Genomic DNA, 221,828 nt, shown 5'->3' on the forward strand with positions numbered 1-221,828 from the left:
TCCACATCAATTCTTACATTCTTTTCCCACTGGAAGGCCTCAGCTTTTCTGGCAGTAGCATTTGGAAAAGTCATAAACCCTACTTAAGACAACTTAATCTGTACAAAATGGTGCTGAAAGGGGGAAGGAAAAAAACAAAGAGCACACAGCTTATATATCCTTGTAAATCTGAGAACCTTACAGCTATGAGAGACAAGTTTTGTCTTTGGACCCAGATGTCACACTTTAAGATATTGTTATTTTAGCTGTTTACTCTGTCCCTCTGCTCAGTCTAGAGCTGGCTCATTTATGCCTTGTGACTGCAAATGCCTCTGAGTTCAGTGAAGATGCAGTTTGAATCAGTTCTTGTAGTATTGTACCTGAGATAGTGAAGATACTTGGAGTTCAGACGAGAGATGAGCTCAAATCTAACCGTCTGTGCACAGCAGACAATTGTATTTCCCCTGTTTGTTGAGCCCAATAATTGGTGTTTCATTCAAGCATCTGTTCCAGAAGGAGAGTGTTCTTGCTTTGTGTAGTGGAAATGGTGAAACAGTCCATTGCTTTGACTGTTTCTTCAGGAGGCTGATCAGCTTGCCTTACAAAAACACCGCTCTAGTTTGTTGTCTCAGTTTGTCTGCCTTCAGCCTCCAGTCACTGGGTCTTGTTCTGTCATGCTGTGCTCAGCTACAAGACACCACTTCAGCCTCCAGCAAAACATCATCTCCTCTCCTTGCCCCACCAGGTAGCGTGGTTCACGTTTACAAAGTTCAATGTCCTGTCACAGTCAGTTCTGTTAACTGGATACAACTGTTAGGTGAATCTCCTTTGCATCCCAGGTTCACAGTCCTTCTTGGAATGGAATACACCATCCCATTCACTGCAATTAAATCAGCAGCCAGGGCAAAAATGTGCTGGATTTATGACTGACTCCTCCGTGCACTCGTGTAATAATCCTCAGATAAAGTGATCATGAGATTGTGCTACTTAAAGCCAGTGTTTATCTTTCCAAGCACTTAAGGCATTAAGTGTCAGTATGAGAGGAAAATGAAATGTTGGCAGAGAGTTTTCAGAAACAAACATGAACTGGAATATTAAGAGACTTGATGCAAGAAGGGCTGTCTAGCAGATTTATGGTTTCATCTGACAGGTTCTGGCTTTTAAAGATAATAAATTCTGTAGTGTTTCTGATTTACTGCCCTGATATAAGATATACTGCTCTGTACAGATTAAAGTTGAAATTCTCTGTCAGATCACTCCATAATTGCATCCATATTAACCTAGTGGCAGGGTGATTCTGGAAGCTTAAGGATTCTCTAGAAATGTTGCCTGGGTGTGTTAGAAGGAAGATATAGCTAGAGGCAAGATATTGTCTGGAAAACAGTTTAAAAGAGAAAGCAAGTGCTTCTTTCTGTCTTTAAAGGGGTTCTGTGATTCTATCTGAAATGGGTTTTGTTAACCCTATAATTTCAGCTGAACTGAAGGTGTTTGGGGGGGGGGGGGAAGAAGTCAAAACATTTTCAGAGTATGGTATCTGATGGCAGCCAAGAGATGGCTACTGAAAGCAGCTGCTTGCTCACACAGGTACTCAAACCCTTTCATGGCAAAATAGACAAGGGTCACTTTTCATCTAGAAGAGAGTATAATGCCTCTCTCTATTCCTTATAGTTATTTTCAAATGCTTTTAATAGCCTATGGGTAAGAGAACAACTTCTCACTTTGTAACATGAATGTAATTTGGTTATAAAGAGTTGTTATTCTTTTTTTTTTGGGGGGGGAGGAGGGAAGTGATTGTGCAGCAAGCTTTAGGGAGGTTTGCAGAATTTCTGCTCCAAGGAATTGTGACAGCTTTTATTTTTATTTTGGTTTGGAACTTGGCCAAACTGAAGCATTGAAATCAGAAGTTAAATGCACTTTTTGTGCTCTTTAGTATATGTGAACACACCCTTTACACCCTTTGATGTTCTGCTCTGACTAGAAAGGTGATTGCCCCCTGTACTCAGCACAGGTGAGGCTGCATTTGAATACTGGTTCCTATTTTGGGCCCTTCACTACAAAAAGGCTATCACAGTGCTGGAAAGGGTCCAGAGAAGGTCAGTGAAGCTGGTGAAGGGTCTGGAGAACAAGTCCTATAAGGAGTGGGTGAGGGACCTGCGGTTGCTTAGTCTGGAGAAAGAGAGGCTTAGGGGAGACCTTCTTGCTGTCTACAACTCCCTGGAAAGAAGTTGGAGCAAGGTTGGTGTTGGTCTCTTTTTCCAAGTGGCAGGTAACAGCCTCAAGTTGCATCAGGGAAAGTTGAAGCTGGACAACAGGAAACAGTTTCTTCCCTGAAAGGGTTGTCAAGCCCTAGAAATGGGTGCCTAGGGAAGTGGTGGAATCATTGACCCTGGAGGTGTTCAACATACATGCAGACATGGCACATCAGGATGTGGTTTAGTGGGCATGGTGGTGTTGGTTCAATGATTGGGCTTGATGATCTTGGAGATCTTTCCCAACCTTAATGATTCTATGATTCCAACATTAAAAGCTGTGTAGGTGTGGTGCTGAGGGATAAGGTTTAGCAGCAGACTTGGTAGTGCTAGTCTAATAGTTGGAGTCAATGATCTTAAAGGTCTTCTCTAGCCTAAATGAGTCCATGATTTGAGATAGAATAGAGCTGAAAATTCAGACTTGGTCACAGTGTGCTTGAAATCTTTTTTGAGCCCTGTATTCTGTAGTCAGATTCCATCTCCATTTCCTCACATGAAGCTTCTCCTGGTGCATAGTAACCTAGAAAACAGTGTGAGAAGGCATCATTCACATGTTTGCAGGGGGATGATCTCACCACAGCTCCTCTGTTCTCAGGGTCTCTGGCTCCCCTGAGGAACCCCTGAGACCTGTTTGATTTCTGATTTTGGCAAAACACTTCCTCCCATGAAAACTGACATTAAGAATTAACTTCAGTGGGACAAGATTCAACTCTTATTATTTTGAAATCATGTCACTAATATACTTACTGGAGCCTTGCCCTGGGTGTAATAAAACCTGGTTTAAATTGCCAGAGGGTTCAGCTGCTGCCTTGAACAGCTGCATTGCTGTAATTTGCCAATAGGATGTATTACATCCTGATTACAGTTTGTGTGGAGTGATAGGCCAAAAATACAAGGCAGAAATGTGGCTAATCATGACAAAGGAGATAAGTCTATTCATCTACTGTCCATATTTAATATTTGCAGAGCAGATGCTGTTTATTCCCCTTCAGCTGCATTTACATGGAAATGCACTTCCATTCTGAAGATGTCTTAAGGTTAATGAAAAATACTATTGGGCATTTTGATTGTGGAAGCAGGGAGAAAGGTGAAATATCTTGGAAGGCTTCTCTTTGTTTCCCAGCCCTGATAAGCTTACACAAATCAGTCAGATGAGCAAAGTGAGCTACTCCAGGCCGGAAACAGATGTCTGTGAAAGCTGAAGAGACCATGATTTTAGCAGATGGGATGCCAGCAGTGGTGCAAATCACACTAGGAAGGGCTCTACCACTCCAGGGATTAAGCCTGAGTGGACCTGAATGGCCTTTTATTGCACTCATTCCCACCAAGCATTAGGCAGTTTGTCATGCTGCAATTAAACCACCTCTCAGTGACTTGCCTCCCTGGGCCATAAAGCCAGGCCTCGGATGAGGACTGCATTAGCACACTACCCCCATTATACACCGGAGAGGTCCCAAAAGTGTGAAGTTGGGGTGCAGAGAGCCTTCATAACTCAGTAAGAGATCTATTCCACTTCCACAGTCCCATGGTTCCAGCCTGGGGAAATCTGTGAGAGATGCCCCAGTCTCCTGCTCTCAGCTCCCCAGTCCAGCACCACCACAACTGTAAGAGATGCGTTGCCAGGAGCAAGCAGAAGCTCATCCGCCATGGACAAGGCATGAAAATGAGCTGCTGCCCTCACGCCTGGAGCAGGGCTTCTAGCTCCTGTATTGATGGCAATTAAACAATGTCCCTTTTTGTGTTGTGCCATGGAATGCTGAACTGAGCTGGACTCGTACTGCAATGCACAAAGTATCTTGCATCTCCTCTTCACCCCTCTCTGCATCTCCTCCAGTGCCTTGCTGCTAAATGGTGCCTTGTTGCTAACTAACTGCAACGATTCAAGCTGGAGAGATTAGATCACACCAGGGGTCCCTACAGCAGAGCCTACTTAACACCAGGAGTAATCTGGCATTATGCACTTTGGGACAGCAGTCTATAAAAACACAAGCAGAGCAGTTTCCACGGGCCAGCCTGTGCAGCCAGGGTTGCTTGGCTCAGCTATTTTCTGTTCTGCAAAGGCCACTTACTCCTCGGAGTGAGAATTTGTGTGTTGCAGCCAGCTATGACTCAGAGCAGTCTTGCTGCCCCCCATGCTGAAACCATGACTTTGGTTCTGAGTAGAGAAGCTTTTTCTGCCTGATGATGGCTACCATGACCTCCTAAACATCTCTTGGGGGAGGTCACCCATTCACTCCATTCCTTAGCACCTTCAGACTGCACTGCATAAAAGCCCTCCAGTCTAGGCTTGCTAAAATGAAGTCGTCTCTGGTGTTTGTATTTGCTCAGCTCTGGTGCTGCCTCCCTGCTAAAAGTAGATGCTGCCTCAGATCTGCTGCACTCATCATGTGGAGGGATAGAAGATCCTTTGGTGATGCCAAATATAAAGCAGCCGTTGAACCACTTCAATCTGTTCCTTGCCAGACACAGCCCCCAGTGTGCCGTCGCCACCGCTCACACTCTCCCACGCTCTGTTGGAGGCAGAGCAGAGTCTCCCCAGCCTCAAGCCCTGACATACGGCAAAGCCCCCCCTGACTGCAGCCTGAGGGACACGGCTGGCTCCTGTACCACAGCCCCCAAGCCCTTGTGCAGCAGCAGGTCTGTAAAGCCTGATGAAAAGGCAGATAAGGCTACAACAGGCTTTGAATACTAAAGGACAAGGGGAAAAAAGGGCACCTGGCTGTACAGAACATGTATTAGCAATGAAAAAGAAAGCCTGTGTTTCATATGGTCATTAGCACAAATCCCGGGATGGAGCACTAACAGCATTGCTCTGAGAAGGTGAGGGATGCATCTATGAAGAGGTTGAGAAGGTGAGGAATGCATCTAATGAGAGGCTGACTCCCAGAGGCCCTTTCCTAAACAAGGGTATTGTGCTCCAGGAATGACAGTATGGTCTGGCTTCTTCTAATCTTGCTGAAACACTCTGAGACCTCCTGATGAGAAGTATCTCAGAAAAAAAACCCCACAACAATAGATATTCTTAATTCCTTCTTTGTCTCCACCCCTCTGGGTGCACAATAGAGTCCCTAATATATCTAATCAGAACTGCAGTCACTTGAAGACATTCAGCTGCACCAATGTGCTGTGAAGTATGACATCAAAATGGCCTGGAGTTTAAAACAGAGAGCATTTCCAACTGATGCTGTGTTACTGTGCTATGCCAAGCATAAGATCCCAACTGCATCACAAATAATTGGTCTAATGCTTTTACTTTTCATGTCCCAGTCTTTCTTCTGCTCAGTTTTTGTCAACTGTTTCTTGCATTCTTAATTGCTAGCAGGGAAGGATAATGCCTGTGAGCACTGTGGGGTAAATACTTTTCCAGCCAAGTAATAGCAGTCCCCAGAGGTAAGTTTTAGCCTTCAGAGCAGATGATGAGTTACACCAGGCCTCTGTGACTAGCTGAGCTGCTCCTCCTATTACAAACATAAGGGTTTGACATAGTACCAGTAGAGTCACTCTCTTGAGGAAAATGAAGACAGTATGGTAATGCTGAAGTATAATCAACATTCTGAAAACAAAGCCATTTGATGTTTAATTCAGATTGTTCCTACAGGGGCGATGAGAGGCAGGAAAGCATTGAATTCTGGAAACACTTTTTGCCCCAAACACTCCTTGGCAGCCACCTGAGATGTACATTCATCAGCTTGGGCTGGGGTCAGGGCTTCCAAGACATTCTTTGTGACAAAGATAATCTTGTATTTGACTGAGGGTTTGACAGGCACAGACTTGATTAACTTGGCTGTTGCAGTGTTGTTAGAGGAACAGGGCTGTACAAACAAGAACTCTCCAATGGGTTTTTCAGAGATGACCCACAAGTGCACTCCAGTGAAGCCAGAGACAGACCAGCAGTGATGCTTTTGTACCTCTCAACCTGTTTTTCCCCCACAAAGTTCTTCAGAGTATTAGCGAGATGGTGTGGTTAGGCAGCCTGCCCAAGAAGGTGAACTTGAGGCTGGACTCAAAACAAAACCCCACTAATTGCCTCTTATTGGTATCATTCATTAGGCTAGTTTCTTCCACAAGGATTTGTCCTGATGTCTTATCAGGAAGGAAAATTTCCATCTCTTCCTCTCATTTTCTCATGTCCAGAGAAGGGCAACGAGGCTGGTGAGAGGCCTAGAGCACAAGTCCTACGAGGAGAGGCTGAGGGAGCTGGGGTTGTTTAGCCTGGAGAAGAGGAGGCTCAGGGGAGACCTTATTGCTCTCTACAACTACCTGAGGGGAGGTTGTAGCCAGGAGGGGGCTGGTCTCTTCTCCCAGGCAACCAGCACTAGAACAAGAGGACACAGGCTCAAGCTGTGCCAGGGGAGGTTTAGGCTCGAGGAGAGGAGAAAGTTCTTCACTGAGAGAGTGATTCGCCATTGAAATGTGCTACCCAGGGTGGTGGTGGAGTCCCCATCCCTGGAGGTGTTCAAGAGGGGATTGGACGTGGCACTTGGTGCCATGGTTTAGTCATGAGGTCTGTGGTGACAGGTTGGACTTGATGATCTTTGAGGTCTCTTCCAACCTTGGTGATTCTGTGATTCTGTAATGTTGCTCACGTAATTGCTGTGCTAGTGACTGCAAGCTCAATAGTCCTGGGATCAAAATAGGGCCACATGTGCCAGTACACCATATTGGTGATTCACAGGGGGAATACATGATCTTAGATGTTCTGCAAACTGGGCTGACTAAGGACAAATGGGATGGCTGTCTTGTATGAATACTTTGGAGACCCAATTCAAACTACTTCAGAAGTCAGGAGAGAATCCAAGGGAATGACAAGGCTTGAGTCTCCCCTCCAAGCCCAACCAGCCACTGCCGGCAAGTCAGTCCTGGATGCAGTGGCTGTCAGAAGGAGATGGAACAGATGTGTCTGGAGAGGTTACCTGCAGGAAACAAATATTCAGGAAAAACTTAGATATTTTTTTAGAAAAACACCCTGTGGAAGGCAGTCACTGACTGAGGACCAAAGAGGTGATGCAGCCTTTTCCTTCATCCATGCAGCCAGCTCACCACAGGCAGCAAAAGTGCTGAGGTGCCTTAGAGGAGCTGAGAAAGCTCTTTTGCCTCTGTGTTGAGCTCTTCTTGAGCAGCTCATCAAGCTCCACACCACAGCTGGTGCATTTCTTGCGGTGCTGCTGTTAGGCTTCAAGACCAGACTAAGATGGTTGTCCCAACACCCCACAAACTGCCAAGTAGAAGTTTATCATGGTCACTGAACAGTAAGACAAAGCTTCAGAGCATCACAAGTTCTCTTTCCCATTACTTATGCCTGGCCTTACTGCCAGTCCAGTAAAAGATAACCATTTCCCTTCTTTCAGAGGTAGTTTTAGTAAGTTCAATCCAGAACTGTAACACTCCATGTAACCCTGCGCAGGAAGTTGCAAAACTTCAATCTGAAACTGTTGTTCTTGCTCCCAAATGTGTTCCTGACCTCTCTACATTTGCTTTACATGAGTGTGAAATTCTCTTTGACCTAATTACAATTCCCACTTGGCACTTTGGTGCTGAATATTTAGATGTAGAGCTGCTGAACAAAGTGTGCCACATGCACTGTGGTCACCTCTGCCTTTCGGAATGGAGATGAGCAGGCAAGGGCTGCCTGCCCTGAGATCATTTTACATTTAAGCCAGTGTTTAATTCTCCTAATAGCCCCAAGATTGCAAGTGCTCAATACCCAGGATTAAGAGACCACCTAAATATAGGCTTGTTGTTGCAGGGAAGGCAAAAGAACAACAGAGTCACTGAGAATTGTTCTTGAAAAACATTTATTTCTGCAATGGGTTTTATAGCACTGATTCCCAAGCCCCAGTACAACACAGTCTCCCCTTTGCATATAATCCTGGGGACAATTAGCTTTGATGGGAAAAAAACAAACAACCCCAAGCCATACAAAGAAGTCCCCCAAACAAACAGTTTGGTACCAAAGCAAAGAGTACTCAGGTTATCTCTGGGCCTCTGCTGTTGAACGTTTCATCCTGACTGGAGCAGCTCTGCCCTGCTTCATCCCTCAGTCACAGGTACAGGATGGTTCACTGCCCCAAGGCCCCAGACAACTGAGGGTGTTGTGTTTAGCTGTGAAATAACCCAGGGGAGACTTGGGTAGAGAAGGCTGGTAGGGCTCAGCAGCTATTTTTGCAGACATCATTTAAAAAGGAAATCTATGCATTTCAGTTTCACCTCCTGAGCCCCAGCATTAGGAAAGTCAAATACAAACCCCAAGATCAATGTACACAAAATAGTGACCAAGTGTCCAAACTTTTCTAAGCCCCTCAATTTACTGTGCCATGATACCTCCAAAAAAAGCCCCAACCCCCCACATTCAGATCAAGTTGGATTATTTTTAAGAGGGAGGGATAGAGATGCAGCACACAGCATAGCAACTGTCAAACAAGGTTTAAGGCAAATTTATTCCCATTTATCATGAGTTGAAGAATTTGTTGTTTAAGCTTTGCTTAACAGCTTCGTTGTTTAAGCTGTCAGGTAACATCTCAGCTGGACATTTAAGCTCTGACAATTTAATCAAGACTTCAGTGAAGTTAGCTCAAGCTGATGTGAGCCTAGAAAAGCAAAAGAATATCGTTCCCAAGAGTATCAGTTGGACCAAATTAAAAAGATAAAATAATGAGTGTTCAGAATGTCCACAAAACTTTCTCCTCCCAGAGACCAGGTTAAGCCCAAGTAAGACAAACAGACATGCATGCATAGGAAGAAAGACACAATGGCAAGCCTCTACAAACACAATGCTGAATAAGAGCAAAGCAGAGCCAAACCTAAATTCCACAGATGTGTGAAGACGGACAGAGTTGTGAGTAGAAAAACAACGGGGGGAAAAGAAAACCAGAACCCCAGAGAGGGATGTTTCATGACATGGAATGGAAAAGAAAAGTCCACTGTATGCAAAGAAAGGGAGTTCTTAGCTGCACACACAGAAAACTGGGGATTTCAAGTTGCCTCATCTCTCAGTTGTGTTACTTTGTTGTGCCTTTCCCCTCCCTTTGAGATCCAGGTGACAGTGCCAGGAGGTTCCTGTGTTTACTCAGTCTGTGCATCATAATTAGCCCCCCCTGCTTTCTTCAGCTCGGTCTTGATGTAATCTTCATCCAACTCTTTGTGGTCACTGATAACAAATTCTTTGGCAAAGTTCTGCAAGAGATAAAGCAAAAAGCCTGTTAAAAAAGAGGCTACTTATCCAAGTCCTGAGTAAAGATAGGTTATCCACCTTCCAGGGCTGTATGAGCAGCGTACCCTGATGATAAAGTAGTGGATGAGAGAGATGACTAGTTATGGCAAAACCCAAGACTTAACCTGGAAAATTTTGTGTCTGCTTCTACAGTCACCAGCTGTAACAACCTGTGCAACAACTCTTCCTAGCAACAAATGCACAGGCTAGGTCAGGTCTAAGTAGTATGCCAATGAAAAAAGCTCAACATTGTTGACCTTCTTACTGCCATTGCTACTCAGGACAGTTGTGACCATGTCACTAATCCTATCAGTGCCCTTTTTAGGACCCCTTCTCCTGAAAGAAGGAGAACAGCGCTATACCACAGTGCTCTACAGCATCATACCCCACCAGCTGATAGGAAGATGCTTCAATTAAAGATTGAGCAATGTGCAGATGGTGCCAGGAGCAATTAATTCTACTTCAATAGATTTACTGACTCCTCCTCTCAACCATCTAATACCCAGCATGGCCCAAACCAAGACACTGCACCAGACAGGCTGCTGGTGTTGTCAACAGCCTCTGTGGTCTAATGATCCAAAGTGACCTTTAAGAACTTGCTTTATTAATACACTTATGTGCTGCAGAGTAGCTGTCGAGCTGCTTGAACGCTCCCGGGCAAGGCCTAGGCAGTGTGCTATGATGTGAGACTGTGAACAGAGAAAACCCTTCTCAGAACAGATTACAGTGCCTTTAGGGCATTTGTCACCACAGTGTCACTACAGTCAGGGATTTGTTCCTTTGTGTCCCTCCTGCCTCACAGCAAGGGTGGCATGCATGCATGTGCACAGAGAGTTCAGCAAACATGCACATTTACTTTTCTCTTCAGCATTTCCCTTCTCTTCCTACCCACAGCTGAAAACACTGCATATGCCTTTCCCTTCACCCTGACCCACAGCAGGAAAAACACAGGCATCCATTGGCCCAGTGAAAAATTGATGACAAAACAGATGCACTAAAATCCCAACAGCCCTGCTGCAAGTGTCTCAGGAAAGCTGCAATGCCTGGCTCCTTGGGCAGAAAGCACTCTGAAAGGTGATGGAGGCTGCCTGGGAAATTGAGGCGATACTTTGAGAGCGAAGCAGTCATCTTGCCCAGGTCTTCCCGGCCCTGGAACAGCCCCGGCACAACTGTGGAGGGAGGGTTTCTAATTGGTTTCAGACTCTAAGCCATGGGAGAGCTCTTTATTTGGCAGCATCTCAAGGGTCTCAGTTTGGGATCAGAGTTGGCTAAAGGAAGGGGTGGAGAAGGATTCAGCTTGAAAGAGCCTCAGCACCTCTTTCATGCCGTGGAAGAAATGGAAAGGAGAGCAAAACAACTCCCTCCCCCACACCAGTCTCCCAGGCTGCAGCTGATCCTGTTTCACACTGTAGGAAATCCTCACTAGCCAAGAGTTTCTTAGGCAGTGTGGGGGGGAGAGAAATCAGAGCTTATAGCAGCTACAAGAAGCCTTGTCTGCTCTGCTTCAGTGCATCAGCTGCTAGACAAAGTCTTAAGAAATGACAACTGCACCATTCTACTCCACACTTCAATGGCTGGCTTTTCTGGTGTGAGGACAGACAGACATTACAGGCACTTAACAGAGGTCATGAAAAATGGGAAAGAAATTGTTTATTTAGGGGAAAAAACAAAAAACCATCTTTTGTTTTGAGATGGGAAGAGGCAAACGGCCTGAAACATCACATTCAGTTATCCTCACAAGTGTCCTACTTACAAAGCTCTTGTGTGAGATCTGTAAAAGCTCAGCTCTTGCTAAGGCCAAACAAAGGATTTTCAGCTATTTGATTTTCACTGAGGTGTGCCTACCTACATGGGGTTTTGAGCTGAACCTTTTCAATTTCTTCTCTATGTGCAAAAAGGTTTAACAAAGCTCCTTCACCTCAGGAAGCAGATTACCACGGTCTACCTGACCTCAGTGCTAGTGTTTGCCCTGACTTTAGCAAGAACTGAGACAGGCCCACATAGTAATTTCTGAGAGGGATTCCATGAGAAGTGTGTGTATTTATAAATGCAGGAAGAGTGTTCTTCCACGTCCACTCTTCAGAATCCAGCCAGTTCCAAAACTAAAACTGCAGGTGTACTCATACAGGAATAGAGGGGAACTAAATTCTATGTATAATTGCTCAAATGTCTCCTCATCTAGACAGTTATCCAGGTGATTCCTGGGTGATGATCTGTGGGCACCAGCCACTATTTCATGTTGTTGACGCCAAGACGCCTTGCAAAGTCTGAGCAACCTTCCCCCTAGCAGTGGCCAGATGGGTTATGTTCCCAGCCACTCTTAAATATCCTCTTAGCTGACTGGGCCACCTCTTGTGCCAGATTTGTACCCTCAGAGTGCAAACTGGGTCATTACTATTAATAACACTTTGCTTTATTCCTTTCTGCTGGCAGGTGCTGGCAGGTGCTGGCAGGGGCTTCTTCAGTTCTTTGCACCAGCTTGTACCCACCATGATGTCTCATCAATCCTGGCACCATGGGGAGAAGATGCTTCTGGTGAGTCTGCTGCCTGGAACTTGTGATTTCAATATCCTGACTGACTTTTCTTCACCCTGAAACCTCCATTATCACTCTGAATTCACTGTTTGAGCTCTTTGGGATTAAGCTTTTGTTCAGGGTGCATATCATAGGGTGAAGAGAGGCATATAAGTATTTTAGAGACAGCTGAAACTGTCTCCTGTGGCATCAGGGCAGAAAGACAGGGAAGACTCTAATGTTCAGATAAGGAGACTGGGCACCCATGATCAACAGCAGCACTTCTCAGCCAAGGGCAATCTGACTCTGAGTTATTATTTCTTTTTTTTCTGTTTTTTTTTGCCCCCACTGAAACTGCCAGAATGTAAAATTACTCACAGCTGATTTAATTTGGTCTGATGTTAGCTAAACCAGACATTGGTTCTTATTTGGCATGACTGTCACCTGCAATTACAAATAACCAGTCACAGCAAACCAGCTCTTGCAAAGCACCAGGAAGAAACTCAGCTTCAAGGGGCTAACAGCAATGCCAACAGGCATCCAACTGCAGCCAGATTTCTGCTCTGCTACCAGATTTTCTTTCTACCCTTAAGAGATTGGGTGGGGCAAGTTCCTGCTTTCTCTTCTCTCACACACACCAGTATCTAATGCCTTTCAAGAGAACTGCAGAAGTTACATCTGCCTGAGGCACAGCACATAACTCTGATGCTTGGGCCCCTGCTTTGCTGACATGCATCTCCATTTTACATCTGCCACTTCCTTTTCTCTTCTCCTGCAGGGTCCACAAGCTTTTTACAACTGTAGCAAGCCCTGTGAGTGAATTCTAGCTTTTGAACTCACCCCAGAGTCACCATCAGCCTACAGATAACAATAATGCCTTTTATCTTTAGCCCTCTCAGGACACAACTGTGATCACAATCTCTTTGCTTTGCCTCTCAAATCCTTGAACACAACACGAAATGCAAGGTTTCCTCATAGTTCTTCAATGCACCTATCTAGCACATGCTTCACTTTGTGCCTGAGTAACAGAGGGTCACCATTTTGCAGTCCAATCCCTTGTGTCAACCCCCACATGGCACTGCAGAGAAAAAAGGGTCCAGCCATGCAGGTCAGGTTGCAAAACACGAGCCTGTGTCTCTCCCTGGGAAGTATGAGATTCATACAGCAAGCTCAGTCCAGCCTTTCTCTCCCAGACAACTTTATGGGGAGGGAGAAAAAAAGGTGGAGCAGATTTTCTTCTTCTTCCAGGCTCTGAATGTTTAGCATATGAGGCTATAAAATTCCCCTAAGCTGGCCAAGGGAAAAATCTGTCTGGAGCAGATACTGTGCAAAAAGTGGTCTGCAGAGGCCCCTATAAATCCCAGCATGGGTAGGCCTGAGGCCAGAAAGAAAATCCTTGTATCGTCTGCAGACACTTGGGTTCTTAGCAGCTATGGATGGTGTCAGGTAGTTAAGCAGCTTCTTGCTGCTTTTATTTACACTGGGGCTTGCAGCATCCTCCACTGGTGTTCAAAATCCTCAGGTCTGCTGTCCTTAATGTCACCACTCCCATCCACTGGGCATCTTGTTTTCAGTGCAGACACGCTACAGAGGAGATGACATCTCCCATGGTTCTTTTCCTGCAGTCAGATGTCAGAGTCCAAGCTAGCAGCAAAACCCCTCTCTTCAAATTTACTCCTTGCCAAATTTTATATGGACTGGTTTCAGCCACTGGGAGAAGCCAGCCCAAACGTCTGGCAAACACATCTCAGCAACTGGAACTACATTTCAGCTCATCTGCAAATTCCTCCTATCCGTGCTGCATCCCACTGGAAAAGTCACAGGGCTGTGTGTCAGATGTGGGGTGATGAGAAGCTGCTTATTCTGGCATGAAGAAATTACTTACAGCATTACCACCTTCTCTAGACTAGGACTGGGAGTTCTTGTACACCCATACCCATTTGGTATGGCAATTAAAATAAACTGGAATAGGAAAAACAGTCCAAAGGAACAATTCTGTTTGCAGGATCCAGCAGGATCTCACCCACCCTCCTGAGAAAGACAGTCTCGAAGCCACCATGATATATCAGCCATTACAGTATGTGTTTGATTTTCTGAGTGCCACTAACAAAGGCATGAAACAATCTTCTGTTTAGGTCACCATATGAAAAACCTAAAGCACAGACATGGAGTTATGCATGTTGTATGTGTCCTGAGAAAAAAGACACTAACCCCAGAAGCAGATCCTCCCTCATGAGGTACCAGCATCAGTGCAGTGCAGAATTGAGAGGAAAAAGAGAAGTTGAACAGAAAACAAAACCCAAAACAGTATCTGGCTGTGAGCTCCAAAGCAGGATCTTAGAAATTGTGTTGCTATCACTAAAGCCTGGTAAATTCCTCACTAAAAATAAGAATGAATAAAATGCCACAGATATTTGCTCACAGAAACAGAGCTGTTTTACCCTGAATGCAATTTAGGCAAATAATAGAGCACATGACTCTGTGGGGGAGGAGTGCTGATGAAAACAGAGAAGAGTCAAAATCCATGGAAAATAAGACAAACTTGCAAAGGTTGGGAGGTCCCTTTGCTGAGGCAGGCCTGCAGGGGAGTCCAGTCCCATCAGGAAAAAGACCTCCACGCTGCCTAACGAAGGGTTAAAAATCTCCTGGTAGGAAATGCAGTCGTGAAGGGCAAGGAGTTCACAGAGAGGAAGCAGCACTCAGAGGGAAACCAAGTCCTGTTTTCAGTTCTACAGCACATACATCAAAACAGGACCACTTCAGCACAGGCTGCCACTCCCAGCCCCACAACCATTGTGTCTGGGCTAGTCCTTACTTGAAGAAAAGCACAATAACATCATCCTTCACAGTGAGTGGGGCCATTCACCGGAAGGTCTGACACTCCTGTACTTAAACCCCACAGCTGCCAGGTTTCACCTTTTTTATGGCTGAACTGAACTGGTTTAAAATAGCTTTGATTTTGGGGCTTAAGTTGACCAGCTAGGTTCTCCTGGGCCTCTGGAATGAAAGAGGTCAAAACAACAGGTTGCCGAGAGACTCCCTGGAGTGTTCAAAGCCAGGTTGGACAGAGCTTTGAGTAACCTGATGTAGTAGAATGTGTTCCTGCCCATAGAGAGAGGTTGGAACTAGATGGTTGTTAAGGTCTCTTGCAACATATATGAGTCTATGAACCGCCTTCAGAGCACAGAGAGCCTCCTAAATGGATTTGTACTAATGCTGAATGAGCAACAGCTTGTGCATATAAAAGGAGGTAAAAAGCAGAACTATTCTTACTGCCAGGCACACAAAACATGAATTTAAGATCAGCTTTGAATAATGTCCTTTTAGTCAAGTAAAGAATAGACTCAAAGCCTTTCAGATCAGCTGGTATCTACTGGTAGCTGGATACAGCCTTGGCATGGCAACTGGTGGTGCACAGTGACCAAACTGTGCAGGGGACAGAAATGCTGTGGGGTCTGCTGCCTGTGTGTCTCACAGCAAGCATCTGCCAGTTCATGTGTGCAAGATGACACACTACTGCTGATGACAAAATAGATGTGGCCTTGTAGTTTAAGTCATTCTGGCTTACTGTTTCATAAAGTTCCCCCAGCTGTTTAGATCATCCTAGATCTAGATTTAGACTGTACCCCAGAAACTCCCAAACATCTTAACAGTTTGCAAAGCATGGGACATTGTGCTTCTACCCCCCACCTTTAGGTCTGTCCTTGGCTTGGGCAGAAGCTCAGTGGAGAAAAAAAAAGGGATGCTACATCATCTTACTCTGCATCTCCCTTTACACAAGCAAGTCTCCACACATTACTACCTAGCTGTACCCTTAAAAAGATACAGATAAATACTTGTTCCCCATCCTGGCCTTTCTTCTAACCTGCTCTCAGCTCAACTACTTGCACTATATCACAGGCTTGATCCCGTATTTCCACCTGAGGTAAAAAGGAAAGGATGGAAATAAGTGGCTCTGAGAAAAAGCTACTGAATGTTCCTTAAATGCAAAATGCATTTTCATCCAATCCCAAATAAGTACAATAAATGCAGTACCCATTTTCCAAGAAAATTAAAGAGGTAATATGGAAAATCCTGAATAAGCAAGAAGACCTGACTCTCTGCTAGTACAAATCATAACTAAAAGCTATTTCCACCAGATGAGATCCATCCCTGCAATTTTACTGTTATTACAGATAAAAATCAATTGTCCTTTCTTCTTAAGAGAACCTCCTCTACTGACTATCAGTGTGGCTTCCCAAGCCACCTCCCTATAGATTTCATAGCACCTGCTCCCTCTTCCAAGGGAGGAATACAAAAGGGAAGGCAACCCAGTTCCTCTCCTTGCTTTGTATCCCATTCTTTTGTTCACAAGCCCATAATCTACTCTTCAACAGCTAATATCCCTTACGTTTTCCTTATGGCAAGTGCTTCTGGGAGAGCTTTAATAATCACCACGTGTGAACATTCTTTATTCTACAGATGTCACACGGTGGGTTTTGCTGGCTAGGCAGTACTCAAGCTGGCTGTCTTTCACTTTGAGTGTCTCAGCAGCAGAACAGCATTTACTGGCATTTGTTCAGCTTTCAGCAGAGCTCAACTGTAGCTCATCAGTGCATCTACAACACGGCAGAGAATATAAAGCAGGTCTCCTTTCACACTGGAGCTTTGGTCTTAAAATAAAGAGCCACAGTTAGCCCTGGCAAATATTACAAGATAGTGAGAGTCCTTCAAGTTTTACTGAGGACTTCTCAGACCAAAGAGCTGTTGTTCTGGAACCCCAACCAGTCACTTCTGTAGATCACAAAATCAAAGCTGTTACCTGCTGCACAAAAAGCCTCCTTCTGCCACACTTCCTTGGAAGGGGAGGCTGAGGGAGCTGGGATTGTTTAGCCTGGAGAAGAGGAGGCTCAGGGGAGACCTTATTTCTGTCCACAACTACCTGAAGGGTGGTTGTAGCTAGGAGGAGGTTGGTCTGTTCTCCCAGGCAACCAGCGCCAGAACAAGAGGACACAGTCTCAAGCTGCACCAGGGGAAGTTTAGGCTCGAGGTGAGGAGAAAGTTCTCCACTGAGAGAGTTGTTAGCCATTGGAATGTGCTGCCCAGGGAGGTGGTGGAGTCACCATCTCTGGAGGTGTTCAAGAGGGGATTGGATGTGGCACTTGGTGCCATGGTTTAGTCATGAGGTCTGTGGTGACAGGTTGGACTTGATGATCTTTGAGGTCTCTTCCAACCTTGGTGATTCTGTGATTGCACAGGGTAGGTGGACCTAGGATCCATGCTCACAACTAAAACTGCAGAGAGCCAAACTGCATCAGCAGCCTAGATTCTCTTCAGGGTGTCTAAGGAAGAAAAAAATAATCCCACTTTAAGGTACCACTTATTCCAAATGATGAACCAACACTGAGTCAGATTTGTAGTTTATCATTACAGCAGACAGCCAACTGTATTTTTCTATATGTGTAACTCATATCTCAAATAGTCTCTGTAAAGATCAGAAGCAGTGGGGTGATGGAGAACATATACTTGACGGTCAAGAGAACCAGTAAGAGTGAAATAGCTGTGGGATAAACTCCCTCCACTACATTTCTGTTGCACCTTCTGGTGCAACTTTTGATTTGATTATCTGCAAGGTTACATGCATACAAAGGAGCAAGCAGTTCTGCTTTTATCCCACTCCACTCAGAGGGACTCGGTTGCACATATAGAACTGTTCAAAATAGTTGTCAAGATAATTTCTTACGGGAAGGAGATAACCACTGACATGACATTCAGAAATGCTTTGGAGTGGGTTATGTACCTGGTTGCTTAGTAAGAGTGTATTAGGCACTAGCTGTATTGTTTTCATATTTTAGTGTAAATTAATTGGAATATGAAAGCTTTTAAGTAACAGCCAAGAGTGATTAATGTTCCACCAGATTATTAACTCAGACAGACTACTAATCAAAGATGAAACAGGAGAGATTGCAAATTATACATAACAGACCTGAGGGACAGATCTTGGGGCAGCACTCTGGAATGCTGTTCAGCTCAACAGGAATAAACTGTCTAAACATATTTTTTTTTAAATCCCAGGCTTTGTGACTCTTAGATGAGTCATTCATTAGTACTCTGTAATTTCATCTCCAGCTACAATTACACAGTTTCAGCTGCTTCACATGAACAGAGATTTGCTTTCCTGTCTCTTAGGTGTCATTACTACTTTCCAGCATGGACCCCTCTGCATAGTTGCCATTTTGAGACATTTAGCACCCGTGCCTATCTTCTGGAAGGATGGGAATTTATTAGATTCATGGTTCTTATCTAAGTATAATCTTCTCTATCATAAAAACTACCAATGTGTGATGGGTTGAGGCAGACCCCCTCCCCACCACGGGCAGAAATAAAGACTCAGACAAACAGACTGCAAAAGTGGTGGAAAGTTTAAATGGCAAGCATTGAGTGTATACAGAGAGCCAGATGAAATCCCAAAGCAGACACAGAAACATCCCATTCTCACCTGAGGGTACACCCAAGACCCCCAGGGCTCCTTCTTCCCCCCCCCCCGGTAGGCGAGTCTCAGCTGGCCAGCTCTGAGACTGCCCATCCCGCTGTGGCCTTGGGCCCAGCCAGGCCCACGGCCAGGAGACATCTCCCCCAGTTACCGGGTGACGGCGAGGAAGAAAGAGGAAGTGCCAGACCCAGCACTGGATTTTATAGTGGTGCAGAGAATTATGGTAGGAAATACCTAGCTTCCTGTGTCTGCCCACTGGGCTGGACCTCTGGACACAGGAAGCACCCCACATATGAACACAGCAGAGGGCACCCAGCCCAAACTGCAACACAATGAATGAGGGGAACTTCATTCTCATCCTTCATATTGTCCTACTGGGAGATTATGGAATCACAGAATAGAATCACAGAATTGTTTCAGTTGGAAAAGACCTTTAATATCATTGAGTCCAACCACTATCTAACTACCAAGTCTGGTGCTAAACCATGTCCCTCAACACCACATCTCTGGATCTTTTGAACACCTCCAGGGATGGGGACTCAACCACCTCCCTGGGGAACCTGTTCCAGTGTTTGAAAAACTTTTCAATGAAGAAGTTTCTTCTAATATCCAAGCAAAACCTCCTCTGGTGCAACTTCAGACCCTTTCCTCTTGTCTTGTCACTTGCTACTAGGGAGATGAGAGTGATCCCCAGCTCACCACAACCTCTTTTCAGGTAGTTGTAGAGGGCAATAAGGTCCCAGCCTCCTTTTCTCTAGGCTAAACAGCCCAAATTCCCTCAGCTGCTCCTCACAAGAGCTGTTCTCCAGACCCTTCACCAACTATGTTGCCTTTCTCTGGACTCACTCCAGCACCTCAATATCTTTCATGCAGTGAGGATCCCAAAACTGAACCCGGTACTCAAAGTGCCGAGTATAGGGGAACAGATTTCTTTACATAGGCAAGAACACAGTTATTGAAGAAGATTATGCAAGAGGACAGCCTGCTCTCCAAGTGTGTAAGAAAGATGTTTTCTCAGGCATTGCAGATGCAAGCCTAGGTTTAGTTGAAAGAGTTAATCATGCTTTAAACACTTCCTCAGAGGAAATATGCCAACCATTAACATCGTCTCCATTAAAGTCAGTTTCCCTGCAGCAGTTCTCTGCAACCTTCCACAACTTACTTCTCTTGTGGCTGTTGCTTGTTTTCACTCACTTGGACTGAGCTTGAAGCTCCGTGGAGTGAGCCCACCTCAGAATGTCCTGGGAGGCCTTGACAGAGTTAACTGAGCTCAGCTGGGGCAGACAAACTCCAGTGAAGCCCTTCCAAGGTGCGTACTGAGCACATTTCTCCTTCCCCCTGATACGCCCAAGGCCAAACAGAAGACTATTCAAACCTAGTTAGCTATTAAGAGCTGTTAGTTAATTGGTAGAGATAGGGACTTCAGACTTCAGACTTCAGTTGATTAGGTCCATGAATTCATTGTGCAGAGACAAAAGGCCTCAAGAGAAGTTTAAACAAAGGTGTGGGTTTTTCAGTTTGATTTTACCTGCTTGACTTAATACTGCCTTGTTCTCTACCATTCAAAATTCTATTATTTCCATATCACAGAAGGAAAAGAGGAGCAACTTAATGATGACACGAAGGGGAGTGCAGATATTCCCTTCTCAGGAAATTCTTAAGACAGCCTTAAGCTCAGAGGTGCTTCTTTACGCCTGAATGTTCAAAGGGCAGATAAGTTAAGCCTTCCTAGTATGAAGACAAGCAACAGGCAATTCTCTTCTTTTCAAAGGATTAGCTTGTGTGGTAGCAACAGAAGGCACCCAGCCTAAACCACCACACTGCTAAGTTGAAGGATGATCCAGTTTTCCCCCCTCTCTCCCCTTGTGCTGGTGTTTGTAGAGCTAAAAGCAAACAGAATTGGTGGTTAGAAGCAAAAAGAAGAGGTTACCTGTACTACTTCTTTGACCAGAGTCTTGTCAGTCCCAGTTTTGGCTCTCTGCAGACCACTGACATCCTCTCCAATCCAAGTGATGAGAGCAAACTTGACTCTCTTGCTCATGGCATCACCAGTGGTGAACCGGACAAAGCCAAACAATCGAACATCATCTGGACAGACAAAGCAAAAAGGAGAAAATGATTAAAACCAGAAACATCTCTGCCTGGCCATTTTCTGGAATGAGAATATTGCCCTCAACTCAAAGACCAAGCCAAAGCACTAATCCTGTGTTACAATACCACCATTTGGGATGAACAGGGCTCTGCTCAGATGCCCTTTGCTTGCAAGGTGTATTTGTCCAGTGTTAGGTCTGCCTCTTTCTAGGGTGCTTTGAGTTTCTGGGAGGAAACCATCTGTGCTGGCCACCCCACACTAGTGTGCTGCTAGTGTATCTGGAAATGGCTAAAATACAGCCAGCAGATAATTCAAGAGCACAGAGCTAACCCTAGTTACACATTTCACCATAAGCATCTGCAGGTCACTGGTCATGAAGAGAAGAAAGTGTTCCCCAGCATCTCTTTCTTAAGGATAGCAGGATTAGACACATTTTGTAACATATACCTAGAAACTGGCCATTGCACACACCTGACTTTTCTCTCTCTGCCTCCAGCCACGTATCTGGCTCACTTGTAGTATGAGTTCACAAGGACAGGAGAAGCAGAAGCAAAAGAAAAATCTGCAATGACTTCCCCAGATGTGTTTTTCTACTCCATCCAAAGCCCTGTAGAGAAAGGCCTTGGATTTTAGGACTGTTCTCATCTTCCTTTCACAGCTGCTTTCTGATATATCACACCAGACTACAATTATTTAGTCTGGGCATCTGTGTAAAAACCTTGTAAACTCCTTGTCTCAGAGTTTGTTCCTTGGCTGCAGGGTGACTCATCACCCAAGGCAGTCGGACGCCTTCACAAGCAGAGGCGCTTCCCAAGCGTGTGATACCATCCGCTCCCATCCCCAGCCTCAGCAGCGTGCACCATGCTGGAGCCTTCAACCAGGGGTGTGCAGAATAGCTGAGCAGATGGGCAGTTGTGCAATCATGGAATACATCTAATCATAGCCGCTTCTGTTACAGGTCACTCAAGACCTTTTCAATGAAGACACACTGAGAGAGTTGGGGCTGTTCAGTCTGGAGAAGGGAAGGCTCCGAGGAGACCTTATTGTGGCCTTCCAGTATCTGAAGGGGGCCTACAAGAAAGCTGGGAAGGGACTTTTTAGGGTGTCAGGTAATGACAGGACTAGGGGGAATGGAACAAAAATAGAAATGGGTAGATTCAAATTGGAAGTTAGGAAGAAATTCTTCCCCATGAGGGTGGCAAGACAGTGGAACAGGTTACCCAGGGAGGTGGTAGAAGCCTCATCCCTGTAGGTTTTTAAGGCCAGGATGCATGTGGCTCTGAGTAGCCTGATCTAGAGTGAGGTGTCTGTACCCATGGCAGGGGGGTTGGAACTGGATGATCCTTGAGGTGCCTTCCAACCCTAACAATTCTATGATTCTGTGAAATGAGATGACTCAAAATAGATGAGCAAACTTGCTGTTTGAAAGGAATCATGTTAATCCTGGCTGCACTTGTCATGACCAGTTCAACATGTTTTATGATTATTTGTTATCTTGACTACTGCCAGCTGAAAACGCAGGCTCCACGTGCAGTGAGGTTTGCCAACATCCCCATCCTTGGATCCATCACAACATGTTCCATGAAGGGTCAGAGCAGCTTCAGAGACAGCTCAGGGACAGGAATGAAGCAGCTCTAAATTGCTCATCCCCAGAAAACAAGCTGCTAGAAATCAATGCAAAAAAAAAAAGAAGTGAGACTTTCTCTGAAAGCCGACAGGTCTCAGAGCTTCTTTACCACTTCTTTTTGCCAAAGTGTGAGTAAAGACAACTTTCCCTTGAGAAAAGGTAAGGTTTTAAGTCTGGAAAAAACCCACCTATGGTCTTCTGTGTTGTCCTCTATGTACTTTGTTTCCACTGACAGAGGACTACTGGGGAAAATGGAAAATGTATGTAGAGAGGTGTGTGAGCCAGTACAAGGTTTAAAACAAACTCCTCTGAAGATTTGAAATTTGAAAGGTCTTATTCAAAAGAAAAATCCCCATGGATCTCTGGAAGGAGAAGGAGCCCTGTATATTGTGAGTGCAGGCAAGCAAAACTTCTCTCTCAGATACCTGTTACTGGCAAGCACAAGAAACACAGGGAGAGACTCCTGTTTCTGACAGTAAATCCTCTTCCCAAGATTGATTAGAACCATAAATGAACTGACAGCCAGGAAATACCCAAGGTGAGGAAGAGGCAGTAAATCCCCTAACGTTACTATTAACAGTTCTATGAAAAAAAATTGCTTTCCCAGAGCTGACAGTAAAGGAGGCCACGCTCCACTAAGAACTGTACTGTGGTTCCTTTGGGAACACAGACCTGGAAGGCACTTTAATGTCACCAAGTTCTGGCCCTTACTATACTGTAAGCGTTTCACAGACCTTCCCGTGGACCCATCACTTTCTACCTTGAGTATGTAGGTTTTTCATCCCTGCCCCTTTCGCCAAAGACAGCTACTGATCATGATGGCTATTTTGGAATATGTCCCTTTATAATACAAATAATGTCAGAATATAACAAATGTGAAAAATCCCAAGTTGTTTTGCAGAGCTTTCTTCATAGCTACATAGAAAGGAGGTTGAAAGAATTTACCTATCAGTATGAACTTAAATTTGACATGAACCTACAGATCACTGGCAGCAGCAGGGTCTGCTTCTCAGCAGAAGAGTTTGAGTGCTTTCCTGTCCTGTCTGAAAGCAGCTTGATCAGTGCCACCAAAGAGAGCCAAACCCTGCAATTCCATGTGAGCTTTTATCTACTAGATCACCTACTACTCAGTGACTATGAGCAACTCTTATTTCATCATATTAAGTCCCAATAAGTTTAATGAGCATCTGAGGTTAGATGTGGGCCTCTGAGTCACCATTTTGGGCAGAATTTACCTGGGGCTGGTTTACTTGTGGGGGCTTGAAAGGTTACACCCAAGCCATGTGTGCCTTCTCCTCCTGCCTCCCAGTGGAGGTTGTATCCCCACAGTAGCCAGAACAGGCTCTTCAGCTGCCCCAGATATCAGTCCAGTGTATTTAATATAAAATACCACTACAGGACACTTTGTCTTGGATGTGCCACTCTGAACTGCAGCAGCTGAGGAGCATTTCAGCAGCTGCAGATAAAGACAAGAGGGAATCTGAACTGGAGCCCTTAGCAATTAACATAGCTCTTTTCCTAAAAGGGCAACAGGGACAGACATGGAGGTTCTTAGCACTAGCTGACTCTGGGTATGAGCTCTTACAACTGCAGGTCAAAATCCCTGAGCAGAAGTGGCTGAGTTTCACAATTAGTCTCAAAGCATGTTCAGAGTGATAACAGGATCAAAACACAAGTTCTTTTATACACCCAGATTTCCTCTTTCACAGTTAATTAGTTCTACCCTGCCAGATCACCTCGCTGAGCTGGAAGTCATCAATGCCATCAGTGCCAACTCCCCTGTAAATGTCAAAGTATTAATATCAATCCCACCACCCCCACCCCCTTCCACACAAAACCACTTATAGTGGGTTTAGGAATTTGCTGGGTGCGTGGAGCAGGGGGTATAACAAATCATAGAGAGACAGTAGGTTTCCTCTGAAAGAGGAAACCCTGCCTTGCCCCATGCAGCCACCTTCCCAGTCACTAAGCCCTGAATTTCAGGAGAGAGAAGCAAATAATAGCTCTGGGCAGAACGGAAATAGCAGCTTTATTTGATTAGACCTTGCAAGTTACAAACAGCAGAAATTAACAACCTTAATTCCCACTAATATCACTGCTCCTTTGACTATGGTTGTAGAACCTGACAGTAAGGCTGCACAAACAATGAAAAGTACAATGGATGCCTTAATGAGCATCACTTAGCATTTTTCCCCAAACCCCTTACTTATCAGTAGGCAGGGTTTTCCAAATATACTGATTAAGCTTCCCTTGGCTGTCAACAAAACTCGATGCCAAGCTGCAGAGATTTCCCTGATGGTATTTTCCTTTTTATCATCCACTCAAACCCTTTGGTGCAGCTATACTAAAAAACTCCCCATTAGATTAAAACACACTGACTCATCAGGAAAAGATACTAGCTGCAGGACAGAAATGCACTGTCAAAAGCTTCACAGTTTTCAGCTGTATGGCTCTGAATGGCAAAGCCAGAGACATGCCAATGTAAGGCCACCACCCCCAGCTTCACCTGCATGCTCAGCCAAGGTCATGTACAGAAAGGCAGCTGATGGAATTATCTGCTTTTGTGTTCTGTCCAACAATGAATTACTGATAGCACGTGACAGGTTTCATGAAGGATTTATTATGTTTGTTTCAGTTGGATTCAGTTTAGATTAATTTGTCAGTTTTCCACCTCCTCAGTCACCCCTGTAGTCACATGGATAGAAGTACAGACAGAAAACCTTCCCTACACTGTTTTCCCCCCTCTTTGCCCCTGTACTTAAAGCCCCTATATTTCTGATGCAATGCTGCCTTGCACCATGCAGACATTCACTGAAGTCATAAGACACATACAAAATGTTTGACCTCAGGACCATAAGCACAGGACATGCTGTGCTGGGGCATCAATCTCACCCATGTAACCCAGAGAAGCTGACATTAGTACAGGGTACTCAAGACACAAGTGCATGGGGAGGATGAAACCATGCTGACTTGTCTGGCTTTCTCTGATCCATTGGAACCACCAGCAGGGTTTCATCAGAATGAATTGCTGCTACCCCAGTGCCAGTGGTCCTGTAGCGGTCTCTTTGCAGACCCGGGTGTAAGTGGGAGGAAGCAAAGGATCCAGCTAATCTTTGCTCCCCTTCCCTGAAGCAAGGAATGGTTATGTTAGTTGGTGAGAGCTAAGGGCCAGATAGGCCCCAAATCAAAGGGCATACAAAAGATGTAACTCTTCTTTACCTGCTCTTATGCCTAACACAGGATGGTAAAATGCAGCTCCACAGCCATGCTACTTTGATTATGCATCACAAAGCTAAACTGAATGCAAAGAGGTACTCCCACGAAAATGAATGAGAATATTCCCTAAAACATCCTCCTGTCCATTACAAAGGACAGTCTAAGCCACAGCTCTAACAGGCAGCTACTGAGCTGACCCTCCCCAGAGCACGACTTCACAGTGAGAAGGGAGGGCACAGGGGCATGGAAACTCTGCAAAGACAGTGTGACATTCCCATGAGCCACCCATGGCCCCAGGTCTTCCTTTAAATAGATATTAAGGGAAAGCAGGCAGGAGGAACAGTAAAGGGGAAAAACAAAAGCAGTAGGAGACTGATTTACAAAGCCCATTTTAGCAACTTAAGATGTAGCCAAAGACAGATAAGCAGCTATCTCATTACATGTCCTCGTGCACTTTTACAAGTCTTTCCTACAACCCAAGCTGCCAGTGTAATCTTGGTGATCTCTCAGTGCTTAGCTCCTAATTTTTATGTGCAGACCAGGTTTTATAGGACAACCGTCATAAACCCAAAAGAGCCTTCATTTGTCTTCAGAGCCAATTCTAGTTCTATTTGCTTCCTGATCCTTTATGTCAACCAGAAATGGTTTTATAGGGCATTTATTTCAGACCAAAGATTTCCAGTTCTTTCTCATGCTGAATGCACAGTGTGGTTCTGGTTTGATCTTTTCAGACACTCGGGTAACTATCCCTTTTCATGCTGTCATTGCAATTATTTATCCGGACTGGGGTTTTCCAAATAAAAGGCTCATTATTTCTTTTGTCAGAGATGCACTGAAAAACAACTGCTCACATGTGGCATAGAGGGGGAAGCACAGTCTTCTGACCTCTCTGTCACTTCATGGCAGAATACACCCTTTAAAAAAAAAAATGAAGTAAACCACAGAGAGAGGCAGTGAGATGCTCTGCTGCTTCCTAATACAGAAACAGAGACAAGCTGGCCGGTGCAGCCAAGTGTTACTGACACATACAAAAGTCTAGGCAGATGTTTTTGATTGGACTTTTAGTTCAGTATCACACTTGTTAGTCATTCTGCTCTTCTCAGCAACGCTATCACCAACCCAGTTGGGAGTCTCTGAAATTAAAAACAACAACAACAAAACCCAAGAGCCTTCACATCCTTCCATACAATAACCTTCAGCTGTTATCTGCGTTTCTGGCTTCAAACCCACCAGCTCAGCTGGTTTTTAAAGAAGTGTACTGATGGCACATACTACCCAAACACCAAATTAATGCTGCTTCTGGAGCCATGCCATCTGCAGAGGCAAAAGCTGTAACTGTGAAGTAAAATAGATCAAAAGCCTTGAATTAAGTCCTTGTTTAATGCAGAGGTAATCTCTGCTGCTAAGTCCAACTGAAACAGTCCTTAACCAGAAGACACAGGGGGTGTCTGCACTGTGTGTTTAATGACCCTGACACAATCAATGTCCTCAGCTTTGGTTTCCAGACTCTCTCTATCAGACAAAGGCAAATACAGCCACATACTTTGGTCATTATGTAGGACTGCAAGAGGAAGAGCCACCAGTGACTACCTTCTTATCATACAAGGACTTTATTGTGCCAGAGGTTTAAACCAACCTCCTTAAATTTAGTTTGGGATAAGTTGGAGAGATGTTCACATATCTGCTGTGGGTCTTTGGAGGACAGAGAAAACTACTACTGCCTAAGGCCAAAGCAGAGTCTACTACCCCCCAGCTGAAGTGTTTGAGTCATCTTGCGGTCTGACACAGACTGTGACAGCAACGGCGTGACAGCAACTGATGTGCAAAAGTCCAGGGTTCAGGATGTGTTTGCAGCATAATCCTGGGATTGTGAACAAAAGGGCACTGAAGAAGCTTTTCCTACCATTCTTTCTTCCTTTGAAAAGAATTGGCAAGTGCTGTCCCCAAATAGTGGAACAGGGAAAGGATGATAGTTTGGTTATGCAGTTCCTTTAATTTATACTCATCCACAAAGCTTAGTAAAGAGCTTAGGAAGAACAAACCTCCACCCCAGGATATGTGGCATGCAGGTCTGATGTGCACTGTGTGTCTGACAGTAGAGCAGTGAGAGTGATGAAACCCAGACAAGGCAGGCTGGGTGCAGCCACAGTTCCTGGATCAGGGCACAGGCTTCCCTGCCCTAGGAACTTAGCATCTCAGTCTGTTGTGTGTTCCTTCAACAGCAGCCCACAGAGCATTGCTGGAGTTTGCAGAGAGCTGGTTTCAAACATGGGCTTTTTGAACTGCTACTTCCGTTAAAAGGCACAATTTCAGTTTCTTGCTTTTCCCTTTGTCCTCAACCACTCTTGCTGCTTGAGGAGATTTGCAGAATTGATAATGGATTGGGCCACAGTCTGCATGAAAAGGGCTACATAGAGGGGGAGGAAAAAGCAAAAATACAACCCTGTTACCAGTAACCCCCTCCAGCCCTTCCAAACCTCTGTCATTGCACAAGGCAGGACATCCACCACAGGCGAATGTCTTCCTAACCGGTATAAAAGACCTTTTTTGGTCTCAGAACCACAGGAATTAGCACACACTGACACCCCCTGCTCTGCAGAAAGCAATATGTACCTCTTGCTGAAGGTGCTTTTAACAAGAATGGTTATTAACGAAAGCAGGGGACACAGGGGTTTGCCACTCAGAATGGCACTGAAATAGATGATGAAGAATGTAGAACAGAGCAAGCTCAGATGGAGAAACCTGGTGACACTCTGCACACTGAGGTTTTTCACTTCCAGCTCCTGCTCTCACCTTTGACCACCACATCATGCTGAGCTTCTACCAGAGGCAGTTGCAGTACTTTGTGGCTTTCAGGGCAGTGTTTTTCACAAAACAGGAATTCAAAACAAGGAAGGAAGTTTATTCTGTTGCCAGTTTTTCTCATCACAATTTCAAGCTGTTTGCATTGATAGTAGCTCTGCTCCCCTTCAGCAAAATGTGGAAGGAGTTTGGGTGTGGAGCAGGAGGGAAGAGATGTTGCAATGGGAAGGAATAATATTTAACAGCTCTTGCCATCCCTTTTTACTCTTTTTTTTACTGATTTTGTTTCAGTAGAAATATTCCAACCATCTCTACTTCATGGTAACATTTGGCACCTTTCTTCCAGATGGGAAGGGATGCTCTAACTTCACTGTTGGCACAAGCCTTGTTTTCTGACTACATCTCTAGTGCTCCAGGTGAAGGGTTGCTGCACAGATGGAGGCACCAAAACTTGCATCTCTTGCTTCCCCAACTGCTCCACCACCATAAGTTGTGGGTGGTGGGAGATCCATTCTGGCACTTAGCCAAGAACCTGGTACCTGAATTTTCCTCTTTCTTTAAGCCTCCAAGGACTCTGCTCCAGAGGTAGGTTTGAGGACAACCTCTTCCCCTGGTCTGCCAAGGAGCAGGTTCATGGGAAGGAAGAGGAAAAGAAAGAAGAGAGAAGAGAAGCAATAGAGCAGCTATAAGGGATTTATTTCCATATTACAGTTTAACAATAGGCCACAGTCTACCCCCCAGATGCCTTGTTTTTAACTCTTCTCTTATCATGCTTATGCCTAAAATATGCAAACTTTCCCTTTTGCTGTAAAAATGCTTCAATATTGGGGCCAGCTTGGCACTTTGATGGTATCAAACAAGCTTTCCTTGAACTCTATCTATAATATTTATGAACTCTATTTATAAATAAGGGTTTGGCACATGCAGATGATGGCAAGAAAACAAACCTCACCATATTCCAGAGTACAGTATGTTCCTCCATTAATTGTTATATGCATTCTACCCAACCCAACCAGTGCTTGGTCTCTGCCAAAGCCCCTCTGCCTGCTTAGCCACTGGATAAAAGTATTCCCCTTGCTACAGAAGGGAATCCAGGAACTATTCTTGAGAGGGTGCCAATCCAGAAAAAAACCAACAAAACAAACCAAAAAGCATTTAAAAAATCAGTTTAGATAAAACAAGATCTCTTAAAAACGAGGAGAGGAAATAAATAGGGAAGGTTCCTCTGCAAGCTACAGATGTCTGGAGATGCTGGAGACAGTTATTTTGGCCACAAGAGGAGACAGAGAACATGACATTCAGATGCTGAAACTGTTGACCTCTCAAAAAACCTACTAACCCTTCAGATAATGTTGACATGAGCCTCAGAAGTGCTGAACCCTGGGTTTCCCTGCATGCCAGGTAATTGTTTTTTCCTTATGTTGCCCATTGAGAAAAGTTGAGTGGGAAGGAGTTCTTGCAACACAGGGTACCAGCTCTTCTGATACCAACTACAAAAAGATCCTTTTCAGTTCTGTGAATACTCCCTGCAGAGGTGTCAAGAAGAGCTGGAAACAAGTGGCTGGGTTAATCCTTGTAAGACCCCACTGCAAATGTCGTAGCAGAGCAGCCTAAACTCTCTTGATTTAGTGGCTGCTTTCCAAGGACTAACATGTACTTTCCTCCTATGATATTTATTGACTGATCAGACCAGTCCTACCCTCATTTAAGTTACTGGGAAGTTCTTCCCTCCAACTCAGGCCCTAGGATGTAGCAGACCAATTTTTGCAGACACCGGCATTTCAATAGCTGTAGGACTCTTGACTACAGTGCCTCTGGGACTTGCCCCACCTTGAAAAGGGAGAGGCTGCTCAACACACAATTCCTTTGCAGTACAGATACCTAATTCTAAAAATACAGGTTAACCATAATTCTAGAATTGTAGAGCAGCCAGGTGACTCAAGAAGACTTTTTTATAGCCCAGTATTAGTTCCAAATGCTTCATAGCCCATTGGTGAAATCGCTAAACAGCCTCTGAGACAGGAGGAAAAGCTCTACAATTCCCCCCTAGAAGTTATTTTGAGCAAAACCAAACCCTACTTTTGTAAAACACATCAGCAGTTAAGATCAGCTGAAGTTCCTCAGTTTATTTCCATATTTCCCAGGCTTTGTTTTGTCCTGTTAATGTTCTACCACCGCCAGTTAAACAATCAACTGCCACGTTCAAACCTAGAGCAGCAGCTGTAAGGGCTTGTGCAACGCCTCACACAGGATTGTTCCCAGGGCTGTATTGTTCCAGCCATTCTTAGGCACAACCACTACCCCCTCCCCACCCCCCCTTCGGGTTTCATGCTCTTAAAAAAATCCAAGCAAGCCTTCTAACTGCAGTTACTTTAGGGCTGTGAATACATTTTACAGCAGAATTTTATGGCAAAATTATCTGTGTGACTGCATTATTCTAGTCACAAAAAACTGAGTCTCTTTTGCTCTGAAACTGCAGTGCTAAGCAAGGAGACCGTTGCTAATCAAGCGTTTCATCTTGCTTATAACCAAGAAGCAATGAAAAATTGTGCAAAGAGGGGAAGAAAAGCCCAAAGGACCTTAAGTCTAAGTCTGAGACAAAGGACTGGCTGCTGGACTATGGACTTCAGTGAGCTGCACTCTGTGGTGACTGCAAAGCTGATCATGCAGGACAGGGCAGCACTAATTCCAGTTTACCCAAGTTTTCTCCCATCCTTTCCCCCCTTAAACTAGCCAGCAAGGAATACTGTAAGGTGGCAAAGCAATCATGATGGAGCTTACCTGTGCACTTCCTTTTAAAGGTTTCATAGTCTACCCCTTGGTCTCCAGGGACGATTGTAGAGCCATTGTACTTAAAAGTCACCCTTTGGGAAAGGGGAAAGAAAAGGGGAATGGTACATTTAAAAGTCACCATTTGGGATGGGGGATAGGGAATTGTTCAGTTAAGAGTCACCCTTTGGGATGGGGAAAGGGAAGGGTAGCGTTCAAAGTCACCCCTTGGGATGGGGGAAAGGGAAGGGGAGTACTATCTTTAGCAGTCCCCCTTTGGGATGGGGGAAGGAGGAGATAGGGAAGAATATACTGTAAGAACCCATCCTTTAGTAAAGGAGGAAGAGGAGAAGAGAAATAAGGTCTCTTAACATTCAGTGGAAGGGTAGAGAAGAAGGGGAATCCCAGAACACCGGATCCTGTCCGGGAGATGCCGGGGGACACTTACCAGTTCACGTCGGTGGCATCGTCCCTGACGAGGTTGTACGCCTCCCTGCACGCCTCCTTGTCGATTTTGGTGGCCATGGGGGCGGCCGGGGGTGGGGATGGGGGGAAGCGCGGAGCGGCGCGGAGCTGGGGGGGGGCCGCTGCCGCCACCGATGCTGCCACTACCGCTGCCGCACCGCGCAGAGCCGCGCAGAGCCGAGCCCGCTGCCGCCCGCCCCCGCCCCGCCGTCGGCCGCCAATGGCTCCGCAGCGAGCGCTGAGCCTGCCCCCGCCCGCCCCTCCCGGCCCCGGCGCGGGGGTTCGGGGGTGATGCAATAACCCGGGGACGGGGGGACGGCGGGGAAAGGGGAAGGGGAAAGGGGAGGTGGGGGGGGGGAGCTGTCTGGAGGATGCAAAGTCGAAGCGCTGCCTGGGCAAGGTGGGCGAGGGGCTATTCCCGGCGCCCAGGGCCCGCCGCGGTGATGCGGATTTTGGGCCGGTGATATTTTTCCAGACCCCCAATGTTTTTGCAGCCCGTGACGGAAGGGTGGAGGAAGGAGGGAGAATCGATGCGCAAGATGGAGCAGCCGCTGCCGGCGCGGCGGGGCCGGGAGCCGGGCCGGGCGCACGGGAGGTAGCGGAGCCGCAGCGCGGAGCAGGTAGGCGAGGGGAAGGCAGGAGACCGGCTCCGGCCGGGGGCTGGAGGATGGCATGCGGGGCAGCGCTGCCGGCGTAGGGTCAGGAGCTGGGCAAAGCTGCTTGTGAGACTGCGAGCGGGGAGCCGGGCTGGGGAGCCGGGCTGGGAGCTATGGGTACTCCTCTCCCTACATGCGGGCCTCTGACAGGGGCTGTGAGGGTGACTTTGAGCCGTCACCGCTTGCTGCAGCTAGCTTCAGGTGTGTGTGCAGGCGCTGGAGGCCTGTCTGTGTGTCTTGCATTTGTCTCACCCCGTTTCGGATGCAGCGATCTCCCCCTACTGGGCTCCACCTCAGCGCTGCTAATTAAAAACAGAAAATCGAACCCGAGTCGATAGGCTAATAAGAGATGCTGGGCTTTGGGCAAAGGGACAGGGGCCGTCTGTAAGACTGCACATCGGTCCAGTGTCCACAGGGACAGGGACGGCTCATTTGCTGTGCAGAACGCAGCTAGAAATAAATGTCACCAGATGTTGTTGTGCCCAAAGACCGGAGTTTTAAAACCCAGTCCTTACACCTCTTTGTGGGTTTCTACCCTGAACGTAAGGGACTGGATATTGCCCTTTTAATAAAAAACTACATTTTGTGACAAAAGTTATCACATGTTGTTTCTTTTGACGTTTGCATCGGCATGTTCATTCTTTATTTCACATCGATACGTTGTAACGTCTGAACAGTAAAAAAAAGTCTCTTTACCAAATGCAGTTGTTCAGTTTCTCCAAACATCTGGAGAAACAAGATAGCCAGAGCATGTGCCAGTTATAGGAGACCTCATTTTCTACCACAGAATATGAAGCTCTAGTCCTGCATGCAGCTTCTTCCAGAGAGTCCTGAATGGCATGAGGTTCCCTGTAGCATCAGGGCCCAGAACATAAGCATCTTGCTGCAGTGCATCTCTGTGATGTGGATGAGGTCATAGGGAAGAGAGAAATACTTCTGAAGTCAGTACAAGTGTAGGACATGGCACTGGGGTGAATCACGCTCTTATCTGTAGACTGCAGGCTCTAGATGATAATCACACAGAAGTAGTTCTGAATTTCTATTGATTTTCTTTTGGATCTGTCTTTGGGAACACTCCTTTTCTGCTGACCATTCTCTACTCATAAACATTTTAATTTTTTTCATAGTCTGCATTTATCATCCCTTGGCACTGCCTTGCTGCTGTTTATACCTATAACAAATGCTGGTTGTCCTTGTCTTTTCACTCTTGTTCCTCAAGTCCTGGTGTTTCCTAGGGCAGCAGTAGGTCTTTTTCCTTAGAAGGAGAAAACATCAACCTTATTTCAGTCCCTGTGACCCAGGGGCTAGAGTGTCTGAATTATATTCCTAAAGAACTTCATGCCTCACACTTAGAAGTGTCAGATTCTCACCTATCTGTGTGGGATCAAATCTCTTTGCTTATTTTCTTTGTCTTTGACACGTTTTCAGGAATCTTTTAATGCATGGGGGAGTAAGTATTTTGTTCAGTTTCATCAGGCTGTAATCAAGAAAAAAATACTTGTCTGGCTCTGATTTGCTTTTCATATGGGAGTTTTGAGACCTCCATCTTGTGCACATGGATCTTTTCAGCGTGTGCAGGAAGGTGTTACTGTCCTGGCAGCAGCATCTATCCATTTCATAGGAGTCCTCAGAGAGGAATCACAGACAACAGAGAAAGTGGAAGGACTTAAAAGAGGACTTATGGACTTCCTCAAAAGGAAAAGAAAAAAAGTCTCCAGCGAGCAGGAAGCCTTGGATATCTAGACTGACCTTCAGATGTCCAGACTCTACTAATGAAGTTCAAGGAGGGCCTCAGAATGGGTAGGGCCAGCTGAGCTCTGCAGAGCTCTGGCCCTACAGGAGGTTTAGCTGTTCTCCTAAAATATATTGCTACTGCCTTGCCCCTGCCTTGCCCCTGCCTTGCCATCACAGCTTTTTGCTCCTTTTCTCATCTTGGTTGTCCCCAATCCTGTTTCTCCATCTGTGTTTCTAGTGCAGGAGCAGAGAGAATAAGACCCTCTTGAAGGAAAGGCTGCTGTGTCACAGTTAGCATTAGGGTTGTCATCAAAGTAGGTTTTTTACTCAGGTCTTTATCCTGGGTTCCCATGATCACAAGGCCTGCAGCATTGTCTCCAAAGTGGGGGCATTAGCATGATGTGCAACAGCCAATACACACAGGGCAGGGGTATTATTATTTAATCTCAGATTTGCACAAAGCCAGGAGCTGGGTGGTATTTGACTAAGCCAGCTCTACCTATTGACAAAGTTTCACACATTTACATGGGTCTGGTTAGCAGACTCCTGCTACCTCTGCCTATCTATTGGTATTCTACTTCTTGGTTGGTTTACAGGTTCTTTGCCTTCAGTTAAAGCAAGAGTTATCTACAAAATTAATAGTGCATGTGCTGAGAGGTGGTCTTGTAGGCAAGAGCTTCACAGCTCAAGAAGATGTGTGCTTTGGTATTAATAACTGTTCAAAGAGGACAGGCTCCTCGAGGGAGCTAGGGTTGTTCAGCCTGGAGTAGAGAAGGGTCCAGAGACACCTAATGGTGGCCTTCTACTACCTGAAGGAGGCCTACAAGAAGGCTGGAGAGGGACCATTCACAAAGGCCTGCAGTGATAGGATGAGGGACAATGGTTTGAAATTAGGGAAGAGTAGATGTAGGTTGGATGTTAGGAACAAGTTCTTTACTATGAAGGTGGTGAAACATTGAACAGGTTGCCCAGGAGGTCATTGAGGTCATGTCCTTGGAGATATGCAAGGTCAGACTTGACAAGGTTCTGACTAGCCTGATCTAGTGGAGGATGTCCCTGCTCACTGCAGTGGGGTTGGACCAGATGACCTTTGGAAGTCTGTTCTAGCCCAAACCATTCTATAACTCCATGGTTATTGTGATATGTTAATGAGTAAAGTTCACTCATTAGTGAACAGTTTTACATCTTCATGGTTTCTTCCATTGACAACAAGTCCTTGTTTCTTTAGGTCTTGATATCCTTGGTACCTTCCTACAGTCTTTTGTTTTTCTCTGGTGGGAATTTCCAGCACAAGCCAGGCATCATCAATCTTTCAGCTCCTCTTCAAGGCTCTAGTCCTTAGCAGGCATGCATTGCTTATGCAAAGCAACCAGCTTTACACTATAAAGCCTCTGATCAGTGGTCCTCATCAGAACATCAATGCAGTATATTCAACCCTACCTTCACTAGCGTCACTATAACCTGGACATTCACTAAAGCAGTTTCACTTAGATAACAACAGGAGAGACCAAAGCTACAAAAATGCTTCTCTTCAGACTTGCTAATCATTTAGATTAGCAGAGACACCTCATCATCCCCATTTTTTCTGGGATGGCTAAGAACAGAAGCAGCTGGCTGAGCAGCTGGCTGGATGCTACTGCCCCAGCACTGGAGCCATTACCTGCAGTGGAGGACTGGAGGGCAGCTGGGGTGGATGAAGGTGCTCACTTTCCAGGCTGCCCTGGCACACTGCCCTTGTTTAAAGCAATGATGCTCCGTGCTGTCCTCATCATCTTCTGCGAGTGACAAGTGCCCCTTCACCATGTGGGACACATGTCCAAGCTTAGCTGTTCTTGGTGAGCGCAGATGGAGCTGAGTTGCTTGCACGAGCTTGGTTGCATGCACAATCTTGCTGGCTTCTGCTGTCCTGACGATAACCTCTGGAAGATCCCCAGGAGTACTGGATTTACAAAGGGGTTGTTTTACTTATAGTGTTATAGTTATAGTGATGGCCATTTTGCTGGTGGCACTGACGGGGGTCTCCATGCAAAGTCTTTGCTTCTTATGTCATCCCTGAAGGAGGTGTATCGTCAGCACTGCTGTACACCAAAGTGGGTTTTACTAACAGTTAAGCCTCTGGTCCCTAATCAATGAGAAAAAGCCTTAGGGCAGCACATAACTGCTGAAGAGCAGCCAGCTGCTGGCTGGCCAGTTGTGGAGTCAGATAGATCCGTGTCTGGACTAGGAGGATGAGATGGTGACAGGACTTCTCACAACGTACGCACACATCCACTCTATTCGCTTCCTCCCAGATTTGCACAGTAACACTCCCAAGTATCCATCATTCGCTGTAGCTGTCGCCTCGGCTGCGGCCATGGATGTCAGCACCATTCCATTCCCGCCCAGCCTTCCGGCAGGGATAAAGCCCAAACCCTCCGGGGGTTCCCCTCCGCCGTGCCGCCCAGCCCAGCGGGCCCGGCCGCCATTTGGTCCCTGCGGGGTTACCGGCTGTGCCGTGGCCCAGCCCCGCGACACCTCCTCCAGCCCAGCGGCCTGCCCGGCGCTGCTCCCCGCCCCGCCCCGGTCCGTCGCCACTCCTTCCAGCCGGCCGGCATTTCCTGGGCTGGCCATGGCCGCGGCGGGCCCTCTGGCGACGCTGTCCACAGCCCGCCGCGATACCACGCTGTGGTAACTCGCCGCTCCCGCCGCGGGGACGGGGCGGCTGCAGGGTGCGGGAGGCTGCGAGGCTTCTTCCCTCGGGCGCCGCTGCCGGCTCTTGGCGTTCGTGGTTGCTTTGCCTTTTCCCGTCTTTTTTTTTTTTTTAAATTTTTTTTGTTTGTTTGTTTTTTGTTTTTACGGCTGAATGAAGGCTGTGTAAAGCGCAGCCGGCGTAGCTGCCGGGAATGGGCCAGCTGCCGGCAGGCGGAGGATGAGTCCCCGCGGGGTCTGTCCCCGGGGACCTGCGCGTCTCCGCTGCTCGGCTCACCCCTGCCCCAGAAAGGGTCTGAGCTGCAAAGCGTGGTCCTGCTGGCTCTGGCAGGAATGATTTTACCTCTAACAGCGGTAGCGAGAGCTAGCAGTAAGTAAATAACTTGGTAGCAATAAGACACGCACAGGTCTTTCATTATACCCCAGCGTATCCCGACTTGTTGACACAACGAAGCAATAGTAACACGAGGAAACAATACCAGGAGCGAAACACACATTTTTAAAACTCAGACGTTTTCAAGCTGCAGATTAGCATGCATGGTCTTCTTAATTGTGTTATTTATTCAGCAGGATACGGGTTTTAGCAGTCTGAAAGGATTGGTACGCTGCTAACGTCTTCCTTTGCTTTTGTTCTAGAAATACTTTGCATCAGCCGGTCATGGAGGGAACCAGGCAAACCAGGATTTGTCGTCCACACAAGATAAGTGAATCCTCAAAGGTTAGTACATTTCGTGTTACCTACACAGAAATGACAGGAAAGGGAGGGTAAAAGCTCTCCTTTGAGCAGACTGTTTTGGAGGAATGTGAATATTTGGAGCTTTTTAAGAGAGATACGAGAACAGTAATCGACCTGCTCAAGTATTTTTTGACAGAAGTTGCTACCTAGTGATAAAAAACTCAACCCTCCAAAAAGGCAGCAGCATCAAATGGGCATCTGCTCATCACGAGTCATTACTCATCAAACTCACATCACTGCAGCACAGTATTTTCTCTACACCAAAAATTAAATGTGATGTGCTTACTTGGGGAATTTTTCATACTGGTCTATCTAATAAAATCCAAGCTAGTTGCAGAAACGAAGCTGAGACTGCTTTTCAGATTCAGTGTTTGTTTTGTACCAGATGAGAGGCTTGATCCTGTAAATGGTAATTCCAGTGGACTTGAGGAGCTCTTGTAGGTTTGCAAGGTTTAATTTTTTGGATGAACTTTCTGTCTGCACAAACAGATTGATTTTAGTTGGGAATCCATGGAAGTCCATTTTAGGTAATTCTTTATGCAAGTCATCAGGCTGATGACCTTTAATTCATAAGATTTAATATCAGCTGTAATTATGTTCACTGTCTTTCGTGCCAGTGTAAATTGCTTTTCTGTTCCAGAGTGAGCACTAGGTTACAGGTGCTGCAGGGCAAGTACCTTGTGCTACCAACAACAGCTGGAGGAGAAAAACTTTTCAGTGCCTGTATTAGGCTTATCAGAGTTGAATGAGACAGATCTCATTTTCTTTGGCATCACTGGTACTGCATTAACAATCTGAAAGAAATGAGATCTTTGAAGCCGAAAGAAGTTTAAATCCTGCTCTAATACAGCTGATAAAAGATGAATAGGACTAATTTTTAAATGCATCCCTCCCAATGTCATTTTACCCTGAGTGCTGATCCTGTCTACCATTTAAATGGTTTAGTCTGAATGTAATAATAATTCATCACATTAAAAATTAATTAACTTGACAGCATTGTTTTGTTTTCTTGCTTAGACAGCAGCTGTCACTATCTGTTCAACTTAGAATTACTAGATAATGCAAAAGCTGTTCTACAGACTATAAATAGCTTGAGAAAGATGTTCATGTTTAGGATAAAATTAGGCTTGGGTTTGAAATGTGCAGCTTTCAGCTTCTGTTACTTGCTTGCTGAGTGAATGAACTTGCTAAGTGGCTGAAATCTGTTAATGTATTCTGAGCCCATCCAATGCCACATGTAATGATTTTATGCTTGATTTCTGAAGTAGCAGCAGTTCTACATGGCAACAAGGGGTTTAGGAGTACAAGTTGTCAGGCGTATTTGTGGTCAGGATTACGCTGCTGACTCCACAGCCAGCTAAGTACATAGGGATCTCTGGCAAATCTTATATTCTGGTGTAATCTTGTTATGCGCAATGGTGGTATTAGAGAATATTAGAGAGAAATGATCAGCCAGTTTACAGAGACAGGAGGGGAATACATTTTTGGTTTAATCCAATAACTGTCCCCCATGAGTCAGATTCAGAAGAGGGTGCTGTGAGATGCTATTGTCTGTTCAGCCACTCTCCCTCATGCCACAGATGGATGCTTTGTCCTTTGCCATATTTATTCTTTTTCCTGCCTCTTCCACCCCACGGTCTCTACTTGGGCTCCTGTATGATACCAGCATTTCTCAATCTCTGTAAAATGAAGATAACAAACTTTACATTCCTTAGCTCCCCTATTTTTATTTTTTCTGTTACAGATGTCTGGCAGTTCTATTTCTCAGTGGAGGTTACTTTGTTGTCTATGCAGTAGATCCCTTTTTAAGCTCAGAGATTCGGTGAGGCAATGGGTATGAGGAAAATTAAAGCGTTTTGCCCAGACTGAAGCCTCTTCGCTTAGACTGGTTTAACTCTGTGCACTTGCTTGTACGGAGTTACTCCAAGAGGAGGCTTTTTTGGCAGCAGAGTCTCCATTGTTTAGAAAGGAGCATAAGCAAAACTCAAGAGAAACTGCTGGGGTCTCACATGAAGAGCAGCACGTTTGGTTATGAATTTGGGTCTCATCTGTGGCAGACAGCCTGTTGCTCCACCACCAACTGCTGAAAGGCAGACATGGGAGGTCAGGCTCCTGAGGTTGGCATTAGCTCAGAGGCACTGGCTGCCGTCACGTCTGGACAGTGGCGAGCTGCATGTGTTAATCCTGGTTATCTCCTCCGATAACAGTACAATTACCAAATGATGTACACAGAGAGTGCATCTGGAGTGAGGAATGAGTGCAGGGGTAAAAATGTGGCTCTAGGCCTTGACCCTGTCCCATACAGCTGGCTAGAAAGCTTGTCTCACCATGATTTAACCAACCCAATAATGGCTTAGCCAGACAACAATCATCATGTGCTCTCTGTTTGGGAAACCACAAAGGCATGGATAGTCAGGATTTCTAGAAGCAAGATCTTGAAGGAGATCTTGAACACCTGAGAGGCTTGAGGAACCCTCAGGTCATCTGTATGACTGTTCTTGATATAGATAGGGACTGAAACACCTTTTCAGGGTGTCACTTCTGGGAGTGCAGCCTGAGGGTGTAGTGCTAGGCAAGACTCAATGTTCTACAGCCAGAACTGTTCAGTGTTGACTTAGATACGAAACAAATACTTGCTTCCTCTTCACCTCCTTTCATTTCTCTTACATGTCCATGCAAGCTCTGCAACTCTGCCTGGTTTGGATTTGGTAATTAAAGTTACATATTTGCATTTAACTTAACTGGCTTTTATTAAGAGAGATCACAAGGTAACTGACTGTACCATCAAGCATTCCATTTCTCTGGAAGGATGGTCCTAAAAGCTGCATCACTTGATGTACTAGGGTGACCAGCCCCTTCAATAATGTTCTGCAGGACATTCAAGGGGTAGCAAAATGTTTCCATTTTGGTTCTTTTTAAGACTAGTAAAGTAAGTCTGTGAGAAAGAGGCAAATGCTGGTAGCCTCAAAAGCTCAGTGACATGTACAGAGCTGGTGGAAAGAATGTCTGGGCCAGAGGGCTTCCAGAAAGGCATTTAATGGACACGTTCTGAGGGCGTTTTCCCCTTTCTTTAAAAGAAAAATGTTTAGTTGTATTCATTAAACAAAAGCTACCTCAGCTTCTGGAAGCAAGTAGAGAAGTCTTATGGGAATAAGTTTCCACATGTGTGGCTTTGCACATAAATAAACAGCTATTATTTTTGACTGCAGTGTGTGTGCCTGGAATAATATGGAAAGAAAGAGGGCTTTTACCCTGACAAGCTTAGAAATGTGGAGTTCTGTAAAGATTTAAGAGGGGGTAGCTGTCAAGTAAGCACTAACCCAAACAATACATGGGCTGAATGAAATTTTGGCACACTGCTGCATGTGTGTCTCCCACTCCGAGTATTTTGTGAGTAGCTTAGTCAAGAAGAACTCTGTAAGGAGTCATTTGGGGGGCAAGTAAGAAAAGGAATGTCAGCAAGATGTCTTGAAGACAATGAGTGGAAGAGATTCAGAAAATTGTGCCTGTGTAAATCATCAGGGAGGAGGTTGGGATGCAGCATTATGGAGGAGGCAGGAGTCAATTATAAAAAGACAAGGGGAGTAGGAAACATTAAAAGTCAGCACAGGCCTCTCAAAGGAAAGGTGAGCAGCTTGGGCTTGTACTACTTTGCTTGCCAACTGTTTCAACTCAGAATTTATTACATAAGTGCAACATAAGTCTGCTTCCTTTCTCTTGTGTATGACTGATGGAAAAACATTGAGATTTATCTTGGTGAAGACAAACTGTTTGTTTATTCCAGGTATACAGGTGGGATGACCACTCTAGTCTGGTTCTTCAGAGCCTGAATGAGCAGAGACACCGAGGCCTCTTCTGTGACATTGTCCTTGTGGTGGATGAGCAGAGAGTCCCTGCCCATCGGAACCTCCTCGCTGTTTGCAGTGACTACTTCAACTCTATGTTCACCATTGGTATGCGAGAAGCCCATCAAAAAGAGGTGGAACTTTTTGGAGCCTCCTACATTGGTCTCAAGGCTGTAGTGGATTTTCTTTATGGCAGTGAGCTGTCTTTAGATGGAGGCAACATTGACTATGTGCTCGAAACAGCTCATCTGCTGCAGATCTGGAAGGTGGTTGACTTCTGTTGTGAGTATCTGGAGAATGAGGTCAGCGAGGAGAACTACTTGTACCTGCAGGAGCTAGCCTCTATTTACAACCTGAAGCGCCTTGACTCCTACATTGACTCTTTCATCCTGCAGAACTTCGGCACGCTGTCTTTCACCCCAGACTTCCTGCAGAACATTTCCTTGCAGAAGCTGTGCCAGTACCTGGACAGCAGCAACGTGCAGCAGGAGTGTGAGCATGACTTGCTGCAGGCTGCCTTGCAGTGGCTTACCCAGTACCCAGAACGGGAGAATGAGGCATACCAGGTTCTGGATAACATTCATTTTCCCTTGATACCCAAAAGTGATCTCCTCCATCGAGTCAAGCCTGCGGTCTGCTCTCTTCTTCCCAAAGAAGCAAACTGTGAGGGGTTTATAGAGGAGGCAGTGAACTACCACAACAATGTGACGGCTCAGCCTGTGCTGCAGAACAAGCGGACAGCCCTGCGGACCTGTGAGGAGAGGCTCCTCTTTGTGGGTGGGGAGGTTTCTGAACGGTGCCTGGAACTGAGTGATGATACCTGCTTCTTGGACACCAGAAAGGGGCAGTGGGTAGCAGAAACCCCTCTCCCAGCCAGGCGAAGTCACCACTGCGTTGCAGTCTTGGGAGGCTTCATCTTCATAGCCGGAGGCAGCTTTTCAAGGGACAATGGAGGGGATGCAGCTTCCAATCTCCTATATAGGTATGATCCCCGCTGTAACCAGTGGATAAAGGTGAGACTTAAGCTGTATTATTTCTCTGTTTAAAATCCTTAATGTTTAGAGTGTTTTCTTGGTTTTGGTGGAAGGCCAGGGCTCATTAGAACAGCTAACACAACATCACTTGCAAATGGAAATTGTTTAAGTTGAAAAAGCAGTTACTTGAATTCTTTGTGGGAGTGAATGAGTTACACAGCAGAAGAGTCTGGGGCAGATTTTCAACAACACCTGGGATTTGAGCACCTCATCTGTGAAAGTCTTGGTCAGCCTCCACCTGCACCTCTTCAGATTAGAATGGATTTACAGAGGCAATTACTTGGTTCAGCTTTCTGAAGCAGCAGCCCGTATTACTAAATCAAAAAAGGGTCTGATGTAAAAAGATGATGTCACTGACATTTGTCAAATGTCTCAGTGCTAAATGTCTTTTGGAACAACCTGTTCACTTGCAGTCCCACTCCAAAACCCTGCAGCCGGTGCAGGTTCCTGTATAAACCACCCTGGGTGGTTTTCAGTGATTGCTATGTATGTTTCTTGCAGAGTTGTGGGAGAGGCTCATGTAACACAAACATTTAGAGGGTAACCTCTCTCTTAGATGCTTCCTGTTGTCCCCTGTTTTGAAAATGAATGCTATGTAACATGCTACTGCAGAGAAACAAGTGTTTCATCAATACAAGGGTCAAACCTAGTAGCTCTCCTTCCCAAATGCATGGGAAGGTGCAACTGTCCTCTCCTCAGACATGCATGTACCTTAGTCAGCTTGCTCGCCAGATATTTGAAGGTTTCAGCATGTTCTTATTTTTGACAGGTTGCCTCCATGAGACAGCGCCGCGTGGATTTCTACTTGGGAGCTATCACTGACATGCTGGTAGCTGTTGGTGGCAGGAATGAAAACGGGGCACTTTCTTCAGTGGAGACCTACAGTCCTCAGAAGGATTCCTGGTCCTATATAGCAGGCTTGCCCAGGTAATGGAGGCGTTGGGGAAGTCATCCTGTGTTTGAAGAATGGTAGCAAAGGGAGCTTGTGTGACTTTAGCTGATGAAGGGGTGCAAAAGGATACATAACCAGCATGGTGTCAGCAAGCAAACCATATCAGCATTTTTTATTTGAGCAACCAGCTCTTCCAGGCTGCATGCTCCTTGTCAGCTTGATTGGGTTCAGTTTTTGTCCTGAGGCACATCTGAAGGATGGGAGGGAGCGCACTGGGAATTTTCCTCTGCTCTTCTTAAAATATTTTTCCTGACGTGACTTGGAGTTGACTCTTTTCAGAGGCACTGTTTAGGTCCTGCTCAGAGGTGTCTAGAATTTATTTGGCCTTACTTTGTCACCCTGGTCTTCTTTGTAAGCTGCTCAGGTTGGCTGCTGCAGGTAAACCACACTTACCTGTATTGCAGATAGATAAGCCTGGCAAATGTGACTTCTCTTTCTCTCAGTCTGAGTTAAAACTTAGCTGCATTACTTTTGAGAGGCTTTAGTGTTTCATCTCTCTTTGTAAGAGCAGTAGAGGACATTGCTAGTATTCTACTTCAAGGTTTTAATGGTGACTTGGTAAGAAAGGTGCCCTAACATTTCATTGGCAAACAGCTGTTCAGGTTCAGTAATATTTCAGAGTCATGGAAATCACAGGAGCATTGGCTGTGGGGATGCTATCTTCATGGTGTCTGAAACCTGCAACTCCAGCAGCAGTGCTTGCATCAGGAACAAGACACTTGCAATTTGATTTTAGAGTCCAGGTTTTCCCTTACTCCCTGAGCTGCAGAGCCATAGGCAGCCAGCGAGGCATAGAAGCCTGTTGCCCGGTTCTATTTTGGGTAGGTGCTGCAATGTGAGTCTGATCCAGGCTAACAGCTGGGCTTGAGTGCTCTTCAGAAGCAGGATGCTTCTTTCCATTTTGATTTCTATTCACACAGGCACATCTAACAGTTGAGGCTAAACACCACAATCATTGCTGGGATGTCTATGAGAGTGTCTTCAGTTGCTTCTGTTAAGCCCTCCTGTAATTGGGGTGACCTGTGACATCCCACAGGAACTATAGCACAGCTTTTCCTTCTCTCTTTGCTTACTTTAAAAGGTTTTCTCAAAGAAGTGTAGACATGACCTGACTGCATTGTATGTTGTTAGAAAAACACTCACCTTAGACCTGGCATGGATATTTTTAGGCACAGATGATCCTGGGAAAGCTTGCATGGTTGGCTTAAGCCAACGAGACTGTAAGCTGTCTGAAAAGGGCCAGGTTGTCTGCATGTTCCCCCTGCTACCTATGTCTTGGCTTTGGGATTTTTGCAGCTGCAGCATTTGAAAGTGAACTTTGACATGGAGGGTGTTAATTTTTTATTAGATTCCTAGCTGATCCACTTGGACCAGGCAAAAGTCCCCCTTTTGGGATAGACCCCACTTACATTGCCTTAGCTGGTTGCTAAACAGCAGGGTTATGCTGTAAAACAGCAACTATTTTACATTATTGCAACACCCCAGAAAAACAGTTCTGCACCTTCTCTTTGTGCATGCTCTATCCTCATCCCATACTAACTGTCCTTTGTGCCAGCTCAGGTCTTTGTGCAGCTGTGCAGTGAACTAGAGAGTTTCCCACTTTTCCATGTAGCTGCTCTCTTGGGTGTTGATATCATAGAATCCCAAAATTATTTGGGTTGGAAGAGACCTTAAAGATCACCTGGTTCCAAATTCCCTGCCATAGGCAGAGACACCTTCTACTAGACCAGGTTGCTCAAAGCCCCATCCTTCTAAGGCTTATAGCTTGCCATGTGTGTGGGGAGATTTTCAGGGGAAAGGTGATGGTTGTGTCCTTGACTAAATATACCTCCTGCCTGCTACCAAATCCTGTGTCTGTGTTGCTGAACACAGGCACAGTCGTGCTTCCCTAAAGAAAAGCTTTGCAAGCTCTTTTTTATCTCTTCTTCCCCCATCCCCCACCCCCTTCCCACTCCAATACGGTCAAAACAACACTTTGTTTTCTCCAACCTCTTTCTTGGAAGGAGCTGAGCTGTTTTGACTGAAATAATGCTGCCTTACTGAAGAAGCAAACACAGCCTCTTCAGGCAGATGCTTAATGTGGAGAACTTCAGCCAAGCTATCTAAACGATGGACCTGGTCCAAGTCTGCTACAAGTGAATTTTGCCTGACTCTTGTTCAGGTCCTTGGTTGTGGGATACCTTTCCCAGTCTTCAGAGAGGTTTTGTATGTTTATTTATTTAATTTTTACCATTTTCCCAGGCTCTTTGGGAGCAGTTGCTGCCATAGTTTCTAGCCCGGAAGGGAGGAGCGGTGGCTGACAAGCTTGGCAGAGCAGAAGTTGGTGCAATGTGTTCTCGCTGTGAATAGACCATGAAAAACTCCGCTGCAAACATCAGTGAAATTAATTGAGTGGCCCTAGGTTAAAATTTGGCAGAGCAACTGAAAGCTGTTGTATGAGGAAATGTGTTGGAACAGGTTAACAAATGATGGTATCTGCTCTGCTAGTTGAGTCATGAATGATCTCTCAGGGTTGCAACAAGTGGACACCAAGATTCACAGCAATCACAGCTTGCCTGGACTTTGGCTGGAGTAGGGGATTCCCAGAGTCTTATGAGTTTGGACAAGTGTTCCTCCGTTTAAGAAAACAATTGATACATTTTCTGGCTTTACTGAAGAGTGTAACTGTGTCAGAAATGGTAATTTTGGCAGCACTTTATCTAGGTAAGCTATCCAGTATGGGGAACTGGCTCTAGCAGATATTCTGAATTGAAACCTCTTTCTCCTTAATGCCTCTTTTTCTGCCCACTCTGACAGATAACATTGCCAAAACGCAGGATGATTTCTGCTGGAGGGTGTCTGAGCCTGCTGTACTGCAGTGTACTGTTGTGCTGCATGTTTAGAAATGCCTCTGCTTAACCCACAGGGCCTGCAGGAAGGATTGGTATTGATTTGCTTTGCTTTGTGCATTTTATCTCGTGCAATTTTCTGGTGTGTGCAATTCTGGATGAGCTTTTTAGAAGTCAGGCAAAGTGAAACACATCTAGCCAATTTCAATGGGTAATCTCCCTCTGCTGGGAAATAACAACTTGATGGTCGATTTGGTGCTTCACATATGATCTCCTCTTTCAGAGTGCTCTGATAGCTATTGCTGTTCACTAGGCATAGCCATTGGTTGAGGCAAAAAGAGAAGCATCAGTGCTTTCTCTGAAGCTGTCTGTGCCAGATTGTATGCATGTGCTTTGAGAGAAAACGTTTATTGCTAGCTTACCTGCACAGAATTCCCCTTTCCAGTTACTGTAGGAAAATATTTCAGCTACTTCCCAAAAGTCATTCAAGTTTTTATTAACTTGTGGCCTCTCTTTTATTTTGAAATGCAGAATGATTGCTATCAGCAGTACAATAACCCTGGGATATGGCACTGCACTCTTTCTCTTCTCCTTCTGAGTCCTCAAAACCTGTTACCTGACACTTCCTCCTCTGTGGAGTGCACTGCAGGTCCTCTGGGTAGCTTGCTGGTTAGATGTGGGTTGAGAAAGGACATGAAGTTAGTTTGTCCATCTGACTTCCTGGCTAGGTAGTCCACCTTTTAAGACCCATTCCCATGTATATAGAGAAGCAAAGACTCTGGCAACCAGACTGGTGACACTGGAGACATACACTCCCAGTTCTTGTCCGTAAGAGACCACAAACAAGGTGGACCGGCGTCTGTGTACACTAAACTGCCATAGTGTTTCTGGAAGGTGCAAAAGCTAAGCATGGGCTCAGGGTATTTCATGTCAAACAGAAACACCAAACATGAGTTCTGTGCTTCCATGGTTAGGCAGATTGTGAGCTGTGGAATTTTTGAGTAGCCTTTTTGGATACAGTCTCATAGCTATGCCTTAGTCTTCTCTGTTTTCTGTCTTTCTTTTTTTGTGAATGGCTAAGAAGGAGTACAGTTCTGAAGCCATCTCTGCAAGGTCTCCAGGGATGATGCCCCAGGCTTGTAGCTGAAAGGTCTGTCTTGGTCACTTAGCATTCTCAGGCCAAGTGTCTCAAGGATTTTTCCATTTCTTGTATCAGGAGCTGGTTAGAATGCCTGATTCAGTTACCAGTCAGGGATCAGAAGGTTTGTCAGGCATCTAGAATAATAAACATCTTTTAGCTTTTCTCAGAAGGGTTGCATTCAGGGTAGATGTGTGATTTCTTTTCTATTCTACCTTTTCCCTTGGCACAAAAGTGTTTGGCACTTGTGTGTAGAAGAAGTTACGATACCGCTTGTGTAGCTGAGAGAAACTCACCATGTGAAATACAAACAGCTCAAAGTTCTATCCACATTGAGTTCCCAGCATGTTCAGGCATGGTTCAAAAGCATTCCAGGCTACACTAATGCTAACCTAGGTTTGTCTGTCATAGAGGTTTAGTTGTCTTGAGTCCTTGACTACAAAGGATGGCTGGCAGCAGAGGCTTGTGAGTGCAGCATGATGAATCTATTACTCTGCAACCCTATGGGTATTAAATTGTTGGGGCTCTTTGTACTGGTGTGTGAGCCGGTTTGCTGTGGCTGGTGCTGCAGCTACAGCTTTTGATGGCCCATGCACCCAAAAAAAGAAAAGAAGGCATGTTCAGGAAGGGTATGTTCAAAGAAGCAGAGGCCCAACCATTCCACATCTAAGAGCTCTAAGGTGTTTGGTCAAGAATATCCTAGCATGAAGTTAAGAAATCAGTTTGTAGTGGCTTTATTGTAGCTGATCAAAGGGGTTTTCTCTCTGCCCTGTGGAAATGGTATGCATGATGTTGGTTCTACCATTTCATGTTGTCTTATTTCAAACATGGACCTGGATCTCTCTTTGACTGAGGTCTGTTGCCTTGTCTCAGGATGGCCAAAGTTACCACCTGTATAGCAGAAGTGGTAGAACAGGTGGATAGCTCACAAAAAAGACACTACAAGGATCATGACTGCAAATAAAGCAGGCTGTGAACACTAATGAATAAGAAACATGATTCATGATCCTGAAGCTGTGGAAGGCAGCACTAATCTTCATGTTGTTTTTTCTTGGTTAATTGCTACTGGTAAGTCTGAGAGGTATCATGAATATTTCCACTTTCTGTCATAGAAACCCTTGATGAAATTGTGGACTTTTTCTTCTCTGCCCCAGCCTAAGCAGTGGGGCAGGAATATGACAGCGAAGATCATGCCAGCTAGAGCAGGATGAGTTACTTCTGTTGTGTGGCACACTGTAGGGGATGCTCTCAGAAGTAACTGTCATAGCTCAGCACTCTGCAGTGCAGGTTGGAACAGGTTGAATAAGAATAGTTACTGGGTAACTACTGGGATTAGGGTTTCTTCTCTCTTTAGTTACACTTTATTTTCTCCTTTAGTACCAGCCCTTGTTGAATGTTTGGGTGTCTTGATAAAATCTGTCAGCACTAAGTCAGTTCACTTCTGTTTGCCTGCCCTAGGTTTACCTATGGCCACGCTGGAACAGTCTACAAGGAATTTGTGTACATTTCAGGAGGCCATGATTACCAGATTGGCCCCTACAGAAAAAACCTGCTGTGCTACGATTACCGCACAGATGTCTGGGAGGAGAAGAGGCCGATGATCACTGCCCGAGGCTGGCACAGCATGTGCACCTTACAGGACAATATCTACTCCATTGGTGGCAGTGATGACAACATAGAAACCATGGCTCGTTTTGACATTCTGAGCGTGGAGTCCTACAGCCCTCAGTGTAACCAGTGGACCAGAGTTGCTCCTCTGTTGCAAGCGAACAGTGAGTCAGGGGTTGCAGTCTGGGAAGGCAAGATTTACATCCTCGGAGGATACAGCTGGGAAGAAACAGTCTTCTCCAAAACAGTTCAGGTTTATGATAAGGAGAAAAATAAGTGGTACAAAGGAACCGACTTACCCAAAGCCATTGCCGGTGTGTCTGCATGTGTCTGTGCATTGAAACCCAAAACAGAGGACAAAAAGAAAAAGACAAAAACAAAAAAGCATCAAGATCGAGGAAGATGACTACTTCTGGATAACCACCCTTTGATGGTGGACTCCCAAAAGAGCCTTGTATTTAATCATTTCTATCTAATATTTTATTATTTTCTTTCTTTCTTTCTTTTTCTTTTTTTTTTCAAGTGGGGGGGAAAGCATCTTCTGAAGCCTCAGAAAATGTCCAGTTGAGTGTGGGTTTTGGATTAAGCTCATGTTTAAGGTAAAACCCACAAAAGAAACAAACCAACCCACCCTCCTACTAGATAAGGGGTGATATGGCAAGAGAGGTTGTTCTGCTCTCCTGAATGTTAAGGCTTAGTCTTTTACTTCTGTTGATCGTGGCATTTCCACCTACATCCTATCATATTGACTTTTTATAGCAAGGCTGGATGTGCAGCTGTGACAATAATGTCAAGGGAGAGGAGGCAGAGTAGTGTCTGGTTTGAACTTACAGAGCAGTTCAAGGGAGTTCAGAAGCAACTGCTAAGAAAAAGTGAAATGGCTCTTTGGTGTTGTAGTTATGAAGTTTTGTAACATTGAATTCCATTTACAATACATTCTTGAGTTGTTGGTATCAGATTTCTGGAACATGAGTGTTCAAAGAGAATATTGCTTATGGTGAATGCGGGTCAGATCAGCTGGAAGAGCAACTAACTCCACTGTACTCCTAAAATTAAGACCATCTTACTGTGTGGCTGAAGAATAGCTGGGATTGACTTGGGCTTGGAATGATGGCATTGTGAACCCTGAAAACTGGGAAAGGTGGCATGATTTTGCAACTCTTGTTGTGGCACTTCTCATGTCTAAACACAGTAAGAAGTTTTTCTTGGGTTTTGAAACATGACCCAGAGTGAGGAAAAAAAATAATCTGCTGAAGAACTTGAAAGATTTTAAGATTTGGATGAAAACTTTGCAATTTGCTTTGGGCTTTAAAGCAGATGGAATTGATAGAGCTTGCTGCAAGAGTGGGGTTTGCTGAATAGGGTAACAGTGGGGGGAAATGGCAGGAGGATCCTTCAAGTGGACTTGAGGCAAGAAGATGTCTCTCCCTAGTCCTACCAGGCTGTAGAAGCTGCAATCCACTTGATTTAACTGAAGCCTCACAGTGGTCTCGGCTAGTAGCCAGTGTGAGCAGGGGGCCATACTGCAGTATTCTACTGTCAAAAAGCATATTAACCCGGGAAGATTAATTGGGGTTTGGTAATCCTGAAGAACAGCAACATAAGCTTTTTACCTGAGCTAATAGCTCACATGTTCCTCTCTTTTTTTTAAAGTTCAAAATGTCTTTTCATGCAAGTAGCCTTTTCTGATGGATTTGTCAGGGACTTGAAGTCATGCAACCGAACACCTTCCCCAGCGAGACAGGTTCAAAAGGAAAAATCCCAAAGTATGCCCAGGACTGTGGTTGGGATCCAGGCAGTGGGACTGAACTGAAAACGGTCTGTTAGATCCGCTGTGTCACACTATCCTCTGCATACCAAGTACAGAGATTTCCAACCCAAGTGTTAGTCCACCCTCTACAAACACAGCTGATTCTGCTGCAGATATTAAAATTCCCCGACTGTCTGGCCAGCGCTCAGGCATTCGCCCCGCGGCGGGTTACAAACGCACCTCCGATTCGCAAGAAGTCTCTCACCAGCAATCTGATACAGCCGCTTCAGTTACTGTAACAATGCCAGGCCACAGGTTAATGTTCCTCCTTCCCACAAGAAGAAATTTTTAGAAAGTTTTTAAAAAAACCAACTTTTCTACTTTTTTATAAGACATTTTGCTAACTCGGTCTCTTGTTTGCCATCTATTCTATTATTTCCTGTAGTAGCTCCCGCTCTGTACTTGTGCCCCTGTTGTTGCCCAGGAGCTCCTCGTTTGATGGATCTTTGTGAGCTGATCGGGAGAGGATGCAGCTGTCAGGGCAGCGTTTACATTCTCAACATTGTCAGGCACTCAGCTATAACTGTGACTATTGTACAGCCTCTTCCCTGAGAGTCCAGCTCGCCAGACATGCTAATGACCATGCTTTATTTTCAGCTGGTGGTGATCTGCTGAGTGGATTTCAAGGGCTTTGATTTAAAGTTTAGCTGGGGAACTGTTCATTGTTGCTGTTGTTTCTCCCTCAGCCCTTTCACATCTCCCTTGTTGCACCATAACTACCAATATTTCAGGTTTGCCTTCCTCCCCAGCTGTTGTACAGACAGCTGATACCCTGGTACCCACCCTTTTGTTTTCAACTGTTTACCTCAATAATTGGAAAACACTTAGATACCATTTTTGCACTTAATTGCATTTGAAGCTCTTGAAAGTTAAAGACCTCTTGGAACATCTTTGTATTGAATGAGGTACCTCTGAATAAATTGCTGGAGTTCAAGGAAGTTACAGGCTTCTCCTTCAGTGCTCAGACAGGATTTAAGAAAACTAGTTGAAATTAATTTTGTGAAACTCCTTGAGGTGTTTTTTTTTGGTGTTTAAGAGAGAAAAGCCTCAGGAGTTAAGTCTTTCATTTGCATTAATGGATTTATTTTAAAGCCTTTGTACACTGCATGAGGTAATGGTTATTTTTTTCTTTTTTTATCCTAAAAATGAAATTTAAAAAATTCAAAAATCATACCCAAACATTTTGGTTATGACAGACTCATTAATGAGCTGTCTGGGGAGTTTTATATCTGAAATCCTTGTTCTGTTGACTGACAATTACTTAACTTCTTGGGACATTTTCCTGTGTAAGTATGGAACAAAACTTTCAAAGACTTGCTTTGTTTCTGTTAATGGGTTGCTTGTTATTATATCCCCCCCTTCTAATGTGTTTATGTATTACATTAATGTCTGGAAACAATAAATCCAGTTTAGAATATTGTATTCATCACTGGTCTGATTGATTGTATTCATCACTGGTCTGATTGTCTATTGATTCAATTGAGGCTTTCCTTTTGGATGAATTGGAAAGAAGTCATCTTGTAATTATTTTTAGGTGGTGTTGATAATGATGGAAATTTTTTAACAGGTAGAAGCTAAATGTAGTAGCAATATGACATCCAACTTTCTTGGCTAATCCACATTTTCCGCATCATGCTCCAAACCAGTCAGAAATGACTGTTTACGTGAGGCTTTTGTCACAGCCATGTTTGTATACTGGTTTCAAAGACTGTATTTAATGAGGAGCAGATAAACACAGTTCTGACTTTACGACATTAGGCTTAATTGCATAGGCAAAATATAGCCCCAGTACTCATTACAGTAAGCTTTGTTTTTCCCATTTTGTTTATCATCTGTTCAAAAGCAGAGGCTGTGGGTGAGTGTGGGACATCTCTCATGCTATCAGAGGCCACAGGAGGGTCGTACCTGTGGTTGGTGTAAGCATTCTTCTGTTATTAAAGGAACTAATTATTTGCCCCTCCAAAACGCACAGCAGTAAGCATTGCTGAAAGCACAGCCTGGCAGAGTACCCCTTGCTATTGGGTGTTGTGTACCCAGACGTGGCTTATCATCGCTTGGGAACCGTTGGCAGGCAGCACATGATGCCTGGAAATGGCTTAAACTCCCAAGCGCTGAACTGCTTTGTGAAATTCCTTGTCAGGAAGCATAGCTCCTTCTTCCTGCCCTGGGGAAAAATAACTGCTTCCCTAGCTCATCTTTAAAACAGCTCCTATTGCCAAATTCTGAGGAAAGCTCGTTTCACCTGATGCAAAAGAGCTACCAAAAACCTCAGGTTTTCTCTTCCCACACTTCCATGCCTGTATCTTGGCATCAGCATGTCAAGGAGCTGCTGCCTGTAACAGTGATGTTAGATAACATTAAATCCCCTGAGATACCCTGAGGAGAAATTACTCCATGGTGTGAGATGCAGTTGTTTTGAAGGCTTGAGAAAGAAGCTGGAAATATTTTTGTTCTCAAGTTGAAATCTGAAATGGAGAAAAATGTTCCTGAGTGTCTGCCTATGAGAGATCAGGCTGCTTTCTTCCAAACACTGGTGATTTTCTGTGTGCTGTTTAGAAGCCACTTTTCTTCAGTGACAGCAAAAGTGTCTCATGTCCAAGGAATTTAAAGAAAAAATGTATCCTTTAGTACTCTTTCTGAGAGCAATTTCACTCACAGCAAAAAAAAGGCCAGATTGTAATTGTGATTCTTCCCATGCTGGCACATCTTTACAAAGCTCCGAGTAAGAAGTTTCTATGCAGGGGGGAAGAAAGAAAGAAAGAAAAAACTATTATAATAATCTTTATATATAATTTTATTCCAGTTTGTTGTTATATTTCAGTTCTCATGAATGTAACAGTGAGTAAAAGGCTATTTATTCCTCCATGAATTTACAGCTTTGAGTTGTCTTACAGATCACATCAGGGCAGATGCATCCTCAGTCCAGATGGAGATGTTCTGTCACTGCTGTGCCAGAGGAGAGATGAGCTCCAGCTATTTACAGCTACCATTCTGGTGTAACTGGTGAGCGAAGCAGCAGAGCCCAGCAGTGGGGCTCTTCACACCACATGCAGCTTTTAGTGTCACATAGGATCTTTCTGGAACTTAGAGAAGCTTTGGGAAGAAAAGTACCTGTGTTTTTACCATGATGATTTTGGTGACAGAACATGAAAGGAGGGTGAGATAGTGACTTGCAGGTTGAGACTGCAGCTCTAAATAGATGATTGCATGAGAAGGGAGAAGGCTTGTATCTAAGACAAGGATGAATAAGTCACAGATAATTCAGCTCAAAGGTTTACATAGATCATTAAAACACAGGCCATACTGAGTCAAGCATCCACATGATCAACTAAAGGCTTGTCCAGACTGCAGATTTGTTTCAGGTTAACTTGAAGTAAGTTCCTCCCATCAACAAACTAAATGCATTTGTCACAAGTTTTCAGGAAATTCAGGGATGCAGAGTTTGACATCAGATTGCATTAATGCACTTTTGGAATGAAGGACTTGTTGGTGTTCTGTGCTACTCAGCTTATTGCTCCTACCTGGGAATTCTACTGGGATGCCTATTGCTGGCCTGGGCAATGTAGGCAACAGAAAGCTCAAAACTTATTCTACAAGCTTGTTTCAGTGCTCAGAGCATGGGAAAGTCTCAGCAGTGACTCTCCAGCATGAGCTACTTTGTTAAAAAAAGGTTGACCAGAAGGCCCTAAACAAGTTCTGTAAAGGAAGAACTTTATCAGAGTTGCAAAAACATTTTAGCATAACTACAATCAGTAAAAGGTACCTGCTTCAGCAGTGACTTCTGTTCCTTCTTCCTAGGCACTGTATCTTGTAACCATATCACTGTGAAACCAGCTCAATTCACCCCTGGCAAAGCTCACGGTGTCTCTGTGGACCATACGCTGGAGGAGCATTGTCATAGCTGCCTCCAGCAGACATATGCCAATGATATCTCTCAGGACACTGGCCTCAACTAGGATGGTTTTCTACTGAAAACTTCAAATACAAGGAGCCACCTGACCCACCTCAGAAGCCTTTCCCAAGTGCCAGCCAGGAAAACTGAGTGCTACTTGTAAATACTTCGTGGTAAGCAATGATGTGGATGGAGTGAAAAGAGCTACTTCCCCAGCACTGTCTTTTGTGTCATGGGCATAAGGCTGCTCCTCAGGACTCCTGGTGCTTTAAATGCTTCTGTTTTCTCTCTACACCTTAGCTTGCTGTGTCTTGGTCCCCCCAGAACACAATGAGGTGCTGACTGCCTTTTTTTTTTTTTTTTTATTTTCCACATTGACAGAATGATTGGAGAAGCAGCAAAGGACTTACTGCACCCAGAAACTATTGGGATGAAATTTCTGCATCTCTGAAAGAAATTATTGAGAGCTCCTAAAGCTCTTAGCACTAGGAGGAAACTTTACATGGACAGGAGTAAACCTCCTACAGTGGTGCACCAGTTCTTGCAGCACTACAGGAGAACATTCCCCTCTGCCCTGAAAGCGTGGCTGTGCCTGCCTTACTCAGAAAAGTCGTATGTGTTAATCCTTCCCCTCGTGGGAACTGTCATGAGCACAGGTCTTATGATCTAGTGAAATCATGGGAAGTGCATTATGGAAGGGTGAGCCATTCCCACACACTTTGCATTTCCAGTAGGATAAGAACAATTGCAGGAGTTACAGTGAGGCAGCTAACTTGGGAGCAGTCCATTCAGCTCACTAACTCATGTCAGATAGTCCTTTATTTCCATAGCTGTGGACCTCATTTGTTGTTGAATTCACAAAATAATTAAGTCAGCATCATGTTGTTAGGAGCAGTGCTTTACTCGGTGAATCTTAGGTCACGGATACACAGAAACAAAACCACAGCACCTTTTTTGTTGGAAGTCAGGAAGGCAACATGTTGTTTGGGAGCTGTAATTCATGAGTGCTGGCATGAAGGATAGAAGAAAATAAATCTGATTTGTGCAGTGATGCAGGAACAGACCAATAAAAATGGCAAAAATGGATGGTAGACCAGATCTGAGGTGGAAACTTTCCAGCAGGTAAGTTTCTTCAAAACCTGCTATTACAATAAAACTTCCATTACTGCAATATACTGTGGTAAAACCTTAACAGGCTTTTACAGTGAAACTGAATGGAGTAAATTTGAAAATGTTTTAAATGTTGCTGAACTATGAGACAGTGACAGCCTTCCTTTCCATGTCAGTTTTCACCATAACCTATGGTTTTCTACAGTACCGGTGCTGGAACTTACTGGTTTTCATGCGGGAGGGAGCATGCTCATTTGTGTTTTCAGCCATTTGCAGGGGCAGCCTTTCCAGCAGAAACAGTTTACTTAGGCAGGATTGTGGGCAAAGGGAATTTTGCCTTCAACCAGATGAGCTATGTAAGGGCTTTCACTCCATTATTTACCTTGTAAATTAGACTCCTGCGGGGGAGAGTGGGTTCCAAACGTTTAAAATGCTGTATGCAAAAAGCCTATACATTTGTCTCCCTGTTTTGTTTTTCTCTTTTAATATTAAACAGCCATTTTCACTGCTAGTTCTCTGCCTTAGGACAGGGCAACACTGGCTGGAAACAAAAGAGAAGGAGTGGCAGCAGGGTGTGTCAGCTAAAAAGGACAGAAGCTGATACAGAAAATCACTTAGTGCCATGAGCACACATTAAGTGTTGCACTTCATAAAACAAGAGGGAAATGTCCTCGTGGTATAAAGAGGGTGAATCTTCTTCCTGCTTTCTGTGACTCTCCTCTCTCAGCAGCCAGGCACATTTCCTTTTATTCTCTTCAACTTTTGCAGTGATGTTAAAGCTTTCTCAAAGATTTGCTTCCCAGCTGAAGTAGACCTTTGCAGGATTTTGTAGCTTAAGGAACAAAAATATTAAGTCAATTAGCGATCAATTGAATAGATTCCTGCCCGGGGGTTCACTGTTCAGTTATGACTCAGTCCTCTCAAAATCATCAGACTTCCTTAATCACTTTTTTTCCTGATATAAACGCTGAACCCCTTCCCACTCTTGTTATTCGGGACAGACGTGGAACAGCTCTGCTCTGACAGCACATGGGCACGCAGCCAACCTCTCACCTGCTGGAGTAACCCTTGGCACACGGCCTTTTACAATCTTTCGAGGTGAACCCACGATTAATTGCTTGGGGGCAGCCTGGCTGCTGGCCTCTTTCCATGTGCGTTTCTGCTGCACAGCACTACCTTAGGCCAGTAGCACAGGGCCGGCCGTATTACCTCTTCCAGGTTACTCACAGCTGAGCCACAGGCTGCGCGGCTGCAGCCACAGCAATGTGGGACCAGTCTCCCGCCACTGCCTCAGCCTGAGCCCGCCTCACGGTGGCCTCATGGCCGCCCGCCTCACGGCAACTCCTCCTCCCCTTTGGGCTGAAAGCGAACTTTCTTGGCAGTCTCGCCCTCCTTCGCGCCTCGGGCTCCCCAGCTCCCTCCCTAAGAAGGCGGCCCCGAGGGTGGCCCCCCGCCCCTCAAAGCCCCCAGCCCTACAGCACCCTCTACCACCCGCCACCGGGCCCCTCGTTCAGAGCCGCCCCGTCTCTTGCTCGGCCGCCACTGCGCCTGCGTCGCCCCCGCCCGCCAGCGCTGCCCGACCCGCGCGCAGGCGCAGAGGCGCGCCCGGCCCTGCCCGCCCCTCCCCGGCGGCGCCGTACGCAGGCGCAGTACGCGCCGCCTGCCCGCCCGGCTGGTGCGTGCGAGAGAGAAGATGGCGGCGGCGGGGGCAGCAGCGTGAGGCGCCCGGGAGACGCCGAGCTCCCTACGGACGCGGGGCGCCATGGCTGTGAACAGCGCTCAGGTACTGGCCGACCCCTCGCTGCTTGCTTGCGTTGCTGCGGGTTTTTTTCTGATGGGTTCTGAGGGGCAGCTGGGCCCCGCGCCGCGGCTCGCTGAAGGGGGGGGGGGGGGGGGGGGGGGGGGGGGAGCGTGGTGGCCCGGACTAGGCCCAGGGTGATTCTGCAGCTTCATTGAATCTCCTCAGGGCGGTGGAGGGGCCTCCCTGCCGGGCGGGACGGCAGCCTCTTGTGCTGCTGGCGGCGGCCCTGCCCTGTGCAGAGGCCCAGCGGGTTGGGGTTCGTCCCCTCGTCGCGCCGGTATTGCCGTGCCTTGGCCGGGGGGAAGAAGCGGAGGGGAGGAGGAGGCCTGCGGGAGTTCTCTGTGGGGTGAAATCGATGCTGTACCCCCATCTGAGCCGTTGCGAGGAGACGATGGTTGGAAGAGAGTAGCCTGAGCTCTTTTACCTCCCCCACTCTTTGGTTGTTTTTTGTTGGCTTTTTTTTTTTTTTTTTTGAGGTGAGGAGAGACAGAAGCGATTCTATAATGAGAAGGGAATAAGGAGATTTGTAAACTAATCCTGTCTCTCCCTCCCCCCTCCCCGCCCCAACACTCAATAAACCTCAGCGCATTGGGGTGCAAAGGGCTGAGTGTTGCAAGATTACTGTGCATGGGGATGCGTGTGCAGTTTCCCTGTCTCCCACTAACTCAGCCAGCCAGAAGATTTGTGCACGGAGTGAAAAAAAAATAAAACAACCCAAAACTGCGATCGTGGTAGTTTTGCACTGGAAGTTAAAAGCTCGATTCCTGCTCTAATTTATTGTGTGCTTAGAGCAAATGATTGAACGGGTTAGCTTCATTATGTCTTTACTATGAGATTTTTCACCCAAAAAGCTTTAAAGTGAAAATGTCTGGCTAAATCCCAGGCAGTGTGTGAACCGAGGTGTTTATTTGGAAGATTTTTGTACAACTTTGTTCTCCCGCAGATAGTGAAGTTTAGAAAACTTCAAGCGTGTTAAAGATAATTTCATTAAGTGTATTTCATGGTGGAAAGTACCTTTCATAAAATGTAAGTTTCAAAGAAGATGATGCTTTTTTCTTAATTATGTTTGTTTTTTTTTCTGAAGGACAGTTAAGGCCCACATCTAAAAGTTGTGAAAAGTGAAAACTATCATGACCGTTCATGTCTAGCTTGATTTATTTATGTTTGAGAGAAAGAGGGATGGAATTTTATTAACAGGAGTGATCTGAGTGCAGTTGCAGTTCCTGGAGTTTGTTGTAAATAGTTTTAAAACTATTTTATCCTTCAACTTTTCTTTCAAAGTGGAGGAAACTCACTTACATTTGGACTTTTTTTTCAGCCTTCTGTTAAATGATAGTTGGATTCAGTGTCCCACTTGGAGGCTGTTTGACTAGCTCCTTTCCTCTCTGCTCAGTACCAGACCGCAATGCATGTGGTCAGTTTGATAACAGGCTGGGTTTTACATTGCAGTTTTCTTGTTGATCTAGAAGAATTAAGGAATTTTTTCTGTCTGTAGTTAATTAAATTCGTGTACCTTGAAACCAGAAGAGTTCAGTGGATAATTTAGTTTATGGTGAAGCTATAATTAAAAGTAAACTGCAAATTCATGTTTAGCAGTAACTTGTACACAGGCTTTTAAATCAATGCCCTGTTTAGGAAAAGATAGATATTTAGGTCTTGTGAGGATTGCTTATTAAATTTATATGTAGTTGGGAAGCAAATCTGTGAGATCTTTGTATCATTAAAACAGCCTGGGTTTGTGTTCCCCTGCCCTGTTGTAACCAGTCTGTTTAAATACTGCCTAGGATTTATGTGGCTGCATATTCTAGAGCACACTGTTGAAGTGAGGTAACTGGTTTGGACTTTTTTGGATGGAAAGAAGATAATAAAGATAAACTTAGGGATGCAGTTTTGCATGTAGGTGTTTCCTTTTTATTTTAGGGTGATATTTCTGCAGATAACTAGAAAAAATAGAGTTTTGATAAAAGTTGTACATTCTGATCGCAAGACTAAATAACATTATTTAGTCATTGTGTTATTTATTCATGATGTTATTTAGTCATATGTCTCAGAATGCAGAGTCCTAGGCTAAAGTGTTTAGTTTTTCTATGACTGTTAATTTGAGTGTACTGAGTTAATTTGAGTGTAACTGAAACATTTTTTTCTGTCACATGGGAGAAAAAAGTCTTCAGGAAAATCACGTTCTTCTAATAGCTGCAATGCACAGTCAGATTCCTGCCAGTTAATGGATTCATGTAATAGTGGGCAGAAATACTTCATCAGTTCGCACTTTGTAACAAATGAATCATTAAATGAGACCATATTATGTATTTTCAAAAGGACATTAATTTTGGCTGGCCAACTAGTCAGCAAGCACAGGGGTACTGCTGGTCGTTTGTACCTCTGTGTTCTATGTCATTATTTCATAATCATTTAAGGGGATATTAGGAGATATTTAAGTGTTGCTGTCAGTTTTCTGGGTGTGTTCTGAATATATTCTGAATCTGTAAGATTGTTTTTTTTTTTTTTTGCTAAGGTGAGCTAAAAGTAAACCTGTTGTGTCACTGCAAGTTTCATATGACAGTAGATAGATTGAGCTGATTTAGCACTGAATGTAGTCTAAACTACTTGTCATCAAGGTCAGCTAAAAATCTTTGCGGGGGGGGGGGGGAGGGGAAAGGATGTACTATAAAACTATTTCCCTGTTTGAAAAGAGTGATGCTGTAGGAACTGTCTAAACAGTTGTTTTAACCACTTTTCCTATTGTTAATCATAGAAAGAATACAAACACACCATCTATAAATCTTGTGAAAACAAGTTAAGCAGAATAAAGGATACCATAGCAGAATGAATCATTTATGCTTGTTTTGTTCTTTCACCATTACTGTGGTGTCAGATGAACTCGGTGCCATTTTAAGTGTACTCTCTTTCCCTCAAACCCAGCTGAAGTAAAAACCAGTAGAGTTCATGTTCATAAAAAGCTGAACAAGCTCATGAGCTGCTCATCCTCACCCAAGTCTGTCTAGCCTGGCAACCAGAATAACTGGAACTCAGGACATGGCATGCAATCTGACTCCCTGAAATACTGCACTGCAAACTACCTCTTTTATGGCTGGCTTGGAGTGTGGCTCCCTGGCAGGGTGTAGTTTGATGTTCCCTTAAGCCACTGCTGTTTCTGGGAAAAAAAAAAAAAAAAAGGCAAGCAGCAGTCTGTAGGCATTTGTTCTGTCCTGTCCTTGCAGTGTCTTGCATGTTTGTGGGTGACCTGGATTACAAAATCATCTGTATCACAAATAATCTTTAAAAAATGGTCATCACACAGCTGGATGAGAATTTCTTATGATATTCTGCAGATATGTTGGATGTGCCAGTGTCCTTACAGGCATGAAGAAGTGCGTGGAGAGAGGGCAGTGTGGGTTCTGTCAGGTTCATGAAATACAGTGAAAACTGGGGAAGGGGGAACCCTGAAAACAAAAGATGAGTCTGGGCAGTGTCTACCGGTGAGTGGGTTTGGAGAGATGTGTTTGAATGTAGCATCCTGCAGTAGCTGCTGCATCTCCTCTGTCCCATTCAATTGCTGTTCTGTATTTTAAGGGGATGAAGAAGCTGGATTTATTTCCCCTGCCTCCTTTTGGTCCCACTTTTTGTCACTCAGAAGGGCATGGGTTCATCCTCACACTAGAGCCTCTGGAGTGAGTAGTTTCAGGCTTCTCTGGTGTCAGGAATTCAGGCTGCAGCTGAAGTTGTGAGTTTAGGTAGCCAGAAGTTATCATTTGCCTTTCTAAAATGTGAATGGTGAATCCACACAGAGCATAGTGGGTGAATGTGGGTTGGTTAACTTAAAAAAGCCAGTCTGGGAAAACTGACATAGAACTTAAATTTGGAACTATATGGCAGCATGCAAATAATAGAATAAACCCGACAGTTTTTGTGAATCACTGCTATTTTTTTCTGTGCATTTGAGGGTATAGCACTGATTGGGAGACTTTGTAGAATGGATCCAGCCATTTACCCATTAATAAATCCAGTTTTGTGGGCAGTTGCTTGGACACACTGCTTTTTCCATTCTATTAGCTATTGAAATACTTGTAAAGTGAAGTGGGGTTTGTTTATAGGTAAACTAAGCAGTCTCACTTCTGTGTAGTGATATATACGCAACATGCTGTGTCGTACAAACCAGCCAAATCTGTTGTAATAGAAGTTGCTGGCCTTGGGCCATTGGATTATGGTCATTTGTCACTCTAATGCCATTTCAGCAATGTAGATGTTCATTTCCAAAGAATTAAACGTGCTAGTACTGCGGTTTTTCTTTTGGATGGAAGTGTTTTATGTGTGATCATTAAACGTATAACTGGGGATTATGGAACAATAGGATTATGCTTCATGGTGGGGAAAAAAGTGTGTGTGTGTACATGTGTGCCTGTGTGCACAGGGGTACAAACACACACAAACCCTCCATAAAGGAGCAGTTCATTTAAGAATTGGGGTTCTAAACTTTATTTCTATTTTGTTGCATAGTAACATCTGCATTTAAGACTACGTGGTTCAAGTGTTCCCGGTAATGGTGCCATGCTGAGGTTTTTGTTAGATTAATGCTTACATTAACATATTCATTAACACTGTAATAGAGAAAACTTTGAAGTACATTAGTATTTTTCATTTTGCATTTGACTCTCTAATACCTAATTTAACTGCAGATGTTCTCGATCGTTTAAATACACCAAAGAGCATTTCCTCCTTGTTTGACAGCATAGGATTTATTGATCTTTGGTTTGTGCTACAAGGTCTGTTTTTCTTCACCTCTAGTTAGGCAGGAGGTAGGTTAAATCACAGCAGCCCTAACAAAGTGTTTGTGTAAGCTTATTTAAATCATACACCTTATGGAGGAGCATTTGTTTGACAAAAATTTAAGAGGTCTATGGTAGTGACAAATGCTAATGCCGCGCAAACTGAAGTGTGCAAAAATGCTTTGGGAATTTTGTTACTTGCAGTAATGTATGTGAATTTATATCATGTATGGAAGTAGGAAAGAAAGGTATATGGCTCAGCCTCCATTATGTGTATAATGTCAGCACAAACTGGGAAATCACTTAAGGGTTCTGTAATTTTTTTTTTTTACTTTGCTAAAACCCCCTGATTTGGGTTCATCTTTGAGGTGGAAAACTGTCTGAGCTGTAAGAAACTCCAAAGAACAACATATCTTTAAAGATTATGTCAACATACACATTTAAAAAATGAGAATGTAGTTTTTTGTCAAAGAATTCTGTATATGAAAGACTTTTGGTTTTTTTTTTCCAATCAAGCTCAACATACGAGCAAAAACAGCAGTGCTGTATTCCCTTGGTGCAGCAGGCATGAGTTTTCATGCATCATTTAGATCCTGCTGTAGTGATTCACAGGTTTCCTGCCTCGTTTTTCCCATGAATGTTGCAGGCTGGCAATGGGTTTAGCAGTATAACTTAAAATAGAAAAGTTACGTGTCATTCATGCAAAGAAGAGAAGGCCTCTCTCCCAAAAATGTTTTGTCTTGTTGGAGTGGGATTCCTTTGTAGGCAGTGTAGCAACACATTGCCAGTAGTGATTCTTACAGTGTCAAGGTAATGCTCCTACTTTCAAGAGTGCTTAACAGCTTTGCTATATGCACGTACCTGTCTGGGATGTATGTGTATATAGCTTGCCCTTTAGCTTGTATTGCAAATATAAACGTATGGTTTAAGTTGGTTAAAGATCCCCTGTTACTAGCATTGAAAGCTCTAGAATGCAGGTGGGGTTACCAGGTATTGGATGTCATGAGTGACTTTAGATGTGGTGATTGTCATTGTGTGAAGGTACCAAGACTTAAGATGCTGTACATGGTATTAAACCACAGATACTCTCAACTCCTGACTGTCTGGTGAAAGAGAGTTACTTTTGCACGTTGCTCTCATTTGAACAGGCTGAGAGTAAGTTGTAAAGAGGGAAATTAATTCAAAGCCAACCTTGTGGGAGCTAAAGAAATGACTGATAGAAAAAGGGGGTAGATAGAGGAAAGATATTGATAATACCTTTGATTCATGCTGCAAACATTAGGTTGGATGCAGAAGGAGATGGAAAAAGTTGAGCTACTTAGTTTAATGCTAGCAATGGGCAATTAGGTTACTTGTATTCAAATAATGGTTGTGAATGATGATACTTAGGAGGGTATGTGTTTAAAAATTACTCTATACTGGTACATCATATGGGATGGTCTTGTCATTTTAAATATGACTAGGTATGATAGAAGGAGAGAGAAATAAAGAAGAGAGGAAAAGAATTGTCAGCAAAAGTTACAGCTGAATGGCAAGAAGAGTCAAGTTTAAGTTCCAGTCTACTTCACTGTATCCATTAAATCATATGGTCTCTAAGGTTAAGTAGCTGTTAGCAGAGAAAGTAAGAAATGGTACTGTAATGTCCTTAAAGCATGGAAAACCTCATTTTCTGTTCCGCTGAAGCCTTTGGGATACAAAACCAAAGCTACCACTGTTTGGAAATTTTTGTGGAGCACTGTAATTAATTGAAAACTGAAAAAAAAGGCAACTTACTCAGGCAATTCCTAATACTCCTCATTTTCTTCTTGTTTGCTAATGGCTGTGACCATAGGCTATGGCCCCTTAACAAAAAGCATTAAGCTTCTGCAAATCACAATGAACACTTCCTATAAAACTTAGGACAACAAAAAGTGTTTATGCTGTTAATACAGTCATGAGGTCTGTGGAGACAGGTTGGACTCGGTGATCCTTGGGGTCTCTTCCAACCTTAGTGATACTGTGATACTGTAATATGCTTTCATAGCAAGCAAGCAAGAGATATATAAAATTAGCATCCTGGCTTTGTAAGCAACAGAAAACGCAAGTGAAGCAGCATCATAAAAGTGTGAAAGAGGAGCAGTCAACTTTTGGAGCAGAGGAAATAAAGCTGTTGAGTTTGATCATGACAACAGATTTGCCCTCTCAGTCTTTTGAACTTCGTTAAAACACAACGCTGAACTGTAGTGGTCACTCTTGTTACTGTGACTCCAAAGGACTGTAAATAACCAAGGCTGGTATGTAATGTTTCAGATGTTGCCAAAGACTCAGAGTTCCTTAATTGTGGAGAATAAAGGCAATGGACATGTATTTCCCTTCGTAGTAATGATTGTCACAAAAAGGCCATTATGGTTTTCTGCTTTGGTCTAATTGCATACTTAAAATAGAGATTTCCCCGAGTTCTCATCAGTCTTCACCCAGAAGTGTTAGGGCAGCTGTGTGCACAGGTTTTTTCCTTCATTTTGTGCTGCAGCTTGTAATGGTGAGTTGAAAGTTGCAGTGGTTTAGAGGCATTGCTTGTTCCCAGTGCTTGATTGTGCACTGAACTACAGTATGTGTACACTATTTTTGTGTTGGTGTGACTTCATGGTTAGTCTGAGATTTTCAGTTTTTTCTAGGCAATACTTAGTGGTGAGCTAAGAGCTAAGGTATTTTGTAGCTGTTTGATTTGTGTGCCAAGTCTTGTATATGTGTGTTTCAAATGTATTTATTTTATGAAAATGCTTGTAATTAATGAGCACCTATTTACTGTGTTATCTTGGATGGTCAGCTCCGAGTATCAGTGTTCAGTGCATCTACTGTGTTTACTGAGTAGCCAGAGGTTGCAATATTTTATAATGGCAGACATCACTTATTTGGAACTTAGTTCAGTTTGTATTTTCTGTCCTATTTTCAAAACATCTGTTTCAAACAACAATATGACTGACTGGTTGTGTTTGCCAAATGTGTTTTTATGATTTGCATAAGATTTTTTTTATTGGATTTGGGACCAGAGGAGGCAATGTACAGCCACGAGAAGTGTGTTCTTTCAAAAGCTGCCTAAATGGGTGTTTTTTGAAAGTGGAAAGTATAAATTCACAATAGGCATGGTGAAATAGGATGGTGTGGTGTCATCGTTGTTGCTCAAGTTTGTTTGCATTACAGATTAAATTTGCTGGTATTTAGGTGGAGTGTTGTAAAATGATCTTGCTCCTTTATACTGCAGGTGGATGAGGGTGAAGATAGAAGGTGCTGGAGTTGCAGATATGCACGCACACCACCGCATTGCCCACCCCACACCGCATCACCCGTGCCCCACCATGCCACCCACACCCCATCACCCCACCCCACTCTGCACTACACAACCATACCACAGTGCCCACAGCACCCGCCACATCTCATAACTCACATCACACCACCTGTGGTGGGTTGAAGTTTCCCCCCAGCATTAACTTTTGCCAGACCAACTCAGAAGCAAATGAAGCTGTATTTACCAGCAAAAACTACACTCTACAATGGCATGCAATGACTATGTACAAAATATACAGTATTCACAATATTACACAGATATTTACAATTAATAAACAGCACAGGGACCTCCTTGGCCAAGGACAAGAGGAAGCTACTAGCTTCTCCCTCCCTACCCCGCTGTACAAAAGGGACAAGAGAAAGGAGCAGAGAAGTTAGACTTAGCCAAAGCCAGCCAATAAGCAGGTTGTCTCTCCCAAGTGAAGCAGAACAGTCAAGAGATCAGAAGAGAAAAGGGAAGAGTTGTTATGGTACATAGAATACATAGAATACATAGAATAAACCAGGTTGGAAGAGACCTTCAAGATCATCGCGTCCAACCCATCACCAATCCAACACCGCCCAAGCAACTAACCCACAGCACCAAGCACCCTGTCAAGTCTTCTCCTAAAAACCTCCAGTGATGGCGACTCCACCACCTCCCCAGGCAGCCCATTCCAATGGGCAATCACTCTTTCTGTATAGAACTTTTTTCTAACATCCAGCCTGAACCTCCCCTGGCGCAGCCTGAGACTGTGTCCTCTGACACAGATCCTCTCATTCTAGATATTTATCCAATGAATTTGAAAATATTATTAGGATAATATTTTATTTTCCTTTTCTACACCCAATAGTGGTTTATTTATATTTTTCTACTTTTCTGCTCAAAATCTATAACTAATTTTAAAGGAATAGCCTAAAACCACCACTCCAACATACCACATATAATTTCATGACCAGAGACCTTCTGTTCCGAGTCTCAACAATGGGTTTTGAAGTGTGCAGGTTTGGCTGTTCCTTAGAAATTGGACCACAGCTTTGGGAAGTGGCTTACAAATGGAGTTGCATAGGTAAAAATGAAATTGAAGGTAGTTTGTCCAAAAGTCATGTTCAGGCTTTCTACTTGCACTAATCAGGAGTGTTTTGTTTTTCTGGAAAAAAATATGCTTTGTGCAAGTAGCCTAGGTAGTAGCATGTCTCTCTAAGAGCTCAATAAAATTAGATCAGTTCTTAAGAAGTTATCAACAGCAAGTCACATTTTCATGTTATTTATTTTGTGATACTTTCTGCAAATTAATTTTGAGCCTTCCCCCCTATTTTCAAGTTTCTCCTTAGTTTGCAGAGCCATGCTATTTGCTGTAAACAGTAGCAGCATGTTGTACCTTCACACTGAGAAGAGGAAAAAGCATTTTCAGCATCACCCTGAGTAGGATTGTAAACAGTTTAACAAGCTGTTGAAAGACTTAAAGTGATGCTCTTTTGCTGAACAAAGACCTCTAAAGATGGATAAGCAAAATAAGATACCTGGGCACCCATATGGTTAGTGTAGATGGGGCTATATTTCAATTCTTCTGTTATGGAACTGTGCGTCTCCTGTGAAATGAGGAGCATGCCCTTCATAGACTGAAAGCCATTCTGATTCAGACTAAACACTGTAACTCACTCTTACTAGAAGTGAATCAGCTAATTTAGATCTGAATTCAAGGTTAAGGTGACCAAGCAAAAATCTTGCTTCTTTTCAACACCTTGCTTTCATATCTTCTCTGAACAGTTTGAAAGTGTGATCTAGTGGGAACTCAGACACAAAAAAGCCACGCTGTTGTGACTGATGATTAGATGAAAAGACAGTAGATAAATTCCAGGTAATTTGGGTCTTAATTTTTGTTCCTTTTGATAGGGAGAGTTTACAGTTTGTGCATTAGACTCAGTAACTAGTAACTCAGAGCTTGAAATAAATGTGTTTGCCGAATTATGAGCAACCAGCTTGAAGATGGTGTTTTCAGGCTCTTTGAGGGTATGAAGATAGAGGTGTTTTACCAACAACTATTCCTGAATTCAAAGCCAGGAAGGTATTTATTTTATTTGTTTTCCTATTTTGGAAGAATCTGTTTTTCTTTTGATATTTACAAGGACTGCCTGCCTGGAGAATTTAATAGAAAGTTTTTTTCTTTGGCTTTTATTTTGGTTTGACATTGCAAGGAAATAATTACAATGGAAAATGTTACTGCTCTGAATTACTGGCAGATATTTGTGGGCTTGTAGTGGTGGAGATGCTGGTGTACAAGTGTCAGAAATTCCATCTTTTGCTCTTTAGAGAGCTAAGACTTGATGTAAACAGCCCTGACAATTCAGTTATCTGTCCTCTTGCTCACTGTCTGGTGTGTGCTTAGGTGTTCCAGCTGTGGCTCCAAAATGAATGCTCTTCACTGCAGCTCTTGCTTGTGTGAGATAAAAACCTATGTTCTTACCTTGGCTGCAGTGAAAGGCACAAGGAAGATACTTTCTTTGGTAGAATATCTAATCCTTTTACACGGGATGGAAATTAAAAGGTACACAAAATGTAGATAAAATCCTCCTGTCAGTGGGCATTGGTTTATGATCACATATAAGTGATAGAGCTGCATTGCCCTCTTAACAGTATAAAGATTGACTAAATAAAATTGTGTCTGTTTTGGAGCAAGCTCTTTGTTTTCTGGAAGAAAAGGAAAATATCAATTGGAGAAAGCTTTAAATAGAAACAGTAGAGGTTTTATTGCTGGGGCAGTCCTGTGGAGACCAGAAGATGAGAGACTCTATGTAGTTGGGGAAGGTACACCATGCTCATAAAGGCAGTGGTGTCTGCAAGATTAAGGATTGTGTTTTATCTTCTACTCCCTTTCTCCTCCACTGTTAACCACAGTCAGCACTTCATAGACAGCTTCCTTGGACTGGCTGCACTGCTGGCTGTTTGAAAGACAAGAATGCTCAGGAGCACCTTTTTTTTGAGGAAGCCAAATTTGTTAGGGTTTAAGTTACTGGCTTGTGTTTTCAGTTTTTTGCATGGTTATTTTATGATGTTTTGCCCCTGTTTGAAATAGTTCTGTAATTGATGGAAACGGGTAATAATGAAAGAACACAGCCTGCTCTTCCTTTGTGAATATTTGGAATAGGACCAACTGTTCTGATCCGTCTTGTGTCCCTGTGATAGTGTCAGGCTCTCAGGGGCCATTTATTCATTAAACCTGCTGTGGCCACACCTGAAATTTCACCAGCTTGTGCTTTTGTACTAGGCAGTGATCTGTTCTTTCCTCTGATCAGAAGAAAGCTTTGGAGAATGATAATTTGATAATTTTATTATTTTGGGAGGGGTCCATAGTGAAATAAATTCCCCTCTAATTCATTTCAAATGTGTGGAAAAATGCTTAACTTCAGTTGTGAGAATTCTGTAATAGCATCCAAGAAGCTCTGAATCGTAGAAGAAAAAAAGAAGGGAAGGTACAGTCATATTTTTGAGCCTTTGATTGCTTAAATGGTAGGCAGGCAGAGTTGCACTGACTCATGGGCTTAGTTGACCTACATTTACCTACCTCTGATCTTTCTCCAGGCACGGTGTAGATTTGTTAATGTTCTAGTTTTAAGCTGCAGGCTAGTGATAAAGGACTGTAAGCTGTACTAAGAGCTTGCACAGGATTTGCTATGTTTTTCAGTTGTTACAAGCTTTAATATGCAGTGCTCTACTGTAAAGTACAACTTCATTTCCACACACCTTTATATAATAGACTTTATTTTGTCATAAAGAGGAGAGAACAGCACAGTATTTTTTTCAGAAACTGATTTACCAGTTACTGAAACGCTACTATTTAGGCTATGATACAGCTGTAAATATGTGGCCAGTGATCTTCATAGCACCTGGCTATGAGTTGTTGCTTGCAAATCCAGAATCTGAAACAAGTTGACAAACCTTGACAAAATGAAATAAAAGTAAAGGGCGAGGGAGAAATAGCTTATTTGCTGCTGGGATGACTAATGCAAGAGTGTTTTTCTTTGCTAATAAAACCCAAGTGCTGTCATACTCATGTGCCCTTTTTTACTTGCCAGAAAACAGACTTCTCTCTGAATGGTTCAGTTTCTTTACTCCAGCCTATCTTGATAGCCTCAAGAATAAGTACACTTTGCAGAAGTAGCTCTGTGAGCACGATTTTATAATGTGTGGTATACATAAGGCGTTTCATAATTTCAATTTATATCTGAACTAGTTTTGACTTGTTAGGCCTTCTGCTTAGATGCAGTTGAGTTATTCCTTGCCACCATTAAGCAAAAGCTGTATTTTTAACTCCTTTGTGGAAAAGCTGTTGAAGAATTTGCAGCTTAAACTAATTTGACTGTAAGATCTGAAGCTGTTGGTTGCTAGATGAAAGCCATGTTAATGCTTCTTGAAAGCAGAAGTTGACACTTCATTTTCCTAGCTTTCTTGTAGCTCAGGTGATGCCAAGATGATGATGCATCAGCAGTGCTATTTCTAGTCTTTTTTCTAGGACAAGCAGCTGTGTAACATGTACTCCTCCTCCTCCTTGTATTCCTTCAGGAGGGTGTTCATGTTGCTAGACTGGAATACCAGTGGAGATTTCATTGCAGGCAGTGAGGTAACGTTGGCATTCATTTTTTTAAGTGCTCATGGACAGCACAACAAAACAGTTAATGTGGGGAGAGCCTGGAGATCAGGCATTTTAATCCTTTGGAGTTTTGGGAGAACTTTTTTCTCCTCTGTGCTTGAAATTAATTCCATAGCTGCTGCTTTTGTCTGCATAGTTAAGATGCCACTTGGTCGGTTATGGTAATTCAAGTTATAAAAGTACTATTGCTTTAATTCCTGTGTGGTAGCAAACACATTTTCTTATGTAGATGTTTGGTTAATTGGTTTAATGTAATTTGTGTTATAACCTAGACACATCACCTCAAAGATGTAAAGGTGATGTCGTTGATGAAGTGTTCTGTTTAAAGTGGCGTAAAATCTGCTGAAGTGCAGATGGATGTTTTACTCTTGTAATCATATTATAGAGATTAACTCAGAAACTGATTCCAGTTTTGTTGTGACTGGAAACACCAGAGACTGACAATCCCAGGCAACCACCAACAGATCAAGAGGACACAGTCTCAAGCTGCGCCAGGGGAGGTTTAGGCTGGATGTTAGGAAGAAGTTCTTCACAGAAAGAGTTTTTGGCCATTGGAATGGGCTGCCCAGGGAGGTGGTGGAGTCACCATCACTGGAGATGTTTGGGAGGAGACTGGATGAGGCACTTGGTGCCATGATTTAGTTGATAAGATGGTGCTGGGTGATAGGTTGGACTTGATGATGTTAAAGGTCTTTTCCAACCTGGTCTGGTCTGTTCTATTCTGTTCAGAGGGTTTGGGATGTTGCTGTAAAAGAGGTATTTAAAATGATTGGATTTTTTAAAGGAGAGCTTATATTGGGAGGCAGGTCCTTGACACAGGGAAGACTGATTCATTACAGCATGAGAGACTGAATGCTAAAATTTGTGATGCCAGCTCAATTGTGAGTTTTGGAAACAGACTGAAAGTCCTTTCCACTGTACCAGTTTCAATAGTCTCATTCATTCAACATCCTGAACTTGTATTATAGAAAAAATAGATTGCAGATGTGATATACTTTTTAAAATGTTCCTCATCTGCAGACTAATTGTATAATATTCCAGTCTCACCATGTTAAGAAGGCGGCAAAGATACGGGTCTTTTAATGCCCTCACTTTAGGTGCACAGGAAGGAATTGAGAACTACAGTTACATCTGGTTCATTGAGATGTTTCCAGGAATTTAATTGTAGGTTTGGGGATTTTCTGGTACTCTCCAAAGCTGTATGAGAATATTTTGAATTCAGTTTCCAGACTTTAATTGCAAAGTCTTGATAGGTGGAAATCAGATTTATTTGCATTAAGTGCTAATAACATAAGAAAATTGAGTTAAAAACCAGGGCACCCCCAGCAGCTTCTTTGAGCAGAGCTACCACTTTACAGTTGCACAAAGTATGTTTAATATTGCAGTGATTTCCCTCCCCCCCGACCCTATGAACTTAATGTGCTAGTTTTGTTAGTGTCAGCATCTGAAAGGAAAGATTTTGTGTATGTTGTGTAGCATCCCACCTAATGCTATCTCATTTTTAAGGTTTATTTGAGCATTGTTTATTTTTATTTTCATTCTTGGTCTCGGAGATGCAAGAAGAAATTCAGAAACTCCCAGAAGTTCAGAACTTGTGTATCTTGAAACTAGGATTTTTAAAAAAGGGTGGATAATAACTTTTGTGAATTATTTTATCTTTAAAGGAATTGACCATTAAACCTTAGTATGGAGATATTAGCTGGAAGAAATACCAGTTTCTGATCCTGAAGTTCAAGAAAGGCAATTTGTTACATTGGTACATGTTTACTCCCCTTAGTTACAATCATGTGAATTTTAACATCTGTAATAACATATTGTGCATCTCTGTTAAATGGTCAAATTGGGTTACAGTCGTGAATTGCAAAATGGAATAAACATATCAATGTGTTTTGGGTTTAGTATTTTGTTTTTCCATCTCAAAGAGAGGTTTGGAAACAACACTGAGAACTGAGAATGTGGAAGGGCAGTCGAGGTAGTTTGTTGTTTGTTTTTTTGTTTTTTTTTTACCCCAAGGATTTCATGAAACCTTGTCCTCTGCATACTCCTACACCCATGCTTCCTCCCAGATGAGACTGTTATTTTCCGTCTGCTTTTCTTACACAGCTGCAAGTGGAATATTGTGGAAATGTGTATGATCCTGTTTTGACGTTGCTCTTAATCTGTGGCAGAAATAAAGTTCACCAGGCTGAGGTATCTTAAGGGATCCTTGAATGCACATAATGCAAGGTTAATGATGGCTCTGCAGATTTAAATCATCTGGAGAGCAGCAGGAGAAGTGCAGCATGAAATACCTGCTCCCACAAAAGTGAGAGGATTTCTTCTCAGGAGCCACAATAGTGTAGGTTGCAGAGATGGTTTGAGAAGGAAAGGGAAATTAGAGTTGACTGAATTAAGCCTCTTGGGGATTACGTGTCTTTAAAAGTAAGTCTAGGGGTAATGTTACAATAGGAAAATTTTCAGACTTTCGCCTGTTATTCTGTAAAGAGTTTGCTGTTTGGTTTTTGTTTTCCAAGTCCAGTATTGACATGCAACCCCACTCTCTTCTAAGCACCATTCCTGCTATACTTTGTGAGTTGCCACTCAGACCATTGAACACTGTTTAGTATGCTTTTCAAGCAGGTGTGGTTTTTTTGTCTGACCATATAAATCAAAACTTATTTTTTAAATAAAAAGTTAATGCTGAAGTGTATTTTTGCTCAGGGAAAGCTTTATTAAAAAGAAATGTGTAGAGCTCTTAAAGGAAAAAAAAAAACAAAGTTTAATCTTTTCACTGGTAATGTTTTTAATATTTTGGCTTTGCGTATTGCTGCACACAGTTTAGCTTGTGTTACTGATGTGTTTTGGACTGGGCCAGTTCAGCTGTCTGTGCATGTGCATTGTCATAGCAATTGTGCTCGGGTAACTGTACAGTTGGAGTTACTGTAAAGAGGATGTTGATGCACTGACGTGTAACCAAGCGGCTTACTGCCGAGCAAGTCACAATCTCTTGCCTGTGTTGGGGCTGGCTATGAGCAATCTGCCTCTTGAAACCCACTTTTTTCTTGGAGCTTCTGTAACGAAATCCCAGTCTGTTATGTATGATTGGGACCTTGAGATCCAGTGATGTACACACAGGTTTAGAGGTGATACTGTGTGGGACAGGTCATTAGAATCATAATTCTTTTTCCTTAGGAAAAGACTTTTAGGATCACCAAGTTCATGAGTGTGACATTTGAAGGAATCAGTTTGTTGTAGTCCTAAGAGGTATGCTTGTTTCTTGTGCAAATGCATACCTGAATATATTAAAACTGGAACTGAAACAGGTTGAAATGACTTTGGGAAAATTTTACCACGTGCTAGTGTAACTGTTTCAAATGTTATTGTATGGAGTAATTTAATTCTGGTCATGAGTAGCTTCTGCAGGAACTCTGTAAATGTAATTAAACTTTTATTTGATTGTTCCAAGTGTTGGATTTGATTTATCAGCTTGAAAATGGCTTTTGAATTCTGTGGAATAATTAAGAGTGTATAATCTAGAACCTCAAAAATGCCAACTGATAGTGAGATTATTTCTTGCAAGGCTTTTTACAAAATCCTACTGTTCTCTTGCTTTAAAAATGCTTACTGCTTAAGCATTGCAGCATTCAGTTATAGAAAAACCTTTGCAATTTGAATGAATGCTTTAGAGTAAGTCCTGCAGAGGTGAAGCTTCCCAGCTAAACCAAGTATTTTTTCACATGCAGACCATTTGTACAGCAGGAGGGACACTGATCCATTGGGATGTAGCATGGATGGACAGCAGGCCATGGAGCTAGCACGATTATTTAATTTTTTTTTTTTCACTTCAGCATGTAGTTGTGCTTGCAGAAATCTTTCTTGAGTGATGAGGCAGAGGTCAGGAAGCTTTGTTCAGCTGGGTCGGTCTAATGTCATCAGTCATGTGGCCTAATGAGTTTATTTTGAAAAAATAGATTTCTCATTTTATTATGCAGGTATAAAGCATTGTTAAATAAAGCCTTATTAAATAAAAGAAAATCCCAGTTTCTTCAGGCCCAAATGGGAAGGGTTTTTTTGTGCTCTGGGGATTAGTTTTTGAGTTAGATGTTGGTAAATATTCTTATATTGTTTTTTTAAATTATAAAGAAACAGTACCAACAGTAAGATACAGTATTGATAATTTTGTTTTACTTTTGTCTTGTGTTCCCTAATTAAAAATTAACCACTTTTACTCAGAAATACCAGGCCTGTGATACCTCAGTTAAAAATATTGCTAAATGAAAAGACTCTATTATTACATGCAGGAATTTGGGTTGGACTTACATAACTCTAAACAGTCTATAGTTGAGATTATAGTTTCGTTGCGTGACTGCATCAGAAATATCTCCTAAATACATAATTTAGTTATGATTCAGCAAATGCTTTTCTTGGGCATGTTTTTGGAATGTGACCAATTCTAGCTGGTGTGTTACTGAACAAAAATGACTTGGTTATATGGAGAGCTTAAGGCAAGTTTAAGTCTTATATCAAGAACTGTGAAGTTTTTCTCTTAAGTTTGATTTAGGGATTTTGTTCTGTTTAGGTGTTGTACTGTCTCGGTTTCTCAGCAGTTGGCTGTGTGAAGGTTCTTTAAAGCATTACCTGTTTTACTGTGCTTCAGACGTTTGTATCACAAATGTTGATGTTTATTTTGTCTGTTAGAACTGTTTTTCGACTAAACCAAATGATATGAATATTTGTTTAAAAAAACTGAAGGGATTCAAAATGGCTAAACCCTTTCCATACATAAAAGTGATGTATAAATCACTTTTATGTGAGAAACCTAAATTTCATAATTGCTATGGAATTTAGCTTAAACTTCAGCTTTTAAATGTAGATGGCTGAGTCATACAAACGTTGTGTACATGACTTGTTAAAGCCACCTAAAGTCTGGGAAAAACAGTTTGTGGCAACAGCTTCATTGGAGATGATTTTTCACTTTATAAGAACAGCTCTATGGTTCAACTCCCAGTGTAATTAACTGTATCTTGATACATCCAGGCTAAGGATTTGATTGAGAAAGGCTTGACACTGCTTCGGGAAGCTTTTCTGCTGGAAGGGTAGAGGAAAGCAAAGTGTTGTCTGAAATGACTGTCAGACCACTGAAGATGGGTGAGCCTTGAGTGTAAGCCATGGGGCCAGACTGGCCTGCTATTATAGCTATAATAGCTATCCATAGCTATTCTATTTGTGACTAGTGACTCTTAATGTGAATATTCTTCCACATGCCAAGAATGAGTTAATAACGGTATTTTCCAGGCCTCTTGCCTATTATGTCAGTTTGTTCAACGCCTTGCTCAGCTTCTTTCTGTCCCGTAATCTCTCTTTTGTCCTGAGTGATCAGATGTGATTCAGCTGATTATAGCTGGTGGTGGAAATTTATAGAAACTTCTAGGTGCTATGAAATTCCAGTGTTATCAGGCCTTTCTATTGGGAATGCTCACTTTTCTGTAAACTAAATGTAAGCTCTCATTTTAGTGTGAGATTTTTGTGGTCTCGTTTAGGTACGTGCTTTTTCTGTAGAAACACAGATATTCGAAGGCATGCAGGAAGATAATTTTGGGAAAAGACACTTTATCTTAGTTGTGTTATGCAGAGTTTCGGAGCATGAAAATTCCCACGAGCCGCTGCACCAGAATAGATGATTGTTAAATTTGGTGAACTTTTCTATAGTGAGGCATTTCATTTATGTGCTTGGTCCTGAAAACCCTGGAAAAGTAATTCTTGTTTTTCCTGCTCTGAAGCATAGGTAGGTGTCTCGGTTTAGAAGGTAAAAGAGCTTGTGTCTAGGTTTTGTGTGAACTGATGCAACTTCTCACCCAACATGTTGGTTTGAAACTGGGCACAGGATGAGCTGCACTTTGTGCTGTGATTGCCTCTAGTGGGAATTTGAAGAGAAATGCATTGAGTGCAGTTTTGGAGCGTGAAGTACTTTACTGAAGAATTAGGAAGGATTTAGGATTAGAGTTAGGATGCAGACAAGTGAGTTTCTGACCCCTCACACACAGGTCTTCCTAAATGCTAATATCTTTAATAGATTTTATCAGAAATTGATTGCACTGAATAGAAATCCTTCTTTAACAAGATCTTTCTCTCTCCTTTTTTTTTTTTTTTTAGTATATTTTTGGGGAGTTCAGCCCTGATGAATTTAATCAGTTTTTTGTGACTCCACGATGCTCTGTTGAGGTAAGATCTATTTTAAATTTCTTTCAGAAATTAATATTGTAAAGCTAGCTCTCTGTGTGTATTTGAAATATAACAGTACAATTTCTTTTACCATTCTCTTAGCATGCTAATTTACAATCTGAAGATACTGAACAGGAATCTTCTTTTCACGTATGTGAATGTTGAGTTACTTTCTAGAAATAAGAGATGTAATTTTTCCAGCTTTTGCTTGTCGTCTCTCAGAGATGGAGTAGCAGATGTTGTAGCATTAGGATGCTTAAAATGAGTTGCCCAGTTCTATTACCTCAACTTTGATGGCTTTGCTTAGAGCTGGATATGGAGAAAACTTTTTCAGCAGTGATCTTGACTCTAAGTAAGGTGGGCTTCTAAGTCTCATGAGCCTTTTGAAGCACAGAAATTCTTACTGTTTTCTGACAGGTGAAGCACTGCTCACCATCAAAGCTGTGCTTACAAGGAAGGCTGTGTGTGAGGTCTGAGAAATAAGAAATGGATCAATAATAAAGTAATTACAATGGCTGTGAGAACCACAGAGTGGAAACAGCTGTCTTTGTGTTTGAGTTCAAAACATACTGCAGATGCTATTGCAGCCTCTTATTCTCTGTAGTTCGTGTTAGAGAGAGAAGAAACCATTTTCCTTTTGAAGGGAAGAGTATTATGCCATTGTCTTAGTCTCCAGACTTGACAAATAATTTTCTTGTAGGTCAATTTCCAGGTTTTCCTCCAGACATTTCCATTCAAACATTCAATCTGTATTCCATCCTCCTCCCTCAACATAAAGGAAGTGAACACTTGGGTTGCAGATAGAGAAATCCTTTTCTTACATTTTACTAATTTGATGACCATTGTTAATGGGACTTAGTTTCCTGTAACTTAATTTTCCAATTATAATACAATATGCTACTGAAAATAAAGTGCATGAAGAGAATGGGATGGGGTGGGAGGTGTGGGCAGTTTGGAAAGGAAAAGATAGCTTCTCAATGCCTTCAGGGATAGCTTTGTGTCTTTCAGGAAGATGGGAAGTAATGCACGAGAGATCTTTAGGTAATACACGTGTGTTCTAATTGTATTGCTGCTGCCCCACTGTTAAATACAGTCACAGCAGTGTGATGTTTGCATCCTATGTAGTGTCACCTTCAGTGTCCTACATCAGCTATTCTAATGCTTATGTGGTGGGAGAAGAAAATGTCTAAAGTGTGTTGAGGAAACATCAACCTACATTGTTAGAGCCAGTCTGTTTTATAACCGTTTCAAGTGTACCACTTACTGGTTAGCTATCAAAATAAAAAAAAGTGTTGAATAACTTTCCTTAAGTTTGTCCTTGATCTGGTTCAGTTCATTCTTTTAATTATCTGGATGATGAAGTAAAAATTCTGCTTATTAGTTTTACAGTGTACAGAAAAGTGGACTGAAAAAAATAGGGTGAAATTCAAGAAGGACAAGACTGAGATTTCAACACTGCACTGGTTTGACACATATTTTGTTGCAGGCAGTGCTAGTCTTGTGAGTCACAGCAAGTATAAAATTATATCGAATCCATGTTCAGTATTAATTTGGATAATAGATTCTTAACAGCTTAAAGCTTCTTTCTGACCCATAGGTTGTCATATTTTATCTGGAAAGCTGATGTGTTATGGTTTATAAATGGCTTTTACAGGATGTGCTCTTTCTATGCACATCTTTATAATGGACTTTTAGGAATATTTTTTTCTTCCCACTTCAAATCTGTTGTTTATGTTGCTTTAAGAAGGCAGCATTTAAAATATCTGTAGCTTTAGGGAACTGAAGGCTTCAATGGATAATTCTTTGATTTTTGTTACGCCATTATAATTAATATTTAGACTAGCATCATACAACTGCACAATGCTCTCAATGTTTTATTTCCCACTGCAGAAAGTGTTTAGCTGTTATCAAGGCAGCAGCTGGACTGTGCTGTAGCAATGGCCATCAGTTCATGCAGGCACAGAAAACTTTCAGCTACTGGAGGAGTTTGGGTGTAGGCAAGGGGGAATTAGAAGTTGTCCAGCTGTGGTTATGCAATAGCAGGGGTTCTATCAAACACTGCATCCATAAAATGATGCTAGTGTTCTATACCAAACGTATTTGCAATCCAAATGGAAACTACATGCTGTAGTTACTTTATGATCAAAAATTCTTCATTTTATTAAATGTGATTAAGCTTCTCTAGAAGATCTTAAGGGCAACTCTGTAGCTGAAGCAGGTTGAGAGTCTAAAGGTTTAGGTGTGACTGTGCAAAGCTTTATTTCATCTTTTCACAGGTAATTTAGTTTATTTTCAGTTCTTATATAAAAAGAGTCTATGTTCCTCATTTTAAAATGGTGCTGAGTTACTGTTCATGGAGGAAGATCTGATGCTGTGAGGTGAATTGCTTGAGAAGTCGATGAGCCTACAGTGTGTGACCAAGATTATCTTTCAGTAATTGTGGTAATCTGCAAGGACGTTTGAAGCTACAGTGTGGGATTTGATAAATATAGAAACAGGAGTTCAAGACATACTCTCAGAAAATCAAACCTTAATGATGATGTTATTTTTAAAGGATTCAGATGTTTCAAATGAAACTGATCTGAAATGTTAATAGAATTGCTTTGTCTTTAAATAAGTTTTATTTCTTTTTTTTCCACAGCTCCCCCCATACAATGATACAGTTTCATGTGGTATTAAGTCCACAGGTAAGTTTCACAATAGTAAGGAATCAACATCCTTTCTTTTTTTGAAACTTAAAGGCTGAGACACTTTCCTTAGATTTACTACAATCTCTCTTTCAATATAATCTTTAGGGTTTTTAATGCCTTTGTTGAATGAGATCCATGAGAGTATTTGAAAATGCTGCACTCAACTGCACCTAACTAGGGAGCACATGCTTACTCCTCAGTCATGCTAGTACAAGACCTTAATGTCTTGCTGAAATATTGCACAAAAAATGTGGAGGGCTGAAGTTTGCTGGAGAGTTTGTATTGAAGTAGTAATTAGTGTGGCGTTCAGATGGCGCTCCTGTAAGTGCTGTCGTATGAGTATTTGCTGCAAGCAGTGCTCTGCTTAGTGTTCCCTTTGACTTTTGTCTCTGTCTAGCTCAGCTTTTTTTCTGGAAAGTCCTCTTTTGGTCAAAGTATAATTCTTGATGTAAAAATGCATTATAGAGTTCCCATTTTAAGGCTGTAGCAGTCACACGTCTACTCTGAAGCCATAAACTTGACAACATAGCCTTGCTTCATGGGTACATCAGGTTGACAGCTAAGTAGGGATTGCCATGTGGTCATTACTCTCTGTAGTTTAAACCAAACTTTTACAGTATTTTAAGCAGCAAGTAAGTCAATATTTTGGTTTTTCCCCTGAACCAAGGGAGAGCAAGGAAACAGAAACTTACCCAAATGAATATCAGGTACAAATGACATCCAGATTACCTTCAAATTAATGCAAGTGTCTGACTGGACATTTCTCAGTAGTAGTTAAGTGGACCAAAAGGCACATGTTAATGTTTAAGAACACCTACTAATTGTGCATAGCCTTGCATTTAAAGGTAAATAAGGTAGCTAGTCCTGAAGAGGGACAACAGGTTCCATTAGAAAGCAGATACACAACATTTTAGAAAGTTCAGTAGCTTCATTTAGTACAAGACCAATTCTAAGACCCTAGGTTTAAAGTAGGAGTTTGAAAAGTTCATTAAAAGGACCTATGGTATGAATTGTCTGTTGTTGATGACAGGAGTGTTCAGTCATACCTTGCTTTTTCTAACTGCATTTAAGTTCTGTTCTTGAAGACTGAGATTTTAATGTTCAGAAGCCATGCAGAAAGTTGGTTTGTGCAAATGTTTTTCAGATCATTCCTAGACTCTGAGAGAACCTCTCACAGCCCTCAGATTAGGTAATGACAGCAAACTAGGTTTTGCCTGAAACATTCCTTTAACAAGCTTGCACTGTACTGTGCTTGCATATTACCACTGTGATGGCTGCATAAGAAGCTGCAGAAACTAAAATGGAATGCTTTGCTTATGCAGCATCTTTGTAATTATAACAACATGGCATACACTGACTCTGTTGTTACTCCCCCAGTCTAATAAAGTTAAATCCTGAAGTATAGAAAAAAATTACAGAATTAGAAAATCTGTTAACACTTAGTGAGAATAACCAAATCATGGCTGAAGCTCTAATATACAGAATTCTGTTTAGACTAATTAGTGCTACTGTACATAGACTTTATCCTTGAAGCATCTCCTGTTACTTGTTTCAGTATCTGCGTGTCACGTTGTTGATAACAGATTTGTTTCAGTCCATTAAAAAATAGCACCATGAACTTGACTGAAACCAAGATGCCCAGAAGCAAGTGGACAGTCAAAGCAATTAGATAAAAAAAAATGACCTCTCACTTGTTTTCAAATGAACTTCACACAATCTCATAGCAAGTGATCTTCTGCCAGTCATTCCATAGACTAGCTACACAGACTAGCTACTGGTATTTATTATTCTACTCCTGCTGCAAGCTGTAAAGTTTAAGTCCTCAATTGTAAATTTCTAATCTGTATGTTAAAGGACAGAATTTCTGTTATGCTCTTGGCAAGATTTTTGTTTATCATGTATGTGTCTTCAGCTAAATGACCATCATGCCAGAATTCTGAGGGATGTGGCTTGTTCTCTGCTCCCCACTTGTACTGTGTTGGCTCTTGTTTTCCACTGCACAGTAAGCCCTTAAGTTCACCAAAGGCAGGAAAAAAAGTTGCTTGGATTATTTTTTTTTCCTAGGTTAGCTTTTGGTAACACAAATTCTAGAAGCTTACTGGAGATTGGAAGAACAGGACTGGAGTGCTGAAGTGAGAACTCTCAGTTTTGGCTGTGGTAGACTCATCCATGGTGTTACTCATGAGTCTCAAATGCCAAAAAAAGAATGGCAGTGTTTTCACACAATTAATTATTTTTCAGATATTAGAAATTAGGATAAATTTTAGCACACCAGGAAAAACAAACCAAACTTTACCTGTGGAAATTAGTTCCCAAAGTTAAATGGTAAAGGCTTGAATTTTTTAGCTGTCAGTGGAAAAGGGTGGCTTTAGAAGAGGTGTGGAGTTAAATATTGCACCATATTTTACGTGCAACTATCCAGTAATTAATGCAGAATATTGCTAAAGTCCTTGAGCTTTAATGGTGAATTTAATAGGTGTCATTTGCTGGTGAATTTAATAGGTGTCATTTGCAGGAACAGTGCAGTGATTTGGAAAATTACATACTTGTTTAAGAAGATCTGAATCACACTTGTGTCTTAAGAAAACAATGTTTTGAAATAGTCTTTTCTCTATCTTGCACCTGGAGAATTATATTCATTTGAGGGAGTCTACCTTGTTTTCTGACTTGCAGAAAAATACAAATTTATTTTTTTTTTCTTAAAAGTTTGTGGTTTTTTTTTTTTAATTCAATGTCATTCACTAACTCAGGTTTGCTTTCTCTTGTCCAGGGGAAGAGTATCAGAGAATTGAATTTGGTGTTAATGAAGTTATTGAGACACAGCCATCTGTACTAAATAGCACCGACTACAGTATTTCAAGTACTCTGAATCCTCAGGCTCCAGAATTCATCCTCAGCTGTGCACCTGCTCAGAAAACCCCCAATGATACTCTCAGTGAAACAAACTACAACTCCATTGACTGCCAGTTCACCGATCCGACCCTCTCTTTGGACAGCAGTTCTAATGCTGAACACGATGGTTTGTCTGGAGGCCTTGGACAAAGGGAGCGGAAAAAGAAGAAAAAAAGGCCCCCTGGATACTACAGTTACTTGGAAGATGTCAGCGACGGCATTGCTCCCACAGAAGCTCTTGTAAACGGCCACGCAAATTCATCAGGACTAAACAGCATAAGCACGGAGGACACAGAACTGACAGGAGACTTACCCTCCCTGGCCACACCAAGGACTTGCAACAGCCCGGACAACTCTGTGGACTTCGTTAATGAAGCTGTCTCTGATGATTCTGTTTCTAGCGCACTAGACAATACCAGGACTGCAGGGCAGCCTGAGGTATGCCGTGTTACTAATTCTGAACAGTTTTGCATCCCCTCAGAGACTGGCAGAGATAGCCCTTTAAGGACAGCTGTTGTACAGTCTTATGCTGGTACTGATACTACTGAAAATGTTGGCGTTACTAATGGACAAACACTTGAATCCTCTGGTGAGGACACAGCTGCCAATGGGGTAGAATTGCACACTGTGGAAAGCACTGACTCAGACCAAGCTAAGCCTGAGGAAGCTTCACCTACTACTGAGGCAACAGTCCCGGCTGCAGGATCAGTCCCTGTTAATCAGCCTGCAAAATCGTGGGCTAGTCTTTTTCACAATTCCAAGCCCTCTGCTTCCACATCTGTGGTCTATGTTGAGACTAAGTATACCCCTCCTGCCACATCTACTCTTGTCCCTGAAAAACAGGTTGAAGTCAAAGAGGGACCTGTTCCAGTTTCAGAGGATCCTGTAGCCATAAAGATTGCAGGTATAGTTAATACACAGGAGTGGATGTTACACTGGAAGGGTATTAACTCTGCTTGTAAATTGGAGCGTGCAATATTGGTAGAGAAGATCCCTCTGTTATATTCTTAATGAGATGCCTGTTCAAGCACTGCTATGAAAGGTTTAATTTACATCAGCTAGTTTTGTATCCCCCTGTGTAAACATTCCAACAAGACCTCACCACTTCATTATCCCAGGTGCAGTAAAACTATTGCTGTATGTCAAACATGTGAAAGTGACCCATGGTTTTTATATAGGCTGCTTGCATTTAGCTATGTGCTGTTGTAATAAGGAGAATACATGAGAAAAGTGTGTTGCATTATCCGGTATTTACAATCTTGTCCTGCATTGCATTACAAGAAAAGAGGAGTATTAATATATTTATGCCAAAGTAGATGAAGTTCCTGGACATTGACAGTAGCTTAAGTGTAGTATCTAAATAAGTCTAGCCTCACAGACTCTAATTCAGGAAATAGATTGTATATTTATTGATTTGCTGTTTGAGAGGTCTGTCTTCCAAATTGTAAAGAATTATCCTTAACTGTTATACTGTTTTATTCAGAAGCAGTGCTAGCTACTGCCTGTTCCAGGATAAGCATAGCAAACTGTCCAGGGGTACATCAGGAAAGGCAATGTGTAATATAAAGGCTTTGACCATTGGTCCTGTCATATCTGTGGCCCTAATGAGCAATGCTGCAATGTGCATGGGATCATTTTTGCAGATTTGGTCAGAAAACATGAAGAAAAATACCCATGGAGTTGCATTTTGTGTCACTGACTTGTGAGTGTGGGAACAAAACCAGTTCTTTTAGATCTGGGAAGTAGTCTGTAGGTGAAAAGCCTTGTGCAAAATCCTGCTGTTCAGGCTAGCAGGTAATTAACAAACACAATGGTGTTTTGCGTGTAACAGCTTTAAGTCAAAGTTTCCTGCTGTAACCAGAAGCTGGCCTGGAAATTTCTATTGAGAATACCTAGAAGTATGTTCTTTCTTCTCATCCCCTCCTTATTCTTTATGGTCTCATTGTCTGTTGAGAGGAAAGCTGTCAGAATAACTTCTATTTATGTGTATTTTTCATTTGAGCATCACAAACAGTTGACTGTATTAAAAAACCCCACAAATATCTATAAGCAGGTGATGATGATTTATATTAACCCATACATGTGGAGTGTATTTATTCTTGATCTATCATTTGGTAGTGAATTTAAACTTAAAAGTATGTGGTGACAACCACAAAGCCACAGCTGCTTGGTATACATGATAAAGGTTTGGTTGGTTGGTGTTTTGTTGTCGTGGGTTGTTTGTTTCTTTCCCCCCACCCCCCAATCTTCTCTGTTGCGTGAGCTTTAAGTTACTGTCAGTGAGTTAAGTCTAGACTTTTACTGTTTCTTTCCTATTTCTTGCCACCAGGTGGGAGCAGAGCTTTTTATTTTGCCTTTAATGCTTTAGAATAGCAATGTCATTTTTATGCAGGTTTTTTCTGCACCTTCACTATTAGCTGCCTGGTTTTGCATAGGAATAATCTGAGTATTGTCTTTCTAGCTGATTTAGGTAGGAGTTACATTGATGCAATTCCTGTGATTCAAATGCTTCTGATTTCAGTATAAAACATTTATTTTAAGATATAAATGCCATGTAATCAGTGCTTTGCTCTGCGGAAAAAGGTGAATTTTCTTCATTGTCTGTCCTTATGTTAGTGTTCCCTGTCCCTGTTCGCCAATCAGTACTTTGTTCATACACCCACACTCAAATCTGTTACATGAGTTTCAGTTTATGATTTCCAGACAGGCCCATTTTTGTGTTGCATATGTATTTCATTTGAATCCTTCTGCCTATCTTAGCATCATTGTCTAAGAGTGTATAGTAATCCTGTTTTTCAGAGGTAGCTGCTGATTGTATTCTTTGTTCCCTGTGTGGCTGAGTTGAGGTCCTGATGTTGGATTGCTGGGAATTCCACCAGTTTCAGCTCATGCCAGTGGGAATATGTTTTTGACCACAGGTGCCACAGGGTGCTAAACACAGGTGAAATTTTGAACTAAAGTTTCTTGAGTTTGACAAGCAAAATCAATCTTCTAACTTAATGTTGGAGCTCTGAGGCATTTCTGCACAGTTTCTGTTTAGAACAAGCTCTCGGGACACCAGAAGTTAAGTGACATTTCATTAATTCGTTTCTAGGGCATAGTAAGGTTAGAAACGATATCTACTTGTGAAAAATAAGACTCTCAAACTTCACTTGCCACTTTTCACAGTTAGTACCCTCTGGTGATGGTTAGTAATGCCTTGTAATAGTTTTCTAAGTGAGGTAGGGAAATAAGTGACTGGAAAAGTAGCAGTTCTTTTGGGTAGTCTCTTAACTGTTTTTGGTACCTAGGAAGAATTTCAGTGGGAAAATAGAAAAGATTTTCCAAATCACGTTTTCTTGCAGTGTTTTCACTGGTGGTGGAGTTAACAGTGCACGTAAAATTTGTTTACAGCAGGCAGAATTTCAGATGAGTTGAAGAATACAAGCAGTTAAGATTTGACTAAAACTGTTATGATTTTAAGTTAGGAGGACATGCAAGGACATTCAGTACATGCAAGAATGGAAGAATGCAGCAGAACAGAAACCAAATGCAACATTACAGTACGAAGAACTGTAATAGTTGATAATAGTGTTAGAGAATAAAAGGATCTGGAAGTACTAGGGAGTTGATCAGTGTCCTTAGTAAAACTGAAGACGACAAGGGTTTTTAAGTGTGTTTTAATACCAATTTACATGGAAGAGATGAAATGTAACTACAGTTGTTGCAGTTGAGGACTGGTCTTTGGGCATTACTTCTCAAGGAAGATGTGATAGTGCAGCAGGAAAAACAGAAATAAGATCTGAAAACTATACTCTTTGAGCAAACATGGGAAATGTGGAATTAACTTTCTCGCCCATTGTTGGAGTGATTGTGGATGTAACTTCAAATACATAGATTTATAAAGAAGATGATTCATAGCTTTCACAAGACTGTAGTGAACAAGACAAGAATTACTTGATTTTGTAACAGAGGTATTTCAGTGTTGCATTGTAGAAAAAAATTTCTTGCTGATGAAATTTTGATAAGCTCCTAGAGCAAGTAGTTGTGGAATGCAGGCATGCAAGGTTTGGGCTTTTTATAAATGGCCTCACAATTTTTGTCTGCTGTAATATCAAATTGCCTTCTTGCAGAAAATTATTTCCTGTAGGGTTGTCCAGCAGCATGGTCCTGGCATTTGTTGTCATTGTCCAGATTTGAAGAAATATGAGTGACATCGTACTTTCGTACTTGCCAATAATGATCTCAAGCTAAGCAAGAAATCACTGACTTGTAACACATAATGCTTCTGCATGGAGACCATGTCCACGTGGTTTCTCTTCCATTACACTTTGGACTTGCATGGATTAGGGAAGTGCTGTGGGATTTTTTAAATTTAACAGGTATTTGTGCTAGCACCACATGATAAATGAACTTCAGCAAAATCTGTTTACCAACAGGAATTTTATAAACATTGTATTGTTCTGGATATGCTCTCAGACCAGGGGCATCTTTCACAAGTCAATACCCACCAAAGGCAATGTGAATTCTTTGTGATTGGTGACCTGTGCTCTGTAACAGGTGGTTTTTTTAAATTTTAAGATGTTCTCATGGTTGTAAGTGTGTTTTTCTCCTGATACTCTGGTAAAAAGTACTTCCAGTTACTGTGCAAATGTTAGATGTGAGGTGAAAATGTGATGCTGAATGTAATTGCAGTACACACAAATAATTCTTCACGTTAAAAGAAATAACTCACTGTAGTTGCTCTAGACATGGTTTACAGAGCACTTTTATGACCACAAGAGGATGCTAAAGATCCTAGTAATCTTTTTATTAAGGTCAATGCAAAAATGGGGAAAATACAGTTGAAGTAAAAAGTGACTGGTAAACACTAAGTGCTTCAATTTCATGCCCATTTTTAACAGTGCTTAGCCATATCAACAAGAATATTAGACTTTAACAATATATTCTGAAATAGAGCATTTGTAAAGTAGTAACTGTCAGCTCTCACAGTGGAATGTTCATCTGAATCTGTGCTAGATGATAACATTTTCCCTTTTGTATCTTTCTGCTGTCTGCCCTTTCAGGTGTCAGGTTTTGTAACAGAAGACTGATTTAAATAGTTTCTTTTTTTTCAACATGTTGTTACTTGATTAGAACTGCTGATGTCAGCAGGAAATATGATCCTGCAGGTAAAGAAATTGTTTGGAAGTAGAAGGACATGGATTTTATTTGCCGTTCTGTCACCTTCTCAGCTTAGTTAAGGCTTTGTGCCTCTGTTTTTCCATCTCTGTCATGTTATCTTTACTGTTTATGGATAGTCCCTCCAGTGAACAGCTCAAACTCTTTATGCAGTGTAGCATATAAGGGCTTTAGAGGCCCTCACTTGTATTATAAAAATAACCCCTTTGGTAGACAATTGCTATATTTATTTGCATTTTTTGCTCTGTCTCATATACCTTCTGTCCTTACTTTGCACATTTAAAATATACCAGGTCCAATATTTTCCTTAAATAGTTTTTATTTAAGTACCTAAATAGCAGGTCAGACTTCCTGGAAAAACTCCCCATGTTGCTCTCAGTTTCATAGCTGTGACAGCCTTATTTATGTGCAGTGGTTTCTAATTTTTAAACTTTGGCCATTGCTAAAGTTCTTGAAAGCAGGATAAAAGCAGGAATTCTATTATGCAAGCCTGCATTATCTTTTAGATTTTTGGAAGTTTTAAACTAGCAAATAAAACATAGTGTTTTGAAGACCACATTAACATCTGCCTGTCCTATTTGCACTGAGAGGTTGGTTTGTTGGGGTTTTGTTTGTTTGGTTTGGTTTGGTTTTTTGTAAGATAGTACATGTGGAAACGTGTAAACTGAGCCTGCTCTGTCAGCTTCATCTCTCTTCAAAGCAGAATTTGGAAAGTGCTTCATGAAATTGGCAGTAAGGGATTACAGCTGATGGGATTTTACATCTATATATGTGTCTATATAAATAAAAGAATATGATGTTAGGAAACCAAAACTAAAACCAAGTGGATCTTCTCGCTTTTGCATCAAAATGATTGCTTTTTGTACAAGCGTCCTCCTGATCTGAATGCCAAGATGTCTCCAGTGAAGAAGTGTGTCTGATTTGAAATATGAACAGTGTTTAAATGGAGTGAAAAGTATTTCCTGAAGTTCCTAGGAATTTTGTTAATTGATTTTAATTATTTTGCAGTGTGTCAAAAGACTTTTTTTGATGGCCAGCATGTGCATTTTGTTGATGTTCCATTTACTATTTCTCATTCTGCAGAAATACTGGAAAATGTAAGGCTAATACATAAACCAGTGTCTTTGCAACCACGAGGGCTGATCAACAAAGGAAACTGGTGCTACATCAATGCTGTATCCTTAGCTTGGAAAAAAATAATTCACTTAAGTTAAAATTTGTATATTATATCTGTCAAAAGCTTTTCTGGATCAATCTGGTAAGTATTTTATGAAAGCGTTTGCCTTCTCATACCCTGCTACCATGGTTAAATTTGTTTAAGGGTAAATCCAGGGATATTTTGGATCATTGAACCTTGTGTCCAGGGTTCCCCTTCAATTGGTTTCACAATCCTGTTTGCAATTTATCTCCTTTACTTATGTCTGAATATTTCATAACTCTAACTTCCTCGTGACTGAAAACCTTGGTGTTTCTAGTTATGTTTACTTAACAACTGTGCATCAACTTAAGCGGTTATTTCTCTTGAAGTATCTATTCTTACTCTTAGGCTTTCTTTTGTCAATTTGGCAAGTGGATGATTTGAGTTTCAGTTGAGCAGATTGTTTCTGTTTTACCATTTGTGTAAATGAAGAGTTTAAAATAATCCTTTCATAATGAGATGGAAGGCTGGCTTGCTCTTACTTCTCCTGAGGAGTCACTTCACCTCGGATAACAGAAATCTTCCTTTTTCAGTGCTGAATTAGTGTCAGCCACTTCTCCCAAGTAACAAGAGGAAACATCTTTAAGTTATGCCAGGAGAGGTTTAAATTGGACATGAGGAAGAATTCCTTCTCCAAAAGGGTTGTCGAGCCCTGGAACAGGCTGCCCTGGTCAATGGCAGATTGAAAAGCTATGTGAATGTGCTGAGGGACAGAGTTTAGTGGTGACCTGCTAGTGCTGGGTTAATGGTTGGACTTGATGATCTTTTAAGGTCTTTTCCAACCTAAACAATTCTATGATTCTTTTATCGTTTTATTAGTAATAACTGTCCTATTAGTATATCTTCTGTGTTAGCAAATGACAACACACTTTCACTGCTTCTGCTAGCACTGCTAGTCAAAAAAAGTCCATTTCCAATGCAGATCATTGTAGAACCTAAGAACCTTTTTCCAGGCCAGCAACGGTGCTTTAAACTTCAGCTTTTATCTTACACAATCTGTTCTTCACTTGTCTGACTGTAGGCATTAGCTCTCACTTTTTCAGTATTAAAATATTCCATGGGAAATTGTTACTCAAGTTTTGCATACAATAGAGATCAAGTTAATGGATCTCTTAGTTATTTTTGTGTCCCTCCAGTCTTCTAATACATTTCCTCTCTTCACTGTTCTCAAGTAGCATGGATTTTGATATTTTAAAAGTATTTTCTCCCAACATAAACTCTGCATTTTCCAGTTGCTCCAAGCTCTTCTTTACACACAGAATGTTTCACATCACAGCGGATTTGTTTGGTTTGGTTATGGGGATGAATCATCACCTTGAACTTTTGAAGTCTTGTCAGATGGCTTCTTCCATCCTTTTCAGAAAACTTGTTGCAGGTTATTACTTGCCCATTTTTCAAATTGTCAAGTTCATAAAATCTTTGGAAGTTCTTTTTCCTCTTCTCCTAAACTGACTGTTTCCTTCCCTTCAATTAAATTCTGTGACATTATTAAAATGTCAGTGTAAACACTGTGTGCTACAAGATGCCAGAATTTTTTAGGTTAACTTTTAAGCCTTATTAATTAATGCTGTGATAAAAGTCCACCTATCTGTTCCGATTTAACTATTGGATTGGTCTACCTAACAGAGAGTTAGCTTTGTTTTGCTTATTATTTCAATTATAATTTAATGTTTGGTTACTATGCAGCTTATATTGTCTGACTATTTCCTTAATGCCACTGGATAGACTCTGCAAGCTTTGGTTGCTTGCCCTCCAATGTATCATTTAATGAAGTCCATTCCAATGTATTCAAAATCGCAGCGGCCGTGTACCTCAACACCAATGATAGACAGTTTGTAAGTAGATGTTAAAAAAAATCGTCTGTGATCTGACTAAGCTTGTTCGGAAATAACCTAACAAGTGATTGTTTACTGCAATTGCTGGAACTTGATTTGTACCCAGAAGTCTCTTTTGTGGTTTGGTTTGGTTGGTTGGGGTGTTTTGGTGGCTTTTACAGTGAACCTTGGTATTTTACAGTTGCTCGACTAGTGCAGGAAGGGACTTTCTGTTGCCTGAGGACTATCACTTTTAAAGCACTTAATATGCAAAAGTGAACCATGAGTGTGGCAGGAACTAATTTAACACCTTGGTTTCATTAGCAGTGGTCAGCTTAATTTTTGTCTGAACTTTACTCAGACTTCACTAAGATACTCTGTTTTTAGTTCCTTTTGCCAGTCATTAATGACAATGATCTAATTTTTATTCTTTGTCCTTCTATCATGCTGCTCATGTCGAATTGTTCCTTCCCTTCTGTTGCAGTGTTCGTTTAATGAACGAATTCACTAATATGCCTGTACCTCCTAAAGCAAAACAAGGTGAGTGCGAGAAGGGGAGGGAGTCTTTAAATCATAAGTATCTGTATTGTGTGAAGCACCTTTAAATACAGGTGCTTGATCCCTTACATGGCTTTTTGGATTTTGGGGATTTCTTGATGTCTTAAGTTTGCTGTTTCTTTTCTGTCAGTGTTAAGCTTTTTGTTATTGGTAATCCATGTCAGGAAGGCATAGGTGTTGCACATCAAGTTTTTTCTTCTGTTGGGTAGATCAGATGTACAAGTACAGTAAGAATAATTTTTATTCAAAGTTAGCTTAATTGTTAACATATCTTCTAAGAAGTGTCATTTCTAATAAAATCATTTGATACTCAATGTATTTAACTCCATTCTTTTCCTGTCATATTTTCAGCTGTTCATCAGCTTGCTCAGTTCTATGCTTCTTTAGTAAACAGGCATGTTCATTCAGAACAAAATGGGACTATAATAGGTCTCTTTAGTGGTTAGAGACTGCCTGCAGGCATTTTATTATGGCTTTTAATTCCTCCCCATTCTATGCACTGTTTAAGTGTGAAAACTTTAGGTGTATGATTCCTGTTAATAGGTGTTTATGAGCAGTGATGATCATGTAGTCAGAACATATTTTGATGGAAATAAAAAGTAAAGCCTACAATATAATTTTAATCTCTAACCCAAATCTGTTGTGTTAGGAACTTATAGAACTAAAAAACAGTTTCAGGAATGTGTTTATGTAACATCATAAGAAACTATCACAAGGAGCTGGTCTTCCAGTGATTTCCAAACAGTTCAGACATTTCTGTGGTTTGCTGCTTTAGTTTTGTTTCTGTAAAACAAATTCTGCGATCTTATGCAACTTGTTGCACTTCTAGGTCATTTTATTGTATTGTGAAGTTTTCCAATACAGTTTCTGAGGCCTTTTATTGCCATTAGGCTGAATGTTCTGTCAAGCTGTTCCTTGTTTTTTAATTGTTTTTCTGCAGTGGGGAAAAGTGATCTATTAGAATTACAAGTGCATGAAAGATTGAAGGACATTCTTTGAATACAAAAAAAGTACAAAAAATTAAATGAAATTGGGACTGCTCTTTTATGATGGTTATGGATATTATTGATAATCTTTAGTGTTGAAGAGAGTACAGACTTCTCCAGACCACCTCTAAGTGTGTAAGGTGACTTTATGGATAAGAGTTGTATCTTAGGAATTCCAAGCTTGAGTCACTAAAATTGTAGCAAAACTATTAATTAAAAAAAATACTTTTGGATTCCAAAATCTAGTGCTGTATGAAGACAATGTTAAGGTATAAGATAGAAGAACTAACATGTTGTTATTTATATATACTTCTCTTTTGCCTTGCAGCTTTAGGTGATAAAATTGTGAGAGACATCCGACCAGGAGCTGCCTTTGAACCTACATATATCTATAGACTTTTGACAGTTATAAAGTCAAGTCTGTCAGAGAAGGTGTGACTTACAAATCTTTTACTGTTGTAATTTCACTGCAAGACAGTCACTGTTCTTAAAACAACACAAAGCTATGCATCAGGTTCTGTGCTTAAGTGACACTAAATTCAATTTATAGTTCATTCTAATGAAACTTGACTGTCTCAAGATGTAAATCATAAGATGATACTAAATACAAGTTTGGGTGTGTCAGAATAGTGGAAAAAAGTACTGTTAGAATGGAACATATCTTTATCAGTAATTATAGGCCTTAATTTCTGTTTAGGAAATGAGCAGTTGTTCTTTTCTGCTTGGGATTCAGCTTGGAACTGTTGAAGAGCCTTCAAAACACTGTTTTAGCTTTAGTTTCAATTCTAAAAAACCACAGTGGTGCAAACCATGTTTTGAATTTGCCTTCGTTTGAGCACAACATTTAATATTATATTAAAAGGAAACAGCAAGAAAACAGTAATTACTAACACATCTTGAATTGAATTTGTGTTGGGACTGATGCAAAAATGCTTTTATCCAGGTCAAGCTTACAAAAGGTTCCCAGTTAATGAGTTCTTTTCGAACTGATTAAAAACCAGGGCTTGATATAAAAAAATGTATACTTTATTTGACTTGTCTTGAACTGAACAGATGTTAAATGAGTTAAATTAGTAGTAGAAAGCTAGATGCTCAAGTTATGAACCTTCTGTTAAAATGAAAATGTGAAAATGTCATAATAATTTAAAACAAAACCCAAAACATTTTATTCAGGGCAGACAAGAGGATGCTGAAGAATACTTGGGATTTATCCTCAATGGACTACATGAAGAAATGCTGACCTTAAAGAAACTTCTCTCTCCACATAATGAAAGTTAGTGGATGTTTGGTTTTTTTTTTCTATCAAGCTTCATGTCTTTCAAATATTCTTTTTCGGGTGTTGATTCTGTAGTAGAGAGTAGTATTTGGAGTAATAGTAGTAGTAATGTTGAGCTAGGGGTAGAATGCCATGTTTTAGGGGACTCAAAGACATGAGCAAGTAATCTTTTGTTCTAATGTGAATCATGAAATGAGAATGTTTGTAAACTGGACAGAAAGATCTGAAGTGTTTCTGGCTATCTGGAGAACCATTATTATTCTGTAAGTATTTTGAGTGACAGTAATAACTCATATACCTGGTCCTTCCAAACAAGATATTTTCTGTGTTACAAATGGTTTCTGAGCTCAACTGAGCATTATTTAAGGCTAACTCAAGTTGACCAGTCTTGTCTTAAGCACAGGAGTGTTTGTCTGCCATGCATAATATCTGCCATGTCAGTTGTTTAGTGGGATTTTGGCTCTCTCCATGGTAGTTCCAAAACACATCAGTGTATCCTTTCACTGATCTTTAAGCCACTCAAGTGGAAACTTCTATATTAGTGGCTAATTTATATCTACTATAAAACAGCACACTAAATTACTTCAAAATTCACACTGACAAAGTTGGAGACAAAAATTCTTTGTAAGAAACCTTAGAGTTTGTATGCAGAGTACAATGCCAGTTCATTTTATAGTGGCTTTATGTTTGAGTCACCTATTAAAAATGAAACAAAACACTGTTAGTCTTAGCCAAGTATAGAACTAAGATCACTGGTTATCCAGTTTCTCTGTAGTAGGGTAAGCTCTTTATGATATAAAATGATCGTTCCATATTTTGTTCTTCAGCTGTGTGCAGTTTATAACCTCCTGACTTTGGCACTTGCAAAGAAAATATTTGCTAAGCCTTGGGTTCCCTGTAAAATATCTCTGCAGAAAAGGAGTTGTATTTAATAATGGCATAATTATGTCTCCAGAATAACACTGGACTTTCTAATTTTCTACCCCATAAATTTACTACTAAAAATATAGCAAACTTTGCTAGAAAACTGTATCTGTTTTACATACAGTCAGCAGTGAGATGCATTCTGTTAATCCATGGATGTGTCCAGCTGTGAGCGAGCCTGAAATATACTTCTTATTTACATTCTCAAATCTATGAAATCATTTGATCCTTTGAACATTATTTGTATTGTATTTTTGTCCTTTGAAATTCTTCATCTGTATGTATATTTTATTTGTAATAAATAAATAAATAGTTGCCCTTTTGGTTTTTTTTTTCCCTTCTTCTGGACTTCAAGAACTCTCTGTTTCCAATGGCCCTGAGGCTCAGACTGTTCATGAAGAAGAGGAGCAAGATGAACAAGGGGAAGGCAGTGAGGATGAATGGGAGCAAGTGGGACCTCGCAACAAATCATCAGTCACTCGACAGGCTGACTTTGTTCAGACTCCAATTACTGATATTTTTGGTGGTCATATAAGGTACAGTGTTTTTTCATAACACATTGAAACTATAGGCTGCTTTGTCTTCACAAATAACTTTTTCCTCTGCTTTGCTTTACGTATTTTCACCATAATTGGATAGATGGATAGAATAAACTGTTAAACACTTTGTTCGGTTCAGGAGAGGTGAACATTCAACCATGAAGTTTTTGTTGGGCAAGAGAGAGTTCAGGAGCTGGACCAGAATGATCAGAGAATTGACCACCAGTCAAATGATCCTATAAATTCTTACAGAATCTGAAGTTTTCAAAGTGTCTTAAAAGAGTAGAATGTTTAGAGAGCAAAACACATGAATTTCATATAGAGCAGTTTGCAGTATGTATGCTTTGTATATTTGGAGCCACTTAATTTTTGTTACTTCTGTAGGACTCTTGACTTGTATTGTAAATAAGGATATGAGAGGCTAGTGAGATTTGTTAAGAGCTAAATCTGGTCAGTAAAAGAATGAAATAAAATAGTAAACTTTTGGTTATTTAGACACGTAGGTTTTCCAGAGGTAGGAGGGTTATGTGTAATAGTTAATGTTAAAAGCAAAAGAAGTTTGGAAAAATGTAGATTACTACAAGATGTTACAGGAATGACAGGAATGTGGGACATGACTTATATTCAGGTCTGATACCAGCTGAAGGCAGAAAGTAGATACTGACAGTATTTTTTGTAAAGGAAGCCTCATGACGTGTTTGGAGCAGTGTGTAATATAAAATGAAAGCGAGGTAAACACTTGCTAAAAACATTCAAAACAAAAATGCTAGACTTGAAGAATTATTTTTAAATTGGAGACAGACACTTAATTGCTAGGGTTTGACTCCCTGTGTTGCCAGGTATGCAGTCTAGAGGTGTGAACAATGTGGGCTAGTGCCTTCTGCCTCTGAAATGCACTGAAATGATTCTTCTGGGATTTGAGGCAGACAGCTGGCAAATAAAAGTATATTTTCCATAGAAATTGGCAGACAGGTGTTTGTAAGTATTGGTGAAATTCTGCCTTGATAGTGCGTGTTCATGTACCCAAGGTATTGGTAATACCCATAGTAATTTATCATGACCAGAATCATTTAGATCTCTACTTGATTCCTTTAGTTTATAAATTAAGACTACCAAGAGAACATTGTCTTCTGTGGAAGTCTACAGAAAATGACATAAAACAAAGGTGATGCTGAAAAAAGGCCAAAACTTGCACTGACTGTGGGAACCACAGGGACAAATCCCACATCTGCTGTTGCCACACCCACTTTATTAGCCTCCAAACCAGGTCACACCATTTACTTCAATGAGTGCATCGTGTGTTGTGATGCTGGAAAGCTTCATCCTGGGAAGCTGAGGGTAGAGATAGGAAGGACTGAACACAGAATTGCCAGTAGAATTCCACTTAACTAAAGCATCCAAAATTGGAAAAATCAGTGAAAAAAGCAGCTGGGAAAACATGGTTTGAGTTGGCATCTTTGGGCTTGGGAAACTTTAGGCTGTCCTCTTGAGGCTTTAGTCTATTAAATGTCTATTTAGGCATAATTGCTTTAAAGTGAACAAAACCAAACCCAGCAGTGTTCCTTAAGCAATGTGAGACTTAAATGTGTAAATATGAAGATACATTTTTGTCAGGGTCTGCTTTGTTCATATGCAGAAGTTCCTTTTGACTTTCAGCTTGTATGAATTTCAGGTGCTTGTTCTGCAAGCAAGCTCACAAGCCAGGCAGAGCTCTGCTGAATACTTCCCTAAGCAGCATCATTTAGTGTTATTGTATAAGAAAATACATTGATTACATCGTTGTAGGTTAAACAGGGTAGCAAATGGGCAGTGCCTGTTTGCTGAAAAGAATCTTGCCTTCGAGTTCTTACAGTACCTGGTCCCTGCTCACTGCAGGGCGATTGAACTAGATGACCTTTGGAGGACCCTTCCAACCCAAACCATTCTATGATACCCAAGAGTACTTATTCATTGAAAATGGTGCATCTTCCTCATGGTCAGTTGAAATGAGTGATTATTCTAATAAGTGACATTGTTATAGAAAGTCATAATCCAGCAAAGCTTTGGCTATCAGATCAATTTCTGTGTATCTTTTTGAAGAAATGTTAGTTTAATTTCTAATAATTAAAGAGGAAAAAAGTACCTCCTTAGTATTGCCTTTTCAGAATATTATTAATATTATTAATTAAACCTTTAATATTTGGGCCTGAAAACACTTGGAGCCATTTCTGTTGATCATTGCACTAAATAATGGTTAGTTTAAAAAGCTGCTCCAAAAGCAGCAAGCTTTACACAGTAGAGGGTTTGTTTGTTGAAACACTGTGCTTGCCATGTGTTGAAGGTTTTGTCCTTAAATATAGCCAAGGAGGAAGTGTTCAGCTGAAATAAAGATGCTACTGTTTTTCATACACTCTCTTTCCTTTCAAGGATATATATGTGCCAATATAAAGATGCTTTGGCTTTCTGTTCATGCTTCGGGGCTTTGCTCTTTAGATAGGAGTTTGCAGTACAGACATTAAAACTCTATTAGCATTTGAGATGATCTGGAGAAATCTCAGCGTGGCCACACCAATTAGAGCTGTGTTAATTATCTTACTACTTTCAAGCTTTGTAAGGCACTCTTAACAAGCACAGCAGTATAATAAATAATTTCTTTGGCTGTGTAAGCCCACCTTCTTGTAGCAGCTGGATCTTTTTAATGTAAGTGCTGCTTTCAAAATAGTAAGATAATTCTTGAGCCACATTTGGTTCTAAGTTTTAAGCAACACTTTAGAAACAATAAAATCAAGAAGAATCCACTTACTGCCATGATGTTGTGGCTGAAGTGTATTGTCTCATTGCACCAAAAAATTATCATCAAGCCAATGATCACTGCTACTTAAAGGCTGCAACTGCACTTCAAAGATAGAACACAAAAAAAAAAGTCAGGAAACATGTTTTCATGCCCTAGGATGTTATTCCTGCCAGTTTTCCAAAAGGCTTCATTTTATGGACAAAATCTGGAGATGGAAAATGATGGGTGGAAAAGGAAATGCCAGTTCTCAATGGAGCATAGTTTGTATTTCCTATGACAAGATTTAAGCAAACAGTATAAAATCACTGAGAAATTGGTCTTAGTGAAGTGACTAAAAAGTGTGTGTATTTTTATTGGTAAATCTGAAATCAGTGGTAATTTTTACAGTAGAACATGCAGTCAGAAAAACACCTAGTATTTTCATAGAATTGATTCTTGAGGCTGGAAGAGACCTTTGAGGTCAAGTCCAACAGCTCTTCTAAAGCTCACATGACTACTGCTAAGCCACCCCTACTAAACCATGACCCTCAGCACCACATCCACATGTCTTTTCAATCCCTTCAGGCATGGTGACTCCACCACCTCCCTGGGCAGCCTGTTCCAGTGGTTGATAACCTTTCTGTGAAGAAATTTTTCATAATACCCACTCTGAACCTCCCTTGTCACAACTTGAGGCCATTTCCTCTTATCCTGTCACTTGTGGCTTGTGAGACAAAACCAACCTGCAACTCATGCCAGCCTCTCCCCTCTGCCTCCTCTTCTGAAGACTAAACAACCTCAGTCTAAGCCATTCCTCTTAAGACCATAAGACCTCTTAAGGTTTTTGAACTGCTGAAAATGTGTGAAAACATAATTTCAAAACTTAGCACAAAAAGAGCCCAAAGATGAAATATTTTTAAATGTATTATCAAAATGTTGGTATTTTTCTGGAAACTTTTGTGGCTTGTCCAGTAACTATTTTAATTCTTTCATAAATAAAACATTTCAAATATAATTCCCTTCAAGATGCTCTTAAGTGGATGTGGAAACAATTTAAATTGCAGTCAAGTGGGTTCAGGTGGTTGAATTTTGTGTTTAACCTTTGTGTTGTTTTGGATTAACTATATATGGAGTTACTAAAGCAGACCAGTCCCTTGTCACTTAGAAGTTCTGTGTTGTTGAAAATTACTCTCTCTTACTACATTTTAACTTTTTTCTTTCTATAGATCTGTTGTTTACCAACAGAGTTCCAAGGAGTCTGCCACACTGCAACCGTTCTTCACCCTGCAACTGGATATCCAGTCAGACAAGATACGCACAGTTCAGGATGCGTTGGAAAGTTTGGTGGCAAGAGAGTCTGTCCAGGGTTATACCACAAAAACCAAACAAGAGGTGTGTTTTATTGACCCCTTTTTACAGGCAAACACTAAAGTTCTTAAAAGGGATTTTATACAATTCTTGCTTTACAAATAGTTGCTTGAATATTTATGTTAACTAAAGAGGTGCTAAGCTTTTCAGTGTACTGCGGTGGTAAAATGTATTGCACTTAGACACTGAAAGGAAGAGAACTAACTCTTAAACAAAGCCATGCCTGTAAATAGGTGTATTTTCTAAGCTGATGTAGTAATTAGATTTAACTGGAGTGTATATTAAATTAACAAGATGAAGTGTGTAATAATGCATACTATTGAGAGTAAAATAGCTTTTAGCTGGTCTTAAACCGATTCCTGGGGATTGCCAGTTGTTCTCAGTAAAGGAGCAGCCCTTCAGAGTATGGTTTGAAAATACACTAGCTTGAAGAAGAAAACTTGTAGCAGAACACTTGGATGGTTGTCTGTGCAGCTATCCTCAATGGGTTTTACAAGTTTACAAGTCAAAAATGTAAATGTTCATTGATGGTAGGCCTGGTAAAAGGCCATCTAGAACCTCACAAAAACATCTGTTCATCACTACCTTTCTCTATGGATTAATAATCTGACATCTTTCAGTAGCCAGTAACACCTCCATTCAGTGTCCTTGGCACTGTATTGACTGGCTTGCTGTACACAGCCCTAAAAATCCCCAATTTGTCAGTAATACTTTGTTCAGTTTTAGGTCATCAAGAAAAAAATGCTCTTCACAGTTGGAGAGATTCTGGAAAAGAGCAAAGTGAATGGCAGTATGAAAGCTGATGTAAAATGAATGAATAAAGGGAAGAGCTGTTTAGCATCAAGAAAAAACATGAAAGTGGGGAAATTGAACCAGATGCAAAAAATATATCAAAGGCTGCTCTGAAAAGTAGAAGAGTGATTACTGAAATAGTCCAGGTCCTATCCCTGTTTACTAGGTGTTACCTGTGACGCTTGTAGCTTTTGCCTTGCTGCTTTAAGAGAAAGCTGGAGAAATACCAGCTAGGACTTAGGCAGATTGTTATCATTGATTCAGAGGGGATGGAGTGGAGATCTTCAGGCCTTGAGATTCTGTCACTAAGTACCAGGATATTTTACTCTATATATTTTAGTATAGCTCTGCAGACTACTTTTGTTTTCTTTTTCAAATAATGCCATATATAATAGTAACAATTGCAGCAGAAAAGTACTTCATGGGTAGGAAAGCATGCATTTGGCATTACAGTTTGAGAACCTGTGACTTGATGATCCTTGGGGTCTCTTCCAACCTTAGTTATACTGTGAAATAGGTTAATAAGTTAAACTGAGATAATAAACTTCATTAGTGAATTGTCTTGCTCCTTATGGTGTGCATTAGTAAAGAACATCTCTGATGTGCATGACTTGGTCAGGTGGGAATTGAGTATACAGTGTTCTACAGTGTTCTAACTTCTGTCAGTATGCTAGGATGGTTTTTGAATTGCAGATGTTCTCTCTGACTTCAGTTTTTGTCTTTAAGTTTTTAAAATAGATGAGAATAAGATTAGAGGATGGATCATTTTCTTTGGAAAGCTAAAGATGGATAGCTGGAATTTGTCTGCCTTTGAGACTCAGTAGGAGTGTTGGAGAGAATTTATTTCTCCACTTATCTTCCATATGAAAGAAACATTTGCAATGCATGTTCATCATGATTTACCACACGGAATTTGCTAGTCATTGATTATTTGGTGTTTACTGCAGATGGTTTTAACTTCTATACTGACAGCCCAGTGCTCAGTTAAGGGTTTTGGAAGAAATGGGTGTTCAGTGTAGGTGCTGGAGGTTTTGTGTGGTTTATATTCTAGAGTGCAAATGGAAATACAAGCATTCACAATGTCTTTTAGATCTTTTTATTCAAAAGAAAGTCAAGTTGAAATAGTTGTATTAAAATTACAGTGAAAATACTGAACACACTGACTGCAGAACAGTGTTAGGATTTTGAAGACAGTAGTTCTCAAAGTATGTTGCAAAGAACTATTTCATCTCCATTTTACAGAAGGGCAAGGCCATTAAAGTTAATTGCTGTCCTTGTAATCTAGATTGTGTTCTTTACAAGTTGTAGGCATAAACAGTAGATATGAAAAGAATTATCCAAATATGTCAATGATTTATCTTAAAAGTCTGTTTAAGCACTTTGAGCTGTTTTTGAACTTTGTGTGTGTTAATATAAAGAGGAAATCAGTCAGATTTTTTGGTAATATTTAAATTAATTAGGCATTTTACATGAAAATAGGTGTTTAAAGTGCAATGGCATTCTTTTGCTGTTTCTGACCCAGTTTCACTTGCTCACTGACATTTGAAGAAAGTTATTTTGGTTCCTTCTTGTATTGTAGATCATTTTGCTAAATCTTGACTATTTAACAGATAATGTCTTGGGTTTTTTTAAAGGGCTAAATTTTTATCTTCACTACAGTGATTTTCTTTTCAGTTTCTTACTCCTACTTGCAGACCTGCTCAAGTTTTCTAACAAAAGTGAACTCTTGAGTAACAAACTGGCTGTACCGTGTTTACTTTTCCAGGTTACCTTCCACATACTCTTTGGAAGCAGTCTTCACATCCCCAGGAGTTCTCAAACTGTTCCTTGAGGATCTTAAAAGTATTTTCTTGAGACTGTGACTCATGTTCCCTAAACAAACATTTGTGGCACTTCTGGTTGGTAGTGTTGCTGCCAGAAATCAGAGCCCCTTCACACAGTCAGGACAGCAGAACATGTGCTTATTCCTCAGCTGCTGCTCTTCAATCTGGCACTGTCACACAGAACTGCTTTGATCTGTGGTTTACGCTAACACAGCACAGTGCAGCTGAGGTGCAGGCATCTGTTTCTCTGTGCCAGCTTGGTTACTGAGGGTGGAGAATGGCAGTTGCTGAAACCACTGCAGTGACATTCTTCAGCATCTTCAATTCCCAGCAGCTGTTAAGTTCTTTTTGCACAAAACTCTGAATTCAAAGACTTCAGATTTGAGATTTAGAAATCTGAGCACAGGAAAATCTTGAGATAATTATAACAGGATGACTCAAGTGCATATTTTTTTCTTTGTATAAAGCCTCTCTGGATTTGCTCCCTAAAAGCAGAAGCTTTTCCATGTTCCATGCTAAGATGTGTGGAAGATGCATGCTCTCATGGGGGAATTGTGTGAACTTCACATTGTCAACTTCAAGAGTTTGCCTCCTTACTTCTTACTCTTGTTATTTCCTGGCTCTTGAGGAGGTAGGCACCAGCAAGCCTGCAGTTGTTGAATGGAAAAGAACAGAGTCCTGTTTGGCTTGCAGGATTTGAAAACAAACAACAACAACAACAAAATCCTCTCAGTGCTTAACAAAACTGCCACTGCTGCCCCAGGGATTTGTTGGGTTTTGGATGCAGAAAGGCATAATTTGAACCCTTAAGATGCAGGTATCTCATTTTTGTTGGTTCCCCCCACCTCCCCCAACACACAGTTTGTAGAGACTGTTTTTGCTTCAGATGCACAATTTCTTCAGATCCATGAAGAAATCAAGTACCCTACAAAAGCTGCTTGTGTCAGCATCCTGAGAGATTTTGAGGAGATGATATTTTTTCCCAGTGAGTTTCTATTCCTCACATAGGTTCTAGCAGAATCAGTCCCTGTATTGAAAAACAGTCATAGATGTTCTACAATGAAGACGTTTTTTTCTCAGTTAAAAAGAATGAGGGGAAATGTAAAGCAGTTATTTTGAGAAATGTTTTTATGTCATAGTGTCTAAGAAGGCAAAATTCTGAGTTCCTTTCCAGGTTTTCAGACAGTAACTTTGAAGATTGGTTATAATTATATAAAAATATTTAATAGAGAAAAAAAAAAGTGAGGTTATAACTCTCATTTTTCTCTTTGAAGTTTCTTCAGAACCTTTTGAAGAACCCAGCGTACTTTTAAGAAAGAAAAATCTTTAATTAGTCATCTCTTCATTAAAACAACTGCTGCTGCTGCCTTACTCATTTGTAGGTAGCCTACACAACAGCTCCCTTTGTTTTTCATGGGACTTCCTGAAAGACAAATATCTTTCTTTTTCATGCAAAAATTGGACTGTTGTGTAATAATCTCTTACTCTTAATACATTAATCATTGTTATTCCCCATGCGAATTAAGTCTTTCTTTTAATGATGCCCTTGTGAGGGTAATTTTCAGCAGTGGTTTAGGATTCTGTTGATGAGAAGGGAAGAAAAAGGATAGTACCAGTTAAAACTGGAGAAGTTCAGTGTAGAAACCAGTGTTTCAGTGCCAGGAACGTTCAGGACACTCTTTTAAAAAAAAAAGTGACACACCAGTGACAGTTTTTAGCAAAGCAGTTGCAATACCACTTTTGTCTTTGAATCTGTATTTCTGGAGCATTCTTAGGATCAATGTAGATTTAGGTGTTGACACCAAAGTCAAGTCTTTAGTAGATTTTCTTTAGTTTATAGGGATTCTTTTTGGATTGTAGGTGGTTTACCTACTGAAAATTAAGAAGTGATTTGGATTAGTTCTTACTCTTCCTTCTATTCAGCTTGGTGTGAAAAGGTGTCAACTTTTAGAAATAAAATAGCTTTTCAAAAACCTTTTGTGTCAGGTATTGAGGTGTGGTGCTCTTGTCCTCTCTAATTCTCAAGTCTCTGAAATCAGCAGCATGTTGCAAGTTGATTAAAGTATAACGGCTTGCTGAGAATTGGTAATCACTAAGCTGTCATGAAGGGACATGAGGATCCTGTATTAGGATCTCAAGCAAGAAGGATTTACTACTTCAGTGCCTAAATATCTCTGCTCACTCTAACACATGATGTTCTGCTGAAAGTATTGGATTCTCCTTCCAGACAACACTTTGGTTAAAGATCCAGTGTGCTTGAAGTCATAAACTCCAATGCTCATCATAAATTACTTTAATAATAACAAATTGTGCATTTCTGCTAGCATGTTTAAAACTAAATGCTTATTCCTTATTGAAGGGAGTTGCTTTGAGCAGTTGACAAAAAATGACAGGATTTCTTCATCTTTGTATTGTTGTATGTGTTAGGTGGAGATCAGTCGAAGAGTGACACTAGAAGAACTCCCCCCTGTTCTTGTTTTACATCTCAAGCGGTTTGTATATGAGAAGACTGGTGGATGTCAGAAGCTTGTCAAGAATATTGAGTATTTTGTTGATCTGGAAATTAGTAAAGGTAAAGATACTAAATTTTTTTTTAAAACAGATTTCCCCCCTCTTTTGGGGTACTTGTGTTTCAGTTTTCCTTCTTGTGCACAAGGCTTCTTTTCCATTGTTACCTGGAAATATAGTAATTTGGATTAATATCTTGTATGCTTTTCTTACCTTTTTCTTTGTTTCTTTCTTTTTTTACCTACATGAAAGGAATATATTTGGGTTTCTGGGTTTAGCATTTCCAAACCTGACATTGTCTTTATGTGAGCTGGGACATTCATTTTGCAAAGAACATTGTGATTAAAGATGTTAAAACCTTTGGCACATCCTAGACATTAGGTTGGCCAAGTAAGAGCTTCCTACAAACTTAAAGAGTAAGGTTATAAATGGGTGAGAACAAATACTGAAGTGACCCTATTGAATGAGGGGTATATCCCTACACAAGACTGTTGCCAAGTAATACCAGGTATTTTTATCTTGGAGTTCATTCACAGAAGTGACAAATGATGGTAATAAATGGTGGCCGATGAAAGGAAAATGATGTTTTGTAGAAAATGCAACCTGAAGGTAGCCAAACCATAGTTCAGTGCTTAAACAACAAGGTTCTGTTATTTGATAAATACCCTAAGAGATGCTGATTATAGAAAGTGTGAGAGCTTGCATATAACCCAGCACCTGAAACTTACCACATTAAATGCATTTTTTCATCTGGCACATTGACAGTTAGCCAGCCTGCAGCTCAAACAAGGAAAGATAAGAGTTCATGATTACTCATATCTCAAGTGATATGTCCCTTGTCAAATAAAGCAAAACAAATGGTTACTGTCTAAGATGTTTCCTTAAAGAATGTAAATTTGCAGAACTAGTTCAATTTGCCTTGGGTGACAAAAACCATTGTAGTATGACTTGGAATCTGAAATTGTGTGTTTTGTCATTGTTTGACAGCAGGAATGAAAGGGAAAAATAGTCTGATCTTTTACCCTCCTTTATTTTTCTCCCCTCTCTATACTATTTTTGATGGTATTTTTAAACCTATAAATGTTAGTGTGTAGCAAATCTCAAAAGTCATGGCCTTGATTACCAGGTATCAGAACCATGACCACTCTAATTTAAAGTGCAGAACATTTTTTTTAGTTAAGCTTTTATGGTAGTGTTGGTTTATCTGAGAAATAATTGATCCCTTTCAAATTGAACTTCTGAACTTGCTAACTGTTGCCTTTGTGACCTTTTTTTTTCCTCCTCCAGAGCTACTGTCTCCTGGTGTGAAAAGTAAAATTTATAAAGGCCAAAGAACCTACCGGCTCTTTGCAGGTATTTTATCTATGTGCCTCTAGTCCCTCTTACTGCAAGTACAAATTCTGCCTATGGAATTCTAGAAACACTGCAGTTTCCTGCATTATATGAACTATTTTCTTTTAAGTTACAATGAAGTAGCTTGTGGGTGTCAGATTCTTGTATTTAGTGAGGATTTTTTACGTGTGTACTGATACACATACATTACTACATCTGGATTTATGCAGCTCACTCATCCAGCTTTGTACAAAGCCAGGGTTTTGTAACAGGTCCACCATGAGAAATGCCAGCAGAAGCTGAACTGCAGCTGCAATATAACTATCCCTAAAATACACCACATGTTCTTAGAATAGTGTTTCCAGTGTCTTTTAAGATGGCTGTTTAAACATGAGCTCTGCATCCCTTTGAACCCTCAGGATGAGTGTTGCTGGCAGAGTACGAATAGCATATTGTAGGTGGAACAGTTTCATTTGGAGGAGATGATGATTTTTATGTGAGGAAATTATGTTTTTAAGAGTGTTTGTGATGTACATGAAATGTCCAAGTTGGTAGTTAAAATTGGAAGCTCATGTAAGAATTCAGAAGTAGCATTTTTAATAGTGAACAAAGCACTCTGGGCAGTGTTGAATTTCCTGAAGTTTCAAACTCCTACACGGTTTATGATTTACACCTGCTTGTTTGTGTTGGCCTTAGGAGAACATAATAAACTGGAGAGATGGAGATCTTCACTTCTCCATCACCAAATCTCTGCCAGTACTGGTGGCCTTATGTGACTTGATGGTTTGGATTCAGTTTTGTGACCACTGAGGTTACAGAAGGAAATAACATACCTGTCTCTTGTGGAAATTCAGGACTGGTTCTGGCAGTGTAATTTCTTTATTGATAGTGGTTTTCATGGGACAAGTTCAAACAGTGTATTTAAGGTGGCTTGAAGGTTACTGCTGTAATGTTTTTTCTAACTCCCGTGGAAAAGTACAGTGCTTTACTTTCCTGTCAGTCCAGGACTTCTCATGCACAGAAACTGAGCTTGTTAGATGAATTCTAAAGTAGTGAAAAAAGCTTTTGGAGGATTATATTTCAGATATCATGCAAGATTTGCCTAAATATGTAAAAATATTTTAAAAAAACAGTCATTCAGGTTTCAGCTACTGTAAAAAAAAACTCAATTCCCAAATTCCCCCAAATGTATAGTTGCATATTCTGCCTCTTTGCTTTGCTTAAGTTTTTCTTAAAAGATTATTATAATAGGAGCGTGAAGAAACTCTGAGTATGCTTGAAGTGTGTTTCTAGTCTGAAAGAGTGTAAACAATTTCAGAGTTGCATATTTCTGCTCTTATGTTAAACACAACAGTTCCTCCTGGTTTTTATTTTTCTGAAGGATATGGTTAGGACTGAGAACAAGTTAAATGCAGGGGTTTTTTATGTGCACCCTTACAGTTACATACATAAAAAAACCTCTTCCATGTGGAGGCACAAAGCTCAGCCTTAAGCTTTGGGTTGGGTTTGTGCAAGGAGAACTGAGACATTTCTCTGCAGAACTCTCCTGGAGAGAACTGAGGAGAGCAGCCAGTTTGGTTCTCTTGGCAGTAGCAGAAAGTGACAAAAAGCCCCAACAGTCAGAGGGAGAACAACTGGGCTTTGTCATCCAAGTTAGGTGGGCTTTTTTTCTTTCATTCTTTGTGTAAAGTGGTGTGATTTATTAATTTATATTTTTTTTGGCCACATGGAATACTCCATAGTCCTCCCTGATGTTTTTTACAGACTGCTACAGAGTTTTACCTGATAACTTGAATTTATTTTTTTAAATAGTTTCAGTAGAACACTGCTGTTGTTAGCAGAGAGAGCAAGCATGGTGCTTGGAACATCTGGCAAAGCATGGCAGTACCTGACATAAGCTCTGAAGGGGATTCTCCACAGTTGTGAGGCAGATCCTTCCCAGAAGATCTCCTTGGAAGTTCCAAACAGCAACTTTGATGCTTTTTTGGTTCTTAATGTACTTAAACTTCCTCTTAGATTCTTGAGCTTTAGTATAGAGAAACCATACTGGAGGAAGACTACTACTAGTGTGTAAGTGGTGGTTTGGCCCTGGCTGAGGCCAAATGCCCACCAAGTCACTCTTATCTTTTGCCTTCTTAGATCGAGAGAGGGAAATATAACCAAAGGCCTATAATAAGACAGAAACAATTTTGATAATGTATAGCAAAAACAAAGGCTGTGCATGGAAGCAAAAACAAAGAAAGATGTCATTCTCTACTGCCCATCAAGCCAGAGGATGTTCAGTCACAGGGCTTCAATGCACGTAGTGGTTGCTCCAGAGGACACATGCCATCAATGAATGTCCTCACACTTCCTTCTTTCACTTAGCTTATATGTCTGAGCTGATGTCATATGGCACGAAGTACTGCTTTGGTCAGTTTGGGTCGGCTGGCCTGGCTATGTCCCCTCCCAAGATCTTGCTCACCACTCAGCTTACTCACTCTTGTGGCCACTCTGTGGCAAAGTAATGTTGGAAAAGCACAGCCTGGGTGCTGGGCCCAGCAGTAGCCAAAACACTGGACTGTTACCAACACCCAGCTGCAGCACTGCAGAGCGCAGCACTAGAACGATGAGCTGAGGAGAACTAACTCCTGCTCAGCCCAACCCAATGCATCAGAGCATCAAATGCGAGCAAGAGCTGAACACTTCAAGATTCTTACTTAAACCAGATCCTGTCATCTGGCCAAACCATGAAAAGGGCAATAATTTTTATAGTTTTGGTTGGTTACTTTTTCAGTGGGTATTTCCCTTTGTAGAGGGTCTATGAGCATCACCAATCTCTCTTTGCAGTTGTCTATCATCACGGAAACAGCGCAACTGGTGGCCATTACACTACGGACGTCTTCCAAATCGGTCTGAACGGCTGGTTACGTATCGATGACCAGGCAGTGAAGGTGATCAGCCAGAGCCAGGTGGTGACACAGTCTGCAGAACGCACAGCCTACCTCCTGTACTACCGCCGGGTTGACCTGCTGTGAAACCTTGCCCTCTTATGCTGTGTGTGCAAGATACCTGCTTTGTAGAACACCAACTATCACTAACTTCTCTCTTTTTTTTTCTCTCCTGTAAATGCTCTTTGGAGTGAATTTTCTTTTCTTTGCCCCCCCCACCCTTTTCTCCCCCTTCTTTCTTCTATTTTTGTTTGTTGTTTTTATTTCCCTCCTTGCAACTATGGGATAGAGTGATAAAAGGAAAAATGCCTTGAGTTTGTGCACAACGTAGTTTGTGTTGACTTTTGACTTTGCAGAATGAAGTCACTTGCTCGAAAGACTCGGGTCTCGTGAATTATGAAAGTACAAGCAAACAAATAAATACAAACCTGAATTAATGCTGAATCCTAAGAGCATAAAAGTGGATTTGCATTTGATTCCCACTTTCTAATTGCATAGTAGAAGAAAACCCTGCACCAGCAACAGAACTTGTAGATTTCTGTGAAAATGTTTTATCTTTACTTAACTAAAAAGAAAAAAAAAAAAAGGAAGGAAAAAAAAAAAGGAAAAAGGAAAAAAAAAAAAGGAAAAAGAAGAGAAAAAGGAAAAAGAAAAAAAAAGGAAAAAGGAAAAAAAAAGGAAAAAGAAGGAAAAAAAAAAGGAAAAAAAAAGGAAAAAGAGAACTTTTAAAAAATAAATAAAAAAAGCTCTCTCTCTGCTTCCCCTCAATAGGTTTGTTTTTTTTTTTTGATAAGTGGTTAAAATATGAGCTGATGTGTATGAGATGGAAATGGTCCTATGTGCTTCAAAACATGTACAAACTGCAGAGTTGCTGGTTCTGAGTAGGAGGACACGTTTTAATAATTATGCGACGAGAAACTGCTTAAAGTACACATTGCAGATCAAATATTTGGAGTTAAGATGTTAGTCTATATAGATGGGTGATTGTAACTTTATTGCTATTCAGAGATTTCAAACTGCATTTATGCTTCTGTGTACATGAAATTAAGAGAAAAAAACAAAATATGGGCAAAATAATTAAGGTTGATATTTCTTTTAAGTCTGCTTTGTTTAATTTTGCTGTCTGCTCTCCTATAATGTTGAGTTCCTAACTGTACACAGTTTAGTGATATCTAGAAGTATAAAGTTGTCGCCCATCAATAAAAGTCACAAAGTTGGTTTAAGGTGTGTGTGGGGTTTGTTTTTCCTCCAGTGTAAATTCTACCCTGGGAAACCTGAAAAGTTGCTCTCTAGCCCTTTCACAAGGTGTCCATAGCATTCCCTGTTTTGTCTTCTACAGCTTCAGACGTGTTCCCATTTGGCAATGAGCTGGGACTGAAATTTGAGAGGAGAGGGAAAGAGAGAGGGGATCAGTTAGCCCAAACCAGCTAGGAGACTGACTTGGGGCCTGCACCCGGGATGTGGCAGTTGCAAGGCTGAAGAAAAGGGAATTGAATCCCTTCTGTATCCTCTGTGAAAGCCCTGTGTACATCCTGGCCGGATCTTGTCTGGTAGATGCAACGTGGAACTCAAACTGGTCCTTTTGACTGGGATACGGTGTGGTCTCTCCAAATGACTCAGAGTTGTGCACTAGGCCCCTGCAGTGTAATGTCTGGTGCTGTTTTAAAGAGAGAACTCCCACCTGGGCAGGAATGATCTCTGTTAAGACAGCAGCTCTCCTCCAGAGCTATCAAGGCCATCACCCTGCCTATTCAAGACAGGTATGTCACACCTTGAGATAATGCAGTCATTAAAGGCTATCAGCACTGCCCTGGCACAGGCAGGATTGGGCTGTCAAAGTACTAGACCTAGCTGCAATCCTGATGCTGAGGAAGTTTGCTGATAGCTTGGTGCTTGCTTTGGATACTCGACTGCTTAGCTGTTTTTTCATTAATCAGCATAGCTTTTCATCAGTATTTTCTCTTCTGAAAATTACTACTGAAGCACTCTTCTTGATCTTGGTGACATTCCACCAACTCCAAAACAATTTTCAGTCCAAAGCTTGCTTTGATTTTGGCTGGTTGCAGGGAAAACCTCAACTCCTGGCTGCTCACTGGGCACAACGCCCCGAGGCTGGGGCTACCAAGGCGGCATGCCAGGCCACTGCCGAATGGCTGATGCTTCCAGCATTTCCCAACACAGGGCCACCCACGATGGGAATCACCCCAGAGCCAGCGCTGGTGAGACATGGGTTCTGCTTTGAATTTGAAATCAGGGAGGATTGGCAGAGGTTGTTCCAAATAGGAAAGAAACCAGATTTTGAAACTACTGTTCTATGCTGGCTGTTAATTATGCACCCTGGGTGAAGGTGTTTTCTCTACAGCGGAAATCCTTGTGTTGGTTTGGGTTTTTTTTCTCTTGAGCCTATTTTGAGTATTCCCTTCTATCCCCAGTGGGCTGTGAAAAGGTATGTCTGATAGTATAGGTTTACCACCACGTTAACCCAGATGAAAATGTGAGTTACAAGTAGTTAATCTATTTACTTGCCATCAGTCCTTGAAATTAGCTTGGGTTTTGACTGGGCAAGATGGTTTGGCTGGGGAGTTTTAACCCAAGTTACTCCAAAATTACATGTGTGAGTTTGTAGGTAGGACTGGGTATATCTAGTAGAAACTAACTGGACCTCAAAACAGGACTCTTACTGGTGAGGAAGGCTTTTACTATTTACGGATGTTTTTAACCACTCATGGATGGTTTCTAACACAGGTGTTTCAACAGAATACTTCTACATTTTATTCTGGGGAATGGTTGCTGCTTGCCAGGAGGCCTGCAGGGCTTTCCTAGGATTGGAGAATGTGCAATGAAATGAAGTTCAGCTTCTTGCCTTCTGCTGTCTTTTGGAAAGGAAAAGCTGGAGTTGGGCTCAGTCGTGCTATGAGTAACAAATGGGTCCTCTTGGGTACAGGTGACTCTTCAACTTCAGAACAACAGTGTTAAAAGTGGGCTGAGCAGTCTCAAATGGAGTTCAGCACCGCAGAAACAGCTTTAAAAGGGTAAGTAGAGGAAGGGTAGGAAGAGAAATAAAGAACTGGTGGTACAATTAATGAGATTTTAGTGGTGCTTCATTTGACTGCTTGTGCTTCTGCTGAGGTTTGCCTAGTTCCTGCATGTGAGATAGGTTAAACTTGCAGTGTTTGAATTACAATGTAATTGCCTAAGAGGGTTTTACCTACTATAGGCTTGGTCCTAAGAACATCCTCTTTGATGCTTTTTGTTGTCAGAAGGTTTTGGGGGTTGAATGTTGCTGTGTTCCTTTGGTGATTTTCCCACGTTCCTCTGGGGTAAAAGAATAGAAAATGAATCTGTATCACAACTCAAGTTCTGGTCTAAAACTTAGCCCTTTCCCGTTCATAAAACACCTTTTTAAACATCTTACAGAAGTTGTCAGGGTCATACAAGCTGGTGAAGAGGAGCTCCCACTGCAGAAATGCAATTCACTCCGAGTCTGTACATTCAGTTCAACTTTCCACTCAGTGTGCACAGGTTGCAAATGCTATTAGTTGTTTTAAAAGAACAGCAATGAGTAATTGCCAGCTTGAAAAACAAGTATTGAAATCCTCTCTTAGTATGAAGTGGAAGTCATTCACATGGTAGTTTTTGTTTGTTATTTGTTTGGTTTGGGGTTTGTTGTGTTGGGGTTTTTTTTTTCACTAAGGATATTACAAATGCACTTGCTGAAATACTCAAAGGAAATAAAGAGCAAAAAGTGTGTGGCAACAGCCTGATGTGGACACAGAACCATGGTTTTGTGTGTGTGTGTGTCTGTGTGTTAAACCCCTCCCACTCTTGCAAAACAAGGATTTTGCAGCCTTTTGATTATTTGCTTTGTTTGTGAGTGATTATGTAAAAGAGAGAAAACCACCCAAACCCCTCCTTCCCCCTCTCCAATACACCATAGGTCTGGTGGTTGTTTACTGGTGTTTAAACCGGGTTTTAAGAAACAGTTGTTCACAACAGAATACAGAATAGAATGCAGAATTAACCAGGTTGGAAAAGACCTTTGAGATCATCAAGTTCAACCTAAACCTGCACATTAATTCCTAAAGCTTTTGAAACTGGAAACTTTGGGAGTGTGAGCCTAAGAAGCTCGTAGAGCAATCTTACGCTGTAAGCCAAGTCTGCACGGGGGAAGATTTATAGGGGTGAGGGAGAAGGATTATCAGAAACACAAGGAATTTGGGAGTGAGAGAAGGCTGTGCGATTTTTAACTGGGAAACGGTTCCGTTTTCCACCATATACCCCTGAGACACTGTCACACCCGAGGACAGGCTGCGGCAGAGGGCAGTGGTGGCACACGGGAGGTTCCTGGTCTTGCAGCTCTACGGCTGCTGCCAGAATTGCTGCCCACACTTGGGGAAGCTCCCAGGCTGTCAGTGAAGGGTTTATCTCCGTAAATCTGCTCTAAATCTAGCTCTGAATAGGAATGAGGAGTGCGCCTTTGACATGCAGTGGATGTTCCCAGGATGTTCCAAGGATTCATGGGACTGGGGTTTATTCCAGGCTGAAACGACCCGAGGGTTTTGAGAAGTATTTGTATTAGCAAATAACCAGATGTAATAGCTGCTGGAAGTTGTGATTGCAATTCACCACCTCTGGTTTGGGGGGAAATCTCCAGATATGAGTGCTGGGTTAGTGTTTCTGAGCTCTTTCAGTCTGCAGATCTGTACTGACTTTTTCAGTATTAAAAATGGGTTTGATCATCTCTCATTGCAGATGTAAGCATGAAATGTGGCAAGGTGCTATACCAAGGTGAGGGAGGTTGTAGTTTTTAGTTCAGGTTTCACTTGTGCTTAGACTGATTGTTGATGTCCCCAAAATTCAACAATTTTGAGTTTGCTGCTTTTGTGCTTACTGCCTTGTCTTACTGACCTAAGGAGTTGTTTTCTTGCATATCATCAGCAGAGGAAACGTGGAGAAATGTTCTTCATTATGAAAAGGAGGAAAAGAAGCTGCAGATGAACAGCAAAGGGCTATGAAGATGATTAGGGGACCACAACATCTCATATAAAGAAAGGCTGAGGAACTTGGGGCTTTTTAGCCTGGAGAGCAGAAGACTGAGAGGGTGTCTTAACAATGCTTAGAAGTACTTAAAGGGTGGGTGTCAGGAAGATGGGGCCAGTCTTTTTTAGTGGCACCCTACAACAGGACAAGAGGTAACAAGCACAAAATTGAACATAGGAAGTTCCATCTACACATAAGGAGGAACTTTGAGGGTGGTAGAGCACTGGAACAGGCTGTCCACAGAGGTGGTAGAGTCTCCCATCTCTGGAGTCATTAAAAACCCACCTGGACACTGTCCTGTGCAACCTGGTCCAGGTGAACCTGCTCTGGCAGGACGGTGGGACTGATTTGCAGAGGTCCCTTCCAACCTGTATCGTTCTGTGAACCTGGTTTGTCACAGTACAGGCTGCCCTGAAACAGGGGAGCAGCAAGAAAGAATAAAATAGTGGCTCACAGTTCCAAGTATTAATTAGTGTTTGGGAATCAATCTATAAATGCCTGGGTTTAGTCCAGTGAATCAGGTGTTAATTAATCTGTTAATTCATTTGCTGAAGCAGCCTCTGTATAATGCCAAGGCAGCACCATGCCATATGGACAAAAGACTGAAGGACCTTCATCTCATCTGAGCAGAAGAGCAGGATTGGCACAGTGGGGATTTCTTGGCCGCCTATACCCCACTGTGTCATCCTCCAACAGACACAAAGCCCAGACAGGAGGGGAAATGCAAGCAGACAGTGAAGCTGAGGATGTGGTTCCCCCAGACAGGAGCATGGCCATGCTGCTGCCTGCCCAGTGCCCACCAGGAGTAGCTGCTGGTCGTCTTCATATGATCACAGCCAAGTTTCTGCAAGTTTCCTGTTGCCACCATGTTTACTTCATCCCTACTGGTCCCTTCCCTCCATTCTGGAGTGAGAGTCAAAACCAGATAGTAACAGGATAGTAACTATGGCTTTGAGCCTCTCACCCTGCTCTTCCCTCTGCCCCTGCTCAGATTTGGGGCTGTTATTAACTGAGCTTCTATTTGAAGAGGAAATAAAGGAGAATTGTACTTGAAGTTGAAAATCAAGACATACTGTCTGCATGCTCAATTAGGAGGGCAGAGTGAAATCTGTCTTTCTTCCTATTCATTGGCTATTACATTAAAAGCCTTCTCTCCTAATATATACTTATATATGCAGCCTGCTTTATGTGGCTTTTACCACATATGAAATGGAGACGTTATAATCAAGGCAGCAATCATGCTGAATGATTAAAAGTAACTGCTGATTGTTTTGGCTTGGTCAAATACATGACCTGAAACTGCTGACTCGAGACAAAATGAGGTGGATAAAAAGTCTTGTCCCGGGCTGTGCTCATCCCTAAGCACACCCTGTGCCTCATCTATGCCTTGTGCAGTCAAAACACAGTGGTATATATGTTAAAAATTAATTAAATCAAATCTTTGTGAAGTAGCAAGCCTGATGAGGAAGTCAGACAGCGCAAACCATCCTACAGGGACTAATTTCCCATAGGAATGTTTGTGGAGATTGCAGAATGTGGCATTTCTCTGAGATCTGGAAATAATTTGTATACCGGTACGTATAAAAGGAGTTAATTCAGCTTTCTGGTAATTGGAGTGAACAGCACCTTCTGACTCAGGCTTGTGTGGGTTTGGGGTGGCAGTCTGTGTAGGGGCACATTGGTTCACTGCTGTTGGCCCTCATTACTCAGGGAAGTGAGGAAACTGGGGGCTGCAGGCATCCTTTAACTGATGAAATAAGCCTTTTGCAAATAGAGGAAACTCATTGATGTGAAGTGAATCAGAGGAGCAGGAAAGAAGAAAGGAGGAGACGGTGATTTTAAAGTACAGCAGTGCAGAACCTCTTGTCAGCCCGGTTCTGTGTGGTCTTTGAAATGCCAGCCTTGGTGGCAGCCCTAGAGCTGCCCAAAATGCTCTGAGTTGCTGTTAGCAGGATAGAAACTTCAGGTCCAAACGATGGACCATATGTGGTCTGTTCACATACAGAGTTTGTTTTGCAGTAAACAGAAGGGTTTTGTAAATACAGCTGGGAGAATGTGGCCAGTAGGGAAGAGCAGCCAGAAAGGGTGTTGTGGCCATAGCAGGCTGCAGGACTGGGACTGACTGGTGAGAGCCTTGGTTCTGTCAGGGCCCAGCTACAGCTCAGTTTAAAAGGCATAGACTAGGAGCAGTGCTGAAGGTTCACCCCAAGCAATGAGGCTCTGCTCTTTCACTACAAATTCTCGGGAAAGTGGTGTAGGAGATTAAATCACCAGGTATGTCTTGGAGCTGACTTCAGAGGAGTTTCTTTGCTTCAGGGGAGCTGCTCTCTCAGCTGCCAATATTGGCTGCTTTGCTCACACATCGTTGAACAGATCTGATACATCTCATTCTGCCTTTTGAGCGCTGCTGGGCTTTAAACAAGCTACTTAGAGGCACAATATCCTGTAAGCAGTAAACAAAAGTGTTTTGCTCAAAGAAATAAATATTGACTGCTCAGAAGAATGGAATGACTTTTTCCCCCAGGAACTTTGGAGCAAGGACTAGAGAGTGGATTTTGAAAAACACCCAGCTGCTTTGCTTGGATCTAGAAGATGGATGCTGTCCTGTCTCCATGCTGGACCATCACTGATGTCCCCTCTACAGGGGGACATCCTGGGCTGGGGTTGGATCACTCCAGCTGCCCATGGTGCTCCTGAATGGGGGAGATCCCGAGGGTTTCCTGTGAATGGTATCACCTGGATCTGCTCACTCTGGATGTCATAGCATCCCATTGCAGGCTGGTGACTGCTGGAGCAGTGGTGCTGTCATATACTTATGTTGTTACTCATCATACTGATTTACTTTTTCCTGTTTGTTTACTTCAAAAAGAAGAAGGAACTTCCAGCACGTCTTTTGCTCAATCGTTTCCTTTCACAGTGAGTAAAACCACATTTCAGCAGTGGATGCAGGCACAGGGCTTGAGGCGAGCTGGGGATTTCTGGGCATCAGCCATGCAGTGGAAGAGGTGAGGTGAGCCTTGCCCAGACCTCTTACTAACTCTGGATTTTCCTTATTCTCTGGAAATCCTGCTGTGGAAGAAGCAGGACTGAACTGTGGGTGTGTGAGGGGAATGCCAGTGCCGGGAGAGCTTTGGGAACGAGCTGCAGAGGGTGATAAATCTCCTGTTTGTCAGCAAACACCCAGCTCTGGAAAAAAGAGGGCTGCCATGGGGTCTGCTGAGGGCTGGACCCCGCCTCAGCCCTGCTTTGCTGTGGGGTCCAGCAGAGCTGCCTCAGCTCTGGATCAGCAGGACCCGCTGGGGGATTTTCCCGTGGGAAAAGGACCAGGAGACAGCTGGCTTCAGTCCCTCACAGAAAACTCCCTGTCGTGAATTCCCCTCCCTTACCACCAAGCCCCTCACGGTCCCCGCTCGGAGGTGGGGAGGATGTTCCCGGGAACCCACGGGGCTCCGAGCTCTGCCGGAGCACTGACTGCAGAGGAGAGCAAAGCAAGCCCCTTTATAGAACCACCGCCTGCCTCCTCCTCCTCCCTTCCTCCCCGAGTATTGCCTGTTACAGCCTTTGGGAGGATGGTCCTAATTTGCTGAGCCCCAATGACTATCTCCAAACTGCTGAGATCCCAAACGACACCCCTCTGCTTCTTGCTCCTGCCTCCTTTTTGTGGCTATAATTCCCCCCCCTTTTTCCCTCCCCCTTCTTTTCGTTATTACTACAGGCCCGTTGCCAAACAGGATGATCCAGGGTTGTCCTCTGCCTGGAGAGCATAAATACCACTGGGGAGCTCTGTGAGACTGCAGTTGGTATGAGCTGCTGAGCTGAGACCTTGCATTCCTCACACCTCCTAAGGCTTACTTCACCCTTTTTTCCCCCTCTCCTTCCTCCTAGTTTAAATATTTCAGATATATAATTTATTTTCCACAAGCAGACTTGGAGGAGCTACAATTTCCTGGAGATTGGAGGTGCTCAGCTAGGTAAGTGCAAACTTTGGTCCCTGCTTCTGAAATGTGGTTTTTGGGGGGGGGGGGGGGTGGGGGGGGGGGGGGGGTGTGCAAGAAATGTCCCTTTTAAGAAGGTACAAATTTAGTAACTTTTCCCTACACTTGCCTGTGTGGTACAAAATAGCCTAACACTGTCTGAGCTTCCCTTATATGTGCTCCGTAGAGGTTAATGCAAGATTGATAAACATTAATCTTGAATGAATGGGAGGAGCTTGCAAGTTTCTGCACAAAGAGAAAATATCCAAGGGATGCCGGGGTAGCTGACTAGCCGTGGGCACAGCTGGTCTGCTCCAGAAAGCCTGTGTTTGTGCACCTCTGCTCTGAAGCTCTGTCTAAGAGGAATTTCACAGCCTGGCCACATGTTGTGTCTGTTACCAGTGGGTTTTCCGGGTGGTTTTACATAGAAACTCACCCACTTGAGTTCTGTGGGAGGGGATTGTGATGGGACATGCAGATGTTTTGGCCTGTGGCCTCGAAGATGCTGAATGTATGGTGTGTTCTGTGTGGATTATGTGATGTCCTGTGCCAAGGAGCTTGTCATCCCACTCCTCTTTTGAAGCCAACACAATTCTTCAAAGCTTGACATGTGCATGGGATTTAATTCAAGAAGTATGTTGTGGTTTGATCAGTGGACTTTGTTCAGTGGACTTTATGGGTTAGAAGCTGATCCCAGGCTAACTCACCTAAGCTTTGCTGGTACTCCTTGGTAACTTTTGCTGTTTCCTTCCTTGTCATCTTGTTCCATGCATAAATCACAGGTCCTAGGATGTTTTAGCTGCAAACATCCATCACCAAGGAGTAGGCACCCACTCCTATACTTCACCACCTAAAAGATCTATAGCCATAAGGAGTAAGGTGAAGTGAGGATGTAATGAAGTGGAGCAGTCAGCCTGCATGTGGCTTCAGCAGGCAGCACTGCATGCCAGCCTCCAAATGCTACCAGCTCCTCTGCTTTCTGTGAAACACAGACATCATCCATTAGCTTGGGAAATAGCTTTCTAAAAATAATCTTTTCCAAAGTCCAGTACAGCTTTTTAGCTTCCTCAGACCCCAGAAGGAGGCCTCCCCTTTTGTCCCCGTTTTGGACACGCCTCACAGAATATTAAGGAGTTGGTTTCTGCTGACCTACTCTTTTCTGATCGCTCCCAGATGTTTACCTGGCACCAGTATCAAGGGCCTGATATGTTGAAGGGGAGGCTATAGTAATGCTCCTCTTGAACCCATGAAAACAACAGCAGAGGCTTCCTCAGCTGACTGTCAGGTGACAGCTTTTCTGAATACTGTCAGATCCCAACTCAAAGGCAATATGATTTCAATCTTCCCCCATGAGGAACTCCTGATGCAGCCTGGAGGCATTGCCCCAGCTCTGCAGGATGCTTGGACTGACTGAGCTTTAACAAATCCAAGTGTTTTGCTGCACCTGGGTATGGGGATATTAAGAGAGACAAGTGGATGGACATCTGAAACCAGTGAGAGCTTACTGAAACATGAGTGTCTTTCTGATGCTTTCAATTAGGGAGTTCTTTGCTCCTTGTCCCTCTCTGATCACTTCATCCTTCCTTTGGCTGCTCAGAGCTCCCCACCTCAAGCCAAAGCAGAGAATGGAACCTGCACACCCCAAGTGAAAAAGAAGATAGTGCCCAAGTGACCTAATTTTAAGTGCTAGTATCCCCTGGCTGGCAAATGGGATGCAGGGAAGAACATCCCGAGGAATAATGAACCATCTGTTGTGAGGTTTTGGCCGGATCACGAAACCAGACGCGCTGGCTTCATCGCGTAGCCGTGAGTGGGGCAGCTCCTCTGGGCTTTCAGATGTTACAGCTGATTTTTTTCAAGCTGTCCTCTCTGTAAGTTCAGTGTTTGCCTTAAATGGGTGGTGGATTCGGGCTCCCATTTAGCAAAGGGCACCTAGCCAAATGAAGAGGTACAACTGCAGCGTGTGTTAGCCGTCTGTTCCTGCCTGCTCTACCTACAGGGCAGGCTCCAGTCAAAGTGGCTTCTGCTAAATGGCCACATTGTAAACGGCTGTGGCAGAGCATCTATTTTTAAACTCTTAAGGAAGTGCCTCAAAGTAGGAATTGTTCCTTGAATTTGGGTCAGACAGTCTACAAAAGCAACAGCTCGTTTTGCCTCCCCTGCTCCTCTCTAGCCGGGTTAGAAAGTCAGGCTCCTGCCTGGGGGTGGGGAAGCAGAAGCCAACAAACAGAGCTGAGAAGAGGATGAGGTTAAAGCAATGTTTGTCCTGATGATACCAAACGTCCTGTCTTTCAGGTGTGCCTGGAGCTGGGGACAAGGTTTGTTTCTCTGTGTGTGTGCGTGTGTGTGTTCAACTTGCTCTGCAGAGCGGGAAATAATGAGGAGCCACTACTTAATCTGTGCAAATGACATTTCTGCATCATTGTAGCAGGCAAATGCTTAATGCTCTGCCTGGAGAGAGACTGAGGGCAGCTGGTTTTCATCTGCCTTAAGAGAGTGCAAGTAAGAAGCCACAAATACAGACTTTGTCTCTTTTGTGTAGACATTCAACAAGTTTTCTGAGGTTCTCAGTGGCCTCAGAGATTTTTGGGAGTCCACACTTGGGCAGAGCAGCTTATGCTTACCACTGTCCCCTACAGATGCTGTTTTGCTGTGTGGGGAACAGGGGTTTGGGTCTTTGGGCTCAGGCATAGCCTTTCCAGCTGGGAGACAGAAGATGCTTCCTTGCCTTGGATGGTTTCCAACTCATCCAGTCCCAGTATGTCCAAATACCATGTCAGTGGGCTGAAACTTCTCAAATAGTTCCTACTAACCTGGTGTCTGTTTCCTGGTGCTGTGTAGGAATGCTTTCAGGGTGTCAGCAGTGCTGCCAAACTCATCTCCTGACTCAGTAGCAAAGACAGGGATGGGGAAGTTCCTTCCACAATTTAACCCTAAGGAGAGGTGCTATATCTCCACCACATGTACAGATGCTTATTGCCCTTGTGGATTGATTCTGCTCTTAGATCCCACCTAAGGAAGAGTAGGTACTGCAAAGCCATGAAGCACCACATATTTCCTTTCCTGAATAGCTCATGAGCTAAATAAACTCAGCCAAGATGCATGGAGCTCATGAGACGGAGAAGTCAGGGTGGAGGTGAAGAAGAAGGGAGGAAGGGTTTGGAAATGGCAGGTGGAACAGGAACACCATGGAGCAGGGGAAGAGGGTCAAATAAAGCCATTTAATCCCAGCTATGACCAAACTGAGACCTTCTCTTCAAGCCCTCAGTGGTGAGAGATACTGTGCATGCAGGGGAACACCTAATCTGTGTGGGGGAAGACGAGTGCTCTGGCTCCTCTCCAGATCCATATCGCTGGCGGCGCTCCCGCCCGCCGCCAAGTGATGCGTCAGCGAGAGTCCCCAGGGCGTCATTCGCCAGCAGGGACTTGGGCTGCTCGGGGTGACGGTGACACTTCACGTAAACAGGCACTTTCACTGAGCCTGGCAGCTGCTCTGCTGGAGTCTGTTGGCAGAGCGGGACCTCCGAAATAGCTCTTGCTGGTGTGTGACCTCCCTGCGATCTGGGTTACTGGGAATTTTACTTCCCCTTTTATGTACATCTATTCTCCACTTCAAGAGCTGCTCTTTGGGCAAATAGCTTCAGATATCTCTCTGCCTGTGAAAGGATGGAGCTGGGATTATTCACAGCTGTTGGGCATTACTGGGTGGCAACTGGACCCTGGTGTCTTTGGTGAAGAAGGCATCCACTGCCGTGCCTGGGTGATGCTCACTCCCAATGCAACAACAGTGGAGCTCCCTAGTGTCACAAACAGAGTTCTGACCGCTTATGATGTTGTTCAGGTCTTCCTGTCATTGGGGTGGAGGATAATTGCTTATGCTGTAGGCACTGCTTTTTTACAAGCAACAATCTGGGTTGTGTGTCTCCCCCAGTCTTTGGGGGACGTAAGCATGGAGAGCTTCTCTGGCACTGCTCTGACTGCCTGTTTCTCCCCAAAATCCAGACTTGCACTGAGCCTCAAAAGTCCCTGCAAGAAAACCCACCATCATCTTCATCTCCACTTCTGCTGGCTGTAGAGGAGGCGGCATGAATCCTACCCTGCCTTGGATCCTTCCTCTTGGATGTATACTGCTCCTGACAAAGGCAGCTGAAGGCTTTATCTTGCCCAACTCAAGCCACCTGGAGAGCATTCTGAGCAAATATCAGGATGAGGAAACTCACTCCAGATCCAAAAGAGCCATTTTATTCTCGGACAGACAGGAGATATTGATGCTGCACAATAAACTGAGAGGTCAAGTGTACCCAGTGGCCTCCAATATGGAATACATGGTGAGTCCAGCTCCTGCTACCTAACTGTATCTGTACCTAACTTTTCTCCTTTTTTTTTAAAAACTTAATTTTTCTTACAATGCAAGAGATGTAGCAAATTTCCTTTAACGTAAGTTTTTCTTGAGAGGTTTCTTGGAGCATTCCAGAGTGAATGCTGCTTTACATCAGTGGACTGTTTTGTTTGGAAAGGGACACTAATGGGTCATCAAATCATTCACTCCATAGTTTCAGGACTGGTTCCATTATTCATACACTAGCGTCTGGCCCAGCCCTGGATGTATCTCCGGTGATGGTAATTCCACAGCCTGCCTCAGCAGGTTCTTCCATTACCTTAATGTCATAAAAGCATCAAATTTTCCCTAGTGTTTAACCCACGTTCTCCCTGTGAAAGCTTTCAGCCCGTTGTGACTGCTCCTTCAGGACGCCCCAATCTGCTCAGAGAAACTCCTGACGGTCTTTGGGTTGCCATCAGCTACCACCCAATGCTGGAGATAGCATCTGCCCTTTGGTCATACACTTATCACCAGAGGTTTTTTTCATGTGATCTGAGCATCCATGGTACTGCTGGGAATCGCTTCAGGAACTTAGGGACACAGGGCTTATGGAGTGTGGCTCCATTTGCCACATCTGCCATTTCAATCACTGGAAGTAGCTGGGAAAACTTTGGGAGCTCATGGGTGACCTTTAGAAGTGGATAGATTGGTGGCCAAACAAAAAATGTGCTCAATTTATTCTCCCACTTCAGAGGGAGAACTTAAAGGTATGGGTATGAACTATGCCTCTGCCATCAACAATTCAGATTAATAAGTTTGGTGTTTTGTTGGTTTTTTTTTTCTTCCACCTGATGCCAGAGACCCTACTTTGAGCTATTTTAGACATGTCATCAAAATATTGTGGGCCAGAAAATGATGTAGGCAAATAATTTGTGTGTGTGTGTGTGTGCCTTTTCCCAATGTGCAAATATAGTTATGACCGAAACTAGTCTGACTTCAACTGTGTGCTCCTGCTGACAGATGAAATGATGAACGATTTGTTAAGACCATGTTTAAAAGGGTAAAAGAAAAGTACACTGAATGTAGTATAAAATTGTTTGCCAGCTGTGCTGAAAGGAGTGCTGCAAATGGAAAATTCTGCCTTTTGTGGCTGTAGGAAAAGGGAAAAGAGAAGGGAGTGGAGAGGACAATAAGAAAGGACACACAGCTCTCCATCAATTGGTCCCCAAGAGCTGGTCTTTCATCCCACTCTGGTCAGAAATGGAGTGCCTTTCTAAGAACTGGGGCTTTGTGTCTCTCTCTCAGTGGGCTCTGCTGTTATGGAATCACTGCATCATAGAATGGTGGGGGTGGGAAAGAACCTCTGGAGATCATCTAGTCCAATCCCTGTGTTAAAGCATGGTCATCCAGAGCAGGATACCCAGGCTTACAGTGTACAGCTTGGTCTGGAATCTCTCCAGAGAAGGCGACTCCATAACCTCTCTGGGCAGCCTGCTCCAGGGCTCTGGCACCCTCACAGGAAAGAAGTTTCTCCTTAAGTTCAAGTGAAACCTCCTGTGTCATAGTTTGTACCTGGTGTCCCTTGTCCTTTCACTGGGCACCATTGAAAAGAGCCCAGTCCTGCCCTCGAGGCTTCCACCCTTTAGATATTTACACGGATGGAGAAGATCCTGCAGGCAAGGTGCTGCCAGAGCAGTGGTGACCTGGTTAATTTCCAGAGAGTAAACACAAAGCATGAGAAAGCCAAAGGTGTTTTGGTTGGCTTTGAGGATCTGAGAGGCTGCTGTTGCGGACTGTCCCCTGGCCAGCTGCTGTTTATGCTTGAAGCGTGGTTACACGTTTGTATTTGCTCAGTCTGCTTTTCTAGTGGTTTTTATGGCTGATGGAGGGAAAATGAAAGGGCCTTGTATGTTGTGAAGAAAGGAGCTGAGTATGAGATGGTGCTACTTGGAAAGGCTATAATCAGTCTTTCATGCATTCGTATTTGCTGAATGTTACTGGGAAATGCAGTGTGTATTCTGAACGTGAATTTCACTTTAATTCTTTGTCCTGCAGAGGACATGTCTCATTTGGACTCATTTAAGAGGATGGTTTGTCTTTAGTACCACAGATGAACTTTACTCTTTTCCTTTGGTGCTGGTGTTGAGCATCATGCAGTGCTAATTTATGAAGTGGGCAGGGCTTGCTCTTGCCCAGCCACCTCCCACCACTACCTTCTGAAAGTCCTCTCTCCTGGCTCCGTAACTGAGGAATTTAAGTGACCCAAAGTGGCAGGGGGAGATAATGTATTCCAGGAAAGGGATATATTTGACCATAGGAACATATTGGGTATTGGAAGAGAGAGTGATGTATTGGACATTAAGAGGAAGAAATTCTTTGGACAGATCTTACTATGATGGTAGTAGAACACTGAAACAGGGTGCCCAGGGAGGTGGTGAAGCCCCCCTCCTTGAAGACATTCAAAGTCAGGCTCTGAGCAGCCTGATTTAGTTGAGGTTGTCCCTGCTTATTACAGGGTAGTTGGGCAAGATGACCATTAAAGGTGCCTTCCAATCCAGTGCATTCTATGATTCTATCTACAACAGGATCAACTTCAGTTGGTGAAGGCTGTTAATCAGTAAGCAGCAAGACACTGAGTCCCATGACTTATCTGGAGATCAAAAGAATTGTTTACATATGGGATAAATGTAAAGAAAAGAAGAAAGAACCAATTTTGCTGCTGGGTTAGTCTAATGAATGTGAGTAGAGTATTCAGTGCTAATGGAAAGAGAGTGAGCAATGTGCAGCTTCCTGGTGAAGAATTACCTTAACCCTTCTAACAGCTCTATGGTCAAGACTTCCCCTCTGTGTTTGGACCTTCTAACAGCAGCCAAGACCAAGGCAAACTCCTTATTAATGAGCCAAGAGTAAAAAGACAGAACAGTCCCTGAGACATCTTGACCTTTAAGATGGCTTAGTCAGATGGCTTTCAGTAGTGATGAAAGGCAGAAATTTCTCCTCTTGCAGAGCCCTCAAAGACAGCTGGATAAAACAAAGTTGTTTTCAGTACAGATGGCTGGAAGGGAAATGGTTTGTTTTCATGTATAAGGTATGCATCCTTTCTCTCAGCTGTAGGGTGGTGACTCTCTTTGTCAAGAAGGGACAGTGTTTCTGTGTGGCTCAGCAAAGCATATCCACACTTCTAGCACTACAAGTCAGCCCTGGACTCTCAGGCTATTTTAGAAGCAAATTGCCAGTACTGCAAGAAATCTATGCTGAGGAGGAGAAATGGACACATAACCTGATCACTGCAATTCAGTTGCCTAGGGTTGGGTTTACAGACCAGTTAGGCTGAGCAAGTGGACTCCCTGTAGGGTATTTGCACCAAGGGAGGCGTAGGTTGGATATTAGAAGAAACTTCTTCACTAAAAGGGTTCTCAAACATTGGGACAGGTTGCCCAGGGGGGTGGTTGAATCCACATCCCTGAAGGTGTTTAAAAGATGCAGAGATGCTGAGGGACATGGTTTAACACCAGACTTGGTAAAGTCAGATAATGGTTGGACTCAATGGCCTTAAAGGTCTTTTCCAACTGAAATGATTCCATGATTCTATACACTCTCGTAAAATCTGAACCTACAAATGGTATCACCATGTGTGTATGCCATGCAAGTATTTTACACATATAGCATGTGCTGTACCTTGAAAGGCCATTGCAAATCTGCAGGAGTCAAAATGAGGGTCTGTGTGCTAAATCACTTGTAATCATGCATCTCCAAAGGCTTCTCAATCTCTCCTTGAGAAGGAAGCTGAGCACAGGCATCATCACTCTGCCTCTGAGTTTCAGTAGCCTTCCTAGATACTGCTTTGAACGCTGGCATAAAGAATTCTTGCAAGCATAGCTGGGAAAGTCTGAAATCTCTCTCTCTTTTTATTTTGGTTTGATATGTTTATTGCTCTGAAACAATTCCAGCCTTCTGACCGCATTCACATCTGAGAAGAGGCAAATAACTGCCCTAATTTCAATGGGATGGCTTTGTAATCTGATGCCTGCAGAAATGAGCTTCTCTACTCTTCAAGCACAAAGCCATGTAAAGGCACAGCTCCTTCCCAACTGCCTGCCGAATGTCTTTTGGTCCAAGTTAATTTTATTTCATTTGTAGGCATCAAAGAAAGATGTAATGCATATGTTCACATCCATTTCCATTTCATGCTCTATTGCTCAGAATGTATCTGCAATAAATTAGGAGATTTGGAACACCCCTGCCTTTGAGGCTGCAGGGAATAATGCTCTGCTAGAAGGTCTGAAGTACTAGCAGTGCGTAACGTCTTGGGAGAGTTTCTGTGGCTTATGTGTTGGATGGGAAGGCAGATTGTGGCTAGTCATTGCCTAGTGCAGAAAGTGGGAGACCACAAAAAGCTGTGTGTCTAGGCACAATTGCAAACAGTCTGCTTGAACAGAGGTTTGTGGTGGGTCAGATGCCATGTACCTTCATGGAGTTGGAGGGCTGAGACAGAAAACCGTTTCGTTCCCTCTGTCAGAGCTGTGTCCACACAGAGTTTTGCAGGCTGACACAGATTTGCTTCAGTTCAAAGCCAAGCTGATGAGCTCTGTGCAACCTTTGGATGCTGTTGGAATTTGGGTTGCTGACATGCGTAATGATAAGCTGTTCTTGGAGGTCTGGGCTGTTAGCTCAGTGAGATGAGCTCATGTTTGCTTCACCAAGATAGTGTAGACAAACCAAGTTCCAGGAGACGTTGCATTTTCCTCTTGTCTTAGCCAGGGATGTGCGGCCCCTGCCCAGCCAATTATAACTGCCCAAGACGATGTTCAGATACTTGCTCAGAGTGAGCACTTGATGCTTTTTAAATGTATATGGGAGCCTAAATGCCCTCCAGTCCTCTAAACAGGTTCTAACAGGTCCTTTGATACATCTGAGGTCAGAAGATGCTTTTCTTCTGGAGGAGACTGGTCTTGGAAAGGCCAGCTGGTTGTGATGGTAAATGTCCAAAGAGGACATGATCTCGTGCTGGCACATGAATGGGCAGGAGATTTGTTACAGGACCTCTCTTCTCTTTGGTTTTATTTGTAGGAATGTGTGGTAATATTTTAATCCCAATGAATTATCCTCTAAGGACTATTCTGAATAGACCAGCTGTCAGGAATTACACAATGAATTCAGGGCACTGTCTACTGGGTCCAGCAAGTCTGGCCTTTAAAACAAATACTCTTCTGGGTGCTGCAGCCAACAAAGCCTGCTTTCCTATTTCCCTTTTCATCGTGTTTGAGGTCCTGGTTGGCTTACAGCTGGGTGATATTCCATGAGGACTGATCTCACACCATCATCTTTCCCTCAGCAGGAGCATAAACAGGATTTGTCACTTTCTAACCTGATGGCTATTTCAGGGACAGTGATATTAGCTCAACAGCTCTGGAACTTTGCCCCGCTCTGTTAAATTTGACTGGATCTATTGGTGGACTTAGCAGTTATTCTGGAAGGAGAATAGCAGGTGGGACCAGGAGACTCAGACCCACACCCCTTGATTAAGAGGTTGGGCCAAAAATCTCCAGCTGTGTCAGCAATGGATGGCAGGAGCACACCCTCTGTTGGAGTTTCCCATGATGAGAAAGCCTGGAAATGTCCTGATAGGCAGGACCAAGGGGTGGAAAATCATGTTGCACTTCATCAGAGTACTGGCTGCATGTTAGAACTCTTGCAGAGCTCAGAAATAGGTGTCATGATGAAGTGCTGGGATCTCCATCCTTGATGTTTGTTTTGGTTTGTTTTGATGTGGTTTGGGTCCTTTTTTAACATATTAGAAAAACAACTACCAAAAATATCTTGTGTTTTAGGGTGGATAGTCTAACTGGATACTGGAGATCTTCCCAGGTGTGTTTTCTGCTGACCAATGCAAGGCTGCTCCTGAGAAGCAGGGCATCAAGCAGGAAAAATAATAGACTCTTTGGTGCCCTGCATTTCCATGGCAAGAAGACATCCTGAGAAAGTTGTTTTTAGGTTAAGGCCCATCACTGATACACACTGGCTTCATGAGGACAGACCAGACACCAGGAGTGGACTGTAATTTAATCTTTCTCCACTAACCGCTGCTGGTCAAGTCTCTTGATCTAACAAGTTTGGGATGATGAATTAACCTGTTCTTCTCTCTTCTCATGCTCTGAAGACTTGGGATGATGAGCTGGAAAGATCAGCCCAGGCTTGGGCTCAGCAGTGCATCTGGGACCATGGACCTAGTGCCCTCATCAGGTCAATTGGACAGAACCTGGCAGTTCACTGGGGCAGGTAAGAGTCAGCATGATACAAGCTCATTACAAAGAGCAGTTTAGAGCCAGCTGGAAAAGGTTGCCTTGGTCATGCTTAGTAGAGCACTGTGGGGATGGGAGAAAAGTTGAGGATCATTAATTGCTGTTGCTTCAGAGGAATGGTTAGGGTGATAACATCTGCAGCCACCTTCAGCTGACCATTCCCACAAAACCAGCATCAATATGGCTTACTCCATTCATCTGTGTAATGCAGCTGTAATGTGCTTAAGATCACCCTCACTCTTACTTAATGAGAACAGCTACAGAAGTCATCACTTTTGCTCCTAAATCTGCTGGGACTTTTTTTTTGGGGGGGGGAGAAGGGGTGTGTGTGTTTCCTGCACTATGCTGAGAACCAGCTGAAAGCTGAAATTTCTCAGGAACACTTTCTGGACTCAGGTGCTAGCTCAGAACTTATCTCTTGCTGTAATTCCCATAAATATTTATCCAGCTCCTAATTTCTCTTTAATGAAAACACTCTTCAGAATAGAAAATATTTTTTAAGCTTCCTGGGGAAGGTTTTTAACCCAGAGCTGTTAACCCAGCTGGGAAAGCTGATGTTAAAGCTTCCAAATGGATTTGCCACTCCTCATGGGGAAATTTGTTTGTTGTTAAGCTCTTATCGTTAAGCTTGCTTTCTAGAGCAAACATTTCCTATGTGCTCAGAAGCCCTAATGGGTAGAAATGTGGTTATGTTTGTTGTCTATCAGGTAGAACTTGGTTGAAAGTGATGGAAATTTGCTGGTAAAAAGCTAGCCTGATATAAAAATCAGGCCTGTTTTTGTTGGCAGAATTAAATACTGATTGGAAAGCAGAGTGGTTAATCTGTTGGACACAGTCAAAAGATTGCGCTGTTCTTGGCTGTCCTACAAGCATTCAGGATGGCCATGGGTTCCTGATGGAGGTAGATCCAATCTTGCTCCCTTTGCAGTCACTGAGAGGAAGAAGAAATCAGATTTATCTCAGATTTTTCAGGAACAGGCCACAGCTTGATTGCCTCAATTTCCTCTCCTGTGAAAGAGGATTCGGAAAGTATTCACTTTGTGACATCACGAGGTGGATGCTTTTTAAAATCCTTCTAATGAATGATTTTTAATGAAGAGCTGGCTGAAAGAACAAACTCCAGTTAGTAATGACATCATTTGTGTTCCTGGCTGCTTGCTTCATGTGAGCTGTTGAAAGCAATAAAAAGCAATGGGGTTGAAGTGCTTCTCTGCTTTGCTACGGAGTGTGAAGATTGCTCTGTGCTTGTGGTGTATGTAGCATGCAAGATCCATGAGCGTTTCTATAGGCAGTTTAACACTCTTTGTGTTCACTCAAAGTGAGTGAACTCGAGGTATCACAGAACCCCAGCATGGTGGGGGTTGGAAGGGCTCATCTAGTCCAACCCCCTGCTAAAGCAGGGTTGCCCAAGATCAAAATGTCCAGGTGGGTTTGGAATCTCTCCAGAGAAGGAGACTCAACAACCTCTCTGGGCAGCCTGCTCCAGGACTCTGGCACCCTCAAAGTAAAGAAGGCTTTCCTCATGTTCAAATGGAACCTCCTGTGTTCCAGTTTGTGCCCCTTGTCCCTTGCCCTGTTGCTGGGCACCACTGACAAGAGTTTGGCCCCCTTCTCTTGCTCTCTAGCCTTTAGCTATAGCTGAGCATTGGGAAGATCCCTTCTAAGTCTGCTCTTCTCCAGGGTAAACAGCCCCAGGTCTCTCAGCCTTTCACAGAATCATAGAAACATTCAGGTTGAAAAACACCCTCAGGATCACCATGTCCAACCAATACCCCTACTCTGCAAGGTTCACTCCTAAACCATATCCCCAAGCACCACATCCAAATGACCTTTAAACACATCCAGGGTTGGTGACTCAACCACCTCCCTGGGCAGCACATTCCAATGCCTGACCACTCTTGCTGTGAAAAATTTTTTCCTAATGTCCAGTCTAAACCTACCCAGTCACAGCTTGAGGCCATTTCCTCTTTTTCTATCACTAATTACCTATGAGAAGAGACCAGCACCAGCCTTTCCACAACATCTTTTCAGGTAGCTGTAGACTCACCTTCTTCATAGCCTCTGCTGTACTCTTCAGTAGATTCTTGTGTCTTTTGTAGTGGTGAACCCAGAACTGACCCAGCACTCCAGAAGTGGCTCATGGTTAGCTTGCTGTCCACCAGCACTCCCAGGTCCTTCTCTGTGATGCTGCTTTCCAGCAAGTTAACCCCTCTCCTCTACTGGTGCAGGGGGTTAGCCCTGCCCAGGTGCAGGACCCTACACTTTGTTGAAGTTCACTAGGTTCCTCTCCAGCTGGCTCTAGCCAAGTACCATCAGTGCAGCTGCAGACTGCCATACCTGGCTCATAATCTGCACAACATCCACACAGCATATAGGGAGTGGAGCTTGGTGCAGAGAGAAATAACTGAACTAAAAGGTGGGTTATATGTGTTCTGCACCAACTACTCTGCACCAGCTCTTGCTGTGTCATGTGAGTGGGGAAAAAGCCTGCTGACTTCCAAAGGTCTGAGACTATTCCCTGCTGGTGTCCTCCCAGATTTAGCAAATTGCCTGGTGGTAACATAGGTACACGATGGCTTTTGGGTTAAGATGTTTGGCAAACCTCAACTTCTGTTTGCTTTCAAAATAGGACTTTCTGTCAAACTAGAAGGTTTTTTTGTAGTTGTGTGGAGAAGTCAGGAGGACATTTCAGGTCAGCAGTGCTTGAAGGGCATGTCAAACCTATAAATAATACAGAAAGTCAGACCAGGCTGTGAATCTTAGAGAGGAAGAAAAAAAACCCATCAATGAGGTATTTTTTTTTTTCTGTTCATTAAACTGTATTATTGTGGTGTGGTTGGGGTTTTTTATGCAGTACCTCAACAAAGGGAACTTGCCTTGAGGTAAAACAAACTAGCAAAACTTGTATTGAAATATCTGAGTTTACAGCATGACAGGAGGCTACAGGCATTGTGTGCAAACTTCTACCAGAACTTTGTGCTTTAAAGTGCCTTTGCTTCTTCAGGTATCGGTCTCCAGCTTTTCATGTCCAGTCTTGGTACGATGAAGTGAAGGACTACACATACCCATACCCTCACGAGTGCAACCCGTGGTGCCCGGAGAAATGCACAGGCTCCATGTGCACACACTACACCCAGGTAAAGGAGATGGTGGACCTTCGTACCTCTACTCTTGACACCCCCCACCGTGTCCCACTTGTCACCCTGTGTGCCCACAGCAGGGCAGTTTGCTCATTTTCAACAACCACGTTGCCCTTGCAGATAGTTTGGGCCACGACGAACAAGATTGGCTGTGCCGTGAACGTCTGCAAGCAGATGAATGTCTGGGGGGAAATCTGGGAGAATGCCGTCTACCTGGTCTGCAACTACTCACCCAAGTAAGGCTGAGGACCTGGGCTCTCTCCAGCCTTCCTAAAACTGGCAGGTTGCTTAACGAGCCTGGGATCTGGGGAAAAGATTTCTGGCAGTTTAGACTGGTGGTTGTGGCTTTACATTTTCTCTTTAGACGGTAGCGCGGAGCTGGTTCAAGACTTCTGAGCATTGCCTGGAAAACTGAATGAGGGGCTGGGGCCAGGCTGGAGCTTTGATGTTCCTGCCACGGGAAGGAGGAGCAGGAGATGGCCAGCATGGAGCTGGTGTGTGCTGCCAAGTGAGGCTTGCTGGCTCTGGAGAGTGGGAGGGGATGGGGTGGTGATTAATGCTGCTCAGTGCTGCTCCAGCATTGTACCCAGCCAGGTAGGCTGCCATAGCATCACACATTTCACCCTTCTCCTGCAAAACCTGCTGGTTTAAAGACACCATTTTGTTGTATAAAGCCAGCCTGGTTGCTCTTGGAAGCATGGTGAGCTGGGTCCCACTGCAAGGAGCTATGAAGAGAAAAATCCCAGATCAGATGAGCACCTCATGGCATCCCCACCACCCCCAAATAGCTAAATCTTGACTGATGCAATTAACTCAATGGTTTGATTGACTTTCAAAATGAAAATCATGTTTCTTGACTAATACATCCAGGAGAAGTTTCCTCCCAGGCAACAGCAGTCAGTATTTTCTTCTTTAATGAGTAATAGGAGAAACATTCCCACTGCAAGTCCTTGATGTTTTAAAATCAAAATGAAATGGGGAAATCACCATACAAATGGAGCAGCTTAGGAAGCACCTGACTCTTGGAGATCATAAGGCAGACTAACAGAGAGAAGCAAGATGTGTGGGTACAAAGCTGGCAGCTCATAGCACTATCCTGACAGGGCCCTATGGGTGGACTGTCTAATCCCCTCTCCCTACTTTAGCTACTGAGCACATTATGCTTGTGGTTTGGTGGGGTTTAATAACCTGCTCCTCATAGGAGATCATCCCATGGAGCTCTTGCAGCAGGCTGGGCTTTTTGCACGTCATCCACTCAGGGCTGCTGGATGGAAAAATACTCTATTTCTGCAGTTTCTACTTAATCTTTTCTCTCTGGCTTCAGTGCACATTGTCCTCATCTAACCTTATAGGTGGAGACAGCTGAAAGAGCAATAACCCAAAGGTTCATAGCCATGGGCTGAACTCTGGCTCCTTCTACCATCTCAGCCCCTAAAGTTTGTCGCACAGAGTGCCAAAAAGGACTTCTGTTTCTGGGTAGTTTCTTGAGTAAAATGCAGTAATCCATTGATCTACTTCTGTTTACATAAGATCATAGTATTTATATTGGAGTTTAATGCAAAGGTGATATTGCACAAAATTTGTTTAAATAAACCCCTAAAAATGTCATCTTAGAGAAGCAGTGAGCAGCAACATTTCTCATGAGGCTTATTGTAGGATGGTTGTTTGGTCTTTGCTTAGTTGCTCTGGGACAGGGTAATGTTTCTGCAGCCTGCAAGGCAAAACTGGGCACTTGAGGGTGACCTGGTTGAGTGAAGAGAGAGTGCAAAGCACTTCTCAGATGATCTGGTGTGAGGCACCATGTGTTTCTGGTGGTTTTCTGCTTGGAAATGGTTCCAGATGGAAAAATTATAAAATCATAGAATGCATTGGGTTGGAAGGGCCCTTTAAGGGTCATCCAGTGCAACCCACCTGGAGCAAGCAAGGATATTTCCAACTAGGTCAGGTTGTTCAGAGCCCCTGAAAACGGAGCTCAGAAAAGGTAAGAGCTGTGCTCCAGCCTGTCCCATGCAGCTCCCTGGGGGTGTTGCAGAAAGTGGTGGGACACCTGTGGTTTTGATGACCAAGAGAGGTGAAGCCTTCGCTTGCCCAATACTTGCTTTCTTCACTTGGCACTCCAAGGCCATCTTTTCCCCATTTACAGCCCCCATCCATGGATGAGCACAGTGGACGAGAGGAAATAGGCTGAAGTTGTACCAGGGGAACTTTAGGTTGGATATTAGGATTAGGATTTATTTACTGAAGGAGTGGCCAGGCACTAGGAGGTATTCAGGAGTGGTGTAGTCATGGCACTTCAGGACATGGTTAAATGGCCATGGTAGTGTTTGGCTGACACCAAACACCACTTTGGTGAGTTGGACTTGATGATCTTAGCAATCTTTTCCAACCTTAATGATTCTGTGATTCTACCAAAACCACTCACTTTCCCAATTCCCTTAGCACCAGGTCGTTTGGGGGGCTTGGATGAATGGGTGTCTGACAGGTCCACATTGCTTCTGTGCTTGCAGGGGCAACTGGATTGGAGAAGCCCCATACAAGACTGGCCGCCCTTGCTCCGAGTGCCCACCAAGCTATGGAGGAGGCTGCCAGAACAACCTCTGCTACAAAGGTATGTGGTGGGGAGCGTAGCACACCTCCTGGGTGGGGAAAAAGGCTGAAATCTTTTAAGTAGCAGCAGTGTTATGCACCTTTTAATGAACCATCCTTAACGTTTTGCTGTAGCTGCTGCTGAAACCAAAAGCCCTGAGCTGCTTAAAAAGTGGAGCTGGGATTCAGCACGTTTCCCCCAGTGAAAATCAGAGCAAGCACTTGGACAGAGGGATGCTGCTCCGAGCTTCCATGGGTTTGGCTTGGGAGCTCCAGCAGGATTTTGAGCACTGGCAGGCTGTGGGCAGGAGCAATCCTGTCCTCACGGGGTTTGTTTGGGAAGGGAATGTTCTCCAGTGCTTACCAGAGGCAATGTGGGTGGGCAGAGCTTGGCTGCCTGCCCTGCTCCTTCAGGGGCCAGGGACATGGAGCGTTTCCCTCTCTCCCCACCTTGGTTTTCATGGCTGCAAAATGAGTACAGCAATTCCTGTCTCTTGGAGGAAAGCAGGGGATTGTGGATAGTTATTCCTGATCTGTGGAAAAGAAAGTTCAATACAGTGAAACACTATTGCTGAACCCTCCAGTGAAGTAGTGCTGTGCCCCAGCACATGACATTGCCTGGTGTCATGCATTGACAGCCTTTTCCTTCTCCCATGTGTTTTGTTTCACAGAGATCTGGGCTCTTAGAAACAGGCAGGTTCCTTGGAGAGTTGCCCAAAGCAGAGGCTTATTTTGCTGCAGACTTGCATTTAGCCTTTTCAGAATGCCATTTTTCTTGAGGAGCACCCCAGGGTGCAGGTGAAGAGAGAGGGGATGTCCCAGTGGGACAGCAAGAGGGAAGAAGTCCTCTTGGAGCCACCATCCTTCATCCCTTTCGTTTGCATCATTCCTCCCCTCGTTGCTGGGGATGAGAGCAGCACAGGGTTGCAGGCTGGACTGACCAAGTGGAATGAATTTTGCTGGCATCGTTTCTCAAAGCCCTTTTCCCAGCTGCAACAGCAGGCAGCTTGTTCTCCAGCAGAGGCACACAGAGGAATAAACCCACCACAGATGCTAAAGCTGGGATCATGCTGTCCCAGGACCCCATGCTCTACCAGAGGATGGGCTTCTGGGCTGGTTTGGAGGAGCAAACTCAACTGGGAGGAGAAAAGTTTGCAGCCACTTTCCCAAATTCTAGAGCCCTCTTTTTGCATGTGTTTACCAAATTTGTGTTTTCTTCCAGAGAGAAAGCTGCATGGGAAACAGAAGAAGCATCAGCACTTCCCCCCCCCCCCCCCCCCCCCCCCCCCATTAAATAGTAGGGATCTTTTTGAACCTTTGCTGTAAGGTGCTCTAAATGTCAACTCATGGGCCGAGGAGTGGTAGAGGAGCAGATCTCTCCTCCCAGTGCTGCACCTGCCCTGGCAATAGCCCTGTGCTGCCTTTAGCGGGCATTTCTGAGCTTCCAACTGTTCTAAAGTAGATCTTTGTCAAACCACATCACCTCCCTCAAGCCAGGAACCCGTCTGACTTCTCCATCAAGGTGAACACACAGTAATTATTTTCAATCCCCTCTCTTACTAAGATTACCGTTATGAAGACCCTGTCATCACTGAGACAGATGAGACCAACGAAGTGGAGATTTCACAGGGCGCCGAGCAGAATCCAGTGCGGTTCTACCCGCCGGAACCCAGGAGCAACAAACCCATCAAGCCCAAGAAGATCACCCCAGAGTCCTACATGAGTAAGATAGTCTTTTTCCTTTGCAAATCCAGTAAGTCTTACAGCAGCTTTGGGGGGGGAGGTGGGGGGGGAATTGTGGAAGGCGATGAAGAGGCTCAGGAAAAGAATACCTGGGAGGATATTTGAGTGGAGAGGGAGGCAATGTGTATGAAAATTCTCTGTTAATTATAGCAGAAGTCTGCCTGAAGCAAGGAAGAAAGCTTTCAACAGCCACTTATGCCTTCTGCACGCCAATCTGCCATAGTTACCTGCTCTTTTAAGCCATCTCAAGAAAGTATCAAAGAGCCAAAGGTCCCCCAATTTAGGAAAAATTTGGGTTATTTCCCATTTAGACTACTCCACACTCTGCAATTACCTCCTTTGCAGCTTTTCTGCTTTTTTTCCCCCCTGTAGTTTGCTTGCTTTTAGTTTCATGCTTGGGAAGATTTTTGATGTTATTTGTGGAGCTGGTAGTACTTCCTCTGTCATTTTCTAATGGCTGTTAATTAAAAGAGACTTAATGTGCACACAAGGTGAGGCAAGCCAACACATCCTTTGCAAGTTTATCTGCCGGCATCTTGAGAGTGTGTAATTAAATGGAGAACGAGCACTCTGGCTGCAAACCTCAGGCTGTAAATCAAAGCCTTCAGCTGTCAGATGTCTCTTCCTCGCTAATATTTCCAAAGACACCTGTCCTAAGTGAAGAGCTAAAGAGGCACCAACTGCTTCAGGCTGGGTTGGTCTGTGATAAGATCTTTATCTTGCTGCACTGAAGACCTCCAGGAAAGGTGCATGGTGGTTGCTCACCTTTGTAGCTCGAGAGCAGGCTGTGGAAGTCTCTTTCCTTTTCAAAATACTAATTTCACTTTTTTTTCTCCCCAGCACAAGTCATTACCTGCGAAACCAAGATGAGAGACAAATGCAGAGGCTCCACATGCAACAGGTAGTGTTTTATCATAGAATACACTGGGTTGAAAGGGACCTTGAAGGGTCATCCAGTCCAACCTCCCCCTGTGAGGAGCAGGGGCATTCCCAATGAGATCAAGTTGCTCAGGGCCCCATCAAGCCTGACACTGAATGTCTCCAGGGATGCGGCCTCCACCACCTGCCAACTTGTGTTCCACCACCCTCATAGTAAAGAATTTCTTCCTGATGTCCCATCTAAATCTCCCCATTGCTCCTTGTCCTGTTGCTACATAGAATCGATACATCTCGGAGTGCTGCAGGAAAAAATAGGCTAAAAATTGTCCAGTCCTTGCAAACAGGGTAGGCCATGCTGTGTATTTTTTTTTTCCCCCTGGCTATCTAGGTAGATCACTTAAAAAATAATTTTAAAAAGTTGAAAATACTTTAATTTCTCTTAATAGAAAGCCTGCAGCCAAGGCTAGCAGTAAGGTGACACAGTTTATTTCATTCAGCCATGATGACCCACACTTTCAGGTGTCCAAAATAATTTAATACATTTTTGGCCGAGTCATTTCTGAGCCTTTTTCATGCATTCCACCCCTGTCCAGGCCAGACCAATAATTCATGGCTTGTCCCCTTCCAGCCAGTCAAGAACTTCTGGTTAAGGTTTCTGCAAAGAACAGGACAGTTTATCACTTGGAGAAAAAACAAATCCACAGAATCTAAATATTGGTCAGGCTTTTAAGGAAGGTGGAGAAACTGTTCCAAAAAGTAGCTCTTTTGCAATCCTGTTTTTCTTAAATGGGAGAGTTACGTGAAACGAAAGGAATGACTCTCAAATGAGAGAGAGGCAAAGTCTGTTTCTTGAATTGTTTTCTTCACCACCCTCAAAGATATATATCTTCACTAGGTATTTGTGCCCAGCTGGCTGCTTGTACAGTAAAGGAAAGATCTTTGGAACATTTTATTATGAGAGTGTAAGTACCTTTTAATAGCTCACGGATGCAATTTGTGGGGAGTTAGCGGTAACAGCAGAAGTTCTGCTGCAATTGGGCTTTTGGCGTTCTCCAGTTGTGGCGCTGTAAAAGGGTGCTAATAAAGATTAGCTGCATTTTCCTCATCATAGTGATGAAAACAAAAAAAAAGAAAGAAAAGAAAAAGCAGCAGTCTGGAGTGATTCTGGATGTGATGTTTGTCTTGAGCGCCCTTAACGTGCAATGAATCCCTTGGGAAGTGAGGGAGGGGGATGAACAGCCAGCTCTTACAAAGGTCTCTTTAGTGTGGGCAGCTGTGGGTGACAGAAAATTGGTACAAAACTCACTCTTAAATGCAGTACCTAAATGATATTTGGGGCTGCTTTGCTGGATCTTGAACTGTAATGATACTTCCATCAATTCTAAATTGATCCTATATAAATAAAGCACGGTACTGTTTTCCCACCCAAACTACTTTGGGGATGAAGAAAGGTTGAAGGTAAAGGGTTGTTTTTTTGAGTAGAAGCACCTTCACTTTCCCCATTCTTAGAATCACAGAATCATAGAATCAATAAGGTTGGAAAAGACCTAAAAGTCATCAAGTCCAACCTATCACCCAACACCTCATGACTACAAAAGCATGGCATCAAGTGCCATGTCCAATCCCCTCTTGAACACCTCCAGGGACCGTGACTCCACTACCTCCCTGGGCAGCCCAATCCAATGGCTAACAACTCTCTCTGTGAAGAACTTTCTCCTCACCTCGAGCCTAAACTTCCCCTGGTGCAGTTTGAGACTCTGTCCTCTTGTTCTGGTGCTGGTTGCCTGGGAGAAGAGACCAAGCCTCTCCTGGCTACAACCACCCTTCAGGTAGTTGTAGACAGCAATAAGGTCTCCCCTGAGCCTCCTCTTCTCTTGCTGCTGGTGTGATTGCATCACCCACGATACATCTTTGCCTGCAACAACTGCAGCTGCAGACAGGCACCTTCTCCAAGTGGTTTCAGCAGAAATAGTTTGGGTTTGAGTATTTTGTTGGGCACTGGAAATATTTCATACTGGCTGTTAATTTCCAGCGCCGCTTTTCTTCTAAATTGTATCTTAAATGTGCAGATTTGTTACTGAAAGAGAGATCACCATTCAACCAGGCAGTGCTTAAACTAATAACAACAAAAGGGAAAAGACTGTGTTGGGAGAGTAAGATTTAACAACCAGATTCCACAGGAGTGTACTCAGCTTATTTTCCATTTGGCACGCTGGTGGCGGTTTCATTTCTTCTCGGTTTCTCGGCACAGCGGTCGGTCAGCGTCGCTCCGTCAGTGAGGTTTGTTTCACATGCTCTTTGTGCTTGTGCTCTGCTCAGTCATCAAGCATATGCCGTGCTGCAATTCATTATGGAGTTCTGGACAATAAAGGAGGGCTGGTTGATATCACAAGGAAGGGGAGGACACCGGCTTTTGTGAAGTCTACCAGGAATGGCGTGGAGTCTTTTAGGTACTGCCTGCATCAAAAAGCTTTTGGATTCGTTTTACATACGAACGAACACCTGCCTATATATATAGATACTGGGATTAAGTTCTAGGATGCTTATTTTTAATCAATATGGTTTTGTTTTTGTTTTTGTTTTTTTTTTTGCTTGTTTTACAGAAAGAGTAAACCTTCAAATGCATTCATGGTTTCCAAAGTCACAAGTAAGTTCTGAAAGTTGAGAAGAAGCCATCGTTGCTAGAGTTTTATGGGGTACCTGAAAACCTCATTCTTTACACTGCTCTTTTTCATTTTGAGTGGTCATATCACACAGTTCAGTGCCACAACTAAACCCTAGACAGTGCTTTTTCCTTTTAAGTGGTCGTATCAAACGGTTTAGCACCACAACTAAACCCCAGACAGTGCTCTTTTTCCTTTTAAGTGGTCGTATCAAATGGTTCAGCACCACAACTAAACCCCAGACAGTGCTCTTTTTCCTTTTAAGTGGTCATATCATATGGTTCAGTGCCATGTCTAAACCCTGGAATGGTGATCTGTCAGCTGCTCTGGGCAGCACCACCACCCACCACCTCATTTTTCTGCAGGGATCTAAGAGGAAGGTTCAGAAAAGGGTGACAATAGGATCTCTCAGTGATGGATCACGGTCAGGTCCAAACATCAGCTGCAGTGTCACAACTTGCTGACAGTAAAGTGATGGAAGATGAGCCATCCTTGTCTGAAAGCTTCAGTCCAGTGTGAGCACTGCATAAAACCTGAAGGGAATAGTACCTAATATAATGGTGCAATAGTGCTATGAAACACATAATAGGTAAAAATCAATCTGTGAGAGGGAGTTGCTATATTTATGCTAAGCATATAAACAAATATAGTGGAACTCTATTTTTTAAACAGTTGCCACTTCCTTGGCGCCTTTGAATAATTCCTTCTCCTACATATAAACATCATTTTCATTAGATCTGCTTGAGTCACTTTCAGGCAAAACTGCATGGGTCAGGTCGTTTGTACTCCACATCTGGAGCTGGAGCAAAAACACACTGTCTTGGGGATCAGCTGCTTTTCTCTTTTGAAAGCTGTGGCATTTTTAAAGCCATGTTATGACCTTATAGTAACAGAATTTCTACTGGGGAGCTGGTCAGCCCCCTCCTGGGAGCTCACCACTGAAAGACTGAGCAGCAGTCCATGTGCTCTCAGCTGGACATGGGTCTCACCAGATGCCTTGTGTGACTCTGACTTGTGTTTTCTGCAGCTGCCTGAGATGCTAGGTCCAGTAATTTGCCTTTCCATATTTATTTTTGCAGCACAGACGCTGGATTGTTATACTACAGTAGCTGAGCTGTGCCAGTTCAAAAAGCCAGCAACCCATTGCCCAAGGTAACACAAGCCCACTTATGTTCTGCTTAAATTTGCTCTGCTCTGAGGATGAAAGACCCTGAGGTCCCCAGACCTGAGGAGTAGGGGGAATGGAGAGTGTTTTAGCAGATGAACTGGAGGACGGGGTTGGGAAAGTGTTTCCTGCTGTCACTGTGCTTTTCATAACATTGTGATAGAAAACTCATAGATCTAAGAAGAAGCTACAGAAAAAGGTGATAATGGACCATTTCCAGCAGCATCTCCTGGTGATGGACCATGGTCAGGGCCAAACATGAGCTTCAGTGTCACAACTAGCTGATAATAAAGTGATGGAAGATGAGCCATCCTTGCATGAAAGCCTCAGCCTAATGTGAGCACTGTATGAAAACTGAAGAGAATAGTTCCTAATGTAGCAGAGACAGAAGATTTTGGGCTGCTTCAGTAGCACCCAAGTCAGTTTTTATTGATGTGAGCTGCAACTGTGCAGTCTGTCTTTACTCTCCTGCACCTGCTGCTTTTTGGATGTGGTGTTCCTTTCCCCCTTAAAACATGGAAGAAGTTTGTTCTAGAAAGCTGCTTTGTGCAGGTGTGGGGCACTAACCTGTGCAAATAATTTCACGCCCAGCATTGTGCAGCAATATTGATACTCCCCTTTGGAAACGTCATGAAAGGCCAATTTACTGGTCTCAATCCCTCTATTTGCAACTCTGCAGTAACTACCAAATGTCATCTGAGGGGAACAAGTAATGAAATTCACTGTTGCCACCTGCAGACCAGATGCAGGCACTTGAAATCTCCCAAGAATGCAGCTTGCTTTCCTGTTGAGCCTTGCCATAGAGAATAAAGATGAATGCATTGTTTTCTAGGATTTATTGTCCAGCCCACTGCAAAGACGAGCCATCCTACTGGGCACCAGTGTTCGGCACAAACGTTTATGCAGATGTGAGTATGCTCCTCTCCCTGATCACCCTGTGTGTCATGATGCTTGCGTTGCAGAGCCAGGGTCATACCCTGTGGTTTAGGGAAAGTACTCCATGACCCCTGTGGGGATGAGTGAATAAGTAGCACCAACAGCTGTGAGGACGGCTAGGGATCAGTGGGCTTGGGGAGCCCATCCACTCTCCAGCATTGATTTATTCTTATGAGCTTGGATAGGTCACCTCCCTGCTCTGAGCCTCAGGGATATGGCTGGGAAAGGATGGGAGCACTTCCCTACCTTTGCAAAGTGTTTTGGGATCAAAGTTAAGGATCAGATGAGCATCATCAAAGGGCTTTTCTATATATACTATCACAGTATATACTTGGCAAAAATAGACCTTCTTCTCCCTCACCACTTTCTGGGGGGTTCTGGGCAGTTGGGACACAGCACCAAGCAGTGTGAAGCAAGCATGTGAGTTGGCTTTGTTAGGTTTGTTTTTTCTAAACACTGTTTGTGGAGAAGAGCAGAGTTTTGATGCTAAAACCAGGCAAAGAGTCACTTTTTGGAAACTTCTTCATATTAGGCCTCTAAAAATCGAAGTTTCAATGTTTTTCCATTTGTGGGTACCTCTTCTTTACCCTCTTTTTGCCCCTCTCCCCAACTCTTTTTTCCCCCTGTCTCTCCCCCCCGCTTTTTCTCTCTTGCTCTTTTGTGCCCCCCCCTCGCTCTTTTGTCCCCCCCCTCTTTTGTGTTCCTCTCTCTCTTTTGTCCCCCCCTTTCTCTTTTCCCCCCCCATTGTGCCCCCTTGTCGTCCCCCCTCGTCCCCCCCCTTGTCCCTCCTCTCTCTCTCTTGTCCCCCCTCTCTCTTTTTTCTTTTGTATATATTTTTTCCCCTTTTTTTCCTTTTTTTTTTTGCTTTTCTCCTTTTCCTTCTTCTCCCTCATTGGAGGCTGCATTTCAGACATGCCAGCTCCCTGGCTGGTGCCTAGCCTGTAAGAACATGCTTTTTCAAAGCCTGGGGGGAAGCAGCAGGCGGACTGCTAACCTCCAGCTTGGGGGCCACCATCGAGCCTTGCAGACTCCTGAGGAAAAGAAATGGTATGGCAATTTGGGGCAAGCAGTTTTGAAACCAATGATAAAGAACCCCCAAACAACACTGATATTGAAATTTTTGTAAATTATTTTTTTTTTCCTTGAGGCTGATTTTTTTGGAGGGTAGGGCTGCACAAACAGGGTAGCCTAGACCGGCTGACATGCAAGTTCAGCAAGCAGCTGCCAACCCAGCGCCGTACCTGCGCCCGGCCCCTCTGCACGCTCTGACCCGCAGGACATGGGAAATAGTTTTCTCTCTTTTACTGAGGACAAAACTACCTCAGATCACCCCTGTGATTACAAGAGCATTAGGTGAGGACCGCCATCCCAGCCTGGCATTGTTTCCCGATTTGTAGTGACGCAAAAGGATTAGAGGCCTTTAATGAATCCCAAGGTCCATTTCCTGCCGTACCCCCTGGGTATTGTTTCAGAAATAGGGGGGGTGGGGGGGAACACAAGGGCAGTGATTTGGGGGAAAAATAAAAGAGGGGGAAAAAAGCATGTGGCCACTTCCTAGAGGCTTTAGTTAACCTTTTTCTGGACTACTGCACTAATAGGGTGTAATGAAAGTTTTTAGGCTTTTATGAGAGTGTAAGACTAGGAGCAAAGAATTTAGGATGGCTGTGAAACATGCTGCAAAGGGAGAGGTATTGATGCTGAGAAATTATTGAATCATGGAATCATTTTGGTTGCAAGAGACCTGTAAGATCCCTGAATCTAACCATTAACCCAGCACTGCCAGGTCACCTCTAGACCATCTCCCTCAGCATCACATCTACACAACTCTGAAGCACTTCCAAGGATGGGAACTCCATCACTGCCCTAGGCAGTCTGATCCAGTACTTGACAGCCCTTTTGGTGAAGAAATTATTCTTCATGCCCAACCTGAATCTCCCCTGGTGTAACTTGAGGCCATTTCCTCTTGCCCTATCACTTGTTACTTGGGAGAAGATACCATCCTCCACCAGGCTCCAATCTCCTCTCAGGGGTTTTAGAGATCCAGGAGGTCTCCCCTCAGGCTCCTTTCTCCAGACTAAACAAGCCCAGTTCTCTCAGCTCTCTGTTCTCCAGACCCTTCACCAGCTTTGCTGCCTTTCTCTGGACATGCACCAGCAGTTTGGTGTCCTTCTGGGAGTGAAAGCCTCACCAGCACTGAGTAGAGAGTGGTGATCCCTGCCCTGGTCCTGCCGGTCACGCGATTTCTCAGCCTGGAAAGCTGACAAGAGAAACGTGCCTGCTGTGCAAGGAGAATTTGGGCACAGGCTTTTCCACGGGAGCCTGGCTGTGTAGGACGCTCTCCAGGAGGGGATGCTGTGAATTAACCTGAGCCCTTGGTTTGAGAAATAATTAATCTGAACGAGATGAGTGCTAGAGAGAGACAAGCTCCTGGAGAGCATTTTGGCTTCATGTCTAGAGTGGCACCTTCATGGCCTGGGGGGGCACTTGTGCTCCAACTCTATCTTCTTAACTAAGTTCTCTAAAAGAAAAGGAAGCATTTTGCCCCATTTCCACTCTGCACTCTTTGCAAAGTGCTCTCTGGTCTTTTAACACCTTCTCCAAGACATTGATTTACTCAGTGCTCAGGCAGTAAGGAGCTGGAAAAAAAAAGCTTGGCTAGTCTGTGTAATGACCTGATTCACTGTGCTATTGGCCCAGAATACTACTCACATTTGCATGATCCCAGGAAGACATGTGAAAGTTTGTTTTGGCATGAAAAGCAAAGCTGTGACATGAAGAATTGCCAGTTGTAGGGGGATAATTCCAACTTTTTCTTGAGAGGCTGTAAGAGCCACTGCCTTGGTTTGTGTTCAGGGGGGTTTACCTACTTTAAATATACTTTGATTGCACTTCCCTCCCCCCCCACCCCCAGCAGTATTATTTCATTGCCTTGGATTGTGCATTTATAAGATTATCTGCTGGGTATTTCTGGTGGGTTAAAGTACAAAGAGATCTTGGCAGCCCTTGTTTTCATAAGCAACACAGCAAATTGTCCTGGTGAAATTAGTAAAACTATGGAACTGGGACATAAAGGAGCCTTAAAATTTAGTGTAAAACAACAACAACAACAACAAAAAGGCAAGACAAAATGCTATGGAAAGTGTTGATGCTCAAATCTTAGACCTCTCCACTGAATGGTATTAATTTTCAGTGAGAACAGACTTGCTGCTGTCCCAGAGGGTTTGCAGATTGAAGAAGCACGTGTAAAACAGATCCAGCATCCTCCCAGTGCCCAAATTAGTAGGGAGAAGCTGCTGGCTGGGGAACAGAAAATTTGTGGCCTCTTTTCCCTGGTGACATGCCCTAGCATAGTTCTTTATATGGGGGGGGTGAGGACAAAAAAACCCTCTATGAACACATGGTTGTGCCTTGGAAAGAAAACCCAGCTCTTGCTACTAAACAGGACCAGTTGTTGCTGATGCTTTAGTCAAGCATTGGAATAAGATGGCCAGGGAGGTGGTAGAGTCACCATCCCTGTAGGTGTCAAAAAAAATATGTGTTGACAAGACACTTTAGAATGTGATTTACTGGCCATGGTGGTGCTGAGCTGATGTTTGGACTGAAATGATGCTATGAGTCTATGCTGGACCTGTGGGAACACCCAGGGTCATTATCAAGTCTGAGAAAGTGACAGAAGACACTGCTGTTTGAGGACACTGTCATTTGTCGCTCTGCCTAGCTCCTTGTGTGACACAAGACTGCAAGGGAAACCCATCCCCATCCTTCCTCAGGAGCCCCATCAGGACAGGAGAAAAAATTGCCCTCTGCACTTGAGCTAAGGCTTTTTTTAATCCACAGATGTGTGGCAACTGGTTGGAGGAGGAGAGATCAGCTCCATAACGAGGCAGGCTTTTATCACCAGAGCAAACCAAGTTGGGTGGCACAGCTCTCTGGAGATACAAACTTAATGATTAATCCAGTCACATTAATGAGGAAATTACAGGTGATTAAGCTCACAGGCAAATGCTAATAGCCCACTGTAAAAAGTTTAGTCATTTTATGGTGTATGCCTCAGAGTTCACCTGGTCAGGAAATGCTCTCGGAGCCCCCCAAGGGGCTGCATCATGGAAAACTGTTGCATTGTCACTGTTGTAGTTACTCCTGCATTGAGAAGAAGGCCTTGCTCTTGCAATGTGTCATCTTCCAAAAGCTCTGCAATCAGTTCCTCAAAGCTAATCCCTGTCTGGGATAGAAGAGGGCAGTAACTCAACAGCGTGATAAGATGAGGTCTGGGGTAAGGCAATAAAAAGCCTGTTGGACAAAGCTTTGAGTAAGCAGCAGAACAGCAAGTCCTGGAAAAGAAACAGGAATGCCTTGAAAAGAACATTGTTTAGGATGTCTCCCAGTGGAGAGTGCTGCAAATTGATTGAGGACAGTTAAATTTTATGAGCCAGTTTTAGATTTACAGATTTCCCACTGCATACTGGGGTGAATTCACAGCATATCTTCCAAACACAGCCTTCCCTTGCTCCCTTAACCATATATAGAAGCAAAATACCAAATTGGCACTCAAAACTCGGAGAGCTGCCAAGAGATAGGCCATCCAAAGTGATAAATATATAGGGGACAAGGCAAACCTACCATATATGGCTGCAGGAACGAAACAGCACAATCTGTATTGTACAGGCACAGCAGGAACATTTGCCCTTGGCACTGGCTTTGTGGTCCTTTGATTGATTTTTTTAGAGATCAGGGAGTTTATGGAATTGGGATTTTCACCTGCTGCAGTTCCCTCTGCAAAGCTGGTTTTTGCTTGTTGTTATTCCAGCTTGTTCTATGTAAATCTTCTAGAGAGTTGATGGCCAAGTTTATACTATTCCTAAGCCATCTCTGCTTTTGCTCTTTTATTTTTCTTCTTCATATTTTTTTTTCTGGATGCTTTGGGAGCTTAGTGGCACCAAGTGCCTCATCCAGCCTCTTCTTAAACACCTCCAGTGATGGAGACTCCACCACCTCCCTGGGCAGCACATCCCAATAGCCAATCACTCTTTCTGTGAAGAATTTCTTCCTGACATCCAGCCTAAACCTCCCTTGGTGCAGCTTGAGACTGTGTCCTCTTGTTCTGGTGCTGGTTGCCTGGCAGAAGAGACCAACCCCCACCTGGCTACAACCTCTCTTCAGTTAGCTGAAGAGAGCAATAAGATCTCCCCCGAGCCTCCTCTTCTCCAGGCTAAGCAACCCCAGCTCCCTCAGCCTCTCCTCACAGGGCTTGTGCTCCAAATCCCTCCCCAGCTTTGTTGCCCTTCTCTGGACATGTTCCAACAAGTCAACATCTTTCCTAAACTGAGGGGCCCAGAACTGGACACAGTACTCAAGATGTGGCCTAACCAGAAGGTCTTTTCCCATCTGGTCCGTTCTGTTCCATTCCATTCTTATTCTATTCCAATTTATTCTAATTCCATCCCATTCCATTCCATTCTTAGTCATAATTTATTAGTGTTTTGTGTTCCTCCAGCTATTTTTATTATATTCTATTCTTATTCTATTATTATTATTATTATTATTCCAATTCCATTCCATTCCATCCCATTCCATTCCATTCCATTCCATGTCATCATTTGTTAGTGTTTTGTGTTCCTCCAGCTCTTCTGACTCTGCACATCTTGGAGAGCAGGGTAATGGTGCCATGTGCAAAGTCTTTATTCCTTTCAGAAGTGTTAATCCCCCTCCATACTTGATGTTGTTCTGTGGGACAATGCCTGTCCAAAATGTTCCCCACTCGATGGGCGCAGCCTGTCTGTTTTTCCTAGAAAGAAGGGTAATTGGTGGTCAATCCCCTTAGCTCAGGCAAAGCATCTGCTTTTCAACCAACAAGGTGAGTCAACTTTGCTGAGGTGGCTGGTCACTAGCAAAGAGTTTCACCACAGTGGTTTCTTTGGTGCAGACCCAAGAAGCACTGGCTGAAAAGTTGTCCTTGATTCAGCTTTGGCTTTGGATAATCTCCCAGGCACAGCTCCACCACAGACGGGTGTGGTGGAAAGGCTGCTTGTCCTCTGTGGTGGTGGATCTTCTGACAGCTGGGCCTTATGATGAACCTACAAGATGTGCTGCATGACATCTTTTATCCCTGGGGTGTCCATAAGAGGGATAGAATTAGAGGATTATTTCATAACTTTCTCTCTCTCTCTCTCTCTCTCTCTCTCTCTTTTTCTTTAATTATTATTTTTATTCCCTGGTTTTCCTTGGTGCTTATGGAAATTGTAAATCTCCAGGTATTGTAGTATGTGGACCCTTGTACTTTTTGTATCTTATTTTTCTTTTGAGTTTATTTTTGGCCACTTTTGCTGATTTCAGTGAACAACTGCAATTGTCTGAAGAAGAGAAGTCTCTGGGAGGACCTTTTTGTGGCCTTTCAGTATTAAAGTGGGCTATGAAAGATTGGGGGGGGCACAGTTTAGCAGGGCCTGTTGGGAAATCACAAGGAGTGATGGTTTTAAACTAAAAGAGGGAGATTTAGACTACATAGAAGGAAGAAGATTTTTACACTGAGGGTGGTAAGACACTGGTCCAGATTACTCAGAGAGGTAGTAGATGTCCCATCCTTGGAATCAGGTCAGGTCAGGTGGTTTGGGGCTCTGAGCAACCTGCTTGAAGATGTCCCTGCTGACTGCAGGGGGGTGTTGGACTTTTGAGTCGGACCTTCCAACTCTAAGCATTCTGTAGTTCTATGAAAATAAATACAGGCAGTTTGTTAAGTAAAAGTAATGAAATATCTTTCTTCAGAGCTCCAGTATCTGCAAAGCTGCAGTGCACGCAGGAGTCATCCCAGACGAAAGCGGAGGTTTTGTGGACGTGATGCCTGTAGAAAAGAAGAAAAGTTATGTCGGATCCTTGAAGAATGGAGTCCAGTCTGAGAGGTGGGATTTGTTCTTTTCTTTGTTCTTTCTTCTTCTGGGCTGTGTGCTCAGCTGCATGTCAAAGTCAGCGGGTAGCAGCTCGACAGGCTGGTGGATTGGAAATAGGTGACTTTAACAGTGTCACTGTGAATTGGGAGACACAAACAAATGGAGCGTGCTGGCCTGCTCTTACCTTCCTCAAGTGAGGAGCTGCTTTCAGATTGGTGTGAAAGGTAGGAAGTATCACAGTACATTAGATGTTGGAAGGGACATCAAGAGATCATCGGGTCTGACACCCTTGCCAAAGCAGGATCATTTAGGGTAGCCCACCCAGGAATGCATGCGGGTGGGTTTTGAAAGTCTCCAGAGAAGGAGACTCCACAACCTCCCTGGGCAACCCATTCCAGTGCTTTGTCACCCTCACTGTAAAGAAGTTTCTCCTCATGTTGAGGTGAAATCTTCTATGTTCAAGCTTAAACCTGTTGTTCTTTGATTTATTACTGTGAACCACTGAAAAGAGCTTGGCCCCATCCACTTGACACCCACCCCTCAGATAGTTATACACACTGATGAGATCTCCTCTCAGTCTTCTCAAGACTAAACAAAGCCAGGGATCTCAGTCTCTCTTCGTAGGGAAGATGCTCAAGTCCCCTAATCATCCTAAGCCTTGTTAAGCCTTGTTTTCTTTTAGAACCAGAGGAGAGCGACAAGACTGGTGAGGGAAAGTCATATGAGGAAGGGCTGAGGGAGCTGGGATTGTTCAGCCTGGAGAAGAGGAGACTTAGAGGGGATCTTGTCACTTTCTACAACTACCTAAAAGGAAGTTGTAGTCAGGTGGGGGGGTGTGAGGCTCTGCTCCTAGGCAAATGGTGACAGGACAAGAGGGCACGGTATGAAGCTGCACCAGGGGAGGTTTAGGTTAGATATTAGGAAGCACTTTCTCACAGCAAGGCTGATTAGGCACTGGAATGTGCTGCCCAGGGAGGTGGTGGAGTTGCCATCACTGGAGGTCTTTAAGAAAAGATTGGATGTGGCACTTGGTGGCATGGTTTAGCTGGTGTGGTGGTGTTAGGTAATAGGCCAGACTTGATGATCTCAGCGGTCTTTTCCAACCCCAATAATTCTGTGAATACATTTGTGTGTGTGTATTTCACACAGTAATCGGGAAGCACAAATATTTCTGCAGCTTTCAGCCTGGAGCATGCTTTGAGCCTTATAACTGGGACCTCCCTTCAGTCCTGAGCTGTGGGATGCATTCATTCTTTGTTCACTGATTTCCTCTATTCTTTTGGAAGTAAGCATGAGTGAATGAACCTCCTGAGAGGTGATCAAACAGTTGTTGTTAAGGATTTGCCACTCTTGTAATTTATTGATTTAGGTAAATGTTTTGGGGGACCAACCTTGCTGGGTTCAGTGAACAATTGCAAATCAGTGCTTCCAAAATCCTGCACTTCCAGCTGATTGTAATGATCAAACCTCAGCTCATTCAGTCCTTTCTAATTTGAAGCTTCAATTTCAGTTTGTGCTGTGATCCTGTGATGTGTTTTTCTCAGATGTTAGGTTGATGGCACTGATTTCTCAGAGCTGTCTTTCTAAACATAGAAGTTCAAGCTCTTAGGGTTTTTTTTGGTCACTACTAACAGGGCTCTGTCTGCTATGTTTAGTTCTTCTTTTGTAAGAACTAAAAAGAAGAAATCCCAACAAGTTTGCTGTTCATGTTCTAATAATCAATAGCCCAGCCAGAAAATAAAACCAGACCAGGACAAGGAAGTTATAGGCATTAAATGTGGATTTCCTTAGTATAAATCACACAGGGTCAGCATTTCAGAGCTCTGTGATTTGCAGTTCAGTAGATTGGATTTGTAAGACACATCTTCTCTTTTTTTTGCTGTCTCTCTTGCTTTCACTTACCTTTTATACTATCAAACATGTTACTTGGATGGCAAACTCTACCCTAGCTAAGAATAGACTCTACTGCTAGCAGTGTCATGCAATATGAGCACCTGGTGCTGATCTAGGAGGTGAGGGAAACCAAAGACGTTCTCACAGCAGGGATGAGCATGAAGATTTGGGAAGTGTTATTTACACTCAGCAGTAAGGGAGCACTTTCGTGTAGTAAGATCCCCCAGGCAGTGAAATAGCTTTTCAAAGATCAAGGTGAAAACCTTGCTCTCTAGGACACTGGAAATTGCCTTTTATAAAGATATATTCCCAGACAGGTGTGGGAAAAGGCTTCCTTTAAGATTTAGTGGGTCTTTACCCTTGCTGGGATGTTTATTTTACAGGAATAGGAAATTTTGCCTCTTCCCTAAGGTTTTATATCCCAGTAATGCTGAAGAAATAAGGTCTGAGAACCTAAACAATTCCTTGCTCCCATCCAAACAGCCACCCTCAGAAGCTCAAGGCTGCTGGGGATACCTCTGCAGATTGAAAATTAGTATCCATATTTCTTGTCATTTAACATGAGCTAATCTGGCTGTTCTCCTTGCCAGCACCAGGACATGGGCCAGATAGGCTTTGGTAACCTGCCAGCCTATTTGACAACTGGTTTTGAGGAAAACATATTCCTCTTTATGCCTGAATCTTTGCATGAGGGAGAGCACAGTGGTCCTTGGAGAAAAGCTAGAACTGTGAAAGAGGTTGTTCCTTCCCAGATTCTTCTGTTGGTGTATAGCACTTGAGATTTGGATTGAAAATGTAAAACAAAGGTGACCTGATGGATTTGTGCCTCTTCTTTTAATCCTTTCTCTTTCTCCTGCACCTGATAGGGCCACATAGAATTATAGAATTAATAAGGTTGGGAAAGACTTCAGAGATCATCGAGTCCAACCTGTCACCACAGACCTCATGACTAGACCATGGCACCAAGTGCCACGTCCAATCCCCTCTTGAACACCTCAAGGGATGGGGACTCTACCGCCTCCCTGGGCAGCCCATTCCAATGGCTAATCTCTGTGAAGAACTTCTTCCTAACATTCAGCCTAAACCTCCCCTGGTGCAGCTTGAGACTGTGTTCTCTTGTTCTGGTGCTGGGTGCCTGGGAGAAGAGACCAAGCCCCACCTGGTAGCCCCTCCCTTCAGGTAGTTGTAGACAGCAATAAGATCTCCCCTGAGCCTCCTCTTCTCCAGGCTAAACAACCTCAGCTCCCTCAGCCTCTCCCCATAGGGCTTGTGCTCAAGACCTCTCACATCAGCACAGAGCCACCTCAGCAGGAGTTCACCTAAAGAAATTGAGAGTTGTCTGTGGGTCTGTCACATCATGGTATGCATTTGGTTCGTGACATGCTTCTTTAATTTTGGGGCTTTTTTGTGTCTTTTATTTCTTTGTCTCCAGCTTGAAGAACCCTTCAGATGGAAAAGCTTTCCGAATTTTTGCTGTGAAGCAGTAAATCCCCAAGGAAGGTGCAGGTTCCTTTGGGAGAGCGCTCTGTTGATCTCCAGAGGCAGGAAGGCTCCTCTTGACAACATCAGCTCTGACCGTACCCTCCTTGCCAATCTCTTTCAGGGAGTTAAAAAAGAATAAGGAAAGACAAGAAGACAACCCCCCCACCCCCACCCCAAAACCCAACCCACCCCAACAGAAAAAAAAAAAAAACAAAAAAGAAAAAAAAAAAGATAAAAAAAAAAGAAAACCAGACAAAAAGAGACCAGGTTCTGACTCAGCTGTTTGCATCTCACGGCACCCGTTCAGCATTGTATCTTCTCGTGTCATGTTTTTGTTTCTCTAGGGGCATTCAGCAAGGACAAACTGTTCTAACTTCCAATATACAAGAGGTGTGCCACACAGAATGGTGGTGCCTCACTGTACAGGAGATGTAGGGATCTCAGCCTGGCCCTGGATGGCTTTCTTAGGGTGTCAAGGATCTACTGCAATGGGCATGAGGATGTGCAGGCTCAGATGTGAGCGACTGTCCAGGCGCTGGACACTTTGAAATGAGAAACTGTTTCAAAAGTTGCATCTTTCGGGGAGAGGCTGAGCTTTGACAGAGTGTTTTTGTGCATGTTTGATGTTTTCTGTGAAAAAGAGGAGAAAATGTGGTCTTTTCCCGTCGAGGTGGTATGCATCAGCACTGCTGTGCAAGGCTGCTGGGGCGTCAGGCTAAGCTATGTTGTACAATGGTGCCATGTTTGGGAAGAGGACGTTCTTGTTGGCTGGATATCAAGTTTTTTTGGGGGGGGGACTGGAGTAGTGTGCAAAATGGTGGCAGAGATCCTCACTGCAGAAAATGAGGCCACCAGAAAATCAAAACAGCAGGTTTGGTGTTTGCTGGTCAAACATTTACAGGTATTTGGCAAGCCTGGCCACTTATGCAAGGTCAGTGAAGCGGGGCTCCTGTGCTGGCACATCTCATCCTATATTACATGCCATTTCAAGTAAAATTTCAGTTAAATGCAGTGTATTGTTTTATACAGCAGTGCTGGTTGTTTTATCTGTAGTAATTTAGTAGTGGTAAAGTTAATCATATTTCTGCTAGGAATGGTTGCATCCCTAGGAAGCACATTTTCTTCACCTTCACCTTGTGATGTGTGCAGTTCGGAGATTTTAAAGAGAGAGCATAAATTGAGGTGATGAATTTTTCCTGTTCAGTTTGTGAAGCCATCAGCTTCCCACATTCAGTGTGAATACTGTACCCAGGAGCATTTGATATCTGGCACGATGGGCTTTACCAAACCTGTAGGTGCTGTAATGATGTTATCTCCTACTTTGTTATTTATGTCTCAACATGCACCCAAATGCATTTCAAAGTGAGGAGAAGAGCCAAGCAAGACTTGCTCTTTTAAGGCAGAAGAGTATTAGTCTCTGCTTTATGTTGGAAACAAACCTTTAGTATTGGTCTAAACACAGATCTAGTTGTCTTCTGGTGCATAGACACCCAGCAACTTCATTAGTCATAAGAAGGCACCGTGAATTTTAGTTCTTCAGCTCTTGTAAATGTATGGTTGTCCTGCTCAGTAATTTGATTGTACTATTATATAACAAATGGGAGAATATTTCCCTCTGTTTGGTAGATGCCTCATAGCTCTCACTCAGGCTATGTTTGGTTTCATCTAGACAGACATAAAAGCCATCTCTTCAAGACCAAAAATATTTACATGATTCAGCACTTCTGCAATTCTGTAAACTCCATGAAGTCAGCAGGGAAATTGCGTTTCTCACTCCATTTGTCTCACCGTTGGGGTTTCTTTCGCTGTGAAATCTGAACTGGGAAAGAGGCCTTTTGTAAAATAAGGAAATCAGAGCTGGTTTGCATCACCTCCAGAAGTGCTGCACAGCAAACCTACCACTGGGGTGGATAGAGAGAAATGACTCTGTCTGTTGTCTTTGTTTATATCACCTTCCAAGGTGTACAGTATTTGCTTTAGATAGGGAAAATGAGCCTCTTTTTTTTTCCTTGTTGTGTAGGGTTTTTCTCTTCCTCCCCCCCACCCCCACCCCTCTTACTAGGTAAACTGATGTTTAAAAAACAGCTGGAACAGATCTTAGAAAAGCTGCTGGTTAGAAGCATTTGGGATCTTGGCAATGAGATAAAGCTTCCCTGTTTCTGCCCACTGTGAATAATGATGCTATACATGGTCTGGTTCCAGCCCATTAAATACTGCAGCATGAATCTAGGACCATCATGGGCCAAATCATAGAATCACCTGGGTTGGAAGGGAACTCTAAAGGCCCTCTTGTCCAACCTCTGTGCAGTGAGCAGAGACGTCTTCAACCAGATCAGGTTTCCCAGAGCCCTGTTGAACCTCATGTTGAATATCTCCAGGGATGGGGCCTCAACCACCTCTCTGGGCAACCTGTTCTAGTGCTCAACCACCCTCATTGTAAAGAGCTTTTTCCTAAATGGTAGCCACAGAGCTATTTTGTGGATTGGACAGGGAGGCAATCAGGTGTTCCTCATGGGGACTGCAAGAGCACATAAAATGCCTTGGTGCTAGCATAGGATCCCACCCCTAAACAAACTGCCCATGACAATTTGGTGTGCTGTCAAACGATGGGGAGGAATGGGAGGGCTCTTGGAGAGAAGCCCAGGGGATAGTTGTGAGCACCTAAAACTCCAAACAGCTTGGGATGCATCCACCTGACGAAAAGAGGGGCGAGGGAAGAATTATTATTTTTCTTACTATTAATTATTCCAACAAGAAAGATCCTAAAATACTTCATTTAAAGGTACAATCACATAGTTTTCTCTTCAGCCAACTGGTTTGGATTTTTTAGAGAGCGATGTTAATTTAAGCCTGTATCTGTTTATTTTTGTATTTGTTGTACAAAAGAGCAATTGTGACTTTACTACACAAATATTATTCGAGGTCCTGGGTGCTATTAACTTAAACATACCTCCACCAGAATTAGGGGCGATCAGGTCCTCCAAGGCAGTCATGATATATCAGTTACTTGCAAGCCTGTGTGCTAGCTATTCATATAGAAGTGGGACAGTACCAGTTTTTAGTCAAATATTTACTGATTTGTTTTATTTCTGATACCAAAACATTTCTCAGCCTAATATATTTCAGTGCAGCTTGAAGATGCAGCATATCTTTATACCACCAGACCTGTTCCTCCTTGGGCCCCACAGCTCAGCAGATTAGTAAGCACTTGCCGATTTAAACCCCTGGCAAAGCTGATGCTGCCTGGTTGTTCTTTTCAGATACATTTAGTTTTAAAACTAAGATGCCAGTGCAGACGCTGCCATTGCAGAGCATCTGGCTCAGCACAGCCAAGCCTCCAGAAAACACAACCAGGGTGAAGGCTGAAGCATGGCTCTTCTCCAGCTGCCACTGGGCTGGTTGGTCTGTTGGCTGCATTAATTTCTCCATTTTAAGATGTTCAGCCAACAGCTGATCGAAGAGTCTGCAGTTGGTTGGTTGTGCAGTCTAAATATTTAGGGCCAGTTCATACAGTTGCTTTTTTTTTTTTTTAATTTCTTTTTTTTTTTTTTTAAATTTTCCTTCCCCACCCATTTTTTTCTGTTTTTTTTTTCTTTCTTTTTTTCCTTTTCTCTTTTATCTTTTGGTTTTTTTTCCTCTTTTTTCCCCCCTCTATTTTTCTCTTTTTTCTCTTTTTTTTTTCTCTGTTCTCTTTTTTCTCTTTTTTTCCCCTTTTCCCTTTATTTTTCTTTTTTTTTTTCTTTTTTTCCTTTTCTTTTTTTCTTTTTCTTTTTCTCTGTCTCTTTTTCTCTGTCTCTTTTTCTCTTTCTCTTTTTCTCTTTCTCTTTTTCTCTTTCTCTTTTTCTCTTTCTCTTTTTTCTTTCTCTTTTCTTTCTCTTTTTTCTTTCCCTTTTCTCTTTCTCTTTTCTTTCTCTTTTCTCTTTCTCTTTTCTCTTTCTCTTTTCTCTTTCTCTTTTCTCTTTCTCTTTTCTCTTTCTCTTTTCTCTTTCTCTTTTCTCTTTCTCTTTTCTCTTTCTCTTTTCTCTTTCTCTTTTCTCTTTCTCTTTTCTCTTTCTCTTTTCTTTCTTATCTTTCCTTTTTCCTTTTTTCCTTTTTCTTTTTTCCTTTTTCTTTTTTTTAAATTTTTATTTTCTTTTTCTTTTTTTTTATTTTTTCTTTTTCATTCTTCTTTTTCTCTCTTCTTTATTATTTTTCTTTTTTCCTTTTTCTTTTTTTTTTTTCCTATGAAAAATGATGTATTTTACTTCCTATGTATAAAAGTTGCCTGTAAATTTTGGTGAGCCTTTGCATGTTTTTCAAGGGGCAGTGTGTCTGTTTATAAACAATATATATATATTTTTTTTCTAAATACAAAATTGTAAAATATCTTTCCCCTTCCCTTAATTTTCTTTGATTTCTGAATTATTTGTGAAATAAAACTTTCCCAGAATGAATGCTTCCTTTGTCTTTAATGCTCAGCCAGAGCTGGGGTTGTATTTAGAAGAGCTATTTGGGATTTCTCCTGGGGAACAAAGTATCCCCTGGAGAGCTCAAGTGAGATCAAGATGCTCAGAGTCTGTTCCGCAAAGAAAGAAATAAAACTGCCCAGGATCTGGGCATTTAAAGTCAACCTTAACCCCACCCAGAATAAGAAACATCCTTTCCTGAAACCTCCTGAGAGGAAGGGGAAAATCAGCATCTGTCATGAAGTCCTTGCAATACAATGGTTGAAGTTGGAAGAAGTGTTTAATGAAGTAGTGCTGTAAAATAAAACCAAGATGAACAACTCCCCTCCCAACCAGGCTGTTGTTAGCTGTTCCCTTATATGTTTTTTTTTTGAAGGGTAAAGGATATGGATACATCTTGGTTTTAACTCTCCTTGACATTTTCTCCAAGCTCAGACTTGTCCACGGCATCACAAATCAAACCAAGTTGTTTCGTGGTAATTCAACCCCATTGTGGTTAAAAGAACAACATGACAAGGAGGTTTACAGCTCAGCCTTCAGGCAACGAGCACCATAAGGCTTTGGACCAAAAAATGTGGACTAAGCCTTGGGAGGGAGTCCTGATTGACAGGGCCATGAAATTTTATCTTTTCAACAACAAAATGAACTTAAACTACAGAGTAGTTTGCTCTACTCTGAAGCTGGCCTAATACAGTTATGGTTGAAAGGTATTTACCTGTAAAAGCCAAACCAAGGACTTACATGGCAATGTGATTACTGAGCTGAGGGTAAGTAGAGTGGGAAGAAAAGATCCACATGGATCTGAGTGAGGGTAGCCACCTACAAAAGGAGCAGACCCTGTTTCCCGACTTTGCCGGTAATCCCCTGGGATCAGCAGGGCTCTCCTTTCTCACTGTTTCAGGAGAAATGTCTCATTGTCTGTTGCTCTGCCTTCTGCTGCCTGCTCTTCATCCCATGCTGAGCTCATCAGAGGCTATGTATAGCATGAACATACCTGGGTGTTCTTCCCAAAACCCACATTCATTTATAGGATGCACCCAGGTGATGTTTTCAAAGCCATTTGCAAACGATGGGGTTGGCTTTCATTTCTACTAAGGACCTACTTTAAGGCACTTAGAGGACATTTATGCCACTTTAGGGTGCGGACAGAGCAGTGTAAAGAAGCCTCAGTGCAAAGAGAAACCGCCCTTATATCTTGTTGACAGTGGTTAAAATAGGGTTATGGAGTTAAATCAACAGACAAGGTCTCCCTTATGCAGAGCTCTTCTCTGCAGTGTTTGCTTCTCACCCTTCACACCATGAGTAGACCAGTGCTATAGGCAGTCTCCTTCATCATCCTCGGCATAGATGAGCTCATCATAGTGCTACTGAGTGTCAAACTGAATGCAAGGCTATTTATAGCAGCCTAAAAGTCAGGAGGCTCAGGTGGAATGTAATAGCTGAAAGCTGGAGGAGATGGGAGCAGAGGCTACTTTACAAGTGCTGGTTCTGACAGGCTTGGAGATCCTCTGGATTGGGGGCTGTGGACAACCATGACCCCAAGAAAGGACCTGCCAACATGCATGCTGTCCTGAGAGGTGCTTGACACTGATCCTCAGGTTTTCATTTCAGTAGCTGCTTCGAGGCTTATTTCTGCACATTCATCTTTTGCGCTTGTGGAAGGTAAGAAAATACCATCTGTGAACTGCGCCAAGGGGCTGGAGGACAAGTTTGTCACAAACAAGTCTTAACAGCAACCTAATTCCCTTCTCTACCAGCTTAACAGCAAAAAAAACCAAACAAACAAACAAAAAAAGAAGATTTAAACCAGATGCAGAATGGCCACAGGAGGGGTTTTGATACTATCTTACTTAATGTGCTTGTAAACAAAATACAATTTAGATGAATGCAAGGGATTCCCAAAACTGCACCAGTAATTGTCTGTCTGGAGGGTAACTCTCAGTGGTTTACAGCTGCTACCTGTTTTGTTGCATCTGGTTAAATATATGGAGAGCTGTCCTCTGCAGACAAAACTTCAGCCTGATTCTGACCTGTGGAAAGCCCAGGGGAAAGCCCAGAGAGTAAACTGAGAGCTAAAACAGCCCCCAAGAAGGGGGGAGTGTTTGCTGAGGATAACAAAGGAGAGGCAAGTGTATAAAGGTATCATAAAGGGAGAGAGGGTATTTGGTCTTTGTGCCCAAAAGGGCCATACTGAGAAGTAGTGAACATAAAACTTAGCAGGAAACATTGAGACTTGCCATTAGGAAAGGCTCTAACTAGAAATGATGCTCTGCATGGCCTTTCCAGGTGGTTATTCAAGGTTTTAAAGAAAATGGTGGATGGCAGCTTCTGAAAATGCTATCCTGCTTGGAATGGACTGGGAAATGTGTTCTTGGTCCTCTCAGCTGTACTTTCTGTAATTTTCAAAGGTAAAGGGAGCATGAAGTCACATGGGAAGGGTTGTTATCTATTTAGGTCCAGATGGTGCACAGTCATGGAATGTCATTGTCCTGTGGGTGATACAGAGAGAGAAATCTTGGTAGAAGTGGCCTAGGTAAAGATGCACAGTGGCATGCTAGTGTGGATTGAAATAACAAAAACTAGCAATTGTTCTAACTCTTCGCTCTTCAGATTTCTTTCCCTGTAGGTCTTCTGCCAGACAAATGAGTCCTGTGAGACCCTGAGGTGGGTTTACAGATGGACCTGTGGACCTACTGCTACATCTGAGGTAAAGTAGTGGGGACAACCCTAGAAAAATGCTTATCTGAAACGCCTGCAAGGGGGGACTTAGGGCATCCCTGTAGGGACAACTCTGAGAAGAGTAACATGAACCGAGGGTTGGCTGCTGGAGAGCAAAACAGACTGTTGGAATGTGGAGGAGGCATCTCCTACCCGTGCCAGGCATGTAGCACCATCTGAGGACAGGCTTTTGGTGGGAAGATGGAGACCATGGACATTTTCCCATCTGCAGAGTCATGAAACAATCTCAGGCGTCTGGGGGCAGCAGGCCAGCTCAGCAGGATGTGTTCGCCTTCCAAACACACAAGTGAAGTCAAGCTGGCTTAAATTGTTACAGCAAAACAGATGCATGGAGCAAAGTAGCCTACTGCTGGTCAATGCTTTTTTTTGGGGGGTGGAACAGCTTCTTTGTCAGAAAATGATGGGTTTTTGTAAATCTAGACTACTAAAGTGGAATTTGTTTGGACACCAACTGTTTAGCAAGAGCAATAAAATGATGAGAACACTTCAGTTTTGATGAGCTCAAAAGACTCTAATCTAGATGAAGAAAAGGACTGAAAGAGCCAACTCTAGCTGATACTGTGAGCTGCTCAGGATGCAGTTCCAGAAAATGCTTGTGATCCTCTTCTGAGGAGAGTTACTGGAAAAGTGGTCAAGCCCTGGCCCCTTGTCCATGCGCACTGCAGAACACAATGGCGAGGACTTGGTGCAGCCCTGCCCCCAGCGAGTGTCCCACGCTGACGCAGGAGAATCTTGTGTGAGGTCTCTGCTCTTCTCTTATATAATCCATGACTTCAGATAAAATTAATGCCAAGTACCCAAAAAAGGGATTGTGTGTGCTCTCCCCCAGCCTCTTCCCGTAATCTGAACACAGAGTTCGACTGTGACAGTTTTGCCAGTAAAAAAAAAGAGAGGTTTTTCCTTTGCCTTGAGATCCAGATTTAAAATTAGCTGTGTCTCAGCAGAGCCATCAGCAGCAATCCCTGCCAGCCTCAGAGCTCAACCTTAGAGGTTTAGGGCCACGAAGGAGCTCAGCAACCCAGTTTAAACAGTGACCAGAAAAGTTTGTTCAGGGAGGGCTCCTTGGCCATTTGCAATAGGAGCCTCCATTAGGTCCTACGTTGAGCAAACCAGTCAAACTGTACAAAAATACATCATAAAGTAAATAATAGTGAGTCACAGATGCTAAATATTAATAATTCATACACTGGGAGCAGAAATATTAGCAGGATCTGTAAGGCAGCTCATTTTTACGTGCACCATTACAAAATTTGATGCATGTTCTTTCTATCTCTTTGTTGTCTTTCATGTGCCTGCCTTTCACATCAGAGATGCAGGCTTGGAGTTGCTCCAAGGTCTTGAGTCAGTGAAGCTGGTTGGTGGCTAAATCCCACGAGGGGAGCAGCTTGCCTGGAAGGAACCCAAGCAGGGAGGGTGCTGAGAAGCTCTCCTCGTCTGAGGGTGAGTAGTGGGACACTCCCAAGCAATCAGAGGATTTGAGTCTGAACTTGCAAACGGCAGATAAATCAGAAGGTTTTCTTCATTGCCAGGCTGACCCCTGGAAAAAAAAGACAAACAACAAACCAACCGACCAACAAACAAATCAACTCCAAACCAACCACATGTATGCAAATTTTATGCAACCATCCAATCCCCCAAAGCATTTTTGTCATATTAAGGAGCAAAATGCAGGGAGAGCCACCCATCATTTTCCTCGCAAAGCAGGTTTTAGAGAAAAGTGGGTTTCTTGGTCCAAATTAAATAATAATAATGATAGTAATAGTAGTAGTAATAATAACAATAATAAAATACATAAAAAATATCAGAGGTTTGAAAAGTGAAAGTGCAGTTTCATGTTTTCCTGTGTGAAAGCATGGCTTTCTAAAAGCTTGTTGACACTGAAAAGCAGTAATGGAAAATGTTAATGCTGGCTCATGGTGGAGGCTGAGGAGCTGTCTGGGTGAAGAGAGGAGTACTTCTGGTGTTGAAATGACAAAGCAGTGTCAACAGAGGAAAAAAAAAAGGGAAAAAAAAAACAAAATGGTGGGAGAGGATTCCAGGCAGCATTGCAGATGATAAAGGCTCTTCTTGGAGGAATGGAGCAAAAGGAGGAGTGAAACTCAAGAGGCTATGACGAAGAGTAGTCTTGTGCCTTACTTCTCTTAAATCTGAGAGTAGTTTCACTTTGAACCTCCACAGACATATTTTCCTCTTCTCTCCCAAAAGAAAAATGTTTTATTCTGCCAGTTATGAAAGACTCAGTTTCATCATTGGTGACTAATCTCATGATGCTGTGCCCTGGGCCATCCTGCTAGGCTGGTCCAGAGCAGTGGTGGGGAGATTACTGCCACTTAGGTGGTCCCAAATTACTTCTTGCTTGTTGTTTCTCAGATCCTTGAAGCCAAACCCCAGCTTTGCAAGGAGTCTTTGAGAGCTTTTCACTCTCAGCAGTTGACTCTGTAATTAGTACACATTAGCTTGAAGGTTCTGCACGTCTTGGTGGTTGCTGTTTGGTCCTGTGCAGCTGTGCAGGTGGAGGTCCCTTTCTGGGAATGAGGAATGGATGTTCGTCTTCACATTTTGCCTTCTGACCCTGGATGTGATCCAATGCAAAGAGAAAAGGCACATTGTGGCTCTAGGGAAAATACTTCTTACTGACCTGAGAGCTGCATTGGTACAGAGATGTCAGCAATTACATGTGGAGCCAGTTTTCTCTTCTTAGCCTGAAGATCTCAGGGGTGCAGGAGGTAAGTCTGCATGTTGCAAACCTACTGAGGACAGTTCTGCTGAAAGATCTCTCATGACGCCTGGGGAGGTGGTGGAGTCACCATCACTGGAGGTTTTTAGGAGAAGACTTGACGGGGTGCTTGGTGCCGTGGGTTAGTTGTTTGGGCGGTGTTGGATTGGTTGATGGGTTGGACGCGATGATCTTGAAGGTCTCTTCCAACCTGGTTTATTCTATGTATTCATCCAAAAATGCTGTGAAGACACATTTCACCTTTCTCCTGAAAGCCCATGGAAGAACTTTGCTATCCACTTTGCCTTCTTCAGGAAACCCATCTTCTGTGGGATACCAGCTCAGGATGCTCTTCCAGCTAAATGCAAAGGAAAGGAAATTTCTCACTGGGAAAGGACAGCCACAAACAGCAGAGCTTTTCCTGAGCTTTCTGGAAATTAATGGGAGGCTTTCCAGCTTGGCAGGTGGACAGACAACACGACCCTTGTTTCTACCTCCTCATTTCAATGGCTTCCCAGTGGGCCTTCCTCAGAGAAAATGAAGTGGAACAGCTAACTCAGCTGGTCAAACAGCACACACAGCCTGGAAAACTGCCTAGGGTTACGAGCCTGGACAAAAGCCCAACTTCTGCTGCTATACCAATGACAGAGATCCTTAGTTTTGTGCTTGATGACTGGCAAGTGGGTGCTCCCTTGTCACTGCTGCATTTGTAGATACACCTCTGTGTTGAGGCATGCCTGTCTGCTCCCTTGCTGGGATGCAGCGAGGCTTTGTGTCTCGAAAAGCTTCATCCCATTTGTGGGTGCATGTCAGTTTTAGTATATGGGTAAAGGAATCACTCCTACAGCTGGAGGTGTGGAAAACCGAGGGAAAGCCTGTTGTCACCCACACTTTTTACCTACCAGCCCTCTGAGCACAGTAATTTTGACAGATGTCAATTTCCTGTCAATGCCCCACTTTGTACCTGAGCTCTCCTGTCCTTTCTTATTATCACCTGGATTATAGACCGGTCCAGTCTTCTGTTATCTCTGTCTTTAATTAAAAGCAGACCAGAGAACCTTGGGACTTGCACACTCCCTCTCCCTTCCCCAGGGTGGAAGATGAAGTATGGAGGAGGGCAGGCACAGGCTGTGCTCTGAGTACATTGTCACATTAAGAGTGGGAGAAGCTTTTCCTAGGAGAGCAGAGTGGCAAGAAAACTATTAGAAGAGGAAGCAAAAATGAACCACTGATTCCTTTTTAATGAGTGTACTGAAAATTACTGCAAATTTCAACATCTGTTTTGGCAGACAGGAAACCATATTGCAAAGGGTGCAAAGACACAGATCCCCTTTCTGAAAGGAAGCCTGTCAGGATCTCATTGATGGAACCATTAAGCCAAGGCCTGAGGGATTCACTCTGCTCCAAGTTTGACTGCTCAGGATTTGCACATGAACCCCAGTTCTGTACAAATTGGAGCCTCTAAACCATCCAGGGACAGAAAGTGCATATTTTCTGGAGTGGTAATGTCTTGGTGAGGGCATCTTTAAAGGACATTTTCAGAATGGAAGAAGCAGGACAAGAGATGACTTCAAACCACACCTCTGTTTGATGACAGTGGTGCTGAGCAGTTGGCATTAAGAAAAGGTATGAGCAATGTCTCCTGTGAGTATCCACAGGGTGGTGGGAGGGTGACTCTAATGCAGGATGACAGTTCATGGGCCATGAAAGATCCTCACAGTTTGTTGGAGGATGTTGCATAGCATAAAAAGAGCCCACAGACTTGAACAGCAGCTCTTGGGTTCTGGACATTGACCACAGCAACCCCATGCAGTGCCACAGGCTGGGGTCAGAGTGGCTGGAGAGCAGCCAGGCAGAGAGGGACCTGGGGGTACTGGTTGATGGTAGGCTGAACATGAGCCTGCAGTGTGCCCACGTTGCCAAGAGGGCCAATGGCATCCTGGCCTGCATCAGGAACAGTGTGGCCAGCAGGAGCAGGGAGGTCACTGTGCCCCTGTACACTGCACTGGTTAGGCCACACCTTGAGTCCTGTGTCCAGTTCTGGGCCCCTCAGTTTAGGAAAGATGTTGAGTTGCTGGAAGGTGTCCAGAGAAGGGCAACAAAGTTGTAGGGGTTTGGAACACAAGCCCTATGAGGAGAGGCTGAGGGAGCTGGGGTTGCTTAGCCTGGAGAAGAGGAAGCTCAGGGGAGACCCTCTTGCTCTCTACAACTACCTGAAAGGAGGTTGTAGACAGGCAGAGGTTGACCTCTTCTGCCAGGCAACCAGCACCAGAACAAGAGGACACAGTCTCAAGCTGTGCCAGGGGAGGTTTAGGCTGGAGGTTAGGAAGAAATTCTACACAGAGAGAGTGATTGCCCATTGGAATTGGCTGCCCGGGGAGGTGGTGGAGTCACCGTCATTGGAGGTGTTTAGGAGGAGATTTGATAGGGTGCTTGGTTGCATGGTTTAGTTGATAGGTGGTGTTGGATGATAGGTTGGACATGATGATCTCTTCCAACCTGGTTTATTCTATTGTATTCTATTCCCAGTTTGGAAGCTGCACTGCTGTGATTCACATGTAGGTGATGCACTCCTTGGTAATCACTTACTACATTGCAGCTATCTTGATGCTCATGTGCTCATTTGTTTTATTGAGGTCTGCTTTAGGCCCATTGTTCAAAGAACTGCAATGTTGGTAGGCTGACATGGAGCAGTGTTGAGCTGTTGAGTCATCAGCATTTGAACAGAGCATCTTGCACAGAAGGTCCCCTCTGGGCACAGTAGAACCTCTAGCTAAGCCCAGTTAGTCTGCTGGCAGCTGGATGCTAACCATCAACCGAATGAGTCAGTAGGTGATGAGATGGCCTCATGCCCACGGTGCAACATGTGGGCTTGGTGTCTTAACCTGTTTTGTGGCAGGAGCAGGAGTTATGGGGCAGGAAATGTGTTTACTGTTCCAACTCCAGAATCAAGAGGTTGTGAGAGATGACGTGGGATACACAGCAGAAGTGAGAAGGATGCTTCCAACTATGTCTTGACTTCAGGGAACAGGATATGACTGATGCAGCTGACAGTTGGTTGCAGTCACTCTTCTGCCTCACACCAGCTGGGACTGTTGTCCACAAACATGTCATTGTAGCAGGGCTTAAATCTAGATAGTGCTCTAGGGACTTGGGTATAGTTTTCTTTGTGTTGGGTAGTTAATAATGTGACAGGAGGGAATGAAATGAACTTTTCAGACGAGAGACTGTGTTTTGATGAAATATATATGAAAAAAAGCATGGAAGTCTAAAGAGGTGTGTGACAGAACTCTTGCAGCTTTTGACTGCACCAAGGTCAAGAAGGTCTTCATGATGTGCCATGGGAAAAGGTCCAGAAGGTGAATCATCCTCTAAGTACTGCCTGTCAACAGGAGCTAGTATTGCTCTGGGTCAGTGAGATATGGATTCTGGATGAGAGGGCTGGGAAGGAGAAAGGTTGCTTGTCTCCTTGTTAATGGGGCCAATTATTCCCTTCCAGAAGTAAGACAGATGTGAAACATCTTTCCAATAACGTCAATGATGTTATTACATTGTTTGTAGCCCCGTTTGGCTGATTCAAGGTTTCCAGTGTTTGTGCCTCATCACAATAAAAGCAAGAACTGCTCACATTCTTGCTCACCCAAAGGAACCGGTCTTAACCATCAGCTCTTTGAGCCAAAGGAACTGGGGCCATATCCTGAGATGTAGAAAAGGCAGCCACGTTTTGAAGCTTGCTAGATTTTCCTTCATTGGGCTTTTACTGATGTTGGATCCCTGTGCGCACTCTGACTTGTGGCTTTGAGAAAGAGAGCAACAGGTATTGCCTGCTCAGAAGGCCAGCTGCTAGCAGTAGACTGGAAGGGAATAGGAAAGGAATAGAATAGGAATGGAATGGAATGGAATAGCATAGGAATGGAATAGCATAGGAATGGAATGGAATAGGAATGGAATGGAATGGAATAGAATAGAATAGAATAGAATAGAATAGAATTAACCAGGTTGGAAAAGACCTCTGAGATCATCGAGTCCAACCTATCACCCTACACCATCTAATCAACTAAACCGTGGCACCAAGCACCCCATCCAGTCTCTTCTTAAACACTTCCAGTGATGGTGACTCTACCACCTCCCTGGGCAGCCCATTCCAATGGCCAATCACTCTTTTTATGAAGAACTTCTTCCTAATATCCAGCCTAAACCTCCCCTTGGTGCAGCTTGAGACTGTGTCCTCTTGTGTTGTTGTTGGTTGCCAGGGAGAAGAGGCCAACCCCCACCTGGCTACAACTTCCATTCAGGTAGTTGTAGACAGCAGTAAGGTCTCCCCTGAGCCTCCTCTTCTCCAGGCTAAGCAACCCCAGCTCCCTTAGCCTCTCATTATAGGGCTGTGCTCCAAACCCCTCACCAGCTTTATTGCCCTTCTTTGGACATGTTCCAGCAACTCAACATCTTTCCTAAACTGAGGGGCCTGGAACTGGACACAAAATCATCTAAATCACCATGCTGGATTCTCAACTTCTCATCAGTACTCACCAAAGGACACAAATATCAAAGTTCTCTGTTGCACTGGTCCTGTAGTTTCCTTCACCCTTATCTTATGCTCTGACACTATGCCAGCCTGTACCAACCTGGAATAATTTTTGGAATGGAGAGAAGATTTTCTGGTACATCTACAAAAAAATTCTTAACTTAGGACATTTTTTTGATTATAGAGCAGGTAAGCATAACTCTGTGTTCTCCTTTATGAATTATTTGCCCCAAGAAGCAGTTGGGGTTTTGTCAATGGGCAGCAAGAGCGTGCAGTACCTCTTTGGATAGCATGAAACAGAGGTACACAAGTTGTTTGAGGAGCTTTGGTGCCTGCTTTAGCATAGGTAGTCTAAGGTGTGGTCATTTTATGATTAAAAACTTTCTTGGTGGGAAAGCTAAACTTCTGACATCTGAATTTTGTGGGATTTTTAAGTAAGGAGTTGACATTTACTCTGGAAAATGTTACTTTTCTCATGGGAAGATGAGAGCATGCCCAATATAAATACTTATGAAAATCATATTGCTTGAAACACTTCTTCCATGCTCTGGGAAGCTGATTCATAGATTCATGGCTGATGGGCAGTTGCTGTGTTACTTGTTGGCTTTGCAGCAAATCACTCCGAGCTGTCCTGCAGATCTGTCACCTTGACTTTTGACATTGCATGGTATGGATTTGGGCAGTGGAAGAGATGCATTACGCTCTTAATATTCCTATGTTGGAATACCTCTGACTTGGACAGGACCATGTCCTTACTATATACAATTTCTCTGCCTTCTCTCTTGATCTGGTTTGATGGCTTGGAGAACCTGTGTAAGTGGCTCCAGGTCTCCTACTTCAGAGAAGAGAAGACTGAGGGGCAACCTTATTAATGCTTAGAAATACTTAAAAGCTGGGTGTCAGGAAGATGGGGCCAAGTGGCCACCAGTGAAGGAAAACTGGTATTCTGCTCTGAATTTGCAGCTCCTGAATATGTGGCTCAGACTGGGTTCTTGCCCATGAGTTACCCATGAGCCTGAAACTGCAAATGACTTGTTCAGGGTTTGAGTGGGACCCTTGGTTTTTCACGGCACAGTGAAGCCTCGTGGGTAGTATCTGGGGTGGTGTAAATTGGCACAACTTCTCTGCAGCTGATGGACCTACTTCACCTTTTGGCTGCAGGTGTTTGCTGCCTGAAAAACACACACACTGCTGTTGCTAATGAAGTAAGATATATAAAGTCATGCATGCTAAACCCAGCCCCATATTCAAGGGCAGCTGACTAAATGCGATCTCATCACAGTCCAAGGTTCAGCACATGACCTGGCAGGGCTTGCAAGTCTTCATCATGAAGTATGTCATTGCTGAGGGTGGTTCTCTGTTACAGTTGGAAAGGCTGCATGGATTCAGGCAGAGCTGCCCTCTCCCAGGGCATCACATGGGCCTGGAAACAGAAATAAACTTTCACATGGCATTTCTTCTGACTGCTTGCTCCTCTGAGGTATATGGTGTATCGAGAGACCGGCGTCAGCAAAGGCATCACTGTACTTACTGCAACGTTATTTCCAGAAGCTTGCTTGGTTTACAAAGAGCAGAAACATGATAAAATGGCTGGATGAAGCACAGGGTAAATTCAGCTGTTCTACAGATGTGAAATGATAGAAGGCTGCTGGGTTCTGCCTCCATAAAACAAACAACCTCCTTCACTTCTTCAGCAGGCAGTCTCTTAAGCACTGTCACAGCCTCTCCTCCCCAGCAGAAAGAACAAATATCCTTCCCATGCTTCCACTGCTGGAAACCCATCTGCAAGAGATGGGCTTTAGGCTTTGAAAACAATGTTGTGAGTAAAATGATGAGAGAAAAGCAATTACAATGAGCACAGCAGCTGTAAATAAAACAGGAAACAACGTTTAATAAGAATAATCTAACGACAAACTTGCTTTTGTTCTTACTAATCTCTTTTCTCTGGCTGAATTTCTGCAAAGAGGTTGTCAAAGAAGTTAAAAGCTCTTCTATGTGTATTTGTCCATTGGAGAAACTCAACTCTTCTCTCAGTCTTCAGGTTTCTTCACTTTTCCTGATGTGCCCAGATGGAATTGCATTTAGATCATAGAATCACTAAGGCTGGAAAAGACCTTTAAGATCATCGAGCCCAACCATCACCCAACTACCACATCTACATGCTTCTTGAACACCTCCAGAGATGGTGACTCCACCACCTCCCTGGGCAGCCTCTTCTAATGCCTCACTACTCTCTCAATGTCATGGAAGACTCTCCTCAGCCTTCCTGCTGGAAAATCGATACCTGCCTCATGATTCCTGTGCATGAAAAGCTAAAACGTATTGCCACACTACTGCTCTTTTACCCCTTTTATCTAGGGCAAGTTGTCTTGGAGATACATCCTGTTCTCTCTTCTGTTCTGCTCTCTGCATGGTGATACCCTGGAAGACATTAAACAACAAAACAGCAAAGAGGATATGTTTTGTATTACTGTGTTTAAAAGAATACTCTTGACGGGTAAAGAGCTACACCCTTCGTAAGTGTTTTCAATTTTCTCTTTGAAATATGCAAGTAGTAATGCTTTCAACAAGGAGATCTTTGTCAAGTTAGTTTCTTGTTTTGGGATACCCAAATAGTTTGGAAAAGCAAAACGTTTCCAGAAAGCATGTTTTGGGCACACTTTTAAGAGCCATGTGAAGTTCAAGCTGTGGCTATAAAGACCCAAATGTTCACCATGCTGAATGCTTCGTGCTGAGTAGAGTATCTTTCAGTGTGGGAACCAATGTGTGATCTGTAAAAAGACACAGCAACCTCCTAAGGCCACTTGCATGAGAGACTTCACTTGATTTCTTTCTTATTTAATAACAAACCAATAGCTTGAGATGCATAGGGAAGAATGCTACCTTCAGACACTTCTCAGAGGCCTGGAGTAAGATATTCTTATGATGATTATGTCTCAGAAACAAATGCTAAGAGCATGGTATTTCCCTGTCCCTGCCATGTTGCTCCCTGCAGCATAAAATGATCACAAAACTCTCTTTTTTTTACCAGCTTATACCTTTTCCCTGAGTGGAAACCTGATGCTTGGTCCTTTTTTCCCACCTAGGATGTAGAGGTGGGGTTTTCCTTGACTTCCTTATGATAGAACTTGAAGAATTAAGTCTGAAGGGGAGGTGGCCCAGGCTCAGCTTATTTTAGGTTAGCTTTGCATCCTCATGAAAGACATTTTAGTCTTGCTGTAGCTGAGATGGTTTCCTCTAAATGTTCTCTACTCTATTGTATTGTTCTGCACTTGTTATTTCAACCCAGTTTAAGGTCACCTTGAGAGTGGCTGGGCTTGGCACAGCTGATTTCTGGGCCCAGAACTCACTGCTGATCTTGAGTTACTGGTTGATTACATAAAATCATTTATAGATTAAGTCTGAATAAACCCTTCAATTAAGGTCATAGTAAATAGGATTCTAAGGTTAAAGCACTTTATGGCAAAGCAGGCCCTTAGGAACTAGTCACATTAAGAGTAATGATTTGATTAGAGAATGAGAAACAGGACTGGGAAGACAGGAACCTGACCTCAGCAATAAAATGCGCATAGTTGCTTTTTTTCTTCTTGGAAACTGGTGTGCAGAGGTACAATTATACAACATGGCCAACATTTCAGCAGGCCAATACAAACCATTTGTGCTTTTCCTGACTCTGGGCATCTGCACAGTTTTGCTTTGTTTTAATATTTTCAGGCCAAACCCTCTCACCAACATGCAGCACAAAGAGGGTCCAATACAAAGGCTAAGGGGTGTGCTGGGACCCTCCACTGGCTGCAAATTGTGTCCAGGGAGGTGAACTGACCATGGTGAGTGTTTGGTTCCTCCAACTCAGAATAAGCTTTTGGACACTCTCAATCAATAACAGTTGAATTTAAGGCTATCCGCAAGCAGAATGTAATTTGGAAGAGCAGTCAGGGCAGATAGTGTGGGCTGCATTGTTGGATTTAGTTGAACTTGGAGTTGGAGATACAGAAGCAGCCAAACACCCACACGACCCCAGTGCCAACCTGCACTGCCTTTTCAGTATTTAATTTTTTGTTTCCTTAGAAAACCAGGCTAAATTCCCAGTGAAGGATCATTTTCAACCTCTCAGCATCTGAGTCAGAAAGGAACGGCTTTATTCCCAAAGTGGGTACTTCCAGTATCACTGCAAGTGCTGAGTGGAGTTTGCTTTCTTGTGATAGAATAGAATGGAATAGAATGGAATAGAATGGAATAGAATAGAATAGAGTAAGCCAGGCTGGAAGAGACCTTCAAGATCATCACGTCCAACCCATCAACCAATCCAACACCGCCTAAACAACTAAACCATGGCACCAAGCACCCCATCAAGTCTCCTCCTAAACACCTCCAATGATGGTGACTCCACCATCTCCCCGGGCAGCCCATTCCAATGGGCAATCACTCTCTCTATGAAGAACTCCTTCCTAACCTCCAGCCTAAACCTCCCCTGGCACAGCTTGAGACTGTGTCCTCTTGTTCTGGTGCTGGTTGCCTGGCAGAAGAGATCAACCTCTGCCTGTCTACAACCTCCTTTCAGGTAGTTGTAGAGAGCAAGAGGGTCTCCCCTGAGCTTCCTCTTCTCCAGGCTAAGCAACCCCAGCTCCCTCAGTCTCTCCTCATAGGGCTTGTGTTCCAAACCCCTCACCAACTTCGTTGCCCTTCCCTGGACACTTTCAGGTCTGTCCCAGGACAGGCTTTCTCCTAATAAACCTGACTTCCTTTGCCTCCTTGGAAGTTTTTAAAGGGTCTTGAGTCCCCACATCTGTCATGTTTCATGACATGCAGGTGCCAGCATTGGAGATAGTCATTAGAAGGAAAAAAAATCAACATGGTCAAGCACAACAATCTGAAGCCATGTCTGTCAGGTTGAACATTTGCACATGGGGAAATATATTACTGGGTTGCAATTATTCTGCTTCTGCCAGTGATTTCTGGAACTGCAAAGCCAGGGGGAGAGGCCTCTGTGTAGGCAACATGTGTGCTTCTGGAGGGCTGTGCGAGACCTTGTCTTTCAACATCACTTTGTGCTTTTTCAAGTAGCAGCACTTCAGGGTTCAGCTGAACTGTCATTCATAAGGCAGCACAAGGCATCCTCTAAGGCTACTTTATCTTCTAATGAATGTTTCTCCAAAAGCCTTGAGATGCAGAAAGGAACATGGCTTAGTAGTCATGAGGTCTTGGGTGATAGGTTGGACTTGATGATCTTTGAGGTCTTTTCCAGCCTTATTGATTCTATGATTCTGCTAGTCAGAAAGGTAAAAGTAATAGTGATAACTACATTGTGTGGAAGGGGTAACCAAATTACATGCTCTGGGAAGCCAGTCAGCCAAATTTGGCTGTTGTGTTCCGAAGTATGATTGTGATTGCAGCAGTTCATTTTGGTGGAGCTGCAAGATAAGACCTGTGGGATCAGCAACATCTCCATTTACTTCACTCAGCTTCACTGTAGAACCACATTGATGCTCAATACAAGTTGAAGAGATTTGGACAGAATTTAAACAGGTTTTAATTCCCCTCCCTCCCCCCCCTTTCTTATATATATATTTTTTTAATGTATCACTGGCACACACTGAGTAATAATTCTACTGGTAGGAAAGTCCTAGTCTGAGCACAGCATTTTTCAGGTCCAAATCAGCTTGTGTTTGTGGAAGCTTTGTGCTATTCTGCAAAGTTTATTTTCACAAATGAGAAAGAAACAGCCAGAAATACCAGGGCTTCTACAGAAAACAACTTGGACTGGGCCAAATAAAATGACAGCCTCCCTTTGGCATGGAGGATGAGATGATGCAATTAGCTGATTTTTTTTTTTTATTGAGGAACAAGTAGAAAGGTATGAAATGGATATATAGCCTCTTTTGCTGGCCAGAAATACCACAGGGTAGAGAGCAGAAAAGAGAAACAGCTAAATGCTTCAGCACAAAAAGAGAATGAGCCGTGTCTGTGTCTATGGGCAGATAATGCTCAATTATAAGGCATAAGAGATAAAAAAATAGACTAAAATATATCTTCTCAATTTAGTTTCCATCTCTGTTCTGCCACTTTTAAGTTTCATTGAAATCTCTCCCAGTTGCTGAATTTTTCTGTGGCAGAAATCTGGCCTGGTCTCTTGCAAACTAGACCAAAAGGGATGCTTTCAACAATCACAAGCAGATACTTTTCTCTTTGTTCTTTTCTTGAAGATATTAGAAAACAGAAGCTGTTTGTGTCAAATCTCTGCTACTGTGCAAATCTATAAAACAATCTTCTCCAGAAGAACCAGAGCTGATATGTCAAACTTAGAACAAGTAAAGGGAAGAGAAAATACCTACCAGGGCTTTGAGAAAAAAAAACCAACCCATGTGTTTAGTTATACCTCTGGTGTTTGGTTTTGTACTTGTTTGTATCTTCTTCCCCCCCCCCCCCCCCCCCCCCCCATTTTTGTCATCTAAACATGTACTGAAATATAGAGGAGAAAGAGGAGAAAGAAGAAGAGGTAGTTGTGTTGAGGTCAAATGAAGAAGAATGGAGTTTGCTCATATCCTTGACCAGATTACAACAACACTAAGCACTGGACAACACCATGGTAATTACTACTGGTTTCCATGGATTATTGTCAGGTATTCCCTGGTGAAATAAAGGATCTAAAATCTGTCACCTGCCACCCACTCAAGCTTTGTCAGACACAAAATTTTAGATGATTGCTAAAACTTCAGGGGAATCAGCAAACTTTTTAAAGCAAAGCAGTGAGAAGAGCGCAGTTTGGTGATGTACTCTCCTCCATAGGGCAAACTCAGCAGCATTAAGTACCAGTGATTCCTGGACAATGTTGTGACTGCACTTGCTGTGGATTGGTGATGGGTTACAGTAGAGTAGAGTAGAGTAGAATAGAATAGAATAGAGCAGAGTAGACTAGACTAGACTAGACTAGACTAGAACAGAATTAACCAGGTTGGAAAAGACCTTTGAGATCATTGAGTCCAACCTATCATCCAGCACCATCTAATCAACTAAACCATGGCACTAAGCACCCCATCAAGCCTCCTCCTAAACACCTCCAGTGATGGTGACTCCACCACCTCCCTGGGCAGCCCATTCCAATGGCCAATCACTCTTTCTATGAAGAACTTCTTCCTAATATCCAGCCTAAACCTCCCCTGGTGCAGCTTGAGACTGTGTCCTCTACAAGGTGATACATTCTCATCAGGTACTGAGAGTGCCAAGTGGTTTATGCTGAGCTGCTGGGCTGCCTCTGCATTCCTAGAGAAAGATAGACATCTCTGGAGACCCCAGTGCTCTTCTGTTGATGACTGAGAGAGCAGAGAAGGTGCACAGCTCTCTACCTCAGAAGTGATCTCTCACTTTTTACAAACCACTGAAGACCTGGAGAGCTCAGCTCTGAACTGAGGTAAGAACAGTCTGTCTTAAGAGAGGAACAAGAAGGCTAAGCCAGTTTGAACCGGTGCTAAGGGTAGACGCCAATGAGGTTATGTTGTTAGACTGGGCTGGGAGAGAAACACAAAGGGGGTTGTAGTGTTTGCAGCAACCACACAAGAACCCTCCAGGTCCTGTCATCCCACCTGAAAACTGGGATTTGATAGCTCCAGGTGTCAGGGTTGCTGCTTTCTCTCACTAACCAAACCCAACAGCTGTCCTGCCCTTAGTACAGATGTAAGGCTCTAAGTTCGTGACTTGATGAACATTTTTCAGAGCCGTGGTTTGCAACTCATCGTGTGTGGCTGCCTCAGCAAAGCTAACATCTGTCCAAACCCATAGTCTCATGGATGTGAGCACATCTGTTCTTGCTGCTCCATCTATTTTTGAAGGTGTATATCAACAAATGCATTCTGGTTTTGACCTCACAGAAGGCCGGTGGTGTAGCAGTCACCTCTCTCATTAATCAGCCTTACGTCATTTGCTTGATTTAATAACAGTTGTGTTTTATTCTTTCATTGGTGAGTCACTGAAGCAACATTTGCAAAATATTTGGGTTTCATGTGGCAAAGCGTGAAATGTTGCTCAAGGTGAAGCCCAAGCTGGCTTCGGAGATCTTTGGAGCACAGTCCCTTGCATGACATCTGCAAGTAAAAACCAGAGCTGCCTGAGGCCACATCACCAGAGGTGACCCTGAGCATTAATTTAGGCTGAGAGGCAACCTCTTCCTTGTATTGATTTCTCTCTTTTATTTTGGAGGTTCTCTTTGGGATTTTTTCTGGTGGTGTTGCATAGAAATCCTCTCAGAGCAGAGCTGCTCTGCAGTACTGGATGCTGAAGCTGGCTCTGGCAGCACTGGTGAGGCTGGGTGTGTGGCTGCAGAGCTGTGCTGACAGAGAATGGGAAACTTTCTGAGAGTTTGCTTGAAAGTGTTTTTCACATTTGGTAGCTGGACAAAGCAAGCAGACAGAAAACCATCATTCTCATGAACGTTATAGCTGGTCCACCAACCAGAGGCTGTCAGAAATGAGGCTAAACCCATTGTCCTGAATGTTTCTCCTGTCTTAAGCCTGGAGAGAACTGATATAATTTATTTCCTGTATCATTTCTTGACCAAACCCTACTCCACACAAGATCTTATCATTTCCTCATACAACAATAACCAAATCTTTTCAATTATGTTACATTCCTCCTTCAGTGCAGCCGACATCCTGTTTGCCTTCTGTGCTGCAGCTGCACAGGGACATGAAAGCTTCAGGAATATTTTCTACAATCTCATAAATTTCTGGGATTATTTGCTAGCTGCAGCCTCTGTCAGCTTTTACAGCACCTCCTGTCTGGATCTGGGGATGGATAGCTTCAGGAAACATTTTCCAACGTGGTTCTATGTCATATGGTCAAACCTTGGTTATTTCCATCCTGTTTAGGAAGGTGGAGCTTGTCCTTTGCTGGGAGCCTGGTATGTTCCCTGAGGGTTGCCTGGTGCTGCAGGAGCGCAGGTGTTGCAAGAATTTTGCTTCTGCAAAGCACAGGCACAGCAGGGGACAAAAATCAGCATTTTGGGGGGGGGATTTGCACCTTGGATGCTTTGGTGGTTGCTGAGGTCACTGGTGGGGCTTCAGGGGAGTTTCAGCCCTTGCCTCAGTGATGTATTTTGGCAGTCTCAAGCTGTGCCAGGGGAGGTTTAGGCTGGATGTTAGGAAGAAATTCTTCATACAGAGAGTGATTGCCCATTGGAATGGGCTGCCCAGGGAGGTGGTGGAGTCACCATCACTGGAGGTGTTTAGGAGGGGACTTGATGGGGTGCTTAGTGCCATGGTTTAGTTGATTAGATGGTGTTGGATTATAGGTTGGACTCAATGATCTCAAAGGTCTTTTCCAACCTTGTCTATTCTATTCTATTCTATTCTATTCTATTCTATTCTATTCTATTCTATTCTATTCTATTCTATTCCATTCCATTCCATTCCATTCCATTCCATTCCATTCCATTCCGATGGCAAAGGTGCCAGTGTCACACTAATGTCACTGTGCTCCTCAAGCGCTTTAGCAGGATGTGTGGCAGGGTAGTGTGTGAAAGAAATGGCAGTGTCCACCCTTGGTTGGGACAGTGACTTGGCCCTGTCACTTGACAGTGGTGGTCACACTCTTCCCACCAGGTGCAGCAGTTTCACACTGCCTTTTAGTGTTTATTGCAGCAAATGTGGCTTCCAGTTCTGTATCCTTTCAAAAAATAAATAACTATTTCCAGACTGAATCATCCAGCCACAGATAACTCTTAAACCCTGAAGTTTCTCTATCCATTAAAAGGAAACACACAAACAGGAGTTTCTGCTTTGGCAGTCCATATCTATGTTTCAGGGTAGAAAGGGCTATCTCCTCCCACTTCTTATCCGCTTTTATTTACTTCAAGCTAAATGGAGAGGTTTGGATTGCATAGTATGAGATATTTCTTTACTGAAAGAGTGGTCAGGCATTGGAACAGGCTGTCCAGGGAGGTGGTGGAGTCATCATCCCTGAAGGTGTTAAAATAATGTGTAGACATGGCACTTCAGGACATGGTTTAGTGGACATGGTGGTGTTGATGGTTGGACTCCATGGTCTTAGAAGTCTATGATTCTATGATTCTGTGAAGTATCACTCATGCTTTATGCTGTTTGATGCACTCAGACCATGCATTCATATCACAAAGCAGCCTTGCATGTTGATGACAGAAAACTGAAGGTGTAACTCAGTGATACTTCAGCTACTGGTCCCAGGAACAGATATCACAGATTCAGTACAAAACAGGAAGAGATATCTGGATTCAGCACAAAGATTGCCTTGAAAACAAACAGTGTCCTCATGGTAAAATGGACCACGTTCATCGTGAGGTTGGAGTGCCTTTGCATCTGTGCCAAAGGGAAGCTTTTGCAGCATTTTTGTGGAGTGGATGACTAAGCTAGCACCTTGTTAATGTATATATTTACTGCTGCCTTCAGAATGTTTGATGTAAAGGAAGGAAAAACTCCTAACAAAGCAATGATTGCTTAAGCCTAAAGATGCATTCAGGGGGTTTGTTGCAGATGAAGCCAGTTGCTTCATGTGCTCCTTTCAGGACTCTTGGAGAGCTGCTGATTGCTGTTTATTTGATAATGATCTTTATATGCTTAGCTATGAGCACACATTTCCCATCTCCTGTTGCCACTTTTCTAATGTAGACAAATTAAATTCCTGTTCATACACTGTGTTTTCCAAACTCCTATTTTCTCCAGCTGTTTACTTTTGTCTCTGGAGTTTATTCTCATCACCTTTCCCATCCCCAAAGGGAGGTGGTGGCTGAGTTCAGGAGCCAGCAGTACTGACCAGGATGCAGTAACCTTGGAGCGTTCACCTTACCACAGCCCTGCACGAGGTTGGCTTTATTTTAGGTGACATCACCCCGCTGACTCTTTCAGTCTGTGGCTCCATCTTGCTCTTGAGTTCACACCCATGTACAGTCCCTGCCACCAGTTCCCCATTCACACTTGATTTCTCCCTTTCTAAGTATATCTTTTGGTCTTCTTTGTGCAATTTGATGCTTTTTATTTCAGCCCATTTCACCTGCTTTCCAAGTTTCAAATCTCTTGCAAACCTTCCTACTGTGATACAATCTTAGCCTTTGCAAGTTCACTCTTTGTTTCTTTGTCCCAGTCCTGGGCACAAATCCCACCTAGAACAGATTCATGGGTCTACCCTAAAGTTCTGACTCTGGCAAAATTAAACAGGATGTTTTAATTACTTTCATATTCATGTTAAAGGGGTTTTGTCTCCACCATGTTTACCCATGTCAGCTTAGCCAAGTGTCATGCAGAGTCACAGTAAGATGCCCAGGGAAATAAATCTCCTAATCTTTGTTTCTGCTCCATGCTCACTGGTGTCCTGCTATGAACATGAACGTTATCTAGCTCTTATCTAAGGAATGCCATATTTTCTCACCTCTTTTGATAAAAGCTGTGGTCTTAACCCAGACCTTTTCTTCACAGTGCTGATTCTGTTCTTCTCAACATGCCCCTTTTTCAAGCACTGTTTTTGCTGTTGTCTACGCTGTGCTTCACATAGCAGATGAATCCCTTTGCTTTTGTTAGGGAAGAGGGAGATGAAAAGCTTCACCAAAAGAGGAAGCAGAGACAAGATGTGGATTTAATGGATTATTAGCCCTGGAGCATAAGGTTTGCATGATATGATATTTTTGAAGTAGTAACACTCAAAGGTCACTGGAAGTGTTAGACCTGGAACATACATTAGACTGATTTCTTGAAGCTCAAGCTCTGGATCATGCAATTTATTGAAAGCCATGTATTAGGTTATCAAAAGGAATTATGTTGGCCTGAATTATAGGTGGAGAATTTATTCCTGTCATGCAAAATTCATGGTGCAATTTTCTTTGATTATTTAGGAGCCCATTGTCAGCCTGTGAATTTTGATGCAGAGAAATGTGTTGCAGAGCTGGACTGTAGAGGCTGCAGTTTACATTTTCTGGGGTACAAGTCTCAAGCAGCACCAGAATAGAATACGTATAGAATACATAGAATAAACCAGGTTGGAAGAGACCTTCAAGATCATTGCATCCAACCCATCAACCAATCCAACACCACCTAAACAACTAACCCACAGCACCAAGCACCCCATCAAGTCTTCTGAAAACCTCCAATGATGGCGACTCCACTACCTCCCCAGGCAGCCCATTCCAATGGGCAATCACTCTTCACCAGGGGAGGTTTAGGCTGGATGCTAGAAAGTTCTTCACAGAAAGAGTGATTTGCCATTGGAATGGGCTGTGCAGGGAGGTGGTGGAGTCACCATCACTGGAGGTGTTTAGGAAGAGACTGGATGGGGTGCTTGGTGCCATGGTTTAGTTGGTTAAGTAGTGTTGGATGATAGGTTGGACTCGATGATCTCAAAGGTCTTTTCCAACCTGGTTAATTCTAATTCTAATTCTAATTCTAATTCTAATTCTAATTCTAATTCTAATTCTAATCTGACCATGAACTGCTAAAATGTGATTTGTGTTTGAGGTGTTGTGCAACTTATAAAGGATCAGAGCTCATGCAAAAAGTGGTTCAGCTGCAGCAGTTCAGAGACAGACTCTGAATGAAGGGAATTAATTACCCAATCCACAGATGCAGCAATTGGATCAATTTTCCTCTTTATTTGGGCTTATATCCCTTCCTCATATAGGAATATGCTCCCAGAAATACTCAACATATATGAATTCTACTCAACCTGGGCTAGGAATTTCTTGAATACACCACAAAAACCAGAGGACTCTCAATTTCTATTTCCTAACTGCATTTTATTATATAAATGTGATTAAAGTTGATAATAATGGGACGCAATGTACCAAACATCCCGGGGTAAAAAAGAAAGATTGGAAAGCACACAAGCTTCAACCTTCAGGAGAATTTGGACTCCCCCCCTCCCCCCTTTAAATAAAACCATCTGTATTTATATTTTAAAAGTTTGTCAGGGCCAAATGTTGACAAACTGTACTATTTCCTAATCTGTAACCTGGATGAGGAGCTCTTTGTGTAGCCAGACATGTCCTTTAGTCTTCTTATACAAAATACTGTGTAAGAAGCCAGGGAAGGAAATTATTTGCCAAAACTATTCAAGGAAAAAAAAAAAAGAAAGAAAAATGAAGGGATGTATGCTACTGGGATTGGAGCCTTAGGAAAAGACAAATCAGTCATTCATCCTTGTTGTCATCAGTTAGGCTCAGTTAACATCTAAGCAGACTAATATTCTGTGTACTAATATTCCATAGCCTAGGAAACCAGTCTCACCTAAAATATTTTGTGGGGTTTTTTGTTTGTTTGGTGGTTTGGTTTGGTTTGGTCTGGTGTGGTTTGGTTTTTCTAGATTTCAAGCACAAACTTGAAGGTGGAGTATGAGCTTTCCTCAAGCCTAGATTGTGCTTGGATCCTTGGCTTGGTTCATATCTACATCCCGGTTCTGTTTCAAATTAAGGTATGATTGCACACATACAAAAGCAGAAAAATATGGTTTTAATACTAGTTAAGCAATTCATATTAATTAATGCTAATGAAAATAAGGAAGGAAAAATAACAGGCTCTCATTGAATTCAGCAATTTGAATTCAACCCCAGCCTAAAACCCCAACATTCTCTTTGCTGTTACTCAGAACTGAAGAAGCTGGAGTGCCCACACAGCAGCTTTAAATCAGCTAAGAAGAGGTAATTTGTCCCATAACTCATTATCTGGCTAAGGAGCTCGATCCTGTGGAATATTTAAGAAGGACATTGAGACTCTTGAACATGTCCAGAGAAGGGCAACAAGGCTGGTGAGAGGCCTCGAGCACAAGTCCTACAAGGAGAGGCTGAAGGAGCTGGGGTTGCTTAGCCTGGAGAAGAGAAGGCTCAGGGAAGACCTTATTGCTGTCTACAACTACCTGAAGGGAGGTTGTAGACAGGAGGGGTTGGTCTCTTCTCCCAGGCAACCAGCACCAGAACAAGAGGACACAGTCTCAAGCTGTGCCAGGGGAGGTTTAGGCTTGAGGTGAGGAGAAAGTTCTTCACCGAGAGAGTCATTTGTCATTGGGATGTGCTGCCCAGGGAGGTGGTGGAGTCACCATCCCTGGAGGTGTTCAAGAGGGGATTGGACGTGGCACTTGGTGCCATGGTTTAGTAGTCATGAGGTCTTGGGTGGCAGGTTGGATTTGATGATCTTTGAGGTCTTTTCCAACCTTACTGATTCTATGATTCTATATTGTGAAGGCTGAGCTGTCATGTGAAGCACAGGCTCATGAGTGCCTCTTAAACTTGCCCATCAGCTGGGACCTCTGACTTCAAACATTTCTAAAGCTGTGGGTTTCCAAGGGCTGAATATAGCATGGGGATTAGTCACTGCTTCCCATGCTTTTATAGTCTTCCCTGAACCAGTCCATGTGCTCTTGTGTTCTTGTAGTCTTTTCACCTCTGTTTTAACCTGAGCTAAGTCTTTGGGGTTGACCGACCTGAAATAAAAACAATTCTTTCTTTTCAGAGTAGACATAACATCCTTGTTCAAACAAAATCCCATTAAAGTAATTGCAATTAAACTGAGAAAGGACATGAGATGTGCTCTTTATTTTTAGGTTCTTTCCTCTGCATTGATTCAGACTGACTTGGTTAAAAATTCCCTCCTCTTCTTGCCATAAATCAAATGTGTTCTGGGTTTTGTCCCTAGCAGGAGACTGTCTGTTCTACTGCCAGCACCATTCCCAGCTCTTTGTCAGAGTTATGGGACTTGATTATCTTCAGGGAGAGTCTGTTGCTTTGTGGATCTTCTAACAGTTTTCAGAAGACCAAGATGGCCTTCAGGTTACGAGACCTCTCTTCTCTAACCAAATGATTCTCTAGCATGAGCTGAGCTGCAGAGGATTTGTGTTTTGGAAAAAGTTGGGTTTTTTCCTGTCTGCAGTTTACTTAACTGAGAGGTTGATGGGACACTCAGAGTAAGAGGTGGGGCAGGTGATGTCCCCTGGGGCAACAACACAGCCTGTGCAGTGTATGCATTAGTGCCTGGACATCTCAGCTTTCCACCTTTCAGTCATCTATCTTTGTTTTAATCCCTGCTCATGTCTATCTTAACCTTACTTGGGCATCCATCCCTTCCCAGCATGTACTGTCTAGACTTACCATTTTATATGTTTTCAGGACCTTTTTTTTACTAAGGATAAAGCAGGCAACGTTTTCCTGTGGAAGCCCTCTGTGCCAGGACACCAAGGATGGCTCAGCTCATCCAAAGCACACTTCAGGCAGTGTAATTACTATCAAAATGATGCATATTAGAATATGTAAATTGTGGGCTTGCTTATTGCCAAAAATTGGAAGCCACATATGTAAGATTGCAGGCTACTCTTCCTCTGTGAGGTGGGTGGGTTTCCTTTTCTTTGGCTTTTTTTGTCCTCCTGTGGAATGTTAGAAGGCTAAAGAGAGAATCCAGAGCAGTTAAACAGTTTCAGAGGTTGGTGCAACAACTCAAGTGAAGAAGGTGTGTGGCTTTGATAAGAAGATAACACAAGTATGGGCATAACAAAGCGAGGTCAGAGCCTCAGAGACTGTCAATCATCTTAGCTCCCATGAAATCCATACAACCACTGCAGGAAATGTAGGAGTTGGGGAGCTCAAGCAGAAAAATGCTGAAGCAACTCACTTCATTTCCAGACCAGACTTGGAGTTGCACAAAATCTGATTGTAAAAAAATTCTTGGTTTTAGTCCACAACTGTATCAACAAGTAACCCACTAACCCTGCATTTCAGGAATTCACATAAATGCATGGTTAAATTCAGAACAATGTGAACCATCATTTCCCCTTCTGCTCAAATCACACAGAATATTTGAGGCTGGAGGGAATCTCTGCTCAGAGCACGGTCAAAAAAGAGCAGGTTGCTCAGGAGCAGCTTAGGTGTTGATTTTATTTGATGTTGTTTTTCTGAATCAGGACTTCACTTTTTCTTTCATAGCTCCAAGGTGAACAGGACAACAGGGAAACCATTTTTTTCCTCCTTCCTTGAAGCCCTGTGTCTGTGTCAAATGCAGTGACAGCTTGATTTGTAGACTTTATGCATCATTACCAAGGTGACAGCAATCCCGGCATTTCAGTGACAGTATAGAAGGACCCAAGGGAGTCATGGTGACAAAACCAGCATATTCTTGACTTCTGAATAGTTTGAGTCCATCAATAAAGGTCTAATTTCCAATTTCAGTTAATTCTAGACTCCTAAAAATAGTGCCAAGTGCTGAATCTTATGTGTGATGTACTGTCCAGCAGGAATAAGAATCAGCAGGAACTGATGATGCTGTGTCAGCAATGAGAGGTGGCTACTCAACAAGCATGGTCAAATGCTTCAGCAGTCTTAGAGAGGCTGTGAAATCCCCAGTTCTGAAGATATTCAAATCTTGGCTGGACAAGACCATGAACAACCTGATGTAATTTAGGAGTTAGTCCTGGTTTCAGCAGAGAATTGGTCCTACCCCTTTGAACCCACATTGCTCTGTGATACTGTGTTTCTCTCAGCCGGTGCTTGGATGAGCTTCACAGCTTCACACCTCCTCAGTCTAAGATCTGCACCAATGCCAAAAGTCTGAGTTTTTTGCAGGGCTTCTTAGTCTTTGAAATGCTCCTCTTACATTTGATCTTCTCTTCTCTCTCTGAACGAAGGCAGCCTGGCTGGCAGCTGGTGGGGAGGACAGAGGGGCTTGAAGAAGTGGAACAGAAACTCCAGATTATTGTCTGGACTCCCTCAAAGAGCCATCAGGTGTGAGGCTTGGATGGAGATTTGTGGAGTTTGACATCTTGCCCAGACAGAGTTGAGTTCAATCACTTAAAGGCACGTCCGGCTAGACACAGCCATTGTGTCGGATCCTGGAACAGGAATATCCTGAGCGCTTTCAATCAGAGCCACAGAAGTGTTTGGTTTTACAGGTCACTTCATTTGTTTCTGGCCCCTGCCTGTGATAAATAGCTCTGTCTACTGCACTCAGCTCTTGCAAAGCTCTTTGTTCAATGCCTGTAGGCGTTCAGCTCTACCTGAGCTCTACCTGATTTTTGCCTTTTGGCCCCGCCGGTCCGACCCCCGGACGGGAAAGACATGCTGTGTGAGCTTGGCATAAGAGGTATTTATTTGAGTCTGCCCTCTTGTTCATTAGGCAAAGCCTGGGGGAGAGAGTGCACATCTTAGCAATGGCATCCAGAGGATTTATTTGCAGACAATTTGATTTAGAGTGTTGCTTCTGACTGTTACAGATGAAGCTGGTTTCTGTTTGCGACATTATTTATGCTGTGATAATATTGCATCACTAAATGTGGTGGGTTGAAATACTGCTTTGGCAGGATCAGCTCATGATCCCACCTGTCTAGGACTGTGGCCAAAGCTCCTTCATCACAGATGCTCCATGACCTGAGCTGTCAGTGCTGTGTGTCTTCTGTAGTATTTACATCACAGCAACAGCCACTGCTGGGGCTGCAGGGAGCAGGCAGCCCACAGTGACTCCCAGAATGGTGACTGCAAAAATATGCATCTTGTTTGAGCTGTGCCAAATCACAGCCTGATCCATCAATGCCATCCTGCCTTCTTTGGAGATCAGTGTTATCAACCCAGCATCTAAGGTGCAGCATATATCCCCTTCCTGGCAACACGTCTGCGGGGGCTCGTGGTCGGCTGTCTGCTGCGGAGCTGCCTTAATCTGCAAAGTGAGGTAGGTAGCAATGCGTGGCCATTTTTAAAGGCCTGGAGAGGACAGAATAATTCTCCCTCAGGCTTGGCAGGACACAGCATTGCAGCACATTCTTTCACCATTGTAACTCTGGGTTGGGGCTGAACAGCCAGACGATACTGGCAAGGCAACAGAAGCTGAGTTTGTGTTTTTTGGTGGGGGAATAAAGATGAATACCACCAACTGTAAACTCGAGGTGGGGGGAGGGAATTTTAGGAGAGCAAAAAAATGTCCTGACTGAATTGTGCCAGAAGTTAATGTCTCAGCTTGGTCTTTCCAGTGTAGCCAGGGCCTAATCATTGCCTCTCATCTGAAAAGAATAATACCTCTCAGGCAGCATATCCAATCAGACTTGGATGGTTTTGCTTTTAGGTACAGGTGCCCTGACTCTGTTATTGCATTCACAGGGTGAAAGGAGTCCAAGGCTGAGCGGAGCATCATTTCCCAGCAACTCATACCAGATGTTAAAGAAATGATCAGAAACAAAAGTCAGTGTTCCCTGGGACAACGGCATCAAGGTATGTCCTGGGCTTTTATTCCATTGCTGGAAAGCTTTTGTGTGTTCTGTGCTTGGGTTACTGGTGGACTTGCAGTGCAGTTTGCAGGGACCAGGTGGACAGTTTGCACAATAGGTGGCTGTGATTAATTAAAATAAGAGGTGACAACATCTAAATCAGAAAGTGTCAGTCCAGTCAGAGAATCACAGAATGGCAGGGGTTGGAAGGGACCTCTGGAGATCATCTAGCCCAACCCCTCTGCTGATGCAGGCTCACCTAGAGCAGGTTGCACAGAAATATGTCCAGGTGAGAGTCCCCAGAGAAGGAGACTCTCTAGCTTCTCTGGGCAGCCTGTTTCAGAGCTCATTCACCCTCAAAGTAAAGTTTTTCTTTAAGTTTAGGTGAAACCTTCTGGGTTCCAGTTTGTGCCCATTGTCCCCTGCCCTATCCCTGGGCACCACCTAAAAAAACCCAGCCTCATCCTCATGACCTCCACCCTTTAGCTACTGATCAGCATTTATAAGATCCCCTCTCAGTCTTCTGCAAGATAAGGAGCCTCAGGTCTCAGATTCTTGCCTTAAGAGAGGTGCTCCATTCTACTGATCATCTTCATAACCCTCCATTGGACTCTCTCCAGTAGTTTCCTGTCTCTCTTGAATTGAGAAACCCAGAAAAAGCCCATTCAGATGAATGAATAGTAAAGGATGGGTGGTTAATGCTGAGTCCTCTCTTTGCTTCAAGTCAGTCACTAACCTGTCAGTGATGACTATGTCTGTGCAGCGCAGCAGTGTTGCCTCACAGCTCCTTTTGCCAGCCCCACCAGAGCTTCACATAATTGCCTTAGTTTAGTAACACCATCATGCTTTCCACCATCTTTCTAGAATGATACACTAGACTAGACTAGAATAGAATAGAATTAACCAGATTGGAAGAGATCTTCAAGATCATCAGGTTCAAACCATCATCCAACACCACCTAATCAACTAAACCATGCAACCAAGCACCCTATCAAGTCTCCTCCTAAACACCTCCAATGATGGTGACTCCACCACCTCCCCAGGCAGCACATTCCAATGGGCAATCACTCTCTCTGTGAAGAATTTCTTCCTAACATCCAGTCTGAACCTCCCCTGGTGCAGCTTGAGACTGTGTCCTCTTGTTCTGGTGCTGGTTGCCTGGGAGAAGAGACCAACCCCCACCTGGCTACAACCTGGCTTCAGGTAGTTGTATCCTGAGCCTCCTCTTCTCCAGGCTAAAGATGATTCTTCTGCTGATCTTCATCTGCCTGTTAGAATGTTGTGGTTGATCTTGTGGACTTGGCAAAAAAGCTTGGAGCTGGAAGGTACCTCTAGTCCCACCAGCCCTTCAAACTAACCAAAACTCTTTGGGAGAATCATGGGTAGAATTTGCTTGTGTCTGAAGAAGTGTTCCGTGACTACCCCTAGACATAACTGTTTTAAGTGCCCTGAACCAGTATAGTCCTGAATGTGGCATCCTGCCCAGGATATGGAGGAGGAATATATTGACTATGAGATAAGAACTTAAAAATGTCCTATTGAATTCTCTATAGTGATTCAGTTACCATAAACAGTAATTAAAATAGTTATTGGGCTATCCACTGGCATGAGGAACATTGCATACTGTTATGTTTTCCACAGGCAAAGAGCCAAGCTCGGGCCAGAGTCAGTCTTGATGCCTGTTATTTCACGTAAAGGGAATTACAAACATGTGACCTACCTTCAAAGCCCTGCAGCGATCTCCCCTGGGGTATTCCTCACCCCAGATCAGGAAGCCTTCTGCTCCTGGTGCTCTTCTGTCCTTGGGACCCATCTTTGTAGCCTTGTTCATTCCCAGCAAAGAAATAACTGCTGTTTACTTAAACTTTTCTCCTCTGTGACCGGTGCATGATATTTCTGCTGCAAATATCCTCCTATCCAGCCTGACTCAGACTTGTTGAAATGATCTCAGGTGCTTTGGGCTCAGAAAGAAGAGGACAAAGGGTAGCTTGGCTTTGCAATAGCCCTTTGAGAGAAAAGAGCTGAAGTCATTAAGGGCAGTAGCCCTTTTGCCTCTACTTTGGGTGTTCTGAGCCTGTTTTTTCCCAGCAGTACCACCCCTAAAAGAACGTTTAAAAAGTAACATTTTTTTTTTAAGTCTAATAACTTTTATACTCTGTGTAGATAGTGTTTTCTCCCTGGGGAACAATTTGTTTCCCTTCTTTCATGCTTTTCTTTTAAAGCCAAGGCAGATCCTTTGCGAAGGAAGAATTCTCCAAAATGAAAAGCAGCAAGTGTCAGCAAACTTGTTCCCAGTACCTGGGGCTACACTGATGTGCCAGAGGTCCCAAAATACCTGAAAAAATCCTGAAAGTGATGCCAGTGGGAGCCTTTTGCTCCATGTCTTCATTGCAAATGAAGGGCCTGGGAACAGTCCCTGTGTTTTGGGTATGTTGGTGATATGACTGTGAGGGGTGAAGATGGACCGGACTGAAAAGACTTTGCTGAAAATCTAGATGTAAAGTGCTGACGTGCCTCACATCTTTTAGCTGGGTTTCCTCCTGAGCAGATCAAATGTTTGTAGAAGTGGTGGACAGTCCTGAAGTCAGCAAAACCCAGCCTCAGGGACCTTGCAGGAAAACTGAGGAATTGGGAGGGTGTGGACAGTGGAGCCAGCAGAGCAAAGAACCCAAACTCCCTACTGCTGTTTCATGCAGCTCCTCGTGCTGCATCTGTTGGTGAACCCATTTACAAGACTTACATGTAAAGATACTGCTGCTTGGAGGTTCTTATAAATAGATTAGATAGAGAGGTTTGCTTAAAATCAACTGTCAGACTCTGAAGGTTAATATTTTCCATTCTGAACAGCTCCCTGAGCCTTCAGCTAGAATAAATCTCAGCTTCATGTTCAATGCTACTCCTGCTGACACTGCTGCAGAGGGGGGTTAGTCATTTCCATGGATTTCAGGAGAAATGCTTGATGAAAGAAAAAAAAATAGGCAAAAGTGCAAAAAGAAAAAGAAAAAAAAAAAGCAAAGCAAAAGATGCAGCCAAGAAATCAGTGATAAAGTGGAGCAGAAGAGACAGCCGGAGCCTTGGACTGCAGCGCGGGACATTGTGTGCTGGAGTCAGGAGTCACCCCAGAGGGATCAATATTTGTTGCCCTGCCAGTCCAAATGCCAAAGCACTGTGTCACCAAGGGAGATAAAAACCATTGTGTCAATCTGTGGAGAGTGTGTGATAGGGGTGTGTGATGGGAGTGTGTCTCAGGGGGTAGTGTAGTAAGCCTGTAGAAGAAGATATGTGGACCATACACTTGATTTTTTCATGGCCGGGGCTTGAATTTCCCCCTGACTTTGTGTTCTGTCTGTACTACCTGAAGGGAGGCTGTAGCCAGGTGGGGGTTGGTCTCTTCTCCCAGGCAATCCGCACCAGAGTAAGAGGACACAGTCTCAAACTGCACCAGGGGAGGTTTAGGCTGGAGATGAGGAGAAAGTTCTTCACAGAGAGAGTTATCAGCCGTTGGAATGTGCTGCTCAGGGAAGTGATGGAGTCACCATTCCCTGGAGATGTTCAAGAGGGGATTGGACGTGGCACTTGGTGCCATGGTCTAGTAGTCATGAGGTCTGTGGTGACATGTTGGACTTGATGAGCTTTGAGGTCTTTTCCAACCTTACTATGATTCTCTTCCATGTTTCACCCTCACTTTATTCTAGTATTTCTTGGGCCTTACAAACAAATCTTGTTCTCACTCCCCTCACTACAAGAAAGACATTGAGGTGCTGGAGTGGGTCCAGAGAAAGGCAAAGAAGCCAGTGAAGGGTCTGGAGAACAGGTCTGGTGAGGAGCAGCTGAGAGAGCTGGGGTTTAGTCTGGAGAAAAATGAGGGGAGACCTCATCACAGTGAGGTGGGTGTTGGTGTCTTCTGCCAGGTAGCTAGCAATAGGATGAGATAAAAGTGGTCTCATGTTGTGCCAGAGGACATTTAGATTGGGGATTAGGAATAATGTATTTAGTGAGAGAGTGGTCAGGTGTGGGAACAGGCTACCCAGGGAAGCAGTGGAGTCACCATCCCTGGAGATGTTCAAAAAGCATGGCACTTTAGGATGTGGTTTAGTGGGCATGGTGGTATTGGGTTGATGGTTGGACTCAATGATCTTAGAGGTCTCTTCCAATCTTAATGATTCTATGATTCTTTCTAGGGCCTGTCTGAGGGTAACCTTTTGTACCAAGCAAGGGATTGTGAAGCTGTTTGTATCTGTCTCCTCTGCCCGAGTTTTTCCACTGCTGTGGGAAAAAGAGTCGCTGGGAAACTGCTTGGCTTTCTCTCATGTGTAACTGGAAGTGGATGGAAGCTGGGAAGCCTTTGCCTCTATATCCAGGCTGAGATGCCCATCAGTGCAGCTGATCAAGGGATTAAGGTAGGATCTGGTTTTCTTTCCTTTGTCCAGGAGAGACCTTGGACACCAGCTTGTGAGTGTTGGGGGTCACACAGTTCCTGAGCCACCACAACTGCACACTATCTGTTTACTCAAGGGCTGCGAAGGACTTACTACCAAATACTTTCCAAATTTCTGCCCTACTTACTGCATTGCACATTAATCCTAAATGCCATCTAGGCTGCCCAGTGGCAGCAGTGTCTGGCTTAATTTGGAGACACTCTGCAGAATGTATTTCATATGTCACACACTCCTATCAGGTCAAGCTCCAGCAGCTTTTGGGTTCTAACTCAAACATGGGTATTTATTTTTGGCCACAGAATTCGCTTACTCACAAAGTTTTTATTGCTGTCTAGTGGAGGCTTCTGTGCTGCTCTTTGGCTTGCAAACCTGACTCTGGCATGATGGTTAGATGACAGAAAGGGTTTCTGTTGGCTTGGAAGGTGCTACCATATAGTGGCAACGGGACCATAAAATCATTGCTAGGATGACATCAAACTGCAAGCTACAAATTAGTTGTCAAAGTAAAGAAATACTCGCACTTGATCAAACCCAGGCTTCACTTGTAGTCTTCTGGGGAACAGAGGCAATCAGAAGGTAACCCCTGCCAAGAAGCACAGGGTGAGACAGTCCCAGGAAGAAGGGGTGAAGGTGTCAGCAGTCTGCTTTGGTGTGCTGAAATCTAGGGCACATCAGCTCTTTCTAGCTCTGAGTGCTGAGCCTTAGCAAAACCTTGAAATTAATTTTTGAGTGTGTTTGGTGTCCAGCCAAGGAACTTTTCCTTGCTAAAACTTTTCCACTATAACTGGCAGAACTGTAACTGCGGATGAAGGATTGCACAATGCTGTCTCCCAGTGAGCCAGACAACAGGGGAAAGGCAAAGAGCATCCTGAATAGATGACAACTAGCATTTAGATGAAGCAGTTTCATAACTGTATATCTATATATGCACAGTATATATGCTGTATAAATAAATATATACAGCAGGCTCCTGAGAATCTCACAGGGTTCAACAATGCCAAGTGCAAGGTCCTGCACCAGGGCTGTGGCAATCCCTAGCATCAGTCCAGGCTGGGGGATGAAGCAGCTCTGTGAAGAAGGACTTGGGGGTGCTGGACAAATAGACAAATACCAGGAAGTCCAGATACAAGAGACAGCAGCAGAAAAGGCACAATATTTTGTTTCAGAACTTGCTCTTACATTATGTTTCTTCCATGGGTAGGAGAATCTTTCCTGCCTTGCACACTGTAGCCTTTTCTTGAGGGATCATTGCAGGCCAGTGGAGCTCCTGTATGTTTGTGCTGCAGAGAAATTTAGATGAGCTACAATTCTGGCCCCATGCAATTTGGAAGGATCATGACTCCCACTCCCTTGGCACAATATTAAAACCAAGGGAAAGTTTTCTGTTAGGTTTTAGGGGGTAATTTAATGACTTGATTTTGAGAATGCTTACCCATACTCACCAGGCACCGCAAAACTCAGGTAGATGCCCCAGATCTTGGTATCTCCTCCTCATCCTTCCCATCTGGTTTTCATCTGTTCACAGAGAGACAATAGTAGTCTTTTGGGAAAGGGAAAGGGAGAAACTAACACCAACAAGATAATTATAGTGGGGCTACAGAGGTCAGAAGAACATCTTAAAGTAATAAGTGAAATGGAGAGATGCTTTAGTTGCGTCAACAGAAGCTTTGTGGGAGAGGATGAATTCTCTTTTAAGTTATCAAATGACAGCTTGCTCCAGAGTTTAAACCAGTGATGCTTTCCACTGTAACTCACTTTCTGTGGCAGGTTTGTATTTTCTTTCAGATTACCTAGTTTTCACTGATGAATAGATGGAAAATAAGTATGGCTGGGGTTTTTTTTAATGCACAGCCATATTTCATTAAAAGGAAGGTAAGAGAAAGGAGTTTAATGCAGAAGCTTGTGGCAATACACAGCTGAAGAGCATTTGATTTAACTTCAGACATGTAATCCTCTCTACCAGAAATTTAAACCTGACCTTATAGTTTTGGTTATGTACTTTTTATGATGCATTTTATGCCTCGTTTGCAGGCAGATTTACAGCCCTTACACAATGCTTAGATGAGTGACTCCACATACTTCATGTCAACAAGTTCTTTTCCTTTCCCCCACCCCCCTTTGGAACTTCTCTGCTGGTTAAAAATAAGCCATAGTATTGTCAAAGTTCATTTGTTCTTGTCATTTTTGAACTGCTTTTGGTCATCCCAAAAAATCTGGTGAGAGAGACCTAGAGTGTTTTGACTCTACAGATGGATATCAAGGAATACAGTCTTCCATCCCTAGAAATTCCAAAATTCAACCTGGGTCCAGAATCCCAGCATGGTGAGGGTTGGAAGGGACCTCTGGAAATCATCTAGTCCAACTCCCCTGCTAAAGGAGGGTCACCCAGAACAGGTTGCCCAGGATCACAATGCCCAGGTGGGTTTGGAATCTCTCCAGAGAAGGAGACTCCACAACCTCTCCAGGTAGCCTGCTCCAATGCTCTGGCACACTCACAGTGAAGAAGTTTCTCCTCCTGTTCAGATGGAACCCTGTGGTTCCAGTTTGTGCCCATTGCCCCTTGTCCTGTCATTGGGCACTACTGAAGAGTCTGACCCCATCCTTTTCCTCCCTGCCCTTTAGATATTAATGAACAGTGAGAAGATCCTCTCTCAGACTGCTCTTATCCAGGCTAGACAGCCCCAGGATTTTTAACCTTTCCTTCTAAGAGAGTTGCCCCAGTCCCCTCAGCAACATTACGTTCTCTTCAGTAGTTTCTTTTGTCTCTTGAACTGGGGAGCCAAGAGCTAGACACAAACATATCTATCTGTCTGTCTATCTTTCTGTCTGTCTATCTGTCTATCTATCTACCTACCTATCTATCTGTCTATCTACCTACCTACCTACCTACCTACCTGCCTATCTACCTACCTACCTACGTATCTACGTATCTATCTACCTATCTATCTATCTATCTATCTATCTATCTACCTACCCACCTACCTACCTACCTATCTATCTGTCTATCTATCTATCTATATCTGTTGTGTTGACCACCTGAGTTTTGACATGCTTAAAGGGCAAGATGAAGCCTATCTAACCTACAAGATGCCCTTTCCAAAGCAATCTCACCTAGAGAAACAGAGAGTGGAGAGAACAATGCTGCTCTTTACCGGCTAACAGATGTGAAAATATCTACAAATACAGAATAGCCAACAATAACCTGGCACAGATGATGAGCTATTGGAAAGAAAAATACCTTTACACTGGGCTTTGAGTAAATGCTGTGGCTTGCAGACAAGTACAGATTTTGCCCAAAAATTCTGGCTGAAGCTTTGCCTTTGATGGGTCCCATAGGATGGTCACATCACCACCTTTGCATCACTCTGTACCACCCAGAAGCCTTACACATCAAAGACAGAGACAGTAAGTGAAATACCATGATTATTCATATTTATTTTTGAATCATAGAACCAGTTGGGTCAAAAGAGACCTCAGGTTCAACTGTTAAACCAGCTCTGCCAGGTCACCACTAAACCACATCTCTCAGCGCTACACCTACACATCTTTTTAATTCTTCCAGGGATGGTGACTCCAACACTGCCCTGAGCAGCCTGTTCCAGGGCTTGACAACCCTTTTGGGGAAGAAATTGTTCATAGTATCCAACCTAAACCTCACTTGATGAAATTTTAGGCCATTCCCTTTGCCCTAGTGCTTGTTTCTTGGGAAAAGAGGCAGACCCTGACCTTATTCCAACCTCCTTTCAAGAAGTTGTAGAGAATCAGGTGGTCTCCTCTCAGACTCCATTTCTCCTGGACAAACAACTTCGGTCCCCTCAGCTGCTTCCCATAAAACTTGTGCTCTAGACCCTTCACCAGCTTATTTGCCCTTCTTTGGACATGCTCCAGTGCCTCAACATCCTTCTGGTAGGGAGGCCCCCAAAACTGAATCCAGTGTTTGAAGGGCAGCCTCACTGAGTAAACACAGGCATCTATCTTTTTATTTCCAACCCCCTCAGGAGCTTACAAGGTCTGACCAAGACTGCTAAAACAGGGTTACCCTTAGGCATATTCATAAACATGGGACATGCAAAAGCAGGAGGAATCTGCCCAGGACATCCCACCGCAGCCTGATGTAATCACAAGGCCAGTGCACACATGCACTGCTGCACCTGACTCACACAGGATGTGGCTTTTTTTTGCCAGCTTGCCCTGGAGTGTGGAAGTTTAGACTGTTAATCCCTAATGGGGAATAAGCAGTTCTGTGGGGTGTTGCAAGGATGGTGGCTGTGCCCACAGCACAAGGAAATGAGTGGCTGAAGCAGAGGGAAGAAGGAATGATGCCTTGATCACATGGACAGCCCATCCAGCAGGGATGTGCTACAGCTTAGTAGCAGAATAATCCATCTCCTGTCCTTCATGCAAGGGAAGAGACAGGCATATTGCTGAGTCCTGCTGGGATAATTAGTGGGTCCATCAGCCCTTCAGAAGATGGTGTTTGGCAACTGGCCTTGTTAAACCTCATACAGCTGACCTTGGCCCATCAATCCAGTCTGTCCAGATCCCTCTGTAGAGCCTTTCTGCCTCTGAGCAGATCAACATCTTTCCCTACTCATAGCTTGTTATCCAAAGGCAGACACTCTAGAAAGAGCTGTTGTGGCTGCAGCCTCTGTGGTATGCAGAGGAAATGATTAAATATGTGTACAAAATGTGTGCTAGTGGAAACAAACCAAGAGCTATAGAAATAGGCAGGTGAATAGAATAGAATTAACCAGGTTGGAAAAGACCTTTGAGATCATCAAGTCCAACCTATCACCCAACACCGTCTTATCAACTAAACCATGGCACTAAGTGCTTCATCCAGTCTCCTCTTAAACACCTCCAGTGGTGGTGACTCCACCACCTCCATGGGTAGCCCATTCCAATGGCCAATAACTCCTTCTGTGAAGAACTTCTTCCTAACATCCAGCCTAAACCTGCCCTGGTGCAGCTTGAGACTGTGTCCTCTTGTTCTTTTGCTGGTTGCCTGGGAGAAGAGACCAACCCCTGCATGGCTACAACTTCCCTTCAGGTAGTTGTAGACAGCAATAAGGTCTCCCCTGAGCCTCCTCTTCTCCAGGCTAAGCAACCCCAGCTCCCTCAGCCTCTCCTCATAGGGTTTGTGCTCCAGACCCCTCACCAGCTTTGCACTTCTCTGGACACATTCCAGCAAGTCAACATCTTTCCGAAACTGAGGGGCCCAGAACTGGACACAGTACTCAAGATGTGCCCTACCAGTGCTAAGTATAGGGACACACTGACTTCCCTGCTCCTCCTGGCCACACTATTCCTGATACAGGAGTATTCCTGATACAGGAATAGTGTGGTGCTTATAAAACAATAGTGTGGTGCTCATAAAGCAATGGTCTTTTCAGTGGCTGCTTCCCTGTAGAGACAGAGTTTGGTCATGGTCATAGTAGCTCTGTACATGGTTGTCAAGGTCCAGGAGCTCACATGATCCAACCCATTCAGAATGTGGGAAAATCTTTATGCTTTCCATCCTTTCTCTTAGCTCTACTTACAGAAAAACCACTACTCAATTCCAGCAGTAAGCAAAGAAGGTGTTGATACCTCGTCCAGCTAAGATGAATGTGAGTGTGTTTCCTTTCGGTGGTGTTCCAGGAAGAGTGGCAGAAATGACAGATGTAAAGAGATGATCCTGGCCTATTATTATGATGTGATGAAAGTCCTATTTATTTCTGAAAACGTCACTGAATGTTCATGGCTGCTTTTCCACCCAACCCCAGCAATATTTGATTGTTTCCAACTGGAGGACTAGATGAAATAACAAAGAGTTGTTGCACTTGATAGTGCCTCATGGCTGGTGGTCTGGCAGCCATTCAGAAGACACATAGGAACACTTAGAGGAAAGCATCTTGGAGAGCTTTAAGAGCCTTTCTTAGAAATGGATATATGTGTGATTCACTTCACTTCTTTTCCTCAGCCATGACAAATAAATGTTACCAGTGTCAGGAAGAATAGTCCCGGGGAAGGGCAATGGCAGCTTGTTCAAAGAGGGATTACAGCTGAGACCTGGAAGCAAATCACTGTCAGCCTTGCTCTTGGAGAAGGAAAAATCTTAGAGAAAAGGGATGTGACATATAAAGAAAACCCAGAGTGTTTCCTGCTCTCATGCCAAGTTTTTTTCTTCTCTCTCTCCTGCAGAAAGCTTGACCCCTTTCCTTGGGAAGAGCTGTGCAACCACATGAAGAGTTACCCCTGAGACAAGTCAGGTGAGATTCCATGGCCTTTGCTGTGTATATGGGAGCTTTGTCCAGGATCAGGGTAATTAGCAACCCATCTAATTAATCTCATGTTTGAATTTTTCAAGTCAGCCACTGAGGACTGTCAGTAATGATGGCATGAGCCTGCAGTAGGAAAGAGGTACATTGTGGTGTCTGCTGCAAGATCCATCTGGAAACAGTGACTAATGCAGCTTTTCCTGTGGAGGATTGGATGAACATCCAGGCTGCATGCATGAGTCAGTGCTGAGAATCAACGAGCTGCAGTGCTTCAACTGTCACTCCTAGAGCTCTCTGCTTAGCTTCTGGACTGGGAGGACCCAATTCGTTACCTCTGGTATCCTTTGCAATGCTGCAGCTGCTGAGAATGGATCTGAGCAAATGACACCATAGATCTGCTGCTGCCAGCACAGGCTTCTCCTTTACATGTCATCACTGGAAGACAGAACAGGTGTCACCCAAAGACAGTTTTCTGTCATATGTTGTGCTTGGACTGGTTGGTTAGTGTGGAGAAAAAGAGGCTCAAGCCCTGTGAGGAGAGGCTGGGGTTGCTTAGCCTGGAGGAGGCTCAGAGGAGACCTTATTGCTCTCTACAGCTATTGCTCCCTCTCCTGAAGGGAGATTGTAGACAGGCAGGGGCTGGTCTCTTCTCCCAGGCAACCAGCACTACAACAAGAGGACACAGTCTCAAGCTGTGCCAGGGGAGGTTTAGACTGGATGTTAGGAAGAAATTCTTCATAGAGAGAGCGATTGGCCATTGGAATGTGCTGCCCAGGGAGGTGGTGGAGTCACCATCACTGGAGGTGTTTTGGAGGAGACTTGATGGGGTGCTTAGTGCCATGGTTTAGTTGATTAGATGTGTTGGATGATGGGTTGGACACAATGATGTCGAAGGTCTCTTCCAACCTGGTCTGATCTAGTCTAGTCAAGTCTAGTCTATTCTCTCTACACATACCTGAAAGGAGGTTGTAGAGAGGGGAAGGGTCAGTCTTTTCAACCAACTAACAAGTGATAGGATGAGAGAAAATTATGTCAAGTTGTGCCAAGGGAAGTTTAGGTTGGGTATTAGGAGGAAGTTCTTCACTGAAAGAAATCAGGCATTGGAAGAGGCTGGCCAGGGAGGTGGTGAAGTCCCCATCTCTGGAGATGTTTAAGAGCTGTGTAGATGCAGTGCTTAGGGATATGGTTTAGTTAAGGACTTGACTGTGTTAGGCCAATGATTGCACTTGATGATCTTAGAAGTCCTTTCCAGGAAATTCTGTGTGATTCCATGCCTGTGAACCATCATGAGCATGAGCACCAAATCAACAATGAGTGCTGCTGCTGTTACATGCTGCACTCACTGACCTTCCTGTAGCCTGCAAGACCTAATAAACACCCCACTGATTACTCTGCACACAGAAATTGTGTTGCAATTCAACCCTGCCCCCCCGTGCCCCCCCATATGTCTGTAATTCCAATAATTGATTTCAGAGGAAGATTAAGGCTATAGGCACTGAGACAAAATGTTACTTACACAATAGCAACCCCAAGGCAGTTGTTTTTCATAAACTTAACCTTGCTCCAACACCTTCCCTAGCTGGAAGGATCTGATTATTACCCCTAAAGATCAAAATGACCAGAAAGAACTGTGTCATGGCTGATATCTGTCCCTTCAGAACCAGATTTCTGCAGGCTACCAGCAGAGTGAACTGAAGCAATGGGCTGCAGGGGAGTGGACACAATCAGGAGCTGCTTGTAAACGGCACTTGCTGACAAAGCCAGAGGTTTTCACTGTGACTGATGTCAATTGAAGTTTTCTCATGTTTTCCTATATTCTATTTTCCAATGTGGTCCAAAAGTCTATCAAAGTCTGTGGCATAATTTTTTTCCAGTGGTTTGTCAGTATAAGAAGATGCCATTTCCACACAGGCTGTTGTTCCCAGTGTAAATATGCTTTTAGGCACAGAGCAATATAATCCTACAGATTTGCAGGCAAGCTGCAAACCCTTCTGGCAGTGTCTAAGGCAACATGAATGCTCTGTTTCCACTGCTTCTATTTATGGAAAACCAGAAGCCCTTTATCTCCTAGATTGCCATGAGTTCTTCCATAGCTTAGTCAAGAACCATGAATTAATGTTTGGTTGGAGCTACAGGGATACTGCAGAGGATGGGAAAAAACCCTTCTTCAGTAAACAGCCATAGTCTCTCAGCCTGTCTTCTAGAAGGCCATTGGAATGGGCTGCTCAGGGAGGTGGTGGAGTCACTGTCCCTGGAGGTGTTCAAGAGGGGATTGGATGTGGCACTTGAAGCTATGGTTTGGTTAGTCATGAGGTGTTGGGTGACAGGTTGGACTTGATGATCTCTTAGGTCTTTTCCAACCTCATTGATTCTATGATTCTAAGGACCCTCTCCTGTTCCTGAGATTTTCTAACTTATCTGATTGCGGAAATGAGACTTTCTTTTAATACTCCTTTGAATAATAATTATCATAGATTTTGTATCCCTCATTTCTGGCTCCTGTAAAACTAGTATCCATACATTCCTCAACCTGCTGATTCTGGAAAGTGAGAGACAGTTGCATAGCCAATTTCAGCCTGGGGGAAATGATGTACAAGTGTGCCCCTGCAGTAGGAGTAGACCTAAATGAAGACATACAGGCACAGGAGAATGAGAAGATGCAGAAACTCTACAGCTATGGTAGGTGCTCAGATCTGCCTCAATCCTGGCATGGACAGGAACAACTCTTTTTTTTTTTTGCCATAGACATTCTGTCATTGCAAAGTTAAAAAAGGGAACATTTGAGTTCCCCTGACTGGACCAAGAGAAATTCCTTGTGGTTTCAACAGTTAGGCTTCAGCTATGTGCTGGCAAAAGGCCCAGCGTGAGAAGTGATGGGGAGTGCATCCATTGCACAGAGAGTTTTTGGAGCCTTCTCTAAGGGCTGTTGGGGTGTCCTTCAAAATGCTCTTGCCACAGCTCAAGGACACACCAAAGCAGCACCACAGTGGTCATGCATTCAGGCCCTCACATCATGCCATGTGTGTCATGCTGAAGGCTGTACCTCAGCTGCTGGCGGCTGCTGCTGCTGTCATTAGATTTGCCCATCCCTAATGATACTTTGGCAACCACTGAGCTGCCAAATGAAATTATTTGTGTTTGCAATGTAATTAACACACCCCTATTTATTTCCACATCAAATTATGTACATTTCCAATGGAATCAACACATTTCTGTTTCTCTCCAAATCAAATTATTTCTGTTTACAACGGAATTAACACGTTTCTATTTGTTTCTGCTGTTAGCACCTCATCTTAGTTTGTAGGAAGTCTTATGTTCTGAACTGTTCTGGGAAAAGTACAGGGCAAAGTGGAGTTATTTCTGGTTTTGTTTTAAAAAACACCCTACAAACAACCTGAAAGACAGAGTTCTATTCCCCCACCATCACCCCAATCTGTGTTTCTAGAAGACAACACTAAAGGACATGTAGACCAATCTGCAATATCACCCTAGGAAGCATTAAGGAACTAAAGAAGCCAGAAATGAGGTATATAAAATGATTCCCTTAAAGTAGTTTAAAATACTTGCTTGGAGAAAAATAAGCTGCCAGATAAAAATACTCCAGCTTTTGATGAAGAGGAGAATAAGAATCTGCTAGATAAAATATTCCAGCTTTTGATGAAGAGGAGAATATGAATCTGCTAGATAAAATATTCCAGCTTTTGATGAAGAGGAGAATATGAATCTGCTAGATAAAATACTCCAGCTTTTGATGAGGAGGAGAATAAGAATCTGCTAGTTAAAATATTCCAGCTTTTGATGAAGAAAATGAATCTGCTAGAAAGAATATTCCAGCTCTTGATGAAGATATCATTCTTTAAACATTAAGAACAATAGGAAGATCCCCTCCTTGAAGAGTTCTAACCTGATTTATTTCTTATGGAAGATTTTCTTTCCTTCACTCAATATCCAAGCAGATGGTTTAAATTACATGACATGACTTTGAAAGTCTGGTCATTTCTGCTGTGAATATACTGCTTCCTAGGTTTTCTGTCCAGAAGAGCTGTCTTGACTCCCTGGAGTTCCCCTCACTGGGCTGTAAGTTTGCAAGAAATGACTTGAGCTCCTTGAGTTTTTCTTCTCTATCAGATGATTTCACTTTGAATTGGGGCAACAGTGGCTGTGTTGTGGAGCCTTTATTGGTTTTTAGGGTTTTTTTTCCCCATTGTTGCAGTGCAGGCTGGTTGCCACTGCAAGTTTACAGAATATCTTTGGTAGGAAGAGACCTTCAAGTTCATCCAGTCCAACCTTCAACCCAGCACTGCAAGGACACCACTAAACCATGTCTCTCTGCACCAGGTCTATATGTCAGTTAAACACTTCCAGGGATGGTTACTCCACTGCTGCCCCTGGCAAACCATTCCAATGTTTCCCAATCCTTACAGTGAAGAAATATTTCCAAAATTTTCCTAATATCCAGCCTAAACCTCCTCTTGTTCAGCTTGCATCCTGTTCCTCTAGTCCTGTTACTTGCAACCAGGGAGAAGACTCTGCCCACCTTCACACTCCTCCAAAGGCTCAAAGGCAGCACCCAGGACTGAGGCCTTTTCAGTCCCTCCTGCAGACCCCAGAGGACACTGGACAGGGCAACCATCCTATGGCCCATGCCCAGTTGGCAGCCCTGTGGACAACTATAAGGGCTAGAGCCCAGTGGGGACAAGGAGGGGTAGGAAAGTCACTCAAGTGGCTCAAGTTGCCCACAGCGGAGGTGGTGACTCTGCAGAGAGCCCAAGGTGAGTAAGGAAACCAGCAGCAACTTGGGGCAGGCTGCCAAACCTGTGTTAGCCCCGTGCCTGCCTTTTCCCCATGGAAAAATATCAACCAGGGCCACAGGGAAGGAAGGAGCATGAGGCTGTGGCACTGCCACTCACTGGCACCTTAAAGAAACCATACAGCCAGACTCATCTTTTCTTGTCTGATTCTTTCCCAGGGCAGTAGTTCAGTAAGTTGTTCTAGGAAATCTGAAAACTCTCTGACAATTTTATTAAGCATGGCATCAGTTAGGAAGAGTGAAATGATAAGAAAAAGAAATGGCCTCAAGTTGCACCAGGGGAGGTTTAGATTGGACTTTAGAAGAAACTGAAAGGGTTCTCAAATGATGAGGGAGGTGGTTGAATCCCCATCCATGGAGATGTTTGAAAGACACAGAAGTGTGGTGCTGAGGGACATAGCACCAGACTTGGTAGAGTTAGAGAATGGTTGGACTCGATGACTTTAAAGGTGTTTTTCAACCAAAATGATTCTGTAATTTGGGCAAATTCATTGTTTCCATAACCCTGTTAGGCTCATAGAGGATTCACCAAGAGTAAAGGTGTGCTGATAACAGAGTAGCTGATATTTGACTGGCCATATGCCGTGTCATTGGTTATGTAAAGGTGCAGATGTGGGTCATTCTCTAGGCAAATTATATGTAAATAGAATATCTATTGTATCCTTGGAGGTCCTGTCATTTTGTAACTGAGAGCAGGTAAACTGAAGAAAGCTCTTTGGCATCTGTCATGATAAGAAGTAGGAATCATCTCCTTAATCAAATTAATGATGCAATTATATTAGCTGCAATTGTCATTGTAATCATAAAATGGTTTGGGCTGGAAGGGATCTTAAAGAACATCCAGTTCCAGTCCCCCTGCCACAGGCAGGGACAATTTCCTGGTTGCTCAAAGCCCCATTCAACCTGATCTTAAACATTTCCAGGGATGGGGCATAATGTTACATGTTTTCTCAGTGCATCAGGACCTTTGTTTTCCAGCTCTGCCTTACATGGTGTTTCTCAGATTCGTTAAACTACTCCCACATGTTGCAGGAGAATAATTGAGGCTTGAAAACTTATCTTGTGCAGCTGGTTTCTGCTTGGATCTTCTTAGGTGTCCCTTGCTGCTACTCTGTGTCGTTGCTGGCCTCCTGCTCTCATGCAGTAAAGAGCAGAGAGCGCCAGATTAATCAGCCCTTACTGTAATGAAAACCAAAGCTAGCTGGTTTCAAAAAAACAAGGGTGTAAGTTGCTGGTTTGGTAAGGAAAGGACTGTAAGGGAGTTGTTTGTGCCAGTGTTGGCTCCAGAAAGATGAAGCAGACAGAAAGTGATGTGTGTTTGGGTTTGAATTCTCCTCACCAAGGCAGAAACCCAAGACGTGCATGCTGTGACAAAATCCCATGCCGATCATAAATGTGCACAAATCCACATTAGCTTGAAACTCAGCCAGTTTGGGCCTAAATAGCTGCAAGGAGGTTTTTGCTGATGCTCTGAGCAGTGGTAACATTCTGCTATGGTACCTCAGCCCCACAGATGTGAGAAATGTTGGCAATAAAAATGCTTCCTCCAATAACACCTTGAGGACTGGCATTGCCTAATGGGCTGTGAGATCACATGAAAGCAGCTGCTTCTCACTGTTACAGAGGCCACACTACTCCTCTTAGTCCATTGGAGCACATGGAAACCACAAAATAAGAAGAAAAAAAAAGCGAATCAGGGCTAAAATATGACATTTCCACCTCCACATGCAGGAAACAATAATAGTTCAGTAGTGCTGGCATGCAAGGGACTGATCTCAGCTTTATCGTATTGGGAAAATAATAAATACCCTTGTTAGGAGAGCTGCAGGTCACTTCACTCTTCCTGCACACCCACCATGGTCTTCCTGTTCCTTGCCTCCTGCCATCCCACACAGGAGGTTAAATAACATGAAGGATGAACTATGTTGTATGCCTGTAGTGGCCTGAAGGTTGCTGAGACCTGGGACTCATTTTGTCCTTAGTAAAAGTATGTGCTCCAAAAGGTTTGCCACCTTTACTAAGTGGTTGCTACTGATAGATAAAAAGCCCAAGCTGGAATATGCCCTCACTGGTGACTCCATCCTGTGTCACAAGGTGGAGACCCATCAGCCAGAAGACATGAGCTAACCAAGGAGGGCATAGTTCCCTTTGCAGCATGCAAGGCATGAACTGCAGAGACCAGTCACCATCACTGAAAGTGTTTAAAAGAGACTGGATGAGGCACTTAGTGCCATGGTTTATTTGATTAGATGGTGTTGGGTGATAAGTTGGAAAGTCTTTTCCAACCTGGTTGGCTGAACATGAGCCAGCATTGTGCCCAGGTGGCCAAGAAGGCCAATGGCATCCTGGCCTGCATCAAGAATAGTGTGGCCAGCAGGAGCAGGGAAGTCATTGTGCCCCTGTACTCAGCACTGGTTAGGCCACACCTTGAGTACTACGTCCAGTTCTGGGCTCCTCAGTTTAAGAAGGACATTGAGACACTTGAATGTGTCCAGAGAAAGGCAACAAGGCTGGGGAGAGGTCTTGAGCACAAACCCTATGAGGAGAGGCTGAGGGAGCTGGGGTTGTTTAGCCCAGAGGAGAGTAGGCTCATGGGAGACCTTATTGCTGTCTATAACTACCCGAAGGGTGGTTGTAGGCAGGAGAGGGTTGGTCTCTTCAGAACAAGAGGACCCAGCCTCAAGCTGTGCCAGGGGAAGTTTAGGCTTGAGGTGAGGAGAAAGTTCTTCACTGAGAGAGCTGTTAGCCATCGGAATGTGCTGCCCAGGGAGGTGGTGGAGTCACGATCCCTGGAGGTGTTCAAGAGGGGATTGGACATGGCACTTGGTGCTATGGTTTAGTCATTAGGTCTGTGGTGACAGGTTGGACTTGATGATCTTTGAGGTCTCTTCCAACCTTGGTGATTCTGTGATTCTGTGCAATTCTGTATTAGGTTCTGTATTTTCACTGTTGTCAGCTGAATCAGAAACCTTAGACATGCCCTAGGACAGTCCAAACAGTACCATAGGACAACATTCCAGGATAATAGATTAAGTGGTCCACTGGATGATCTTCAAGCACATTTAAGACAATGGAAGGTTTCCAGGAAGGCTTTTTTCCTCCTACATCTGAAAGAGGAAAGGCTACCTACAGAGCAAGGGCAGCACTTTGGTTGCAATTTCATATTTCATATTCATATCTGAAAAAAAAATATAGAGCAGGTATACAGCTGAGTTTTAATCCTGGCACTCTAGCTGGCAGGGTTGTGAAAGCTCAGATCTCAGTCTTCAGTTTCATTGCTAAAAGGAAATATTCAATGCAAACTATGCCGTTAGAATAATACTGACTTGTTCTGTGCTGGACCTTTCAGAAGGGACCTCACCTACTGGGAATGCTCACTCCTTTCCAACTCTCCTTCTTTTTTTGCCATCCCTGGAAGAAACTCTCAAATAAATCTAACCTCATGTTTTCATTCCTGGAAGACAAAAGTCTTGGAGAAACATCTTCCCTTGCTCCTAAAAGGCCTGTGGTAGAGAACACGAATTATGGAGTATCCTGTGGCTGGTAAGAGAATGTCAGAAGTGGGCACCTCTCTGGAGACAGGAATCACAGATTTCCTTCTTCCTTCTGCTGAAGCCATAGCTAACTGTGTGTGATGTGACCATGGTTTTGTTGTTCACCAGGGCCCATTAACAGCAATTCAGATTTCAGGAAAGGAAAGACAAGAAATTCCTTTGGCTCACTCTTTTTTTTTCAGGGCGGAAGTGAGTATCTGAGTGTCCTGACTAACTGTATGGGCAACTTGTTTCCTAGAAGTGTTGAAACATGATCTGGAATAGACAGAGCTTGGCTTTTCCCTCCTGCAGCTGGGAGGAATGAGAATATTGCTCTTCCATTTATATTTGCTGGAATTCACACCTACGTTCTGAATCAGCATCTCCAGTTCAAGAGGTCCAGGTCTAGGTCACCTTACTGATTTTGGCTAGTTGAATAAAAGTCCTTGGCAAGTACAGAAATTTGACTTTGCAAGTGGAAGACTTTGGAGGGATTTAGCCTGCCCTAGAGACCTGCAACATACCACTGGTTGAACACGTTCTTTTCATAGCCTGTGCTTCAGCTGATTTGTAATCTGTAGCCCTTTGTTAATATTGGGAAAGAAGGGATGAGATTAAAGAGACTCAGATGTTTTTCAAGTAGCCTGTCAGTAAACCAGGTCAAGAAGCAGATGTAGCAATTCCATCAACCATGTTCATTGTCTACAATATGTTTGGAAATCCAACAAGGGGAAAAGAATAGAGTCCACAATGTGTTTTGGGTGGGTCATCGTCGTTGTTGCTTCTAAACACAATGTTCTGAAGCCCAAGACTTCCAGCCAGTTTTTCTTGTTTATGCCACTAGAACAAACAGAAGACCAGTGGTGTCTTTGTGATTGGGAACGTGAAAGCTGATTTTTAACTGAACCAAGTGCTAGTCATGACCTTCTGAGAGCTTGAAATGTCTATTGCTTTTTCATAGTGAAGTGAACAGAAGCTTGCCTTGCAATTAACAGTGTTGCCCTCTCCCTGTTGCCACTCTGTCAAAGCCTGGATACCTGAATTTTGGATTGACCAAACACCTGACAAGACCTGAAAGAATATTCTTGTCCAGTGTCCCTCCAAATAGGGGAGTGTTGATCTCTGTTGGTTACATCTATGTAGAGTTGACTTCCCTGTGTTTCTGAGCAACAGTAGTTCCTCCTAAGGGTCTTATCTTCAGCACAGTAGGTCTCATCCACAGCATCTTCCTGCCCAACCCAGCTTCTGATCTTGTCTGGAAACCAACAGTTTCTTTTGCTGCACTTTCATTGCAGGCCTTACAACAGGATGCTTCTGTAGGCATTTTGGAGGCATGCTTGAAGAATATCCTGAAAAGTGTCACTGACTGGCAAGGTGCAGATGTTACTAATCTTCTCTGCTCGCTGGAACAAGCTGGATGAATTGGAAGTGGATTTTGGCTGGATGAGTTATTCTCCCTCCCACCACATCCTCCCTCTCTACCTCTCTTGGACCATACCTGATGGCAGGCATGTCAGAAACAGTTATAACCAGCATGTCACATTTCTTGACTGTAGTTTGATGTGGGATTATTTTATGCCTACTCATCTGAAAACCATTGTAGTGAGACACCCAAAACATAGCATTGCTTAATGTTTATTGAATAATTTGCTCCTGGCTTCTTGCCCCAAAATGCAGAAATCAAAAGTAAAAATTAACATGCACTTAGCTCACACTTTCTCCTCTTGCTGACTGTCCCTTCTGCTTTATGTCAAGTTTAGGGGCTTTCTCTAGAAAGTAACTGTGAACAAAAGTATACAATGGAAGCTTACACAGCAGTTAGTTTTCAGGGTCCAGCTATGCTGTAGTTTTATATATTTGCCAAGTAATTACCAGTTTGAAAGTGCAGTTATACTTCCAGCTTCTAGGACAGTCAAATAAACAGGAAAGCTCATCCTCAAGGGCAGGTAGGTCTGTAGTTTTCTGAAAGGCTTTAATGTTCTTGTTCATGATGTGGAGAGTGCACGGACCTAATGAGGTCAATGGGGAGTTTGTGTTTCCTTGTACCAAAGTCTTTAGCTAAGTGTGGGGGACATGTCAACCTCCCTGTTTTTCTGTCTGCTGCCCAGGTGATGTCAGCCAAGCTACTTTAAGCTGAGGCTGAAGAAGTACTCCTGTTTCACCACTTCTAAAGTGGCTTAATTAAACTTTACAGCTTCAAATCCCATGCTCAGCTGCCAAAGAAGTCTATCTTTCCATCAGTGAGTGTCCATAAAGAGCTGAACTCTTTGGCTTGGGACCTTAACATTGCTTAAAATCTGTTGAGGAATTGGAAGTTTTAAACTTAGCAATAGGATAATTCGTAGAATACCAGGTTGGAAGGGACCTCAAGGATCATCTAGTCTAACCTTTCAGGATAAGGATATAGTTTAACTGAGATGGCCCAGCACCCTCTCAAGCTGGGCCTTGAAGCTGTCTAGTGTGTGTCTAATAAAAAAAGGCTGTCTCATTTGCAGGGATTGCCTGGTAAATCACCTCAGAGGGTGAGCTAGAGGAGATAGGAACATAGAGAAAAGGGCACTTTTGGAAGAAGACCCTGTTTGAGTTTTTGCTTAAGCTAGCATTCAGATACTTTGTTTGAAGCATTTGTTGGCAGAGAGACGAAACCCACAGCTCTGTATGATACTATGATTTCCTTTGGTGGTTGTTTTTACCATGATGCTGCCAAAGCCTGGCTGGTAGGAGATGCAGGTTGCTTCAGGTAAAACTGTGTGGGGCTTGGGTTTCCTGATGTCATTGGAAAACACCCTGCTTATTCAGATGCTGGGAATATCTGCAGATAAAGTAATACAAGATGCCCAGAATCAAAGCTATAAGAGTCCCACAAATGGATTATGGTTAATAGAGTGATCAGATATGTAATCATGATTTACAGCAGTTTTATGGCTGGTTGGTACCTTTTAGTGTTACAAATCTGTTACATTATCAGTGTGTTCTGTCAGATTAGTGCAGCAGGGGAAGTACAAGAAGTAATGCCAAGTGGAAAGGAGTAAGACATCCCCACTGGCTGTGTGCTTTAATAGGACAAGAAAAAGAGTACGTCAGCCATGTGTTCCTTTTCAGAGAGGAGCAGGACATCAGGAAGTCTCCTAATCCTTGCTGGGTTGCCAGATGATGGAAACTGGAAAGGCTGCCAGACAGAACTGGGATCAAAAGCATTAGTGTTCCATTTGGGGGGGGAATAAAACTACCTATCCTGTAAAAACAAAACAAAACAAACCAGAACAAAACAAACCAACCAAACAAAAGAGCCCATAAGCTCAGTCACATATCTGTCTCTGAAAGATATTTGAGTTGAGTTCTTAAAATACTCCCTTAGTCACTTTATGACACTGGTTTCTGAGTTCTTTCAAGTGGTTTTATTGAAGCTCTATTAGATAGTATGAGACAATTCACACTGGTTCTGGAAGTCACCAAGGGAGCCCAGACTGAGCAGCAAAAGGACATAATTCAGAAGGGGCTTTTCTAGCCACTCTGCAGACCTTACTTTAAAACAAATGAGTAAGTTCTTAATCAATCTAGAAAATGATACAAAAAGTTCACAACAACATGTACTTACAAGAATGTACTTTTGAAGAACAGGTTGTACTTTATGCTCAAGTATTTTACTTTCACTGCAAAATATTTTGAAACGGAGCCTTCCTGCAGGATTATTTATACAGCCTCCACAGTTCAGGAGCACTGCAGAGGGTTTCAGGTGGTACCTCCCTGCCTCATGAGGGCCTGGGATGATGAGCCAGACAATGTAGACTCTTCGGGCTGAAGCCACGAAAGGAAATGGTTGCTTGATTGTGGCTTAGCTCAGCAGGTCTCAGTCCAAAGTATAGATTGTTAGTCTCATTTGGCTGCTGCCAAGCTGAAAGCCCCTGAAAATCCATTTGCACCTCCATTTCCACAGAAAAGATCCTGGGGCGTCAAGAGGCACTTTTCTGGGACACTTTCTGCTGATGCCTGTGGGCAAACTGACTGTCACTGCTGTCAAGAAAGGCAGAAGCAGAAATACTGATGTCCATCTCTCCTTGTTCCTGTCTTTGGATAGTGGGCATTCCTCCATGAAGTTTTTGGGTCCTCTTGCATTTGGCCTCTCTCCTCCAGAGGCTTTTAGTTCCCAAGGCTTTTGTTGTCATCAGGCTCAGTTGTGGAAAGTTTCTTTCGTCATAAGCCAGAAAATGGCCATCAGCATGGCTGTGCTGCCCAGCCGCTGCAGAGACAAGGGCTGCCATCTGGGATCCAGCACATGGTTAATGTAATTCTTGGACCAGGGTTGACAGAGATGTCTCACACCTCAAAAGTGAGTCCTCTAACAATGTAGCATAGGCGAGGGCTGCGACTGGGGTGAGAAGTCTGCCTTGGATCATTCATCCAGTCACGGAGATTGTCACAGTGAGGCAGCAACTGGAGCACCTAATTTCCCATGAGGGCTGTGGCTGAAGGCATATTTCTTCTCTCAGCATTTTCCCTTGGCCAGCAGCTCCCTGCTTCCCATGCCAATTATTTTGGAGCCTGGGCCAAGGTGTCTTGCTGTCTTCACACACTGGAAAAGGAGCCTTGGCAGCAGCAGTCTACTTTGCACCATAGGATGTCCCAACTCGTCAGGGGTTTTAACCCTGAAGCTGTGTGCAAGCTCTGGTCTTTACTCTGGTTCTCAGCTGACCAGAAGAGCTCAGTTCATTATTAATTCATGAGCAAATTATTCTTGCCAACTTTTTCATCATCACAGAAGTCCATAAAGGAAGAACATGCTGGTTTATTCCCCATTCCTTTGTTCTATTTGTTTTTAAGTGCAGTGAAAAGGGCTGCTGTGATCACCTTTCCCTTGTTGATGAATTGTGAAAGAATAAGCTTCAAAGAACACAATAAATGTAGTAAGAAAAAGAATCTACCCTGAGTCCAGGTGATGTGTTACCAGCATCTAAGAGAATAACAGCAATCTCAGCAACTCTGTGACTGTTTCTCCCTGTGTCATTAATTATGTCTTATCTTGACAGAGAGAATGGGATTCACATTACTGCAGTGTGTTTTCTTAACAGCTCCCACTAAGGAAAAACTGGTTCAGAAAACAGAAAGTAAAGCAAAGAGCAAGGACAGTAAGAGGGGGAGTCACAAGGCATGCCTGGCAAACCTGACCAGTTGAGGTAATAAATCACAGTGATGTATTCCTGGGGCATTGAGGAACATGGCAATTTACTGGGGCTCTCCACAACTCATGGGATCAGAGGTTGGGGTTATGCAGACATGGCAGAAGGAAAAGCATGACCTAAATACCAGTGGGAAGTCTGCTGACAGGTAGATGCCATTTCTCTGTAAGCCTCACTGGGCTGGATGCCCATGGTCTGACTTTTCTTGAACGTCTGCATTTATTTTCAAACTCTTATTAATCCACTTGTTATTTATCATGTTGAGCAATTTGTCCCCATGGTGCCAAAGCAGGAGAGGTGGAAAAAAGGTGACATTTAACCTTCTCTCTCTCATTTTCCCATAGGAGACAGAAAAAGCTCTAGAGGTCTCACTGCAGAAAAGCTGGATCCTGTCCTCTGAGCCACGGGAAGGCTGTTGTGCCTCCAGTTTCTCGATATTGCTGAAAGCTCTAAAGTCTGTTTGGACCCCAGTATTTTGAAGGGCCTTATATTAAAGGTGCTGGAGCTCAAACTGTGAGACATACCTGTGCAGCAGAGTTTGAAGTGCTATCCTTCTGTACAGCAAAGAAAATGTAAATATTTCCTTTAGTGAATGTTGCCAATATGAAACACAGGAATACCAGGAGTGGTGCCTGGAATCAGGACACTCAGCTCTCCAGTGAGCACCTCAGCTGATAAGAAGCAGTTGTACTCTTGCTAATGCTCTTCTTCTGGCCTAGTGAAGCTTATTTTTTTCCTCCATGATGCCAATCAGAAGAGGTCAGAGCCCAGAAAATGCTGTGATGCTCTTGTGGGCAGAAAGAGCTGCTTATCTCTTGGCTGCAGAGAGAGCTAAAAGAAGGTGCCCAGCCTCCTGAGCCAGTCAGGAAGATTATTGTGTAGGGCTTGCTGTTACCTCTGTTATGTGTGCTTTGAAAACAGGCTTAAGTTCTCTTCATCAGTGAAATCACTTCTGTTTCTTTGGTTTTTTTATCCCAAAGCTTCCACGAGGGATATCATTCACTACTGTTAAGTCCTCAGATGCTAGGAGGAGATGTGACCTCAGCGTTACCATAATTTATTGACTTCACTACTCGGGGAAGAGCTGTGGGAATTCCCTAAACCACTGACCACTGGCCTCTGGAAGGATGCACTGGGGGAAGACTTTGCACATCTACCTTTCCCTACTCTGCCATTGGCTGGGGTAGGAGCCTGGACATTGAGCTGGGTGAACCTGTTCTCTGATGCAGAAAGGCAGTTCCCATAAGCGGCAAACCAACATCTGTCAGACACTTCACCTGCAGCTCATGATACTTCATTTTTTCCCTTTGTTCTCTGCCCTTTATCCTTTGGTGACTTAGCAGGCCACCCCAACCAGAAGAGATCCCTGAGTCTATAGAGCAGGCACTTAGCGGCAACTTGTGCAGCAGCACCTTGTGCAGCAGCACAATACCAGAGGAGCAAGATGCTCCCCTGCCTTTTGGGGGGGAAGGAGCAGTAACAATTCACATAAGGTTTATTTAAACGTGGCCGTTTATTTTTGCTGGATATTAAGTTACCTCCCCTTATAGGAGTAATGTTTTTGGAATCCCTCCTTGATTCTCCTGTAATAAATCACAGTTGTCTGAAGGAAAGGAGTGAGGTTCTTTGTCATTTCTCTTTGTTTTTCCTCCATTGGCAAGTGAAGGAAATGCCCCGAGAAGAATCATTTATTATGAATTTGCTTTTGACACTGTTGGCAAGCTCTTGGCATGACACCTAGATGAATTACTGCCCTATCTCTGGGCAGTCAGAGCACAAAGCCACAGCTCATTTCTAATTGTGGATTGGCAGGACCTCTACTACCAGGCAGCAAGAGAATAAAGAAAACAAGAAGAAAGGCTGACAGCTGGATCTCAGCGAGGGTGGCAGTGGTGGAGGGAGGAGACCCTAGGTCCTGTTGTGACCTCAAGCCATATTTTGTCCCGGTGGTTGCCAGCAACCACACGGACAAAATTTCCTTGCTGGTATTGTGGCTTCTTGCGAATCACAGGCTTGGTTTCTCAGTGTGGGTAAACAACAATGCAAACTTGCACCCAGGGCACTTAAATTCTCTGTTAGGGAACGGCATTTGGGCGGGAGCACTGCAAAGGGACCTCAGGGAAGAGCAGACTGATGGTGAAGACTAAGGCTTCAAAGAAGTTCTGAAATGGCTCTGACTCTTCCCATGTTCTTTCTTTTCTTTATTTCTTTTTTTCCCCTCTTTCTTGCTTTTTTTGTTTTCTTTTTCTTTTTCTTTTCCTTTTCCTTTTCCTTTTCCTTTCCTTTTTCCTTTTTCCTTTTCCTTTTCCTTTTCCTTTTCCTTTTCCTTTTCCTTTTCCTTTTCCCTTTTTCCTTTTTCCTTTTTCCTTTTTCCTTTTTCCTTTTTCCTTTTTCCTTTTTCCTTTTTCCTTTTTCTTTTCCTTTTACTTTTACTTTTCCTTTTTCTCTTTTTTTTCTTTTCCTTTTTCCCTAAGCAGCTTTTCATTGAGATATGCTGCTGTGGGCAAAATTGCTTGGAAGTATTTGGCTGATAGAACAGATGGAACTGGTAATTGCCAGCATCCAACAGGTTCTGTTAGGGTGATTATTTTTCGCTTATGGGTTGGGGTTTTTTGTTTTTGTTTTAATCACTCCTTACTTTTCCCCAAGAAACTCTGAAAAGCTTTTACACAGAATAACTAAATTTTTTTTTGCATACTTGTGAACATGTGCAGCTAGATAAACCAAAGTTTTGTCAGTAGGCTGCAACCTGGCTGCAACAAAGTCTTTGGAAATTCTATAATTTAAAGGCTAATTTCCTAGCGAAATTAGCTTTACAGTATTCATCTCTCTAGCCCTGACCACAGAATCCCAGAATCCCAGCATAATGGGGGTTGGAAGTGATCTCTGAGGATCATTTTGTCCAACCCCCCCCACTAAAGCAGTGTCATCCAGAGCAGGTTGCCCAAGATCATAATGTCCAGGTGGGTTTGCAATCTCTCCAGAGAAGACTCCACAACCTCTCTGGGCAGCCTGCTCCAGGGCTTTACTTCTTAAGTAAGAAGTTTTCCCTTATGTTCACTTCTTTAAGGACTAAGGTAGAATGGTGCTGAGAAATAAAGTGACAAATAAATATCTGCAAGGTGGCAGAAATGAAGAAGAGAGCTTCCCACCACTGGTCAGCATTAATATGGTAAGAACACCTTTATTTGGACACTTGGCAGGGCACTCTTTGATGGTGAGTACCCTTTCTGCGGGGTAGGCTTGTTTCAGCTACCTCTTAATGATTTGACTTGGTGATCTTAGAGGCTTCTTCCAACCTAAATGATACTATGGTTCTATTTTTAGACTTTTCTGAGTGTCTTGGTGTAAATGCATTGTACTTAGGGCAGAATTCACCCACAAGAATAATGTATATTGCACTTACTATGTTATAGCCAGGCCAACCTTGAATGCAGCCATATGGCAGAGCTGACCAAATTCTGAAGAAGGGAAAAAAAAAGGCAAGAGTTATTTTAGGCTTTGCAAGACAGGAAACAGAAGGTTTTACCTCATTTTCAGCCTCCATCTCTCCTTCGTGGGCTTTAGGATTTACAAGAATTCAGAGGATGTATGGTTCAGCAAAAGTATTTCCCCAGATTAGATGATGCTCATTCTTTGGTCTCCTTTAAAAACACTGTAAGAAACTTCATCAGACCATGAGTCTCAGAATGTCAATTTAGAGCCTTACACAAATAATCCAGGTTTGGGGGATCTTGTCATGCTAAGTGGATTCTTTGGCACCAGCTGCTTTTATTATGGATGGAGCCACAGCAGAACCACATTAGAAAAGGATATTGTTACAACACTTTCAGTATCAACAATGCCACTTGGAGAGGAATAATGTGTTCCAGATGGCTATTAAGAATGTCTGTCCTGTTTAGAAGGGACTTTTTTTTGGTTGTTTTTCATGTGGTTGTTTTTTGGTTAATTTATTCTGATAAAATGTGGGGTAATTTGGGCTCCTGTCAAGCAGTCAGCAAACTTGAAGATAAGGTTATTCACAGAGCAAGCAGTCTGAAAGGCCTTTTTCACTGGATTTAATTAGGTGGGTTTTCACGTTGGTTTTATTTCTTTTATCTCAAGTATTTTTGCTCATTTTTCTTGAGGAAAGAGAAGGCAGAGTGCAGCTAGAGGAGACAGGAAAACTGCTGGGTTACTTCAGGGCTTTTCCACACCCCTGCCAAGTAACAGGGCCACAGTTACCTGTGTAAGTAAGCTGGTGCAACGATAGCCTTGGACATAGCAGAGATAACAGAGATTTGAAGGAGTTTGAGTCAAAAAATGAATCTCAATTTGTGACATATATCACATCAGCATTTCCCACCAGGCCTGTGCCTAGGTCAGGCACTAAACTGGAGCCAAACTCTTTCAAATGAAATTAAAAAGAGATTTTATATTCGGCTTTTCTCTCCTGCTGTATATGTTTGAGGGAAGCCTAGATGATCTTAGGTCAAGTTACTGTAAGCTCACAGGAGCTTGGTTTCTACAGGCTCTGAATCACTATGTCTCTGTGTGCTCCTCCTCCGTGCTGGTCCTTTGATAACACTGATGGTCTGTCTAACACTGATGAGGGCTCACCATTTCCTTTCCATCACTGTTGTCCTCCTGTTCCAAATTACCCTGCACATAAGGAACAGCAGGCAACTGGAGGCTGACACCATCCCTGGATGGTGCAGGTAGAATATTACCTGAGCAGTACTGCATGGGCCTTTTTTTTTATCCCTCTGGCTTTCTGGTAAGGCAGGGATTTCTGCCCATGGTTTTACGCCTGTCTCCAAGCACAACAGCATGGACAAAAGCTGTCATGATGTGCCTCAGCTTTTTATTGTCTAGTCTTAAGACTTGCTGTATCTGGGCTCTCTCCCAGCTTCTCCTTAGGCTGTTGGTTAGGTCCTTTGAATCAGGTATTCACAGCTCTCCAGGGGCACTGAGGCCTGGGGACAGCAGTGAAACTTGGACTGGCTGGATCTGGATGTGAGCTCTGCTGAGCAAAGTCCATGGTGACATCCAGAGAACTCAATACACACCCTTGCTCTCTGCAGCTCCCTCTCCACCAGCAGCATCCACTCTTCTCCCCAGCCACCAGATTTTCTCACTCAAGACTTCATTTTGCTTTAATATGTTTCTCCAGCAGGCATTAGTTAAGCCACTCACTGAAGGCTTTTGAAGACATTCCCCAGAGCTGGGACTGCTGAGCATCAAGCAATAGAAGAGCTTGAGAAGGTTTGTTAGTCCTGGATGACCAGATTCCTGTTTCATATTTGAAATAGATCTGCAGCTGGTTGGTTAACAAAATATTATGCTCAGGATAACTACCTGAACCCCCTTGCCAAGCCAAAGAGTCATAGTAGGGTTCCAGAAAAGCCAATATTAAATCCAGAGACATCAACATTAGTGAAGTAGAACTAAATCATCTCCAGCTGTCTCTGGCTCTTGCCTGGGGCACAGAAATAAGTAGCTCCCTTGAAAAGAAGTAAAGATGAAGGGTGCATTAATGAGGACCATAACAAAGCCTGTACCTCAGGTCATGTTCTTTATCCAGTCCTGTCATTCAGTCAGTGACAGTTTCTCATCTCCCACCAATGGCCCTCCAGCCTCTCCACCAAAGCCAAATTTCCTTGGTGGTGAGGAGGGGAGGACAGACCTACTGTTAGAGCACTGGAGACATGAGCTGCTTCAGCTTCCAAGGCTGGTTTGGTGGATGTGACAAGCACAGATCCTTTGAAGCTTATGTTGTTCTTGATTCAATTAGCTGGTTTTAACTGTTAATTACATGTTTAGCACAATCACAGCTCACTGCCAAATGGTTCTGTCCTCACTGACCAGCATAATTGAGTGTGAGTCTTGAAATGTGTGGGGAAAAAAGACATGAAAACACTGACCTTAGCTCTTTGCTAAGTGTGGTTTAGAGCAGCAACATATGAGCAAATTAGAAGTCATCCTTAACTTCACCTGGGTACTCAGAAATCTTCACTGTGCTTCTTATAACAAAAGTGATCTGAGAGACTGAGAAGAAACAGGGATTTTAGACAAGAGCTATGCACTTCTGTGACATGTAAGTTAGGCTCTCACGTAAACCATCCTGATGCCACAATTATTTTTAACTGGCATCTGTAGGTTCTCTGGAAAGCCTTATTTGCCTTAGGAATACAAGTAAACACAGGGAAGATGTCTGTATTTACTGATGCTTCACTTCTGATTAGAGACCTTTTCCTTTTCTAGTTTTGTGAATCCCAAAGGTCCATCAGGTGCAATGCACTGGGGGAAGAGCTGTGTGAGAGGCTTTACTTGTGAATGATGACATGAAAAAAGCTAGAAGCAGGTTCCTAACCACAATCAGAGGTGCAGGAAGATACAGCTGGTTATAAAAGCACTGCACTGGTGCAGAGCTTTGGTGTACTGTTGGGCAAAGTGGAGATGAGTATAATGAAGCATGGAAAAACATATACTCAGTTGGCTGGGATCGTGGGGTGAGTAATTATCCCTGTGGGAAGATAGCAGGTGGATTAGTTACTGGGCTGCATCTGCAATAAGCAATTAAAGGAAAACATCTGTTTCACATCATCCATTTCTTCTTTTCCAGGATACTCCTCTGGTTTGTCTCCCTGATACTGCAACCTGGAGACTAGTCATTTCTCTAATGAGGCTGTGCAAACATCATGTGTTCCTCTGTGGAAAGAAGTGGAGATGGCCAGGAGCAACAGGACACAGTAAGTAACATCTGGAAACATCTCCTGACTCTCTTGTTTTATTTTCTATTAGATTCTGCCTTGTTCCAATTCAAAATGAATCTGTTTCCAGTGACTGGAGAACAGCCCTGAAGGTGCAGCAAATAGATGGAGGAGCCAGCTCTGTTAAGTGACTCATAATATCTCTGCTGCCATCTTGAGTAAGAGGGAAGTCCGAGCATCAGATCAACCTTTTGCTGTTTGATCAAGTTGCTAAAAGTGGATTTTGTTAAATTAGCCAGGCCAAACTGATATCTGGTGGGCAAAGTGTATTTGCACCAGGAATGGTTGCCATGTCCAGCAGCATTTCAGGGTATCTGTGCCTGATGCTGAGTGACATTTTGCTGGTGAAAACTAATGGCAAACAAGATGTGAATGCTGCACTTTGGGGGTTTTGGATTTGTTTTCTTTTTCTTTTTTTTCTTTCTGTGCTTGCCTCTTGCATTATTGCAAGCATGATTTATTTTATGCTCAGGATGGATGGATTGAATGAATAAATCACAGAATAAGTTACAGCCAAAGATCAAGGTATTGTCCTGCTAAAACCAAAAACTCTAATAACAAATCTTGCCTTAGATACAGCAAAACTAGGAAGTTTGAGTATCTGTGAAAGTAACTCTGACCAGCACCTACTCTAGAAGCACTTATCCCTTATGTGCTGCTGGATAAATAAGAGCAAGAAAAAGACTTTTCTCTGTGCTAGTATTTCATTGGTATTTTTATTCAGAATTTTGGCCTGGAGCAAAGTATAATTGGCAAACAGCTTTTAACTGATGAGGCCACATTGACCTATTTCATCAAGGGACCACAGAATAACAAACCCATGTAATGCTCTAAACATAACTGAATTCAGAAGTGAAGCTTGGGTTTGAGAGCTCCTCCAGGATTTAAAGCTGGTCTCTCCCTTCTCCTCCTGACCTATCTGGGGAGAAAACCCAAACAAATAGAAGGACAGAGATGAGGTTATACACATGACAGTGGAAAACACAGTTGTATTACTGGGAGTGTGACTGTGTTATAAAATCATACAATGTTTTGGGTCCAAAGGGACCTTTAAAGGCCATCTATTCCAACCCCCTGCAGTCAACAGGGACATCTTCAACTAGATCAGGTTGCTCAGAGCCCCAGACAACCTGATCTGGAATGGTTCCAGGAATGGAGCATCTTTATTCAACTTGTGCTAGTGTCTCATCACCCTCAGTGTAAAAAATTTCTTCTTTCTGCCTGGTCTGAATCTTCCTCTTTTAGTTTGAAACCATTATCCTTTGTCCTGTCACAACAGGTCCTGATAAAATATCTGTCCCCATCTTTCTTCTCAGCCCCATAAGTATGGAAAGGCCACAAGAAGATCTCCCTGGAGCATTCTCTGCTCCAGTTGAAAAACCCCAACTCTCTCAGCCTCTCCTTATAGCACAGGGGTTCCAGCCCTCACATTATTGTTGTGCCCCTCCTCCTACAGGTCCATGTCTTACTGTTCCAATGACCTTTGTGAACTAAGGAGATCAGAATATGATCTGCAAACCCCTCCTGATTTCCGTGCTGATCCCTAACACAAGAACTGGTTCAGTGTGACCACTGGTACCATTGGTACATGACATAAAAATGCATCTCAGATCTGTCCCTGAAGCTGTGAGATTTGCTAAAGGTTTGTTAAAAACTCTGCTTTGAGGGAATTTCGACGCTGGGGCAACTCATGAATGAAAAAAAAAACAGCAAACACAACCAAACAAACACAAACCAAACAAAACAAAAGCCCCGAAACAAAACGAACAAATAAAAACCAGATTGTGTCTTTTCAGAGAATCACCAAGGTTAGAAGAGACCTCAAAGATCATCAAGTCCAGCCTGTCACCACAGACCTAATGACTAAACCATAGCACCAAGTGCCATGTCCAATCCCCTCTTGAACACCTCCAGGGATGGTGACTCCACCACCTCCCTGGGCAGCACATTCCAATGGCAAACGATTCTCTCAGTGAAGAACTTTCTCCTCACCTCGAGCCTAAACCTCCCCTGGCACAGCTTGAGACTGTGTCCTCTTGTTCTGGTGCTGGGTGTTCTGGGAGAAGAGACCAATTCCAAATAATTCATTTTATGTCATCTACACTTGAAGATACAAGATTGGTCTAACTAAAGACAGATGTGCAAAATATAGCCTATATGATGGATATAAGGAAAACACACTTTTCCATGTGAGTGGCAGAGCCCACAGCCACAAATACCTCTCCAGTCTGGTCACCTCAAAAATGCATCCACAAATATTATTCATCTCAGTGGTCTGCAGAGATTTATCAGGGGTTATAGCATCCTGAAAACATCTGTGAAATGAGGAGGTTTGTGTATGCGTGCGCTCGTCACTCAGCAAACAGCCACTTTTACTATAGCCACGCGGCTAAGAGAGCAGCAATTATGAGTGAAATAGTCTGGAAGAGACTCAAGTGTTCAAAAATGGATATTATGGGGAAAATATAACTTGATGTTTACAATCTCTCCAACTTAAAGTCATAAAAAGGGATCTTTTCAACGTGCCAGTGTGTCTCTTACCACTTTCTTTTTTTGTGTGTGTGGGTGAAGCTTTTAGAAAGCAAAATCAGCCTGAATTTGCCCCAAATTACTTCTAAAATAGCTTTGCACTTTGGATGAGGAATGCAGAATATATCCACCTATAGATGGATGCAGAACTCCTGAAACTCCAGGAACTGAGTAAGAGGTATTTTGTACTCAATTTTGATGAACAAGCACTTCTTGGTTTGTGGACACTGGGTTTCCTCCAGCACCAGAACAAGAGGACACAGTCTCAAAGTGTGCCAGGGAAAGTTTAGGCTCGAGGTGAGGAGAAAGTTCTTTACAGAGAGAGTTGTTAGCCATTGGAATGGGCTGCCCAGGGAGGTGGTGGAGTCCCCATCCCTGGAGGTGTTCTAGACGGGACTGGACTTGGCACTTGGTGCCATGGTTTAATAGTCATGAGGTCTTGGGTGACAGGTTGGACTTGATGACCTTTGAGGTCTTTTCCATCCTCATTGATTCTATGAATCTATGCTACTGTTGAACCACTATGTTAGATCAACTTTCTCTATGCTCATCCAGGCATGATAGAAAGATATGTCTACTAGAAGTGGTGGGGGAGAAAGTAAAGGTCCCCTTGGGATGTTTCCTGACAGCTTCTTAGAAGTGATAGCTCCACTGTTGAAAACTGTTGAGGTTGCAAATAGTCACCCCAACCAAAGCCTGCATTTCATTCCCTCACTCAGAGGCTGAAGAACTCTTGGTGCTACTCAGAGCTTTGGTCTGTGAAGGAACCAAAGGATAAGCTACTGAATGGCAGCATTGGATTAAATGTTTGCTGATGATTCTCATTTTCTCTCTTCAATGTCTAGCTGAGATGGATGTGGTATAATGGCTATGGGTGCTAGTTGTAGAAGAGGCAGGCAGTGATTCCCAGGAGCTGCTGGGTTTTCTCATCTGTTTTAAAACCAGACAAAATGTGGGCTGCTCCTGTGCCTCAGCTTGCTAGACTAAGCCATCTTTACCTACTGAGTTTCTTGTTTTCCCTTTAGACTTCTCTCTTTGATTTTATTCATTAAGACTCATAGATATTATCCCCCCAAGCCTCATTAATTTTCACAGGATAACCATTTCAGGTGATCTGTCATTAAAAAAGAATAATAAACACTTCTTTAGGTTTGTGCCTGTTTCAGCTCTCCAGTCCCCTATGTAAATGGAAATATTTTCTCCAGAGAACTCAATGCTTCTTGGCTGAAGGTTTTACCTTCTTACCCTGACGCTCCTACAAGAGCTTTGTGCAAGAGCTGCAAGAGCAGATGTGCAAATATGTATTGGATTATTGCAACTAAAGTGGACTTGACCTGGCTTTATTGAAGTGCTATGTCTTCTCTCTTTTCTGAGCGTCTTATATTTGTAGTTGGTCTACTTTGAAAGGAGTAATTTTGAGGAATTCCTTTCCCCCCCAACCCCTTCAAACTATGAATTCATCTGGAGAACGACAACATTAGAAAATCTGAGGGGCAAAACCAGAAACCACAACTACCCAGCAAACCACTGCACATTTTCCCTGGCAGGAACTGCTTTCAGCTCCTCCATTTAGCATAACGCAGACCACAATTCACATCATCACGGCCAAAGGGCAACTCATTCTTGATGCTCCTCTGGAATGGAGCCAGCTTTTTTTTGTTTATTTCATGTGAAAAAAAAAAAATATATATATAATGTGAAAATACATAGGAGAATTGCTGACAAGGAGCTTACTACTGGAAAAGGTGGATTTTGGTGAAATGTGAATCTTCACAGCGTCAAAGCTTAATCCAGATTCCACTCAAAAAAGAGACTCAAAGGAACAGGGTAAATGTTTGCAGACCCAGAATTAATGTTAAGAAGAAGTTCTTCATAGAAAGAGTGATTGGCCATTGGAATGGGCTGCCCAGGGAGGTGGTGGAGTCACCATCACTGGAGGTGTTTAGGAGGAGACTGGATGGGGTGCTTGGTGCCATGGTTTAGTTGACTAGATGGGGTTGGGTGATAGGTTGGACTCTATGATCTCAAAGGTCTCTTCCAACCTGGTTAATTCTATTCTAAGAATTTGTGAGATCCAACCCAAAATCTAAGTTCAGGGTTAATTTCTAGAAATGTAAGATGTTACATTTTAAGACAGCTGAGCATGACTTTGATAGAAGATAGGAGATACCATAGAAAGGCTGTTTTATATGACAGAAAGGAGCTTATAAAAGAATAAAGGCATTTCCTAGAATAGAAAGAACAACAGCACCGTAAACCACTCGTCATGCTTTCAGTGTGAAGTGAGAATTTGCACTCCTAACCTCCCACATTGGATCTGAGTCCTGAATAGCATCTCTGTTTTCTCTTCAGCTGAGCTAATGACAGATCTGAAGAAGTGTCAACACTGCAACTGAGACAGCTTGAAGCAGTGGGAATGTCACTCGCAGGGGAGATGGGAGTCACAGCAAATACACTTTTCAAGGTTGGTTACTCCTGACTAATGGCATGGTGTTTTCAGCAAGAAGAGCCAAAACCTTGCCCACAGCCACTCAAGGGCTCCAGATGAGTCCCACGTTTACTCCAAGCAGCAGTTGATGAGGCAATGCTGCTCCCCTCTCCCTGGCTCCTCTCCCACTGCCAGCCCCAGTTCACTTCAGAGTATTTGCTTTAGTCAGAGGCCAAGCAAATCCAGCCTAATTCTTGATGGTTCTGTGTGTCATTTCCTCTGCTGACAGAGGGATTTAATTTTATATGACTTCATCTTCAAAAAAAACCAACAAACCTACAGGTTAAGTGTAAGTCACCTATGCCCCACTTGTGCTCTGCAGTTCATAACTCTGCTTGCTATGCAGTTCATGCCTGGTGCCTAAGATATCAGTGTTAGTTTGAGGATGAATCATACTCTAGACATAGGATGAGAGGAAATGACTTCAAGTTGCACCAGAGGAGGTTTAGGTTGACCATCAGGAAAAATTTCTTCCCCAAAAGGCTTTTTGAGCCCTTGAACAGGCTGCCCATAGAAGTGGAGGACCCACCATGTCTGGAGGGATTTAAAAGATGTGGAGCTGTGGCACTTTGGGACATGATTGAGTGGTTGGACTTGATGATCTTAAAGGTCTTTTCCATCCTAAATGATTCTATGGCATGCCAATTTTTCTTTTACTGATGTTTCCAGTTCAGATATGAAGTCTTAGTCTGAGATGGTGAAAATTAGGACAACTCAGATGTTCAGTCAGGTAGGTGGTGACCTGGAGCAGGTGGTCTTGCTGCAATCTCATATTTCTCTGAGCAGCATAAATCTGGATGAGCATGTGGGGAACATCTCAACCCAGGGGTAGTGAACTGGGTGAAAGACTGGAAGGTTGCATACCTTTGGTTTTCTTCATATGTTTTGATTGTCAGGACAACACATTCCAAAGTGTGTTTTCTGATTTCTATTCAGATTGAATATATTGACAGGGTGGAGGCTTCATGGTTTGGATTGGACTAAGGCAAAGCAGAGCTCAGCCCAGACTCTTGCCATTATTTGTGTCTGGTTTTCTCCTTGTAGGCCAAGCCTGGGAAGGACTCACATGGAAAAGAAGGAAATAAATGAAAATGGAGCATTCTTCTACCAGAGAGTGAAACACTGTGAAAAGTCTCACCTGTGAAACACTACATATCTTCATTGATTTTGGTGAGTGAACTGGAGTTTCACAAGCATGTTAATGCTTTTGTGAGTTGATGGTGTTAGATATGATCTATTCTGAAAATCTAATCTTTTCAAACAAAATTATTTGTCCCTCCAAATTTGTTGGGTTTGCTATCTGGGACTTTGCTACAGAGGGTGAAATAAAACTGACTATGACTTTTGAGATCTCAGCCACATGCCTTGAGCAGAAAGCAAGCTGCTAAGAATCTCAAATTTAAATGGGAACCTAATGCTGTGATTCATGTTTGTAAACAAAGCTAAGAGCCAAGAAGTTTTGCTTCTGTTCTTCATGTACTTTTCATTTTGTTCATTGCTAAGTATTTTCATTCCCCCCACCCCCCTTCTTCTTATGCTTTCAAGGTTCCATTAGAAATGAGAAATCATTTTGAAACCAACAAATATTCTTTTCTCCCAAAAAAAGGGTATTTAAGTTTATTATAAGTTTATTAAGTGTTGATCTGTGATCTCCTTCAGGAAAGGAAAAGAAACAAGGAATCCTCTGAGAGATCCCCAAGGAATACCCACTGATAGAGGTATTTGTTGATGGGAGGAAAAATGTTTAGCTTCAGAAATATTGCAGGCATTTCCTCCTTCTGAGAACTTCTGCTTATGGCAAACAAAGAAGAGAAATTCAAACCAGCGCATGCAGGCACATCAGGTGTTTGCTATGAGACATTTGCCAACAAGAAAGAGGTTTGCAAAGGGCATCAGACTCCAGGAGAGACCCCCATGTAGACTGGGAAAGGAGGTTTAACTCAGATTTTACCCAGGTGGCCAAAAAAATGGGGATTTATTTCTAAACCACCAGCGGCTACATGAAGATATCTTTGCAAGTGCAGTTGTTGCTCCCAGTGGGAGCTCCCATTTTTCAACAGGTCTGAAATTCAGGCTGTTTCCTTTTTAGCAGCCTAAATGAGCACTTAGCACTTCTGAAATGCTGGCCTTGGCCAAAAGCACTGCAGCCAAGAATGAAAGTTATATGAACTCGGAAAGAACAAGGTAGCACGTTAGCCTTTGATTATCAGAAGAATGTAAAGCATCTTACATTTATTCTCCAGCTTCAGTTCAGTTCTCCTCTGTGCTGAACAGTCAGTACACCAGTGAAATAACTGAGAATTTCATGAAGTCATTGCTGGCAGTGGGGTCTTTGTGTGATTTGTGCCTGACAGTTTGTAAAGACCAGAATCCATCATTCCAACCTGATGGGAAAAAAAGTTTTTAGTGGTTTGTGGTTTATTGGGTTGGTTTGGTTTTTGTGTGTGTGTGTGGTTTGTGTGTGTGTATACATATATATATATATATATACACACACACACATATATATACATATTCATTGTTGTTGTTT

General features: G+C 43.2%; 4 protein-coding genes across 5 annotated transcripts; 3 read left to right on the forward strand and 1 right to left on the reverse strand.

Annotated features, from left to right (window-relative positions):
- Positions 1 to 8,010: 8,010 nt before the first annotated feature.
- Positions 8,011 to 31,581, reverse strand: COTL1 (coactosin like F-actin binding protein 1). Its single transcript, XM_009904479.2, has 4 exons — positions 31,379 to 31,581; positions 30,943 to 31,025; positions 20,355 to 20,512; positions 8,011 to 9,401 (listed from the first exon to the last, which is right to left on the reverse strand). Exons 1-4 carry the CDS (start codon positions 31,453 to 31,455, stop codon positions 9,291 to 9,293), a joined length of 429 nt encoding a protein of 142 aa, XP_009902781.1. The 5' UTR covers positions 31,456 to 31,581; the 3' UTR covers positions 8,011 to 9,290.
- A 169-nt stretch (positions 31,582 to 31,750) lies between these two features.
- KLHL36 (kelch like family member 36) lies at positions 31,751 to 51,831 on the forward strand. 2 transcript variants are annotated; one of them, XM_054169900.1, is made up of 5 exons: positions 31,751 to 32,015; positions 37,110 to 37,191; positions 40,994 to 42,067; positions 42,858 to 43,015; positions 48,465 to 51,831. In XM_054169900.1, the coding sequence occupies exons 2-5, from the start codon at positions 37,132 to 37,134 to the stop codon at positions 49,018 to 49,020; spliced, it is 1,848 nt and encodes a 615-aa protein (XP_054025875.1). In that variant the 5' UTR covers positions 31,751 to 32,015; positions 37,110 to 37,131; the 3' UTR covers positions 49,021 to 51,831. The 2 variants fall into 2 exon arrangements, with proteins under 2 accessions (XP_054025875.1, XP_054025877.1); XM_054169902.1 differs by lacking the exon at positions 31,751 to 32,015 and adding an exon at positions 36,683 to 36,843.
- Positions 51,832 to 57,091: 5,260 nt separating this feature from the next.
- Positions 57,092 to 108,268, forward strand: USP10 (ubiquitin specific peptidase 10). Its single transcript, XM_054169899.1, has 14 exons — positions 57,092 to 57,209; positions 76,081 to 76,149; positions 78,791 to 78,836; positions 81,610 to 82,635; positions 87,975 to 88,066; positions 89,815 to 89,924; positions 90,388 to 90,443; positions 91,776 to 91,879; positions 92,621 to 92,720; positions 94,003 to 94,183; positions 98,165 to 98,330; positions 103,349 to 103,493; positions 104,717 to 104,782; positions 107,591 to 108,268. Exons 1-14 carry the CDS (start codon positions 57,189 to 57,191, stop codon positions 107,776 to 107,778), a joined length of 2,370 nt encoding a protein of 789 aa, XP_054025874.1. The 5' UTR covers positions 57,092 to 57,188; the 3' UTR covers positions 107,779 to 108,268.
- A 12,443-nt stretch (positions 108,269 to 120,711) lies between these two features.
- CRISPLD2 (cysteine rich secretory protein LCCL domain containing 2) lies at positions 120,712 to 150,826 on the forward strand. The gene is made up of 14 exons (XM_009904477.2): positions 120,712 to 121,033; positions 127,187 to 127,305; positions 130,333 to 130,465; positions 130,589 to 130,704; positions 132,976 to 133,076; positions 134,619 to 134,777; positions 135,638 to 135,698; positions 136,572 to 136,638; positions 137,996 to 138,126; positions 138,280 to 138,323; positions 139,419 to 139,491; positions 140,337 to 140,412; positions 147,203 to 147,336; positions 150,650 to 150,826. Exons 1-14 carry the CDS (start codon positions 120,791 to 120,793, stop codon positions 150,702 to 150,704), a joined length of 1,512 nt encoding a protein of 503 aa, XP_009902779.1. The 5' UTR covers positions 120,712 to 120,790; the 3' UTR covers positions 150,705 to 150,826.
- The last annotated feature ends 71,002 nt before the right edge of the window (positions 150,827 to 221,828 follow it).

This window comes from Dryobates pubescens, chromosome 19 (assembly GCF_014839835.1).
Source record: "Dryobates pubescens isolate bDryPub1 chromosome 19, bDryPub1.pri, whole genome shotgun sequence".
In the NCBI taxonomy this organism is placed as follows: domain Eukaryota; kingdom Metazoa; phylum Chordata; class Aves; order Piciformes; family Picidae; genus Dryobates; species Dryobates pubescens.

Excerpts from the sequence above, each read along its gene's own strand:
- CRISPLD2 (XM_009904477.2), top strand. The coding sequence starts at position 120,791 with ATGAATCCTACCCTGCCTTGGATCCTTCCTCTTGGATGTATACTGCTC. Across the intron at positions 121,034-127,186 it reads CCTCCAATATGGAATACATG|ACTTGGGATGATGAGCTGGA; the intron begins GTGAGTCCAGCT and ends CATGCTCTGAAG. Across the intron at positions 134,778-135,637 it reads CACCCCAGAGTCCTACATGA|CACAAGTCATTACCTGCGAA; the intron begins GTAAGATAGTCT and ends TTTTCTCCCCAG.
- COTL1 (XM_009904479.2), bottom strand. The coding sequence starts at position 31,455 with ATGGCCACCAAAATCGACAAGGAGGCGTGCAGGGAGGCGTACAACCTC. Across the intron at positions 20,513-30,942 it reads CTTTAAAAGGAAGTGCACAG|ATGATGTTCGATTGTTTGGC; the intron begins GTAAGCTCCATC and ends TTGTCTGTCCAG. Across the intron at positions 9,402-20,354 it reads TGGTCAAAGAAGTAGTACAG|AACTTTGCCAAAGAATTTGT; the intron begins GTAACCTCTTCT and ends TATCTCTTGCAG.
- KLHL36 (XM_054169900.1), top strand. The coding sequence starts at position 37,132 with ATGGAGGGAACCAGGCAAACCAGGATTTGTCGTCCACACAAGATAAGT. Across the intron at positions 42,068-42,857 it reads GCTGTAACCAGTGGATAAAG|GTTGCCTCCATGAGACAGCG; the intron begins GTGAGACTTAAG and ends TATTTTTGACAG. Across the intron at positions 43,016-48,464 it reads TATATAGCAGGCTTGCCCAG|GTTTACCTATGGCCACGCTG; the intron begins GTAATGGAGGCG and ends TGCCTGCCCTAG.
- USP10 (XM_054169899.1), top strand. The coding sequence starts at position 57,189 with ATGGCTGTGAACAGCGCTCAG. Across the intron at positions 88,067-89,814 it reads ACTGGTGCTACATCAATGCT|ACTCTGCAAGCTTTGGTTGC; the intron begins GTATCCTTAGCT and ends GCCACTGGATAG. Across the intron at positions 90,444-91,775 it reads ACCTCCTAAAGCAAAACAAG|CTTTAGGTGATAAAATTGTG; the intron begins GTGAGTGCGAGA and ends TTTGCCTTGCAG.